Source organism: Jaculus jaculus, chromosome 10 (genome assembly GCF_020740685.1).
Source record: "Jaculus jaculus isolate mJacJac1 chromosome 10, mJacJac1.mat.Y.cur, whole genome shotgun sequence".
Taxonomy (NCBI): Eukaryota; Metazoa; Chordata; class Mammalia; order Rodentia; family Dipodidae; genus Jaculus; species Jaculus jaculus.
The window spans coordinates 12,552,113-12,769,348 of record NC_059111.1 but is presented as its reverse complement, the minus strand read 5'-3'; the positions used below and the strand labels follow the sequence as shown (position 1 = coordinate 12,769,348).

The 217,236-nt window shown below is 44.4% G+C and overlaps 4 protein-coding genes and 1 non-coding gene across 10 annotated transcripts; 2 read left to right on the top strand and 3 right to left on the bottom strand.

The window, feature by feature from the left end:
- Window positions 1-1,052: 1,052 nt before the first annotated feature.
- On the bottom strand, window positions 1,053-34,087 carry Slc24a1 (solute carrier family 24 member 1). 4 transcript variants are annotated; one of them, XM_045160875.1, is made up of 10 exons: window positions 32,222-34,087; window positions 16,137-16,190; window positions 14,315-14,423; window positions 10,639-10,722; window positions 9,635-9,726; window positions 5,885-6,413; window positions 5,493-5,761; window positions 4,506-4,595; window positions 3,086-3,252; window positions 1,053-1,302 (listed from the first exon to the last, which is right to left on the bottom strand). In XM_045160875.1, exons 1-10 carry the CDS (start codon window positions 34,085-34,087, stop codon window positions 1,053-1,055), a joined length of 3,510 nt encoding a protein of 1,169 aa, XP_045016810.1. The 4 variants fall into 4 exon arrangements, with proteins under 4 accessions (XP_045016810.1, XP_004662609.1, XP_012805126.1 ...); XM_004662552.2 differs by having other exon boundaries at window positions 5,493-5,797; window positions 6,212-6,413; XM_012949672.2 differs by lacking the exon at window positions 4,506-4,595 and having other exon boundaries at window positions 5,493-5,797; window positions 6,212-6,413.
- Window positions 20,755-20,860, bottom strand: LOC123464311. Its single transcript, XR_006639537.1, has one exon. It is a non-coding gene; the product is annotated as a small nucleolar RNA U13 (small nucleolar RNA).
- A 19,312-nt stretch (window positions 34,088-53,399) lies between the features above and the next one.
- Window positions 53,400-80,156, top strand: Ints14 (integrator complex subunit 14). Of its 2 annotated transcripts, XM_045160233.1 has the most exons (13): window positions 53,400-53,526; window positions 54,208-54,490; window positions 56,370-56,639; window positions 58,555-58,662; window positions 60,013-60,168; window positions 60,860-60,978; window positions 61,854-61,996; window positions 62,837-62,929; window positions 67,079-67,223; window positions 69,623-69,756; window positions 75,049-75,167; window positions 76,839-76,904; window positions 78,883-80,156. In XM_045160233.1, the coding sequence occupies exons 3-13, from the start codon at window positions 56,418-56,420 to the stop codon at window positions 79,132-79,134; spliced, it is 1,557 nt and encodes a 518-aa protein (XP_045016168.1). In that variant the 5' UTR covers window positions 53,400-53,526; window positions 54,208-54,490; window positions 56,370-56,417; the 3' UTR covers window positions 79,135-80,156. The 2 variants fall into 2 exon arrangements, with proteins under 2 accessions (XP_045016168.1, XP_045016169.1); XM_045160234.1 differs by lacking the exon at window positions 60,013-60,168.
- Window positions 80,157-122,875, bottom strand: Hacd3 (3-hydroxyacyl-CoA dehydratase 3). The gene is made up of 11 exons (XM_004662551.2): window positions 122,679-122,875; window positions 97,319-97,361; window positions 95,048-95,121; window positions 94,086-94,250; window positions 93,628-93,679; window positions 91,555-91,665; window positions 90,615-90,742; window positions 87,358-87,470; window positions 85,562-85,668; window positions 84,904-85,035; window positions 80,157-81,751 (listed from the first exon to the last, which is right to left on the bottom strand). Exons 1-11 carry the CDS (start codon window positions 122,763-122,765, stop codon window positions 81,675-81,677), a joined length of 1,089 nt encoding a protein of 362 aa, XP_004662608.1. The 5' UTR covers window positions 122,766-122,875; the 3' UTR covers window positions 80,157-81,674.
- Window positions 122,876-140,837: 17,962 nt separating this feature from the next.
- On the top strand, window positions 140,838-216,020 carry Dpp8 (dipeptidyl peptidase 8). 2 transcript variants are annotated; one of them, XM_045160213.1, is made up of 21 exons: window positions 140,839-141,033; window positions 144,704-144,840; window positions 152,071-152,340; window positions 159,719-159,831; window positions 166,998-167,171; window positions 169,991-170,159; window positions 175,826-175,936; window positions 178,444-178,572; window positions 179,250-179,311; window positions 181,248-181,348; window positions 185,974-186,151; window positions 186,950-187,109; window positions 191,392-191,471; window positions 194,541-194,693; window positions 195,164-195,299; window positions 196,448-196,593; window positions 203,858-204,004; window positions 205,385-205,537; window positions 207,890-208,032; window positions 209,283-209,394; window positions 211,926-216,020. In XM_045160213.1, the coding sequence occupies exons 2-21, from the start codon at window positions 144,825-144,827 to the stop codon at window positions 212,046-212,048; spliced, it is 2,676 nt and encodes an 891-aa protein (XP_045016148.1). In that variant the 5' UTR covers window positions 140,839-141,033; window positions 144,704-144,824; the 3' UTR covers window positions 212,049-216,020. The 2 variants fall into 2 exon arrangements, 1 of the variants encoding a protein (XP_045016148.1); XR_006639302.1 differs by lacking the exons at window positions 207,890-208,032; window positions 209,283-209,394; window positions 211,926-216,020 and adding an exon at window positions 204,369-204,497 and having other exon boundaries at window positions 140,838-141,033; window positions 205,385-205,495.
- Window positions 216,021-217,236: the final 1,216 nt, after the last annotated feature.

Below are 217,236 nucleotides of genomic sequence, written 5' to 3'. Positions count from 1 at the left end.
GTCCCCTGAACCCACCTCCTGAGCACTGGGATTGGAAATGGTCTGCCACACCCAGACCTGAAGTCCAGGCCTCACACTTGCATGGCAAACACTTGATCCAGTCAGCCTGCCCATGATACCATACACAGAACCAGCCTCCTACCTTCAGAACCCTGTCTAGGCTGGCGTCCAAATCAGCACTGAGCCCTGGATCTCGTACTTCCTAAGACAGCTCTGGCTCTTCACGTCCCTTCCGGTCCTTAGTGTTGTCGCTGTGGAACCTCAGCAGGGCAGAGCCAGGCAGCGCTGTCCAAAGGTGGCCAGCGACAGAGACAGCACAGACTTGGACTTTCCAGCCGCGTGTCTTTTTAAACAGCTCCAAGAGAAGTTTTCTTTCTCTGACCTCCACAGCTCCAACTCCAGGCAAATTATACTTTTCCTGTCTCGGTCTTGCTTCCTGCTCAAATTTTCACTTTTCAGAAACGCAAGAATGAAAGCGAATGTTTTCCTTTTAGCCTAGGAAACATTGGCATACATTTTACTGGACTATGGCGTAGAGTGCTCGTTGATTCCTGTCTCTTTAGCTCCTTAAACTGAAAATTGAAGTTCAGTGGCTGCAGATCCGCTGGGAGTTGCGTTTGTAGAGGAGTGGCATTCTGCGGTGTCCTGGGGGCGGGGACCAAGAGGGTGAGTCGTGTTCCCCCCCCCCCCCCCCCGGGCCTGCTGTGCCTCTGGTCCAGGGCCTCTTCAGGAACGAGCAGGGAACTGTGAGCAAGAGAGTGTATCTTACTTCTGCTACTTCGTCCGCTCCCCTCTGGTGCAGGCTCTTTCTGGTGCCTGCCTGTGAGCTGCCTCCTGAGGCGGGGCAGGAGTTTCCCTGTCCAAGGAGAGGAGAGGTTCTTCGTCAGTAACTTCCGCTGTTCCCAAGGATAAGCCTGTCGCAGGCAACAGTCATCGGAGGCTCTGGGATAGTCATGATTCTTTCAAGCATTCTTTCATCCGGGTAACAAGAGGGATAGTAGCTTCTGGCATGGTCATCTGATCTATGTCCATTCTGAGCATCAGTGGCTAAGTCAGACCGACACAGGACATGATATGATTCGATCCTCTAACATCACACTGATTATCAGGAATACAAAGTAGAGAAGGAACATTGTGAAGCCCAGGATCTTGTTCATTCTCCACTTACACGATGCAATGGAAAAGATCACAAACAGGAGCATGAGGAAGAGCAGTACAATCGCACAGAACAAGCCATTGCTGCTGACGGGGACGGGCTGCAAGGTGTTGAAGAGAGAGAAAAGCAACCAGGGGACGGGCAGGCTGCAAGATCAGAGAGAACATGAATAGCACCAAGTTGGCCATGACTCCCCGGGCACCTACATGCTCATTTCACACACACACACACACACACACAAAACAGAGCTGAAATTGTCAGCCCCAGTTCACAGTTGAGGAAATAAATAGAGAAACAAACTGATCTGCCTAAGGACTCACAGCTAATCATAGGGGGAGCCTACATGAAACAAATGCTCTAGGGCTGGAAAAATGGCTCAGCAGTTAAAGTGCTCACCTGCAAAGCCTAACAACCTGGGTTTGATTTCCCCAGTACCTACATAAAGCCATATGCACAAAGTGGCACATGCATCTGTAGTTTGTTTGCAGCAACTGAAGACCGTGGTGTACCAATTCTCTCTGTCTCTCTTGTATCCCTCTCTGTTTGCAAATAAATTAAAAATTTTTCAAAGTGTGAACTGGAGAGGTGGCTTAGCAGTTAAAGTGCTTGCCTGTGAAGCCTAAGGACCCATGTTCTATTCTCCAGATCCCATGTAAGCCATACACACATGCCCACTAGGTGGTGCAAGTGTCTGGAGTTCGATTGCAATGGCTGAGGCTGTGGAGTACCAATTCTCTTGCTCATTCAATCTCTCTCTTTAAAATAAAATAAAAATAAGAAATTCTCTGGCTGGGTGTGTTGACACATACTTGAGAGGCTGAGGCAGGAGGGTCCTGGGTTCATGCCAGCCAGAGCTACATAGTGAGTTAGGCCAGCCTGCACTAGTAAGAGTATCTCAAAAAAAAAATAATAATAATAAAGAAAGAAAGAAAAAGTAAAGAGCCTGGCGTCATGGCACACACAGAGGTAGGAGGATCACCGGGAGTTGGAGGCCACCCTGAGACTACATAGTGAATTCCAGGTCAGCCTGGGTTAGAGTGAGACCCTACCTTGAAAAAAAAAAACAAAGAAAAGAAAAAGAAAAAGGAAGACAAAAAGAAAAGGAAAAGAAAAATGCTCTGGGTCTGAACTTTTTTTAAACCCAGCCCATGTATGACTAACATTTCAATTTTTATCACTACCTCAAGATAAATGTTCTTTCTAAAAATTTTTTATTTGCTAGCAGAGAAAGAGTATATGCACACCAGAGCCTCTTGCCACTGTAAACAAACTCCAGATGTATGTGCCACTTTGTACATCTGGTTTTACATGGGTACTGAGGAATTGAAACTGGGCCAGCAGGTTTTGCAAGCAAGTGCCTTTATCTGCTAAGCTGTCTTTCAGCTCAGAATAAATGTCCTTTAAATTCTTTATTGATCAGAGCTCCCCATGCAGATACTACCTACTGCCCCTCCCCAAGAAGGCACATAGGAAAATCCAAGGCAAAAGATCCCAATCTAGGGCTTGATTGTAGAGATGGGAATGGCCTAGGTGCTCTGCCCTGACAATGTTGAGAGGACAGGGAGGAGGTGGGTGCAGGAGACAGTGGTCCATATTTACACACACCGTGAGCTTGCGGGAGCCCACGTGGAGGGGGGCAGGGGTATCTAGAAGTGGAATGGCTCCTTCGGCCCTGCTCCCACCACCTTGAAGGTCAGTGTTTATACTGGATGGAATGGGATGGACTTCACTTCTCTGTTCATCTGTAAGTTCAAGTCTGTTACATTTCAGTTTTGTTATCCCACTTGGCTGTGACCAGGGGAAGATACTTTGTCACCTCGTAGAAATGAACAGTGTAAAACTCCCTTCTCTTACATGTGTAGTAAGTGAGGAGATAACCAGCCAACAGAGCCAGTGCAGTGTTTTCCTTGGAAATTGACTGCCACTCACCCCACGGTGATATCGAATATGTTACTGCCCACCGAGCTTGACACAGCCATGTCTCCCAGGCCTTTCCGAGCGACGATCACACTGGTGATGAGGTCAGGAATTGATGTGCCTGCTGCCAAGATTGTCAAACCCATAATCTCTTCAGAAATCCCTATGGTCTCACCAACCTAGTGAACAGCAACAGTGATGAGAAATCATGACACCAGCAGGTAGAAAAAAACCCGAGATCTGTCCGGGCATGGTGGCACATGCCTTTAATCCCAGCACTCGGGAAGCAGAGGTGGGAGGATTGCTGTGAGTTCGAGGCCACCCTGAGACTACAGAGTGAATTCCAGGTTAGCCTGAGCTAGAGTGAGACCCTACCTCAAAGAAGGAAAAAAAGAAAAGCCAAAACTTCGTAGGACCAGCGTCACACTGCTCTGCAAACACCATCTGCTAAGGCCCTTTGCCCGTGAGAGCTAGGGATTGGCCCTGGGAGCATCCAGGATGTGCAGAACCACACCGCCCTTCTCTTAAGTCTTGATACCTGATACTGATCTGCTCCTCGCTGTTGATCCAATTACAGTACCCCTGCTTTCCCCCAAAGAACTGGCCTGCCAACCAAAGATCCCTCAACATTTCCCTTTCTGGAAACATGGCCCCTGCCCTATGCCAGGAGCCAAGCCAGACTGAAGACTGCCCTGAGGGAGAGAAGCCTGCAGCCACAGGTTTGTGCCAAGTATGATTCCAGACAGGAGAGAAAAAGACTTGGGCACTCATTCAGGCAAAGACTGACATAGGCCAAGGTGCAGGCAAGACTGAGCCAGCTTGGTGGGGGGGGGGGGCGGATTTCACCAGGTTGGGGTGACGGAAAGCAGGGAATGTGGTCAGTAAGGCCTAGTAAGGTGAGTTGGCTTCAGGACGAGAGGGTTCTTCGGTGTCATGCTGGAGTGTGACCACCTTTTAAGACAGGAGCCATGTTCAGAAAGCATTATACTCCATGGAACGAGAGTTTACTTTCGGGGTCTGAAGTGGTTAAGGCATTTGCATGCAAAGCCTGACAATCTGGATGCATCTGGAGTTCATTTGCATTGATTAGAGGCCCTAGTGCGCACCTCTCTCTCTCCCCCCCCCTTTCAAATAAATAAAATATTTTTAAAAGTAAAAAGCCGGGCATGGCGGTGCACACCTTTAGTCCCAGCACTCAGGAGGCAGAGGTAGGAGGATTGCCATGAGTTTGAGGCCACCCTGAGACTACATAGTGAATTCCAGGTCAGCCTGGGCTAGAGTGGGACCCTACCTCGAAAAAAAAAAAAGTAAAAATAAAGTCTAAACTTCTACAAATAGAGGAATCACAAATTCACTGGATCCCCCTCTTACACGGAGGCTGGGAGCTCATCTGGAATGGCGGACAAAGCCTAAGCCGCAGCTGCGTACTCACCTGGTGAGCCCACCACACCATGAGGTACGAGAACATGGCTATCCAGATGATGGACCCCAGGAAGGTGACCACAAAGAACTTCCTGGACTCCTGTGGGAAAGCCGGAAGAGAAGTAAGCTGGTGGCAGAGTGACCAGCAGGGTTGGGAGGTGGGTGGGTGGATCTGAGGTGCTCTCCCCAGGGAGCTCCAGGAGCCAGTGAGCGAGGGAGACACGAGGGACTGCAGCCTGCAGGCCTCCAGCAGTGCTCGCCCAAGAGCCAGCCCCAGCTGGGACAGGGTTTGGATTTTGCACCCCTTCCCCACCCCGTTCTCTGGACCCAGAGTCACAGCATAGCCTCCCCATGGGTGGGTGGAGTGTGTTGGCCCTCTCCCTGCATGGTGGACTGTTAAGGAGCAGCCACCACTATGGGTTTTCAAAATATCCCCATGCTCGGGCTGGAGAGATGGCTTAGCGGTTAAGCGCTTGCCTATGAAGCCTAAGGACTCTGGTTCAAAGCTCGGTTCCCCAGGACCCATGTTAGCCAGATGCATGATGCACAAGGAGGCAAACACGTCTAGTGTTAATTTGCAGTGGCTGAAGGCCCTGGCGTGCCCATTCCCTCCCTCCCTCCCTCCCTCCCTTCCTCTCTCTCTCTCTCTCTCTCCCTCTCCCTCTCCCTCTCTCTGCCTCCTCCTCTCTTTGTCACTTTCAAATAAATAAATAAATAATCCCCATGCTCTTTGAATGAGGCGGCACAGGGACATTGTTCCTAAACAGACCAAGAAACCCAGATGAGAATCAAGAAGGGACGGATTCATATTGTTTACAGTGGGGGACACAAGGCTTCTGACCCTAGGGGTCTGTCCCCTCTGCACAAGATCCCCGCTAGAGCTGCAGTGCCACTTCACACCCCCACAAAGGCAGCGCCTGCTTAGGGGAGTTTACCTGCCCCGCCGTGGTACCGGGCAGCCCTATGGTCTCCCTGAGAGGCGGCGTGCCACACTCACCTGCCTCCGGACGTCAGGTACTGTCAGCCACAGTGGAAACACAATGGGCAGGAGGAAGAGGTAGATGGCCTGCTTCTGCCTGCTCTCAGGCCACTCCAGGGACAGAGGCTCCTCGCGCTCCTCGTCCTCATCCTCATCGTCGTCGTCCTCCTCATCATCATCATCATCCTCCTCCTCCTCCTCTTCACTGTCTCCTCCGTCACTTCCCTCTTCTCCATCACCACCCTTCTCGTCTTTGGCCTCACCTTCGTTCTTGGCATCGACTTCCGCTTCCCCGCCTCTCACCTCACCATCTTCGGCGGGTTCTTCGTGCTCACCTTCAACCTGGGCTTCATCTTCGTGTCCTTCTGCCTCAGTTTCCCTTTCGTGTTCATCTTTGCCACCTGCTTCACTTCCCCCTTCTTTCTCTTCTGCCTCGGTTTCCCCTTCACGTTCATCTCCTCTGCCTTCGGCCTCAGTTTCCCCTTCACACTCGTCTCCTTTGCCTTCTGCCTCGGTTTCCCCTTCATGTTCGTCTCCCTTGCCTTCAGCCTCGGTTTCCCCTTCACGTTCGTCTCCCTTGCCTTCGGCCTCGGTTTCCCCTTCACGTTCATCTCCCTTGCCTTCTGCCTCGGTTTCCCCTTCACGTTCATCTCCTCTGCCTTCGGCCTCAGTTTCCCCTTCACACTCGTCTCCCTTGCCTTCAGCCTCGGTTTCCCCTTCACGTTCGTCTCCCTTGCCTTCAGCCTCGGTTTCCCCTTCACGTTCATCTCCTTTGCCTTCTGCCTCGGTTTCCCCTTCACATTCGTCTCCTTTGCCTTCAGCCTCGGTTTCCCCTTCATGTTCCTCTCCTTTGCCTTCAGCCTCGGTTTCCCCTTCACGTTGAGTTTCACCATCTTCACCTGTCATTTCTTCTGTGCCCTCAGCTCCATCCACACCTTCCTGCAATCCAAACGCAACAGCAGATTAATGTGTGATGACACCTCTTCCTGGTTTTTCTCCCGTTTTTCCCTATTTTTGTTTTACCATGGTCTGTCTCAGAATGTGAACCCTTAAGAGTTAGAGGAAATCCGTAGTGCGCACTGTCCATCACAGCATTCCTACCCAGGGGCTGTCCCGCTTATATTTGGCCATTTGCAAGGGCAGAGAGAAGCTTCTGCCATCTTTGACAGCACTCACTGGCTGAAAGTCCACATTTACATCCAAGACCCACCCCTCATACGGGTTTGCCCTTGGGAGCCACACAGAACAGGCCTAATTACTCTTCATGGGACAGTTCTCCTGTGGGTTAGGTCCTCGGGTCCTTTAGCATCCTGCAAGCTATGGCCTAGAGACTGCCACGGCTAGATGAATCCGTCCTGGTAAGCCATGTCTCATGAGAGAGCATCCGAAACTGAACACAACCTGCATGGATGGGGACAAAACTGTCCCCTCCCCTGTCTCGGGTCCTAGGCTTCCTTCCATATGGCATATACTCTTTGATGGTCGCCACACCTAGCTAAGTCAGCTGAAACTCCTAAATTGTGACATTACATCATATGCACAAAAATGATGATTCTTACTGCTTGTACAGTTTTATATGCCAGGGACCATAGTAAGTGGCTTAATAATAATAGCTAGCATTTGGGCTGGAGAGATGGCTTAGCGGTTAAGCGCTTGCCTGTGAAGCCTAAGGACCCTGGTTCGAGGCTCGGTTCCCCAGGTCCCACGTTAGCCAGATGCACAAGGGGGCGCACGCGTCTGGAGTTCGTTTGCAGAGGCTGGAAGCCCTGGCGCGCCCATTCTCTCTCTCCCCCTCTCTCTGTCTTTCTCTCTGTGTCTGTGGCTCTCAAATAAATAAATAAATAATTAAAAAAAAAATAATAGCATTTGCTGTGTTTCATATCTCCATTAATTCATGATATAGATGAAATAGTACCCATATTACAGGTGGAGAAACTGGGTTAAAGAGACATTAAATAACTGGCCTATATTATGGTTTGTAAGTGGTGACATTGAGATTTGAACATATGTAGTCCAATTCTTGACTCTTCTACCCTGATTGACATGTGAAGAACCATTGGCTCTCAAAATGGTTAGCATGATGATCTTATTTCCTTTGGGTGTTGTGTATGTGGTGTGGTATGTGGTTTATGCACGTGTGTGCACCCCATGCACACGTGCAGAGGTCAAAAGAGAACATTCCTCCGTTTCATTCTTCTGCATTTTTTCCTCGTGACAGTCTCTCACAGAGCTGCCCTAGCAAGCCCCACACCCTCTGGTGTTCACTCTGCAGGACTGGGGCTCCAGGTGTGAGTGGCCAGACTCAGCTTGTGACTTGGGTGCTGGGGCTACAACTCAGGCCATCTCAGGCCCTCATGCTTGTGTGGCGAGCGTTCTGACCCCGGAAATACAATCTCATAACCATACACATACCACTGACTTAGAGTCTCTGGGATTAGAAAAGTCAGTAATCTGTAGGTCACATGCTCACAATTGCTTCTAGTATGTTCATCTTCAGAACTAACCATGAACTGTCTGCACACTAAAATCCACTGATTCTAACAGCCCCCGGATTAGATCTGCAACTAGCCTGTAGTGAGGGCCTGTGTGAGTAAATGTATTATCTGTAGCAAATGTTATGATACTGGCAACACCACAAGATGTTCAGTGATTCTTAAGTCTGCTCATACAAAAATCGCCTAGAAGCTTTTAAAGCCGGGGATGGACCTAAGGGGCATTTTTTAAGCCTCCCCATATTATCCTCATCCACAATGGGAGTTGAGAATCTGATGGAGAAACCAGGTATTACTACCTGGGCTCCGAGTACGGAATACAAGGTGACAGGATTTATCTAAAGCACTTCCTGCTCCCTACTCAACCCCATCTCGGGAGCAGGCTCGCAGAGATGGCGAGTCACCAAGATCATGAGGCCTGGAACTGCCTCGCTGGGCTCCCTTCCCTGACAACTGCCATGTCCCCCAGCTAAACAAGCGGCTCGCTTCCTTCTGTGTTGCAGTCAAGGCACCCCATCTTTCCTAGGGCCACATGTTGGATCCCTGAGCCATAACTTGGAATGAATGGATTCTCTTTTTAAGACCAGGGATCAGTCACTGGTTGATCCCTGGGACTGGAAGCACCCAGCTGATAGTTCAAGGCTAAGAAGGTAAACAAATGAAGGCGGTCATAGAGCTGGCACACACAGATGGCACGAGAAAGACGGCAGCACTGAGGTCATGGGTGCCTTCTTGGGTCTAGAGCAGCTCCTTGTGAGGTTTGGCTGCACTTCCTGCCCTGAGGTTCCAGAAGTTTCTGTGTCCTCTCGCTCCTTTTTACATGAGCCTACTCAGCACCCAGATACCGGGAAGCTGTCTTAGAGTCTGGACTTTACACCTCTGAGCTACGGATGCTGAATAGAAAAACAAGAGGGCTGGGACGTGCAAACTGGACACTTGTTCACAGTCAGTCATTCAACCTGCTTGAGCGGTCCAGGCACCTGTTTCCCTCCCAGATGGAGGCTGAGCTGTCTCAGACTTGGGTCCTACCTTCAGGGATGTCACCGCCTGGTGGGGGAACTGAGGAAGGCAGTGATGAGCCCTGAGATGTGTGCAAAGCATCTTGGGTGCTCAGATGTGGGATGCATCAGGGAAGCTTCCTGGCAGGCTAGACAAGGCTTTGTGGAAATGAGAGGAGAGGCATTGTAGAGAGGGGAAGCCATATGAGCCAGACCCCTTGGGCCAGAGTGTGGTGGAAGAGGCTCTAAAGGGGGAGCAGAGGCCGGCACAGGAGGCAGGGGTGTCTAGCCAGGTAGAACAGCAATGAGGAGCCTCAGAAGGCCCCCAGGCTTTTCTACTCTCCCACCACTCGTGAGGCTGCCTGGTCCCCTGTCCTCTAGCTGCTCGGCTGACACTCGAAGCATACTTCATGTGCTTATGGCATGGGGCAATTCACAACATCTTCTAACACATGCTGCTGGCTCACCCACACTGAGATCTCACTGTGTGTGAACTCACTGACCCTGGAAAGTGTGTGCGGGGTTTTTTTTTTCTTTTTTCAAATGCTTTTAGAGATGGGGGAGTGAAACTAAACAGGATTTCAGGCCTTTGGGGAGGATGTATTTTGACTAGAAAGTCCTTCCCCAGGCCTCTGAAATCCCTCCAGCTGTGCAGAAGCTGGACGCCTACCTGGCCGCTGGGATCTTCCTCCTGATCTCCCTTGACGTCTGCAGCAGGGGCTGGAGTGACCGTGACCGCAGGGAGCTCCGCCGGCTCCTCCTCTTTAAAGGACAAACACGGTTAGCTAAGAGAGTGGAGCGGGCCTGAGGGGGCTACAGAGAGGTGGGGCGGCCACTGCAGGGCATCTGGACTTCAGGGTCTTGGAAGGTTTGGTTGAGAAACTTCTCCCCGATAGAAATAGCTCCCGCCAGGCCAGGCGTGGTGGCGCACGCCTTTAATCCCAGTACTCGGGAGGCAGAGGGAAGATGATCGCCTTGAGTTCGTGACCACCCTGAGACTCCATAGTGAATTCCAAGTCAGCCTGGGCTAAAGTGAGACCCTACCTCAAAAAAAAAAGGAAAGAAAAAAAGAAAAGAAATAGTGCTTGCCTTGTCCTCAGCAATACTTTATAGATGGAGGACATCTTGGAAGTGTCCCCTGTATTCACAGACATATCATGGCCAAGGATCCCGGCACCACTGGGAAAATGGAGCAAAAAGAGGGCAAAGCTCCCAGTACTCAGGGCCCACGGATCCTTTGGATCCTGCCGATTCCAGAGGCAGCTGCTATAAATAAGCCATGGATCTGAACAGAAGGGAAAGTCTGAAGAGATACGTTTAGGTTCAGCCCACCTCCCCCGCCTTCATAGCTGTGTGGCTTTGAGTAATCACGTCACCTCTCTGAGCCTTGGTTTTCTTGGCTGTGAAATAAAAGGAATGGCTGCTGCCCTCTGCCTCCCTCTCTGGGAACTGCTGGGTAGGCCAGGCAGGCAAGTTATGGGAAAGCATGAGATTTAGCCAAAGTGCGTCTCTGACGTAAACAGGTCAGAAAGAACACACGGGAAAGAGGCCTGTATGAACCCCAAGTGGAGCTCTACTCGACAGACATGGGCCTCAGCGCCTGGCCTGCACTTGGCTGCAACAGGAGTCAGGCAGAGGCAAGGAGAAAACTGGTCAGTCTGGCCATCCTCTCACCATCTGGGCTGCTTTCTGCTTTGGCCTGGGGTTGGGCTCTGGCCTCCTGAGTCAAGCTGTCCTGCTTGTCCTTGGAGGGGCGGGCTGCGAAGGAGAAAGGAAACACATCTTATCTGGGACCACAGGGTCTGCCTGCCATGCCCTGCGGTTGAGGACCCTAGCACGCCGAGCTGCCTGAGCGGTGGAGGGGTGGGGAATGCCAGCTTGGGGCTTAGGATGTCTGCAGATAGCCTGTCCCTTCACCATCACTAACTGGCTGTTACCTTAGGCAGGTCTCTTCCCCTGTTCTCACTCTGGTAGAAAGACATGACCGGACTCGGGACCACAGCATATGGGACCTCATCAAATGATGGCTGCCCGAGCGCTGGGCTGAGGAGTCACAGAAATTTGAAGCGGCAGCCCGGCCCGGCATGACAAGGCGCTGCATCTGGAGGGCAGGGAATGAGAAACAATGGCAACGAGGTAGACCGCTGCCACCCTAGGACAAAGTGACCTGTAGGGTCCCTTGCAGTTTACTTTCTACAAACCTACTAGAACGTTCTGTGCAGAGTGCTGTAGGACCCTACTGTGGGCACACTTGTGAGCCTTTCCTCTCTTTGACCTCCGGAGTCCAGATCCCAGTAAGGACCTCCTCCCAAGTCCTTGTGCACACTTTCTGGGAAGCCCATAGACTGGCAGCACAGAATGCCTGCCTCGATTTCCAGACAGGGAAACGAGGAGGGCACCTCTCTTCTGAAGAGACTTGTGCCAGGCAACGTGCAAAGGACTTCACAGGGGTGACTTCGAGGTGGAGACGCAGGAGGGTGACCTGAGAAAGATGCAAGAGCTTCACCAGGACCTCTTGCCCACTGTGTGGCTGGGGGAGGGGCAGAGATGCCAGGGTACAATGGAAGAGCCAAGCGGTGTACAGCACTTCAGCACCCTGCCCGTAGGACCGGTTACTTGGGAAGCCTTTGTGCCCTCTAAAAAAGGCCACGCCATGACACACCCAGAGCACTGACGTGATGTTCAGGGAGTTAAAAGCGCTCTATCCATCCATCCATCCCACTCTGGAGTCTGAAGACCTGGGTGCAAATCCTAGATTGGCCACTTGCAGTCAACGTGTGACCCCCCCCCCCAAGTGGCCAATTCCCCAGCCGCTCCTCTCCACACACACACACCCTCCCCCGCACACTCTTCATTCCTAAGGTCTTCCAGGGCTGTAAGCAGTCATTAACTTACACATGACTGTTAAAACAGTGCCTGGCCCCTAGAAATCACTACAAAAGGCTGCGTGTGGTGGCACACACCTTTAATCCCAGCACTCTTGGGAGGCAGATAGGAGGATCGCCATGAGCTCTAGGCCACCCTGAGAATACAGAGTGAATTCAAGGTCAGCCTGGGCTAGAGTGAGACCCTACCTCGAAAAACTAAAAAGGAAAAAAGAAATCATTATGAAAGGTTTTGGCTGTGGTGACCATGGTGAACTGACATCAGAGCAGCCATCCGCCCAGGAAACAGCATCCCCGAGAACTGAGTCAGAAAACCTCTGTCACCGACTCAGAATGCAGGCAGGCTGTGAAGACACTAAGGACATGCAGTCCGGGAAGCACAGAAGCCTCTGCCAGGGTCCCGGATGGACAGGAAATAGATAAGCAGGCCTGGAATTTCCTCCTGGCTACCTCTCAGGTCGGTTCCAACTGCCACAGGAGGTAAATTTCCTTGGCAGGACCACTGCTGTGTTCTCCATGGTCCCTTGAGTTAGCTTGTCGACCATCTGGTCTTCCTGAGTGCAAGATGTCAGGAGACCAGCATACCACCTCCTCCTTGGTCCAGACCCCACCCGGTGCCCAGGTGGCATTAATCAGCCCATGGCCTCCGGCTGAGCAGTGGGGCTGTCATCAAAGGCTTGCTCCCTGGGCTCAGGGTCCTCCTGACTCTGACACCTCTGTAACTGCTAGAGAAACTGGGGAGAAAAGCCATATTTCCCCCTTGCCCGACCCCCGCTGCTGCTCCCCCACACACATCCTGAGTGAGAGTGCAAGAGAGGCCCAGGCCCCACGGGGAGGGGAGAGTGCCGAGCTCAGGAAATGCTTCTTGGACTGATCAACTCTGTGGAGGGAGAGAGTATGAACACCTGGCAAGGGTGGAAACATCTGGATGGCCATCAGGAAGCAGTCTGTGGAAACAAACAGGCATCCGGAGAGTTTGGGGAACAAAGGCCTGTGAGGTCCCAGCCCCTCCTGGACAGAGTCCAGCGTGGAATCCAGCTCCTGTTCCGAAAAGGACTGCGTTCCAGGGCATCGCTGCAGACCTCAAGGGCGAGGCTCAGCCCACCGTACCCATAGACAACGTGTCTGGTCTTGCCACCGTGGCTGGCTCCCCAGCACCTGTTCCCTCACATGCCCTCTCCCCTCCCCCCACAGCCCCAACGCAGCCGATCATCTTCTTAGCACCAATCTCCTCTGACCTCGGCCTGGCCTGAACGGCACATAATCCTGTTAGGACAAGGAGGCCAGCTGGCGACTGTTGGTCATAGAGATGGCCGGTCAGAGAGCCTCAGACAGTCTCATTCACGAGAAGTTTCTCTTCAGAACCTGGCTAAACTCAGTGGCTCTGGGAATGGACAGGCACGACTTGGAGACACAGCCTTCTTCCCTGGGACAGGCCAGGTCCACGCCAGCCCCCATCACCAAGGCTGCCTAGGGCTGCAGACTTCCGTTTAGAACCCCAGAGGTACTGTTCTTCGGAGCCAACTCTGGAGTAGCCTTTCATCATGTAGCCAAGGCTCATCTTGAAGAATTTCTAAGGAAGGTCTCATCTTGACTTTGACACTGCTTACACAGTTGTTTTAAGCACCTCATACCTAATACTGTGTCTGAAGAGGGCATTCAGGATCTGGTGACATTTCGAGCTTTTAGGGTGTCCCTGAGCCATAAAGTTCAGTGAGGGGTCTCCCTGGGGCTCAGGCAGGCATTCTTTTGTGTAATGTGCGATCATATGCAGAATTTCCCTGGTGGGCTTCCAGCTTGGGCTCAGTTCTGCACCAGAGCCCTAGAGAAAAGGGGGCTCAAGGCAGGCGGGAGAGTTTCTGATAGAGGCACTGGGGGGGGGGTGGAATAGGTCTCTGGGGAAAGCAATGGGGATGGCAAGACTTGGTAAAGTGAACGATGACACTCCAAGCTATTGCCAGCAGTTGTAAAGTTCAACATCCGCCCCGCTGCCCCTGCCCACCCTCACCTTCCCCAAGGGGTCTTTGCCGCCTCCCAGGTGTGCCTTCGGTTCCGGCCTGGGAGGTGGGTGGCCAGCTTCCTAGGACTCCAGAGCCACACGCACAGTGGGAAGTGCCATACAGCTTCTGGGCTGTGGGGCCCCAGAGGGGGTGACCTCAGAAGCAACCCCTGAGGGACTCTCTGTGGAACACCGGTCCTGTTCTAACCCAGACCCAAGCAGAGCATATGGGCTCAGTACAGATGAAGGCCTTCACTTTGCAGGGAAATGGTGGGGTGTGGGTACTTAGGGAACCCAGCTCCATGCTCCACGCGGCACTCTCCTGGCTCAAACCGTCCCGCTTTTCTCTGCTAACTCCTCCCACCCCAGCCCAGGGCCTCTCCGGTTTCCAGGGCCCAGCTCCTCTCCAGCTGCAGGAGGGGCGAGTGGACAGGGCAGACCAGCAGGTCCCGGACACCTTGCTTACCTTCCCCCAGGGGGTCCAGGCTGTGGAGCATGAGGTGGTAGATGGTGCTGCGGATGATGCTGTTGTGCAGAGAGGCCGAGCTGCTCCCTCGGGTCAGCACAGACGGGAGCTGAGCAAGGGGAGAGCCGCACAGGCCTCAGTGGGAACCTGCCCGAGCACCTCACCCACCTGCCTCCTTCCCAGTGTCTGGCCCGGGGCCTTCTGCTTCCTTCACCTCCAGCCAGGACAGTCACCCTGCCCTCTCTTTCTCACAGGTGCCCCTCAGCTCTCCTAAGACTGGCTGCATCCTGCATGGCTCCCAAGCTCTCCACAGACTTCCCTCCAAGTGCATCTTTCTAGAATCGCACTCTCATGCACACGCCACGCAGGCAGACAGCTGCGCTGGGCACAGCCCTTTACCATTTTTGCAGTGAATGTGACTGTGTCCCTTCATTGCTCCATGCCCAGAGAGAAGCCAGGTTAGGAGCCTCATCTTCAGAAAAGAAAGGAACCGCAGACATAGCTCACTCAGTAAAGTGCTTGCCTTGCAAATAAGAGGACCTGAGTTCTAACCCCACAACTCACTTTAAAAATAATAATTTTTTTAAAGCCAGGGCTGAAGAGGTTGCTCAGAAGTTGAGATACTTGCCTCCAAATCATAATGACCCAGGTTCAGTTCCCCAGTACCCACATAAAGCTAGATGCACAAAGTGATGCACCTGGAGCTCATTTGCAATGGCTGGAGGCCTTGGTACACCCGCTCTCATCCTCTCTCTCTCTCTTTTTCTCTATTCTCTCTCCCTACTTTCAAATAAATAAATAAATAACGTCTATTTTTTAAATCGGGTGTGGTGGCACCCATCTGTAGTTCCAGTGCTGGGGAAGCAGAGACAGGAAGATCCCTGGAGCTCTCTTAACCAGCAAGTATCTGACTTGCCAAGTTCAAAGCCAATGAGAGACCCTGCCTAAAAAGAAATAAAAAGTGGGCGGTGTCTGCAAGAATGGCACATGAAGTCACTCAGTGACTTCCACACACACGCGCGTACGCACACGTGCCCATGCATACGCATGTACATGCGCACACAAAGATAAACTCAAAGAAGGGAGGTGGTGTGCCCGAGGCCAAGCAGAGAGTGAATCACACTGGCACCCAAGTCTACTGATTTCTGGCCCACCGTCATGTTCAGAGACCTTCATAGACACCCCCCCAACACACACGTCAGTCCCTTCCACAGGTGTGACATTAACTTATTCACAGTGACACTAATATCTGATTACAACAGAGGATGGGAACACTTGCTTGGCTCTTCCTCCCACCCACCCCATCCCTTTCCATCTGAACTTTTCTGCCACCTAGTGGCTGTGGTAACACAGTACTTCACGGCCACTCCTTTCAAAGTTCCCGGTAGTTCCAACACATACACCATGGCCAGACTTTCAGAAAATTAGCCTTCTTCAGGGATCCTTTCTGAGTTTTCCAAAGCCACCAGTAACTGGATTTTTACATCAATCAAATAACCTTGGGACTGGAAGCTAGGACTTGAGTTTATCTAGTCTGAAAGTATTTTACAGATGTGGAACCTAAGGTCACACGGGAGGCCAGTGGCAGGGAGAGCTGTGACATCCAAGATTCAGCTCCTAAGGAAGCATCTCCCAGAAGTCCATGTGGGGCTAAGAGACAATGCGGTCTTCTCTTTCCTGGATCACCCTGGTGGCTCTCAGGAGTCACCCTGACTCTGTGGGTTTGGGGGGTATGTGTGCTGACACCCTACAATAGCCCCACTCGTGGATACCCTTCCATGTTTCAGTGTTCCCACTGGGCAGACCCCATGACATCACCCACCTTGAGCTTCTTGTTATCCTCTTGCTCGTTCTCCGTGGTGGCCCCATTGCCAGGCTGCAAACAGGGACAGGAATCATGAGAAGATGAATCAGGAGATGCCAAGAGGAGGCCTTGACTCTTCCTTCTTACCTCCCCCCCTCTCCAGGGAAGCTTCGGGTGCAACAGAGAAACACCCCCCAGAACTAACTGGCTTCTTAAAATGTTTGAGGCAGAGGTAGGAGAGTTCGAGGCCACCCTCAGACTACATAGTGAATTCCGGGTCAGCCTGGGCTAGAGTGAGACCCTACCTTGAAAAAACCAACAAAATCAAAAAGTCCTCGGCTGCCCCTCTCTCTCTACCCAGCTGGAAAGCCCAGCTCGTGTTTGCTGTGCTTCTTCCCTTCACTCTCGTGTTCCAGGCTCCACGTACGTGTCCTCTTCCTTGGGAAAGGTAAGTATGCTTCCTTCTTGACGATGCCAGCTCTTTTCCTTCATAGCCCTTTCCCCAGTGTCGTGGTAACAAACACAGCAAAGATTCAACAAACATCAATGAATGAAGAAGCACACTTAATCTATTCCAGCTCCATTTCCCTTTCCCTTTTCCTCTGTCGGGGATGCATTCACCATGCTTCTTGACTTACCCAAGTGCTACTCATTTTTTCAGAAAATTTGGGGTAAAGTCTTGTACAAAGCTTTCACCTTCACCCCATGCTCATAGTCAGCACATTCTGTGATACTAAGATCTGGCAGTGTAATCAGACAACTGTCATGTCTTCTTGAGGAAGCTATGGGATAGCCTGCTGGGAAGGGAGTCAGCCCTACACAATCCACTATGAAGAAATATTAAGTCTATAATATTAGGTTTGTTGTTGTTGTTTTTGTGGGGGTTTTTTATGTTTTTGTTTGTTTGGTTGGTTGGTTGGTTTTTCCAGGCAGGGTCTCACTCTAGCCCAGGCTGACCTGGAATTCACTATGTAGTCTTGGAGTATCCTCAAACTGACAGCAATCCTCCTACCTCTGCCTCCTGAGTGCTGGGATTAAAGGCGTGCTATAATATTATTTTTGAGACAGGGTCTCCTGTGACCCACGCTTGCCTCAGATTCCCTATTTAGGCTTGGGGAGATGATTCAGTGGTGACAACTGCTCGCTGCACAAACATGACGACCAGAGCTCGGACCCCAGAGTCCACAGAAGAGTGGAGCCAAGTGGCACGCCCATGTGATACGTCCTGCAGCGGTGGGGACACACACAGGAGAATCCTAAGGCTCACAGGCCAGTTAATCTGGCGGCAAACAAGAGACTGTCTCAAATAAGGTAGAAGGTGAGAACTGACACCCCAAGGTGGTCTTCTTACACACACACACTCCTCCCTATGTAGCTGAGGATGACCTTGAACTCTTTATCCTCTTGTTGCCATCATGCCTTGTTATGCAGTGCTATGGGTTCAGGGGGTGGGGGCATCGAACCCAGGCTTTGTGCCTGCTAGACAAGCACTCTACCAACTGAGCTACGATCCAAGTCCCCGTAGTGTTTCCTTTGTGACCACTTTGCATTCACAGCCTCGTCACACCCCTTGAGCAATGCTTGAATTATTTACTCATTTGACCATCTTTCTTGTGCTTGTTTCTGTGTTGTTGAGACACAGTCCAGGCTGGCCTTCAACATGAAGCAATACTCTTACCTCAGCCTCTTAAGTACTGGGATTTCAGGCATGAACCACCATGCTCTGGCTTCCTTTTTTGTTTGTTTGTTTTGTTTTAATATTGATTTATTTATTTGCAAGCAGAAAAGGGGATAAAGAAAAGAGAGAGAGGGCTGGAGAGATGGCTTAGCAGTTAAGGCGTTTGCCTGTGAAGCCCAAGGACCCTGTTCGATCCCCGAGGACCCATGTAAGCCAGATGCACAACTGGCGTATGCATCTGGAGTTCATTTGCAGTGGCTTGAGGCCCTGGCGCGCGCGCGCTCTCTCTCTCTCTCTCTCTCTCTCTCTCTCTCTCTGTTTCTCTCACTCTCTACCTTTTTCTCAAATAAATAAAATATATTTAAAAAAGAAAAGAGACAGAGAGAATGGGGGCGGGACGCCAAGGCCCCCAACTGCTGCAAAAGGACTCCAGATGCATGTGCCACTTTGTGCATCTGGCTTTTTTGTGGGTACTAGGTTGAACCCGGGCTTTGTAGGCAAGCACCTGAACCACTGAGCCATCTCTTCAGTCCTTGTTTTGTTTTTTGCTGTGCGGTGAACTTATGGTCTAGTCATCTGTGTCCCCCAGCCTGTGGGACAGTGTCTTTTACACAGTAGGAGTAAAGGTGAGGAGCATGAGTAGATACTCCCAAGGGGGCCTCTAGCTCTATCTTTAGGCAACAGGGTCCTCAACAGTTGCTCCAATCATTGTCTTTATGCCGTTACTGCCTCCCCCACTCCACTGGCTGCCATCGCCCAACCAGAGGTAGACCTGTGGCCTCTCTGCTCATCTAAGAGGTGTAAAAGGGACTAGAGAGATGGCTCAGCAGTTAAGGAACTTTCCTGCAAAGCCAAGGGACCCAAGTTCGATTCCCCAGTAGCCATGTAAAGCTAGCCAGGTACACACACCTGGGGTTTACTTGCAGTGGCTAGAGGCCCTGATGTGCCCATTCTCTCTCTCTCTCTCTCTCTCAAATAAATAAAATTTTTAAAAACGGCTTAGAAAATACTGCCTGATCCTGGATCTCCATCCATGTGATTCATTCATTCTGTTCTCATTTTCTGAGTGCCTACTATTTATAACATGTTGTGCTGTGGCTCTAGGGATAAAATGGCTTAGTGGTTAAGGCACTTGCCTGCAAAGCCAAAGGACCTAGATTCAATTCCCCAGGACCCACGTTAGCCAGATGCACAAGGTAGCACCTGTGTCTGGAGTTCTTTTGCAGTGGCAGAAGGCCCTGGTGTGCCCATTCTTTTTCTTTTTTTTTTTTTAATTTTTTTTTTTGTTTATTTTATTTATTTGAGAGTGACAGAGAGAGGAAGAGGCAGGTAGAGAGAGAGAGACAGAGAGAGAGAAAGAGAGAGAGAATGGGCATGCCAGGCCCTCCAGCCACTGCAAATGAACTCTAGATGTGTGCGCCTCCTTGTGCATCTGGCTAACGTGGGTCCTGGGGACTTGAGCCTTGAACCGGGGTCCTTAGGCTTCACAGGCAAGCGCTTAACCACTAAGCCATCTCTCCAGCCCTGCCTGTTCTTTTTCTTTCTTTCTTTCTTTCTCTCTCTCTCTCTCTGTTTCTCCCCCCCCCCACACCTTTCTTATAAATACATGATAATTTTAAAATATTTTTAATCTTTTTTACAAAAGACATTTGGGGGGACTGCAGAGATTGCTCAGTGGTTAAGGCACTTGCCTGCAAAGCCAAAGAACCAGGTTCAATTCCCCAGTACCCATGTAAGCCAGGTGCACAAGGTGATGCATGCATCTGGAGTTCATCTGCAGTGGCACAACCATTCTCTCTATCTGCCCCTTTCTCCCTCTCTCTCTAACAAATAAATAAATAAAAATACATTTTTAGGAAAAAAGATGTTTAGGACACAGATTCTGTATCCAGAAATGAACTGAGAACATGTCACACAGACAAAAGAGAAAGTGATATGGCTCACAACATGAGGCATAAACAGAGGTGCTGTGCTGAGATGGGCTAGGAAGGCACCCCACAGTGGGCAGACTTCGGGGATGTTTTGAAGAACGGGAGGCTCAAATGCTTGAATACACACTGTGGAATGAATGAATGGGTATGCCAGCAAATGAAAGAACAGAAATAGCTGACCTGAATATGAAGGGGGCACTGTGAATTTTAACAAATTCCCTTAACTCTTTCATGACACACCTGTAAGTCTATTGACACATTGGATACTACATGCAACAGTAACATATTGTCCCAGGCTCTTCCCTGGTTTTCATGCCCAACCCTCACCCGCTGTGTTCTTTAGAGGCAAAGAAATGTGAGGGGCAGGTCACCCTGTGGGGTAGTCAGCTCTGTCACAGAGGGTAAGAGACATCCTTCTGTGGTTGTTTTAGAGTGGGAAGCATTTTATTTTATTATTTTATTTTATTTTATTTTATTTTATTTTATTTTATTTTATTTTATTTTATTTTATTTTATTTTATTTTATTTTATGAGAGTGAGAGAGAATGGGCATACCAGGGCCTCCAGCCACTGCAAATGAACTCCAGACGCATGTGCTACCTTGTGCATCTGATTTACGTGGGTCCTGGGGAATCAAACCTGGGTCCTTTGACTTTGCAGGCAAATGCCTTAACTGTTAAGCCATCTCTCCAGGCCTGTTGTTGTTTTGAGGGGGGGGGTCTCATTCTGGCCCAGGCTGACCTGGAATTCACTATGTAGTCTCAGGCTGGCCTCGAGTTCACAGTGATCCTCCTGCCTCTGCCTCCCGAGTGCTGGGATTAAAGGCGTGTGCCATCACTCCCAGAAAGTCTCACCTTTTTTGTCTGTTGGACACTGGACCTTGCTGTGGTCTAAGCTAGCCTACACGCTGAGGTTACAGACATGCACCTCTAGGCACAGCTTATCTCCATTTTCTTCAGTACTAATTCTGTGACAGCGCTAAAACTAGATAGTGCTAAAACTAGAATTATTCAGCTATGTTTTTTCACATCAGACAAGTAATATGCCAATGTCATAACAAGGTTTATGGAAGGCACGTGTCATGCCAATGCATAGACACCCAGTCATCAACACTAATGAACCAACAAAAGGATCAACAGGTGTGCAAGTATCTCTATAGTAGCCTGGAGGGTTGTTTTGTTTGTTTGTTTTTCAAGGTAGGGTTTCACTCTAGTTCAGGTTGACCTGGAATTCACTATGTAGTCTCAGGTTGGCTTCAAACTCATGGCGATCCTCCTACCTCTGCCTCCCGAGTGCTGGGAATAAAGGCATGTGCTGCCATGCCTGGCTATTCTGCTATTCTGATAGATGAAAAAAGACTGAGATGAGATTCAGATATTACAAAGACAAAACTCTCCTGATCTTCTAGCCTCCATTTGTAGGGTTTTTTTTAATATATATTTTATTTATTTATTTGAGAGAGGAAAACAGGGAGGGCAGGAAGAGAATGGGCACTAGGGCCTCCAGCCACTGCAAATGAACTCCAGATGCATGTGCCCCCCTTTGCATCTGGCTTACGTGGGTCCTGGGGAATCGAACCAGGGTCCTTTGGCTTTGCAGGCAAATGCTTTAACTGTTAAGCCATCTTTCCAGCCTTGTTTCCGTTAGAGGGGATTTTGGGGGAATTCTTTGCTTTGGGAGTTTTTAATGGTTCCTATTTGTTTTCTTAAGTATAATTAAGGAAATTGGCCAAAACTTCTAGTGACCCTGCTTCAAATGACTGACATTTCAGGTAAATGGATGTGAGTGTTTGCCTACATGTGGGTGAGGCAGAGGGACCCATTTATCAGTTGTGGTAAGCAGGTGCCTTCTCAATGTGACCTGGTCCCGAACACCACATTCCCCCATTCACCTCTCACATCCTCTGTGCCCCCCCCACCTTCCTCTTTCTGTAGCCCCCTCACCTCCACCGTCTCCTCACAAAAACCAGAAAAAGGGATGAGAAAACTGTCTGTAGCAGCAACCCCCTCACACCTGTGACTCCGCCCACTGAAGGTCAGCATGGGAACCGCAGGTGGCACACCAGCGTCCCTCCTGAGATTGTCTTCCTCCAGTCACTATTTCCCACTGCTGTAGCACTTCCTGTTCTGGACCATCCATGACACACTTTTCGTTTGTTTGTTTGTTTGCTTTTTCATTTTTTGAGGTAGGGTCTGTCTGTAGCCCAGGCTGACCTGGAACTCACTACGAAGTCTCAGGGTGGCCTCAAACACATGGCGATCATCCTATCTCAGCTTGTGCTGGGATTAAAGTCATGCGCCACCATGCCTGGCCAATTGAGCTTAAAAAAAAAAGGTTTCATTATTTATTTATTTATTTATTTGAGAGTGACAGAGAGAGAAAGAGGCAGATGGATAGATAGAGAATGGGCACGCCAGGGCCTCTAGCCACTGCAAAGGAACTCCAGATGCGTGCGCCCCTTTGTGCATCTGGCTAACGTGGGTCCTAGGGAATTGAGCCTTGAGCCGGGGTCCTTAGGCTTCACAGGCAAACACTTAACCGCTAAGCCATCTCCCCAAGCCCCAACTGCTTTTAAAAAAATTCTATGTGCGTCTATATATGTATGTATATGGGGGGGTACATGTGTGCCACAGCACGCATGTTAAGGTCAGAGGACAACCTTCCACTTTGTTTGAGACAGAGTCTGTCTTGTTGGTTGCCACTGAGAAGGCCAGACTAGCTGGCCTGTGAACTTCAAGCTTCTCCTGACTCCAGTTGCCATTGCTGTAGTCACGTCCAGATCACAGAGATGCGAGCCCCCTGTGTGTCGGCTTTAGGTGGGCTCTGGGGATCCGGCCTCAGGTGGTCAGGCTTGCACACCAAGCTTTTTTTTGTTTTGTTTTGGTTTTCCAAGGTAGGGTTTCACTCTAGTTCAGGCTGACCTGGAATTTACTGTGTAGTCTCAGGGTGGCCTCGAACTCACGGTGATCCTCCTCCAAGTGCTGGGATTAAAGGTGTGCACTACCACACCCAGCTTAAGCAAACACTTTTAACCAATGAACCATCTCCCCAGCCCAATTTCCCCTAAACATTTATTCAACAAATATTGACCGACTCCTCGGTCTGAGGCCTGATTCACACGGACCATCCTCAGAAAGCACGCTCTCCAGCATGGCCCGTCACTCATTCGGTCTTGCCCTGTGGCCCACTCCTTCGTCTAGGCAGGAAACCCAGAAGCACCTCCAAATTCTGCCCAGCCCTTCACAGCTCACCCCAGCACACCAACTTTCTGGCAGTTTTCCAATTTGGCTTTGAGTCTCTACTTTCCTGCTTACAGACTGCTTACAAAGCCTCCGGACCGCAGGCCTGCTCCTCTCCTGGTTTACTCCCCACCCTCAGCCACAGTGAGTTTCCAAGTACAGCACGCCAGGTCCTTCCCCCACATTCTGACAGCACCCTATCCTCAGGAGGGAATCCAGACTCCTGAGCCTTCCCCACACCAGCCTCCTGCATACCTACAGTCCAGCATTGTGCAACGCACGAGTCATTTTAATAATTTAGTAATATGGTGTGGTGGTGCATGCCTTTAATCCCAGTGCTTGGGAAGCAGAGGTAGGAGGATCACTATGAGTTCAAGGCCAACCTGAGACTACATAGTGAATTCCAGGTCAGCCTGGGCTAGAGACCCTCCCTTGGAAAACCAAAAATAAATAAATAAACAGATGATAATGTACTTTAATCCAGTGCTTCTCCGACCTGATTTTATTGTTGCTGTGCTAGGGATGGAATTCATGGCCTTGCATATCCCAGACAAGCACCCTACCACAGAGCTATATTCCCAGTCCCCCAAAACACAAGTTCAAAATTAGAGGTATATGTTTGTGTGTGTGTGTGTGTGTGTGTGTGTGTGTGTGTGTGTGTGTGTCCCCTCACTTCCTCTCACTCTTGGACACCTACAAGTTATTCTTTACCCAGCAGTTGGGGAATGGCCTTTGAACTAGCGCTCTAATTGTGTTATCCCTCTGCTGAGCTTCCAATGAAATCCACTCTGTATCCAATCCCAGGCTCCTATTCTTCCTTTACCACCCACCCCTTACCCGCTGACTGCACCAGCCTCCGCTCTTTGCTCTGATACGTCAGGGGTGAGCTTCCTTCCAGCTCTGAGGTTCGCAAGCATCCCATCTCTCCCAGGAGCTCCTGCCCGGTTCTCTCTCTCTCTCTGCAGATCTCTGGGTAGACTTCTCCCCCGAGAAGCCTCCGCTGCCCCCTCGGCAAAGGAGGCCCACGGCAGACTAATCACCCATCGCGTGTCTGTTCATTTCCCTCCCAGCATCAGTCACACTCTAAAACTAGCTTCTTCATTTATTTTGCTTCCTTGTTACCCACCTGCCCACTCTCCCACACTAAAAGTAGCTTTTTCCTTATATATTTCCAGCTAAGTCAGGTGGCAGAACCTCCAGAGCTCATGCTGCTCTTTACAGAACACCACAAAGGCCTGTTTTGGTATTTAACCCCGTTATATGCAGAAGAGAAAACATTATCACGTCGTATGGATGCCTGTAAAATGTCAACTGTGAGCACACACATGTCCGTGAAAATAATAAGCTGTTGGACTAAGCTGGAGACAATTTTTGGGGTGTGCTGTCAATATTTGTTTGTTGTGTGTTCCTGTTGTGGTCTGCTGGCATCACCAGCTGGTGGACACTGTAAGCTTCCGCATGTTGTAGGAGGAAAAGATTCTTGGACTTGCACGTGATGGGCAAGCACTGACCACTGAACTACAGCCCCAGGCTTAAGGGAAAAAAATTATGTTAAAGACTGAGAGATCTGCTGGGCATGGTGATGCCTAAGCTACTCAGGAGGCTGAGGGGTCCTGCTGAAGGAATGTGTGTGTGTGTGTAGGAGAGAGAGGGCAGACAGACACAGAGATTATTCTATCTTTACCACCTCTTTCTGACAGTAAAAAAAAAAAAAAAAAAAAAAAAACAGTGACACTGGTGTTGCACACCTTTAATTCCAGCACTTGAGAGGCTGAGGCAGGAGGATCACCGTGAGCTCCAGGCCAGCCTGAAACTACATAGTGAATTCTAGGTCAGCCTGGGCTAGAATGAGACCCTAATTTTTAAAAAAAAAAAAAAAAAAAAACAAAAAAAAAAACCCTGCCATGCAAAAAGAAACAACAGAAAAGCAGGTCGTGGTGGCACATGCTTTAATCCCAGTTCTCAGGAGACAGAGGTAGGACGTCTCTGTGAATCTGAGGCCAGCCTGACTACACAGTGAACTCAGCATGGGCTAGAGACCCTACCTCGGAAAAAAACAACAAAACAATCCTGCCATGAAGAAAACATCTCCCAGTATGTTCAGGACAGAGTAGCATGTTTTCTCCAAGAGTTTCACATTCTGGGGTATTCTTAGGAGCAGGACATGGATATGGGGTGCCAAAAGGGCTCAGATAGCCTTGTGCCTCATTTGGCCATTGGTTCTCCACAGGACTGCTGCTCATTCGATCAACGGCTAGTCCTTCCTGCTTCCACATACCAATGAGGTTTCTCTGCTGTCTGTTGGCTTTCTCTGACTATACATGACCAAAACAGTTCAGAGATTTGCCATTTTGGGCCAGAACAAATACATCAAGAGCTTCGACACTCAGTATAGAGTTTCAAAGAGAGCTGTGTTGAGATCTGTACAAATAACAGGTATCACTTATATGTCAACTTGACAAGGTTATCTTAGAATTTTTTCAAACTTTTATTCATCTATTTGTGTTGGGGGAGGGGGAGACTTTCGCCACTGCAAATGCCCATCCAGCTTTATGTGGAAAGCTGGGGAATCAAACCAGTACTGGAAGGCTTTGCAAGCAAGAGCCTTTAATTGAGGAATCTCCATAGCTCCTGTCTTAAATATTTTAGCTTGCTGGGCATGGTGGCGCATGCCTTTAATCCCAGCACTCGGGAGGCAGAGGTAGGGGGATCACTGTGAGTTCGAGGCTACCCTGAGACTACATAGAGCATTCCAGGTCAGCCTGAGCTAAAGTGAGACCCTAGCTCGAAAAACAAATATATATATATATATGTGTGTGTGTGTGTGTGTGTGTGTGTGTGTGTGTGTGTGTGTGTAGAGAGAGAGAGAGAGATACATACATACATACATATATACATACATACATATATACATACATACATATATACATACATAGGCTTTGAACTTCTTTCAGTCAGGGTCAAAAAATTCACTCTAGGGCTGGAGAGATGGCTTATCAGTTAAGGCACTTGCCTGCAAAGCCTAAGGACCCAGATTTGAGTCCCCAGTATCCATATAAGTCAGACGCACAAGGTGGCACAGGCATCTGGAGTTTGTTTACAGTGTCTGGAGACCCTGACATACCCATTCTCTCTATATCTGCCTCTCTGTCTCTCTCTCTCAAAAAACTGAATAAAATATTTCTAAAAAAGATTCACTCTAAAATGTTATATAAAACATTTTATATGACATAAATATATAACATATATAAAATATAATATTATTAATGCTAAATCATTTATTCTGGGAATATTTTTAAGTGCTTTCTGATTAGAATCATCCCTAACCACCTCCTTCTCCAAAAAATACCTCTATTTATTCTGATTCTAGATCAGGACAGAATGAAAAGGAAAATGGAAAGTCTTCTGAAGATTCTTCAAATGTTTAGTGAGAAAATTAATTGCTCTCTGCCACGTGGGAGAATGAGTGAATGAATATCTTCAAGCCAGGTGTGGCGGCGCACATCTTTAATCCCAGAACTCCGGGAGGCAGAGGTAGGAAGATCACCATAGGCTGAAGGCCAGCCTGAGACTACATAGTGAATTCTAAGTCAGCCTGGGCTACAACGAGACCCTACCTCAAAGAACCAAAATAATAATAAATAAGTAAATAATAAAAGAAGGAGAAGAAAAATGAATGCCTGCAAGTATGCTGCTCGTGGTAAATGTCATGAGACCCATGCCATCTGGGCACTGCGTGCCGCTGCTTGTACAGTACAGAGACGGAGTCGAGTAGCCATGAAGGCAAAGCATAAAATACTGCCTGGCCCTTTACAGAAAAGGTTTGCGAACCCCTGCACTACTTCATCCACTCCACAGATGAGCAAAGCTAAGGCCTGTGTCAAGAGCACAGTCATTTGTAGCCCTGCTTCTTGCTTTGGTATGACTAAGGGTTTGTTGAGTTGCCTTGACTTGCCTAGGGGGATCAGTAAACAGTGGTACATGATCAACCTATCTGTGTAATGTTCGCTCTGAGCCCTAGCTTCTCATATATAAACTAGGGATAGGGCTGGAGAGATGGCTTAGTGGTTAAGGCACTTGCCTACAAAGCCTAAAGGACCCATGTTCTATTCTCCAGGTCCCACATAAGCCAGATGCACAACATGACACAAGCTTACAAGATCGCACACGCGCACAAGGTGGCACACGTGTCTGGAGTTCAATTTTCAGTGGCTGGAGGTCCTGGGTGCCAATATTCTCTCTCTCATTAAAAAAAAAAAAAATTGGGGGCTGGAGAGATGGCTTAGCAGTTAAGCACTTGCCTGTGAAGCCTAAGGACCCCGGTTCAAGGCTCGATTCCCCAGGACCCATGTTAGCCAGATGCACAAGGGGGCGCACGCATCTAGAGTTCATTTGTAGTGGCTGGAAGCCCTGGCGCGCCCATTCTCTCTCTCTCTCTCACTCTTTCTCTCTCTGTCGCTCTCAAATAAATTTAAAAAAAATTTTTTTAAAGCCGGGCGCGGTGGTGCATGCTTTTAGTCCCAGCACTCAGAAGGCAGAGGTAAGAGGATCGTGGCCCGTGAGTCGGAGGCCACCCTGAGACTACATAGTGAATTCCAGGTCAGCCTGAGCTAGAGTGAGACCCTACCTCAAAAACCCAAAAATAATAATACATCAAATTTCAAAAAATAAAATAGTGATAATAACCTAGTCTTGAAGAGCTTCATGGGAAACACAGAGACACTCAGCATGAAGAATAGGGCCCTTTAGTAAGTTGAAAAGGAGACATAAAGGGTGGAGAAAGGAAGGGAGGAGGATACTTAATAGGTTGATATTGTATATATGTAATTACAATGATTGTAATGGGGAGGTAATATGATGGAGAATGGAATTTCAAATGGGAAAGTGTGGGGGTGGGGAGGGAGGGAATTACCATGGGATATATTTTATAATCATGGAAAATGTTAATAAAAATTAAAAAAAAAAAAAAAAGAATAGGGCCCTCATAAGTGGGGTTCCCTTCCTGACTTCTCTCCTTAAACTGAAGTCCTCTGATCTGTTTGGAGTTCCTGACGAAACTGAGCCAAATGCTCACGAAACTTCTACTAGGAATAAGCTGTCAGACTCAGCCCTTCAGGAGGTACAAAGACTGCTTCCCCATTTAGTGGGATGATGAACTTGGCACTGTGGTCCTGCCCTGTATACTTGACCCCAGGCTGGAAGCAGAGAAAGGAGGAGGCCCAGGTTGGTTGCTTTGTTGTGTGTATGCATGGGCATGCGCTCCACGGCATTGCTTAACGGTCTGACGACAACTTCCAGGCTGGTCCTCGCCTTCCGCCTCACTTGTGGCTGGGCCCCACCCTTGTTGCTCACTGCTGCCGAGGCCAGCTCCCGGGAAACTCTCCTGTCTCCCTCTCCCACCTTGCCACAGGGATTATAAAAACCCCGCACAGCACACCAAAGCATCTGATGCAGGCTCGAGGACCTGGGGACAATCCCAACATTCATGTAAAAAGCAGGGGGTAGCTATGCATGCCTGCAAACCCAGCACTGAGAGAGGAGACAGGGGGATCTCTGGGGCTCACGGCTCAGCCAGTCTAACCAAAAAAAAAAAAAAAAAAGGTAAACTTCAGGTTTATCGAGAGATTCTATCTCAGGGAAATAGGTGAAAGAGTAACATGGGCGGCGCCTGACACTGTCCTTTGGCCTGTGCATTTATACACACACACACGCATGCGTCACACATACACCAAACATTTTTAAATTGCTATAGTTCTTGAATTATTTTTGTAAATTTTCAGATAATGAGTATTAGTCCTGACGATAAGTTTCTAATTTTAAATACTGCTGGGTATACTTTCCAGTACAGCTAGTAGTACAACTTGGTTTTTTAAAATAGTACTGTCAATTAAAAAAAAGCATACCAAGCTGAGCGTGGTGGCGCACGCCTTTAATCCCAGTACTCACACTCAGGAGGCAGAGTTAGGAGGATCGCTGTGATTTCAAGGCCACCCTGAGACTACATAGTGAATTCCAGGTCAGCCCGGGCTAGAGCAAAACCCTACCTTGAAAAACCAAAAAAAAAAAAAAAAAAAAAAAAATAATACCATAGGAGCTAGAGAGATGGCTTGATGGTTAAGGCACTTGCTTGCAAAGCCTGACTGACTAAACTCAATCCCTTGGTACCCATGTAAAGCCAGATGCACAAAATGGCAGATGAATCCAGAGTACATGTGCAATGGTTAGAGGCCCTGGTGTGCCCATACTCTCTCTCTTCCTACTTACAAATAAATAAATATAAAAATTAAAAACAAATCATACCAGTTGGGTGTTGGTTGTGGTGGTTCACACATTTAATCCCAGCACTTAGGAAGCTGAAGTAGGATTGCTGTGAGTTTGCTTCCAGCCTGAGACTACATAGTGAATTCCAGGTCAGCCTGAACTAGAGAGAGACCCTACCTCAAAAAAAAAAAAAAAAATCATACCATCTCCATTTCAACACACAAATAAGAACAGAGTTGTCATCAGCAGCCAGCTTGCTGGCTGGCAGAGAGCTGCTGCCCAAGCCTGTGAAGAAAAGAGGGGTTTTGGGTTTTTGTTGTTGCTGTTGTTTTGCTTTGCTTCTGGTTGTTGTTGTTGTTGTTTTGTTTTTTTTTTTTATCAAGGTAGGGTCTCGCTCTAGCCCAGAGCTGACCTAGAATTCACTATGTAGTCTCAGGGTGGCCTTGAACTCACAGCGATCCTCCTACCTCTGCCTCCTGCGTGCTGGGATTAAAGGTGTACACCATCACACCTGGCTTAAGAAAAGAGTTTTTTAAGGAGGTTATAAGTTCTACTTTGAAACAGTTTTGCTTTATTTGCTTGCTGAGCTTTGCTTTAATGGTCTAACTCTCATGCAGTGGAAAACTCAGTATGTGCCGAGTTTAAATAAAAGCAGAATTATTACAAAGAAATAAGTCAGAGATATTTTGAACACTGCCAGCCTTCGACACACCCAAGAATTTCTCAGAAAAGATGCCAGGGCTTTGTGACCACCCTCAGCCAGGCCTGTCCTGAGAAATTCATCAGGAGGGAGGCTCCTGTTTCCTCAGCTCGAATGATGCTACATGGAGCTGTCCTTTCTTCCCTGAACCTGGGGCTCCCTAGAGCAATTACCCCATGGGAAATAGTGCTGCATCCAGTACAGTTCTGATCCTGGCTGGCTGTATGACTCTGGGCAGGACTTTTCTCCCCTCCCAGCCATCTGCAAATGAGGCGAAAGGAATTCGGTTGATCAGAGCAGACAGATGGCCACTGTCCTAGGTCTTGTCTGAGCTAAACTCACTTGGACCTGGGAGGTTATCATAGAAAGTTAGAGTTAGATGGGATCGTTAGGTGATGAGTTGGACTCTGTCATTTTCCCTAGAGAGGGAGGAGGGAAGGGATGGGAAGAGACTTGTTCAGGGTCACACCGTTAATTCAAGGTAGGATCAGAGCACATCCCAGAGGCTCTGGCCCTTGGTTCTGTGCTCTGACCAGAACACCGTGTTATTTCAAAAACTCTAGAGGGAGTGCATTCAATTTAATCTCCCTTGCCTCTCATTGCTGAGTTTGGTCTCCATCCTGCCCACTCATCAAAGCTGCTCTGGATTAAGTGGCTAAGTCCCTGAACTCCTTGCACGCAAAACTCTGCTCCCGCCAGCGCCTGAGACAGGCGGGCTTGTGACTCATTCTTTACCCAGACTCGCCCTTCAGGAGCAAGAGAAATGGGATCTCTGTTCTCTAAGGTACTCTACCTTACTTTAGAATACAGAAGAAACAAAAACCTTGGTGTAAATTTTCAGAGGTCACTTCCAGATCATGGAATCACCCAGTGAATTTAGCAGGAAAGCCTCTGAAGAGGGCAGAGAAGTTCCTGGAAAGGGACCGCTGGACCAGGAAGCCCAGTGATGGGCATCGGCATCTCTGGTGTCAGGACTTCTTCAGTGACACAGAGAGAGCTCTCCCCCAGGGCTAGCTTCTAAGTGGATGAGTAGAGTTCCCATCTCCTCCAATATTTTTTAATATTTTATATTTATTTATTTTATTTGACAGAGAGAGAGAGAATGGGTGCACCAGGGCCTCCAGCCACTGCAAACAAACTCCAGATGCATGAGCCCCCTTGTGCATCTGGCTAACATGGGTCCTGGAGAAGCAAACCTGGGTCCTTTGGCTTTGCAGACAAACGCCTCAACTGCTAAGCCACCCCTCCAGCCCCATCGTCTCCAATATTAACAAAAACAACACACATACACACACACACACTCACCCCCTCTCACACTTCCTAGGGTCCATCCAAGCCACACCTCCAAGTCTGGAATGCAAACAGAATTAGTGAAAGTGAGGCGATACCCAAACTCAGAACCCTATGCGCAAGGATGAGATTATCATTTCCCCTGCCTGGTGTCTCTCATGACCTCCAAAGTCAGCTCAAATGTCATTTTCAAATTTAATTAGATTGAGCTGGGTTCCAACCCTGACTCCATTGCCTGCTTGCTGTGTGACCTGAGACAAATGTTTTATTGTCTCTTTTGGCCTCGATTTCCTCTCCTGCAAATAATCATAACCAATTTGTAGGGAGACCATGGGTTGGAACCACCACCATGCTTGCAAACTCGCCAGCATTGTGCCTGACAGAACATGGGCACTTGTAGATGTTGAATAAACCACAAGGGAACCAGAGAACACATCTCTTGAAGCCTGACCCAGTTCTTTCTACTCTTGAGACCTTTTCTCCCCCCCACCGCACACCGCACACCACACCACACACACATATCTTTAACTCCAAAGAGGTCTTTTTAATAAAAAGCCTGAACTGAGCTGGAGAGATGGCTTAGCCTAAGGATCCAGGTTCAACTCCCCAGTACCCACATAAGCCAGATGTACATGGTGATGCGTGCATCTGGAGTTCATTTGCAGTGGCTGGAATCTCTGGTGCACCCATTCTCTCTCTAACTGACCTCCCCACCCCGTGTCAAATAAATAGGTAAAACTAAAAGTATTTTGGTCTGAAGAGATGGTTTAGCAGTTAAGGCACTTGCCTGAGAAGCCTAAGGACCCAGGTTCGATTCCTCAGTACCCACGTAAAGCCAGATGCACAAGGTGGCACTTGTGTCTGGAGTTCATTTGCAGCGGCTAGAGGCCCTGGTGCGCACCCATTCTCTCTGTCTCTCTCTATCATCTCTCTTCAACAAATAAATATATATTTTTTTTAAAAAGTAAAATATCTTTTAAAATGCCTGAACCAGCTCGCCTTACCTTGTTGAGGTCCCCCAGAGCCATGACCTTAGCCATTGGCCTCTTGCTGAGCTGCTCCTTCACCCACAGCTCAATTTGCTTGTTCCATTTCATGGCGAAGACGTAGAGCGCATAGGCCAGCAGCAGCAGCAGGCTCTCCCACCAGGCGATGAGGCTGTCCAAGAAGAAGAGGATGAGCATGGACAGGTCAAGGATGTAGAAGGAGACGTCGCGGAACAAGGGCCACCAGGTGAGGTTGAGGATCTCCCGAGAGAAGAGGGCACAGGTGCCGATGACGAAGAGGATGTTGAACACGGCCGAGCCCACGATGGTACCGATGCCCACGTTGCTGTGGGATATGAAGACGCCGATGAGCGAGGTGAAGAGCTCAGGGGCCGAGCCACCAGCAGCCATGAAGGTGGCCCCGGCCACATCCTCAGAGATCTGCAGCTTGTCTGTGATGACCCCTAGCGCTGGGACAAAGTACTCATCACACACGATGGCCAGGGCCACAAACACGTACATCATGCCGAAGACGTGCAGGGCCACCCAGCCCTGCCTCCGCTCCTCCACACTGAACAGGTCCGGAGGGTACTCTGCTTGGGGGTGGAGGCTTGCCCAGTCGGGTGGCAGTGGTGAGGAAGTGGAACCGAGCATGTCTGGGAGCAGGCTCGAGGATGGGGTGGCGGGCATGGCTGGAGCTGGCTCCACAAACACACAGTGGTGGACCTGGGTGGCTGGGATTGTCCTGACTTTGGGGGTGATGGAAGTGCCGGGTGCTGTGGAAGGGATCCTTGCCATCTCCAAGTCGGAGGTCGTTCTAGTGGTTGGTGCACTGATTCCGGCTGAGGGATTCCTAACACTCCAGGCAGTAGCAGAGACTCTGGTTCTGGCTGGGCTGCTGCCCGCCATGTTGCTTATGGTCACTTGTCCCTGCGAGGTGGCCGAGGGGTGCTCTGGGACTGCTCCCTGGGGAGTTGTCAGCTTGTGGGTCCCCGTGGGCCTCCAAGGAGGACTCGCTGAGCCCTCACCTTCCCCTCTCCTGGCACTGCCCACGCCAGTCTTTTCCACTGTCCCCGGAGAAGTCAAGAGGTTGGTTTCTACCTCGTGTGACAGCCAAGTTGGGGTGTTCCTAACTAATCTCTTGAGAGTAGCTGGGGCGGTTCCTCCCACCATTCTCCTGGGAGGGCTGGTCTCCCACACCCTGTAGGTCACCAGAGTGTCGCTGTCTTTCGAGGCTGTTGTGGGGCTGAGTGAGTGACCCGTCTCCCTGCTCAGGGATGTGGGTGGTACCTGAACTCCTGCCCTTCCACCTGCTGGGGGTGAGGTATGCCCCCTTCCCTTTGCCCTGGGGAGATGAGTTGGGCTGGAGCTCTGCCTTTCACCCCTGGGCGAGGGTGGATAGCTTCTTACTGTTTGGGGAAAGAAGTAACCCAGTATGCTGCCAGGTGTGGTGGCAGCGTTTCCTCTCGCTCTCCCTGTACCTGCTGCTGTTGGACTGTCTTTATTCTCTGGTGCTGTCCGGGAAGCCTTGGTTGTTCTGGGTGGAGTTGGGGTGTCCTCCATTGTCAGGCTAGGTGTTGCTTCATCCACGTCCACCACGCCTTGGGGTGCTGGCACATCGCTCTCCATCTCAGAGCTGGCTTCTGCAGGCTCGCTGCTCACCACCCTCAGATCATCGCTGAGGAGGTCCCGGCTGGCCAGTCTGAGAGGCTGTTGGGAAGAGACCTCTGCCCACGGTGAAAGCAGGTTCCGGGGCCTCCTCAGGTGCTGATAGGTGGAGCCGATGATCAGCATTCCCAACAGAAAGAGGAGGCGACTCCAGTGAAGCCGCTTTGGCCTGCGTAATCGCCTCTCCTGAACTCCCATCCTGATCAGTTTCCCCATGATGACCAGTTACGCCTGGTCACTGACGGCCTGGCATTCTGTCTGGGGAAAGACAGGCTGCTCTGGGATTCAGGTTGATGATTAGGGAAGATTTCTCCATGAAGCCCACCCGGGGGGTATCCACAAACCTAGGCAGAGCAGAAGTGACTTTTAATAAGAGAAGATCTGGGATCCAGAACGCTCTCATCTGGAAAAGTGTTCAATGGAAGTCACACACACACACACACACACACACACACGTGTCAGACAGAGGGCTGTGTGGTGGGAGCCGTTTTTTCTATAGCAGCAGACCACCCCTTCTGCCCCGCCCCAGGATGCAATGCCTGTTCTCAGCAGAGGAAGAGCGCCCCAAGGTCCACGTGCTGGATAGGAATGCCAGCAGCCCAGGTTCCTGAGTGAGTCCTGGGTGCTCTGTGGATTCTCCCCAGTCCTCCCGGGGCTCCCACAGAGGGTCTGCTAGAACGTCTCAGGTCCAAGCCTAAATTGCTGGGAACTCAGTCATCCACAGATATCAGCTTGTCAAAGGCAAGAAAGGAGAGGGGTGATGATTTTAAAAAAGAGACAAACAGGAAACAATGAACAGTATTGCCAGGGATAGTAAGGCTCAGTGTATGTGAATGTGTGTGTTTTAGGTTTTTTGTTTTTGATCCCATTGTATCATCTAGAGAGGGCAATGCTTAAAAGTTAGTGTCACTTACAATGTGCTCTTCCAGTCACAAAATGGCCTGGATGTCCATGACCTCACAGAGCCTGGCACTACCTACACAGGACCCTCATAACAGAAGGAAAAGATGCTGACATCAAAATAGAAGAGAGACTAATTGAGAGGGGGAGGGGATATGATGGAGGGTGGATTTGTGAGGGGGAACGTTGGGGTGGGGAGGGAATTATCATGGTTTATTGTTTGTAATCATGGAAGTTGTCAATAAAAACAAAAGTTAGTGTCATGAAGTTTCCCAGGCAGAATGGTGTGGTGTAGTGAGAGGAAGAGGATAGACACAGCCAAGGGCCTGGGTTCCCAGCTCTGCTGCCTACCTGAGCAGGCCAGCCTTAGTGCCACGTCTGAGACGTGGATATAATCACCAATGTGTTGAGTGTGGCCATGGTGAGATCTCTGCAAAGGTATCTGGGGAAGGGACCCTGAAGACCAGAAGTCAGACAAATTTACTTTTCACTGTATACCCTCTTGGTTTGACCTTGCTATCATGTACATGGTGCAACAGTTTAAATTTAACTTGATTATGATAATATGGCCCATGTGAATAGTAACGAGGCTTAGGCTACAGGAATTCTGGGAGAAAAGCACCGGGCAGAATAAAGAGCTCATGGGGTTGATTTTATGCAAGGATGCAGGAGGGAAGACCGCGAAAGACTCTCATTTTATAAAGGGCAGTAAGCCCCACCCAAGCAAACATGTAGTAAATATCTAATCAATGTCCACCGAAATTATAAAACAATAAATAGAAATGGTTGTTTCTGCCTAGGGCAGTAGTAGATCAGAAGTAGCAGCCGAATAAATCTTAGGATCTGTCTGGCACAACTCCCTATGCGAGCCACAGATATACTGAGGCCCAGAGAGGGACAGTGACTTGCTTAACACCACACAGCCAAAAGGCACCCGTGCAAATGAGTACATTAAGTCCGCAATGTTGTTAGTGTACCACACTGTTAAGAAATGCAAATGTAGGGTGTTTTATTTATAAAAGTAAAAGAGAGCTGGGTGTGATGGCACACGTCTTTAATCCCAGCACTTGGGAGGCCAAGGTAGGAAGATCATTGTGAGTTCAAGGCTAGCCTGAGACTACATAGTGAAGTCCAGGTCAGCTTGGGCTAGAGTGAGACCCTGCCTCGGAAAACCAAAAAGAAAGAAAAAAGAGTAACAAACGGAAGGATAGGAATGAATGAACTTCCTTCTTAGTCCTTGATTGCTCTATTTTTTTTTCCCCTAGCTCACCCCCCATCCCTGACCAGGCACATGTCCTTTGCCTTGAACTCAGGACTTTAGAGGGGGCCCACCAGCACGTCCTATAGAATCCGGAGGATCTCTCTCCTTTCCCTGCACCCGCACAACGGAGCTGGCACCCTGGCCAAACCCTGCTACACAAACACGTCATTTACCTTCAGACCTTGACATCTGTATCTTCACAGTGGAAACTTGTCAGGATCCAGGGTCTCAGAGAGTAGTGGGTCTGAAGCTGGACGAGAAGGAACACCCCATTTTTCCTGCCCCCCGCTCCCCTGGGAATCCTAATTCGAAAGAAGGATCGAGTATGAAGGGCATGTCAGGGGGAGAATATCCAATCCTGCCTAATGCCAGCCTCTCTAAGAAGCTTACGGGGCATTGTGCAAGTTCTGGGTCCCAGTGCCTCAGACCAAGCCTGAGCAGGTAGATCTGCCTCTACCAGGGACTCAGTTGGGTTCTCCATGTGCCCCCACAGTCAGTGGGGGAGAATCTCTCAAACTTGTATTTCAGCTAGGAAGATGAAAGGCCCTCCAGGGCTTCCATTCATAGACAGAGGCAAGACTTGGAAGGAGTCACAAGGGGCTCTGAGGAAGCCAAGAGAAAGTGCGCAAGGCTTAAGAGATCAGTGACCTGTTGGCAGTGGTCTCCACTTGCTACTGTGTGATTCTGAATGTCACTGTGGGAATGACAGTACCTTCCTACGTATATGTAGGGTGGATATGATAGTCAAATCAGAAGATTAGGAGGGAAAAACAAAAAAACCCTTGAAGACTTTAAAGCATTTCATACATGAAACCTATTTCTTAAATATTTTATTTTATTTATTTATGTGAGAGAGAGAGAGGAAGAGAAAAAGTGGGCACACCAGGGCTTCCAGCCACTGCAAACGAACTCCAGATGCAGGCGCACCACCTTGTGCATCTGGCTTACGTGGGTCCTGGGGATTTGAACCGAGGTCCTTTGGTTTTTGCAGGCAAGCGCCTTAACTGCTAAGCTATCTCTCCAGCCCCATAAAACCTATTTTATTAGGCCAAAAGAAAATTCTTACAGCAGGCTGGGGCATCCAAGACACCCAAGAAACTGGTTCTCTGAGCCTCTTGCACCTTTACCCATGACTTAGAGCTGATCACAGTGGGAGTGTGCTAAGGCAGTGAGAGTCTCACGACCTGACAGCCATTTCAATCATTCCACTAACTGCCTGATGTCTACAGACCACCTGCTCCGCCCCTCCCCTGCTTCCTTCATTTACACAGGTGGCTTCTGCTGTGGGCAATCCCTTCCAGCCTCACCTGTATCCTACAGCAGCCCTAATAGCCTGCCTTCTTCGCAAAGCCCACAGAGAATGGTATCACACACAGCTGGTGGAGGAGACAGCCGGGTGTCCGTGTCCTGAGACCACTCTGGGTGCTGAAGCCAGGTGACAGGGTTGAGCTCTGACAGTCATTCAGCATTGGCTGCGTGCAGCCAGTGACAGAATAGAATCATTCCTTCTTCTCATGTCAACTGTCTACCATTCTCCATCTGGCCCACAGAGATGGTGATTATTTTTTGTTTGTTTGTTTTATTTTTCAAGGTAGGGTCTCACTCTAGCTCAGGCTGACCTGGAATTTACTATGTAGTCTCAGGGTGGCCTCGAACTCACGGAGATCCTCCTACCTCTGCCTCCCAAGTGTGAGTGCTGGGATTAAAGGCGTGCACCACCACGCCCGGCTAAGTGATTGCTATTTCAGAGAGAGAAAGAGGGAACAAGAGAGACAGAATGGGCACAGCAGGGCCTCTAGCCACTGCAAACGAACCTTATACGCATGTGCTGCCTTGTACATCTGGTTGGTGCTGGTACTGGTACTGGGAAATCGAACCTGGGTCCTTTGGCTTCACAGGCAAGCACCTTAACCGCTAAGCTATCCAGCCTAAGCACTTGCTTTTGCCTGAAAGAAGTCTATTTGTGTGAGCATATGTACAGACTCATGTGCATGCTCAAGCATGGGTAGAGGGCAGAGGAGAACTTTCAGGTCCATCCTCACTCTTTCACCTCAGTTTGAAACTGGGATTCTCAGACTGGCTTCTCCTGCTGTTTTCTTTGCTGAGCTTCCAGGAAAATCCGTCTCCACCTCCTGTATTACACCAGCATTCTGAGATGAAAGGAGCGTGCCAAGGCTTCCAGCATTTTGGATGGGGTCTAGGGAACTGAACTTGGGTATTCCATCTTGAGGGAAGAGCATTTCATCCACTGAGCCATCCCCAGCACTTTTTTTTTTTTTTTTTTTTTTTGGCAGGGCCGGGGCAGGGTCTCACTCTAGCCCAGGATGACCTGGAACCCACCCCGTAGTTCAAACTGGCCTTGAACTCACAGAAATCCCCCTACCTAAGTCTCTTGTGTGCCAGGATTAAGGGCAGGAGTCACCACCACACCCGGCAAGAAGGTCTCTGTTTTGTTTTTTGTTTTTTTTTTTGAAGGTCTCTGTTTTTAAGTTGTTATTTATACACTATAGAAAATTCAAGGGAGAAACAAATTCCTATAAAGAAATTCCTTTCTCTTACATGCTCATAATTGTTGCCAACAAGTTCTTCCTAGTGTCTAACATACAACTTGCTGGGTAGAGATGAATCCAGCCCCTTAGCCTTCCTCTTGTGGGGCTGTAGAACGTGTTATAATGCCATAGTCTGTGCAGGAGTTTGCTGGTCAGCCAAGAATAGAGCTGTCAGGTACACCAGCCCTGAGAGTTTGAACTAACGTATCAGGGCAAGGCGATAAGCAGACCTCTCATCCTGTAGAGTGAGGATGATAATGACATTACCTGCTCCACAGGGTTGTGGCAAGGATTAAGCACGTTGCATTGTAAAGCACATTAGCAGTGCCTAGTTACTGCTGTCCTTATTATTGTTTTTAAAATATTTAAGTTATTTGAGAGAGAAAGAGGCAGTGAGAGAATAGGCACACCAGGGTCATCATCCACTATAAACGAACTCCAGACACATGCACCACCTTGTGCATCCGGCCCACGTAGGTCCTGGAGAATGGAACCTGGATCCTTTGGATTTGCAGGCAAGTGCCTTAACCACGAAGCCATCTCTCCAGCCTTCTTCTTCTTCTCCTCCTCCTCCTTCTCATTATTATTATTATTATTATTCTGCCTTTGGAGACCACAGGCTCAATCTGCTGCTAGGGATTGTAGATGATGTCTGAGGGAACTGCAGGTTCCCACACCCCACTGTTGCACCTCCAGTGTATCTACTAGAGCAATCTAGTAAACAATTATTAGTACGTCTGATGCTAGATCTGATGGATATCTGTATCTCTTACTAGCAGGTAAGCTCCAAGAGGACAGGGCCTTGCCTGTCTTACTGCTGAACCACCAGAGGTTAGAACAATGTCTGTCAGTAAATAACACATTTATTGATTTATTGCTAGATTGAAAATGTAATATCAGGGCTTGAGAGATGACTTAGTGGTTAAGATGCTTGCCTGTGAAGCCTAAGGACTAGGTTTACTTCCCCAGAACCCATGTAAGCCAGATGCACAAGGTGGCACATGCGTCTGGAATTCACTGCAGTGGCTAGAAGCCCTGGCATGCCCACTCTTGCTCACTCTCTCTAATAAATAAATGAAAAAAATATTTTCTTAAAAAAGAAAATGTAGGGGCTGGAGGGATGGCTTAGCGGTTAAGGCGTTTGTCTGCAAAGCCAAAGGACCCAGGTTCGATTCCCCAGGACTCACTTTAGCAAGATGCACAAGGGAGCACATGTGTCTGGAGTTCATTTGTAGTGGCTGGAGGCCCTGGCACGCCCATTCTCTCTCTCTGTCTCTATCTCTCTCCCTCTCCCTCCCTCTTTCTCTGTCAAATAAATAAATAATAATTTTTTTTTTTAAAGAAAGAAAATGTAGGGCTGGAGGGATGGCTTAGTGGTTAAGGAGTTTGCCTGCAAAGCCAAAGAACCCAGGTTTGATTCTTCGGGACCCACGATAGCCAAATGCACAAAGGGTCGCATGCATCTGGAGTTCTTCTGCAGTGGCTGGAGGCCCTGGCAAGCCCATCCCCCCTCCCTCTTTCTTTGTCACATAAATAAATATTTAAAAAAGAAAATGTAGGGCTAGAGAGATGGCTTAGCAGTTAAGGTGACAGGAGTGTTCAGCACTGCAATATCTTTATCACACCTTCCAAAGCTTAGGATCCATTGAAGAAGAGATGGCGGAAAGAATGTAAGAGCCAAAGGAAGGGTAGGACTCCTTACAATGTGCTCCTCCTGACACAAAATGGCCTGGATATCCATGACCTCACAGTGCCTGACACTACCTACACCAGACCATCATAACAGGAGGAAAAGATCATGACATCAAAATAAGAGAGACTGATTAAGAGGAGGAGGGGATACGATGGAGAATGGAGTTTCAAAGGGGAAAGTGGTGGTGGGGGGAGGGCATTACCATGGAATATTGTTTATAATCATGTATGTTTTTAATAAAAGCAATAAATAAATACTTTTAAATAATAAATAAATAAAGGGCGGCTGGAGATATGGCTTAGTGATTAAGATGCTTGCCTGTGAAGCCTAAGGACCCAGGTTTGATTCTATAGTTCCCATGTAAGCCACTTTGTGCATCTGGCCCATGTGGGTCCTGGAGAATGGAACCTGGATCCTTTGGCGCATGATGGTGCATGCGTCTGGAATTTGTTTGCAATGGCTATAGGCCCTGTTGTGCCCATTCTCACACACACACTCTCTCTCTTCCTCTCTGTCTCAAATACATAAATAAATAAATAAATAAATAAATAAATAAATAAATAAACAAACAAACAAACAAACAAACAAACAAACAAACATCTTTTTAAAAAAAGAAAAGAAAATGTAGCCAGTTGCGGTGGTGCATACCTTTAATCCTAGCACTTCGGAGGTAGTGGTAGGAGTTCGCCGTGAGTTCAAGGCCACTCTGAGACTACATAGTGAATTCCAGATCAGACTGGGCTAGAGTGTGATCCTACGTTGAAACCCTCCATCAAAAAACTGTATTACCACAGCCAGGTGCATGCCTGTCTGTCATCCCTTCACTTGAGAGATGTAGGCAAGGAGGTCACATAATGGGTTGCTTTGTGAGTTGGAAGCCAGCCTGTGTTACATAATAAAATCCTGTCTCAAAACAAAACAAAAAAAAACAACTGGGCTGGAGAGATTTTGTAGCAGTTAAGGTGCTTGCCTGTGCAGCCTACAGACCCATGTTTGACTCCCCAGATCCCACATAAGCCAGATGCACAAGGTGATGCATGCTCAAGGTCACACATGCTCACAAGGTGGCACATACACCCGGAGTTCAATTGCAGTGGCTGGAGGCCCTGATGTGCCAATTCTCTCTCTCCCATTTAAAAAAATAAATAAATAAATTGGGCTGGAGAGATGGCTTAGCAGTTAAGGCACTTGCCTGTGAAGCCTAAGGACCCAGGTTCAATTCCCCAGGTCCCACATTAGCCAGATGCATATTGTGGCACATGCATCCGGAGTTTGTTTGCAGTGGCTAGAGGTCCCGGCATGCCCATTCTCTCTGTCTCTCTCTCTCTCCCTTTGTCCCTCTGTATCTAATAAATAAATAAATAAAATGATAAAAAAAATTTAAATAAATAAAACACAGGACTGATTTCCATAGTGCTGAGAAGTGACAATGAAGTGTTCAGCACTAAGTGAGACATCTCTATCATACCCTCCAAGGCTCAGGAACCACTGCAGAAGAGATGATAGAAAAAAATAAAAGAGCCAAAGGAGGGCTAGAAAGGTGGCTTAGTGGTTAAGGCATTTGCCTGTAAAGCCAAAGGATCCCAGTTCTATGCTCCAAGACCCATGTAAACCAGACACACAAGGGGGCACATGCACCGGGAGTTCATTTGCAGTGGTTGGAGGCCCCGGCACGCCCATTCTCTCTCTCTCTCTTGCTCTCTCTCTCTCTCACTCTCTACCCCTTTCTCTCTCAAATAAGTAAATAAAATATATTTTAAAAAGAGCCAAAGGAGAAGGAGGCGTGCCAACGATACTGTCTTCCAGATACAAAGCGGTTTTGACATTCATGACCTTGCAGCGGCTGACACTATCTACAGAAGACCTGCATGATCAGAGGGAACAATGATGGCATCAAAACAAAACAGAGGTTAAGGTGTTTGCCTGCAAAGCCTAACAACCTGGGTTCAATTCCCCAACACCTATGTAAAGCCAGATGCACAAAGTGGTGCAGGCATCTAGAGTTATTTGCAATAACTGGAGGCCCTGGCATGACCATTCTCTCTGTCTGTCTCTCTCCTCTCTATCTCTCTCTGCTTGCAAATGAATAAATTAATTAATTAAAAAAAAAAAACAACCAGAGGTTAGTTGGAAGGAAGAAGGGATTCAGTAGAGGAGGGATTTTGGAAGGAAAAGGAAGGTAGTGGGAGGGAACTATGATCATGGTATATTGTCTGTATTTATGGAAGTTGTCAATGAAAGTTAAAAAAAAAAAAACCAAGCCAGGCGTGGTGGCGCACACCTTTAATCCCAGCACTTGGGAGGCAGAGGTAGGAGGATTGCTGTGAGTTCGAGGCCACCCTGAGACTACAGAGTGAATTCCAGGTCAGCCTGGGCTAGAGTGAGACCCTACCTCAAAAAAACAAACAAACAAAAAAACAAACAAAAAAACAAACAGAGGGCTGGGTTGGTAAAGTGCTAGCGTGCTTGAAGCTCATACTCAACCCCTAGCGCCACGTAAACTGGTTGTGGTGGAGCGTGTCTGTAATCCCAGCACTCAGGAGGTAGAAGCAGGAGGATCAGAAGCTCACGGTCAGGGCCTGGGGAGACAGCTCAGTGGATAAGCACCCTTACCACACAAGCATGAGGGCCTGAGAGGACCTGGGATCACTTGAGTCCCATTCCTCAGCACCCATGTACAGCTGGGCAGGGCTGGAGGGATGACTTTGTGGTTAAGGCACTTGCCTACAAAGCCTAGGGACCCACATTCACCTCTCTAGATCCCACATAAGCCAGTTGCATAACAGTGAGGCAAGTGCAAGATCACACATGCCCACTAGGTGGTGCAAACATCAGGAGTTTGATGGCCCTGGCTTTCCAATTCTCTCTCTCTTCCTTTGTCTCTCTCTCTCCATCTCTCTCTCTCTCAAAATAAATAAATAAATAAATAAAAAGATCTTTAAAAAAGCTGGGCATATCAGGGTCTAATGCGGAAGAGATGGTGGAAAGAATGTAAGAGCCTGGATATCCATGGCCTCACAGTGCCTGACACTACCTACACAAGACCATCATAAGAGGAGGAAAAGATCATGACATCAAAATAAAAGAGAGACTGACTGAGATGGGGAGGGGATATGATGGAGAATTGAATTTCAAAGGGGAAAGTGGCGGGGGAGGGTATTGCCATGGGACATTGTTTATAATCATGGCAGATGTTAATAAAAAAAAGCTGGGCATACACCATACCACACATGCTACATGCACACACACATACACACACAGTTCAAGGTCATTCTTGGCTACACTGCCACACCAAAAAAAAATGAAAAGTATAACCTAGGAAGAGAGGAAGGGAAATATTGACATGGGGTTTGTGGGCTCTGCCTAGGTAGGGCAGGGAATGCTTACTCAAAGGGCTCATGGACTTCCAGAAAACAAAATAATAGAGAAAGGCCAGGCCCTCTGAAGAGGGGAGGAGAGGGGAGGTCATCTCCCTTGTCCCACCATGTTGCCGCATTGTTACTCCTCCTCTGGGACACGGTGTCAGGACCCTCGCAGTGACATCACGGGCTGAGGGAGGGCAGGGCTTAGAGGCTTGGCAGGCTAGCAAGGAGATTTTTCCTTGCCCTTCAAAAGCTCAAGGCCTTTTCTACCTTGTTAGAACAGAGGAGGAAATCTCGTGTGGAGGGTTTGTTGCCAAGGATCATTTATTTCTGGGCCTCTGTCTGTCAGGAATTGACACACCCCGTGTACAACTGCAGAGTGGAAAGCGGGCAAGTTCATCAGAGGTTGCAATTTCAAATGCCTTTAGGGCCCATGCAAATAAAAACAAGTCACTGCGGCTCTAGGAAGCATTGGTGGAGATTGCTGAGCACCGTGGCTAGACAGAGAATGAATGACCCACCAGCAGACATCCCAGTGTCAAACCACTTCAAGAATATTAAGAGGCAGAATTGAATTTAAGCAACCGCTAATAAAGTAAGTACCAAGTCTGACCAGGAGCAAGTCTCCTGAGGTCTCTCATCCTCAGATTCCTCACTTCCAAAACCAGGAAGGAGGGTATGATGGCGCACACCTTTAATCCCAGCACTCTGGAGGCAGACGTAGGAGGATCACCATGAGCTCAAGGCCACCCTGAGACTGCAAAGTGAATGCCAGGTCAGCTTGGGCTAGAGTGAGACCCTACCTCGAAAAACAAAAAAAGAAAAGAAAAGCACTTTCATCAAACACTGTATAGTGTCATGGCCTGAGGCCTTTTTAAAATATGGTTTGTAGGATGAAAAATGGCTGTCACTGGTAGAAATGAACAAAATGAAACGCGTGCACGCGCGCGCGCACACACACACACACACACACAGTACACAATGCATCATCTCTCCAAGGTAGTGCAGAGACCATACCTGTGGCCGGAGATGTAGGTGGTGGCCCTGAGGGTTGAGGGCAGCTCAGAAGCAAGGTTTTGTCCTCAAGGTCAGGTGCCCATCCCAGTGACCTGGAGGAAAAGTCATACAGATGAGATGACTGATTTCCAACAGTCAGTTGTATAGTGCAGTTAAAAGGGACAAAGCAGGGCAGTAGAGATGGCTTAGTAGTTAAGGCATTTGCCTATGAAGCCAAAGAACCCAGGTTCGATTCCCAGGGCCCCATGTAAACCAGATGCACAAGGTGGTGAATGCATCCGGAGTTCATTTACAGCAACTGAAAGCTGTGGTGCACCCATTCTCTCTCTCTCTCTTTCATAAATAAAATAAAAAAAATTTTAAAAAGGGAAGAAGCAGAGCTGGAAAAATGGCTTAGTGGTTAAGGTGCTTGCCTTCAAAGCCAAAGGACCCAGGTTTGATTCTCCAGGACCCACATAAGTCAGATGCACAAGGTGGCACACGCACCTGGTGTGCCCATTCTCTCTCTTCCTCCCTCCCTTTTTCTCTCTCTCTCTTTCAAATAAATAAAAAAAAAATTTTTTTTCTAAAAAGGGGATGAAGCAAACCAGGCGTGGTAGCACACGCCTTTAGTCCCAGCACTCAGGAGGAGGAGGTAGGAGGATTTCTGTGAGTTCAAAGCCAGTCTGGGACTATAGAGTTAGTTCTAGGTCAGCCTGGGCTAGAGTGAAGCCCTACCTTGGGGGAAAAAAAAGGAACGAAGCCAGTGTTCAATATATTAATTAATCAATAATAATAAAAGCAAAGTGAGGGCTGGAGAGATGGCTCAGCAGCTAAGGTGCTAGCTTGCCAAGCTTAACGACCCAGGTTTGATTCCCCAGAACCTGCATAAAGCAAGATGCACAAAATGGTGCATGCATCTGGAGTTCATATGCAGCCCTTAGGGACCCTGATGTGCCACTTCTCTCTCTATGTCTGTCTCTCTCTCTTTTGCAAATAAATACATAAAATATTTTTTAAAAGCAAAGAGCAGGATATACACTACTATTGCATGTACTTAAAAGACATTATTTATATTATTCATATTACATAGCCATGTACAAACAAATATAAACATGCACATGTAGAGACAATGTTAAAAAGATTACATAAAAATTCTGTCATTGGGCTGTAGAGATGACTTAGAGGTTAAGGTGTTTGCCTGCAAAGCCAAAGGACCTCCGTTTGATTCCCCAGGACCCATGTAAGCCAGATGCACAAAGTGGTGCGTGTGTCTGGAGTTCATTTGCAGTGGCTGGAGGCCCTGGTGTGCCCATTCTCTCTCTCTCTGTCTCGTTCACTCGCTCTCTCAAATAAATAAATACAATATTTAAAAAATTTTGTCAATAGGTGTAAAGTGAACAAAAACAAACAAACAATTCTATGATACTTCACCTCTCCATACCAGCTGCTGGAAGCACATTTGAGGCAGGAAGACACATATAGTTACTTCTAGGAAAGGAAATGTTTACCTTTCACTTCACCTATTTTGAAACTTTGATGTTTTTTCCCCCCATAGACACAAATTAATTTAAGGATAGGTGCCCCACATGGTGGCTACCATTTGTAATGTCAGCACTCAAGAGGCTGCAGCAAGAGGATGGCTTCAAGTTTTAGGCCAGCCTTGTCTATGTAGTGACTTTCTGGCCAGCCAGAGACAGATAGCTAGACTCTGTCTCAAACAGCAACAAAGAATAATAACAATAGTTTCATTTTGCCTTATCTGCTTTCTCCTTAAAACATGCTACCAAGGTTTTAAGAGGGTGAGTGATATGACTGGCAAGGCGGGTAAGAAGCTTGTCCTGGGTCTGAGGTGGTAAGAGTGGCTAAGTGGATAAGAATGTTTGCTGCGCAGGCCTGAGGATCTCAGTGTGGTCCCCAGCACCCACCTAAAAAGCCAGGACTGGCCATGAATTCCTGCAGACCCAGCCCTGAGGGAGGTGACTGGAAAACAGGGAGCTTTTAAGTTCAGTGAGAGACTGTTTCAGGGAAAAATAAACAGAAGAGCGATTGAAGAAGACACTGGATGTCATCCTCTGGCCTCTGCACCCATGCACAGGAAGTGAGGACATCTGTGCCTATACTACACATGCACAGATCTCTCTCACACACACTGCATACTACATCCCCCCACAAAAAAGTTTAGACTTTCTACTTTACAAAGAAGAGGGAGTCCTGAAGAAAGATGTTCAGGTATTTTTGTTTTATTTTATTTTTATTTTTCCATATCTCTGCTGTACCCTCTGATTCCCCCACCCCCAGTCGCCTCTCTTCCTTCCTGCCTTCTTTAAATATTCAGCATCACATGCTAGGCCCCAGGAACCCAGTGGTGGATAAGGCAAGCTCCTGTTTGCAGAGCGGAGAAGTTAATTGGACATGTGTAAAAGCTTTTCTTTGTTTAGTAAATCTTTCTGTTATTTTCGAATACAGAGAAACTTTGTCAGTTTTTTTTTTTTTCAAATTCTCTAAAAACATTGAAAGAGGATTGAGAACAATTAAAAGAAAGGGACCACAGTTTCTCCATCAGCCACCTTGCAAGGGAAAAAGAAATACGAAGAAAGAAACCTATAGTTTGAATCTTCAGAGGCATATCCACAGAGTTCAGTGTCTGAACACTACTTGGATCATGACTAAAAGTGAAATTCCTCAGACAAGTGGGTTTTTGAAAGTGGACTTGATATTAGAGATTCATTGTTCACTACTTTAAATTCAACTGTGGTATAGAATCATGCTCTTTTCTTTAAAGTTCTTCTCAGAGATACATACCTCTGTGGCCACAGTTCACGGTTTCAAGACAGGAAAATATATATATAAAGGGGTGGCTGGAGAGGTGGCTTAGCGGTTAAGGCATTTGCCTGTGAAGCCTAAGGACTCAAGTTCGATTCCCCAGTATCTACGTAAGCCAGGTGCACCATGTGGTGCATGCATGTAGAGTTCATTTGCAGTAGCTGGAAGCCCAGGTGCACCCATTCTCTCCCTCTCTCTCTACTTCTTTCTTTCTCTCTTTCTGTTCAATAAATAAATAAATAAATAAATAAGGGGGATGTGAGATTACATAGAGGAAGCTGCCCATTGATTTCCTTTAATGTGTCTGTGGAAACATGAAAGGGCTAAGGAAAAAGAAATTCACCGGCCAGCTATGGCCTGATGGGCATCTCCTTTAAGACACTAATCCTCTGTGCTAATGTTCTCTGATTCAGTATTCACTGAACAACCTGGTTTCTCATGGGGCTGTACTGAAGGAAGCTATATCAAAGCATTTATTGGTTAGTTACACAGTCTCCTCTTGATAGTTCTTTTATCATCAATTTTAATACATCGATCTTTTGCTGTCCAATTCTCTGGAGAGCTGGTTATTCAGAAGATCTAGGCCAACCAATCTGATCACTCAGCAGATCATTAGTAATGAACAAACTGATAAAATTAAGCTTTAAAAGCTGAAGGCAATGAATCACACCATTTATCTGAGCCGCAACAACCAAAACAGTAGCCCCGTGGTTGAGCCATTCCCCACATCGGGAGTAACTAAGAAAACTCTTGCCTATATGTTCTTGGCCAGATCCCTCCCAATACGGGAACATTAGAAATTATGACTAAGGGCTGGAGACATGGCTTAGCGGTTAAGCACTTGCCTGTGAAGCCTAAGGACCCTCGTTCGAGGCTCGGTTGCCCAGTACCCACATAAGCCAGATGCACAAGTTGGAGCATATGCATCTGTAGTTCATTTGTAGTGGCTGGAGGCCCTGGTGCGCCCATTTTCTTTCTGTATCTGCCTCCTCTCTCTCTCTCATAAATAAATAAATAGAAAGAAATTATGACTAAGTACTCAGGCTATAGCTTTACTTACCTAGATCCCAGTGCCTGCTTGATCATAACAAGGTCTTTGAGAGGGTGAGACCAGCCAGGTTGAGGAAAGAAGTTTTGAAGCAAATAAGGGCCTTGTTGCTGGTGAAGATATTCCTAGAGCCTAATGTATTTTTTTAAATGTTTTAATTTATTTACTTGCAAGCAGAGAGCCCGACAGACACAAAGAGAATGGACCTATCAGTGCCTCTAGAAACTGCAAACAAATTTCAGATGCATGTGCCACCTTGTGCATCTGGCTTATGTGGATACTGGGGAATCGAACCAGAGTCTTTAGGCTTTGTAGGCAAGAGCCTTAAACACTGAGCCATCTCTCCAGCCCTATGTCTGTCTTTTATTTATTTTTTGAGGTAAGCCCAACAGAGTGGCCTTCTTTTTTATGTGTGTGAGAGAAAGAGAGAGAAAGAGAGAGGGAGAGAGAGAATTGTCATGCCAGGCCTCCAGCCACTGCAATCTAACTCCAGATACATGTGCCCCCTTATGCATAAGTGAGAGCTCTGTGCTTGCATCACTTTGTGTGTCTGGCTTACATGGGACCTGAAGAGTTGAACATGAGCCCGTAGGCTTCACAAGCAAGCACTTTAACCACCAAGCCATCACTCCAGCCCCCATGCCCGTCTTTCTTTACCGCCTGTGATATCAAGAGGAGATAGGAGGGCTGGAGAGATGACTCAGCCATTAAGACATTTGTCCCCAAAGCCAGAGAGTCCCCGTTAGATTCCCCAGGACCCATGTAAGCCAGATGCACAAGGGGACACATGTGTCTGGAGTTCGTTTGCAGTGGCTGGAGGCCCTGCTGCGCCCATTCTCTCTCTCTCTCTTTCAAATAAATAAAATAAATACACTAAAACAAAAATTTTCTTTTTTTAAAAGAGGAGACAGGAAAGAACTACCAGCAACTGGACCCACTCTCTCTCTCACAGAACAAGTTGTGATAAGTCATTTCCAGGCATTTTCCTTCCTTGTCCCACTTACAACTCACCTGCTAAAAGAAAGAGACAAATGCCTCCCAAGGAACTTTCTGTTCCCAGTTGCAGCCTATGTGGTACAACATTGCTCGTGGAACCATAACTACCCAGGGGCCTGCTGTCATTCGTTCAGTCAGCATTCCCTCCCTGCCTTCCTATGTGATCAGCTTTTGAATCTTCCGCTGCCAAGACCTCACATAGGCGTATGCTACAGTGGGGTCAACCAAGCGACCAGAGTGGCAAGTGGGGCCCAAGTACCAGCACACAGTGGCTGGGGAACCGTGCCTCTGTTTCTCTCAATGACGGGCGAGGAAGACGATGTGACCATTTGATCTGAGGAGACCAAGACATCTTGATGGAAATTGGGTTCAGGTCAGCTAAAGTGATGATAATAGCAGCACTCCTCAGCCAGAAAATATAGTTTTAAAAAAAGAGTGGATGAGCTGGGCAAGGTGGTGCATGCCTTTAATTCCAGCACTTAGGAGGCAGAGATAGAAGGATTGCCATGAGATTAAGGCCACCCTGAGACTACCAAGTGAATTCCAGGTCAGCCTGGGCTAGATCGAGACCCTACCTTGAAAAAAAAAAAAAAAGAGTAGATAGCTTAGAGGTTAATGCCCTTGCCTGTGAAGTCTAAGTACCCAGGTTTAACTCTCCAGGTCCCACATAAGCCAGGTGACACAAGCTCACAAGGTCACACATGTGCACTAGGTGGCACACGTGTCTGGAGTTCTATTCCAGTGGCTGTAGGCCATGGTGCCAATTCTCTCTCTCCCTTGCTCTCGCTCTCACTCTTGCTCCCTTACATTGAAAAAAATAAAAAAGGCCAGTCTGTTGGTCTTCCCTCAAAAAACAAAAGTACAGTATGGCTGGAAAGATTGCTTAGCAGTTAAGGCATTTGCCTATGAAGGCTAAAAACCCAGGTTCAATCCCAGCACTTGGGAAGAAGAGGCAGAAGGATCACTGTGAGTAGAAGGCCACCCTGAGACTCTGTAGTGAATTCCAGGTCAGACTAAGCTAAAGTGAGGCCCTACCCCCCCCCAAAAAAAAAGAAAAGGAAAAAAAAAAAAACGGGTTCAGTTCCACAATACCCATGTAAAGCCAGATGCACAAAGAGGCACATACATCTCTAGTCCGTTTGAAGCATCTGGAGTCCATTTGCAGTGGCTGTAAGTCCTGAGCATCCATTCATTCTCTATCTGCCTCCCACTAATAAATGACTGAATGAATGAATGAATAAATAAATGAATATATATATATATATATAATACTTACCCTTCTGCTCCTTCATTCCACATACTTCCATTATCAGTTCAGGATGGTCCCCCAAGAGCCTGCAAGTGGGCAACAAAACCTTGGGAATACACGTTGGGACCCCGACACACCTCATTCTTTCTGGAAAGGGTTCAGCAATTTTGCCCTGGGGCTCAAAGGCATAAAGAATGTCCATACCTGCCTATGGCTTTGATGTCAGTCCTATTTTTGAGAGACTCCTGTGTGTCTACTGCCTCAAAAAGACGTCGGTCCTCCTGCTAGAAAGGGGCACAAGACTCCCTGGTAGCTTCTCACTTCACCTGGAAGCTCTGCATGTCCCATGCGGATGTGACCATTTGAGTCACATGTCTGTCAGGGGCCTGCTTTCCCTAGCACACGGAGATCTCCTGCCTCTTCGTGGCCTTCTCTCTGGCCAAAAAGCTCCCGATTCTCTAACCTAGGCTGAGAGCGAACGCTATCACCCTAGGTTAGAGAATCGGCTCTCTTCAGAAAAAGGGTCGGATTTATAGAATTCACAAAGATGGCCGACGCACGGCCAGGGGCCATCCCGAGGCCTTCTTGTGGAAAGGGAGCAATTTCTGCAGGTTCACCCCCTCACTTACGACCGGGGAGCCTAGTGGAACGGGACTGTGTGAAATGTGAGGGAGCAGGGCGCGGAGGGTGAGTTTCTCTGGGAAAGAGACAGCTCCGCAAAGTGTCCTTTAATTGGCGGCAGGAGGAGCGCCTCCATGAGCGCCAGGCCGGCTGCTAGAGCAGGAGAGCCCGCCTCACATATCCACCGTTCAGAGATTCCAAAATCGTCGAGAACGTCTGAGTCCACCTTCGTGGACTGCTCACTTACCCTTGTCACTGGTGATGATTAGGCGCCACCTCTTCTGAAACAAGCGGGGAAGCTGGTCGGGGTGTCTTGAGAGAGAGCCTGACAACTCCAGGACTTCAAAGGAGCGGCGTTTTCTTCCCCCCAATGACAGAGGCGCACGCGAGGACTGTTGCTTGTGCCTTGAACGCCACTCCCACAGGCTCCGCAATTCCTTCTTGACCTGTCTTGAATAGGAATCGATTTGCTTACCTTGTATCAGAATAAAACTGTGAAGTACACATGACAGCTGCCGGCCAAGGAGGCCCTCTCTCTTCACAAACCTGTGTTGAGCACGTTTCCATCGCGCCCCCCTCCCACCCCCCACGCAAGGGGGAAAAATAGTATTTGACTTGTTTAACTATGAGAGAGAAAGTGAGAGATTGACAAGAGAAAAGGACCCCTTCAGGAAAGGGGCCCATTAGGTGACTTAGAACACACGAGCGCCCCCTTGTGTCTCGGGCTTGCCTGTGTCCCGGAGGTTCGAACCGGGGTCCTTCAACTTCAGAGTCAAAATCTCTAATCTCTAATCCGTTTTTCCACTTCTCCCCAGTCATGTGGCCGGTTACCTTTGTTCTTGCTTTCTCCAGAGAGGGTTGAATTCTACTACCGGGTGAGCTGGGATTCAGGATGGAGCCACAGGGTGGCTGCCTTGTCACCTTCATCCTCTCATCTCTGCTGGCAGTAAAGGTGCCTGTCCTGACTTCAAGCTCCCCATGTTGATGATACTCAACTGCTCTGATCATTGAAAATCGGATGTTCAATAAAAACTATGCAAGATGGGTCAAAGGTTACAAACCAGACTAAATGTTTGTCCTTCAACATGGATATCCTAGAGTGAAATATGTACGTGACCTCCATTTGACCCAAGGACATTGCTATCATCTTCGGTCAAGTAAAGATATCATTCCAGTGCCAAAGACAGGAGCCTGTTTGGAAAACTGGAGACGCTGGTGTGCAGTGTCCTCTGCAATGTCACCACCAAGCATAGTCATGTCTGCTCTTTTTCTTCCACGTCACATGGGAACTTCTCATGATTGTGAGGAGCATGGACGGCCTCCGCTGATTCTAACTGTGTTCACACTGGTCCGTGAGTTAAGTACTTACCGTCTTACCCTTGATATCTGTGAACGTGACTCAATGAACGAGGGATATATATATATGCATACATATATATACATATATGGATTTGGGTGTATTTATGTATGTATGTATGATATATATATGCATACATATATATACATATATGGATTTGTGTGTGTGTATTTATGTATGTATGTATGATATATATAAAAATTTTTTTTTTTTAAGCGTAGGCTGGGCCTGGTGGTTGACTCCCTTAATCCCAGCACTTGGGAGGCAGAGGTACCAGGACCGCCGCGAGTTCGAGGCCACCCTGCCACTCATAGTGAATTCCAGGTCAGCCTGAACTAGATTGAGACTGTTCTTCAGAAAACCAAAAAAAAAAAAATAAATGAAATAATGAATCCTTAAAACAGTTGTAGACAGAAGTTCCTATCTACTACTGGTTCAGAGGACATGAGTGAGAACATCAGAGGAGACAAACAGCAGAAGTGAGGAGGAATCACAGAGTCAGCAGGCTCCAAGTGCAGTCGGGGAGCTCAGGGCTGAGGGAGGGGTCGGGGAGGGCCGTGGTCGGGAGAGCCAAGTCCCCGAGCGCCCCGCAGCCACGGCCGCGTGCGCAGCCCTCCCGAAGCCCCGCCCACAGCCCTCCCGAAGCCCCGCCCACAGCCCTCCCGAAGCCCCGCCCACAGCCCTGCGCTGCGAAGGCGCCGGTTCCCTTTGCTCTGGCGGCCCTTTTGGTTCCGGCTGCGGCTCCCGGGCGGAACGTTTAAGCAGACGGACTCGGGGGGTTCGGCGATGGGCTCCGGGTGAGTAGGGGAAGCTGCGGGGCTCGGGGGTCGCCTTCGCTTTCACGCTGGGGCCTTCGGGAGAAGGGGTTAGGTGTGAAGAAACAACACCGGGCCTGTACCCGGCTTTCGTTGGCGCCTCCTCGGGACGGCCATCTCTGAGACGCTAGTTCCGGCGCCCTGCTGGTGGCCCTCGCTGGCTGTGTGCTCCGTGGTCGCCAGCTCGGCTTCAGGAGGCAGCTGCAGGCGTTACCCCCCTCCTCCAGTCCCCAATTCGATGTCTTTTAAGTCATTTCATTTTGATTCGTTAACATTCCCCCAGCCCCTAGTCTGTTTCCAGAGGAGATTGGAGCACGCGGAGCAAGTTAGACAGGCAGGAAAGCCGACGAGGACGTGTGGATTTAAAAATGCAACTGGTGCACGCCTTAAGGGGGGGGGGAGTTCTGAAAATCAAAATTTTATGAAAGAGCTAAGTGTCATCTTAGGGAAGAAATATAAATGTACGTGATGACTTGGTTTTTAAAGCAGTCACGTGGCTAAGATGCGTTCCCTGGTGTAGATGAAGTAAGAAAGACCCCATACTTATCCGAAACTGCATATACACGGTACAGGTGGGGATCAAGCCAAACCTAGAATAAGTCGTATTGTGTCGAAATTGCCAGCTGGTGGGCTGGGATTTTGATTTGTCTTATTTTTAATTAGTCCTAGGTTGCTTCAGTGAGTCATCTTTTAGGCACATTCAGTTCTCTTCCCCGATTGCTGACAACGTGTGCGCTAAATTGCTTTTACACTACCACGGTTAAGGAAGTATATTTGGGAGTGGACACAAATGCCTTGGTCAGGAGAAAGAGCCATCTTCGGAGGTATCTTCAGAGAAGGCAAGGCTGACAGTTGTGGTCACCCATTTCACTGTTAATAGCAGATTTCATGGACTGGGAAGTGTTTGTTCATACCTGACCTAAGTCAACTTTCTGCTTCTCGTAAGGTGAGGACCTACTTACTCCCCGTGATCTCCAACTTTGTTTTTTTTTTTTTTTCAATATAAAATAGTTATTTGCAAGGAAAGAGAGAAAATGGGTGAGCCAGGGCCTCCAGCTGCTGCAAATGAACTCCTGATGTATGTGCCACTTTGTGCATCTGCCTTTATGTGGGTACTGGAGAATCAAACCGGGTTATTAGGCTTTGTAGGCAAGTGCCTTAACAGCTGAACCATCTCTCCAGCCCCAACTTTTTGTTTGTTTGTTTTTCAAGGTAGGGTCTCTGGAATTCACTATGTAGTTTCAGAGTGGCCTTGAACTCATGGTGATCCTCCTACTACTTCTCTACCTCTCTGTGTCTCTGTGTTTCTCTCTTTCAAATAAATTAAAATATTTTTTTAAAAAGGAAACCACTCTGCCAGGTATTAAGTGTTTTGAAGTGAGCTTCAAGTTAGTAAACAACTTTAAACTGTTTATTATCACCTAGAGTCTTTATCTTTTATCTTTTTGTTTTCTCAAGGTAGGGTCTCCTTATAGTCCAGGCTGACCTGTAATTCACTAGGTAGTCTCAGGATGGCCTTGAGCTCACAGCAATCCTCCTCCCTCTGCCTCCTTAGTGCTGGGATTAAAGGCATGCACCACCACGCCCAGCTAGAGTCTCCTCTAATGGTATACAGTATATGCAATGTGATTTTTGCTTTATTTTTTATATTTTATTTATTTATTTGAGAGAGAGAAGTAGAGAGAGAGAGAGAGAATGGCCATACCAGACCCTCCAGCCACTGCTAACAAACTCCAGGTGCCTGTGCCTCCTTGTGCATCTGGCTTACGTGGGTCCTGGAGAATCGAAATCAGAGTTCTTTGGCTTTGCAGGCATGTGCCTTAACCACTAAACCATCTTCTCCAGCCCTTTAAATTTATTTTTTTTTAATATTTTGAAATCTTTTGAAACAGTATCTCTTATAGTATAGGCTGTCCTTGAACTCCTTAAGTATCTATCTAAGGATGAACTTGAATTCCTGACCTCCTATCTCTACCCCTAAATCACAAAGTAATTAAACACCTTACACTAATATTGCTGTTTTGATTAGGATACAAATGGTTGCAAAATAAAAGTAAAAAAATAGTCGATTGTCAAATACTACCATCATATGGCAACTAGAAGTGTCCTTTAGTAATGTAAGTGGTGGAAAAGTGATGTAGAAATTTTATATCAAGTTGTGTACAAACGGGAAGTACAGAGCTGGAGAGATGGCTTAGTGTTTAAGGTGCTTGCCTACAAAGCCAAAGGACCCAGGTTTGATTCTCCAGTACACATCTAAGCCTGATGCACAAGGTGATGTATGCGTCTAGAATTTGTTTGGAGTGGCTGGATACTCTGGCATGCCCATCCTCCCCTCCCCACTCCCCACCTCTTTCCCTCTTTCCCTGTCTCTCTCTTAAATAAATAAAGTATTTTTAAAAACTGAGAAGTGCCAGGCGTTGTGGTGCATGTCTTTAATCTCAGGAGGCAAAGGTAGGAGGATTGCCATGAGTTCAAGGCCACCCTGAGACTACATAGTTAATTCCAGGTCAGCTTGGACTACAGCGAGACCCTGCCTCAAAAAAAAAAAAAAAAAAAACCAAACCTGAGAAGTATGAAAGTCAAGGGCTACCTGATTTTAATGCATGTTTTTCTGGTTGAAAGTATTTGAGGTGGCCTTTGAGCTAGGGCCATTTAGTGAGTGCTTCTAGGAGGGGAACACACATTGAATGAGGCTTGTTTCCCTTCTCACTTAATTCTCTGAGCTCACTTTCACGTAAATCATGGAACTTGGTTAAAATTATGGTGAAAAATATATTTTTCCTACCCATGACATAACATAAGACCTTATTCGTTTTCCACAGCATTTGCATGTTTGCCCTCTGACTGGGAGCACTGGGATCATTTCCACCATGCCGACAGTGGTGGTGGTGGACGTGTCCCTCTCCATGACACGGCCTGTGTTGGCGGAGGGCTCGGAGGAGTACCAGCGTAAGCACCTAGCAGCCCATGGACTGACGATGCTGTTTGAGCACATGGCCACGAACTACAAGCTTGAGTTCACAGCACTTGTGGTTTTTTCATCACTCTGGGAGTTGATGGTCCCCTTCACAAGAGACTATAACACCCTACAGGTACAAAAAGCAATAAATAATTCTGTGTACATTTTGACAGGGCCCAAATTTATCTGGAGGAAAACAGTATTATAATAATTGTACCGGTTTTAGAATTTGGTATGTGATATGTGTAACTATAACAAGATTCACAACTAGAGCGGTAGCTCAGTTGGTAGAATGCCTGCCTAATATACACAAGATCCTGAGTTTGATCCCCAGCACCATCAAACCAGGCACAGTGATGCATTACTGTAACCTTAGCACTTGGGAAGTAGAAACAAGAGGATCAGAAGTTTAAAGGTCATCCTCTACTACATAGCGAGTTTGAGGTTAGAAGGCTAGCCTGGGCTATGTGAGATTTTTGTCTTAAAAAGAAAAAAATTCCTTGGTCATACCACTGAACATAACAGAAGCTAAGTTAGCAGGCCAGGCCTGGTTAGTACTTGGATGGGAGACTGCTAGAGAATAACTGGTACTACTGCCTTAAAAAAAATAAAGGGCTTAGCTGGACATGGTGACATGCCTTTAATCCCAGCCCTTGGGAGGCAGAGGTAGGGGGATCACAGTGAGTTCAAGGTCACCCTGAGACTACATAGTCAATTCCAGGTCAGCCTGGGCTAAAGTAAAACCCTACCTTGAAAAACCAAAAAAATGGGGGGTGGGCTGGAGAGATGGCTTAGCAGTTAAAGCGCTTGCCTATGAAGCCTAAGGACCCAGGTTTGATTCTTTTGATTCTCCAGGTTCCACGTTAGCCAGATGCACATTGTAGTATACATGCATCTGGAGTTCATTTGCAGTGACTAGAGGCCGTGGTGTGCTCATTCTCTCTCTCTCTCTCCCTCTGTATCTAATAAATAAATAAATAAATTTTAAAAATAAGAAAAAGGGGGGATTGAAGAGATGGCTTAGTAGTTAAGGCACTTGTCTGTGAAGCCTAAGGACCTAGGTTTGATCCCCAGTACCCACATAAGCCAGATGCACAAGGTGGTGCATGAGCCCAGAGTTTGTTTGCAGTGGCTAGAGGCCCTGGAACACCCATTCTCTCTCTCATAAATAAATTAAATTAAATTAAATTAAATTTTAAAAAGACTAGGCATAATGGCACATGCCTTTAATTCCAGCACTTGGGAGGCAGAGGTAGGAGGATCGCCATGATATTGAGGCCACCCTGAGACTACGTAGTTAACTGTAGGTCAGCCTGGGTCAGAGTGAGACCCTACGGGGGCTGGGGGAGGGGTGTTGCAAAACAAAAACAACAACAAAAAAAAAAAAAAAAAAAGAAAAAGAATTAGAAAAGATTCACAAGAAAATGAGGAATAGCCCTAGTGCTGGAGAGATAGTTAAGCAGTTAAGGCGCTTGCCTGTGACACCTAAGGACCCAGGTTCAGTTCCCTGGTATCTATGTGAACCAGATGCACAAGGTGGTGCATGCGTCAGGAGTATGCAGTGACTAGAGGCCCTGTGCCCATTCTTCTCTTCCTATCTGCCTGTTTTTCTCTCTCTTGCTCAAGTAAATAGATAAAATATTTCTTTTTAAATTCTAAAATAGTTCAGGGCTGGAGAGATGGCTTAGCAGTAAAGCACTTGCCTGTGAAGTCTAAGGACCCCAGTTCCAGGCTCAATTCCCCAGGACCCAGGTTAACCAGATGCACAAGGGGGCGCATGCGTCTGAAGTTTGCAGTGGCTGGTGGCCCTGGTGCGCCATTCTCTCTCTCTCTCTTCCCCCTCTTTCTCCGTCTGTCTGTCACTCTCAAATAAATAAATAAAAATAAACAAAATTTAAAATAGTTCAAATTTCTATTTACTGTCCAACAGTTAGGGCTTTTAGAAGCTTAATGTTCCCTGTGTAACATTTATGTTTTGAATAGTTTATATCATCTTCTAATAACAAAACTGCAAATCTAATGAGCAGCTGTATTTCTTGTTCACTCAGGAAGCTCTGAGTAATATGGACGATTATGACAAGACCTGCTTGGAGTCTGCACTTGTTGGTGTTTGCAATATTGTTCAGCAGGAATGGGGTGGTGCAATTCCTTGTCAGGTAATTACTAGGTTTTTTTCATTACCTTAAGTTAAAAAGTGTTAACCCACTATGGTGCTTTGGTTTTCTTCAGCTTTGACATGATATGCATTATCATGTCTACAAACTACATTTTGCACTCTTGGTATCTTTTGAATAAGGCACTGAATCATTGTAATTATATCACATTAATCTAAATCACACCAATATGATAAAACTGGAAACATCAGTACAGTATAGTCTTTCTTCATTACCTCAGTGTAGCATTTATTCAGCAAACATCTAACCATCTCAATTCTGAATTATCTTAAAAGGAGTATGAATGCCATAAAATCTCTTGGTTACTATGTGGAATCCACAGTGGTTCCACATTGGTGTCAAAATCAGAGCAGTAGGGTGTGGTGGCGCACACCTTTGATTCTAGCACTTGGGAGGTAGGAGGATGGCTGTGACTTCAAGACCACCCTGGGACTACAGAGTAAATTCCAGGTCAGCCTGGGCTATAGCGCGACCCTACCTCAAAAAAACAAACTAATAAATAAAGTGGCAAAGTTCAGACCTTTTTTTTGTTTGTTTGTTTTTCTAGGTAAGGTCTCGCTCTAGCCCAGGCTGACCTGGAATTCACTCTGCAGTCTCAGAGTGACCTTGAACTCACAGTGATCCTCTTACCTCTGCCTCCTGAGTGCTGGGATTAAAAGCATGTGCCACCATGCCTGGCTTCAAAGTTCAGACTTTTTTGTCCTGATACTTTCTGTTGACACATAAAATGTATGGAGCCATTAATTATATCAGCGCTTTAAGTTACCAACTCCTTACTAAGAGATGAGGGTTTAGGTTTTAGTACAATTAAGTAAAAATTGAGTGGTTATGTTCCTTTTTTAAGTATCTAAAGGCAAGTTTAAAAATTTTACACGAAAAAGAATAAAGTACATACATTTTAAATGTAGTTCACTGATTTTTTTAAAGTATTTATTATTATTTATTCATTTGAGAGAGAGAGAGAGATAGCTACAGAAATAGGCAGGTAGAAAGAGAGAGAGAATGGGCACGCCAGGGCCTCCAGCCCTGTAAACAAACTCCAGTTGTGTGCGCCCCCTTGGGAATCTGGCTTACATGGGTTCTGGGGAATTAAAACTGAGGTCCTTTGGCTTTGCAGGCAAGAGCCTTAACCACTAAGCCATCTCTCCAGCCCCAAATTCACTGATTTTTCATAAATGCATACACCTATGTAACCATGACCACTACTTCAGTTTAGACGTGGAATTTCCATCACCCTACAAAGCATCCTCATGCTCCTGTGTAGCAGGGAAAACATTGCTGGATGAGACTTCAGTGTGCTCATTTAACATACAAACCTCTCTTTGCAAACAGGTTGTTCTAGTGACTGATGGCTGTCTTGGCATTGGTAGAGGGTCACTGAGACATTCCCTAGCTACTCACAATCAAAGAAGTGAGAGCAACAGGTTTCCACTTCCTTTTCCTTTCCCATCCAAGCTATACATCATGTGCATGGCAAACTTGGAAGAGGTAATACTTTTTACTGAGTTCTTGTTAAAACTTTAGGGCTGTTTCTTTTTTAGTATATTCAGTTAGTTCTTTACTATGTATGCTGTAACATGGTCACAGTTTGAAAAGACTGAGTCTCAAATGCTTTTTGACATTTCATTGTGTTAACCAACTTGGGAACATAGCTAGAACTGTCGTCCATCCTGCTGATGGGTCGTGAAGGGCAGGGATGTTCTTTTTGTTTTAGCTGTTTCCCCTATTCCTTCTACAGAAATGTTCATAGCGGTATAGTTTGATTATTATTTTGTAAAGTAACCTTACACTGATATGATTTTATGCTTCCTTGATTTCCCATTTATTTGGTAAATTATTTAACTTCTCCACTCCATTTTATTCCTCAATGAAATATACATGATGGTTCCTGACAAACAATATTAAAAACACCTTGGAGGAAACACACTGTGTAAATAGTGACTGGTCTCCTCTGAGAACATGCATGAAAGTAATTCTGTATGAAATGGCTCTACTGATGTCATTTTTTCATAACTTTACTCTTTGGTAGTCTTGAGTTAACTTGTTATAATTATTCCCTTGCACTGCCTGATAGAAAACCATCTCATTTATTGCCTGTGATCTGATGGCTGTGACCTTGTGTGCTGATAGTCACCTGGTAATTTGTGCCGCTTAACAGAGTCTTCTTTTTCTGTTGTAGCTTCAGAGCACCGATTCCTTAGAATGCCTGGAACGACTCATAGACTTAAATAATGGGGAAGGGCAAATTTTCACTATTGATGGCCCCCTGTGCTTAAAAAACGTGCAGTCTATGTTTGGGTAAGTGTACATGAAACCCTTTCTGCCTTCTTTATAATCCAGTATTAGAACTTGACCTCCAGGAAGAACATCTAGTTTCCTATTTCTAATTGTGTCATTTAATTTTTCCCAAGTTGCCCATTTCTCAGATAAGATGATTGATAGTAGTAGTTTTGAAAGTTTATTCCTTTTTATTTTTTAATTTTATTTTTCTTTTTTGAGGCAAGCCCAACAGACTGCCTTTTTTTTTTTTTTTTTTTTATGTGAGAGTGAGAGAAACTCCTGGTGTGCCAGGGCCTCCAGATGCTTCCCCCCAGCCCTTGTGCACATGCACGACCTTGTGTGCCTATGTCACTGTGTGTCTGGCTTATATGGGACCTGGAGAGTCGAGCATGAGCCCTTAGGCTTTGCAGGAAAGTGCCTTAACTGCTAAGCCATCCTTCCGGCCCATATTATTATTAGTATTAGTATTAGTATTAGTATTAGTATTGTTATTCTTTGGTTTTCCGAGGTAGGGTTTCACTTTAGCCCAAGCTGACCTATGTAGTCTTAGGGTGTCCTTAAACTTAGGATGATCCTTATACCTCTGCTTCCCAAGTGCTGGGATTAAAGGCATATGCCACTACACCCAGCAGTTAACTCCTTTTAAAATTAAGCATGACTAAATCTCTAATGTCTGTAAATACAAGTTTTCCCTATAGTGATTCAGCAGTTTCAATGATTAACTTGTTTTTTGGCTTCTCTGAATTAAAATCTCACTAAAAATGTTAGCTTGTGCTCTGTTTCACAAATGATCAGATTTGATTTGGGAGACAATGAAAATCAAACTTCAAATCTTCAAAAGCCACTTCTGTATCATGTTACTGTTCCTGTAACAATGAACCATCTTGTTCTAGAAAGCTGATAGATCTGGCATATACACCGTTCCATGCTGTTCTCAAGTGTGGCCACCTAACTGCGGATGTACAAGTCTTCCCTAGGCCAGAACCTTTTGTTATTGATGAAGAAATTGATCCTATCCCTAAAGTCATTAACACAGGTAACCTTTTAAAAACTTCTTCTTAATTTTCCTGACTTTCTTCTCCGCTAGGAAGGTTGAAAGGAATTGTATGTTCTAACGCTAATGTGCTGGTGTCATGAGCACTTTAGGTTGTAGATTATTGGTCCTTAAAACTTTATTTATTTGGGCTGGAGGGGTGGCTTAGCAGTTAAGGCATTTGCCTGCAAAGCTGAAGGACCCAGGTTTGATTCCCCAGGACCCATGTTAGCCAGATACACAAGTGGGCACATGCATCTGGAGTTCATTTGCAGTGGCTGGAGGCCCTGGTGCACCCATTCTCTCTCTCTCTCTCCTTCCCTCCCTCCCTCCTTCTCTGTAAATAAATAAAACTGAAAAAAGTTTAATTTTTTAATTTATTTATTTAAGAGAGTGAGAGAGCAAGACAGGCAGGTAGAAAAAGAATGGGCATGCCAGGGCCTCCAGCTACTACAACCTCCAGACATGTGCGCCCTCTTGTGCATCTGGCTTACATGGGTCCTAGGGCATTGAACCCAAGTCCTTTGATTTTGCAGGCAAGCACCTTAACCACTAAGCCATCTCTCCAGCCCCAGATTATTGGTCTTTTATGGGAAGTCCTGAGTTAATCTCCGTCCCTTGATCATTATAACCACAAGTCACTAGAGTTGGGAGCATGGCCGGACTGACTAGGGCAAAGCTGGAGGCGATTCTTTAGTGTTTTGCCAACCTAGCTGTTTGGTCTGCCCAGTGTGATTCTGAACAGATACCAAGACTACTTAGCGTCATACTGAGGTGTGTGCAAGGCTGTCTTCCGTACTTTCCCTAATAGCAATAACTTCTCTGTTGATTCCTTCCTTACAGATTTGGAAATAGTGGGGTTTATTGATATAGCTGATATCTCAAGCCCCCCAGTTTTGTCCAGGCATTTGGTCTTACCTATTGCACTTAACAAAGGTGAGTCCTCTTCTTACACCAGTGGTATATATGAAGCATTGTATTATCTAAAGTTATTCTTGAATGTTAAACAACAGGGTAACCCATTTTATAGATTCTAAAAGAAAGGAAGTTACTCAACTGGAGTTTAGAAAAGGGAATGTTGCCTCATGTACCAAAAAAGAAAATCCCCTGCTTTACACTGTGAAAACCTTTTTTTATTTAAATATTTTATTTACTTATTTATTTCCAAGGGGAAAGAGAGAATAAATGAATATGGGTGCACTAGGGCCCGTATTCACTGCACACAAATGCCACCATGTGCATCTGGCTTATATGGGTACTGAGGTATCGAACCTGGGTCCTTAGGCTCTGCAGGCAAGTGCCTTACCACTAAGCCATTTCTCTAGCCCATGGAAAACTTTTTGATACATATTTACTATGATTAGTTCATAGATTCACAGCAAAAGCTCTCTGTGGAGCTGACAGTTAGTAGTTCCTCATCCAGAACTCTACATTTGCTAATAGGAACATACTGAGAAAGCCAAAGTAGTTATCAGAAGGCTGCTTGATAAATGTGGAAGTCAGATACATAAACACATCTTCAAGGAGGGAGAAGAACATGTCTGTCCTTGTTCTGCTAGTGCCAAGCACCTAGTGTATGCCCACTAAATAGTACTGAATGAATGGGTGGCTCTGGCCTCTTGTGAGACCATGTCACTGCAGAATGCACCTCTCTGGGAACCATAAAGTTAGGTCCTCAAATTCCACATCTCTCAGGAGTATGCTAACCTCACGCTCACTAATTTTCTCTAAGTTGACCACACACCCTACACTTACCAGCTCTCTCTAAGAATCTTATGTAGTCAGACTTTCAGCTTTTGAGTAATACATTCTATTAATACCCTACTATCTCAGTTGGATATCCTATAACCACTCAGTTATACACCACAGGCAGAATCTTTTAGGTCTTACTCTGTAGCACAGGCTGGCCTAAAGCTCTTATGTAGGGCAGGCTGGCTTCAAACTCACAGCAGTCTGCCTGCCTCAGCCTCCCAAGTGCTAAGGAACTAGGTTTGATTACCCAGTACCCACGTAAAGCCAGGTATACAAAGTGGCTTATACATCTTGAGTTTGTTTGCAGTGGCTAGAGGCCCTGGTGTACCCATTCTCTCTCTCTATCTCTCTCTATCTCTCTCTCTCTCTCTTTCTCTCTGCTTGCAAATAAATACATTTTTTAAATGAGAAAAATAGGGCTGGAGAGATGGCTTAGCGGTTAAGACACTTGCCTATGAAGCCTAAGGATCCACGTTCAATTCTCCATGTCACACGTAAGCCAGATGCACAAGGTAGTGCATGCATCTGGAGTTCAATTACAGTGGCTAGAGGCTCTGGTGCACCCATTCTAAGTAAAATGAGAAAAACAAAGTTTCTGTAGGTGAACAGTAGAAAGAAAAATAAGAAAAAACATAATTAGGGCCATATTGTAACCACTGTTGAATGCCAGGCTAAACTGGGACATTCTTCCTGTTGAAGTAGGAAGTCTGTTTTGTTTTTGTTTTTGTTTTTTTTGAGGTAGGGTCTCACTCTAGCTCAGGCTGACCTGGAATGGAATTACTCTGTAGTCTCCTGGTGACCTTGAATTCATGGCGATCCTCCTACTTCTGCCTCCTGAGTGCTAGGATTAAAGGCATGTGCCACCACACCTGGCTGGAAGTCTTTGAATACAATTGAGTGGATGGGTGTTCTTGGAGAGAAGTTAATTTTAAGAAGATTCACCTGTCATCAAAATGTGAGAGAACCCAGAGTCAGGGAGTCAGTCGTGGAGCCTGTCGTACAATCATTGTGTACTTTGGGCTGCATCCATCTGAGCACTCAGAACACACCTGACATTTCTGTCTGATTTTGCTTTGATGGGTGCCTCAAGCTTCCAGGTGGCCTGTAACCAAACTTCCTTCAAGAACTGTACAAAACAATGTATTTTCAAGTAGAGAATGAATGGGTATGCCAGGGCCTCTTGGTACTGCAGAATTCAGCAAGCTCTACTTTGTGCATCTGGTTGTACGTGGGTACTGGGGAATTGAACCCAGGCTGTCACACTTAGCAAGCAAGTGCCTTTAACCAATAAGCCATCTCTCTCTAGTCCCATGTTTTGTTTTATTTTTTAATATTTTATTTATTTATTTAATTGGAAAGGGGAGGAAGAGAGAAAGAGAATGGGCATGCTAGCTAGGGCCTCTTGCCAGTACATGCGAATTCCAGATGCGTGTTCCATTTTGTGCATCTGACTTGATGAAGATTCTTGGGAATAAAACCCAGGCTGTGAAGCTGCGCAGACAAGTGTCTTTAACCATTGAAGCATCTCTCTATTCCCTAAATATTTGAGAAAGAGGTGTAGAGAGAGCATTATGGTCATACCAGGGCCTTTCAAACTAGTTCCAGATGCATGCACTACTTTGTGTTTCTGACTTTACATGGGTGCTAGGGAATCAAACCCATGCCACGGCCTTTACATGAAAGTGCCATTAACCACTGAGCTATCTCCCAAGCCCCAAACTTTTTTTTTTTTAAGGTAGGATCTCACTCTAGCCCATTATGTAGTCTTAGGCTAGGCATGAGCTCATAGTGAAGGAAAAAACCCCAGCAGGGGGTCCCCCATGCTCTGCCCAGATATGACGACACCCCAAATCACTCACGAGAAGCAGTCTTGATGCAAACTGCAAGAGGATTTTATTCCAAGTGCGCTGGGGCCCACAGTCGTACACCTCACAGGGGTAGAGGACTGCAGAGCCCCGAATGCAGGAACAGGACAGTTTTTATAGGGTTTCTAACAAAGCCTGTGCATTAGACCAATCATTTTTTAATATCAGGAGCCCGCAGGGTGTTAGCCAGTCAGTTTGTGCCACCCCATAATTTCTAAGCCAATTAGTTTAATTTGTTCAAGCCCCTCATGGACCAATCATTCTCTTATGACCTTGGTGGTCAGCATTTGCGCAGGTCCTTGGGTGGGAGTAGCAGAGTGTGGTACCAGTCTCCTATGACCTTGGAGGTCAGCCTTTGTGCAATTCCTTAGGTGGGGGTAGCAGAGTATGGTATCAGCCTCCTATGACCTTGGTGGTCTGAGGCAGGCTGCTACAGCTTATGGTGCGAGCTACTAAGGCTTACAGTGTGGGCTATTAAGGCTTATAGTGTAAGGCTTATAGTGCAGGCTATTTACAGAAACCAAATAAGTGGTTCACTTCATTACTCATTTCCCATCCTTGAGGGCTATCTCATGCCCTTTTACCTAGTTTTATATTAGGAGCGGGCTCTGTTATAATGAGAAGAGGGATTCTTCACTTGCTTCCAACAGAAAGTAAAGCCTGGAGTTTGAGGTATGCAGGGAGCCCGCTTAAGCTCCCCTTGGAGCGTGATAGTATTTCTGAGCTTCTGAATTCTTGGGCCTTTCAATAGCAACCCTACCTCTGCCTCCCAAGTGCTGGAATTAATGGTGAGCACCACCACACCTGGCCAAGCATTTTTTCTTTTTCTTTCTTGTTTTTTTTTCAAGGTAGGGTCTCACTCTAGTTCAGGCTGACCTAGAATCCACTATGTAGTCTCAGGATGTCCTTGAACTCATAGTGACCCTCCTACTTCTGCCTCCCGAGTGCTGGGATTAAAGGCGTGAAGGCGTGTACCACCATGCCTAGCCTAAGCATTTTTTTTAACGTAGTACCTTAACTGAGATGCAGTTCATAAAACATACTTCTCCATTTAACGTGTATAATTGGGGCTTTCTGTTTAGCTCATTGGTAGAGCATTTGCTTGTCAAGCCCAAGGCCATGGGTTTGATCCTCAACACCAAAAAAAGAAAAAGTATATAGCATAATTACATGATTTTAAAAATTAGACTTACAAAGTTAGCTGTGTAGTCATTGTCACCATTTTAGAGCTTTCTTGCTGCCTTCCACCCCCATAGACTTGCTATTCTGGATGTTTCATGTTAATGGAATTCACATATCTGAAAAGTGATCTTTGTATGGACATTGGAAAACTGGGATGAGTTTTTCCAACATGTTGTAATACTCCTTTAAAGCTCCACATACTCTCCCTTCAAAGCAAGAAGCAGCTGAGCGTGTGATTGAGGTTTGGGGTTCTTGTAGCTAACCCTACTCTTAACCTGTTTTACAGAGGGTGATGAGGTGGGTACTGGCATCACCGATGACAATGAAGATGAAAACTCAGCCAATCAGATTGCAGGCAAAATACCCAACTTTTGTGTCCTGCTCCATGGCAGCCTGAAAGTAGAAGGAATGGTGGCGATTGTTCAATTAGGGTAGGAAAATGTGTGTGTACATTTGGTTGAATCAAAGGTAAACTTGGTTTTCTAGGCAAAGTATTTCACAGACTTTTCTGAAAGAAATAGAAAGATTTCCCGCTGTCTTTTCCTTTCCCTCCCACACCCTTCCATTGCTATTGCCTTCCAGACTGTTCTTTAAATCACCCCCTAGAATAAGTAACTGAACTGATTTATATCACATGCTTTTTCTGTATTCTTTCTTTCTTTGTATTTTTAAATTTTTATTTATTTGCAAGCAGAGAGAGATAAAAGAGACAGACAGAGAATGGGGGTTCCAGGGCCTCCAGCTGCATGCACCACTTTGTGCATCTTGCTCTACATGGGCACTGGGGAATCAGACCAGGGTCATTAGGCTTTGCAAGCAACCACCCTAACCTCTGAGCCATCTCTCCAGCCCTCCTTTTTTATTTTATTTATTTTTTTAATATTTTATCTTTATTCGAGGGAGAGGGAAGGAGGCAGAGAAAGAGAAAATGGGCATATCATGGCTTCCAGATGCTGCAAATGAACTCCAGATGCATGGGCCACTTTGTGCATCTGGTTTACATGGGTCCTGGGGAATCAAACCTGGGTCCTATGGGATTGCACATAAGTGCCTTAACCACTAAGCCATCTCTCCAGCCCATCTTCCTTTTTTTTTTTTAAACTTATATATTTACTTTGATTTTGTTTTGTTTTTCAAGGTAGGTTCTCACTCTAGCTCAGGCTGACCTGGGATTCACTATGTAGTCTCAGAGTGGCCTTGAACTCATGGCAATCCTCCTACCTCTGCCTCCTGAGGTCTGGGATTAAAGGCGTGTGCCACCAAGCCTGGCCCTTTTACTTTGATTGTTGAGATAGCATTTTGCTATGTAGCCTAGGCTGGCATCAAACTCATAATCCTCCTGCTGCCTCAGCCTCCAGAGTGCTGAGATTACAGGAATACGCTGTCATGCCTTCCCCCCCCCATTTAAAAAAAAAATTTATTTGAGAGAGAGTGTGTGAGAGAGAGAGAATGGGCACACCAGGGTCTCTTGCCACTGCAGACAAACTCCAGATGCATGTGCCACTCTGCACACCTGTCTTTATGTGGGTACTGGGCACTTGAACCCAGGTCAGGTCATCAGGCTTTTACAGCTTTGACTGCTGAACCATCTGTCTAGCCCTGGTGTGCCCATGCTTTCTTTCCCCCACCCCCGCTTCTCTGTATGTCTCTTTCTGTCCAAATAAATAATTTCTTTTAAAATGCTACTTCCGCTACTCCCCTCTCTGTGCCATAAAATAAAATAAAAATAAAACGCTACTACTGTGAACATTTTTCCATGTTCCAGACATTTCTTTAGGCATGTTATATATGTTAACTCATTCAGTTCCCCACAGTGGTGCTCTTAGGCCAAAGAACTTGCCTAAGGTCACATAGCCAACAAATGAAAGAGCCAAAATGCTTGCCTGTGTGTTCTTATTCCAGAGGCCCCTATACACAACAACTCTGTTGTATTTCTCCCCTATAAGGAAAGACCTAGCTTTTACTTTCTCTGCCATCATGAAATCCACAAAACTGTCTACTTCCCTTCCTGTAATGCTGATTGTTGGAAAAGAGCAGGTGACCAGTCTCCTTCTGGCTATCACCTGGTGTTGACAAGAATAGAAGATAAAGAGGTTAAGATTAATCATAGAAAGCATGACTCCATCTGTACTTGAGTGAAATGAACTGGACCAACAAGAAATAGAATTCTTAAATCTGTATCTGCTCTCTTTCTTGGTACCTACACTACCCTCCTGGCTCTGAATACGATAATCACCTTCTCCTTCCAGAAGCTGGAACAGAGTATTTCTTAGGCAGCCCAGTGTTAGAAAGGTTTCCCGCTGGTAATGATGCTGTCACTCCAGGAGGCTTACGAAGAGCGGCCTGTAGGCTACAGCTTTTACTCATTTATCTCCCCACAGCTTCTTGCCGCCTTTCATGGTTTGTCTCTTTCTCTTTTAAACTCCTTTTGATTTTTTAAATTTTATTTATTTATTTATTTTTGGTTTTTCTAGGTAGGGTCTCACTCTAGCCCAGGCTGACCTGGAATTCACTATGTAGTCTCAGGGTGGCTGTGAACTCATGGTGATCCTCCTACCTCTGCCTCCCAAGTGCTGGGATTAAAGGCGTGCACCACCACGCCTGGCCCTCTTTTGATTTTTTTCTTAGCAATCAGAAGTACCCCGGAAGAATAGAAAAATTAGAGGACAGCTGTATGCATTTTCAGGTTTAAGATTTGGCTGTGGCAAGACTAATGTGTCTGATTTCAAAGCTAAAGCTTGTGTCTTGATAAAAACCAAAGTATGGATTTATTCAACTTGACAGCTCTAGGCTTAATGCTCTTCTGATCTTCTGTCTTCTCTCCATCCAGTCCAGAATGGCATGGAATGCTCTACTCTCAAGCTGACAGCAAGAAGAAATCAAACCTCATGATGTCTCTCTTTGAGCCTGGCCCAGAACCTCTCCCATGGCTTGGGAAAATGGCACAGTTGGGTCCCATTTCAGGTATAGCTCAGATTAGTATTTTTAAAAGTGTGTGTGTGCGTGTGTGCGTGTGCGTGTGTGTGTGTGTGTGTGTGTGTGTGTTTCAAGGTAGGGTCTCACTTTTGCCGAGGCTGACCTGGAATTCAGTATGTAGTCTCAGGCTGGTCTCGAACTCATGGCAATCCTCCTACCTGTGCCTCCCAAGTGCTGGGACTAAAGGTGTGTACCAGTACACCTGGCTGTTTCTTTATTTTGAGAGAAAGAAAGAGGCAGGTAGAGAGAGAACATGTGCACCAGGGCCTCTAGCCACTGTACAAACTCCAAATGCATGTGCCACCTGTGCATCTGGCTTACATGGGTACTGGGGAATTGAACCTGGGTTCTTTGGCTTTGCAGGCAAGCACCTTAACACTAAGTCATCTCTCCAGCCCTTATCTCTCCCCCCCCCCAATATTTTATTTATTTATTTGCACAGAGAAAGAGAAAGAATGGGTGTATCAGGGTCTCTAGCCATTGCAAACAAACTCCAGATGTTGCATGTACCACTTTGTGCATCCAGCTCTACATGAGTACTAGGGAATTGAAATCTGGTTGTGAGACTTTGTAGGGCAAGTCCCTTGATCATTGAGCAACCTTCCAGCTTGACTTTACCCCCCCCCCCCACACACCCCAGGTAGAGTCTCACTCTAGCCCAGGCTGACCTGGAATTCACTATGTAGTCTCAGGTTGGCCTCAAACTCATGGCAATCCTCCTGCCTCTGCCTCCCAAGTGCTGGGATTAAAGGCGTGCACCACCATGCCCAGCCGAATTTATTTATCTTTACTTTGTGTTTGCTCTGCTGTTCTGAGGGTCACCAAGTGTTTCTGAGCTCCCTTATTGGTGCACTTGTTCTCTGATGTGTGCAAGGATGGCCTCCAAACGGGGCCGGGAAGATGGCTTAGTGGTTAAAGGAGTGCCTCAAATGGTTTGAAGCTTGAACTCACCTTCCATAGCTCAGGCAAGACCAACACTTAGGTTGATTAAAGTAAACATAAGCTCTTTAACTACTTGGGGTAAATGCTACTCTGCATTTCATTCCGTGGCGGACTGTTTTCAGCCCAGGTAGCCTCCCTCGTTTACTTTTCCTTCCTTGAATCTTTGCCCGCAGCTTTCGTGGCATTGCTCCTGGTGCCCATCTTTTTCTCTGACAGCTTTTCTGTTTCATGCCACTGTTTCTGCCCATCCTCCCCCCTATTCTGGTTCTCATCTTCACATCTATAGGACTATAATTTTTTTTCTGGTTTTTTTTTTTGGAGACATGATCTCACTCTAGTCCAGGCTGACCTGGAACTCTCTCTGTTGGCCCAGGCCACCACGCCCCTCTATGTAACAATTTTAATCTGTCATTTGAAATCTACATTCCACAGTGGAATGTAAATTTCTTATCTCTCACCTGGATGAAGGCCATATTGCACAGCTCTAGGGACACCAGCATCTGAACACAGTCTCCCAGCTGCTGTCCTTGCTGTTCTCACAGTCAGAAGGTTTTGACCACATCATTGCTCAAGAAGAGCTCCCCCGTGTCTGCAGAGTGATCAGGCCTTCACATCTTAGAAGGGGCCTGCTCACTCAGATTTTTAAAAAATTTTTATTTGTTTATTTGCAAGCAGAGAGAGAGAGAGTCAGACAGAGAGAACGAGTATGCCAGGGCCTCTAGCCACTGCAAATGAACTCTAGATGCATGTGTCCCTTGTGTGTCTGGCTTACATAGGTCCTGGGGAATTGAACCTGAGTCCTTTGGCTTCACAGGCAAACCATCGCCTTAACTGTTAAGGATTTCTCTAGCCCCCCACTCAGATTTCTAATCTACCAGCTGTTCCTCTCCTCCACCATGCTCATATTGTGTGCATCCACTCCTTCCCAGCCAAAGTGTCCTGTTTGCTCTGGAAGCCCTATCTTCTTTCATCAGTTTGGTAAGTTCATAGCAGCTGTGGTTTCCTGTATAAGACTGAGCCTATCAGTGTTTCACCATCAATGGGGCAAGGGTTCATGAGACCCACACTTCCCAGTGTAGCTAATGGCTGCTGGGAGGTAGGGAGCCAGGCCTGTCAGTGGTGTGGCCGCTGTAATTTTCCAATTTCACAGTAAAAAAAAAACTTCTACCCATGAGCATGCAAGCAACCCTAATCTAACTCAGTGAATTAAAAAAAGAAAGAAAAGAAAAAAGCATGAATGTAAAATAGGGATTAATAAAGGAAGAGGGTGAAGGGTGTTAATGGGAGGGGGATAACAGAGAGTACTTAGGGAGAATAAATTCAAAATACTATTTCATGCCAGGCATGGTGGCACATGCCTTTAATCAATAATCCCAGCACTCACAAGGCAGAGGCAGGAGGATGGCTGTGAGTTCAAGGCTACCCTGAGACTACATAGTGAAATCCAGGTCAGCCTGGACTAGAGTGAAACCCTACCTCGAAGAAAAAAATTTTTTCTTCATTCAGTTTTTTTGTTTGTTTGTTTTTGTTTTTTTCACTCTGGCCCAGGCTGACCTGGAATTCACTATGTAGTAGTGGGATGGCCTTGAACTCACAACAGTCCCCCTACCTCTGCCTCCCCAGTGCTGCTCATTTAATTGTTACTAGCAGTCATGAGTTCAGGATTGGCACATGACAATAATTGAGAAAACCTGCCTTGAGTGCTGTTGAGCAAATTGGTTGATGGTGTTACTTTTCACACCACTGTGCCAGCACCCATGACAGAAGCATCTAGAGGGCAGAGAGGGTTATTTCAGCACACAGTTGCAGGGCATGCATTCCATCACTATGGGGAAGGCATGGCCGCTGGAGTTCAGTCCATCTGTGGTGGTGGGCACTGAACACTGAAGGCATGCCTTGCTACATCCCCGTGGATCGGGAAGTAGAGTTCAGGCTGCTGGAGCCAGCTTGTAACCTGCAAGCCTCACCCCTACAGAGTCCTACCTTGTCAGCCAGGTGCCTTGTCCACAGAGATCTACAGCCTTCTAGAACAGCTCCTCAACTGGAGACCAAGAGTTCAGACATGAGCTGGAGTACAAATTTTGCGTTCACACTGTAACAAAGCGTATGTAGCACGTGATACACTTCATGGTAAAGGGTGGTGTCTTACTGTTTTTCAAGGCAGAGCCTTCCAATTCTGTTGTAACAGTCCCTTAACACTGTTTATTCTGGTGTTTGCCTACATGCTGAAAAAATACAAGTGTATAGCTAACTCTTGAATTTTTCCCCCACTTTAGGTGTGGTGTGTTTGTGTATGTATATTGGCCAAGAGCATCTTCTGACTGTTTAGCTCTCTCACGTTCTCTAGGTCTGCCCACATGTCACCCTGCGTCATCCCTTCACATTTATCTGACAGATCTTGTGTTTCATGACTCTTACTGAGAAGTAAACATTTTAAAATGTTGCTTATTTGGCAATGTCTTATTTCATCTGAACTTTACATTTGATTGTCAGTTTGGTCTGATAAGTTCTAGATTGGAAATCATTGTCCATTAACTTTGAAGCATTCTTCTGTTGCTTCTTCAGGCTTTGGTGTTGCTGCAGAGAGCCTGGTGCCACACTGACCTCCAGGCCTTTGACCTTGAACTGTATTTTCTCTGTGATCCCGAGGGTCGTCTTTGTATATCTGGTGTTGGGAGTTTTCAGAATAAGATTTGTTAGCATTCATTTTGCTGAATGTATTTTTCCCTCTTCACCTGGCAGTTCGCATTCAGTACTGGGCACACGAGAGCTTTGATTTCCTCCCTCTAGTCCATCCCTTTCAAAGCATTTATTAGTGATGTATATGTGTAATTTTCTCCTTTCCACTTCCCATTTTTCCTTTTTATTGTCTTCTGTAAAATGTCTTCTACTCTACCATGTAGCTGCTTTGGATTTCTACTCTATTTGTTTTTGTAAGATTTTCTTGTTCTTTTTTCAAAGATATAATTTCCTGTCTACTAATACATCTGTAGAGGCTATGATCAGATGTGAGAATGTCTGAGTGATTCTGAGTGCTGACAACATCCAAAGAAATTACTGCCAGAAAGATTTAGGACAGTGTTTAGGGTAGACTAGGGTCTGGACCTGGAGTACAAATGGATAAGGTAGGTAAGAACAGCACTGTTGAATGATGGGAAAGTGTTGTTTTTACTGTAAGAGCTACTGAGTCAGCCAGGCACACACCTTTAATCCTGGGCAGAGATAGGAGGATCTGTTCAAGGCCACCCTGAGACTACATAGTGAATTCCAGCTCAGTCTGGATTATAAAAACTGCTGCTGAGTCACTATGAAACTTAATGTAACTCCAACCTCTCTGAGTCTCAACTTTCCTCACCTTGAATAGGACTAATAATGTTAACTTTCTAGTGTTGCCAATGGAGAGAAGTTGTATATGTAAACTGGCACATACTTGGAATTTAGTAAATACTCTTTATTTTGTAGGTTCCTTAAGGCCAGAAAAATGTCTTGTGTAGGCACAGTTCCTAGCTGATACATACTGGGGCCTTACTATTGGCAATAATAAGTGGATTAGTGAGCGACTGATTGGGGACAGCAGAGTATTCCATGGGGGGGAGGGGAGTAATGGAAATAAGGACAGGGAAGTTAGAAATGAGCCTTTGTAGCCGGGCGTGGTGGCGCACGTCTTTAATCCCAGTACTCGGGAGGCAGAGGTAGGAGGATCGCATGAGTTTGAGGCCACCCTGAGACTACATAGTGAATTCCAGGTTAGCCTGGGCCAGAGTGAGACCCTACCTCGAAAAACCAAAAAAAAAAAAAAGAAATGAGCCTTTGTATGGAACAAGACTACTGGGTTATCAGCCTGACTAAAAGGTTTGCATATTGATAAATATTATGAAAGTAGGTCTGGGAAACTGGAGCATTATTTTTTGGAGTTGGGAAGGGTTGATGGAGGTACTTTGGTCCAGTAGCTACTAACCTCATCAGGCTATTTAAATTTAACATTAAATAAAGTTTAAATTAATGAAATTTACAGGAAGTCTGCAGAGTTGTGGGCTAGAAAATACATGGTTGTATGTGTGTGTATATTTAACATGTGTTTGAACAGTGCATATATTTTACTTTCTCTGGCCTTAACTTATAAAGCATATATGTGCAGCTTATTTCTTTGAGGACATAAGCAGTTTTTCACTTTCGTGGGCTTCCACTGATTGTGAACAGATTCTCCAGCCTGACTGAAGTTAATGTACTGCCTTTGTTAATGAAATACTAAGAGAGAGACTAGTGATTCGGAGCTGCCAGCCTAACTGGAGATGTGCTTTCCCAGATGGCCTTTTCAGGAATGTCCTTTTCTTTAAGATGCTAAAGAAAACCCGTATGGTGAGGACGACAATAAGAGCCCGTTCCCCCTGCAGCCCAAAAACAAACGCAGCTATGCCCAGAATGTGACTGTCTGGATCAAACCCAGTGGACTGCAGGTAATAACACTAGGTACATTACTTCCACTGGGGACAGGAGGAGGCCTCGGGGTGGGCAGTCAGACATTTGATTTGATTCTCTTTCCTTTGTTACCTTGTAATTCATTTACTTCTAATGTTTGTCATTATTTCCCAAAAAGATTTGAGTTGAGATAGCCTAGAGTAAGGCATATATATATAACAAAATGATTTTTTATGAAATTTGGAGCAATAAGAAACCTAGAGAAAGAATGGATACAATTGTGCCTAGAACCTGAGGCAACGTGGTAGTTGTATTTGAGTAGTTTGGTTCTGAACCTCCTGCTACCAAGGTCAAAAAGAAGCAAATGGGGTATATAGTTTCTTTGTCTGATGAAACTAAACATGTCAGTGCTTCTAAAGGCATTATTTCCCCAGCACTGGATTTTATTTTTAATTTTTATCTTTATGAGGTTTGTTTGGTTTTATGCACACGTGTGGTTGGATACAATGGTGTTCCTCGAAAATACACTGTAGTCCAGGCTGACCAGGATTCACTATGTTTTCTCAGGGTGGCCTTGAACTCACAGTGATCCTCCTATGTCTGCCTCCCAAGGGATTAAAGGCGTGTACCACCACAGCCAGTTTGTTCATCATTTTGAGACAGAATTTCTCAGTGGCTTGGAGCTCACCATGGGTCCTCTTTTCTCCACCTTCCCAGAACTGGGATTACAGATGTGTGACACGACCCCCAGTAGTTTTTATGTGGGTTCTGGGGATTGAAGTCAGGTCTTCATGCTTGCAAGCAAGCATTTCACTGACTGAGCTATATCCCCAACTCCCCATTTTTTAGTTCTGATGAAGTCAGATTTTAGGTAATTTTTGTTACTGTTTGGTATAGTAACTCAGATCATTACCAAATCCAGTGTTATAAATATTTGCTATTTTCCTTCTAAGAGTTCATAGTTTTTGCTTATATATTTAGATTTCTGGTCCATTTTGAGTTAATTTTTTATATATGTTTTAAGTTAAGGGTCCAACTTCATTCTTTTGTATTCATTCAGTATCCAAGCACCAGTTATTAAAGAGATCATTCTTGAGCTAGAGAGATGGCTTAGCAGTTAAGGTGCTTATCTGTGAAGCTTAAGCATCCATGTTTGACTCCCAAGAACCCATGTAAGTGCCATGCATAAGGTGGCACGTGTCTGGAGTTCATAGTGGCTAGAGGTCTTGGCACGCCAATTCTCTCTCTCTCTCTCTCTGCCTCACACACATATATAAAATTTTTAAAAAATAGATTATTCTCGCCAGGCGTGGTGGCGCACACCTTTAATCCCAGTACTCGGGAGGCAGAGGTAGGAGAATCACCATGAGTTCTAGACCACCCTGAGACTACATAGTGAATTCCAGGTCAGCCTGGGCTAGAATGAGACCCTTCCTGGGGGGGCGGGGGAGGTTAAGCTAGCCATAGATGTGTGTTCACTAAGTTTATAGGTCTATTTTTACAAGACAAGCTGATTCAATACCATCAAGCCTTCTAAAGGAGAAAGGTGGTTTACGAGTGTTGAACAGAAAACCAACGTTAGATAGAACCTTCCTCTTGACACTAGGTCTCTTCTCATTTTCATTTCATTAAACACTAAAAGCCACCGTTTTGGTTTTTTCCCCTTGTGTTCCAGAATTCTAATGTTAAGTTCTTTTTACTCTTAATAGACAGATGTACAGAAAATTTTAAGAAATGCCAGGAAACTCCCCGAAAAAACACAGACATTTTACAAGGTGAGACTCATCATTACAGCAGAAGAGGGTGTGTCTAGGGGATGTGTCATAAATGGTCCAGGTAGTAAAAGTATGGAGTGACAGTACAAATATGTGCCAGACTTCTATCACTTGTGGGGCTGGAGAGATGGTTTAGCAGTTATGGTGCTTCCTGCGATGCCTTAAGGACCCAGGTTTGATTCCCCAGTACCCACATAAGCCCAGTTTCACAAGATGCCACATGTATCTGGAGTTTGTTTGCAATGGCTGAGGCCCTCATGCATGCCCACTCTCTCTCCCCCTCCCTCTTTCTCTGTCAAATAAATAACAAAAATATTTTAAAAAGAAAAAAAAGCCAGGTATGGTGGTTCATGCCTTTAATCCCAGCACTTGGGAGGCAGAGGTAGGAGGATCACTGTGAGTTGGAGGCCACCCTGAGGCTACAAAGTACAGGTTAGCCTGGACCAGAGTGAAATCCTACCTTGAAAAACTTAGAAAGAGATCACTTGTGCCTCAGTTTTAGAAGTAATAGGGCTAAGCTGGGCATGGTAGTGCACGCCTTTAATCCCAGCACCTGAGAGGCAGAGGTAGGAGGATCACCATGAGTTTGAGGCCACCCTGAAACTACATAGTGAATTCCAGGTCAGCCTGGGCTAGAGTGAGACCCTACCTCGAAAAACCAAAAAAAAAAAAAAAAAGTAGTAGTAGTAATAGGTCTGCTCCTGCCTTACAGTCTGATACGAATTAAATTGACCAGGTCTATGCAATGAGAGGGCTTCTGTGTTGGGGCTGTTGGAGATAGCTGAAGCAAGCAACTGAAGGGAACTGTGGGACCGAGTTCTAACCCTCCTCACCATTCCTATGTGGCTATCAAAGCCAACCCAGACAAGCATTGTATGAAACTCGTGGGATAGGGAGTTGTCTAGAACATTCTTACTGCATCAGAGAAGCTGCTTCCAGGATTGAGTTTTAAAGTTACTTTTAAAGTTACATTTGTGAGTTAGGAAGTGCACGGCCCTCTGTAATCATACCTGGGTAATCCAGAACCCCTTTATTTCTCCCGTCCTTGGGGGTTTAGCTGAAATCAGGTTTAGTGTGAGGTTGTGTCCTACCTAACCTGCTAATTTGAACATATGGCACATAGGCAGCCTCAGGCTAGCATCTTTTCAGAACATACACATGGTTTTCATTGCTGTCACATTACCTTTATCACTGGTGTCTTCTAACCTAATTACTAGCAGGCTGATGAAATGAGAAATAAACAGCTTGAATCAGAGTTCAACCAGAGCTTCTCAGCCAGCCAGCCCTCCCCAGACTCCAAGTCCATAATCCTCACAGGCCTCACAGCTTCTTCTCGGCCACAGGTTTTGCCAACTGTTTAGTTGAAATGTGTGCTTGTTCGGTGGTCTTCTGAACTTTCTACTTTTGACAGATAGTGGTCAGTGAGCCTGTTTATCCTTTCTGGCTTTGTATAACCAGCACTATAGGAGAGCTATCAAGAGCCACTAGCATCTCGCTGCTTCAGGCCCAGAGTGGACAGAGCGTCTGAGAGCAAAGCGGCTACCCAGCGTGCCCAGACACACTACTAAGCGGTTGATAGGGCACGTCCTGTTCTTCTAGTTTGCCTCCTTTAAACATGTTTGCTGTCATTGACTCCAGTCCCACATAAGAAAGGCACCAGAGGACTGAGCAAGCCCTTCCCATGCAGGAAAGCCAGCCCTCCTTACAGTTAGGAGTAATGTGTACAAAAGGCTTTCTACCATGTTCGGCGTAACTGCACACTGACTATCATCAGTCAGCTCACCATCTAGCTTCTCCTGCTGCTAGTTGCTACTGTAGAGGAACCACTCCCTAGTTACATGTGTTGATGGCTTCTGAATGTAAAGATCTTTTTCTTGTGTAAGAATGCTTCATAAAAGTTGAGAGTCAGAGAATTTATTATAAGCTAAGCACTCAGTCTGTGATGCAAACACATTTCAGGAACGTTGGTCTGTTTCAGGAGCTGAACCGTTTACGAAAGGCTGCTCTGGCCTTTGGTTTCCTGGACCTGCTCAAAGGGGTAGCTGACATGCTGGAGAGGGAATGCACCCTGCTGCCCGACACAGCCCATCCGGATGCCGCATTCCAGCTAACCCATGCTGCCCAGCAGCTGAAACTGGCCAGTACTGGCACCTCTGAGTACGCCGCTTATGACCACAACATCACACCCTTGCATACTGACTTCTCTGGGAGCAGCGCTGAACGAATGTAAAGCTGACTTTTGGAGCCTTTTTTCATCTCATCCAAAAATGATTCATAGCAAACACTTTTTGTGTTCTCACCTGCAACAGCCCCCCCCCCCCAAGGCCTTCCTGAGGCTGCCACAGAAAAATGCGCACCATTGTCAGTTTGAGGGCTGCTTCCACGCTGAGGAAGGGCTATGGTTGGCTGGTTGAGCTTCATCATTGGCTGCATAGGGAACAACCTAATACCACTGAGTTTCAGAACCTGGCAAATGTAGTGCTAACCCCTAGGTGCCTTCCCTAGATCTTGGGATGCGAACTTTTAAACAGGCAACCCCATATGTTTAAAATTATTCCTGTTTCATGGGGTTTTTTAAATTTCTTTATTATTTTTTTGTTTCATGTTTTTTAATGAAAGTATTTGATTTTTCTATAAAATGATTTCACTTATAAACAAATGGTGTTTTGGTCTGTCCTATCACTAGATTGTATCTCAGCTTCCTGTGTGCCAGATTCAAAATCCTGGGTTCCATACTGACTTGCTGGTCTCCAATACTGATCAAACTTTATTGCCTAAACCAGGTTCTGTCTGGCAAGTAGGTTCTGGCTACATCACTGACTTCAGAGTCAAGGTTCAAACATCAGCTAAAAGAAAGTCATCTGCTAGTTTCATGGCTGGGGAAGTAAGAAACTTCTGGAAGCTTTACTTGTATCAGCAGTGTTCTCCTAGCTCCTCTGTAAGTGGCTTCAGAACTCCCTCAGTCTTCAACCAGAACCGCTTTTAGCATAGCGTACCAAACTACTACTGCTACCCCTCCCCATATATGTGTTTTTGTTGTTTTTCAAAGTAGGGTTTCACTCTAGCCCAGGCTGACCTGGAATTCACTAGTAGTCTCAGGGTGGCCTCGCACTCATGGCCATCCTTGTACCCATGCCCCCAAGTACTGGGATTAAAGGCATGCATCACCACGCCTGGCTCTACTCAATATTTTGCCTGAACAAAGGACTTTCTACATTTGAAAACCATTAAATAACATTTAAGCAAAAGTTATTAGGATTTTGATTTTAAATGTTTTAATAGAAATACACAATCTTTCACGTTCTCAGACAGCAGTGACAGGGATCCAAACAACCACTAAGGACATGGTTTCACCACAAGACTGCAGCGCATTCTGCTGCGAAGCTCAGCCACCCAGTTCCCGTGTGTTGACGACACACAGAAGTCAATGCAAACAAGCTTTGAGACCTGGAAGCCCTCAGGGCAGTGAAGCCTTCACAGCCAGCCAGCTTGTGCAGACAGATGCCAAGGTCACACCCAGCGAGCATCCATCTGTGCCCAGTGAAGCAGTGCCCACTCGTTTCTCTTCGAGGATGGTGGCAACAGCAGAGCAGAATCCACTACCAGGCCTTCTGTGTCCACGTGTTACTTCTAACACTTATCTTACTGGGTTTTCATGAAATGTGTAGAGGAAACTGGTTTTACAATGGCAGCCATAATGTCTAGATTTTGTTTAGTTCCCTTTCAGTGAGTTTCCTCCAGAAATCCTTGTGAATGGTTCTGCTGGGCATTCCCCAAACAAAATTCCCTGTTTTCAGTGTCCTACTGCAGACAGGTCAAAAAATATATATATTTCTGAAGTTCAAAGTAGTTATTGACTCCGAGAACACAAATAAATGGACAGACAGTGAAGAAGGCCAAGCCTCTCTTCATGCTTGGGCACAGCGAGGACAGCTCACAGGTGTGTCTGGCCTACATTAATGCTTCACATTAGTCTGCAACAGTCTATACGGCCAGCAAATGTTGGCTGCCAGTTTGGTCCATGTGTTTGTGTACCCCCTTCTGACCCCTGAAGCCATTTACATTTGGAAGTCATAACCTCAGTAGTTTCCAAGTCATGTTCCCGCTTTCTCCAGTGTCGAAAACAGTTCTTTTAGGTAGGAATGAAGGGGTCATGGTGTTCCAAGGCTCTGATTGGTTGCTTTCAAATCACTCTGCCTCTTACTGCCTATGCCAGTAAGTGCTGTAATAATGGGTGCTTTTAGCCCAAAAGATGTCAGAAATATGTTCTCCAGCCCACTCTGACTCAGCAATGTTCTAATCTACTTGATTTTCAAAAGGTCCATGCTATCTCACTGCCCAAGTAACCCCTTGAATACAGAAATGTTCCTTTAACAGCCTTCTGCAGAGTGACAGATCTTGGGGTGTTTTTCTCTAGTAGTAACTGCTAAGTAGAACAACCCACTACAAGAAAGGCAAGACCTTGCGGAGCCAACCCCAAGACAGGGCCTCTGGCATGGGAAGACAAGACCAGACAGGAGGGTGGGGCTGGGTCTGTGCTGTCCTAGCTGAGTGCACAAGAATGAGCCACAGAAAGGTATCAGGTATTGGAATCCACGTCATGCAGGCACTACACTAAGATAATAAAAGGAAATTCAGGAATGTTACTGGGGAAAAGAAGATAGCGTCACTTAAAAACAAAGCAAAAACCCTTTTCCATCAATACAAGAAGATAAAATGGTAAGAATATAGATTAGGTTCAAACTGACAAGAAACTAGCTACATATCTCTTCAGTGCATCTTTTTCTTTTTTTGTCCATAGCGCCGCCTGCGCTGCTTATAAAGGTGGCGGAAATTTATATATAACCCTGAAAAAGAAAAAAAGAAAGCTGATTATAAATCTAACTAGAAACTTCTGAAGTCGTAATAGCTCTGTCAGGTTTGTTTTCCATGTCCCAAGGCACCAAGTTCACCAGCTGCTCGGGAAATGCAACAGAGCAGCTACCAGCAAGCAGTGCTATGCTGCACTGGAGACAACCGCACTTTTACCATGGTGCACAGCTTCGTTTTTCCCACGTTTCGTTTGAAATTTTCAGACAAGGATAAAATATTTGTAGGGTGAACACCACCTGAATTTAAATGCATTTCTTGGGGGGTGTGGAGGAGGTTTCGAGGTGGGGTCTCACTCTAACCAAGCTGACCCAGAACTCATATGTAGTCTCAAGGTGGCCTCAAACTCATGGCAATCCTCCTACCTCTGCCTCCTGAATGCTGGGATTAAGGCATGTGTCACCACGCCCAGCATAAATGAACTTTAAAAAATTTACTTATTTGCAGAGAGAAGAGAGACAGAGAATGGACACACCAGGACCTCCAGCCAGTGCAAATGAATTCTAGATACATGTACCACTTTGTGCATCTGGCTGTATGTGGGCACTGGGAGACTGAACCCAAGTCATAAGGCTTTGCAGGCAAGCTTCTTAACTACGAATTCATCTCTCCAGCCCCTATTTATTTATTTATTTTGAAGAAGGGTCTCACTGTAGCTCAGACTGACCTGGAACTCACTGCAAGCTTGGGTCCCTCTAACTTTTTCAGTAAAATGTTGTGTTGGGTGTGGTGGCACAGGCCTTTAATCCCAGCACTCGGGAGGCAGAGGTAGGAGGATTACCATGAGTTTGAGGCCACCCTGAGACTACAGAGTGAATTCCAGGTTTACCTGGGCTAGAGTGAGACCCTACCTTGAAAAACCAAAAATAAAATACAATAAAAATCTTTCTGCTGTTCGAGGTAGGGTCTTATACGGTAGTAAGGGTAATGTACATTTTATAAATCAAGACTTACTGTCTGCAAGATCCAAAATAGAAATCAAACCTCGTGCAGATGGCTTAGACCTACAATGTCTTACCTAACAACAATTGCCATGTGACAGCCTGAGGAAGCCTAAGGGTAGAGGTCTCTCTCCTCCATACTACATGACCAAGGCCACTAGGGTTTCTGGCTTCTCAGGCTATTTATTTTTAAAAATTTTATTTACTTATTTGAGAGAGAGGGGAAGAGGCAGAGAGAAAGAGAGAATGGGCACGCTAAGGCTTCCAGCCACTGCAGATGAACTCCAGACGAATGTGCAACCTTGTGCATCTGGCTTATGTGGGTACTAGAGAATCGAACCGGGGTCCTTTGGCTTTGGAGCCAAGTGCCTTAACCGCTAAGCCATCTCTCCATCCATTCTCAGGCTATTTATTGGTGGTCTTCCTCTCAATGTCTGAGGCAGCCAGACTTAAGATGGCTCTGATGATCCCTGCCCTCCAGGGCATAAGCCAGGCAGCCCTCTCCTGCTGAACAGAGCTGCTCTGGGTAATACCATGCCAGTTCAGCTATTAGGTTGTAAAAGCACTGTGGCTTATGATTCTGTCATCACTTATCTAGGCAACACCATTTCAGGAGCCACCACAGGAGGAGGTACTGGGGCAAGAAACAAGTAGCCTGCCAACAGCCACAGGAGAGCTCAGAAGGAATCCTGCCAGCCCTGCCCAGTCTACAGAAGCTACCGCCCCTGTAGACTGCTGACCGAAGCCTCATGACACACAGAGCCTGAATCACCTGCACCTAGGCCACTTCCGGGCCTTCAGAAACCAAGTTGAAACAAGGTTGGTGGTCTTCAGCTGCTGAACCATGACAATCTGTTGCCCACTGAGAGTTAATATCCTGAGTGCGGCAGCCCGCTACTGTGGCCCAGACAACTGTGCTTACTTAGGATCACCTCAAGTCCTTTGTCAAATAAAGCAGACAGACAGACACTAGAACTTTAGCTAAGAGTCGTAGGAAGGCTTTCACATAATTCACAGTTGTTTCTTCCCCTTAGGTCTTAGTTTTTATGAATGAAGGTATAATTTATAAGTTTGTACAGGCTGCACATGAGCCCTTCCCAACAGCCCTCATCTGCTCAGAAGCAGTTACTGCCTTCTTCCTTCCTTGCTGCCAGCTGTCCCCCCCACCCCGCCCCCCACGTGCTCTGTGCACCGAATAAGGAATGAATGTGCTACTGAAGTGACATAAAGTAATTTCTATGTATTTTCAGACACTGTGTTGCTCAAGCTGGCCGCAAATGCCTGTGCTCAAGCCACCTTCCTGCCTCAGCCTCCTTAGGCTGGGTTTGCATGTGTGTCTACTGTGCCCATCTTCTGTGTTTTTTTTTTTAATTTTTTAAAAAGTTTTATTTATAGCTGGGTGTGGTAGCACACACCATTAATTCCAGTACTCAGGAGGTAGAGGTAGGAGGATCACCATGAGTTTGAGGCCACCCTGAGACTACACATTGAATTCCTGGTCAGCCTGAGCTAGAGTGTAGCTCTACCTCAACAATAAAATTATTATTTGAGAGGAAGAGGAGGGGCAGGAAGAAAATGGGTGCACCAGGACCTCCAGCCACTGCAAATGAACTCTAGACACATGCACTACATTATGCATCTGGCTTTATGTAGGTTTTTGGAAATCAAACTTGGGTCCTTAGGCTTTTCAGGCAAGTGCCTTAACCACTAAGCCATCTCTCCAGCCCATTTTTTAAAACTTTATTTATTTATTTAGCAAGCAAAGAGAGACAGAGAATAGGTGTACCAGGGCCTCTAGCCACTGGAACCAAACCCCAGGTGCATGTGCCACTTTGTGCATCTGGCTTTACTTGGGTACTGGGGAATTAAACCTGGGTCCTTAGGCTTCACAGGCAAACTGCCTTACTACTGAGGCATCTCTCCAGCCCCCACCCCATCTCCTGTTTTAAAGAGTCTTTTCATTGTTTTCAGCCAAAATACCTTATACCATCTTCCCAGTAACTGAAAGTCCTTCAATAACAAAAATTACGCACTGAAGTGTTGGGATGGTCTATTTCCATACCATGGCGTATTGTCCCAGTAGATCTATTTTTAGCAGAGAAAGTGTCTAACTGTATGCTTCTCTTTCATTCAACTCTGACCCTCTAAGAAGTGACAAGACGCCATCTGATTATTGAGCCAATACTTACCTAGAAATAACATTATAAGATAAATCTGAAGGAAAAAGGAAAATCTAACTTTCATTTTCACTGGGTATGGCAATGTAAAACTGAATCTTCCTGTCTCGTTGTATATTGGAATGGACTGGATCACTGACACAGCTGAAAACAGAAAGAATTTGTTAGACACAAAGGAAACCAATATACAGAGCAACAGGCCCCGCGGGAGAGGGGCCATGCTTTCCCCTGCCCTTCCGCGAAGGCTCCTGGCCCCTCTTTTCTCCTCGAGTCTGCCTAAGCAAGGCCTCTCGCCGTCAGCAGCAGCATTAACATGGACAGTCACAGTCAAAGCTGACTTTCTTTCCTCACCTGTAAAGTGGGGAAAATCTCTGACTCATTCACTAGGTGTCTGTCAGAATTAAAATGAGGTATTAGCAAGAACCTGTCTTGGAAAATTCAAAATATGATGTAACAGAAAGCATGCAGTACATGACTTGTCCAGCTTCCCAACCTCACAAAATGGACTTCATGGGCCTGAAACGGTCTGGGAGGGAGAAGTATTATGGACACAAATCATGAGAAAGAAAGAAAACCCTAAAAAGTCCTACACCCCTTTTAATTAGACTAAGACTAGCAAAGGCCTTTTTACCCCTTAGGCTATGCTGTGAGATCTAGCTTCTGAAAATACCTTCTGCCAAACATCCCAGAGGGTATAAAGGAATCCACACAGTGTACCGAAGCCACGTGAGCACCTTCCAGTCCATGTCAATGCAGGAGAGCATGTAGAACGGGTACCTGCAGCAGTAAGGGATGGCGGTGTTAGTGACCCTGGGGCACCGCTGAGGAGCGAACACAAGCAGCGTCCTCACGGGCTGCCTGCCTACAACCTCCCGTCAGGCCACCTAGCCCTTCAGAGGATGGCAACTCTTCTAAAATCTTAGTGGGAACTTTAGTAGATGAACATACTCTAATTTGGTCATGTTCCCATCACACCCTCTCGTCCCCTCCTCCCCACCCCCATTCCACTGAGGACCCTCCCCTTTCAAGGTAGTCCTTCCTGTTTCGTGGTCTCATCCCTTTCGCCCTCCCTCATGGGCTCAGAACAGTGGAACTCCAGCCTAGAATCGGACACACTCTTTTTTTTTCTTTTTTTCTGTTTTCCGAGATAGGGTCTCGCTCTAGCCCATGCTGACCTGGAATTCACTCTGTAGTCTCAGGGTGGCCTCAACCTCATCCTCCCACCTTTACCTCCCGAGTGCAGGGATTAAAGGCGTGCATCACCACACATGGCTCTGACACACTCTTTTAAAAGAGACATCATGCCGGGCGTGGTGGCGCACGCCTTTAATCCCAGCACTCGGGAGGCAGAGATAGGAGGATCGCCGAGAGTTCGAGGCCACCCTGAGACTACATAGTGAATTCCAGGTCAGCCTGAGCCAGAGTGAGACCCTAACTCGAAAAACCAAAAAAAAAAAAAAAAAAAAAAAAGAGACATCACAAGGAATTTGTTTCTTCCTAAACGGTACAAGTTAACAAGACCAGTCATCACCTTTGCACATCATAGGGTCCAGTGAGAGCCACAGGACACAGACCCAGGCTCTGGCAAGACAAGCTTAAGACCTGTTCTTTGAAAAAAATGTCACACCTAGAGCCAAGAAGTCAATGCACAGCCCTTGCTCCCTTTGACTCAACAGGGAAAACAGAATGTGTGTGGTGTGGTAAAAAAGAATTCTAGGGCTGGAGCGATGACTTAGCAGTTAAGCTCTTGCCTGTGAAGCCTAAGGACCCCGGTTCAAGGCTTGATTCCCCAGGACCCACGTAAGCCAGATGCACAAGGGGCGCATACATCTAGAGTTCATTTGCAGTGGCTGGAGGCCCTGGCATGCCCATTCTCTATATGTCTGTCACTCTCAAATAAATTAAAAATAAACAACAACAAAAAGAATTCTACTTAAATTGGATGGATTTTGTTTTGAGCCTCAAGTATGTAGCTCAGGGAGTTCTCAATCTTCCTGCCTCGGCCTTCCAAATGCTGGGATTATAGCTGTAAGCCACTGTGCCCCAGGCACTGGATCAGTTCTTCAGAAATACTTCAAAATTTAAGTAATCTTGTAAAAGATTCTTATCTGTTATCTTGCCTAGGAGGCTGTCATAACTAATGCCAACTGGCTTCAACTCTGTCCCTCCCACAATTTCCAGTATTTCACTCCTGGATATATTGGGTCTTTTCACTGTAACAGCAAGATCCTGGAGTTACTCTAGCAGGATGGGCCTTTCATCTGTCTGCCTCTTTCCTTCTCCATAAAGCCCAGGCTGCTATGATGCTCCAAACCCTGCTTTAAAATACTCTGCCTCAATGAGATACAGCTAGAATTCACTGCAAGTATGATCTTAGTGTCAAACCCAATGAGACTGTGGCTAAGACAGCAAGCTCTCTTCAAGAAGAGAGCTGCTCCTGAGAGGGAGACACGTTTCTCTACCCACCTGAAAATTTCAATTAGGCTCCATATATAAAACACAAAGAAAACCACAGCTTTGGTCTGCATTTCTTCCATGGTGCCAAAGATTATAAACAAGATAAAATTTCTTCCAAGAAGCTATTAAAAAGACCCAGGAGAGAGGAAAAAAATTAAAACATGTGTGTGACATATACATGCACATTTATCTAACCCCACTAAATCTGAGGTAAATGGAAAAGATTGACAGCTGGGGAGATAACTTGGCAGTTAAAGGTACCTGCCTGAAAAGACTGACAGAAGCAGGAGGATTGCCTGGAGTTCAAGGCCAGCCTGAGACTCCATACTGAATTCTAGGTCAACCTGGGCTAGAGCAAGACCCTACTTCCAAAAAAAAAAAAAGAGAAAGCAAGACAGAGAGAGATTGAGCTCAATTAGCTCCATCTTGTTCCAGTTGTAGATTTTTTTTTTTTTTCCTTTAGTTTCTTCAAGGTAGGGTCTCACTCTAGACCAGGCTGACCTGGATTTCACTCTGTATTCTCAGGCTGACTGAATCACAGTAATCCTCTGTTTCCTGAGTGCTGGGTTTAAAGGCATGCTCCACCATGCCTAGCTCCATCTAAACCACTTTTAAGTGTTCAATTCAATGGTATCAAATACATTCATAATGCTGTACAACCATTACCATAATCTAATCCCAAAGCTTTCTGAATTTTTTAAAAATTTTATTTATTTATTTGCAAGCAGAGAGAGATAGAAGACAGAGAGAAAGAATGGGCGTGCCAGGGCCAGTAGCCACTGCAACCTTGTGCATCCAGCTTATGTGGGTGGGGAATCAAATCAGGGTCCCTTGGCTTTACAAACGCCTTAACTGCTAAGCCATCTCTCCAGCCCACTTTCTGTATCTTGCAGAACTGAAACTATGACTCATTAAACAGTAACTGTCTATTCCCCTAGCCTTGACAAGCACCGTTCCCCTTTCTGTCTCCATGATGTTGACTACACTGAATACCTCATCTAAGCACGGTTTTACAATAGTTGTCTTTCTGTGACTAACTTCTTTCACTTAGTGTACCATCCACCGCATCCATTCATGTTGGAGAATGTATCAGAATTTCCTTTCATTTAAAAAAAAATTATGACAGCGAGAGAGAATTGGCGTGCCTGGGACTCTAGCCACTGCAATCAAACTCCAGACACATGCATCACCTTGTACATCTGACTTATGTGGATTCTGGGAAGTTGAACCTGGGTCCTTATGCTTTGCAGGTAAGCCATCTCTCCACCCCTTCTTTCATTTTTAAGACTGCAGACTGTAACATATTCTTATATATTCACCCACTAACAGGTATATTTGAGTTGCCTACACTTTCAGCTATTGTGACTAGTGCTATGATCCTGATCTTTTGCTATTTCATAAAACTGTAGAATTTCCTTAACATACTTCAAAGGTACTTATATTGTGATTGAAATTTTATTTAATCTATAGGTAAATATAAGATTAATTAAAATACTGGGTTGTCGGGCTGGAGAGATGGCTTAGCGGTTAAGCGCTTGCCTGTGAAGTCTAAGGATCCCGGTTCGAGGCTCGGTTCCCCAGGTCCCACGTTAGCCAGATGCACAAGGGGGCGCACGCGTCTGGAGTTCGTTTGCAGAGGCTGGAAGCCCTGGCGCGCCCATTCTCTCTCTCTCCCTCTATCTGTCTTTCTCTCTGTGACTGTCGCTCTCAAATAAATAAATAAATAAAGAGAAAAGAAAAAAAAACTAAAAAAAAAATAAAATACTGGGTTGTGCAATTCAAGAAAATGGTATCTGTATACTTTCTATGCTCTCTACTCCTTCCTGCATTTCACACAGTTCACTAATTTCTTCAGCAGTGTTTAATAAACGATCTATTGAATCTTAAAAGTCAGGGCTGGGGAACTGGCTCAGCTGCTTAGAGGCATAGCCTGCATAGTATGCAAAGCCTGACCACCTGCATTTGATTCCCCAGCACCTACAGAAAGCCAGATGCATAAAGTGATACATGTGTGTAGAGTTCATTTACACTAGCAAGAGACCCTGCCATGCCTATCTTCTCTTTCCCTCTTGCTCTCAAATAAATTAAAATTAAAATAAATTATTAAATGGCAGTTACACTATGTAGCCTCAGGCTGACCTCGAACTCACACAATTCTCCCATCTCTACTGGGTTAAGGGCATGTGGCCCGTGCCTAGCTATATGCAACTCTTTGGGGGCTGCTTTATTAGGAAGACTCTCTAGCTGACCTCCACCCAGAATCTGAATTTTCACATTTCCTACACCTGTCCACATCTGTAGCAGTATACAACAGAAGGTACAGTCACTTCGTTTTGCAAATCTCAAAGCCAATGTTCAGTGTTCCGTTTATGTGTTTGGCCTGCCCATCAGTGACCGCTATCTAGCAATATTGACATGAACTTTCATTAGGCCCCTGATCAGCCAGACCTTCTGAAACAGAATCCTCTATAGTGTTTTCAAAAGCAAAGTCAACATATTTTATTTTATTCATTCATGATTTTTCGAGGTACGGTCTCTATAGCCCAGACTGACCTGGAATTCACTATATGTAGTCTCAGGGTGGCCTTGAGCTCACAATGACTCTCCTCCCTCTGTTTCCTGGGTGCTTGGATTAAAGGCATGTGCCACCATTCCCGGCTCATGATTATTTTATAATGGAAAATGTTTTTCATCAAACCACTTTGGCTAGATACTGGGCCTCTAATTCTTTGATTTACAATCAGAGAGAGATGCAGAAAATAGAGGCAGAGAGAATGGGTACACCAGGACCTCCAGCCGCTACAAACTCCAAATGTGGCCGGATGTGGTGGCACATGCGTTTAATCCCAGCACCTGGGAGGCAGAGGTAGGAGGACTGCCCCAAGTTCAAGACTACCCTGAGACTACATAGTGAATTCCAGGTCAGCCTGGCCTGGTGTAAGACCCCCACCTCAAATAATAATAATAATAAGAAGAAGAAGAAGAAAAAGAAGAAGAAGAAGAAGAAGAAGCAGCAGCAGCAGCAGCAGCAGCAGCAGCAGCAGCCAGACGTAGTGGTATGTACCCTTTAATTCCAGCACTTAGGAGGCAGAGCTAGGAGGATGTCCATGTGTTCAAGGCTACACAGTGAATTCCAGGTCAGCCTGGGCAAGAATGAGACCCTACCTTAAAAAAACCAAAAAATAAAAATAAAATAAAATAATAATGATAATAGAGTCTTCAAATAATGGCATACCCACTGAATAAGCAGTAAAACCACTCAATACCTGGAGGAGAGAAGGCACCACTGGTGAGCTAATGACTCCAATTGCCGCATTGATGGTTTCCACAACTGCCAGCATCTGGCAGAAATACATCATGTCAGCCACGGTGTGGAACGTGTCATGAAAGGACTCTAGGCACAAGCACACATTAAGGGTCAATCTACTGGCCAATTTCCAGAGAATCATTTTTCAGACTAGACAACAACTTACATGAGAAAGAACCTTGGAAAAGATCCACATCAAGTGAGATTCACACTTCTAACCTAAGCTGGAAGGGAATGGGCCTATGGGGGCCCCAGAAGAGTAAACTCTCTTATCTCTAGAATAGAGGCATGACCACTATCCTTTTCTCATGCTGAGAAGACAAGGGAGAAGGCACAGCTAGATTTCATTTAATTACTATATGCTGAGAAATCTATGGACTAGGCAGAAATACTAAAAAAAAAAAAAAAAAAATTAGCCTCAGCTAGTGAGACCCTACCTTGAAAAGCCAAAAACAAAACAAAACAACAACAACAACAAAATTAAGCCAGGTGTGGTGGCACACACTTTTAATCCTAGCACTTGGGAAACAGAGATAGGAGGATTGCCGTTAGGTTTGAGGCCAGCCTGAGAATACATAGTGAATTCCAGGTCAGCCTGGGCTAGAATGAAACCCTACCTCAAAAACCAAAAAATTATTCTGGGTTAATATTCCATTTGGTGTCTGACAAAGCTTTTCCCCTAGTTCTTACTTCCTTGGAACCCTTCACCCCTGCAGCCTTACTTATCACGTGGAAGACTAGCCAGTCAGCCTGCTTCACGAGGAAACGGGAGGGGAGAGCAGGGAAAGTGCAATGAAAGGCAGGAAGTGCCATCCCAGCGGGCTGCGGGGACAGTGGTACCTTCGTCAGTGGGCCAAACTACAGAGAAGGGAAAACTGGCCCTGAGATCTCATACTTGCCTTTCCCCAAGATAAGGAAGCGCACCGTCAGGTTCACAAAGATCCAGGAGAAGCCCAGAAACTGCACAAGGTTGTACATGAACAGGTATCCTTTCTTCAGGCTGGTGAGAGCTGAAAGCAAAGCCAGGCACTGAGCTGCTGCTCATAGCCTCACAGGAGCTGCGTAGGCACAGTGGACAGCTTCACCCCAGTTTCTTACCTGGGTGGCCCTAAGCTCCCACATAAATATGGGATCCCTGTCTTCCCAGCCTGGTCTCCCCTCCCGTAAAGAAAACGTGAGGAACCCTGAACTCCATAGGTGCTGTCAGCAGTCTCTGGTCAGCCTTCAGGGGTCAGAACAGAACTCCACACTCAGGGGAAAACTGTCACCCCTGGCAAGGCATAACTGACCTCTTAGGTGACATTTCAGAAGGAAATAAAAGTTCTCCTCAGCTCACACTCTACATACTATAATCTACAGTTTCTTCTTTTCTAGAATTTTAAGGTCATGCAGTTGGTCAAACTAGTAGAAAGGGTAAGGGAAAACAATTCTGACATGTGGTTATATATTCATTTGACCAGTGCTAACGGAATAAGGACTGGGCCAGGCAATGTGAGAAGCAGTAGTGTGACACAAAGATAGTGAAACATGATGCCACGCTCCAAGCACATGTGGCCAAAAAGACCACAGTGCAAGTCCCTTCTAAAGGGCCAAAAAGTCAGACTCGAACACTTACTGAAACAACTTTTCAAGGTGCACACCTTTAATCTCAGCATTGGGAAGGCAGAGGTAGGAGAAACACCATGAGTTCGAGGCCACCCTGAGATTACATAGTGAATTCCAGGTCAGCCTGGACTAGAGGGAGACCCTACTTCGAAGAACAAAACAGAACAAAACAGAACAAAACAAAAACTTCTTTTTAAGCCAGGCGTGGTGGCGCTCACCTTTAGCCCTGGTACTCTGGGAAGCAGAGATAGAAGGATTACTGTGAGTTCAAAGCCAGCCTAAGGATACAGAGTGAATTCCAGGTCAGCCTAGGCTAGAGGGAGACCCTATCTTAGACAAAAAAAAAAAAAAAAAAAATTTACTTTTCCTCATGACTACAAAAAAATGTATCATGATGAACCCCTTTCATCAGGAAACTACATATTTAGATAAAATAGTTAAAGCCTTGTCTAACACCCTAAACTCCAGATATATTAAGAACTGTTGGTGCTAGAGAGATGGCTTAGCCAGATGCACAAAGTGGCCCATGCTTTCGTAGTTGGTTTGCAGCGGCTGGAAACCCCGGCATGCCCATTCTCTCTGTCTGTCTCTCTTCTCTCTCTCTCTGTCTGCTTGTAAATAAATAAATAAAAAAGAACCATTATGTATTTCTGAAGCTTGAAACACCAAAACTTAAATTTCAAGGTGGCCTTTTTAAATTGTTGTTACAGGGTTAGAGAGATGGTTTGGTGTTTAAGGTGCTTGCCTACCAAGCCAAAGGACCCAGGTTCAATTCCCCACTACCCATGTAAAGCCAGATGCACAAAGTAGCACATGCATCTGGAGTTCATTTGCAGCAGTTGGAGGCCCTGGTGTACGTATTCTCTCTTGGTCTGTCTCTCTTCTATCTCTATGTCTACTTATAAATAAATAAAACCGTTGCCAGGCATGGTGGCGTATGTCTTCAATCTCAGTATCTGGAAGGCAGAGGCAGAAGGATCACTGTGAGTTCAAGGCCACTCTGAGACTACATAGTGAATTTCATGTCAGCCTGGGCTAGAGCAAGACCTTACCTCAAAAAAAAAAAAAAATTTGTTGTTATGACTTCCCTCCACAAATCCTTCTACTTTCCTAGACTCTAAATTAGTGGCTGCTCAAATCTTTTGGTGGAGAGGGATGGCGCAGAAGCTGGGGAGATGGCTCAGTTGGTAAAGTGCTTGCCACACAAGCAGGCCCTATGTACTAAACAGAAAGGCTTTCTCATAAAGTCATTCAGACATTCACAAAGGTGAAATCACGTACTCTCCTCCTGCCCCATCACAGCCACTCATTCCCCACCTCCACCACAAGGAAGCTCATAACTACCTCTACCAGCAGAGGCCACTTACTTTCAGGGGAGCCTTCGCTTTCTAGACAGAGTTTATTGAGACGTTCTTCCTCCTAGAATTTAAGCAGAAAATTTCCAAGAACACAAGTTAGAATTCCAGACGCTTGCTGCGGTGGTTTGACTGTAACAAAATGCCCTACTCTGAAAGTGCGGCCTAGGCAGAGTGACTTCCTTCCAAAGGGTACAGTGCGAAAGCGGGAAGAGCAACCTGACAAGCACCACCTCAGCCCAGCCGATCTAAGACTAGTGTCAACACTGCTGTTTGACTGCATGCACCCCTGAGAAGACATCAATTCCAAGTGCAGCAGCATTACATGAGCACTTCTCCAAAGTCATGTTGCCAGGCCTTCAATAAATGTGTGCCCCCATTCTCTGAGACCCCCATAGGAATCTGAACGGCCCAAGTAACTTGAGCCCTCATGACTTCCATCTTCAATGGTTAAGCTCCACAGTCCTCACCTTGGCTCTAAGCTCCATTTCTGCATCAGATTCATCCAGCCAGCGATCGAAGTCAGGAGCCAGAAACAGTGGACGCTTCTCCTGCTTGGTGAGCCTCTCCCACCACTGACTCACCTTCTTCTGTACCGTGATGTTCACCTGCCTCTGGGTCAGTCTATAAACCGGCTAGGAGAGACAGCGAGAGGGTGAGGGAGAACGCCTCCCGCACACCGAGCCAGCGCCGAGCGCTTTCCTGCGTTCTCCTCTGCTCCTGCAAGGCCCTAGTGCGCCAAGTCGAACAGCTACGATGCTAGGCCACGGGCTGGTGCACAGATTCTGCCTGAGCTTCCCCCTCTGTCTTCAAGGTAAGCCTAGCAACAGGCTCTCTGCCCCTATGCCAGGACTACTGATATCTCAAAACAATGAGTCCCTGCGCAGGGGGACGGGTGAGCTCAAGCCCTGAGCGAGGGGTGCAAATGCAGGCTCAGAGCTGCGTCCCCTGTGCAGCCTCTCCCTCGTGTCCAAGAAGCTTCATAAGCCTGCGAGGAGGGCAGTTCCCAGAACACTCCCAGGGTTTTTCCTCAAGACCAGCTAGCTACCTTTGCATGGAGTGGTTCTCTACCTCAGTGGATACCATCCCTACAGCTGGAAACTACCAGAGCTGGAAGGGACCTAGAGAGCTCTTCGTCCGGCCCTGCATTAACATACCAGGAAAATATGGGACTCAGTCAGGAGAAGAGGCCTGCTGGGGTTCAATGTGCTCATGAGTGACAAAGCCAGCTGCAGGTCCCACCCAGGGGCCCCAATGTGCCCAGTCCTCTGCAGCCACACCCGGGGCTCTGTTCTGAAAACAAGACCAGTATCTCTACTCTCTGGTTTTCTTCTCTTACAACGCCTGCCCCTTATTTCACTAACCCCCCCTCCTACCTCCGCCATATCCATTTCCTCAAACGGAAGGGGAAGTGAGGAAGGAATGAACATACCTCTGGCTTCACAAGGTCTAAGAACTCCAGGTGAAATTCATAGACGTTGTCCCCTTTGGCGCCATGTCCCTGAGCTAGAAAGGGACAAACGTACATTGCCGTGAACTTGAGAACAACAAGAACAACCAGAACTCAGTTTGCGACAGAGCTCTGGGAAGTTAACATTAATTAATGTTAATTAATTAATTAATGTTAATGGCGCCTGTCCAACTGCACGGGTGCAGGGCACCGTAACAACTGGATGAAGGTGGGTCCTGGGCCGCGCTTGAATTCCAAATGTTCTCGGCTGGTCTGGTTTCACTGTCAGCTCAATGTCTCAGCACAGCCCAGTCAACACCGGGACAAAGACGACAACAGGAAGGAGAGCCAAAGGTGGCAGGCACATCAGTATAAAATTAACTCTCACATTTATTCTGGTTCTAAATCGTGAGCAGAGAAAACCACCAGATGTGTGTACAATCTTGACCATGCTTAAGGAATGTTCCTGGGCTGGCATACTGGTAAGTGGTAGAGCATTTGCATCAAAAAAAAAAAGGGAGGGGCTGGAGAGATGGCTTAGCAGTTAAGGCATTTGCCTGCAAAGCCAAAGGACCCACATAAGCCAGACGCACAAGGGGGCACATGCATCTGGAGTTTGTTTGCAATGGCTGGAGCCTTGGCATGTCCATTTTCTCTCTCTCTTCCTCCTTTTCTCCCTCTTTCTCTCTGTCAAGTAAATAAGTAAAAATAAAAATATTTTTAAAAATCCAGACATGGTGGCACACACTTTAATCCCAGCACTCGGGAGGCAGAGGTAGGATTGCCACAAATTCAAGGCTAGCCTGAGGCTACATAGTGAGTTCCAAGTCAGCCTGGACCAAAAATTAAAAAATTAAACAAAAAAATAAAAAAAATAAAAAGGAAAAGAAAAGCACTGGACTATCTAAAAAAAACCTTCCACCCATTCACAGTGAGTGAAGCCCAGCCGACTTCTGTAATACATCTCAAGTGGAACAAGGATGGAAGGCAGGCAAAGCTGAGAGGAGGAGAATCCCTGGGTTAGTCATCCCCCTTCTTGTGCCCTGACGTGCTCCTTTCCCAAGTCAAGCAGGCACTCTGGGCCACATTTGACCTTGTCTTTTAAAAAAATATACAAAACAAAACAAGGGCTGGAGAGATGGCTTATCGGTTAAGGCACTTCCCTGCAAAGCCAAAGGACCCAGGTTCAACTCCCCAGGACCCACATAAGCCAAATGCACAAGGAAGGCCCTAGTGCACCTATTCTCTTTCTTTCATTCTCTCTAAAAGAATAATAAAAACAGACAAACAATAACCCCAGTAAACTGGAGTGGAAAGAGAGTGAGAACCCAGCTACTAGGTGCGGAAACTGAAGACCCACCCCCTTACGCAGAGCAGCAAACCTGCTCATGAGTTGCAGAGAACTTTCACAACCACAGACCAACAGGAAGGAGAGCCAAAGTCTAGCAAGAGAACTTCAGCTAGGTGAGGTGGTATAGTAGTAACCAGTGCTCAGGAAAGAGGCTGAAGCAGGAAGATCCCAAGTTTAAAGCTATCCTGGCCTAAACAGAGACCCTGTCTCACAACACTAAAACAAACAACAAAAAAAAATCCAACTAGCTCAGTGATAGAATACTTGCCTAGAGAAAGGGAAGGATGAAGGGAGGGAGAAGGACTTGTGGGGTTAAAAAAAAATCAGGGTATTTGATCCATTCAAATTATAATCAAGTGCTGTGACACAAGTTCAGTGGCTGTGTTTATACCTGTGATCACAGCTACAGGGGAGCCAGATATCACTCAAAGTCACCAGGTGTCATATGTTTCTGTGTCTGGGTCGTGAACCCTCGGGGAGCATATAAACCTCAGGTGCCCATGGGTTACAGAAAGGCAGATTATAACCCAGCACCTTTGTTTTACAGGTCCAAAGAAGTCAGTAATTTGTCTAGGGCAGTGGGAGTATTAAGACAGATCTCCTGAGCCCAGGAGGACCCCGGTACACATTCACACATTCATTCTCCTTCCCTCCCTCCCTCCCTCCCTCCCTCTCTCTCTCTATCTCTCTCTTTCTCTCTACTGTGCCCAGGATAATCTCCAAGGGGGATTCTTGGGCTTTTCTAATTATATAATTCAAAAACAATCTAGTTCATTCCAAGAGTATCCAAGGGATAAATATCAATCAAAAGTGAATAGAACAAAGGTAAGATCAGAGGGAAACCACCAGTGCCCACTGAGCGGGGCAGAGGCTGGGCTGTGAGCACTTGGCCGGACACTGACCTTTGAAATGCAGCACGTTTTCAGTGATGCTGATGGCTGGATTCTGTGGAGAGACCAAGAACACAGGAGACATTAGTAATGGGAAAAAATGATAGCACCTGGGAGGCCGACATAGGAGGCCACCCTGAGACTACATAGTGACTTCCAGGTCAGCCTGGGCTAGAGTGAAACCCTACCTGGAAAAACCAAATCAAAACAAACAACAATAAAGAAAGCAGGAGATTCTTCCCCTCCCCTGTCTTCCTCCTGGAGCCCTGACCTTCTACCCTGTGCCTTCCCCAGAGAGTAAGTCAGTAGTGGCTTATGCACATCTCTGTGGAAGGCATCTGCATCTAACCAGCTGTCTGAGATGCAGCTCCTCCAAGCTCTGCCACCTTTGCAGAATGATCAGGGTCTGAAACGGCCCATTCTGATGATGACAGGTCCTGCCAGGAGCTGGGTGCAGTGTGTGTGGGAACAGGCAGATCTCTACCTCTCAATCCCTGAGGTGAAACAGGGCACCAAGTGGGATATTATGTATGAGTCATTTCCTGGGAGAAGATAGCAAGGAATAAGAGCCTGGGAGCACTGATGTACAATTCAGTGCTAATGGAGTTAAGAGGGGAACAAACATCACAGTCGCAGAATGGACAGGAACGCTCTCACAAAGGTGACACACTTGTACCCAGCACAATGCTAATTCCAACAGAGGAAGGCTGGGGTGGCAAGAGGCTCAACGGAAATGAGTCAAACTATGCCTGTGGATCTTCTAACAGCCTCAAGGTCCAGACTCCATCAAGCCCCGTGGTGGTTTGAATCAGAGGTCCCCCAAAAATGCAAGTGTTCTGCTTTAGTCCCAGCACTGGGGAGGCAGAGATAGAAGAACTGTCATGAGTTCAAGGCCACCCTGAGACTACAAAGTGAATTCTAGGTCAGCCTGGGCTAGAGTGAGACCCTACCCCACAAAGCAAAACACACACACATACATACATACATACATACATACATACATACATACATACATACATAATTTAAGAGAGAGAGAGAATGGGCATGCCAGGGCCTCCAGACACTCCAAACAAACCCCAAACACATGCGCCACCTTGTGTATCTGGCTCATGTGGGTCCTGGAGAAACTAATCAGGATCCTTTGGCTTTGCAGGCAAACACTTTAACCACTAAGCCAGCTCTCCAGCCCACCTTACTTTCTGTAAGGGTCTCTCACTGAACCCAGATCTTGCTGATTCAGCTAGACTAAAGAGCCAGCAAGCCCCAGGGATCCTCTTGTCTCTGCCTAGCACCGGGATTACAGGCATGTACCACTGCACTCAGCTATTTCTTTACTGTTGTTTTGTCCTTTTCAAAGTAGGGCCTCACTATAGCCCAGGCTGACCTGGATCTCACTCCGTAGGCTCAGGCTGGCCTCAAACTCACAGTGATTTTCATGTGCCACTACACCCGACCTAGGTATTTTTAAAAATATCTTATTTATTTATTTATTTGAGTCTGAGAGAGGGGGGAGGGCAAGCAGATAAAAAGAACGGGTGCACCAGTGCCTCTAGCCACTGCAAAACTCTAGATGCATGTATTACCTTGTGCACCTGGTTTTACGTAAGTACTGGGGAAATCAAACCGCGATTATTTGGCTTTGCAGCCAAACACCTTACCTGCTAAGCCACCTCTTCAACCCCCCTAGCTATTTTTAATTTTTTTTTTATCAGAGAGAGAATTGGCGTGCCAGGGCCTCCAGCCACCGAAATCAGACTCTAGATGTGTATGCTGTCTTGTGCGCATGTGCAACCTTGCATGCTTGTGTCACATTGTGCATCTGGCTTACATGGGAACTGGAGAGTCGAACATGAGTCCTTGGGCTTCACTGGCAAGTGCCTTCATGGTGAAAGCTCTCTCTCCAGCACCCCCCTCCCAGCTATTTTGTTTGGTTGGTTTGGTTTTTTCGAGGTAGGGTCTCACTCTAGCTCAGGCTGACCTGGAATTCACTATGTAGCCTCAGGGTGATCCTCCTACCTGTGCCTCCCGAGTGCTGGGATTAAAGGCGTGCGCTACACGCCTTTAACATAAAAATAACGCCCGCTTATTTTTTAGCATGAGTGCTAGTGATCCAAACTCACTCTTCATGTTGGTGTGACAAGCACTTTACTGACTGAGCTATCTCCCTACCCTTCCTAATCTTTTAAGTCATTTTTTAGACTTCTCAAGGATTTTTTCTTCTACTTTTCTCAGTCCTAAAGCAACTGGGAATAGAAAGATAAGAGTGGGGGCTGGAAAGATGGCTCAGGGGTTAAAGTACTTTCAAGCCCAAATATGATCCCCCAAAAGCCAGATACACAACGTGGCACATGCATGTGGAGTCCACTTGCAGCAGCTGGAGGCCCTGGAGCACCCGTCTGTGTCGCCCCCCCCCCCCAGCCTCCTGGGTGCAGTATGCTAAGGTAGGAGGACTGTCAATTCAGAGCCAGCCTGGGACACAGAGCAAGCCTCAGCCTCACAGTGAAACTGTGTCTCCAAAACCCAAACAAAACCAGGTGTGGCAGCGCATGTCTTTTAATCTCAGCAGAGTTAGGAGGATCACTGTGAGTTCAAGGCCCTCCTGAGACTGACTACACAGCAAATTTCAGGTCAGCCTGGGCTAGGGTGGAAAAAAGAAAGATATATAATGAACTTACTCTAGTTAGCCCTCGCTGTAAGTGCGCAGTTACCTGAAGCACAGTTTTTAGGGGAAAAGGATTACCTATTACATACCACAGCTTGGGTAGGGTTTGAGCTTTGATCTCAATTTCTAACCCTCTGCACCTTGCTGGGCTGCCAAAACCAAGGTTCAAGTTCACTTAGTTGCGCAAATGTTCTCAAGGCAAAAGGAGTTTCAGTGTTTAGTTTGTCCAAGTGCCCACTTTCACTCCTACCTTGTTGCCCTTGTGATGTTTCTACTCAAACTTCTATCTTTAGCAGAAGCTCTGCCTGTACAACAGAGCCTGTCTTTTATGAGGAAAGAAGGCTTTGCTTATGAAAGAGAGCTGGTAGAGAAGAGAGTAAAAGGTGGCTTTGCTCAGCTACATCTGTTACTGTGCTAGTCACAGCATTTTGATTTACTTCTGTCACAGACTTTCAAAACCACTACCAAGGTCATTTTTAAAGTAACAAAACCAGCTGGACATGGTGACACACGCCTTTAATCCCAGCTCTTGGGAGGCAGAGGTAGGAGACAGCCATAAGATGGAGGCCACCCTGAGACTCCATAGTGAGTTCCAGGTCAGCCTGGACTTGAGCAAGACACTACCTTGAAAATTAAAAAAAGAAAAAAGAAACAAAAAATAAAATCCCTTACTTTCCAACACTGTTCTGGGAATTACTGATAACACACAGAGTGTAGAAAACCCTTGTAATCCTGTTGCTTCTCTTCCTCTCACTGGAGCATCTCTTCTAAGCACCCATGCCTGGTGGGCATCATCTTTCCAAGTCTAGGGCAAATGTGAATTCCTTTCTTGCCTCCACCAGCTACACCAATACCAGCTTTACCACTCTGCAGTCACCGTTCTTATGGCACTTCAAGTTCCACTGATCTAGAGTTTGCTGCTCTATCTGCTCCTCTGGCCTAGGGTTTCTTGAAGCAGGGACTACGTCTTACTCATCTTGACAGCCTAGTCTCTCATAATTGCTCAGGAAACTAAACTCAATCAACACACCCAACTTTCATCATCTCTGACCTCTGAATCTTCTGCTACACAGGGTTTCCTTTCTCATTCCAGTCATTAGAATTTCTCTCTGCCCCAGTGGGATTAGTACTATGCATAAGCCACAGACTTAAAGGGCTGGCTGCAATATTAGCCTTTGGCTGTCACCTAGAAACCTCACTTGCCTCCTAACCTGTTCCTACTGACAACGTAACTGATGGTGAATATTATCTTTCCTTGAGGGGGAGTTGGAATTTTGGTGCATGCTAGGCAGAGGTTTCAGTGCCCAGCCCTCTAATACCATGGCTACTGAAATTCCTATGGGCTTCCTTGGGCAGAAGCATTATATATGTTTTTGTTGTTGTTGTTGTTGTTGGAGAGAGAGGCATAGATTTTCTTTTTTAATCCACTCTGCCAAAATCCAGTACCATTCTTATTCTTTTCAATATTTAAACAGTCATAAACTTGGCCACTGGAAATCCCTTCACACCAGCTCCTGGGTTACTCGCTACAAACAAACTCAAGAGGTATGTGCCACTGTGCATCTGATTGTACATGGGTACTGGGGAATCAAACCCGCATCACTAGGCTTTAAAAGCAAGTGCCTTAACTGCTAAGCCATCTCTCCAGGCCCGTTTTTAAGACATTTTAAGGGCTGGAATGATAGTGTAGCAGTCAAGGTATTTACCTGCAAAGCCGAAGACCTTGGTTCAATTCCCCAGAACCCACATAAGCCAGGTGCACAGGTGGCACATGCGTCTGGAGTTCGTTTGCAGTGGCTGGTGCCATGGTGCGCCATTCTCTCTCCCTCAAATAAATAAACAAAATTTAAAAACCTTTAAAAAAATACTCAGCTGGGCATGGTGGCACATGCCTTTCATCCCAGCACTAGGTAGGCAGAGGTAGGAGGATTGCCATTAGTTCGAGGCCACCCTGAGACTACATAGTGAATTCCAGGTCAGCCTGAGCTAGAGTGAGACACTACCTCGAAAAAAAGAAAAAAGAAAAAAATACACACACACACACACGTTTTTAAATTGGGCTGGAGAGATATCTGAGTGGTTAAGATGCTTGCCTGCAAAGCTCAAGGACCCATGTTTAACTCTCCAGATCACACCTAAGCCACACACATAAATGTGAGGCAAACACAAGTTTGCACATGCCCATCAGACAGCACAGGAGCCTGGAGTTCCTTAGCAATGGCTGAGGCCCTGGTGCTCCAATTCTCTCTCCCCCCTCACTCCCTCTCTAAAATAATATTTAAAACAATGAAAACTTTAAAAATACTTTATTTATTTATTTGAGAGATTGCAAAGAGAGAAAGAGGAGGACACTGGTAGGGTAAGTATAGGCATCCCAACCCTAGCCAGGAATTTATTTTTTATTAATCGTATTTATTTGCCAGCAGAGAGAGAGAGACGAGAGACAAGACAGGGAGAGAATGGGCACAGCAGAGCCTCCAGCCACTGCAAACGAACCCCAGATGCATGTGTCCCTTGTGCATCTGGCTTACATGGGTCCTGGAGAATCAAACCTAGGTCCTTTGGCTTCACAGGCAAACACCTTAACTGCTAAGCCATTTCTCCAGCCCCCAGCCAGGAATTTTTAAACTTATGTCACAGAGAAAGTTCAAATTCAAGTTTACTACTAGAGAATCACTCTCATTTAATGCTTGCATCTTACAATAAAATCCTTGGTTCCTCATGTTAACACTAACTTGTTTCATACTAAAGTTTTAGAATTGACAGTACCAATATTTTTACTGACAGAAAATCTTACTAATGGGCTGGAGAGATGGCGTAGCGGTTAAGCGCTTGCCTGTGAAGCCTAAGGACCCCGGTTCGAGGCTCGGTTCCCCAGGTCCCACGTTAGCCAGATGCACAAGGGGGCGCACGCATCTGGAGTTCGTTTGCAGAGGCTGGAAGCCCTGGAGCGCCCATTCTCTCTCTCCCCCTCTACCTGTCTTTCTCTCTGTGTCTGTCGCTCTCAAATAAATAAATAAAATTTAAAAAAAAAAAAAGAAAAGCTTACTAATTAATAACACTTGCAGCTTTATGCCCTTAAGAGTATATTCTACCACAGAAGCAGAGTATCCAAGCATGTGTTCACATGTTATTTATGTTACTTTATTTGCAAAATTCTGATCAGATATAGTAAACTTCTCTTGATTCTGTTTAAGTTCAAGGATAACTTTTTAAGGCATTTTTTTTTGGGGGGGGAGGATTCTGAGGTAGTGTCATTGTAACCCAGGCTGACCTGGAATTCACTGTTTTCTCAGGGTGGCCTTGAACTTACATGATCCTACTTCTACTTCCCCAGTGCTGGGATGAAAGACATGCACCACTACGGCCAGCTCTTAAGGCTTTTTTAATTGAACTTTATCTCTGAATACAATACTCAAATTTCTCAAAAGTCAAACTATAGCTAGGCATGGTGGTACATGCCTTTCATCCCAACACTCAGGAGGCAGAGGTAGAATTGCCATGAGTTTGAGGCCACCCTGAGACTACATAGTGAATTACAGGTCAACCTGGACTAGAGCAAGACCCTACCTTAAAAAAAAAAGGCTGGAAAGATGGCTTAAGGTGCTTGCCTGCAAAGCCAAAGGACCCAGGTTTGATTCCCCAGGACCCATGTAAGCCAGATGCACAAGGTGGTGCACGCATCTGGAGTTTGATTGCAGTAGCTGGAGGTCCTCATGCAGCCATTCTCTCTCTCTTTCTGCCTCCTTCTCTCTGTGTTGCTCTCAAATAAATAAATATAAACAAATGAATCCAAGGCTGGTGAGATGGCTTAGTGGTTAAAGCAATGCATGTGAAACCTAAGGAGCCAGGTTCAATTCCCCAGAACCCACGTAAGCCAGACACACAAGGTGGCACATGCATCTGGAGTTCTTTGCAGTGGCTGGAGGCTCTGGCATACCCATTTCCTCCCTCCCTCTCTCCCTCTCTCCCTCTCTCTCTCAAAAAAAAAAAAAAATCAGAGCTGGGTATGGTGGCACATGCTTTTATTTGTTTTATTTTTATTATTTTTATTTTTATTTATTTGAGAGCAACAGACAGAGATAGAAAGAAGCAGATAGACAGCAGGAGAGAGAATGGGCACGCCAGGGCCTCCAGCCACTGCAAACGAATTCCAGACATGTGCGCCCCCTGGTGCATCTGGCTAATGTGGTCCTGGGGAGTCAGGCCTCGAACAGGTCCGTAGGCTTCACAAGCAAGCTCTTAACCACTAAGCCATCTCTTCAACCTGGCACATGCTTTTAATTCTAGCACTTGGAAGGCAGAGGTAGGAGGATAGTGAGACCTACCTCGAAAAAAAAAATTTTTTTTAAATAAACTGGGCATGGTGGCGCATGCCTTTAATCCCATCACTAGGAGGCAGAGGTAGGAGGATCACCATGAGTTTGAGGCCACCCTGAGACTACATAATGAATTACAGGTCAGCATGGGCTAGAGTGAGACCCTACTCAAAAATAAATAAATAAATAAGTTTTTAAAAAAAGAAAATAAAAAACAAGAATCCTCACTTCTGATTAAGATGGCAGTGTAGGTCAGCATGGGCTAGAGTGAGACCCTACCTCAAAAATAAATAAGTTTTTAAAAGAAGAAAATTAAAAAAAAAAAAAGAATCCTCACTTTCAATTAAGATGGCAGTGTAGGTACCATGCCAAAGCAGTCTAGGGGGGAAAGCCAAAAAAAAAAAAAAAAAAAAAAACCAACAAAATACACACTTTTACTAAACAGTGAGGTCTATAGGAAATTGAATCAGCAGTGGAGAAGGAGGAGAGATCCAAAGCATCCAGAGCCCACACAGGCCGGCAGAAGTGGCTCCAGCAGGTCCACGGACCGCGGTGGCTCGGCTTGAGCCGTGGGACAAGCCAGGTGAGGGGAGTTTCCACTCACTCCGGAGCTCTCTGCAAACTCAAGAAACATGAAGGGAGAGCGGCAGTGAACGGTGGAGGAGCTCAATCACAAGGTAGAAGAACACGTGGAACAGCAGGCAAACTAAAGCAGCATCAGCAGCCTCCCCCCACCACCACCAGTGCCCAGCTCCAGAGAGCAGAGCAGCGGTCCAGGGACCTGGCCACGCCAACTTGAACCCACAGCAGGACCAAAGCAGGAGCAGCGGTAACTGGGATTACACCAAGGAAGGGTCTCACCTGATCACAAACTGGCTTAGAACCCTCAACAGATCATAAATCTTAACCTCCTTGTTATCAGGATTAAGGGAGTGGGTGAGGCATCATACAGCCTAAGGGACAGATAGAGGATCTGGTTGTCATAATACCTACTCTTGGATAAATACTCTGTGCTGTTTTTCATTGAAAGTGTACATTGTTTAGTTAAATTTTAGAAACTATCTGTATTTGGTTATACTCAGCCTACTTGAAGACTCTCATAGCAGGCAAACCCAACACCTAGGGTCACTTTTGTAGATACTCTGAGTCTTGAGAGCCACACCTAGCACCTTAAGCTCCTACCCTGAAGTTATATAACATCAGATTGATTGATACATCTAATAATACCCAGCTAACTAGAAAATCCAATCATTAAATAATCCAGGGTGCAAAAATATATACATTATAACACAACAAACACCAAAAATCAAGACAATATAAATCCACCAAAAAGTATTAGTGCATCAGAAATGACCTCCAGTGAGAACAAGTTAGAGGAAATGCCTGAAAAAGATTTCAAAAAAATGATTATAAATATGTTCAAAGAAGTCAAAGAAGAAATCAAAGGAATGAATGAGGAAATCAAAGGAATCAAAGAAAACAAAGGACACCAATAAAGAGGTCGATACTAGACATAAATAAGGACACAGAAATAATAAAGAAAAATCAGCCAGAATTACTAGCAACGAAGAACAGAGTTAATGAAATAAAAAACTCTGTAGAAAATCTCACCAGTAGAATGGATGAAGGGGAGGACAGAATATCTAAGCTAGAAGACCAAGTGGCAGATCTAATACAGTCCAAACTATTAGTATGAAAATCTGAAAGAAATGGATGATTTCCTTGATTTATATGTCCTACCTAAATTAAATCAAGATGAGATTAATAAATTAAATAGACCTATAACAAGCATGGAAATCCAAGCAGTTATCAAAAATCTCCCAACTAAAAAAAGTCCAGGCCCAAATGGATCTCCTGCTGAATTTTACCAGACCTTCAGGGAAGAACTAACACCATTGCTTCTTAAGCTTGTCCATAAAATAGAAAAAGGAGGAATTCTATCAAACTCCTTCTATGAAGCCAGCATCACCCTGATGCCCAAACCAGGCAAAAATAGAACAAAAAAAGAAAATTAGGGAAGAGAAAGGAAGGGAGGAGGGCACTTAATAGATTGATATTGTATATATGTAAGTACAATGATTGTTATGGGGAGGTAATATGATGGAGAATGGAATTTCAAAGGAGAAAGTGTGGGGGGGAGGGAGGGAATTAACATGGGATTTTTTTTATAATCATGGAAAATGCTAATAAAAATTTAAAAAAAGAAAGAAAATTACAGACCAATCTCCCTCATGAATATAGATGCAAAAATTCTCAATGAAATATTGGCAAACAGAATACAAGAATATATCAAAAGATCCAGCCCCACTGCACCTTAAAGTATACATGTCACCTTCAAGGTTTTATAATTGCACTGTTTGTTTTATGTATGTGCAGATTAAAATTATTGCTACATTTGAAGAAAATAAAATTGCTTGCTTCTATGTAATTCCTGTCATTCCAGGAAATTGACTTTTCCAGCTACTGAATAGAATTTGTTTTAACAACCTCAAAAAAAAAAAAAAAAAAAAAAGAATATATCAAAAGATCATTCACCCTGACCAAGCAGGCTTTATCCCAGAGATGCAGGGATGGTTCAACATACACAAATTGGTAAGTGTAATACATTATATAAATGGACTGAAGGACAAAAATCACATGATCATCTCATTAGCCGCAGAGAAAGCGTTTTGACAAAATCCAACATCTCTTCATGATAAAAGTCCTACAGAGACTGGGAATAGAAGGAACATATCTCAATATAATAAAGGCTATTTATGACAAGCCTACAGCCAACATATTACTAAATGGGGAAAAACTGGAAGCTTTTCCACTAAAATCAGGAACAAGCCAAGGGTGTCCACTGTCCCCACTTTTATTTAATACAGTACTGGAAGTCTTAGCCGTAGCAATAAGGCAAGAGATGCACATAAAAGGGATACAAATTAGAAAGGAAGAGATCAAGTTATCATTATTTGTAGGTGACATGATTCTATATATAAAGGACCTAAAGACTCTACCAGCAAACTATTAGAGCTGATAAACACCTACAACCATGCAGCAGGATACAAGATAAATACACAGAAATCAGTAGCATTCCTATATACTAGCGACAAACACACAGAGAATGAAATCAGAGAATCACTCCCATTCACAATTGCATCAAAGCAAATAAAGTATCATAGAATAAACCTAACCAAAGACGTAAAGGATCCCTACAATGAAAACTATAAAACACTCAAGTGAGAAATTGCAGAAGACACTAGGAAATGGAAAAACATCCCTTGTTCCTGGATTGGAATAATCAATATTATGAAAATGGCAATCTTACCAAAAGCAATCTATACATTTAATGCAATACCCATCAAAATTCCAAAGGCATTCTTCACGGAAATAGAAAAAACAAAATTCATTTGGAATCACAAAAAAACCTCGACTATCTAAAATAATACTGAGCAACAAAGATAAGTCAGGAGGTATCACCATACCTGATTTGAACCTATACTACAGAGCCATAGTAACAAAAACAGCGTGGTACTGGCACAAAAGCAGATATGTAGATCAATGGAACAGAACAGAGGACCCAGATGTAAGTCCAGGTAACTATAGCCAAAAATACTCATTGGAGAAAAGACAGCCTCTTCAGCAAATGGTGCTAGGAAAACTGGGTATGTATCTGCAGAAAGATGAAAATAGATTCTTCTCTCTCTCCATGCACAAGAATTAAGTCCAAATGGATTAAAGACCTTAACATCAGACCTGAAACTCTGAAACTGCTAGAGGAAAAAGTAGGGGAAACCCTTCAACATATTGGTCTTGGCAAAGACTTCCTGAATATAACCCCAATTGCTCAGGCAATAAAACCACAGATTAACCACTGGAACCTCATGACATTACAAAGATTTTGCACTGCAAAGGACACTGTGAATAAAGCAAAGAGGCAACTTACAGAATGGGAAAAAATCATTGCCAGCTATATATCTGATAGAGGATTAATACCTAGGATATACAAAGAACTCAAAAAGTTAAATAATAAGTCAAACAAGCCAATTAAAAATGGGCTATGGAGCTAAATAGAGAGTTCTCAAAGGAAGAAATACGGATGGCATATAAGCATCTAAAAAAATGTGCTACATCCCTAGTCATCAGGGAAATGCAGATGAAAACTACATTGAGATTCCATCTCACTCCTGTCAGATTGGCTACCATCATGAAAACAAATGATCATAAATGCTGGTGGGGATGTGGCAAAAGAGGAACCATTCTACACTGCTGGTGGGAATGCAATCTGGTCCAGCCATTGTGGAAATCAGTGGGGAGGTTCCTAAAACAAGTAAAAATTGATCTACCATACAACCCAGCTATACCACTCCTAGGCATATATCCTAAGGACTCATCCATTTCCTTAGAAGTACATGCTCAACCACATTTATTGCCATTCAATTCATAACAGCTGGGAAATGGAACCAGCCTTGATGTCCCTCAACTGATGAGTGGATAATGAAGATGTACCACATTTATACAATGGAGTTCTACTCATCGGTAAAGAAAAATGAAGTTATGAAATTTGCAGAAAAATGGATGGACCTGGAAAGGATTATACTAAGTGAGGTAACCCAGACCCAGAAAGCCAAGTGCCACATGTTCTCTCTCATATGTGGATACTAGCTACAGATGATTGGGCTTCGGCAGGAGAAGGAAAATACTTGATAGCAGAGGCCAGTAAGTTAAAAAAGAGATATAAAGGGAAGAGAAAGGAAGGGAGAAGTGTAATTAATAGGATGGTATTGTATATATGTAAGTACAAGAATAGATTAACGGGGGTGAAAAGGCCCAAAGTGAGGTCAGGGGAAGAGATTGAGTAAAGGAAAGGCGGAGGGAGGGCTAATCAAAATCTAAGAGGATGCAAATAAATCATATGGAATCCTCCGGTTTTGGACAATGGAACACTCAGGAGCCATAGATCATTGTTAGAAAATTTTCAGTGCCAGGGATGGGATGCCTTCCAGTGAGTTGTTGGCCAGGGAGGTGCCTAATGCCCCCAAAACATTATAGGCCATTGCCGAGGCCCTTGGTTTCCCACCAGGAGTAGATGATAAAACCCTATTGCTGAAGACTCCACATACTTGGGCTGCAAGGCCACTGAGAAATCCTGCTGGAACTGAGCTGATAACCTCCTCCATGTAGACCAGCTGACAGAAAGCTGGAAGAAGCCATTCTACATGCAGTTCAATGGGAGAAAGAGATGCCACCAGTGAGGATACTCAACAGTGGACACTGCAAGCCTTTTAATTGGCCAACCAGGCCAAATGAGCCAATGGTGCAATAGTGGCACATCTATCATGGTAGAAACCAACTGCCCTCCAATTGGACTGGAGGCCTGCTCCATGGGAGGGAAAACATCCCTGATATTGAAAACTTAAAACAGGGTAGTCATGAGCCCTAGGTGTGTAACATCTGCTGATGTCTGGATAAATGTATATAGTATGCTTATCAAACTGCCCAGTAAGCACTTCTCTTAATATTTATACCCTTATATTAATGCTACTCTTACTTTGGGTAGAGAATCTTCTCTTTTCAGTTGGCAGTGACCTTGGGATGACTCAGAAGGTATCATAGTGCTGGAAAGAAGTGACTGGAGTACTGAGTAACATCTCGATCAAACCTTCGAAGGCTCGGGGTCTAATGTGGAAGAGGTGGCACAAAGTATGTAAGAGCCAAAGGAAGGGTAGGACTCCTTACAACGTGCTCCCTCCAGACATAAAATGGCCTGGATATCCATGACCTCACAGTGCCTGACACTACCTACACAAGACCATCATAAGAGGAGGAAAAGATCATGACATCAAAATAAAAGAGAGACTGATTGAGAGGGGGAGGGGATATGATGGAGAATGGAAATTTAAGGGGAAAGTGGGGGGGGTATTACCATGGGATATTTTTTATAATCATGGAATATGTTAATAATAATTGAGAGAAAAAAAAATCCTCAGGAGCCAGGCATGGTGTCACATGCCTTTAATCCCAGCACTCGAGAGGCAGAGGTAGGAGGATGGCCATGAGTTTGAGGCCACCTTGAGACTACAAAGTGAATTCCAGATAAGCATGGGCTAGAGTGAGGCCCTACCTAGAAAAACCAAAAAAAGTCCTACTCCCAAACCTCCTTCACCACATTCCAGCATCCCACTGATCCCATCCATAGATGACTCCACTGGTCTGTAATTTATCCTTTCTTATCTCCTCTGAGTGACTGTGTTACAAAGAGAAGCAAAATACACTTAGATATCTTATATATTCTTTTAAAAATTATTTATTTATGAAGGGTGGGCCAAGGCCTCTTGCTGCAACAAACCCCAGATACGTGCATCACTTTATGTATCTGCCTGTACACAAGTACTGGGGAATCAAAACGGGGCCAGCAGGCACTGCAAGCAGGTGCCTTGAGGAGCAGAGCCCAATTTAGATTCTCTTCTATGCCTTTCTTCTACACAGAAGTTAACATACACTTTACATCCTTCTGCACTTTGCTCTCTACCTGAATGCCTCCCCGTCAACTCACACAGCTCTTTCTCACTTTTAGACGCTGTTGTTAGCATTTGAATGTGTGCACTAGCAGTGTGTCTCCTCTTCTGCGTTCCCTGTGATTCAGTCAACTCACTCTCAAACCACAGCCCCATATCCTTTAAAAGAATGGCCTCCTTGGTCACAGTGGTCTCTGAAGTACAGGACACCGTCTACACCACAGATTTCTTTGTTCTCTCCTGCCCACCACAAGGAAGAAAAAAAAAAAAGTCTTTAAAAGCATTATCTACATCATCTTTCCTTCTCTGTCATAAATTCATTTATTTTGCTGTGCTGGATACTGAATCCAGGATCTCACTCATGCTAGGCACTGAGCTCTATCCATAGCCCATACGTTTATTTTATATTGTTTTATTTTGCTTTTTCCAGGTAGGGTCTCATTGTAGCCCAGGCTAACCTAGAACTCACTCTATAGTTCCAAGCTGGCCTCAAATTCACAGAGATCCTCCTACCTCTGCCTCCCAGGTGCTGGGATGAAAGGTGTGCGTCACCATGCCCGGCTAAGGTTACTTTTTTTTTTTCTTTTTAATTTTTATTTATTTGTTTGAGAGCGACAGACACAGAGAGAAAGGCAGATAGAGGGAGAGAGAGAGAATGAGCACGCCAGGGCTTCCAGCCTCTGCAAACGAACTCCAGACACGTGCGCCCCCTTGTGCATCTGGCTAAGGTGGGACTTGGGAACCGAGCCTCAAACCGGGGTCCTTAGGCTTCACAGGCAAGCGCTTAACCGCTAAGCCATCTCTCCAGCCCCTAAGTTTACTTTTTTAACAACTTTTATTTAATTTTTTTTTATTTTTAATTTTTAAATTTTTATTAACATTTTCCATGATTATTAAAAAAGTCCCATGGTAATTCCCTCCCTCCCCACCCCCACACTTTCCCCTTTGAAATTACATTCTCCATCATATTACCTCCCCATTACAATCATTGTACTTACATATATACAATATCAACCTATTAAGTATCCTCCTCCCTTCCTTTCTCTTCCCTTTATGTCTCTTTTTTAACTTACTGGCCTCTGCTATCAAGTATTTTCCTTCTCCCGCAGAAGCCCAATCATCTGTAGCTAGTATCCACATATGAGACAGAACATGTGGCGCTTGGCTTTCTGGGCCTGGGTTACCTCACTTAGTATAATCCTTTCCAGGTCCATCCATTTTTCTGCAAATTTCATAACTTCATTTTTCTTTACCGGTGAGTAAAACTCCATTGTATAAATGTGGTACATCTTCATTATCCACTCATCAGTAGAGGGACATCTAGGCTGGTTCCATTTCCCAGCTATTATAAATTGAGCAGCAATAAACATGGTAGAGCACGTACTTCTAAGGAAATGAAACGAGTCCTTTGGATATATGCCTAGGAGTGCTATAGCTGGGTCATATGGTAGATCAATCTTTAGCTGTTTTAGGAACCTCCACACTGTTTTCCACAATGGCTGGACCAGATTGCATTCCCACCAGCAGTGTAGAAGGGTTCCTCTTTTTCCACATCCCCGCCAACATTTATGATCATTTGTTTTCATGATGGTGGCCAATCTGACAGGAGTGAGATGGAATCTCAATGTAGTTTTAATCTGCATTTCCCTGATGACTAGTGACGTAGAACACTTTTTTAGATGCTTATATGCCATTCGTATTTCTTCCTTTGAGAACTCTCTATTTAGCTCCATAGCCCATTTTTTGATTGGCTTGTTTGATTCCTTATTATTTAACTTTTTGAGTTCTTTGTATATCCTAGATATTAATCCTCTATCAGATATATAGCTGGCGAAGATTTTTTTCCCATTCTGTAGGTTGCCTCTTTGCTTTTTTCATTGTGTCCTTTGCAGTGTAAAATCTTTGTAATTTCATGAGGTCCCAGTGATTAATCCGTGGTTTTATTGCCTGAGCAATTGGGGTTGTCTTCAGAAAGTCTTTGCAAGACCAATATGTTGAAGGGTTTCCCCTACTTTTTCCTCTAGCAGTTTCAGAGTTTCAGGTCTGATGTTAAGGTCTTTAATCCATTTGGACTTAATTCTTGTGCATGGCGAGAGAGAAGAATCTATTTTCATCCTTCTGCAGATATATATCCAGTTTTCAAAACACCATTTGCTGAAGAGGCTGTCTCTTCTCCAATGAGTATTTTTGACATTTTTATCGAATATCAGGTGGCTATAGCTACTTGGGCTTACATCTGGGTCCTCTATTCTGTTCCACTGATCTACATGTCTGTTTTTGTGCCAGTACCATGCTGTTTTTGTTACTATGGCTCTGTAGTATAGGTTAAAATCAGGTATGGTGATACCACCAGCCTTATTTTTGTTGCTCAGTATTTATATTGATTTTTATATATAAATAAATTTATATATATATGTTATATATATTATGTTTTTATATATTTATATTATATTATATAGATATTATATATACTTATATATATTATATATTTATATTTATTTATGAATTTATTTTCAAGCAGAGAGAGAGGAGAGAGACAGAGTGAATGGGCATACCAGAGCCAACAGCCACTACAAACAAACTTCAGATGCATGTACCCCTTGTGCATCTGGCTTGTGTGGGTCCTAAGGAATCAAACCTGGGTCCTTTGGCTTCACAGGCAAACACCTTAACTGCTAAGCCATCTCTCCAACGCTATTTACTTTTTTTATGTTTGTTTTTATTATTACAAGTGTGTGTGTGCAAGGTTTCTCACCATTGCAAGTGAAATGTCAGAAACATGCACCAGACCCATGTACCCATTATGTGCCCAATTATGTGGGTGCTGGGGATCAAACCCAGGCCATCAAGCTTTACAAGTGCCTTTAACCAATGCACCATTTCTCTAGCCCTTACATGTACTTTTTTTTCTAAAATATTTTATTTGTTTGAGAGAGAGAGAGACAGAAGAAGAAGAAGAGAGAATGGGTGCACCAGGACCTCCAGCTACTGCAAACAAACTCCAGACACATGTGCCCCTTTGTGCATCTGGCTATGTGGGTCCTGGGGAATCGAACTGGGGTCCTTAGGCTTCACAGGCAAACGCCTTAATGGCTAAGCCATTTCCCCAGCCCCTTACGTGTACTTTTAAATCCACTTTGATCTAGCCTTCCTGTCCACCATCCCCAGAAAGTGTTCTTACCAAGTCCATCAATAATCAGCACGTTGCTAAACACACATCTCAACTCAGATGACTCAACTGGCCAAAGCACTGGCCACAGCTGACCACGTCCCATGGAAATGCTTTCTGCAGTGCACCACAGGGCACCGTCTAGATTTTATGCCTCATAGGTAGCTACTCCTACCTCCTCTGCTCACCTTCTAGATTGGCTAATGCCTCAGCACTCTGTCCTGTGCTACTTTTCTCAGCTTTTAAGATCTTTCTGTCTTCTATCATAATTGACATATTAAATGTTTGAAGTGTTAAAAGACTCAGAGTTTGGGACCCATATACCCTGGCCCTTGCCACCCCCAAAACTCAACAGATGTAGCCTACTGGGCTCTTTCCTGAGCAAGTCCCACCCCTTCTCAGGCCAATAATAAGCCAGGGCAGCATTTTCACACTCATTCTTCTCTCACTTACCTACCTTTTGGGTTTTGTTTTGTTTCTTGAGGTAGGGTTTCACTGTAGCTCCAGGCTGACCTTGATCTCACTATGTAGTTGAAGGCCAGCCTCAGACTACATGGTGAATTCCAGGTCAGCCTGGGCTAGAGTGAGACTGTACCGCAAAAAAGAGAAGAAAAAAAAAAGTCAGGCATGGTGGTGCACACCTTCAATCACAGCACTCAGGAGGCAAAGGTAAGAAGATTGAAATGAGTTCAAAGCCAGCCTAGGACTGCAGAGTGAATTCTAGGTCAACCTGGGCTAGAGCAAGACCCTACCTTGAAAATTCAAAAATAAATATAATAATAATTAAATATTTTAAAATTTAAAGAAAAGCTTTCAAATAATAATTTAAAAAGTAGGTATTACTGCTTAAACAGTAGTACTTCTCCTTCACCGTGTATAAAATAATGGTGCATTTTGTAATCATATCACAAAAATTCTATTTTTCACCTCAAAATACTGCCCTAGACACTGTGGTTATATAGCTACCTGACTAGTTCATATTTTTATTGTATCAGTTATTGAATACAAGAGTCTCAAACTATGATGTTCAAAAGGGGGACTCAGTCCTGGCCATTAAGCCTACTCTCTAGGCTTAACGATTTTTGCGAAGTCCAATCATCTGCTGTTGCTGACTCCTGAACTAAATGCTAACAGCTGGCTCTCCTTTCCTTCCCCTACATGAAATCCTGAATAGCAGTCTTGTTGCTGGGACAAGACACCAGGCCAGCGGCAGTGTGTGGAAGGAAAGGGGATCTTCTAGTTAAGTACTACATCAGCAGAGGGAAAATGGAACGAGGTCAGTGCTGCAAGCGGGGCTGGGCTATGACACCCCAAGGTTTCCCCCCAGCAGTACACCTTCTTCAGCAAGGCTCTACTCCCAAAGGCTCCACCAGCTGTGGATTGAGCATGAGGCTTAACCACAGACAGATGAAGCTATGGGGGATAGCTTACACTCAAACTACCACGTCCTGACCAAAGCTTTATGGATAACATGTTTCTCTCCAAATGTACCTTGACTCTCCCTTTCCACTGTCATCTCTAGATTGAGCCACCTAATCATTCACACATTATTTTAACAAACTCCTTAAAAATGCAAGCCAGGCATGGTGGCACACGCCTTTAATCCCAGCACTTGGGAGGCAGAAGTAGGAGGATCACTGAGAGTTCGAGACCACCCTGAGACTACATAGTGAATTCTAGGTCAGTCTGGACTAGAATGAGACCCTACCTCAAACAAACAAAAAAAGCTCCAAATTTCCATTCAACTTCTTTTTTTATTATTCATTTGAGTGTGACAGCTAACGAACTCCAGATGCATGCGCCCCCTTGTGCATCTGGCTAATGCGGGTCCTGGGGAATCAAGCCTCGAACCGGAGTCCTTAGGCTTCACAGGCAAGTGCTTAACTGCTAAGCCATCTCTCCAGCCCCCATTCAACTCCTTTATGACCCACAGAGCAGCCAGAATCCGGCCCCCCCCCCCCAGCTTTTTTTTCCCTAGGCTAACACTCTGCTCCTGAGCTACATCTGCAAGCACCAGAATAATGTTGCTTTCATTTTTAATACAAATCTTAAGACGTAACTCTTTGGCTTAAAGCTCTTCAATACTTAGTTTCCCATTGTTGTTCCAATGAAATCCGAGCTCCTTACCATGGCAACGCAATTCTACATGACCTACATCTTGCCAACCTGCAACCTCTGCTCTAACTGACTTCTCACTTAGTACACTTCAAACATACTAATGTCCTCTCTGCTCTCGGAACCCACCAGGCCCCAGCCCATCCTTCAGTGGGTGCACTTGTCACATTACCCAACCTCCAGCTTTCTTTCTTTGTGATGCAAGGGACTGAACTCGGAGCCTCTCATGCATGCTAAGAACACAGTCTTCCATGAGCTGCTTGGCCAGTCCTATCCCCAGCCTCCTGCCTAACTCATTTGATACTCTGGATTTCACCTAACTCAAACATTACCTTCTTGATGACGCTGTTCTGACCACTTGATTTAAAACCGTCTCTACCAACTACTTTTCATTTCAACACTCTCATTTCCCTCCTAACATTTATGTAGGTGCCTGTTTTATTCATTAACTTACCTCATCTGTCTCCCTCAAACTGAAGGCAGCGGCTTTATGTTGTACTCTACAAAGGATCTCGTACTTGGTTCTGGGCCGGAACCATTACAAGTGTTTAACAGTTACCAAATTACTTAATTTTCTGCTTTAAGTGTTTTTGTGTTGTGGTTATAAATAATTTCGACTTACTGAATTCTTATTATGAAATAATTTCAAACAATTAGTCACTGAAAAACAAAGCAAACCACACACCTATTACTTGTTAGCATCTTGTTTTATTTGCATATATATATATATATATATATATATATATATATATATATATATTCTTTTGTAAAAGTAATGGTTCAATGACTATAAGCAAGATAAAGCAATAGAATTGTGCTTTTTTATGTTCCTGAAAACTGGGACAGTATTTAGCTACAAGTTCCTGCCCATGTTTACAAAAGAATAAATAAAATAAATAAAGAAATAAAGCAGACTTGGGTGGGGTACACTCAATCCTACTGCCCTTTCCCCCTCTAACATATCCCATCCACACAGCACACTATTATTCTAGAACCGGAGTATGTCACTCTACTTACCACTTACACCATGTGGACTATTCATAACCCCACTTTATGTGTTGCACAAAACTTCATTCTTCAACTTTCTTTTTCTTTTTTTTTTTTTTTTGGTTTTTTGAGGTAGGGTCTCACTCTAGCTCAGGCTGACCTGGAATTCACTATGGAGTCTCAGGGTGGCCCTGAACTCACGGTGATCCTCCTACCTCTGCCTCCCGAGTGCTGGGATTAAAGGCATGTGCCACCAGGCCCGGCTCTTTTTCTTTTTAAAAAATATTTTTTAAGAATTTTATTTATGGGGCTGGAGAGATGGCTTAGCGGTTAAGCACTTGCCTGTGAAGCCTAAGGACCCCGGTTCGAGGCTCGGTTCCCCAGGTCCCACGTTAGCCAGATGCACAAGGGGGCGCACGCGTCTGGAGTTCGTTTGCAGAGGCTGGAAGCCCTGGTGCGCCCATTCTCTCTCCCTCTATCTGTCTTTCTCTCTGTGTCTGTCGCTCTCAAATAAATAAATAAATAAATAAAGGTGTGTGCCATCACACTGGGCCTTGTTTAAAAAAAAAAAAAGGAAAGGGAAAAAAATGACAACAAAAAAAAATTTATTTATGTATTTGCGACAGAGAGAGAGATAGAGAAATACGCAGGTAGAGAGAGAATGGGCGCACCAGGACCTCCAGCCAATGCAAGCAAACTCCAAATGCGTGCGCCCCCTTGTGCATCTGGCTTACGTAGGTCCTGGGGAATCGAACCTGGGTCCTTTGGCTTTGCAGGCAAGTGTCTTAACCACTAAGCCATCTCTCCAACCCTCAACTTGCTTTTTCTAATGAGACTGTTCTAAGCTTTAACTCTACTGAAGAGGTGATTCGGCTCCATTCATTTTAGCTACTGTATGATGTGCCATTGTACTATCGTACCGGTTTGTCCATTCTGGTCATAAACACTGAGGCTCTTTCCAAGTTTTTGTTGCGATGAGCAGTCTATCTCTTTGTGCTTAACTATGAGCGCCCCAACTCTACTGACACAGGTGATTCTGCTGTTCTCCAAATCAGCTCTTACAATTACTGATGACAAATGTATTAAAAATGTCTCACAGCCAAACATCTGCACCACCAACTGGTACTATCAAACACCTTTTCACTCTGCCCAAATCTTGTGTGAGAAGTACCCTATCGTTTACAAGTCCCTCATTAAAACCAAGGGTTAGCACCATCTCAGGGGATTGGTCATTCTTTGACCTGCTTATGTCATCTGCTCTTTTTCCTACTGGGTAACTCAATCATTTTTTTATTCATCTGTAGATGCTCCTTGAGTGGTCCTGATGCCAGGCAACTGTCAATGACACCTGCCGAAAACACTGCAAGTTTGTACTGCTTGCTGTTTGTCTTTAGGGTTTGTGTCTTTTTAATTTCTTTAAATTTTATTTATTTGAGAGAGAGAGAAAGAAAGAGGCAGAGAGAGAGAGAGAATGTGAGTAGATGCACCAGGGCCTCCAGCCACTGCAAACTCAAGACACATGTGCCACCATGTGTATCTTGCTTATGTGGGTACTGGGGAATAGAACCTGGGTCCTTGGCCTTAGCAGGCAATCACCTGCTAAGCCATCTCTCCAGCCCCAGGTATGTGTCTTGTTTCTTATGACATTCTTCCCTGTCCTGGGATCAGAGTCTTCAACACGTTCTTCCAGCAACTTTACTCCACATGTTCAGTCACTGACCCACCCCACATTGATGCTTGTGAATGTTGGAAGCAGTGTATTTATTATTTTGCCTTTTCCTATCTGGACTAACTACTGTCCTAATCCAATTCCCTGAGTGGTTGACCCTTTCTCCATTAGTGTGTAAAACCATCTTTATCATATGATATGTTTTCCTATGCAGACAGGTCTGTTAACAGACTCCACTCTGTGTCACTGCCCTTCCCATCTAACCCTCTCATGCAAGGTTTAGTATTAGTACCATGGCATAATAGTCACAGGCTTCAACATGTACAAACACTCTTAAATCCATTACCCAATTTAAACATCAAATGGCCCTGTAAGAATCAGATGTTACTAGTCACGTTTACTGAATGAAGAGACTGAGAATTATAAAGCTTAATCGAGTTACTTGTAATCACCAGATTGCAAATGGACCAACAAGGACACAACCTCATACCTTCAGTGACTACTCTCCATTATTCTCTGGTAGGTAAGGACAAAAATGGTTTCTTTAAGCTGGGTGTGGTGATGCATGCCTTTAATCCCAGCACTCGGGAGGTGGAGGTAGGACAATCACTGATTGGCTGTGAGTTCAAGGCCAGCCTGAGACTACACAGTGAGACCCTACCCTGGGAAAAAAAAAAAAAAAGGTTTCTTTAAAACAGCTGTGCACTCTGTATACATGCAACAGACACAAACAGAAACCATGGTGAAGAAACGCTTTATTTAGCAGCTACGGGCACTGGGACGAACCAGTCCATCACGCTCTCTCACGCACACAGCTCTGGTCAGAAGTCACCCTGGCCCTGCTGCCTCTGCGCGGTTACTCACCACTACTGAAGTTGGTATGGCCACAACTCCCTTGCACTGTATCAGTAGTTTCTTATCTGTCACTAGCCCTGCAGCTCCAAGGACAGAGAGAGAAGTGGCAACCAGGCCCTGGTGTGGGCCAGGCTAGAAGAAGCAAGGGGGGGTGTTGGAGAGCTGGCCAAGAACCTAGTTCCTAAAGGCACAAAACACTAGGTGTTCCTTAGGGGTGGCTTGTATTAAACAATAGAAGAATTGTTTCATCCCAAGCCAAAAGCACTCATTTCAACAGAAACTTCATTGACAATTGATAAAGAAACAAAAAAGGCAGCTCTTGGCATTCAGAAGTACACCTGGTATGCACAGCTAGAACATGGTAATCTCGCATCAGGAGTAGCTACCTCACAGAATAACCGTAGGAATGATTATGCAAGCAAGTCTTTTTAAATATTTTTTTTTATTTGCAAGCAGCAGTCTGTGAGAGACAGAGAGAATGGGCGCACCAGGGCCTCCAGCCGCTGCAAATGAACTCTGGCTGCCTGTGCCGCTTTGTGCAGCCAGTTCTGTGTGGGTACTGGGGAATTGAACCCAGGCAGTTAGGCTTTGCAAACAAGCCCCCTAACCGTTAAGCCATCTCTCTAGCTCGATTATGCTGTTTTGTTTATTTTTATTTATCTACTTGAGAGCGACAGACAGAGAAAGAGGCAGAAAGAGAGAGAGAGAAAATGGGTGCACCAGGGCCTCCAGCCACTGCAAACGAACTCCAGATGCACGCACCCCCTCGTGCATCTGGCTAACATGGGTCCTGGGGAATCAAACCTGGGTCCTTTTGGGTTTTGCAGGCAAATGCCTTAACCGTTAAGCCATCCCTCCACCCAAAAACTTTTAAAATATTTATTCATTCACTTATTTCAGGGAAGCTGATAAAGACAGAAAATGACTATGGGAGCCGGGCGTGGTGACACACGCCTTTAATCCCAGCACTCACACTGGGAAGGCAAAGATAGGAGGATTGCTGAGAGTTCGAGGTCAATCTGAGACTACATAGTGACTTCCAGGTTAGCCTGGGCTAGAGTAAAACCTTACTTCGAAAAACCAAAGAAATAAAGTGACTATGGGCACACTAGGGTCCTGCAAATGTACTCCAGACACATGTGCCATTTGGTGTATCTTTGCAAGTGTCTTTAACAAGTTCTCCAGCATACCCACCCCACACACACAGACATTGTTTAATTCTTCCTCTGAAAGAAAATTTCACCTGTTTCTTCACCTTCACATTTTTTTCACTAACATTTCAAACATACATCTCCATTTTCTAAATATGCCAAATGTGCCAGGCATGGTGGTGCATGCCTTTAATCCCAGCACTCAGGAAGCAGAGGTAGGAGGATCGCCAAGAGTTTGAGGCCACCCTAAGACTACATAGTAAATTCCAGGTCAGCCTGAGCTAGAGTGAGACCCTATCTCGAAAAACCAAACCCCCCCCAAAAAAAACTCTTAAAATAAAAAAAAAAATGCCAAATATGATTAACACATGTATTGATTTTTGTTAACTAAGAGGTTTAGATCTTTCAAGAAAAATAATTAAGTGCATTTTTTCATTTATCCAACCAATTTGCACTTCTTTTTATCATTACCCATCCCTCCCTTAAAAACCATATTTTCTGCTTGTGGCTCCAAAAATATGCCAAAAGACTATCTTTATCACATGGTACACACTGAGACAGGACGAGCCTGAGCTTATTGAATCTGGTCTGCCATTTGCTCTACTTACCTAAACACTTAGGGGGCCTGTCGGAAAACACTTTCTGTACTTTCTTATTGACTGTTGGAAGAACTCTTACTAGATAGGGGCTTCGATCCTTGTCAACAAAAGACTGTTGGTTTGGTTTGGTTTGGTGTTTTTCTTTCGAGGTAGGGTCTCACTGTATCACAGGCTGATTTGGAATAGTCCCAGGATGGCCTCAAACTCACGCGATCCTCCTACCTCTACCTCCAAGTGCTGGGATTAAAGACATGCACCACCACACCGGGCCCAAACGCCTTTAATCCAAGCACTTGGGAGGCAAAGGTAGGAGGATCGCCGTGAGTTCGAGGCCACCCTGCTACTACATAGTGAATTCCAGGTCAGCCTGGGCTAGAGGGAGACCCTACCTCGAAAAAACAAAAACTATAATAAATAAAATCCAACCTCATACTCAGTACCTACACTTTGCAAGATAATATGCCAGATGAGCCGATGGGCCAAACAAATGTCTGATTCAGAGGGAGAGAGAGCGTTCAATGTAGTGAATTGCAGATGAGGACCATAGACGTCAAGGAGATGCGTGAAGAAAGAACATTCCAGACCAAAACCAAAACAACGGAAGGTAGAGAGTTCCGTTTCTTGCCTTCTCAGGGGGTTTGGTTTGCTCACACTGAGGGGCAAATGGGATGCGGCAAAATGCTTAATAGAACTTAATTTTTTTTAAGGCACCTGAGCTCCCAGCCTTCAAATGAGGGTGGACATCATTTCCTTGGGATCCTAAGGATTTTTCAACTAAAAGTAGAATGATCTTCATCACTAAACGGTTGGGAGGACCCCCGCCCCCTCCGCAACACACGCACACACTCAAGGCAGCAACGAGCCTGGAGAACGTCCGGGAGGAGGAGGAGGAGGAAGGCGAGTCTGTCTGGACCTCTCGCCGCCCAGCAGGCCACTGTCACGCCGCACATCAGCCCAAGAGCCCATCCCACGTCCCTACGGGGCTTCAGCCAAGCCGAAGGCCGATCGCCAGGCCTCCGGGACCGGCCTAGGGCTCCAGCAGGCCTCTCTGGCTGTGAACAAAGAGGCGGCCTGGGAGGAGGGCAGCCCTCGCGGAGCCCGCGAAGGCACCTGCAGCCCTGGGAGGCGGGAGGTGGGTGGAGTCGTGGGGTGCGGGGGGCCGGGGTCTGTGGGGAGGAGCGGGACCAGGGAGGGCCCAGGCACCGAGCGCGCCCACCGCCGGCCCCGCTGGCGCACTGCGGGCTCCCCGGCACGCACCCGCACCCGGGAGTGCGGGGCAGCCGCGGCGGCGAACCCGCGAGCCCGGCGCCCCCTCCTTTTTTTTTTTTTTTTTCTTAATTTTTTACCTGCACGTCACTCAGCTCCACGCGCAGATACAGCTCGCGGTGTCGCTGAGCCCAGTAGACGTGCGGGGTCAGCACCTGATTCTCCATGGCCGGGAAGCCCGGGGAGCCTCGCCTGTCCCCTCCCGACGCAGGCCGCAAACACGCCCACCCCCCGGACAGCGGCGCTCGGGAGCACGCAGCCCCGCAGCCTGCACTAGCCCCAAACTCGCCGCCCGCGCCTGCGCAGTGAGGGGCCGAGGGGCGGGCGGGGCGGGGCTTCGGCGGCTGGGGGCGGGGCGTGGGTCACGTGACTGCGCCGCTTGTCCTGCGGCTTCGGGATCTGAGCCTGCGGGGGCCAGGTGCTTCCCGCGCCTCAGTAAGAAGGCTCCTGGAAAGAAGGGGTTTTTGTTGTTGTTGTTGTTGTTGTTGTTTTTCTGTTTTGGTTGGTTGTTCTGTATTTTGGATCTTTTTCTTTTTTTTTTTTTCCGAAGTAGGGTCTCACTCCAACTAAGGCTGACCGGGAATTCGCTATGGAGTCTCAGGGTGGCCTCGAACTCACGGCGATCGTCCTACCTCTGCCTCCCTAGTGCTGGGATTAAGGGCATGCGCCACCTCGCCCGGCTTCCGGCTGTTTTTTGAGTGTTTTTTTAAATAATAAATTATTTATTTGAAAGAGATTGAGAGAGAGAGAGTGGGCACTCCAGGACCTCCAGCCACTGCAAGCAAAGTCCAGACGCATGTGTCACTTTATGCATCCTGCTTACAGGGGTCCTGAGGAATCAAATCTAGATCTTTAGGGTTGGCAGGCAAGTGCCTTAACTGCTAAGCCATCACTCCAGCCCTGTTTTTGTTTTTGTTTTGGGTTTTTTTTTTTGGCTTTTTTTTTTTGGCTTTTCGAGGTAGGGTCTCACTCTGGCTCAGACTGACCTGGAATTCACTATGTAGTCTCAGGGTGGCCTCGAACTCTCGGAGATCCTCCTACCACTGCCTCCCGAGTGCTGGGATTAAAGGCGTGCGCCACCACGCCCGGCCCTGTTTTTGTTTTTTGAGGGAGGGTCTTGATCTAGCCTAGGCTGACCTGGAATTCACTAGATAGTCTCAGGATGGCCATGAATTCACTGCGATCCTCCTACCTCTGTCTCCTGAGTGCTGAGATTACAGGTGTGCACCATCACGCCTAGCCTGGAAAGGAGTTTAAAAGCAAAAACAAGTTATTAGGTTCAGAGAAGGCCCACCAGCATGGGAAGAGAGCTTGGACTTGTGTTTTTGCAAAGGTGTGTCCCATTCTATCATGGGTTAAAAAAATATTTACTTGGTGCCTAACATGAGCCTGAACCTAAAGACCACTTTGTCACTCTGTGAGCCTGGCTTTATGCGGGTACTGGGGAATCAACCCTAGCTAGCAGGCTTTGCAAGCAAGGCCTATAACCCCTGAGCCATCTTCCCAGCCCCTGACCTTCAACACTGGAACAAGAGCAAACATATATTAAAAAGAGACTCGGAGCCGGGCGTGGTGGCGCATGCCTTTAATCCCAGCACTCGGGAGGCAGAGGTAGGAGGATTGCCATGAGTTCGAGGCCACCCTGAGATGACAGAGTTAATTCTAGGTCAGCTTGGACCAGAGGGAGACCCTACCTTGAAAAAAAAAAAAAAAAGACTCGGGCTGGAGAGATGGCTTAGCGGTTAAGCGCTTGCCTGTGAAGCCGAAGGACTCTGGTTCGAGGCTCAATTCCCCAGGACCCACGTTAGCCAGATGCACAAGGGGGCGCACGCCTCTGGAGTTCGTTTGCAGTGGCTGGAAGCCCTGGCGTGCCCATTCTCTCTCTCTCTGCCTCTTTCTCTCTCTGTGTCATTCTCAAATAAATAAATTAAAATGAACAAAAAAAAAGAGAGAGAGAGAGAGAGACTTGACTGGGGCTGGAGAGATGGCTTAGCGGTTAAGCGCTTACCTGTGAAGCCTAAGGACCCTGGTTCAAGGCTCGGTTCCCCAGGTCCCACGTTAGCCAGATGCACAAGGGGGCGCATGCGTCTGGAGTTCTTTTTCAGAGGCTGGAAGCCCTGGCGCGCCCTCTCTCTCCCTCTATCTGTCTTTCTCTCTGTGTCTGTCGCTCTCAAATAAATAAATAAATAATTTTTAAAATTTTTTAAAAAAAGAGAGACTTGATTGATCCAGTGAAGAAAAAAAAAAGCACCTCAAAATTAAAAAAAAAGGAAATCCCAAATTAAAAAAAAAAAAAGAAAGAAAGAAACTTGAGCTGGGCATAATGATACACACCTTTAATCCCAGTAGAGGTAGGAGGATCACTTTAAGTTCCATTTCAGCTTGGGCTACAATAAGATCTTAACTCAAAAAATAAAAATAAAAAAGAGTTTGGGCAGAGTATCCTGTGGATATGAATAAAAGAAAGAAGAAAGAAAGAAAGACCCGTGTGAAAACGATGGGGACTTCCAGGTAAGATGGCAGCATAGGAGCCACTCCAAACCAGCCTAGGGAGGGAAACTAAGCAGAAAAATAACAAAACACACTCTTCTACCAAAAAGTGAAGGTGTATAAGTTATTAGCAACCATAGCAGAGAAGCAAAAGAGATGGAGATCTTCCAGAAAAAAGGAAACTGGCCCAAATTCTGCTGAGGGACCAGCAGCCCTCATCCTCACACCTGCCTGCCGGGCCTGTGCAGAGCTGCAGGAACAGAAACCTGGTGGAGGGATTTCCCACTCCAGTTAGCCTCCTGGCAAAGTCGAGAGACCTGAGGAAGGCAGCAGGGACCAGCTGAGCAGCTAAGGGGCAACTCCAGGCATCCTGTACTGTCTTCCATCCTTCAAATGTCAGCGTCACAGCGAACCACCAGAGAACTTAATAAACCCCCAGCCACAGGCCATCCAGCACAGCCGATCAGAACACCAGATCCACAGTGCAACACCAAGGGGTCGAGGTGGGCACTCAGCGTTGGTGAAAATAGAAGCCATCCCAAAAGCTAACAGGGCCTACTGACACAAAAGCAGGTTCATAGGCCTGCACTGGAAGTGCCGATCTCTCTTTCCATGACAGAGCAGGTTGTGGTTTACATATTCTTGGTCAGCTTTACCAATCTCAAATAAGCTGTATTTGAGGGTTTACTACTATTGCCTTTGACATTTCCTGATTCATAGGGCCTTTGTCTTTTTCTTCTGTCATTATTGGGGGCAGCATATGACTCCGCCCCAGGGTGACCTGGAAGCCCTTTCAGATCAAAAATCTCAGCCTCCCAATTTACAGGATTAAGGGTGTGGGGCAATACACACCCCTAGATTTGGCTTTATTAGATTATCTGTTTGCTCAGTTGAATTTTAGAATTTGCCAGTAAATTGCTCCACCCAGTCTACTAGAATACTTGAATAATAGGCATACTCAACACCTAGGGTCACACCTGCTGTTTCCTTGGAGTATAAGAACTATACTTGGCACCTTAAACTCCTATGCTGAAGGTATATAAAGTTGGATTTACACAGCTAAGAACACTGCAGATAATTAGAAAACTCAAGCATCAAATTAACTGAAGATACAAAAATCTCTATAATATAAAAAACACAATAATCAAGACAATATAATCCCATCAAAAACTATAAAATCTGGGCTGGGGAAATGGCTTAGCAGTTAAGGCATTTGTCTGTGAAGCCTAAGGACCACAGTTCGTTTCCCCAGGACCCACATAAGCCAGATGCACAAGGGGATGCATTCATCTGGAGTTTATTTGCAGTGGCTAGAGGCCCTGGCATGCCCATTCTCTCTTTCTATCTGGCTGTTTTTCTCTCCCTCTCAAATAAGTAAATAAAAATACCTTTTGGGGCTGGAGAGATGGCCTAGTGGTTAAGCGCTTGCCTGTGAAGCCTAAGGATGCCGGTTCGAGGCTCGATTCCCCAGGACCCATGTTAGCCAGATGCACAAGGGGGCACACGCATCTGGAATTCGTCTGCAGTGGCTGGAAGCCCTGGCGCGCCCATTCTCTCTCTCTCTCTCTCTCTGCCTCTTTCTCTGTCTGTCGCTCTCAAATAAATAAATAAAAATAAACCAAAAAAAATTTAAAAATACTTTTTTTAGGGGGAGTTTCTAAGGTTGGGTCTCACTCTAGCTCAGGCTGACCTGGAATTCATTATGTAGTCTGCGGCTGGCCTCAAACTCACAGCAATCCTCCTACCTCTACCTCCCAAGTGCTGGGATGGGTTAAAGGTGTGCACCACCATGCCTGGCTAAGAATACATTTTTAAAAATTATTTTAGGGCTGGAGAGATGGCTTAGCAGTTTAAGGCGTATGCCTGGGAAGCCTAAGGACCCAGGTTCAATTCTCCAGGTCCCATGTAAGCACATGTTGGCACATGCGTCTGAAGTTCATTTGCAGTGGCTGAAGCTCCTGGCGTGCCCATTCTCACTCTCTCTGTCTCAAATAAATAAGTTAAATAGATAAATAAAATGTTCAAAAAATATATTTAAAAAATGTATAAATCCAGGCTGGAGAGATGGCTTAGTGGTTAAGGCACTTGTCTGCAAAGCCAAAGGACCTCGGTTCAATTCCCCAGAACCCATGTAAGCCAGATGCACAAGGTAGTGCATGCGTCTGGAGTTCATTTGCAGTGGCTAGAGGCGCTGGTGCACCTATTCTCTCTCTCCCCCGCCTTAATAAATTTATTTTAAATTTTAAAATAAAAGTATAAATCTGTCAGAAATGACCTCCATTGAGATTGTTTTAGATGAAATACCTGACAAAGATTTTAAAAACTCAAAGAAGAAAACAAATTCCTAAAGGAGAAGACAGGAAACCAACTTAATTAAATAATGAGGTCAATAAGGAAACAGAAATAATGGGGAAAATACCATTCAGAAATATTAAAAATGAAAAACAGAGTAAATCAAATAGAAAACTCTGTAGAAAGTCTCACCAGTAGAATAGATCAAGAAGACAGAATATCTAAACTAGAAGACCAGGTGGCAGATCTGATACAGACCAACAAAGAGAAAGACAAACTAATAGGAAAGTATAAATGGGAATTTCAAGGCATTCAGGACACTATAAAGAGATCAAACATTCAGGTCATAGTAGAAGGAGAATTTCACTCCAAAGGCATAGCAGGTATTTTCAACAAAATCATAGAAGAAAACTTCCCCCAAATAGGGAAAATGATGCCAGTGCAGATACAGGAAGCCTTTAGAACGGTTAACAGACAAAATCAGGAAAGAACCTCTGTCACATTATAATTAAACTACCAAAGAAAATATATTGAAGTTCATTAAAAAAATCAAGTCACATACAGAGCTGGGCATAGTGGCACACACCTTTAATCCAGCACTTGGGAGGCAGAGGTGGGAGGATTGCTATGAGCTCAAGGCCACCCTGAGACTACATAGTGAATTCCAGGTCAGCCTGGGCTAAGGTAGAGTGAACCCCTACCTTGAAAAACAAAACAAACAAAACAAACAAAAATCAAGTCACATACAAAGGCAAGCCCATCAGGATAACAGCAGATTACTCAACACAAACTAAAAGTCAGAAGTGCTTTGAATGATGCATACTTAGTTCTGAAAGATAACACCGTCAACAAAGATTACTTTATCCTGCAAAGCTATCCATCCAAACAGATGGTGAAATAAGGACATTCTATACCAAAAACAGGCTAAAGGAATATATGAACACTAAACCAGATTGACAGAAAATACTTGAAAGGATCCTCCATGCAGAAGAGAAAGAAAAGCACACACATAAGGAACCAGGAAAAAATAAACCATACTCAAATAATTGTTGATACAAGAGAGTAAAGGAAAAACTGAAAGAACTACAAAACAAGAAGAATGGCAAGAATAAATATACACCTTTCAATAATAACTCTTAATACAAGCAGCCTCAATGCCCCAACCAAAAGATACAGGTTTGCAGACTGGGTTAAAAAGCAGAATCCTTCATGACATCAAAATTAAAAGAGACTTTGGCTGGAGAGATGGCTTAGCGGTTAAGCGCTTGCCTGTGAAGCCTAAGGACCCCGGTTCGAGGCTCGGTTCCCCAGGTCCCACGTTAGCCAGATGCACAAGGGGGTGCACGTGTCTGGAGTTCATTTGCAGAGGCTGGAAGCCCTGGCGCGCCCATTCTCTCTCTCTCCCTCTATCTGTCTTTCTCTCTGTGTCTGTCGCTCTCAAATAAATAAATAAATAAATTAAAAGAGACTGATTGAGATGGGGAGGGTGTATAATGGAGAATGGAGTTTCAAAGGGGAAAGTGGGGAGGGAGAGGGTATTGCCATGAGGTATTTTTTATAATCATGGAAGTTGTTAATGAAAAATTGGAAGAAAAAAAAAAGGATCCTTCTATTTGTTGCCTCCAAGAAACTACCTTTCCATAAAAGATGGACACTAGGGCTGGAGGTATGGGTTAGCAGTTAAGCTATTTGGCTGCAAAGCCAAAGGACCCATATTAGCCAGATGCACAAGGGGTGCAAGTGTCTGGCGTTCATTTGCAGTGGCTGGAAGCTCTGGCACGCCCATTCTCTCTCTCTCCCCCCACCCTTTCCCTGTCAAATAAATAAATAAACAAAAATAAAATATTTTTTAAAAGATGGACACTATCTTAGGGTAAAAGGTTGGAAAATGGTATTCCAAATTATTTATGAGCTGGGCATGGTGGCACACACCTTTAATCCCAGCACTTAGGAGGCAGAGGTAGGAGAACAACTGTGAGTTTGAGGCCACCCTGAGACTCCATAGTGAATTCTAGGTCAGCCTGGGCTAGAGTTGAGACCGTACCTCGAAAAACCAAAAAAAAAAAAAAAAAAAAAAGACCCATACCTACATACATACATACATACATACATACACATATATATACACATAAATACATGGGTCATATATATACATATATGTATACATATCATATATATATATATATCAACCAATGGCTGTTCTGTTGTTGGACAGTATAGGGGTTTTTTTGAGCCATGTTATTATTTTTTTTGATGCATTCAATGAGATTTTTATTTCAATTATCCACAAAACAATATTACAACATTTTATAAAAATATTAAGTTTTAGGCTACCATTATTCATTTTAAAAAGTGTTTGTGGGGCTGGAGAGATGGCTTAGCGGTTAAGCGCTTGCCTGTGAAGCCTAAGGACCCTGGTTCGAGGCTCGGTTCCCCAGGTCCCACGTTAGCCAGATGCACAAGGGGGTGCACGTGTCTGGAGTTCATTTGCAGAGGCTGGAAGCCCTGGCGCGCCCATTCTCTCTCCCTCTATCTGTCTTTCTCTCTGTCTCTCTCGCTCTCAAATAAATAAATGAAAAAATAAATAAATAAATAAATAAATAAATAAATAAAAAGTGTTTGTGCTGAAGGCTGCTTTTGCCAACATTCTTTTTGGTACAGGAAAGCTCCATAGTAAAACAATAAAGATGGAGGCTGCTGGGGAAAAAAAACCTCAAATGTACAAAAACTGTTTATTTTCTTGGCAATTAAAAATACGTAACAATTTAAATTGAATACACATCAAGTTAGTGTTTTATCCTTACTATACAATGGTTAAAAGGAACTGATCCATTTCATCAAAACCTAATGAATATCATCAACTTTTCCTGGCTTTTGTGATCACAATTAGTACATAAACATAACTTTGTTACCTTTTAAAAAATACTTGGAAAAACAATACAATATAGTTCATATGAAGCCCTTTAAAAAACTCCTATCACAGTTTGTAGACATTGGGACAAATAATGACATCACTCACCTTAGGAAGCCTCTCTTGGTAGAGGATTCAATACTAAACACGTTATGTAAAAAGAAGAAACAAGTATAATCTTTAGTACACGTGTTATTATTATTTTAAGGTAAGGTCTCACTCTAGCCCAGGCTGACCTGGAATTCACTATGTAGTCTCAGATTGGCCTACAACTCACAGCAATCCGACCTCTGCCTCCTGAGTGCTGGGATTAAAGGTGTGCGCCACCACGCCTGGCTGTGTTTTCCACCTTCTACAGTAAAGGCTTTTACTGTATCACTAACATCACCATCATTAATAAATAAGACTAATAAATGGAATGCCTATTGTGCACAAGGCATTTCTAATCACTTCAAATGCACCACTGCACTGGGCAGTGTTCATCTGAGCGCTGTTGCTGTTCTCATGTGACAGCCAAGGGAGATAAACTGAGACGGGCCTGCTATCACTCCTAGTAAGGACAGGAGCCAGGATGTGAATGCAGGACCTTACTGCAGGAGTCCCCCCCACCACCTCCCCCCCACCACACACACACACACACACACACACACACACACACACACACAATACTTCCTCTTTCTAAATAGGGTCTCTAGCCCAGACTGGCCTCAAACTCACAATGTAGCCAAGGGTGACCTTGGAACTTTTGATCCCTCTGCATCCACCTCCCAAGTACTGGGATTATAGATGTGTGCTATTTTATCTAGTTTATGGGGTTCAAGCCCAGAGCCTGTGCATGCTAGGCCAGCATTCTACCAACTAAGTTATATCCCCAGCTCTAAGAGTCCAGTCTATGAATCTTGATTGCTGATAGAGGCCCAAAGTGACAGGTTTTCAGGGTGTCTGAAGGGCTCTATGATAGATAACCAGTTTACCTCAAACATACTCTGGCTTCAGGGTACAGCCCAGGTTCTCCCAGGAAGGGCTCTCTGGTTGTTTTTTTTTTTTTTTTGGGGGGGGGGTTTCCCAAGGTATGGTTTTGCTCTAGACCAGCACAAGCTGACCTGGAATAATTCACTATGTAGTCCCAGGCTGGCCTCCAGTTTACAGCAATCCTTCTACCTTTGCTTCTTCCCAACTTCTGGAATTAAAGGCATGCACCACCACCCAAGCTTCAATTCTTATTCTTTTTTTTTTTATTATTTCATTATTATTATTAGTTTTTACAAGGTGGGATCTTACTGTATCAAATTCACAACAATCCTCCCTACCTCTTCCTCCAGCTACTGGGATTAAAGGCGTGCGCCACTATGCTGGCTTATTTTTTGTTTCTTTTAAAAATGTTTATTTTTTTTAGCCGGGCGTGGTGGCACACACCTTTAATCCCAGCACTCGGGAGGCAGAGGTAGGAGGATCGCCATGAGTTCGAGGCCACCCTGAGACTACATAGTGAATTCCAGGTCAGCCTGAGCCAGAGTGAGACCCTACCTCGAAAAACCAAAAAAATAAAATAAAAAATAAAAATGTTTATTTTTTTAAAATTTATTTATTTGAGTGAGAGAGGGAGAGAAAGAGAAAGAAGTAAATAGAGAATGGGCCTGCCAGGGCCTCTAGCCACTGCAAGCGAATTCCAGATGCATGTGGCACCATGTGCATCTGGTTTATGTGGGTTCTGGGGAATTGAACCTGGGTCCTTAGGCTTTTCAGGCAAGTGCATTAACTGCTAAGCCATCTCTCTAGCTCCCGTTTGTTTCTTTTTTTTTTTAGTTTTTAAATATGTTTTTTGTTTATTCTTATTTATTTGAGAGTGACAGAGAAAGAGGCAGTTAGAGAGAGAGAATGGGCACACCAAGGTATCCAGCCACTGCAAACGAACTCCAGACGCACGTGTCCCCTTGTGCATATGGCTAATGTGGGACCTGGGGAATCGAGCCTCAAACCAGGGTCCTTAGGCTTCACAGGCAAGCGTTTAACCGCTAAGCCATCTCTCCAGCCCCCGTTTGTTTCTTTTGAGGCAGGGCCTCATTCTAGTTCAGGCTGACTTGGTACTGTAGCCAAGGCTGGCTTCAAACATGTGAACAAATGTGCATGCAAACACATACACAGTGATCCTCCTTCCTCAGGCTCCCAACTGCTGGGATTAAAGGCAAGAATCAATACACTCAGCTTTGTTTGATTTTATATATATATATATATATATATATATATATATATATATATATATATATATATTTATTTATTTATTTTTTGGATTTTCAAGGTAGGGCCTCACTCTAGCTCAGGCTGACCTGGAATTCACTATGGAGTCTCAGGGTGGCCTCAAACTCATGGCAATCCTCCTACCTCTGCCTCCCGAGGGCTGGGATTAAAGGTGTGTGCCACCATGCCCGGCTTATTTATCTATTTGAAAGAGAGAGCGAGAAAGAGACTGAGAGAAAGAGAGAGAATGGGAGATCCAGGGCCTCCAGCCACTGCAAACGAACTCCAGACACATGCACCACCTTGTGCAGCTGGCTTACGTGGGTCCTGGGGAATCAAACCAGGGTCCTTTGCCTTTTCAGGCAAACTCCTTAGCCATTAAACCATCTCTCCAGCCCTTGATTATTCTAATATTTTCATTCATCTATTTGATGAGAGAGTGAGTGTGTGTACATGGGAGTGCCAGGGCTTTTTTCCTCTGCAAATGAACTCTAGACACATGTGCCACCTTGTGCATCTGGCTTTATATGTGTACTGGGGAATCGAACCCAGGCCAGCAGGCCTTGCATACAAATGCCCCCAGTCATTGAGACATCTTCCCAGCCCTTGTCTATTTTTTTTTATTACAATATTTTATGGGACTGGAAAGATGGCTTAGTGGTTAAGGTGCTTGTCTGTGAAGCCTAAGGATGCATGATCAATTCCCCAGAACCCACATAAGCTAGATGCACATGCATCTGGAGTTCCTTTGCACTGGCCAGAGACCCTGGTGCATGCATTCTGTTTATCAAATAAATAAAACTAAAATACAAAATTGTTTGTTTTATCTTGAGGACTGGGCCCAGAGCCTCATGCATGCTAAGCACTGTAAGTTTGTTGAGATAGAGGCTTGCTGTATTGCCTTGGCTGGCCTGGAATTCCTTGTTCTATAGACAAGCCTGCCCTCAAACTTGCTGTGATCCTCTTGCATCTGCCTTCTTTCAAGTGCTAGGATTACACGCCTAACCACCAACCTCTACTTTTATTTATGTGTTGGTTGGTCTTTTTAAAAAATATAGGGCTGGAGAGATGGCTTAGCGGTTAGACGCTTGCCTATGAAGCCTAAGGACCCTGGTTTGAGGCTCGGTTCCCCAGGTCCCACGTTAGCCAGATGCACAAGGGGGCGCACGCATCTGGAGTTCATTTGCAGAGGCTGGAAGCCCTGGCGCGCCCATTCTCTCTCTCTCCCTCTATCTGTCTTTCTCTCTGTGTCTGTCGCTCTCAAATAAATAAATAAAAAATTTAAAAAAGTGTTTAAAAAATATATATTTTATTTCTATTTATTTGAGAGAGAGAGAGAGAGAATGTGCGCCAGGACTTCCAGCCACTGCAAACAAACTCCAGATGCATGCGCCATCTTGTGCATTTGGCTTACATGGGTCCTGGGGAATCGAACTGAGGTCCTTTGGCACCTTAACCACTATGCCATTTCTCCAGCCCTTTTTTGTTTGTTTTTTCAAGGTAGGGTCTTGCTCTAGCCCAGGCTGACCTGGAATTCTTCAAAGTCATGGCAATCCTTGTACCTCTGCCACCTGAGTGCTGGGAGTAAGGAAGGACCTAACCACCATGTTCAACTTTCTTTGGCCTTTTGGAGACAGGATCTCACTGTAACCCAGGCTGACCTGGAACTCACTGTGTTGTCCCAGGCTGGTCTCAAACAGCAATCCTACCTCTGCTTCCAGCGTGCTGGATCAAAGGTATGGGCCACCACTGGGGTTTTTGTTTGTTTGTTTGTTTGTTTTGGTTTTTCAAGGTAGGGTCTTACTCGGGCTCAGGCTGACCTGGATTTCACTAGGAAATTTCAGGGTGGCCTTGAACTCATGATGATCCTCCTACCTCTGCCTCCCAAATGCTGGGATTAGAGGCATGTGCCACCATGCTGGGCTTTTTTTTTTTTTTTTTGAGACAGGGACTCACTCTGTAGACTAAGCTAGTCTAGAACTCACAACATAGCCACGTTGGCTTCAAACTTGTGGCAATTCTCCTGCTTTGTCAACCAAGTGCTGGGCTTATGAGACTCAGCTGCGATGCCAAGCTGCAAAATCTACTTTCTACCAGCGAGCTACATACTCAGCCTGGTGAGGGATTTTCCAGCCTGCCACAGAGGGAGAAAATGACTGACAACTAAGGAACCTGAATTCAAACCCATGCCACACAACAATCAGCCACTTGATGTGAGCAAATCTTTCACTTCTCTAGAACTGTTTTCTTTCTTTCTTTTTTTTTTTAATCCATGGAATTGCCAAGCATGGTGGGACACACCTTTAGTCCCAGCCTGGGTTACTATGACACACTCCTTAAAAATAAAAGTCAGGGCTCGAGAGATGGTTCAGTGGTTAAAGGCACCTATTTTTGTTTACTTTTCCCTTGAATTGTAGGACCTCAAACATGCTAGGCAAGCACTCTAGTACTGAGTGACACCATCAGACCTCTTACTTTTTTTTGTTTTTTGAGGTAGGGTCTCAGTCTAGTCCAACCTGACCTGGAATTCACTATGCAGTCTCAGGGTGCCCTTGAACTCACAGTGATCCTCATACCTTTGCCTCCCGAGTGCTTGGACTAAACGTATGCACCATCAGGCCCAACTCTTCTTTTTAAATTTTATTTATTTATTTGACAGAGAGAAAGGCAAAGAGGAGAGAGAGACAGAATGGGCATACTAGGGCCTCCAGCCACGGCAAGCGAACTCCAGATGCATGTGCCACCTGTGCATCTGGCTTACGTGGGTCCTGGTAAATTAAACTGAGGTCTTTTGTCTTTGCAGGCAAAAGCCTTAATCACTAAGCCATCTTTCCAGCCCTCTTCTTACTTTTTGAGACATGGTCTCTCCAATTTGTCCAGGCTTGATTTGAATTTACTCTGAAGCCCAGACAAGCCTTGAACTTTCAAGCCTCCTGTTTCAGCCTCCCAAACAGCTGGGATTACAAAACTGCACCACCAGACCTAGCTGCTAGCTCTTTCTTGGGATGCAAACTGCAAAAAAGGGAGGATTTTGTCCTTTATACTCACTGTAGCCTTAGGGCATGTAATGGGGAGACTGGGGTTCTGGGGTGCATCCTAGAACCCCAAGCCCTGAGTTCATATCTACAGACCAAAGAATTAGCAATTTCAGATTCAAGAGAATGATTTTTAAAATCTCACATTTTAGCCGGGCGTGGTGGCACAGGCCTTTAATCCCAGCACTTGGGAGGCAGAGGTAGGAGGATCACAGTGAGTTCGAGACCCTAAGACTACATAGTCAATTCCAGGTCAGTTTGGGTAGAGCAAAACCCTACCTTGAAAAAAACAAACAAACAAAAAAAACCCATTTTATTCGGATTTTACGAAGGAGTGCAGAAAGGGGAAGGCTGAGAGGGAAGGGGAAACAAAATGGGGAGAAGTGTCCCATGTAGAGCCCCAAAACCCAGGGGGCCATGTGTAGTTCAGGAGTCCTTGTGACCAGATAGGGATCTGGGGAAAAGAGCATGGACAGAAAAGAGAAAGTTCAAGGAGTTCTTGCCACGTGGGGAGTTGGAGGAGGTAAAGAACCCATGCAGAGAGTAAGGGCTGGGGGCCCCTCCCTGCTGGGCCTGGATGGAGCCAGCCCAGGCCCAGCTGAGGGAAAAACTCACCCACATCTAGAAGTTCCCAAGTGATCAGAGAGCCTGTCCTCCCCTTGCAAAGGAATTTATAACCTTAGTGTGGTGGGCTGTCTGTAGGCCCAGGTAAACCAGAGGGCCAGCTGATTGTCAGGACTAGGGACTGTCTCTGGAAGAGATTAGCTTAATTTGACCAACCACAATGTTTAAATCCTATGAAAGACCTTCCTCCCAGGAGGGGTCTTGACTGTGAAAAAACAATTCTTTGGAACTAGGCAAGAGATAAGAAAAACTGTCCTGCCCTTTTTACCTTCAGGGGCCCAGTCACCCTAACTCAACCCCCTTCAGACAGTGTCAGCATATGGGAGAGCATCAATGACCACTTGTTGTATGAATGAAAGGGAGATATGTATGGTATTTTGTTAGTATGTGGTGTAAGCCTGAAGTCCTAAATCCTGGGCAGCGGAGATGGCTCAGTGGATAGGTGACTTGCCACAGAGGGCCAATTTGGGAGCAGAGTTCAAGAATCACTAGGGCTCTGCAATCTGGTGGAGAACGGCAGCTCCAAGTTCAATGAGACTCTGTCTCAGATAAAAGCAAAAGAGTGTCAGGAGGACACCCAATGCTCGCCTCTGACCATCCTGTGCACACATGGGAGCATGCTTATCTGCACATACATGTGCAGATCACACACACACACACAAGTAGCTATAACCTGCTCTCAGTTCATTTACAAAATTCATAGAGGAGACCCAGAGAAATAACCATCTTTTCCTTTAGAAAGCCCAACTTCAAAATTGTAATGGAGAGTCATTTAGCCTCAGAGTGAATCAGTGCACACTACACAGGGTATCATTAGGATTTATTGTAATGACACTAATAAAGCTCCACAGGCTACCATGTATTAATGTCATTACAATAAATCCTAATGCCACACATGGACACACAGTTGTTTGCAATGACAGAAAATAGGCGAGGCCCAGCTGCTTTGTTTTATGCCTACTGCTTTCCCAGCTGCCCTCCTTATTCCTTTCTCTTAGCCAATGGATAGTGTAGTTAGGAAAGAAATCATGAGTCTGGGGAGCTACCCAGGGCCTTGTAATTAATTTGTATTTTTCTTATTTTATTTTAAAGAGAGAGACAGAGGGAGAGGGAGAGAGAGAACTGGCACACCAGGGCCTCAGTTGCTGCAATCAAACTCCAGATGCTTGCTCCACTTAGTGGGCATGTGCCCTGGTGCTTGCCTTACCTTTGTGTGTCTGGCTTACATGGGATCTGGAGAGTTGAATATGGGTCCTTAGGATTCGCAGGCAGGCGCCTTAACCTCTAAGTCATCTCTCCAGCCCCACTGTTAATACTTTTTTTTTTTTGCTTTTTTTAAATTTTTTTAAAATTTTTATTAACATTTTCCATGATTATAAAATATATCCCATGGTAATTCCCTCCCTCCCCATCCCCACACTTTCCCATTTGAAATTCCATTCTCCATATTACCTCCCCATTACAATCATTGTAATTACATATATACAATATCAACTATTAAGTATCCTCCTCCCTTCCTTTCTCCACCCTTTATGTCTCCTTTTTACCTTACTGGCCTCTGCTACTAAGTATTTTCATTCTCACGCAGAAGCCCAATCATCTCTAGCTAGGATCCACATATGAGAGAGAACATGTGGCGCTTGGCTTTCTAGGCCTGGGTTACCTCACTTAGCATAATACTTTCCAGGTCCATCCATTTTTCTTTACCGCTGAGCAGAACTCCATTGTATAAATGTGCCACATCTTCATTATCCACTCATCTGTTGAGGGACATCTAGGCTGGTTCCATTTCCCAGCTATTATAAATTGAGCAGCAATAAACATGGTTGAGCATGTACTTCTAAGGAAATGAGATGAGTCCTTTGGATATATGCCTAGGAGTGCTATAGCTGGGTCATATGGTAGATCAATCTTTAGCTGTTTTAGGAACCTCCACACTGTTTTCCACAATGGCTGGACCAGATTGCATTCCCACCAGCAGTGTAGAAGGATTCCTTTTTTTCCACATCCCTGCCAACATTTATGATCATTTGTTTTCATGATGGTGGCCAATCTGACAGGAGTGAGATGGAATCTCAATGTAGTTTTAATCTGCATTTCCCTGATGACTAGTGACGTAGAACATTTTTTTAGATGCTTATATGCCATTTGTATTTCTTCCTTTGAGAACTCTCTATTTAGCTCCATAGCCCATTTTTTGATTGGCTTGATTCCTTATTATTTAACTTTTTGAGTTCTTTGTATATCCTAGATATTAATCCTCTATCAGATATATAGCTGGCAAAGACTTTTTCCCATTCTGTAGGTTGCCTCTTTGCTTTTTTCACTGTGTCCTTCGCAGTGCAAAATCTTTGTAATTTCATGAGGTCCCAGTGATTAATCTGTGGTTTTATTGCCTGAGCAATTGGGGTTATATTCAGAAAGTCTTTGCCAAGACCAGTATGTTGAAGGGTTTCCCCTACTTTTTCCTCTAGCAGTTTCAGAGTTTCAGGTCAGATGTTAAGGTCTTTAATCCATTTGGACTTAATTCTTGTGCATGGCGAGAGAGAAGAATCTATTTTCATCTTTCTGCAGATACATATCCAGTTTTCCCAGCACCATTTGCTGAAGAGGCTTTTTCAAAAGTTTTTTTTTTGGGTTTTTCAAGGTAGGGTCTCACTCTCGCCCAGGCTGACCTGGAATTCACTATGGAGTCTCAGGGTGGCCTCGTCAAAAGTATTTATTTTTGTGTGTGAGAGTGCAGGCACATACAAACCACTGCATGCTTGTGCTCAGCAGACAAGTTTTGGATCAACCCTCACCTACATCATTTGAGGCAAGGTTTCTACCTATGGATTCTCCTGTCTGCTATTATTTGCTGTGCTTGCCAGAAATGCCTCTTTCCATCTCCCTGGCAGCACCAGCTTTCTGGGATTACTCTAAGACCCCCAAAACGAGGACCCCACGCTCTGCCCGGATATGGCGACACCCCAAATCACTCACGAGAAGCGGTCTTGATGCAAACTGCAAGAGGATTTTATTCCAAGCGCGCTGGGGCCCACAGTCGTACACCGCACAGGGGTAGAGGACTGCAGAGCCCCGAATGCAGGAACGGGACAGTTTTTATAGGGTTTTTAACAAAGCCTGTGCATTAAATCAATCATTTTTTTAACATCAGGAGCCTGCAGGGTGCAAGCCAGTCAGTTTGTGCCACTCCACAGTTTCTAAGCCAATTAGTTTAATTTGTTCAAGCCCCTCGTGGACCAATCATTCTCTTATGACCTTGGTGGTCAGCATTTGCGCAGGTCCTTGAGTGGGGGTAGCAGAGTGTGGTATCAGTTTCCTATGACCTTGGTGGTCTGAGGCAGGCTGCTACAGCTTATGGTGCGGGCTACTAAGGCTTATGGTGTACGGTATTTACAGAAACCAAATAAGTGGTTCACTTTATTACTCATTTCCCATCCTTGAGGGCTATCTCATGCCCTTTTTACCTAGTTTTATATTAGGAGCAGGCTCTGATATAATGAGAAGAGGGATTCTTTACTTGCTTCCAACAGAGAGTAAAGCCTGGAGTTTTAGGTATGCAGGGGCCCGCTTAAGCTCCCTTTGGAGCGTGATAGTATTTCTGGGCTTCTGAATTCTTGGGCCTTTCATTACAAAAGCCCACCACAGTTTCTGACTCTAGTCCAGGCTGATCTGGAATTCACTCTGTAGTCTCAGGGTGGCCTCGAACTCAGGGTGATCCCCTTACCTCTGCCTCCCCAGTGCTGGGGACTAAAGACGTGCACCACGATGGCCAGCTTCCAGTCCTCTTTTCTGTTTTGACATTGTTTTAACTGCTACTAAGTAACACGTTATAACTCCCTTACAGATAAAAGAATCATGGCCTGAAAAGATTAGAGACGTACATAGATCACTAGTATTAGAGGCAAATTTCTGAGGCCACTAAAGGTATTCAAGACCCTAGGTAATTCTACCATGAAAAAAATAGGGATTTTTTTTTTTTTTTTTTTTGCCCTGTTTGCTTCCTGCTCTACTAGTGTCTCCTAGTCAACTTGGAACATAAACAAGGATTTTACCTATTTTTAGTAGATTCTCAATATAGATATGTTGAATAAAAATAAATAAATATAAAAGGCAAGCATGGTAGTGCCAGAGTTAGAGAAAGATCTAAACTTGAAAAACAAAACAAAAACTAAAAATTAAAAAGTTAAAATAAATAAATAAAAGAGGGCGCTGGCTCAGTGGTTAAAGGAGCTTGCTTGCAAACCCCAACGACCCAGATTCACTTCCCCAGAATCCACGCATAAAGCCAAATGCAGAAAGAGGATCATACATCTGAAATTCATTTGTAGTGGCTGGAGGCCCAGGCTGGCGGGTCGATTCTCTCTGTCTGTCTCTGTCTCTCTCTCTCTCTGTCTCTCTCTCTCTCTCTTTCTCCTGTTTCTTGAAAGTAAAGCTTGTAAGTAACTTGAAGCCAGTTGCCCGCCCTGCCCCTTTCTAGATTTTTATTTCCATCGCCTCTTCCTCCCCGCGTCCTTCGCTCCTCCAGCCGCCAGGGGACAGTGTGGCGCAAAGGGACGTCACGTAGCAGCGAGTACGGTGTCCTTCTTGGTCCAGTTGCGCCTTCGCTTTCCCCCTCCCCCCCCCTCATCGGAAGGTGAGTCGCGAGGAACCGGAAGTGCCGAAGCCGCCGCTACCGCCGCCGCCTTCAAGTACCTTGTTGGCTGTCTGCGTTTGGCCAAGTGCGCCGCCGCCGCCTAGGAAGCTGCAGGGACCCGGACGGGAGCGGAGGCGGCGCGGCATGAAGCGGCGCAGACCTGCTCCGTAGCGCATCGGGACGGTCCGGGAGGGCCGGGGGGGAAGGTGCAGTATCCGCCCGCTCTTTCTCGTTCTCTGTCTCCCCGCGAGGCCTGGGGCGCAGCCCACCCGGCCCCCGGCTGCTCCCCTCGCGGGTGGGATCGGAGGAGGCTGCCCGCCCGCTCGCTCGCTGCTCCGCGGCGTGGCGCCCGCGCGGGGCCGGACCCCTCCGGCCGGAAGAGGAAGCGGACACTCGGCATTCCGAGTCGGCCAACGTCCGCCGGGCGCCTCCGCGGCGCTGGGCGGCTGCCGTTATCTCGATGGAGCCTCGGCCGGGCTTGCTTGGCCTGCGGGCTACCGGCTGGGCTCACGGAGACGGAAGGCTGCAGTGACTGCCTGAGGTCCGACAGTGGCAACGTGGCATTCGGACTCAGATTTTGTGTTCTTGTTTTTTGATTTTTTTTTTTTCTTCTGGCTTCCCCAAGCTGCTGTTCCTACCCTCCGGGCACTCTGTCCCTGTCCCCTGACCACTTCCTCCCCCAGCAGGATACTTCACTTTTTAAGAAAAAAATATTTATATGGGGGGGAGAGAGAATGGATGTGCCAGGGCATCCAGCCACTGGAAACGAACTCCAGACATATGCATCACCTTATGCATCTGGCTTTCTATGGTTCCTGAGGAATTGAACCTGGGTCCTTCGGCTTTTCTGGCAAGGGCCTTAACCGCTAAGCCACCTCTCCAGCCCCATACTTTTCTGTCTGGCCTTCCTCATCTACTCCCCTCCACCCCACCCCTCCACATCCCTCAAGCCTTTTTAGCCCATCCCTCCAATGTTGCACCTGTCACCATTCTTTACCGCATCTTCTTCAAGCATACATAGTTTTAGATCTTGGCCGGTCTTTGACAACTTTGTAAGTGTGGACTCTGAAAGAGTGGAATGTGCTACGTTTCAGTTGAGGCGTGTATGTGTGTGTGTGAGTGTGCGTGCGTGCGCGCGGGGGGGGGGGAGGGTTGGTGTTGGATAACTGGTCCTTAAAAGTTATCTGGGCTTGGAAAATGGCTTTGTGTTAAGGCTTTTGCCTGCAAAGTCAAAGGACCCCGGTTCGATTCCCCAGGACCCATGTAAGCCAGATGCACAAGGGGACACATGTGTCTGGAATTCGTTTGCAGTGGCTGGAGGCCCTAGCACACCCATTCTTTCTTTCTATCTGTCTCTTTCTCTCTCAAATAATGAATAAATAAATAAAATACTTTTAAAAAGTTAAAACTTAAGGAATGCCTCTTAGGTAGCTCCACACTAAACAGTCCTCGGGCTATTTTCTAACTTAAAATGCATTTCTCCTAGTGAGGGGCACAGCTATGGGAAAGTGTCTTACAACTTATTCTGCTGCTGTGTTAACATTACCTCACTGGCTCTCCTTACCACATAGCCTTTGTCACCACCTCTCCGTCACCTTCTTGGGCTGGGAAATTCAGAACCTAAACTGACAGCAAAACAAATGTAACCACTGAGCTTGCCTGCTCCCGTTCTTTTTTTGAAAACTAGAAATTTCAACCAGTTTATTTTATTTATTTTATTTTCCCAGAAACGTTACCTTTTTTTTTAAATTATTTATTTATTTATTTGAGAGCGACAGACACAGAGAGAAAGACAGATAGAGGGAGAGAGAGAATGGGCGCGCCAGGGCTTCCAGCCTCTGCAAACGAACTCCAGACGCGTGCGCCCCCTTGTGCATCTGGCTAACGTGGGACCTGGGGAACTGAGCCTCAAACCGGGGTCCTTAGGCTTCACAGGCAAGCACTTAACTGCTAAGCCATCTCTCCAGCCCCGTACCTTTTTTTTTTAAAAAAAATTTCTCAGTATTTGGCAAGAAAAAAGCAAAATGGAATACACTTAAAATGAACACAACATTCATTATCTTGTGGGGGAAAAAAATCCTTGCTGGGTATGGTGGTGAAAACCTGTAATTTCAGCATTTCAGAGGCTGAGGCAGTAGGATCTGGAGTTCAGAGCCAGCCTGGGCTATAGAGTGAGACCTTGCCTTAAAAGACACAAATTGTTAAATCCAAGCTGAGTTGTGGTGGTTTACACCTTGAATCCCAGCACCTGGGAGACTGAAGTGGGAGGATCGCTGAGCTCAAGCTCAGTATGGGCTACAGTGAGACCATTGTGTGCCATTTTTCTTTCTTTCTTTTTTAATATTTTATTTGACAGGACAGGGACAGAAAAAGAGAGTGGGCACGTTAGGGCCTTTAGCCACTGCAAAAGAACTCCAGACTCATGCACCACTTTGTCCATCTGGCTTTAAATGGGCCCTGGGGAATTGAACCCTGGTCCTTCGGCTTTGTAGGCAAGCCCCTTAACAGCTGAGACATCTCTCCAGCCCAATATCTGCCAATATTGAAGCTATACAATAAACAGTGTATCTGTTTTCATTATGTAATTTTTTTGGGGGGGGGGTGTTTAAAGTAAGGTCTTGCTCTAGTACAGGCTGACATGGAATTCACTATGTAGTCTCAGGGTGACCTGGAACTCGGAGATCCTCCTACCTCTGCCTCACACTATGCCCTGCCGAAATTTTTCTCAAGTATAAGTATTTGAGAGAGGGTGGGTGCACCAAGGCCTACAGATGCATACACTACTTTGTATATCTGGTTTTTACATGGGTCCTGGGGATTTGAAGGCCAGCAAATGCTTGTAACTGTTGAACCATCTTTCCATCCTCCCTTTGGTAATTCTTTCAAGTTCATGATTTTCTTTCTCTTTTAAAAAATATTTTTTTAAATTTTTATTTATTTATTTGAGAGCGACAGACACAGAGAGAAAGACAGATAGGGGGAGAGCGAGAGAATGGGCGCGCCAGGGCTTCCAGCCTCTACAAACGAACTCCAGACGAGTGCGCCCCCTTGTGCATCTGGCTAACGTGGGACCTGGGGAACCAAGCCTCGAACCGCGGTCCTTACCGCGGTCCTTAGGCTTCACAGGCAAGCGCTTAACCGCTAAGCCATCTCTCCAGCCCTTAAAAAATATTTTTTATTTCAGACAGAGAGAGAGAATGGGTGTGCCAGGGCCTTCAGCCACTGCAAATGAACTCCAGATTTGTGCACCACCACCTTGTGTTTTCATTATGTAATCTGGCTTACATGGGTCCTGGGGAATCAAACCTGGGTTCTTTGGCATAACAAGCAAGCGCCTTAATGGCTAAGGCATCCCTCTAACCCATGATATTCCTTTACAGTATCTAGGTATCAAAATTTACAGTATCAGGTCTGGTGGCACTCGGAAGGCAGAGGTAGGAGGACCATTATCAGTTTGAGGCCACCCTGAGACTACATAGTGAATTCCAGGCTAGTCTGGGCTAGAGTGAGATGTTACCCTGAAATAACAACAAAAAATTACAGTATTCATGGAAAATGCTAATAAAAATTTTAAGAAATAAAATAAAATAAATTACAGTATTGCTAGGATGTTCCTTTGAATAAATTGAGCTATACATTTTTGGGAGGGGAAAAGTAATTACAGGTAGGACAAGGCTGGGAGACACAGACCCTATCAAAATTAAGTGAGGATTTTGATAATTAAATTGATAAAATAGTTTAAGCACTACATGTTGCACGAAAAAAGAATTACAAGTTTTAAGTATTGTTTTGGGACTTTTTATGGGGTTTTTTTTTTTTTGGCCACGTAAGATTCACTTTAATGATCATTATTCTCATATTTTGTCTGGTGAGCAGGATCGGATGGTGAGAAAAGGAAAGGTTCCTGTGAGAAGAGAACAGGATGAGCGGAGAGATCCATGCTTAAAATTGGATCAGTTGAAAATGATCTCTTTGAAAGTGGAAGAGATCTGAGCTGATGAAAATACAATCAGGTAGGCACCAGGGAGGGGCCCTAAGTGAAGAGGTTGGTGGACTAGTGAGTCGATGCACTGTGATGAGAATGTATGTATGTGACCCTGCTTTAGAAAGTCTAGGCCATATTTGTTGAGAACATAGTTGTGTATGAAGTGTTAGGGAATTGTGGAATTTAGTTACACAGTTTGCTTAAATTGTACACTAACAGGTTTACCCTAGAAAAGCAGAATAAACATCTGCTGTGAATACAGAGTGGCAGAATGACATTTGAACTCTGCAGTGTGTGTGTATCAGGCTTGTATGTATACGGAGAAAGAAAAATAGTGTGGGGTCCTAGCACAGTTTAGAAACACTGATCATTTTATTTAAATAAAAGATAATGCAAGTTTTACACAGAAGAAATGTATGTAATGACTCAAGCTGGGCAGGAAGGCTTGGGAAGTTTTTCTATTAAGCTACTCTGTTCTGTCCTTAACCTTATACTCGTAAGCAGTGGTTTGGAGATGAGATTTTAAATTTTGTTTATTTACTTTTTTGATGTAGGGTCTCGCTGTAGCCCAGGCTGATGTGGAATTCACCAGTGTAGTCTCAGGGTGGCCTCGAACTCACAGCAATCCTCCTACCTCTGACTCCCAAGTGCTGGGATTAAAGGTGTGCGCCATCATGCCCAGCTTTTTTGAATTTTAAATCTTATATGAGAAATGAAATAATGCAGATTATTCTTTCACTTATCCCTCACTCGATTATATATAAGTCTAGGTCTGTCTGTATACTTGGTAGAAAGCAGGCCTCCATTGGCTTTTTAATATTTGTTTATTTACTTAGAGAATGGGCACACTAGGGCCTCCAGCCACTGCAAACAAACTCCAGACGCATGCGTCACTTGTACATCTGGTTTATGTGGGTACTGGGGATTTGAACCTGGATCCTTAGGCCAGTGCTTTAACCACTAAGCCATTTCTCCAGCCCCTCCACTAGCTTTTGGATGAGCAAATAAAGCCCACTGTCATGCTATCACTTTAGTAATGTTCTGCATCCCAGTTGTGCTTAACAACTTCAGTTCTTTCTGCGCTACTTTGGATTTTAATCATTGGGAGCCACTATCCAGTGGTAAAAGTGTTACAAGTGTACCTCATGTAACAGTTTTCTACTTTTGCTATTGCTACATTAAAAGTGATAGTAATAGTAATAGTCAGGCATGGTGGCACACACCTTTAATCCCAGCACTTGGGAGTCAGAGGTAGGAGGATTGCTGTGAGTTCGAGGCCACCCTGAGAGTCAGCCTGGACTAGAGCAAGACCCTGCCTTGAAGAAAAAAAAAAAAGATAGTAGCATGAATTATAGCAAGAAAAATTATACAGTGTCCAGAACATAGAGCTCATTTCATTTGCATGCCAGTAACACATCCTGATGACTAATTCACAGCCCACACCTCCAGTTACTTCTTAGCATGAATTCCTGTTAGCCTGCAAAGCTGAACTTTCAAAAACGACATCTTCAATACCTAGCCATGGTTGCTATAGAAATAGTTAATATGTGAAATGTGGTTACCTACATGTACTTTAGTTATTTTTGTTATTTTATGCAAAGTAGTGGTTATGATATTTTCATACATACATGTTTTCTTTATTTTAATTTAATTTTATTATTTTGTTTATTATTTACTTATTTTGGTTTTTTTGAAGTAGGGTCTCATTCTAGCCCAGGCTGACCTGGAATGCACTATGTAGTCTCAGGGTGGCCTCGAACTCATGGCAATCCTCCTACCTCTGCCTCCTGAGTGCTTGGATTAAATGTCACCATACCTGGCTTGCTTTGCTTCTTGTTTTCAAAGGACCGTTTCATTATAGCCCAGGTTTACCTGGAATTCACTGTATAGTTTCAGGCCACAGTACCTCTGCCTCCTGAGTGCTGGGATTAAAGGCATGTGCCACCATACTCATCCCTCCTCCATTTATTTGTGTGTGTGTGTGTGTGTGTGTGTGTGTGTGTGTGTGTGTGTATTTATTTGACAGAGAAAGACATAAAATATGAATGGGCATGCCAGGGCCTCTAGCCACCAAAAGGAACTTCAGATGCGTGCGCCCCCTTGTGCATCTGGCTAACGTGGGTACTGGGGAATTGAACCTGGGTCCTTCTGCTTTGCAGGCAAATGCTTAAACGATTAAGCCATCCTTCTAGCCCTACTTTTTTTTTCTTTTTTTAAAGAATTTCAAACACATGCGCTACCTTGTGCATCTGGCTTACATGGGTACTAGGAATTGAACCTGGGTCCTTTGGCTTTTTAGGCAAGTGCTTAACTGTTAAGCCATCTTTTACTTTAGTATTATTATTATTATTTTTTTTTTTTGGTTTTTCAAGATAGGGTCTAACTCTGGCTCAGGCTGACTTGGAATTCACTATGTAGTCTCAGGGCGGCCTCAAACTCACAGTGATCATATCTCTGCCAGGATTAAAGGCTTGTGCCATCACGCCTGGCTCTTTATTTTTTTATTCTATATCCCAATGAGTTTAATTAGGGCTACATACAGGAACATAAACAATTTACCACTGACAAAAATGTTCCCCAGCAACTTTTAACATCCTGTAGATCCTGACAGAGAGGCTTCATGAGCCCCTCCTCCAATTTGGTTTATCTCTCAAGTCCTCTTGTTGCTTCTTTTTGGTAAGGAATCTCAGAATATCTCCCCCATCCCTTTTTTTGTGGTGCTCTGGATTGAATCTAGGACCTTTCACATACTAGGCAAGTGTTCTCTTATCACTGAGCCTCATGCTTGTATTATTTTATAATAGTCCCTTGTATTATTTTCTCTGATACTCTACTGCTACATTTAAAGATCAGAGGAAAAATTCATCTTCTGGATTTATAAAATAAGCATTATCACTTCACAAAATATTGTTGAATTGGTTTCAAACTTACAAAATGGTATTGATATAAACATTTTATTTTTCCCCTTTATTGAGAACCACCATACATATATACTATGTACCCTAATTATAATCCCTTCCCACCAGCCTCCTTTGTCCCTATCTCATATTCCACTTCCATTCTACTCTGTACTTCTTTCCAACTAGTCTTTTTTTTTTTTTTTTTTCTTTCCGATTTTTGGAGGTAGGGTCTTGCTCTAGCTTAGGCTGACCTGGATGGAATTCAGTATGTACTGTCAGGGTGACCTCGAACTCAGGATCCTCCAAGTGCTGGGGTTAAAGGTGTACGTCACCATGCCTGGCTCCAACCTCTATTTTTAATGTCATTGTTTTTTATGTTTTTTGCTTTCATATTACACAGGTCTTATGTAGGTAGTAACAGCCACTGCAAGGTTGTGAATGCAACAACAACTTTGTATCTGGAATATAGCAGTCCAAAGCAGTTTTCCCCATTCTTTGGATCTTACATTCTTTAGTTTTTTTTTATTTTTATTTTTTATTTTTAATGTGTGTGTGTGTGTGTATTTTTTTACTAACAACTTCCATGATTATAAACAATATCCCATGATAATGCCTTCCCTCCCCCCAACTTTCCCCTTTGAAACTCCATTCTCCATCATATCCCCTCTCCCTCTCAATCAGTCTCTCTTTTATTTTGATGTCATCATCTTTTCCTCCTATTATGGTCTTGTGTAGGTAGTGTCAGACATTGTGAGGTCATGGATATCCAGGCCATTTTGTGTCTGGAGGAGCACGTTGTAAGGAGTCCTACCCTTCCTTTGGCTCTTACATTCTTTCTGCCACCTCTTTCCCAATGGACCCTGTGCCTTGGAAGGTGTGATAGAGATGTTTCAGTGCTTGGCACTCCTCTGTCATGTCTTCCCAGCACTGTGATGCCTTCTGAGTCATCCCAAGGTCACTGCCATCTGAAAAGAAAAGGTTCTCTACCAAAAGTGAGAGTAGCATTAATACATGGGTATGAACATTAAGAGAAGTGCTTAGTGGGCAGTTTGATGAGCCTAGTATATGCATTTAGCCAGACAGCAGCAGACGTCACACCCCTAGGGCTCATCACTACCCCTGCCTCTTAACATTCTTTCTGCCATCTCTCTGCATTAGATCCTAACCCTTGGGCAATGTGATAGTGATGTCTCAGTGCTGAACACTGTCACTTCTGAGCACTTTGATGATTTTGAATTTTTCCAGTAGTCACTGCCATTAAGAAAGAGAAGCTTCTCCAACTCAAAATGAGAAGGACTAATATATGAGCATAAATATTTAGAGGACAATTTGATGGGCATAATTATCCATTTAACCAATCAGTAGTAAGTTTCTCCTTAGGGCTTTTGACCTCCTCCCCATGTACTTCTTTTAAGGTTTTTGGCTTTTTTTTTTTTTTTTTTTTTTTTTGAGGTAGGGTCTCACTGTAGTTCAGGCTGACCTGGAATTCACTATGTAGTCTTAGGGTGGCCTTGAACTCATAGTGATCTTCCTACCTCTGCCTTCTGAGTGCTGGGATTAAAGGCATGTGCTACCATGTACTTGTTTGTTTGTTTGTTTGTTTTTCGAGATAGGGTCTCTCTAGCTCAGGCTGACCTGGAATTCTGTGGAGTCTCAGGGTGGCCTCGAACTCATGGGAATCCTCCTTCCTCTGCCTCCTGAGTGCTGGGATTAAAGGCGTGTGCCACCACGCCTGGCTCCACCATGTAATTTTGAGTATGTTTTCTTCACCATTCCTGAGTTCACACCCATGGGACAGGTCTCAGAAATGATTAGCAGTTGGTTTCCTCTATATCAAATATGCCACCATTGCACTAGTGGATACATCTTGCCTGCCTCACCAGCCGTGTAGCTTGCAGAGTCCATTGCTGGTCAAGACCATTGACGACTTTCTTCCCCAGCAGGCTGCATAGTACTTTCTAGCACCATGACAGCTAGTCAACAGGGAGGAAGCTTCCAGCTAAGCTCAGCTTGATTCCTTAGTGACCTGCACCCAGAGCATGTGGTATCTTCAGCCACAGGGTCTTATCGTTTATTTCGGGTGGGCAGCCAAGAGCCTTTATAATAAGAGTGTAATGTTTGGGGAGCACCAGGAACCTCCCTGATCAACAACTCACTGGGAGGTATTCCACCCTTGGCACTGGGACTTTAACAACCTCTGGCATCTTGGCACAGCATTACCTCCTTCTAGAGGGTATTTCAGACCAAACTTGTTTGTTTGTTTTTGAGGTAGGGCCTCACTCTAGCTCAGGCTGACCTGGAATTCACTAGGTAATCTCAGAGTGGTCATGAATTCACAACGATCCTCCTACCTCTACCTTCCAAGTGCTGGGAGTAATGGTATGTGCCACCACACCCAGCCAAACTTTTTTTTTTTTTTTTTGGCTCTTTCAGTTTATTGCATGAAGTTACACTAGTCCAAGTTAAAAGTGGACACCAAATGGTTACATTATACAAGCTGCGAGGTTTTTTGTTTTGTTTTGTTTTGGTTTTTGGTTTTTCAAGGTAGGGTCTTATTGTAGCCCAAGTGCCATCTCTCCATCCCCAGACTGACCTGAAATTCACCATGTAGTCTCAAGGTGGCCTTGAACTCACTGCATTCTTCCTACCTCTGCCTGCCAAGTGCTGGGATTAAAGGCGTGCACCACTATACCTGGCTTAGGCCTCTCTTGGTTTTGTTTGTTTGTTTTTCAAAATATTCTGTTTATTCATTTATTTGAGACAGAGAGAGAGAAAATGGGCACCCTGGGGTCTCTAGCCATTTCAAATGAATTCCTGATGCATGTGCCACATCTTGCTTTACATGGGTACTGGGGAACCCAACCTGCATCCTATGGCTTTGCAGACAAGTGCCTTAACTGCTAAGCCATCTCTCCAGCCCTTGTTTGTTTGTTCATTTATTTATTATTTATTTATTTATTTATTTTTGAGGTAGAGTCTCACTCTAGTACAGTCTGACCTGGAATTCACTATGTAGTCTGAGTGGCCTGGAACTCAGCATTCCTCCTACCTTTACCTCCTGAGTGCTGGGATTAAAGGTGTGCATCACCACTCTCAGCTCTTATTTTGGATTTTTGAGGTAGGCCCTCACTCTAGTCCAGGATGACCTGGAATTCACTATGTAGTTTCAGGGTGGCCTGGAACTCATGGTGATCCTCCTGCCTCTGCCTTCTGAGTGCTGGGATTAAAGGTGTGTGTCACTATGCCAGGTCCCCTCTCTTAAAAAAAAAAACAAAAACATTTTAGTTAGTGAAGAAGTAGATTTCCATATGGCTAATTCAAAAACATCTTTAGGGCTGGAGAGATGGCTTAGCGGTTAAGCACTTGCCTGTGAAGCCTAAGGACCCCGGTTCGAGGCTCGGTTCCCCAGGTCCCACGTTAGCCAGATGCACAAGGGGGCGCACGCGTCTGGAGTTCATTTGCAGAGGCTGGAAGCCCTGGCGCGCCCATTCTCTCTCTCTCCCTCTATCTGTCTTTCTCTCTGTGTCTGTCACTCTCAAATAAATAAATAAAAAATTTAAAAAAAAATCTTTATAATTTTGAGGAGGGCTAATTTTGATTAGCTTTCTTCCTGCCTCCTGTGCTCCCCCCTCCCCTGACTAAATGCTTTCTTCATTAGTATTTCAATGAATTAAAGTCACTTAAAGTTAGTGTCTTTTTCCTCAAACAATGTACAAATTAGACAGCCTGCAATAATAGTCATGTTAGTTTCCATAAAATTCTGAAATACCTCACGTGTATGATTGGGATATCTAGACAGGTTCAGAAGAGTCAAAGAAGTGTCAGCCAGTTAAGTAAGTGCTCGGTGGTTTGGAGCGCTGAAAGAAGGCAATGTGTTTTCTTGGGTCGCTGTCCTCCTAGGCTATTACAAGGACACCGTGCCGGCATCAATACTGTTCTGCTCTGCTGTGATTTCTGTTAGGAGAAATCCGTATTTGTCAAATGTGTTACTTTTTAAATTGCAGAAACTCTTGGCACATTTAGCCTCATTATTGATATGCTCTTGCCTGGGGTAGAGCAGCCAGCTGGCATCTGTTTCCTTCCAGTGTGGGAAAGAGAAAGGAATTTTGGCAGGAGATATCTAAGGAGAGCCTTTTATAAAAATTCCCAGAGGGATTTATAGTCACTGTAAAATTGACATGACCTCAATTAAAAAAAATCTCGTTTTTCAGCTGAACACAGAGGAGGGGGAGCTATTCCTTCTCTTACTAGGTTTCATTGCAGCTGTGCGAAGAAGCTCTTGGCCCTATCAGTCTGTCATCCTATAATATATTAGAGAAGACAGCCCCGGAACAGAATCTTGTGCCTTGTTTTTCTAGGAAAATGCACCATGGCAGCAGCAATGGAAACGGAACAGCTGGGCGTTGAGATATTTGAGACTGCAGAGTGTGAGGACACCATTGAGTCACAGGATCGGCCCAAATTGGAGCCGTTTTATGTTGAGCGATATTCTTGGAGTCAGCTTAAAAAGCTGCTTGCTGATACCAGGAAATACCATGGCTACATGATGGCCAAGGCACCGCATGATTTCATGTTTGTGAAGAGGAGTGACCCAGATGGGCCTCATTCTGACAGGATCTATTACCTTGGTGAGTATGAAGTTAATGGTTCCAACAGGAAGCATTTTCTGAGTCACACTTAAAGGCTAGCTATGATTTGTACTCAAATTTAATAACAGGTAAATCAATAACTTGGTGCCATTAAAGGAAATCAGAAAGATTCTGATGTGAAGAACTTGTGTTTAGAGGCTGTTTAGATTTTGGCTTGTCTGATAAAACTAATTTTACTTGCAGGTAGCAAATCATATATTGATTTTGATCTTTGTGTTGTGATATATTTGGTATATGCACATATATATCCAGATGTGTGTACACTTTGTGTGCACATGTGTGAAGACCAGGGAACTTCTGGTGTCCTCGTTGGTCACTCATCTGCACATTTCCTTGAGACTATCTCTCCCTCAGCCAGAGCCCCAGTGATTTCTGTGCCCCACAGACTGAGGTTACACCCACCTTTTAGTCACACTCATCAAGTGGTCTCAGGCCCTCCCAGGTCCTCATGTTTAAGTGGTAAGTGGTCTTAACAACTGAGCCATCTCCCCAGCCAAATGATGATCCTTTTTTTTTTTTTTTTCAAACTAAAAGGCCCAAAATGGGTTCTTCTTAGTAGTTTGACATGTCCTTCCTTGAGAATGGTCAGATTCAGATTGGGAGAACCAACAGTAAACCATTAGCATGCCGCATTCTCAGTGCTGCTGCTGTCACTGTTTTAAAAAAAGTTTTAGTCTCTCCTTCCTGAGGCCTTTTACTCTGCATTTAAGGTCTGCCTAGCTGGGTATGGTGGTACACACCTTTACTCCCAGCACTGACTAGGCAGAGGTAGGAGAATCACTGTGAGTTCAAGGCCACCCTGAGACTACATAGTGAATTCCAGGTCAGCCTGACCTAGAGTAAGACTCTACCTCAAAAAAACAAAAAACAAAACAAAATACAGTCTGGGCTGGCTCAGTGGGCAAAGTGCTATGCTTGCTATGCAAACATGAAGGGCCTGACTTCACACCCCCAGCACCCACATAAAAGCTGCACATGGATCTCACTGCTGGAGCTAGTCTAACTAGCCAACTGACTCTTGGGGTCCTATCTTAACCTCTGTAGCACTGGGATTACAGGTAGGTTGCTATGCCCACCCAGCATTTACAGGGGTGTGGGGGGTCCAACTCAAATCCTCGTGTTTACATGGCAGTAGTTTTATTGACTGAGGTGTAGGGTTTAGTGATTGAGGTAGGGTCTCACTCTAGCCCAGTCTGACCTGGAATTCACTATGTAGTCTCAGGGTGGCCTCGAACTCTCGGAGATCCTCCTACCTCTGCCTCCCAAGTGCTGGGATTAAAGGCGTGCGCCACCACGCCCGGCGATTTTTTTTTTTTTTTTATTGACAACTTTCATGATTGTAAACAATATCCCATGGTAATTCCCTCCCTCCTCACACTTCCCCCTTTGAAACCTCATTCTCCATCATATCCCATCCCCCTCTCAATCAGTCTCTTTTATTTTGATGTCATGATCTTTTCCTCCTATTATGAGGGTCTTGTGTAGGTAGTGTCAGGCACTGTGAAGTCATGGTTATCCAGGCCATTTTGTGTCTGGAGGAGCACATTGTAAGGAGTCCTACTCTTCCTTTGGCTCTTACATTCTTTCTGCCACCTCTTCCCCAATGGACCCTGAGCCTTGGAAGGTGTGATAAAGATATTGCAGTGCTGAACACTCCTCTGTCACTTCTTCCTAGCACCATGATGCCTTCTGAGTCATCCCAAGATCACTGCCATCTGAGAAGAGAAGGTTCTGTACCAAAAGTGAGAGTAGCATTAATATATGGGTATGAACATTAAGAGAAGTGCTTACTGGGCAGTTTGGTGAGCATAGTATATACATTTAGCCAGACAGCAGCAGATGTTACGCACTTAGGGCTCATGACTACCCCTGTTTTAAGTTTTCAGTATCAGGGATGTATTCCCCTCCCATGGCGCAGGCCTCTAGTCAAATTAGAGGGCAGTTGGTTTCCCCCATAACAGACATGTCACTGTTGCATCAGTTGGCTCATTTGGCCTAGCTGGCCAAATATAAGGCTTGCAGTGTCCACTGTTGAATATCTTCACTGGTGATTTCTCTCTCTCCCATTGAGCTACATGCAGCATGGCTTTTTCCAGCTTTCTGTCAGCTGTTCTACATGGAGGAGGTTTTCAGCTCAGTTCCAGGAGGACTTCTCAGTGGCCTTGATGCCCAAATATGTGGAGTCTTCAGCAATAGTGTCTTACCATCTCTTTCTGTTGGGAAGCCAAGGGCCTCGGCAATAGCCTGTAATGTTTTGGGGGCATCAGGGACCTCCCTGGCCAACAAGTCACTGGAGGTATCCCATTCCTGGCACTGAAAATTTTCTAGTAACAATCTATGGCTCCTGTGTGTTCCATTGTCCCAAAAAGTAGATTTCCATATGACTTATTTATATCCTCTTAGATTTTGATTAGCCCTCCCTTTACCTTTCCTTTACTCAATATCTTCCCCTGACCTCAGTTAGGCCTTTTCACCACCCCTATTTTGTTTGAGGTAGGGTTTCATTGCAGCTCAGGCTGACCTGGAATTAAACTGTGTAGTCTCAGGGTGTCCTTGAGCTCATGGCGATTCTCTTACCGCTGCCTCCCAACCTTTTTAACCTTTTTAAAGGTTATTTATGGGCTGGAGAGATGGCTTTAAGCGGTTAAAGCATTTGCCTGCAAAACAAAGGATCCAGATTCGATTCTCCAGTACCACATAAGCCAGATGCACAAGGGGCACATAGTCTGGAGTTTGTTTGCAGTGGCTGGAGGCCCTGACGAACCCATTCATTCTCATTCTTCCTCTCTCTCTATCTCTCTGCCTCTTTCTGGAAAATAATATTTTTTTAAAAGGTTATTTATTTATTTGAGAGAGAGAGAGAGAGAGAGAGAGAGCGCACACGCGAGCGAGCAGGGAGCGCATAGAGAGGAGGGAGGGATAGAGAGAATGGGCATGCCAGGGCATCCAGCCACTGCAAGCAAACTCCAGATGCATGCACCACCTTGTGCATCTGGCTTATGTGGGTCCTAGGGAATCAAACCTGGGTCTTTTGGCTTTGCAGGCAAATACCTTAACTACTAAGCCATCTCTCCAGTCCTTTAAAGATTTGTTTTTTAATTTTTATTATTTTTATTTATTTGAGAGAGAGAGAGAGAGAGAGAATAAGCACGCCAGGGCTTCCACCCGCTGCAAACGAACTCCAGACGCATTCTCCCCCTTGTGCATCTGGCTAACATGGGTCCTGGGGAATCAAGCTTTGAACCGGGATCCTCAGGCTTCACAGGCAAGCGCTTAACCGCTAAGCCATCTCTCCAGCCCCTTTAAAGGTTTTTTTTGAGGCAAGGTTTCACTCTAGCCCAGGCTGACCTAGAACTCACAGTGATCTTTTACCTCTTCCTCCTGAGTCGTAGGATTAAAAGTGTGCACCACCATACCCCACTAAGGGAATTTTCTTTCAAAGCCTGCCAGCCTGGGTTCAGTTACCCAGTACCCACATAAAGTCAGATGCACATAATGGTAAATGTGTCTAGAGTTCAGTTGCAGCAAAAAGAGGCCCTGGCATGCCCATTCTTTCTTTACTTCTTTCTCTCATATAAGTTAAGTAAATAAAGTTTTTTGGTTTTTTGTTTGTTTGTTTGTTTGTTTGTTTTTCTAGGTAGAGTCTCACTCTGGCCCAGGCTGACCTAGAATTCACTATGGAGTCTCAGGGTGGCCTCAAACTCATGGCAATCCTTCTACCTCTGCCTCCCGAGTGCTAGGATTAAAGGCATGCACCACCACGCCCAGCCATAAAGTTTTAAAAAGATAGGAAGTAGAGCCAGGCTTGGTGGTGTACGCCTTTAATCCTAGCACTTGGGAGGCAGAGGTAGAAGGATTGCCATGAGTTTGAGACTACATAGTTATAATTCCAGGTCAGCCTGGACCAGAATGAGACCCTACCTTGAAAAACCAAAAAAAGAAAAAGTAGAGAAACTACTTGATCTCCTTAGGTGAATGGTGAATGTGCACTCATTTTAGGATAGGTGAGAACTAGTTTTAAATGGTTTGGGGTTTTTTTAGCTTAAATATTTGAGGATTAAATACTCTTAGAAAGCTAAGAAAAAATGTCATCACTATTTGTAGGTTAGTTGGGGGTTTTGTTTTGCTTTATTTTGAGGCAGAGTCACACTCTAACCCAGGCTGATCTGGAGCTCACAGCAGTCCTCCTGCCTCAGCCTCTCCCCAGTGGTACAATTTTTTTTTAATATTTTTATTTATTTATTTGAGAGAGGGAAAGAGATGGAGAGAGAGAGAATAGGCACACCAGGGTTTCCAGCCACTGCAAAGGAACTCCAGATGCATGTGCCACCCTGTGCATCTGGCTTGCGTGGGTCCTGGGGAATCAAACCAAGGTCCTTTGGCTTTGCAGGCAAGCTTCTTAACCGCTAAGCCACTCCTCCAGCCCCTCAGTGGTACAATTAAAGATGTGCACCACTACACATGGCTGTTTGTTTTTGAGACCAAGTCTGGTGCTGTGTCCCTAGCTAACCTAAAACGTCCTGTGTTATCCCTACTGGCCTCAAACTTGTGGTGGTCCTCCTGTCTCAACCTTGAAGTTCTGATAATATATGAATTGTATAGATAGGTGAACACAATCTTACTTCTGTAAATAACCCTGGAGAACACAAAACAGATTTGACCAAATCAAATACTGAAGTAAATGCCAGGTGATGTCTTGCCTTTTACTTCAGTAGAAAGCACAAACTAAAAGATTTGAACAAACAGGTGCAGGGGGATAAAGGAAAATGTAAATACATACTTAAAAAATATTTTTATTTTGATTTTTTTTAAGACAGGGAGAGGTAGAGAGAGAAAGAATATCTTTTATTTTTTTTAAATATATTTATTTATTTGAGCGAGAAAGGCAGGGGGAGAGAATGGGCACGCCAGGGCCTCCAGCCACTGCAAACAAACTCTAGACACATGTGCCACTTTGTGCATCTGGCTTACATGGGTCCTGAGGAATCTAACCATGGTCCTTTGGCTTTGTAAGCAAGCATCTTAACAAGCCATCTCTCCAGCCCCAAATTATTTTATTTGCAGGGAGAGGGGAGAGGAGAGAAAATAAGAATACACATGCACCAGGGCCTCCAGCCATTGCAAATGAACTCCAAATGTATCACCACTGTGCATCTGGCTTTACCTGGCACAGGGGAATCAAACCTGGGCCCTTAGACTTTGTAGGCAAGCTCCTTAACCATTAAACCGTCTCTCCTGCTCATGATGCAAATATTTGAGAGCTCATCCCCAGCCTTTGCAGGGCTGCCTGCCAAGCCTGCCCTGCTGCTGCCACCTCATCAGAAATGGCCTGGGGACCTGCTCCACCTGAAAGAGAACTTCTTGTGTGTAGTTATTCCTCCTCCTTCCCTTAGCCCTTCAGAAGTGGCCTGTGGTAGGAGGCTTGGTTTTGTTGTGTGCAGGTTTTCTTTGTTTCCCATTCTCAAAGCCAGTGTTCTTCTGTTGTGTTCATAGCTCAGTCTGCATACTGCTGTGACCCTCTTTTGCATTATTGCCTCATTTCACAAAACAGACTCAGCAAGCCTTTTTTTTTGGACAGTTTTTGTTTACTTATTTATTTGCAAGAAAGGGAGAGAAAAAGAGGCCGATATATAGAGAGAATGGGTGTGCCAGGGCCTCTATCCACTGCAGATGAACGATGGATGCAAGCACTACCTTGTGCATCTGGCTTACATGGATCTTGGGGAGGTGATCCTGGGTCTTTGGGCTTTGCAGGCAAGCACCTTAACCACTAACCCATCTCTCTACCCCACTGGAAAATTTTAATGAAGACTTGTTTTTGTCCAACAAAAATACAAAGATTTTCACCAAATCCTACAATGTTTTAACCTCAATGACTTCTATTATTTTTATTTTTTATTTTTATTTAAGAGAGAGGCCAGAGCCGGGCGTGGTGGCGCACGCCTTTAATCCCAGCACTCGGGAGGCAGAGGTAGGAGAATCGCCGTGAGTTCGAGGCCATCCTGAGACTCCATAGTGAATTCCAGGTCAGCCTGGGCTACAGTGAGACCCTACCTCAGAAAACCAAAAACAAAAAAAAAGAGAGAGAGGCCGGGCTGAAGGGATGGCTTAGCGGTTAAGGTACTTGCCTGCAAAGCCAAAGGACCCAGGTTCAATTTCCCAGGACCCATGTAAGCCAGACGCACAAGAGGGTGCATGCATCCGGAGTTTGTTTGCAGTAGCTGTAGGCCCATGATCACCCATTCTCTCTCTCTCTGCCTATTTATCTCCCCCCTCTGTCTCAAATTAATTAATTAATTAAATTAAAAAAAAAAGAGAGAGGGGCTGGTTGTGGTTGCGCATGTTTTTAATCCCAGTGCTTGGGAGGCAGAGGTAGGAGGATCACCATGAGTATGAGGTCAGCCTGAGAATACGTAGTGAATTCCAGGTCTGCCTGGACTACAGCAAGGCCCCTACTTTGAAAACCAAAAAAAGAAAAGAGAGAGAGAGAGAGAATGGGCATGCCAGGGCATCCACCCATTGCACATGAACTCCAGACACATGCACCACCTTGTGCATCTATCTGGCTTATGTGGGTCTTGGAGAACTGAACCTCGGTCCTGTGGCTTTGCAGGCAATCACCTTAACTGCTAAGCCATCTCTCTAGCCCCTCAGTGTTCTTTTTTTTTAATCAAATATTCTTTAATTTCACAGACGACAATATGAAACAAACACAACGGTTTTGCAGTACAGTGTTTGTTTTTCGAGGTAGGGTCTCACTCTGTAGCCCAGGCTGACCTGGAATTCACTATGTAGTCTCAGGGTGGCCTCGAACTCACGATGATCCTCCTACCTCTACCTCCCAAGTGATGGGATTAATGGCGTGCGCCACCATGCCCGGCTTCCTCAGTGTACTTAATTGAGACTACAAAGGCCTTATTAGTCATGGAACTGTTGGTTAAACTTGTTTCTAAATAATTAGCTTAAGAAATTGAGAAAAGGAAATAGTTTATTAATCTTAAGTCAGACTGAAAAGGGAAATCTGAACCTCCTTCTGTGAAGCTTTGATACTTTGTAGTTATTGTTTTTCCTTAGGCTTTCTTGAGACAGGGTTTCATTTAGCCCAAGATGGTCTCAAGCTCCTGATGGCCTCCACCTCCCAAGCCCTAGCATTACAGGTATGCATGTGTCACTATTCCTGATTGACATCATGTTTTTGTCCAGGACAAGGTCCATGGCATGAGGCATGTGCATATCCTGTTTATTCACCTCATTATAGGTCCTGGGAAATACTACATGATGTGGAAGACATTATATCTTTTCTTTTGTGCTTGTAATAACACTGAAAAAAATAACAAACCTTTGTTGTTTCTCTTAGCCATGTCTGGTGAGAACAGAGAAAATACACTATTTTATTCTGAAATCCCAAAAACCATCAACAGAGGAGCAGTCTTAATGCTCTCTTGGAAGCCTCTTTTGGATCTTTTTCAGGTAGGTAATATTGTTATTTCTGTGATTTTTTTTTTTTTTTTGAGTATATTTTCAGATACATTTATATCCAAACAGGCATTCAACTGGAAGCCTTGCATGGTGACGCACGCCTTTAATCCCATCACTTGGGAGGTAGAGGTAGGAGGATCATCGTGAGTTCGAGGCCACCCTGAGACTACATAGTAAATTCCAGGTCAGCCTGGGCTACAGAGTGAGACCCTACCTCGAAAAACAAAAAAGCAACTGGAGCTTTATATTTGAAGTAGAGATGAACTTCAAAGGACACATATAAACCTTGTTTCCTAATGATGTTAGCATTCTCTGATCATTGTATAGATCTATTAATTTACTAGGAATTAAAAAAAATATTTTATGTGAGAGAAAGAGAATGAACATGCAAGGACTTCCTGCCTGTGCAAATGAACTCCAGACACATGCACTACTTTGTGCATCTGTCTTTACATAGGCACTGGGGAATTGAATTGAGCCTGCATGCTTTGCAAGTAAATGCCTTTGATTACTAAGCCATCTCTCCAGCCCCCTACTAGGGATACTATGGATTTTAATTTAATTTAATTTATTTATTTTTTCAAGATAGGGTCTCACTCTAGCCCAGGCTGACCTGGAATTCACTTTGTAGTCTCAGGGTGGCCTTGTACTCATGGTGATGCTCCTACCTCTGCCTCCCGAGTGCTGGGATTAAAGGCATGTGGCACCATGCCTGGCCCTACTAGGGATCTTAAATTGGAGATTGTATTAGTTCCTTCTCTTGTTGCTGTGTAAAATACCTGACAAAAGGAAGGAACAAGTTTTTTGGCTCACAGATTGATAGTACATCCCATTGGGGCAGGCATGACAGCAGGAGCATGATGGCTAGTCACACTGCGTCTCCCATCAGGAAGCAGAGAGGGAGGAGGCTGGTACTGAGCTCACTTTGGCATTTTCTTTCAGCCTGGAATCTCTGCCCATGGGAAGGTGCTGCCACTTTCAGGTTGGGTCTTCTCTCTTCAGTTTAACATTTCTGGAAACACCCTCATAGACAACATCCAGAGGTGTGTTTCCGTGACAGTTTTAAATCAAGGCAAAATGATAATTAGTATTAACCATCAGACATATTTTATTTTGGTTTATTTTGGTTTATTTTTTATTTATTTATTTGAAAGTGACAGAGAGAGAGAGAGAGAGAATGGGCGAGCCAGGGCCTCCAGCCACTGCCAACGAACTCCAGACGCGTGCACCCCCTTGTGCATCTGGCTAACGTGGGTCCTGGGGAATCAAGCCCCGAACCGGGATCCTTAGGCTTCACAGGCAAGCGCTTCACCGCTAGGCCATCTCTCCAGCCCTATTTTATTATTTATTACCTGAACTACTTCTATAAACAGAAATTTGTATTTATTTACTTATTTAAGAAAGAGAGAATGGGTGCATCAAGGGCCTCCTGCCTCTGCAGATGGACTCCAGATATATGTGCTACTTTGTGTATCTGCCTTTACATGAGTCCTGGGGAATTAAACCCAGGCCAGCAGGCTGTACAAACAAGAGTCTTTAACCACTGAGCCATCTCTCCAGCCCTGATTAGTAGTTTATATATTTGCAAGTAGGAAGAGACAGACAGAAAGAAAGAATGAGCACACCAGGGTGTCTTTCGACTGCAGATGAACTCCAAATTCATGTGCTAATGTGTTTATCTGGCTTATGTAGGTACTAGGGAATCAAACCTGGCTCATCAGGCTGTGCAAACAAGCATCTTTAACTGCTGAGCCATTTCTCCAGCCCCAGAAATCTTTTTCTTTTTCTTTTTTTTTTTTTTTTTTTTGTAGCTTCGTGAGCTTACAGATTTAAATTTGTTTAATATCTTTTGGCCCACTGGCATTATATGTGCAGGTACATGTATGTGCATGTATATGGAGGTCAGAAGTCAATGCCAGGAATTTTCCCCAATCATTCTTCATCTTTATTTTCTTTTGTTTCTTTATTTTATTGTTTATTTTTATTTATTTATTTATTTGAGAGTGACAGACAGAGAAAGAGGTGCAGAGAGAGAAGGCATACCAGGGTCTCCAGCCACTGCAAAGGAACTTCAGATGCATGCGCCCCTTTGTTCATCTGGCTAACGTGGGTCCTGGCAAGCCCATCCTCGAACTGGGGTCCTTAGGCTTTACAGGCAAGTGCTTAACTGCTAAGCCATCTCTCCAGCACCTTTTTTTGGTCTTTAGAGGTAGAGTCTCACTTTAGCCCAGGCTGACCTGGAATTCACTATCTATTCTCGGGATGGCCTCAAACTCACAACGATCCTCCTACCTCTGCCTCCCAAGTGCTGGAGTTAAAGGCGTGTGCCACCACGCCCGACTGTTTTTTTTTGTTGTTGTTGTTTTGTTTTTGAGTAGGGTCTCACTCTGGTCCAGGCTGACCTGGAATTAACTCTGTAGTCTCAGGGTGGCCTTGAACTCATGGCGATCCTCCTACCTCTGCCGCCCAAGTGCTGGGATTAAAGGCGTGCGCCACCACGCCCGACTGTTTTTTTGTTTTGTTTTTTTTTTGATGTGTGCATATATATGTCTTTATGTATGTATAAGTGATGTTATGCATGTTCCACGGCTTGCATGTGACAGTCAGAGGACAAGTTTTGGGTGCTGGTCTTTGCTTTGTGCTTTGTTTGAAGCTGGATCTCTTATTCTCATTGTTATTTACCTCATGTTCTCCAGGCTAGCTGGTCCATGAGCTTTTGGGAAATTCTCCTGCCTCCACCTCCCATCTCAGCCACAGAGGCCCAATGTAACTTCCAACTTTTTTTGTTTGTTTGTTTTGTTTTGTTTGAGAGAGAGAGAGAGAGAATGGGCATGCCAGGGCCTCTAGCCACTGCAAGTGAACTCCAGATGCTTGCACCACCTTGTGCATCATGCTTACATGGGTCCTGGGGAGTCGAACCTGGGTCCTTTGGCTTTGAAGGCAAGCGCCTTAACCACTAAGCCATCTCTCCAGCCCATCTTCTAATTTTTATGTGTGGCCTGAGGGTCTGAACTCATGTACTCAGGTTTGAGTGGCAAACACTTTATCCACTGAGCCATTTCCCCAACTTGTCTCTTACTATTTTATTTTTTTAATTAATTAATTTATTTATTTGTGAGAGAGAGGGAGAGAGAGAATGAATGATAATGGGCACTTCAGGGTCTCCAGCCACTGCCAACAAACTCCAGATGCATCTGGCCTACGTGGGTACTGTGGAATGGAACCTAGCTAGGTCCTTTGGCTTTGTAGGCAAGCGCCTTAACTGTTAAGCCATCTCTTCAGCTCTCTCTCTTGCTATTTTATTTTATTTTTTAATTTACTTTTTTATTGACAACTTCCATAATTATAGATAATACCCCATGGTAATTCCTTCCCTCCCCCCCCACTTTCCCCTTTGAAACTCCATCATATCCCCTCCCCCTCTCAGTCAGTCTCTCTTTTATTTTGATGTCATCATCTTTTCCTCCTATTACGATGGTCTTGTGCAGGTAGTGTCAGGCACTGTGAGGTCATGGATATCCAGGCCCTTTTGTGTCTGGAGGAGCATGTTGTAAGGAGTCCTACCCTTCCTATGGCTCTTAAATTCTTCCCACCTCCTCTTCTGCAATGGACCCTGAGCCTTGGAAGGTGTGATAGAGATATTGCAGTACTGAGCACTCCTGTCACTTCTTTCCAGCACCATGATGCCTTTTGAGTCATCCCAAGGTCACTGCCATCTGAAAAGAGAAGGTTCTCTACCAAAAGTGAGAGTAGCATTAATATATGGGTATGAACATTAAGAGAAGTGCTTACTGGGCAGTTTGGTGAGCATAGTAAACACATTGAGCCAGATAGCAGTAGATGTTATACCCTTAGGGCTCATGACTACCCCCTCTCTTAGTATTTTATAGGAATGTTATGTAAATGAATTTTTCCATGTTTGGAAAAAAGAGGCCCTTCAACTTTTTTTTGGCCTTAGGACTTAATGATGTTCTCACACAAGGTAGAAGAGATTTACCATTGTTCCCAGTGTAAGGAAGTCTTCTAAATTGACTCTTGGTCAGAGTCATCCATACATATTTTACATTTGAAAATTTTGACATCTATAATTGTTTTTCCTTATAGAATTATAACTATTAGAGATGGAGACAACATGTCTTAAAACCTTGTTTGTTTCCCCTCTTGGAAAGCTCTTGTGTAACTTATAATATATTGGCCATTCATGTAATTGAGGTATCCCTTTATCTTTGGTTATACATTTGACTCTGAGTGTTTTAAGACCAAGCACATAGCCAATTTTTTGTTTGTTTCATTTTGTTTTTGCCTTTTGAGGTAGGATGTCACTCTAGCCCAGGCTGACCTGGAATTCACTATGTAGTGTGTATGACCTTGATCTCATGGCAATCCCTCCTACCTCTGCCTCCCAAGTGCTGGGATTAAAGGCAGGCACTACCATGCCCAGCTTGGTAGCCAAAATTTAATCAAGGATTAATGTTGGAGGTCACTTAATGGCTCTCTAAAGGACCTAGGAGCACCTCTATAGCTTCTCCAATACTGGTGTTGTCTGTTAGGATGAGTCAGGGCTGTGCTGGCCAAGTAGTTTTCCCTTCTTTGGGAAGCCAGGAGGACTGATTTTTTTCCTCAGTTGTGACTCTCCTGTTTGAGACTGTACACTAATTTTTGTTGTTGTTGTCTGGGTCTCTGTATCTTCCCTGATCAGGAAGACAGGTAACTTAACCAGGGAGCCAGTGTAGAAGTGTCCCTTCACCTCCTGGACTTTCGATAGGCATTCTGTTGACTCTTCTGATCCTTACACATAAAATACCTTTCCATTTAATTAGATCTTCTTTACTCTTTTTTAATAATAGCTTTCTGTATGTAAGTCTTACATTTCATTAAATTTATTCCTAAGTATTTCTTGTCATGTTTAATTTTTTCAGTGCTTGTGATGAAACCCAGGGTCTTATGTACACTTGGCAGATTCTCTACAATTGAGATTCAGCCCTAGCCCTTGACAACAATTTATTTCATTTCATTTATTTATTTACTTACTCACCACGCCCGGCTCATTTTATTTATTTTTGTGGCTTTTCTAGGTAGGGGCTCTATCACTCTAGCTCAGGCTGACCTGGAATTCACTATGGAGTCTCAAGGTAGCCTTGAGCTCACAATGATCCTCCCACCTCTGCCCCCTGAGTACAGGGATTAAAGGCATGCACCACCATGCCTAGCTTTTTTTGTTTTTTTGGTTTATCCTATGCTTTTTTTGTTTGTTTGGTTGGCTTTTTAAAATATATTTTATTTATTTGAGAGAGAAAGAAAGAATGGGTGTGTCAGGGCCTCCAGCTACTGCAAATGAACTCCAGACACATGCACCCCCTTGTGCATCTGGCTAACTTGGGTCCTGGGGAATCGAACTGGGATCCTTTGGCTTTGTAGGCAAACACCTTAATGGCTAAGCCATTTCTCCAGCCCCTATCCTATTCTTTAATTTAAAGTAGACACAAATTTGGGTTTGGGGTTTGCATTTGAACCACCATAAAAATAAAAATTAAAAAATATTTCAATGAGGCACTGCAAATATCTAAGTTGCTTATATTTCTTTGGAAATGAAACTAACCATGCTATTGGCCCAAGAGTAGAATTTTCGGACAATACAGAGAACACAGGCCAGAAACACACACTATATGAATGAACCCTTTACATGCCAGTGTTGGACCTGGAAAGCAAGGCAGAAGAATCATGAGAAGGAAGGCAACCCTGGTCACATAGAGAGGTAAAAATCCAGGCCTAGTGTAGCACTTGGGAGTTATAGACTGGAGGATCCCCCTTCACAATTTAAATGAAGGGTTTTTTTTGTTTTGTTTTATTTTGTTTTGGTGGTGGTTCTTTTTTTTTTAATTTATTTACTTACTTATTTTGCAGGGGTGGGGGTGGAGAAGAATAGAAAGAGTGGACCCACCAGAGCTTCTACCCACTGCAAACAAACTCTAGATGGAGCATGTGCCACATTGTGCATCTGGCTTCATGTGGGTAGTCAGGGAACTGAACCCAGGTGGTTAGGCTTTATAGGAAGTGCCTTAACCATTGAGCCATCTCCTCAGCCTTTTTTAATATACAGATATATTTTATATATCTTTTTTTTTTTTCCCCCTGATGTAGGGTCTCACTCTAGTCCAGGCTGACCTGGAACTCCTTCTGAAGTCACAGGCTGGCCTTGAACTCACAGCAGTCCTCTTACCTCTGACTCCCAGGAGCTGGAATTAAAGGCATGTGCTATCATGCCTAACTTTCTTTCTTTTCCCCCTCTCCCTACTTCTTACCCCTCCCCCCCAACTTAAGGTTTCATTCTAGCCCAGGCTGACCTAGAATTCACTGTGGAGTTCTCACTGTGATCCTCCTACCCCAGCCTCTGGAGTGCTGGGATTAAAGGCGTGTGTAGCCACACCCAGCTTTTTTGTTTTGAGAGAGAGAGAGAGAGAGAGAGAATCAGAAAGATAATATGGATGTACTAGGGCCTCTTGCCACTGCAAACAAACTTCACTTTGTGTATCTGGCTTTACATAGGTATTGGGAGCCGGGCGTGGTGTCGCACACCTTTAATCCCAGCACTCGGGAGGCAGAGGTAGGAGGATCGCTGTGAGTTCAAGGCCACCCTGAGACTACAGAGTTAATTCCAGGTCAGCCTGGACCAGAGTGAGACCCTACCTCAAAAAAAAAAAAAAAAAAAGGTATTGGGAAATCATACCAGGGTCATCAGGTTTTTCAGTCAAGTGACTAAGTGCTAAGCTACCTCCCCAGTCCCTGGAGTTATCTTAATTTCATTGTTAAATTGCTCATTGTTAGGATAGTGACATGCAAATGATTTCTTATATATTGGTCTTGAATCCTGAAACTTCTGCACTCACTAGTTGTAAGAACATTTTGTAGAATTACAGTTAGGTTGCCGATAGCCCTGACTGCTAGGATGATGAGCCCTTTTCCTTGACGGCTAATGTTTGCAGTGACCATTTCAGTGACTCAGGAGACTTTCTGAAGTTCATCTGCTAAATCTTAAATCTGGCACATTTTTGAGTATTAACTGTAGATTTCCTGATATTAGAAATGTTGGGGTTTCAGTGCGAGGAGTACAGGCTTATTTTCAGAAGACTGAGTAGGTAACTTTCCTTTTGTCTTAGGCAACCCTGGACTATGGCATGTATTCTCGGGAAGAAGAGCTTTTAAGAGAAAGAAAACGCATTGGAACAGTTGGAATTGCTTCTTATGACTACCACCAAGGCAGTGGGACATTTCTGTTTCAAGCTGGTAGTGGAATTTACCATGTAAAAGATGGAGGGCCACATGGATTTACTGTAAGTTTAAGTTACTGCTTATTAAGTCTGCTTAGGACTTAAAGCTTATTTGTGCCCAATTCAGAAAAATGATTAATAAATAAAAGAAAAACTTGAGTATGGTTGTAATGAAAGTAAGAAAGTAGGGGCTGGAAAGATGGCTTAGCAGCTAAGGTGCTTGCCTGCAAAGACTGGTGACCCAGTTTGAACCGTAGCACCAACATGAGCCAGCTGCGCAAGGTGGCACATGCATCTGGAATTTGTTATTGGAGGCCCTGGTGAGCCCATTCTTTCTCTATCTGCCTCTCCCAAATAAATAAACAAACAAATGAAATATTAAAAATAACAAAGTAGGGATGAAGAGAAGGCTTAGCTGTTAAGGTGCTTGTCTGTGAAGCCTAGCAACCCATGTTCAACTCTCCAGACCCCACGTAAGCCACACAAGGTGACACAAGCATGTAAGGTCGCACATGTGCACAAAGTGGCTCACCTGTCTGGAGTCTGATTGTGTGGCAGGAGGCCCTGGCTCGCTCATTCACTCTCATAAAAAAAGTACTATTACAGACTAATAAAGTAATACCAGTTTTCAGTTTCAACATTTTAACAGCTTTTCTGGTAACTATATTATATATTGGTTTTATTTATTTATTTTTGAGAGTGAAAGAATGAGAATGGGTGCTCCAGGGCCTCTAGTCATTGCAAACAAACTCTAGACACATGTGCCACCTTGAGCATCTGGCTTACGTAGGTCCTGGGGAATCAAATTGAGGTCCTTTGGCTTTGCAGGCAAGCACCTTAACCACTAAGCCATCTCTCCAGCCCTCTGGTGACTTTAAAAGATAATTTTTAGGTCTGAGGTGATAGCTCAGTCAGTATAACTCTTGCATTGCAAACACCAGAACCTGAGTTATGTCAACAATACCCACACTAATGCTGGCTGTGGTGGCGTGCCCCTGTAATCTCAGTGCTGATATGCAGAAACGAGACAGGTGGATCCCCAGAGCTCACTGGCTAGCCAGTTGTATTAGTGACTTTACATGCTGCTGTGACCGAATATCTGACAAGGAGCAGCTTAGAGAAAGAGGGATTTCTTGCAGTTTACAATACTAGGGGAGACCTTCCATTATAATGGGGAAGACATGGCAGTCGGAACCGAAGCCAGCTGTCTGGAAACTGGAAGTGGGGCCAGGCTATAAAACTTCGGTGGATCCACTTCCTCCAGCAAGGCTCCATCTCCTAAAGGTTCTACGGTCTTCCCAAACAGCTGGAGACCAAGTGCTAAAACACCTGAGCCTGTGGGGAAAATTTCATATTCAAACCAGACCACCAGTCTGTTCTAATTGTTGAGCTCAAGCTCATGAGGGACTGTGGTAGACATCCTCAGACTCACTGAGATGAACTTCCAAACCAATCACAGTTATGAAGGAAGTGATACTTATTGAAGCTTTAGATCCAGGGGAAGTTCCATAATGGTAGAAGAAATTGGCCCCCTCTTTTTTTTTTTTTTAAATATTTTTTGTTCATTTTTTATTTATTTATTTGAGAGTGACAGACAGAGAAAGACAGATAGAGGGAGAGAGAGAGAATGGGCGAGCCAGGGCTTCCAGCCACTGCAGACGAACTCCAGATGTGCGCTCCCCCTTGTGCATCTGGCTAACGTGGGTCCTGGGGAACCGGGCCTCGAACCGGGGTCCTTAGGCTTCACAGGCAAGCGCTTAACCGCTAAGCCATCTCTCCAGCCCTTTTTTTTTTTTTTTTTTTAATATTTTTTGAGTTGCCCCCCTCTTAAAGGACCAGGCAGAGAGAGAAGCCAGTCGGGAATGGTGGCACATGCCTTTCATTCCAGCACTATCCCAGCACAGAGGTAGGAGGATCACCATGAGTTCAAGGCCACCCTGAGACTACATAGTGAATTCCAAATTAGCCTAAGCTAAAGCGAGACCCTGCCTCGAAAAACAACCCTGGCTGCTTCATATGCCTGCCCCATGCCTTTCCAGCCCAAGTTGACCTGGAATAATTCACCATATAGTCTTAGGGTGGCCTCAAACTCATGGCAATCCTCCTACCTCTGCCTCCCAAGTGCTGGAATTAAAGGCATGCACCACCACTCCCATCTACTAACCAATTCTTTTTTGTTCGTTTGTTTGTTTGTTTTTCAATGTAAGGTTCACACAGGCAAACCTAGAATTTACTGTAGAGTCTCAGGGTGGCCTCAAACTCACAGTGATCCTCCTACCTCTGCTGGGGTAGTGCTGGGATTAAAGGCATGTGCTACTACACCTGACTCCCCCCCCCCCTTTTTGGTTGTTATTATTCTTTGAGAAATAGAGAGAGAATGGGCACCCCAGGGCCGTCAGCCAATGCAAATGGCAACAAACTCCTGATGCTTGGACCACCTTGTGCATCTGGCTTACATGGTACCTGGAGGATCAAACCTGAGTTCTTTGGGTTTGCAGGCAAGCCTTAACTGCTGAACCATCTCTCCAGCCCCTAACCAATTTTTTTTTTTCTGTTTCTTCATTTTGAGTGTTTTATTTTTATTTATTTATTTGATAGAGAACGAGAGAGGGAGGGAGGAAAAGAATGAGTGTGACAGTGCCTCTAGCCACTGCAAATGTAATACATTATCTGTTACCTTTAGCTTTTTGTATCCATTGCTGAAAAAAAATGGGTCACTTATAAGTTAATGCTTAGCAGCACAAGTATATTTTTTCTGGGAAGTAATTGTTATATTTAACATTTCACCTAGAAATATCATTTATGTTGTAGGAAGAATGCTAGCGAACAGATGGGTATATGTCAGCCTGGTAGCTATCATGAAATCTGGTCTACTTTTCTAGCAACAACCTTTACGGCCCAATTTAGTGGAAACTAGTTGTCCAAACATACGGATGGACCCAAAATTATGCCCTGCTGATCCAGACTGGATTGCTTTTATACATAGCAGTGATATCTGGATATCCAACATCGTAACTAGAGAAGAAAGGAGGCTCACCTATGTACACAATGGTAAGGCATAGTTCTTCAGACTGACTTTCCTGAATTCTTTTCTTTTTGTTTTCTCAAGGTAGGGTCTCACTGTAGTCAGGCTGACCTGCAACTCACTCTGTCATCCCAGAGATTCTGCCCAGCCTTTGGTGGTGGATGTTGAACTCACTGAAAGATGAGTTATTTTATTTTGCAATGATATATTAACAACACAACTTTTATTATGAGGATCATAATTTCTAAGCCTATATCTGTACAATTAGCATTAATAGCACCCTGAGCAGGAATCGAGAACTTTCTCCAAATTATTCACTTAATCAATAAAATCAATAAAATGCATTAACTTCTTTATGGCTAGCAATGTAATATGAACAGTTGGCTCCTTATATCTAGTAGTTAATCCAAAAATTCCACCTATTGCATCTCAAAGATACATGAAAAGTATTTCCCAAATTGGCCTACAACGGTGATATATGTTGTTTATAATCCCAGCACTAAGGAGGTTGAGGCATGAGGAACATAAGTTCTAGGACAGTGTGGGCTGTATCAGAAGACCCTGTAAGGGCTGGAGGAATGGCTTAGCTGTTAAGGCATTTGCCTGCAAAGCCAAATGACCCAGGTTCAATTCTCCAGGACCCATGTTAGCCAGATGCACAAGGTGGTGCACACATCTGGAGTTTGGATTGCCTGGAGGCCCTGACACATCCATTCTCTCCCCCCTTCTCTTTTCCTCCCCCCTCCCCTTTTCTCTGTCAAATAAATGAATGAATAAATATTTAAAAAATAAAGTAAGGCTGGGCTTGGTGGCACATGCCTTTAACACCAGCACTTGGGAGGCAGAGGTAGGAGGACCACTGTGAGTTTGAGGCCACCCTGAAACTACATAGCGAATTCCAGGTCAGCCTGAGCTAGAGTGAGACCCTACCTCAAAAAACAAAAACAAGGGCTGGAGAGATGGCTTAGTGGTTAAGTGCTTGCCTGTGAAGCCTAGGGACCCCGGTTCGAGGCTCAGTTCCCCAGGACCCACATTAGCCAGATGCACAAGGGGGCGCACGCATCTGGAGTTCGTTTGCAGTGGCTGGAAGCACTGGCGTGCCCATTCTCTCCCTGTCTCTCTCTCTCTCTCTCTTCTCCTCCTCCTCCTCTCTGTCTGTCACTCTCAAATAAGTAAATAAAAAAATTAAAAAAAAAAAAAAAACAAACAACCAAAAAAATTTTTTTATTGACTTATTTTGCAAGAAGAAAGAGAATGAGAATGGGTGTACCAGGTCCTCTTCAAACAAACTCCAGGTGCATGTACCACTTTGTGCATCTGGCTTTATGGGGAAACCAAGCCAGGATGTTAGGCTTTGTAGTCAAGTGCCTTAAGGGCTGAGCCATCTCTCCAGCCCAAAAAGCCCTCTTTTTTTTGGTGGGGGGGAGGGTTTCAAGGTAGGGTCTCACTGTAGCCCAGGCTGACCTGGAATTCACTATGTAGTCTCAGGCTGGCCTTGAACTCTTGGTGATCCTCCTACCTCTGCTGGGAGTTCTGGGATTAAAGGTGTGTACCACAGCTCCCAGCAAAGTACATTTTTCTAAAGCTGGGTATAATGGTACGTGCTATCATGAGGGAGACTGTGGTAGGATAGCTTGTTCTTGAGTGAGACCTTGCTTCAAAAAGTGTACACCTTTTGGTGTTGAACAGGTCTTTTAACAGCAGAAAATCAGAACAGCTAACCAATTGCAGCAGAAATGTTAGATTGAATAGTTAATAAATCTGTGTTGAAAATTCTACCATTTTTTTCATGCTTTCAATAGCATTGCACATTGTATGCCAGTTATATCTAAGGCCGGGACTTACAGAGCTCTGACATACTAGTCAGAAAGGTGGCACTTTATTTTATTTTATTTTATTTTTTGGTTTTTCAAGGTAGGGTCTCACTCTAGCCCAAGCTGACCTGGAATTCCCTCTATATTCTCAGGGTGGCCTCAAACTCACGGCAATTCTCCTACCTCTGCCTCCCGAGCACTGGGATTAAAGGCGTGCGCCACCACGCCTGGCGAAAGGAGGCATTTTTAAATCTTTTTTTTTTTTTTTCTTTTGTGAAATTGTTTTCCATAGAGAATTTATGAAGACTGGCAAAAACAATTTTTTTTGCTTTTTGTGAATTTTATATATTTTTTTTTAGATTTAAAAATATCGAATTGTGTGTGTGTGTGTGTGTATGTTCTTTTTAATTAATGACTTCCATGATTGTAAACAATATCCCATGGTAATGCCCACCCTTCCTCCCCCGACTTTCCCCTTTGAAACTCCATTCTCCATCATATCCCTTCCCACTCTCAATCAGTTTCTCTTTTATTTAGATGTCATGATCTTTTCCTCCTATTATGGTCATCTTGTGTAGGTAGTGTCAGACACTGTGAGGTCATTGATATTCAGGCCATTTTGTGTCTGGTGAAGCACGTTCTTAGGAGCCCTACCCTTCCTTTGGCTCATATTCTTTCCGCCACCTCTTCTGCAATGGACCCTGAGCCTTGGAAAGTGTGATAGAGATATTATAGTGCTGAGCAGTCCTCTGTCACTTCTTCCCAGCACCATGATGAAGATTGGAAGAACTTAAAGTAGCGAACACTGGATTCCTGGAGGATGTTTTTTTAAAGTTAATGTTTTTATTTATTTTTGTTTATTATTTGAGATTGACAGAAGGAGAAAGAGGTAGAGAGAGAGAGAGAGAGAGAGAGAGAGAGAGAGAGAGAGAGAGAATGGGCACTCCATGGCCTCCAGCTGCTGCAAATGAACTCCAGATGTGTGTGCCCCCTTATGCATCTGGCTAACGTGGGTCCTAGGGAATCAAGCCTGGAACTAGGGTCCTTAGGCTTCATGGGCAAGCGCATAACTGCTAAGCCATCTCTCCAGCCCCGGATGTTGTATTTTTTTATTCTTTTAACTTATCTCTTGACTTCCACAGCTGTAACAAAAATGAATTAATTGCATGTCAGTACAGGATTGTCGGGAGAGTTCAGTGAGTTAATGTTTGTAAATGTTTAAAACAGTGCCTGAAGCAGAGAAAGTGCTATGGGAATATTTGTTTAGATAGGGAAGGAAGGAGAAGTATTGTCAGCCCAGAGATTTATCCTCTGTGTATTTCAAGTGAAAGTCTGCTGTAGAAAGTAGATTTAGTCAGCATGTCTTCTTCTTAGCCTAGTAGGATAGAGGAATTAAAAATATAAAATGATAACTTCTGCTCTCAAATAATTTCCCTTGTTAGGAAGATAAGGTGATATCATCAATTTAGTTAATAAGTAACTCTTAATAATTGAGGTCTGTAATAAATGGTAGGAAAATAGAAATGAGTGGTACCTATCTTCATATCTAAAGAGGAATAAAATATAAAAGGTATAGTAGTTGAAAGATACAAGAAAACTGATCCTGGCTCTGTTATTAATTCCAGATTTCAAAGAGCCCAGAGAACTGAACCTTAGTTTTCATTAGCTTTGGGCTTAAACTCATTTGGTAGCAAAACCTGACCTGAACTGGCCCGAGGATATTTATAATCTTAATCCTGCTTAGAGTGTCCTCTCCTAAGTTTGCTGCAGGAATGTTAGGCATTAGATTACAGTTCATCTTGTTGCTCTGCTGGAGATACTACATAATACATGGTTTATTGTAAATCTCCAAAATTTTGAATTCCAAGTAGACTTTGATTCAGATTTTTGGGTAAGGGAGTATTGGTTCATTCTGCATATTCATTACACAGAATATAGAAAATACAGATGTGGGGCTAGGGAAATGGCTGAACAGTTAAAGGTGCTTGCTTGCAAGCCTGCATGCCCAGCTTCATTTTTGTAGCATCCACATGAAGCTGGACACCAAAAATGGCATATGTGTCTGGTATTTATTTGCAGTGGCGAGAAACCCTAGCATGTTCCCACATATACATGCACACAAATAAAATAAATAAACGCTTCCTTTTATTTATTTATTTTTAAATATTTTGTTATTTTTATTTATTTTAGAGAGATATACAGAAATATGCAGAGAGAGGGAAAGGGAGGGAGAGAATGGGCATGCCAGGGCCTCCAGCCATTGCAAACAAACTCTAGATGTGTGTACCCCCTTGTGCATCTGGCTTACGTGGGCCCTAGGAAGTCAAACCTGGATTTGTAGGCAAATGCCTTAACCGCTAAGCCATCTCTTCAGCCCATAAAAGCTTTGTTTTAAAAAAGAAAATAAAGACCAGCAAAAATCCTAAGTTGAAACTTGCCAGTGTGGCAACAATGACATAGGCCTGTATCCTGAACACTCATGAGGCCAAAAGCAGGGTGATCACTTGAGTCCAGGAGTTCAAGACCAGCCTGGGCAACATAGCAAAACCCTGTCTCAAAACAAAAACAATTAAAAATCATAATATATCACCACATATCTCTTACCCTAGAAGTGGAAAGATTGAGAACCCCACATGTTGTAACCTTCACACATTACTAGTAAAATAAAAAGCTGGCCATGGTGATGCATGCCATTAACCCCAGAACTTGGTGGGCAGAGGTCAGAGGATTGCCAGAAGTTTAAGGCTCCCCTGAGACTACATAGTGAATCCAGGTCAGTCTGGGCTAGAGTGAGACTCCACCTCAAGAAAAAGTGTAAAATAATGCAAATACCTCTTACAGTTAAACATACATTTACCCCAGTAATTAGCCATTCTGTTCCTAGGTATGTACCCAGAAGAAAATGAAACACAGGTCTACAAAAAACTGTTATGCAAGAATGTTCATATCTTATTTAGTCATAATAGCTAAAAACTAGAAGCAACCCAAATGTCCACTAACAGATGAATGGATTAAGATCAATGACAGAGTATTAGTTGACAAACAGGAATGAGCTACTGACATATCATAGCATTGATGAATTTCAAAAAGCCACATACAAAGAAAATATTATAAATGTTTTGCTATGATACAAAGGCTTCTGTAATTGTGACCTGTTTATTTTGATGTTGGGATTAAACCTAGGGCTTTGCACGTGCTAAACTTTGCACTGATCTATACAGTCTCTATGTGACTTTTTTTGTTGTTGTTGTTTTGTTTTTCAAGTTAGGGTCTTGCTCTAGGTCAGGCTGACCTGTATTTCACTATGTAATTACAGGGTGGCCTTGATCTTTTGCCTCCTGAGTGCTGGGATTAAAGGCATATGTCACCTCGAGCAGTGTGATTTTTAAAAAATTCTTTTAGTAAGATTTTTTCCAAAGTATTTGCCAAAAATATAAGAGTAACAGATAAAAATTGGTCTGCTCTTGGTTTAGTGGAAGGTGGAATAGTTGGATCATATGATCGGTAACTCCTATTCTAGATCTAATACCATACTTCTTTCTAGCTGAGTAGAAAGATAATTAATATTGCTTCCTTAGTGCAGACTGTGGCTCAAACTTTTTTTCTAAGGGCTTGGTGTGAATGAACAAATCTTTGCACAAACCTTCCAAGGTCAGCTTTTAGTCTCATTTATAAATGGGACACTCCAGTGGAGTGAGATTAATTTGCCTAAGGTCATATGATAAGTAAATAATGGAGCCCAGGTTTGAACTCATTCTGTTTGACTCCAGAATTCACCACTACACTCACCTACCTTTCAAAAGAAACTGAATCACTTTACTTTTTAATCTATGGAAAAATGGAGTATCTTGGGACAGTTTTGCCTTTTCTGTTTGCAGAGCTAGCCAACATGGAAGAGGATCCCAGATCAGCTGGAGTGGCTACCTTTGTTCTTCAAGAAGAATTTGATAGATATTCTGGCTATTGGTGGTGTCCAGAAGCTGAAATAAGTAAGGAATTTCAAAGTTTATATTACGGATCAATTAAAATTTTAAGATTCAGTTGTGGGCTGGAGAGATGGCTTAGCATTTAAGGCACTTGCTTGTGAAGCCTAAGGACCCAGGTTCAATTTCCCAGTACTTAAGTAAAGCTAGATGCACGAAGTGGCACATGCTTGTGGAGTTTATTTGAAGTAGCTAAAGGCCCTGGCATGCCCATTCTTGTGCTCGTGCACTCTCTCTCTCCCTCCCCCCCCCCCCCCCCGCCAAATAAATAAAGTTGGGCCTGGTGGTGCACTCCTTTTATCCCAGCACTTGGGAGGTAGAGGTAGGAGGATTGCTGTGAGTTCGAGGCTACCCTGAGATACATAGTGAATTGCCGGTCAGCCTGGGCTAGAGCAAGACCCTACCTGGAAAAATAAAAATGAAAACAAAATAAATTAATTAAGCCAGGCGTGGTGGTGTACGCCTTTAATCCCAGCACTCAGGAGGCAGAGGTAGTAGGATCACTGTGAGTTCAAGGCCACCCTGAGACTCCATAGTGAATTCCATGTCAGCCACGGCTAGAGTGAGACCCTACCTCGAAAAAACAAAAAAAATTAAAATAAAAATAAATAAATAATTAAATAACAATTTTCTTCAACAAAGGATTCAGTTGTAAATTGGTTAAAGGCAGAGTTAAAACCAGGATAGTAGATTATAAAGTGATGAAGATTAGATCCTACTAGTAGTTACTTAGAATATTTAGATACTTTTTTACTATAATGAATTCTAGGAAGAGTAATTACAGGGTACTCAGATTCTCTGTACTCCTTGCCAGTTTTTCAGTAAGAAAGCTGGTCATGATAATTTTTACATCATGGCAAAATCCAAACCTTAGTGATTTGCTATCAGAAACGTATGACTTCTAGGCATTCACTCAGCACTGAGGAGGCAGATGTAGGAGGATTGCTGTGAATTCAGGGCCATCCTGAGACTACATAGTGAATTCCAGGTCAGTCTGGGCTAGGGCAAGACCCTACCTCAAAAAGAGAACAATAACAGTGGTTTGCAAACTCTGTGATCCAGGTAGAATTTGCTTATAATCTTGGCTAATACATACACTGTGTACACAGGAACAGATGTCATGAAGCAGTGTTTATTTCTGTGTATTATATTCTCTAATATTGTTAGTCTTCTCTGTTGTGCGTGTGGTTTTTTTTTTTCTTAATATTTATTTATTTTAGAGAGCGGGAAAGAAAGAGGCAGATAGAAAAAGAGACAATGGACATTCCAGGGCCTCTAACCACTGCAAACGAATACAAGATGCATGTGCCACCTTGTACATCTGGCATTATATGGATACTGGAGAATTGAATTCAGGTCCTTTGCAGGCTAGCACCTTAACCACTGACCAATGTCTCCAGCCTTGTGTTGTTTTAAAACACTGGTTATATCCCACTAATAGATCTGAAGACCACACTGTTAGTTTATAGCTAGCAGTCTAATATGAACACTTTTCTATGAAAAATATTTATTTTTATGCCATGTTTTAGATTTAGACATTTTATTTTAAATGTAAAATTTCGCTATAACCATATAGAATAAAATTTTGACATAAACTATTTGCTAGACATATTTAATTAAATCCTTTGTTCAACAAATAATGCATTTTGAGGTTTGCAAGGACAAAGTACTTTAAAATGTTTTCATTCCCCCCCCCTTTTTATTTTTATTTTCCTTTGGTTTTGGTTTTGGTTTTTTAAGGTAAGGTTTCTAGCCCAGACTGACCTGGAACTCACAGTGATCCTCCTACCTCAGCTTCCTGAGTGATGGGTTTAAAGGTAAGTGCTGGGATTAAAGGTGTGTACCATCAAGTCCTCAAAAAAAAAACTTTTTGGGGGGCTAGAGAGAGATGGCTTAGCAGTTAAGGTGTTTGCCTATAAAGCCAAAAGACCCAGGTTCAATTCCCCAGGACCCACATAAGCCTCTGGAGTTCATTTGCAGTGGCTAGAGGCCATTTTCTCTCTGTCTGTCTGTCTGTCTTCTCTCTCTCTCTCTGCTTGCAAATAAATAAATAAAATTTTTTAAAGAATATTTTTTGGGCTGGGTGTGGTAGAACACACCTTTACTGCCAGCCCTTGGGAGACAGAGGTAGGGGGATTGCTGTGGGTTCAAGGCCAACCTGAGACTACATAGTGAATTCCAGGTCACACTGGGCTAGAGTGAAACCCTACCATAAAAAATAAAAAAATTTTTCTTTTCCAGTCCCCGCCCCCCAAAAGGGGTGCAACTTTAATCAATCAACCTGCTACTACAAAGACGGGTGGTTGTTTTCATACATTCAAAGCAGCTCAATCTGGGAGTACAGGCTAGTGGGAGAGCCTTGCATGTGTGAGGACCCAAGTTCCATCCCTAGTCCCACTAATTAAATAAATGGTAGCATGCTTTATACATAAATTATTTTTTACTATGAGAAATGTAATATTAGAGGGAATGGTCAGTCACCCTAAACTTTCTGTGTCTAAATTCTTTTGAAGCTCCTAGTGGTGGTAAAATTCTTAGAATTCTCTATGAAGAAAACGATGAATCTGAGGTAGAAATTATTCACGTTACATCCCCAATGCTGGAAACAAGGAGGGCAGATTCATTTCGTTACCCTAAAACAGGTACTGTACTCCACTGCATTTATTCTCATTCATTCAGAGCTATTATCAATACCAATAGATTTTGAAACTGCTTACAATGCACTCTTCCAGACACAAAATGGCCTGGATATCCATGACCTCGCACTGCCTGACATTACCTACACAAGATGCACATCATAATAGGAAAAGATGATAACATTAAAATGAAAGACTGATTGAGAGGGGGAGGGGATATGATGGAGAATGGAATTGCAGAGGGAAAGTGGTTGGGGAGGGAAATAGCATGGTGTTGATAATTATGGAAGCTTTTTTTTTTTTTTTTTTTTTTTTGGTTTTTCAAGGTAGGGTCTCACTCTAGCCCAGGCTGACCTGGAATTCAATATGGAGTCTCAGGGTGGCCTCAAACTCATGGCAATCCTACTACCTCTGCCTCCTGAGTGTTGGGATTAAAGGCGTGCACCACCACACCCAGCCTTTAAATAGATTTTGAAGTAAGGATTTTTACATTGATTCTTAAAATTTTTGAACCTCTTTTTGTGTTTTTGAATTACCATATTAAAATTTGTGAATTTGAGATTTTTGTGCATAAAGTCCTAATTCTCTATAGTGTTCATGACTTAACTAAAGTTGAAGGAGATTGAGCTGGCAAAATTAGTTTTAAATAATTTTGACATTATTATTTATGTTTCTTTCCAAAGGCACAGCAAATCCAAAAGTGACTTTTAAGCTGTCAGAAATTGTGATTGATGCTGAAGGAAGGGTGAGTATAAAGCATGGGCTGGACTCTGTCCTCTGTCTAATCAGTTTAGGAGGGCCTTTCAAATGCTGTTTGCTTTCTGGACTTGTTGAATTTGATGGACTATCTTTGGAGCATGATTTTCAGGCTCACCTGGTCTTTGCTTTCAGAACTCCTGTCTGGCTCCTCAGGTAGTAACATAGGGATATACATCCTAAGCCTTCCTAGTAGTCTTTCCTTCTTCAGTTTTATTGATTCTTCCATTCTTGGTTGGTGATTTACCTTCTGTGCTGGGAACACATCTGAGGTGCATTAAATATCCCACATTTCTCTTGTACTGTTGCTTTCTGACCACACATGCTTACAAAGTGCAGACTTTTGTTCTAGACTCTTTTCATATAGCTTTGCTGAGATAGAATTTGCATACAAGGTTAGAATTCTGTTTGCAAGGCATGAAAAAAATGAGGAAGTTGGACAGCCAGAGTCAAGTTGAGAACAGTGTCATCACGTCAGAAAGAAATAACACACACCTTAGCCATCAGCCCTGCTGCAAGCTAACCACTACGGCTTTTCCTGTTCTGGGCATTTTTTCTACATGAGTCACACACCTGTGTGGTCTAGCTTCAGCCACTGTATGTTTTCAGGGTCCATTCATTGTGCCATGTGTGGGGACATTAGTACCTCATTGCTTTTTTTGTGTGTTCTTCATATGTGTGTACAGACAGTAAGCCCAAGGCCTTGCTCATGCTACTGTTCTACCACTGAGCCCAAGCACTTCATTTATTTATTTATTTTGAGTTTTTTGAGGTAGAGTCTTGCTACAGCCCAAGCTGACCTGGACTTCACTCTGTAGGCTCAGGGTGGCCTCGAACTCAGGCAATCCTCCTACCTCTCTGCCTCTTGTATGCTGGGATTAAAGGCGTGCACCACCATGCCCAGCCTACTTCATTTATTTTTATTGCTGAATAATATTTCACTGTGTGGAACACCACATTTTTCAAATCTGTTCTTCAATAAATGGGTACTTTGGGTATTTTCACATGAGACTAGAAGTAGTAGCACATTCCTGTTTTCCTAGCGATCCCAAAGGGTGACAAGTTCAAGGCCAGCCCTGGTGTTGATAGCAAGACCGTGTCTCAAAAAAAAACACCGCCAAAAACTCCAGCCAGACATGGTGGCACACTCGAGAGGCAGAGGTTGGAGGATCAGTGTGAGTTTGAAGTCAGTCTGGGCTGCCACAGACAGGTATATAGACACTTGTATGGAATAGACACCTAGGAGAGTTGTTGGCTTGGATGACAACTCTGTTTAATCTTTTATGGAACTGCCACTGTTTTGTAAAGTACCTGTGTTATTTCATGTTCCTCCCAGCTTTGCATGTGGTCTCCATATCCTCAGTGTCACTCATACTTATTAACTGCCATGTTATTCTGTTACAGCCATCTTGGTGGTTCCAGTGCTTTGATTCACTTTTCCCTGCTGCCTAGTGCTGCTGAGCTTTGTTTCCTGGCTTTCGGACTCTTAGATGTCCCAACCCTTGGACCATGTCTTAATTTTGTTTTTTAAAGTTAGTTGAGTTTGTTAGATCTTTAAAGTAAAAAGAGTTTACTTACCCAGGTATATTTCATTCCTAGATCAAATAAATATAGTTTAGGATAAGATACAGTCACCTAGGGTCAATTACTTTTCTTAGATACTAGATCTAAACTGACTAAAAATTGATCATATAATTTGCTATGAAGGGCTCTACTAGGATAAACTCCAAGGAAGACTGTGAGAGTGTGCTGATTGCCTTGGCTAGAACCTTCTTCGGTGTAAACAGCACAGGCATAGGAAACCCACAGCTGAGGGCTGGTTCCACCGTGCACACGTGTCTGAAAAAGTATTCTGATGATGACGGGAGCAGACTGCTTTGCTAATTATTTCTTCTATAACAAAATTCCTTTTTCTTTTTTACTAGATTATTGATGTCATAGATAAAGAGCTAATTCAGCCTTTTGAGATTCTGTTTGAAGGTGTTGAATACATTGCCAGAGCCGGATGGACTCCAGAGGGAAAATAGTGCGTATGTTACATAGTCACTTCTTGACAACTAATTTAGGATCCAGAGCTTTAGAATGCCTGTATTATTGGGTTTGCCTTGCAATGGGAGCTGCCTTCACATGTGAATTTCTACTAAATTATTTTTGCACATGGACTTTTCCTGAACCAAGTGCACATGTACACTTGCAAACCTATAGGCATGAATATACTGTCTCAATAACCAGTTGTAGTCCACTGTTGTTATTTGCAGTTAAATTGTATGACTTAAAGGCTCATACAGAAATGTGAGTTTTCTTGCATGCACATGTATATTTATGGTGGCCAAAGACTACCTCAGGTGTTGTTCCTCAAGAATGTCCTTCTGCCTTTTTTTTTTTTCCTTTGGTTTTTCAAGGTGGGTCTAGTGCTGACCTAGGCTGACCTGGAATTAGCGATGTAGTCTCAGGTGATACTCCTACCTCTGCCCCCAAGTGCTGGGGCTAAAGGCGTGAACCACCACACCTGTCCTCTACCTTATTTTTTGTGGCATTGTCTCACTGAACCTGGAGCTCACCAGTTTGGCTGTACTAACAAGCCAGCAAGCCCCAGGGATCTTTCTGTCTCCACATCCCTACTGCTGGGGTGACAGGCATATGGATTTTTACATGGGTACTGGAGATCTGAACTCAAGTCTTTATATTTGCATAGCAGGCACTTTACCAACTAGACTGTCTCCCTGCCCCCCCCCTTTTTTGAGACAGGGTCTCTTATTGGCCTGGAGCTTTCTGAATGCTAAAGTGACTGGCTAGGGGCTGGGGAAATGGCTTAGTGGTTAAGGCGTTGGCCTGTGAAGTCTAAGGACCACAGTTCAATTCCCCAGGACTCACGTAAGCCAGATGCACAAGGGGGCACATGTGTTTGGAGTCCATTTACAGTGGCTAGAGGCCCTGGCATGGCCCTTCTCTCTTTCTGTCTTTCTGCCTTTTTATCTCTCTCTCTCTCTCTCAAATAAGTAAATAAATATACATTTTAAAATGTCTGGCTAGCAAGCCCCAGAAATCCTCTCATTATAGGCACATGCTACCATGCCCAGCATTTTTATGTGGGTACTAGGGATTTAACTCAAGTCCTTATGCTTACAGGGTAAGCACTTTGCCAACTGAGCTATCCCCTTAGCTCTAGGCAGAAACTCACAGGATAATTACATATACTGCGTCTAAAGAGACAACTGGAGTATTATGAGATTGACATTTGTACACACTAAATATACAAAACAGGGTTTTTTTGTTGTTTGTTTTTTTGTTTGATTGGTTTTTCAAGGTAGGGTCTCACTCTAGCCAGGCTAACCTGGAATTCACTCTGTAGTTCCAGGCTGCCCTTGAACTCACAGCAGTCTTCCTACCTCTGCTTCTGAATGGCTGGGATTAAAGGTGTACTCCACCATTCCCAGCTAGAGAAAACAGTTTTGTTTTTTCTTTTTTTAAAAATTTTTATTAGCATTTTCTATGATTATAAAAAAATATCCCATAGTAATTCCCTCCCTCCCCCCCAAACTTTCCCCTTTGAAATTCCATTCTCCATCATATTACCTCCCCATCACAATCATTGTACTTACATATATACAATATATGTAATATATTACATATTACATATATTACAATATATACAATATTAAGTACCCTCCTCCCTTCCTTTCTCTTCCCTTTATGTCTCCTTTTTAACTTACTGGCCTCTGCTACTAAGTATTTTCATTCTCACGCAGAAGCCCAATCATCTGTAGCTAGATCCACATATGAGAGAGAACATGTGGCGCTTGGCTTTCTGGGCCTGGGTTACCTCACTTAGTATAATCCTTTCTAGGTCCATCCATTTTTCTGCAAATTTCATAACTTCATTTTTCTTTACCGCTGAGTAGAACTCCATTGTATAAATGAGCCACATCTTCATTATCCACTCATCAGTTGAGGGACACCTAGGCTGGTTCCATTTCCCAGCTATTCTAAATTGAGCAGCAATAAACATGGTTGAGCACGTACTTCTAAGGAAATGAGATGATTCCTTCGGATATATGCCTAGGAGTGCTATAGCTGGGTCATATGGTAGATCAATCTCTAGCCGTTTTAGGCACCTCCACATTGATTTCCACAATGGCTGGACCAGATTGTATTCCCACCAGCAGTGTAGAAGGGTTCCTCTTTTTCCACATCCCCACCAACATTTATGATCATTTGTTTTCATGATGGTGGCCAATCTAACAGGAGTGAGATGGAATCTCAATGTAGTTTTAATCTGAATTTCCCTGATGGCTAGTGACGTAGAACTTTTTTAGATGCTTATATGCTTATATGCCATGCGTATTTCTTCCTTTGAGAACTCTCTATTTAGCTCCATAGCCCATTTTTTGATTGGCTTGTTTGATTCCTGAGAAAACAGTTTTAAAGACCCATTCTGACTTTGGAGTACAGGTGCTACCAAGCCTGCCCAGCATTTATGTAAGGGCCAGAGATCTGAATTCAGGTCCTCATGCTCACACAGCAAACACATAAACTGCCATCTTCTCAGTCCACACTTAACTTTTTTTTTTTTTTTTTTGCTTTTCATGGTAGAGTTTTGCTCTAGCTTAGGCTGACCTGGAATTCACTGTGTAATCTCAGGCTGGCCTCGAACTCATGGTGATCCTTCTACCTCTGCCTCCCAAATGCTGGAATTAAAGGTGTGCATCACCACACCCGGAAACACACTTAACTTTTTTTAACTATTGCATGTGTATACGTGAATGTGGGTGTGCCATGAGGGCCATAGCACACATGTGGAGGTCAGAGGACAACCTCAGGTGCTAGACCTTGTCTTTCTCACCTTCCACCTTGTTTGAAGCAAATTCTCTTGTTCTAGTCCTACTTATGCTAGGTGACAAGCTTCCAGGCATTCTTGTTTCTGCCTCTCACTTTGCCATAGGCACACTGGGATTTTAGATGCACTACTGTTTTTGGCTTTATGTGGGTTCTGGGTTTCCAAACTTCGGTGACTTCATGCTACTGAGCCATCTTATGCCCACTAACTTGTTTTTTAAAGGCGGGGGCGCTGCTGGAGAGATGGCTTAGTGGTTAAGACACTTGCTTGTGAAGCTTACAGACCCATGTTCAACTCTCCAGGTCCCATGTAAGGCAGACACACAAGGTGACACAAGCACGCAAGGATGCCTTGGTACACCAATTCTCTCTTTCTCCCTCTCATAAAAAATTATATATATAATTTATTTATTTGAGAGACAATGAGTGTTCCAGGGCATGTAGCCACTGCAAATGAACTCCAGACACATGTACCACTTTGAGTATCTGGCTTTATGTGGGTACTGGGGAATTAAACCTGGATTGTTAAGCTTTGCAGGCAAATGCCTTAACTGCTGAGCCATCTCTTCAGCCCCTCCATTAAATTATTATTTTTTGCAAGGAAGGGTCTCAACTCTCTTTTTTTTATTTAAAAAAAAAACATTTAATTTATTTACTTGAGAAAGAGAGAATGGGCACACCAGGGCCTCTAGCCATGCAGACAAACTCCAGATGCATGTGCCACCTAGTGCATCTGGCTTGCGTGGGTCCTGGGGAATCAAACCTGGGTCCTTTGGCTTCACAGGGAAGCACTTTAACTGCTAAGCCATCTCTCCAGTCCCCCCTTTTTTTTTTTAAATGAGAGGGAATTGGTGCATCAATGTCTCCAGCCAATGCAATCAAACTCCAGGTGTGTGCACCACCTTGTGCACATGTAGGACCTTGCGTGCTTGCATCACTTTGTGTGTCTGGCTTATGTGGTTCCTGGAGAGTCAAACATGAGTTCCTAGGCTTCTAGCACCTCAAAAATGTTGAAGCAGGACAATCACTGCAGACTGGAAGCCAGTCTGGCTACATAGTTCTAGGACTGCCCAGACTACATAGTGAGACCCTGTCTCAAAAAAAAAAAAAAGAGAAGTGAGGCAAGGGAGGGATAAAAAAGAGAAAGAAGTGGCTAGAAAGATGGCTTAGCGGTTAAGGCGTTTGCCTGCAAAGCCAAAGAATCCCTGTTTGACTCTCTAGTACCAACATAAGCCTGATGTACACGGTGACACATGCATCTGGAGTTCGTTTGCAGTGGCTGGAGGCCCTGGCATGTCCATTCTCTCTCTCTCTGTAAATAAATAAATAAATAAAATATATTTTAAAAAACGAAAGAAAGCCAGGCATGGCAGTGCACGCCTTTAATCCCAGCACTCAGGAGGCAGAGGTAGGAGGATCGCTGTGAGTTCAAGGCCACCCTGAAACTATATGGTGAATTACAGGTCAGCCTGGGCCAGAGTGAGACCCTACCCTGAGAACCCCCCCAAAAAGAGAGAATATTGTAGAATAGAGCTGGGCTTTGTGGCATATGCCTTTAATCCCAGCACTTGGGAGGTAGAGGCAGGAAGATTAGGGTTTCAAGGCCAGTCTCAGGTACTTAATGAGTTTGAGGTCAACTTGTGCTACATCAGACCTTGCCTCATAAGGGTATTTTTAATAAGGAATTAGCATATGCTACAGCTTCTCTTTCATTGTAATTATAGAAATTGATAGGTGCCAAAGGAAAGAATAGAGGATTGTTGAATTTCTGAGAGCTTTCTTGATTCTGCTTTTTCTCCTTATTTGTTTAAATAGTGCCTGGTCCATCCTCCTAGATCGTTCCCAAACTCACCTACAGATAGTGTTGATTTCCCCTGAATTATTTATCCCAGTGGAAGATGATGCTATGGAGAGACAGAGACTCATCGAGTCTGTGCCTGACTCTGTGACACCACTGATTATCTACGAAGAAACCACAGACATCTGGATAAATGTATGCACTTTTCATCTCCTGACCTTGGCTTTGATGTTCTCAGGAAGTTAAGGAAAATGAAGTTTGTAGCAAGCTATAAAAACGCATTTTTCATAAATTCAAAGAACTGTGAATGTTGGTCCCTGCATTTGCTGGGTATCAGTAGACAGTCTCATCTCCAGCCTCTTCTTGCTTCTGAGAGGACCTTCAAGAGTTGTGTCTAGAAAGAACTCTCTTAAGTTGGCAAGCTATATCAAAATATACTTACTTATAATTGCATTTTGAATTTTCCATTTTAACATAAAAACTAAACTAGATGTAAAATAAAGCCAGCTCTCTCCCTAGCTGAGTATAAGCTTCCTGTGATTCACCTAAAACAGATGAACATCTGTTTTCCTTCTCCTGCTAGAATATTTCTCTCTGGCAAACAAAAGTAAAAAAATGTTGTTCTTTATTGTTTCTGTAATAAGATTTATGTCATTAAATAAACCTTGTGCCATGTTTCAAAGATTACAGAGATGGCAAGAAAAAGCTTTGGGCCATATTGTTCTCTCTCTCTCTCTCTCTCTCTCTCTCTCTCTCTCTCTTTTTTTTCCATTTGCAAACATTTCTTAGTGAATAAAGTCTTTGACTAAAGTTAAATAAATCTGAAAGGCACAGGCAAAACTTATTATTGTAAATCTACCATATCCTAGCAATTCCTGTTACTTGCATTTCAGAGAATGCTTACCAAGTGATCCTTCTTCTCTAGCTTAATTGAATTGATTATATAATGTTTTCATTAACATATATAGTAAATTAAGCTGTTCGTTTTTACAGATTCACGACATCTTTCATGTCTTTCCTCAAACTCATGAAGATGAAATTGAGTTTATTTTTGCCTCTGAATGCAAAACAGGTTTCCGTCATTTGTATAAGATCACAACCATTTTGAAGGAGAGCAAATACAAGAGATCCAGTGGTGGGCTGCCAGCCCCAAGTAAGAATCCTTTTTATTGTTACTGTGTGATGGATGCTAAGGACAGAAGGCTGTGATGACCTGCACGTATTCTTTGTCAGCTTGTTTCACTGAACTTAGTACAGATGTTAAACCAGAGTACAAATATGCATTGCAAAATGAAACAACTCTTTATTGTCAGAGATGACTAATACTGAATAATAATCTCTCTCCAGGTCGTAACCAAGCCAAACCCTGCTTAGCTTCTGAGATTAGACGAGATCTGGCCCATTTAGGGTAGTATAGCCATAGATAATAGTATAATCTCTAGTGGGAGTTTTTCTTAAACTTTTGTCCTGTTTTTAGTTTGTTTAAAATAAGCCCATTTTACTTTTGTACTTTTAAAAGCTATTTTGAAATGTTTTATATGGCTGGGGATTTGGCTCAATGGTAGAAACTTAGCAAACATAAGGCCCTGTACTGCAAAAAGATATGGTGGCACATGCCTGTAATCACAGCACTCGGGTGGCACAGGTAGAAGAATCACTGTGGAGTTCAAGGCCACCTGAGACTACAGAGTGAATTCCAGGTCAGCCTGGGCTAGATCAAGACCCTACCTCAAAATAACAAAAGAACGAAAAGAAAAGAAAGAAAGATCCAAAAATAGAAACATATAAATGGTGTGTGTGTGTGCATGCCATGGACACGTGGAGATCAGAGGAGGTCTGTGCTCCACCTCTTTGAGCGGTCTCTTGCCACTACAAACAACCTTTCAGACACAAACGTCAGACTAGCTGGCCCTCAAGTTTAAATTCTCTTGGGTCCACTTCCCATTACCAGAGTGGCATTGGGATCACAGATGCATGTACTACTTTACATCGAGCTTTATGTGGGTGCTAGGCAGGCTTTGTAAGTATCTTTAACAGCTGAGCCATCTCCCCAGCCCCTAAATAATTTTTTTAAATATTGTATTTATTTATTTGAGAGAGAGAGAGAGAATGGGTACTGCAGGGCCTCTAACTATTGCAAACAAACTCCAGATGCATGAGCCAACTTGTGCATCTGGCTTTATGTGCGTACTGGGGAATCAAGCCTGGGTCCTTTGGCTTTGCTGGTAAGTGCTTTCTTTCTAACCCATGTCTCCCATCCCCTAAGTTAATTTTCAATTTATTTATTTATTTGTTCATTTTTCCAAGTGGAGAGAGACAGAAAGAGCCCTCCAGGGCCTCTAGAGGCCACAAACGGGCTCCAGATATATGTGCCACTTTGTGTTTCTGGCTTTACATGACTACTGGGGAATTGAACTTGGGTCATTAGGCTTTGCAGGAAAGCAACTTAATCACTAAGCTGTCTCTCTAGCCTTCATTAGCTTTTTTTTAATTGATAGTTTACATAATTATAGATAGTAAACCATGATAATTCCCCCCTTTCTTTCCCCTTTACAACTCTACTCCATATTATCCCCTCCCCCTTTCAATGTCTCTTTTTATTTTGATGTCATCATTTTTTTCTTCCTGTTATGAGGGTCTTGTATAGGTAGTGCCAGACATTGTGAGGTCATAGATATCCAGGCCATTTTGTGGCTGGAAGAGTGCATTATAAGAAGTTCTACCCTATTTTGGCTCTTACATTCTTTCCTCCACCTCTTCTGCAATGGACTCTGAGCCTTGAAGATGTGCTAGAGATGTTTCAGTGCTGACCCCACCTCTGTCACTTCTCAGCACTATGGTGCCTTTTGAGTCATCCCAGAGGTCACCGCCACCTGAAAAGAGAAGCTTCTCTAACAAAAAGTGAGAGTAGCCAGGTGTGGTGGCACACGCCTTTAATCCTACCACTCGGGAGGCAGAGGTAGGAGGATTGCTGTGAGTTTGAGGCCACCCTGAGACTACATAGTGAAGTCCAGGTCAGCTTGGGCTAGAGCGAGACCCTACCTCAAAAAAAAAGAAGAAGAAGAAGAAGAAAAAAGGTGGTGAGAGTAGCATTAATATATGGGTATGAACATTAAGAGAAGTGCTTTCCAGGTAGTTTGGTGAGCATAATATGTACATTTAGCCAGACACTAGCTCTCATTACACCCCTAAGGCTCATGGCCTCCCCATCATAGGTTTTCACTACCAGGCATGTAATCCCTGCTGTGGAGCAGGCCTACAGTCCAATTAGAGAGCGATTGGTTTCCCCCATAACAGACATGCCACTCTTGTACCCACTGGCACATTTGGCCTGGCTGGCCAAACATAAGGCTTGCAGTGTCCACTGTTGTTTATCTCCACTGATGACTTCTCTCTGTCTCATAGAGGTGCATGCAGCATAGTTTTTTTCCAGCTTTCTGTCAGCTGGTCTACAGGGAGGAGGTTGTCAGCTCAGCTCCAGCAAGATTTCTCAGTGGCCTTGTAGCCCAAGCATGTGGAGTCTTCAGCAATAGGGTCTTATGGTCTATTCCTGGTGGGAAACCAAGAGCCTTGGCAATGGCCTGTAATGTCTTGGGTGCATCAGGGACCTCCCTGGCCAACAACTCACTGGAAGGTATCCTGTCACTGGCACTGAAATTTTTCTAGTAACCTAGTAATTTTTCTAGAAACCTACAGCTTCTGGGTTCACCGTTGTACAAAAAAATTACTTTTCCATAGGACTTATTCATACTCTCTTCAATTTTTATTATCCTTCCCCCAGCCTTCTTTTGCTCACTCTTCCCCTGACCTCACTTAGGTCTTTTCACCCCCAGTAATCTGTTCTTCTACTTACATGTATCCAATACCATCCCATTAAGTCTTTTCCTCCCTTCCTTATTGCCCTTTTCTAGCTTACTGACCTCTGCTACCAAGTTTTATTCCAACTCACATACAAGTGCAAACATTTGTAGGTAGGATCCACATGTGAGAGAGAACATGTGATGCTTGGCTTTCTGGGCCTGGGTTACCTCACTAAGTATAATCCTTTCCAGGTCCATCCATTTCCCTGCAAGTTTCATAATTTCACTTTACCACTAAATAGAACTCATGTACCACATCTTCATTATCCGCTCATCAGTTGAGGGATGTCTAGGCTGGTTCCATTTCTTAGCTATTGTGAATAGAGCAGCAGTAAGCATGGATGTGCAGATATCTCTAAGGTAGTGAGACGAGTCCTTAGGATATATGCCCAAAAGTAGTGTAGCTGGGTCATGTGGTAGATGTATTTTTAGCTGTATCAGGAACCTCTGCACTGATTTCTGCAGTGGCTGTGCCAGACCGCATTCCCACCACAGTGTCGAAGCTCTGGGCTGGCCAGGCAGGCAGGCGTGTAGATTGGGGCTTTCAGTGCCTCAGCGGGATTCTGGCCAGTTCCCTGTTTGCTAGATCTGAGTCTCACCTGCTGTGGTTGTGGTTGATAATTCCTTATACACCTTCACTTTTTGGTAGAAAAGTGTTTTTTTGCTGTTTTTCTTTTCTTTCTTTTTTTTGTTTTTGTTTTTGTTTTTTAAAGTAGGGTCTCACTCTAGCCCAGGCTGACCTGGAATTCACCATGGAGTCTCAGGGTGGCCTTGAACTTGCAGCAGTCCTTCTATCTCTGCCTCCCAAGTGCTGGGACTAAAGGTGTGCGCCACAATGTCTGGCTATTTTTCTTCTTATCCCCCCCCCCCCCAAGCTGCTTTGGTGCAGCTATTATGCCACCATCTTACCTGGAAGCCTTATTAGTTTTTATTCACAAGACATTTCTTGCATTTTTTATATTACTTACTTACTTTCTTTCTTTCTTTCTTTCTTTCTTTCTTTCTTTCTTTCTTTCTTTCTTTCTTTCTTTCTTTCAACAAAGAGAGGGAATGGGTGCATGACCTCCTACCACTGCAAACAAACTCCAGGTGCATGCACTGTGTTGTACCTCTGGCTTTATGTGCATTCTGGGGAATTGTACCAGGACCACCAGACTTTGCAAGACAGTGCCTTTAACTACTAAGCCATCTCTCTCTTGATTCAGTGTCCAGAAATGCAGGTGCCTTTGAGTTATTTTCCAGCTTTGCCATAAGAACGCATTTTGCTGTTATTATGTAATCTGCATGGGTTATTATATCCATAGTATTGTGAAAACTCATAATTTGGATTTTTTTCAACTGTAGTTTCTGGTGAAGTGAACTTACATTTTAGAATACACAACTCAGCTGATTCAGTACTTCACGTTATACAACTGCCTCCTGTCTTACTCAAAGACTTTCATCAACCCATACCTAACTTTGATTTTTTTTTTTTAATTACAGCTTTTAGCAAAGACAGTGTAGAAAACTATTCTGCACTATTTCATCTGCTCTTAGTTTGGTATAAAGTACTAAATTACCGTTCTCTATCTTTAGGTGATTTCATGTGTCCTGTCAAAGAGGAGATAGCACTTACCAGTGGTGAATGGGAAGTTCTTGGCCGTCATGGATCCAATGTATGTCATTTTATTCTCTGATTTCTTTGAACAGCCCTGTGCATATGCAGTATAAAAACCAGGATTGCCACTTCACATGATCCCAGCATTTTGAATAAGGAACTTGTATTTTTGTTTTTTCTTTCTTTCTTTTTTGACGTAGAGTCTCACTCTAGCTCAGGCTGACCTGGAATTCACTCTGTAGTCTCAGGGTGGCCTTGAACTCATGGCGATCCTCCTACCTCTGCCTCCCAAGTGATGGGATTAAAAGCGTGCGCTACCATACCCGGTTTGGAACTTGTATTTTTAAGGGCTAGCAAAAGTTGTCAGAATGTAGCTTGAAGATCATTTTAAAGTCTACTGTACACTACTGTTGTTCTTACATCAGAAATCATACTCTTCTTGAGTAGTGTTATCTCATAATTCTAAGCCTACAGAGAGGGATCGACATTTATAATGAACTTCATTTGCTAGGGAACAGGAAGGAAGTCTATTCCAGTTCTCAGCTTGTGCCTTTCTACAAGTCAGAGATGTTTGTTTGTTGGCTTGCTTGTTTTGTTTTTTGGTCAGTACTGGGGATTGAACCTAGGGCCTTGAAACACTGTGTAAGTGCTCTACCAGTGAACTTTTTTGTATGTCCCCAACCTTGTTTTGTAGTTTCATATTGGAATAGTCTTTTTTGCCAAGTTGTCCAGAGTATCCTTGAACTTGCCTTGTGTCATAAGCTGGCCTGGAATTTCCATTCCTTCTGCCTCAGGCTCCCAAGATAATTTTTTTTTTCTTTTGCTTCATTAGTGCCTTCCATTTGTCCCAACTTCCATTTAATTTCATCAGCTCTGTCCATACTACATTCTGTCTGTGCATGGCTCTTAACAGTTGATGAGCACATGCTGCCAGGATTTAGTGATAGTCCACATGTGATTCCTTATGATACATGGCTGGAAGGATTACATGTACTAGCTACCGTAGAGCTCGCTCTTGTTTTTTATTTAAAAGCTAGAATATTATATGTAATCTTTAATTCTAGGAACCTCACTTTGCCTTCTGGTTATCCAAATATATTAACATAACACCCCAAATTGTATGTGAGCAGACAAAACCTTGTTTGGGCAACCTAAATGAACTAAATGACCCCATTGTTTGCCTCTGTGAGTGTCATCTCCTCATAGGCACCTACAACTGGTACATGCTTATTCTTATAATGTGTTTGTTTTTTGCGTTCATTCTTCCTCTCCTATTTTCCCTCTATCTTTGCTTTGTTTAATTTATGCTTTCTCTTCCTCTGCTTTTACCAGTCACCTTGTTCCATTCAAAGATTTCTAATGGCAATGGTAGGTAGAGCTTTGAGGATTAGCTCCCATGCCATGGACAGCTGACGGCAATGTTCAACACGTGGTTCTGGACCACGTACAGCACCACCACCTTGGAACTTGTCCAGATGCAGATTTAGGCCCATTCCAAGCCCCTGAATTAGGGTGGGGCCTGTTAGTCACCAGTTCCTCTAGAACTGTCATCCTGGTGAACACAGGAGCTGTATGAAACAAAGAAAAGAACTCATATAAATGGGGCTGAGGAAACAGTTTTGAAAGGCCTGACTCCCAGCTGCTGTGGGAGCAGAACTAGTCCTAACATTTGGAGCGATTAACCCCCCTATATGTGGTCATTATTGAATATTTGTTTCCTGTAGCAACTATGTTAATTTAGGTATTTATGCATTTTAAAAAGATTATCTTAGTGGGGCGTGGTGGCACACGCCTTTAATCCCAGCACTCGGGAGGCAGAGGTAGGAGGATTGCCATGAGTCCAAGGCCACCCTGAGACTAGAGTGAATTTCAGGTCAGCCTGGGCCAGAGTGAGAACCTACCTTGAAAAACTAAAAAAAAAAAAAAAAAAAAAAAATTTAAGGTTATCTTTTATCTTCAGTATATAAAAAATTGTGAATTTTGCTTTCTCAAGTTTAGCTAAAAGATCTAAGAAAGTACTGTCTATATGGACTGAGTAATGTATACAATATTAAAATCAATCTTAAGTATGCATGGATAATTGAACTAAGCTGTTGTGAATAGCTGTTATATTGGGGCTGGGGAGATGTCTCAGTGTATAAAGCACTTGCCATGTATGTGAGAGGACCAGAATTTGGACCCCCAGGCGTGACATAAATGCTCGGTGGGTGTGGGTGTGGGTATGGATGTGGTAGCCTGCCTGTAATCCCAGTGCATGAGAGGTGTTAATTCAGGTAGAGATTCTGCCTGGTAAGTAAAGTGGAGAGCACCTGACATCAGCTTCGCTTCCACATGTATACCCCATACACGTATGACAAAACAGTTATTTTAAGGAAGTGATTTTTTTGTTTTGTTGGGGTTTTTTTTGTTTTGTTGTTTTTTTTTTTTGTTTTTTCAAGGTAGGGTCTCACTCTAGTCCAGGCTGACCTGGAACTTACTATGTGGTCTCAGGGTGGCCTTGAACTCACGGCGATCACCTACCTCTGCCTCCCTAGTGCTGGGATTAAAGGTGTGTGCCAGCACACCGGCTTTTGTTTTGTTTTTTGAGGTAGGGTATCTCTCTAGCTCAGGCTGACCTGGAATTCACTATGTAGTCTCAGGGTGGCCTTGAACTCATAGCAATCCTCCTACCTCATCCTCCCAAGTGCTGGGTTTAAAAGCATGTGCCTTCATGCCTGGTTTTGTATTTTGAGTAAAATACATATTCTGACCAGTTAACAATAGTATATAAGTCAGGATATCTTCTTTTTTTTTAAATTATTTATTTATTTATTTGAGAGCGACAGACACAGAAAGAAAGACAGATAGAGGGAGAGAGAGAGAATGGGCGCGCCAGGGCTTCCAGCCTCTGCAGACGAACTCCAATGCTAAGCCATCTCTCCAGCCCCAGGATATCTTCTTGCTTCAGGACATGTTCTGTTTTTAGCCACAAGCAAAACCATCTCAAAGTGATTAGCTTTGGTAGCAAAATGAAAACAAAAGAAACCCAAGTCAAACGACTCAGATGACGCTGAACAAGCAGGGGGTTGGTTGCCGATCATTGGCCTTGTGGGTCATGCTAGGTCTGATTTTGTTGTTATTTTGGCAGATCCAGGTTGATGAAGTTAGAAAGCTGGTATATTTTGAAGGCACCAAAGACTCCCCTTTAGAGCATCACCTGTATGTGGTCAGTTACACAAGTCCTGGAGAGGTGACAAGGCTGACTGACCGTGGCTACTCCCACTCTTGCTGCATCAGCAGGGTATGGTCTCTGTTTGTAATGGGTTTCCTATCATGGCTTTTGTTTTTTTCAAGCAGAAGAGAAACAGAAAGTGTGGGTGTGCCAGGGCCTCCAGTCACTATAAACTTTAGATGCATATGCCACTTTGTCCATCTGGCTTTACGTAGGTACTGGGGAATCTAACCCATGTCATTAGACTTTGGCAACAAATAAATGCCTTAACTGCTAAGCCGTATCTCCTGCCCTTTCCTGTTATTTAAAAGCCCTCTGTTCCTCTAATACTCATTTTGAACGATGTGAGAATTGGTGAGATTGGGTTGGAGAAGCCTCATTCTCTCAGAAGAGTTTAAAATGCTTAGCCCAACTTCAGTGTTGTGTATTTACGTGAGTCTGACTCTTATACTCTTGCCACAGCATTAGTGCAGGTGGAACAGTAGATAACCTTTTTATTTCACTCTGTGGAAAAGCATAACTGTTTCCTTTTTCTGTAGCATTGTGACTTCTTTATAAGTAAGTATAGTAACCAGAAGAATCCACATTGTGTGTCCCTTTTCAAACTGTCAAGTCCTGAAGATGACTCAGCCTGCAAAACAAAGGAATTTTGGGCTACTATTTTGGATTCAGCAGGTAATCCTTTTCTCTGGACATCACCTTGACTAGGATTAGTATTTCAGCACACGGCACCCATGTGCTATGTCCTGTCTCCTTGACAGTTTTCCTATTTCTCAACCTGTTTGTTCCTGAGCCGCTGAGCTTCTGGTTGAATCATTCCTGGTCTGTCAGCTACTAAATAAAATAAGTTACCTCTCATCCAGGTGGGAGCAGGGCTGTGGAAGGCTTGTTGAAAGAAGATGAAATAGTGTATTCTGAACTACAGCTCTAGGGAATAACCAACTTCCTGAAAGTTTTTGAAGTACTTGAAGCAACTATCTTCTTTTAACAAAACAGCATGCGTGCTCTGTATGGAAGTGAGTGGCAGAATGGCATTACAGAGTCTCTCTCCCAACCCCTCTCCTCTTTTCTCTCTCTCCCTCTCTTTCATTGTTTTAAAATATTTATTTATTTTTCTGGACATGGTGGCTCACGCCTTTAATCCCAGCACTTGGGAGGCTGAGTTAGAAGGATAGCTTGAGTTCCAGGTCAGCCTGTGCTAGAGTGAGAACCTATCTTGAAAAAAACAAAACAAAACAAAAAATGTTTATTTGCATGCAAAGTGGATGGGTGCACTTTGTGTATCTGGCTTTGCAGGCAAGTGCTTTAACCACTGAGCAATTTCTCCAGCTTTTTTTTTTTTTTTTTTTTTTTTTAACCCAAAGTAGAGTCTCAGTCTAGTTAAGGCTGACTTGGAACTCACTCTGAAGTCCCAGACTGGCCTCCAACTCACAGTAATCCTTCTATCTCAGTCTCCTGAGTGCAGGGATTTTAAAGGTGTGTACAAACAAGCCCAGCTTCTCTCATTTTTATTGGTATGTTTTGGTTTTCCTTTTTTAAGGCAGGGTCTAACTCTAGCCCAGGCTGACCTGGAATTCAGTATGTAGTCCCAATTTGGCCTTGAACTCATGAAGATCCTCCTCACTCTGTAATTAAAGGTGTGCACCACTACACCCATTAGATTTTCAAAGATCAAATTCCTGCTTAATTTACTGCTTACCTCACCTGATAGAGGGATTTTAGTTACTTGTGGAGGTGGAGTCTTCACGGATATTTTGTTGCTTGCTTTCAGGCTGGATGGCCCCCTAAGAGCTTTTTATATAGCCTCTGTTACTTCTTCACAGGTCCTCTTCCGGACTACACCCCTCCAGAAATATTCTCCTTTGAAAGTACTACTGGATTTACATTGTATGGAATGCTCTACAAGCCTCATGATCTGCAGCCTGGAAAGAAATACCCCACTGTGCTGTTCATATATGGTGGTCCTCAGGTGAGTATATAAACTCAGGCAAACATGCATACAAATATTTTAGGTGGGTTTTGTTAATGTTTAGTCGTTTGTTTAAGATAAAAATTTGAAACCTTGGGCTGGAGAGATGGCTTAGCGGTTAAGCCCTTGCCTGTGAAGCCTAAGGACCCCGGTTCGAGGCTCGGTTCCCCAGGTTCCACGTTAGCCAGATGCACAAGGGGGTGCACGCATCTGGAGTTGGTTTGCAGAGGCTGGAAGCCCTGGCGCGCCCATTCTCTCTCTCTCCCTCTATCTGTCTTTCTCTCTGTGTCTGTCGCTCTCAAATAAATAAATAAATAAATAAAAATTTGAAACCTGGGCACAATTGTACACATCTGTAATCCCAACACTTAGGAGGCAGAATGATCACTGCAAGGTCAAGACCATCCAGGTTAGGTAGTGATGCCCTGACTCAAAAACAAGAGAACTTCCACAGTGTTAAGCTTATAGTATTGCCTATTCCAGGCTTTAGTTCCAGTTATCTAGTTTAGGAATTCAGAAGCTAAGTTTATATGGCTTATCTTACCTAAATCAGTGTCCTTTTCTTACTGTCCAGTGAGGGCTATAGATGTTGGCGGGAGTGGACTATGCATATCACAGAGAGCAACTTGTTGGGAAATTAGATGATGACATTTTTTTGGCAAATACAAAGAATCTTGTATTTTCAGAAAGCCTTGGTAGCCTAATGAATTGCCACCCCTTCATTGCATGGCTATATTTTTCAAGCACAATAGAATACTTTTATAGCTGATAAAGGAAACTACTGTGCTACTCCTTAAAACTGTAAAACCTTATTCTTTTTCTGGATTAAATATTAGCATTTGAATGTTAAATAAATGCTATTGACTAATAAAGTATTTTGGACAGGTAACTTGATTGTTAATCTTTTTTTATTTTGAGGTAGAGTCTCACTCTAGTACAGGCTGAATTCACTGTGTAGTCTCAGGGTGGCCTCGAACTCTTGACAGTCCTCCTACCTCTACCTCCCGAGTGCTGGGATTAACGACTGGCCTATTAATCTTTTTAAATGTTTACTCTTAACCTTGAAGTTTGATCCCCAGCTCCACAAAAATAAATGAAATTTACCAAATAGACCAGGCATGATGGGTCATGCCTTTAATCCCAATACTTGACAGGCTAAGGTAGGAGGATCATTTGAGTTTGAGGCTAGCTACAGAGTGAATGAATAAATAAATATATACATATACACACATAAATAAAAATAATTCACTTTTGATTATATATTTTACATTAAAGTCTCAATGTTTTTTAACATACCCTGTTATTTGCTATCTGGGAAAGTGTCTATAAATACCAAATTGTACAACAAAAAGTAAACCTAAAATAACTATAACACAGGGTTAGCACTCAGTGCATGAGGGGAAGTGATATAATTTAAACTTGTTTTTTGTTGTTAACTTTTCCTTATTTTAAAATATTTTTATGTATAAGAAAAAGCTGATTGGCATACCAGGGCTCTTGCCACTGCAAACAAACTCCAGAGCATGTGTCATTTTGTGCATCTGACATACACCTGTGAAACTCAGAGTACAGCTTTGAGATCTCTGTGCTTCCCCTACTTGTCACTGCAATGAATTGCTAAATTGCAAAGGAAGGTCAGTGTAGCTGGTCCAAGAGATTTAGATTCTCCTGGCTCTGTCTCCTGTTGTCCTAGGTATAATGAGATTACAAGTGAATGCAACACTTTGCATCCCACTTCATGTAGGTGCTGAGGAATTGAACCCCAGGCTGGCAGACTTTGCGAAGAAGTGCCTTTAACCACTGAGCCACTCTCAAGGCAAATGCCTTAAATGCTAAGCCATCCCTCCAGCCCAAACTTTTTTTTTTAATATTTTATTTTTATTTATTTATTTGACAGAGAGAAAAAGAGAGAGAATGTGTGTGCCAGGGCTTCCAGTCACTGCAAATGAACTCCAGACACATGCGCCACCTTGTGCAGCTGGCTTACATGTGTCCTGGGGAATCAAACCTGGGTCCTCTGGCTTTGCAGACAAACGTCTTAACCGCTCAGCCATCCCTCCAGCCCCCCAAACTTTTTTTTAAAAGAGGGCCCCAGGCCAGGCCTTAAGCACCCTAGTTTGTTTTTGTTGTTGTTGTTTGTTTTTGTTTATTTATTTGAGAATGAAAGACAGAGAAAGAGGCAGAGAGAGAGAGAGGGAATGGGTGGCACCAGGGCCTCCAGCCACTGCAAACAAACTCCAGACTCATGTGCCACTTTGTGCGTCTAGCTTTATCTGGGTACTAGGGAATCGAACCCAGATTGTCAGGCTTTGCAGGCAATCATTGAGCTATCTCTCTAGTCTTTTTGGTTTTCCGAGATAGGATCTTGCTCTAGCCCAGACTGACCTGGAATTCACTATGGCGTCTCAGGGTGGCCTCGAACTCATGGCAATCCTCCTGCCTGTGCCTCCCAACTGCTTCTGGCAGGCTGTAGCCAAATTTTTATTTTTAATTTTGAGAGGTCTTACTGTCACCCAGTTTGGCCACTTAGTCCTCTGCTACAGCCTTTTCTATATCTGAGACTAAAGGCATGTGTATCTGGCCTTTTCCTCGTTTTTTTAAATATTTATTTTTATTTATTTATTAGAAACACAGAGGGAGAGAAAGACAATGGGTACACCAGGCCCTCTAGCCATTGCAAACGAAGTCCCGATGCATGCACCTCCATGTGCGTCTGGCTTACATGGGTACTGGGGAATCAAACCTGGATCCTTAGGCTTTGCAGGCAAGTGCCTTAACCATTAAGCCATCTCTTCAGCCCCTTTTCCTCATTTTTATCAGAACCTTTTTAAAATTTTATATCTAACCTATTGTCCATTACTGCTAACTATAGTTATGAGTTGCTTTACAACCAAACTTGTGAGAAATGTCATTAAGGTGTTTCATGCTATGTAAGCATCCTGGAATGTGCATACATAGGCCTAGCTGGCAGAAGTCCGTCTCTCAGTGTGACTGTTGCATGCACTCATGACCCACAGCACACATGGGCACATGTGAGGCTGCTGCCAGCTGAACAGCATGTTGCTTCATAAGGGAGCTTTTATAAAAAACATTTTATTTATCTATTTATTTACCTATTTATTTGAGAGAGAGAGAGAGAAAATGGACACACCTGGGCCTCCAGCCACTGCTAATGAACTACAGATACATGTGCCACCATGTGCATCTGGCTTAACGTGGGACCTGGAGAATCGAACTTGGGTCCTTAAGCTTCACAGGCATACACCTTAACTTCTAAGCCATCTCTCCAGCCCAAAATGAACTCCCAATTCTTTTTTTTTTTTTTTTCTTCGAAATAGGGTCTCACTCTAGTCCAGGCTGACCTGGAATTCACTATGTAGTCTCAGGGTGGCCTCGAACTCACAGTGATTCTCCTACCTCTGCCCCTGCCCCTGCCCCTGCCCCTGCCCCTGCCCCTGCCCCTGCCCCTGCCCCTGCCCCTGCCCCTGCCCCTGCCCCTCTAGTGCTAAGATTAGAGGTGTGCACCACCACTCCTAGCTTCCTTTCTCCTTTCTAACTAGTCTCTTCTATTTGATGTCTTTGTTGTTGTTGTTGTTGTTGTTGTTGTTGTTCTTTTGGGGGGGTGAGGGGGACTATCGAGGTAGGGTCTCACTCTAGCCCAGGCTAACCTAGAATTCACTCTGTAGTCTCAGGGTGGCCTCGAACTCATGGCAATCCTCCTACCTCTGCCTCCTGAGTGCACCCCCACACCCGGCTGATGTCTTTCTCCTCCATCATCCATGACAGAACATTGACAGGCTCACTATTTCGCTAGTCTTGTAGTGGTGAGGACCACCACCATGAGGTCATGAATGCAACTGCCACTTCATATCCAGAAGATGGTGCACTAAGGCATGCCGCCCCATCCTTTAGATTTTATATTCTTTCCTCCACTGCTACAGTGTTCCCTGAGCCTCGTAGTGCCTGTATGATAGAGATGTCTCATTCAGTGTTGAGCATTCAGTTGTCATTTCTCAGATCCTTGACAAATTTTGAGTCTCCCCAATAGTTAGCACCATCTGCAAAAAGAAGCTTCTCTGGGGCTGGTGAGATAATAGCTCAGGTTTTTGCTTGCAAAAGTTGATGGCCCTAGTTTGAGTTCCAAGTGCTCATGTAAAGCCAGATGCACAAAGTGGCACATTTGTCTGGAATTCATTTGCAGTGTCAGGAGGCCAAGGCACACCTACAGTCACTCTTTCTATCTCTGTCTCATTCATAGATAGGTTAAAACAAAAAACAAGCTTCTTTGACCAAAAACGAGAGTAGCACTAATGTATGGGCATACATAAACATAAATATTGAGAGTAACTTGATGCACACAGCCTATCCACTTAGCCAAATGACAGTAGTAGCTTCCCTCTAGGGTGTATGACCTTCCCAGCCACACACTTTGGACTAGTTTTCCAGAATCAGGCATAAATCCCCTTCTGTGGAATGAATCCTGTTTTAATTTTTTTAGTTATTAGAGAGAGGGTTAGGTAGGTAGAGAAGAATGGGTGCACCCAGGACTTTAGCCATTGTAAACAAACTCCAGATGCATGCACCACTTTGTGCATCTGACTTATGTGGGTCCTGGAAGAATCAAACCTGGGTCCTATGGCTTTGCAGGCAAATGCCTAGCTGGTTAGCCATCTCTCCAGCACCCCCCCCCTTAAAAAAAAATTAAAAAACTATGGAACCAGGTCGTCCACATGCTAAGTATTCACTCGAGCTCTGAGCTATACAACTAACCCAAAACTTTTAGTGTTAATTAGGAAGATATTACAAGCTGATAACAAATATAGTATAAGTTGGCCTGGTAGCACACACTGATCACAGCTGTTGGGGAGACAGGCAGGAGGATTACAAACCCAAGGCCTGTCTGAGCTACAGAGTGAGTTCAAGTCCAGCCTGTGTAACTTAATGAGACTCTGTCTCAAAATAAAAAGTAAACCGGATGTGGTGGTACACACCTTTAATCCCAGCATTTAGGAGACAGAGGTAGGAGGATCGCAGTGTGTTCAAGGCTACCCTGAGACCACAGGTCAATCTGGGCTAGAGTGAAACCTTACCTCAAATAAATAAATAAATAAATTTTAAAAGGAGGTTAGGGATATAGTTTGGTAGTAGAATGCTTGTCTGGCATGTGCAAGGTCCTAGATTCAATCACCAGTACTACTCCAGAAAAGTTAATAGAGTGTAACGCAGTGTGGCACATGTGTGAACCAGTACCCTAGTCATTCCTTATCTAAAGTGCATGTTGTTAATGTGCTATGCTGGTATGACATCGGCAGTACAGGTTATTTACACCAGCACCACCACAGACACGTGGGTGTTGCCTTGTGTTCATTGCGGGCTGTGATGATACTGGCTGGTCTGTTACACTGTCATGACACCACCATTGTATGTGCAGCCTTTGGTCAATGAAGCACCATTCTGCTGGACATGACCGACCCTACTGGATCTTCTGTTCTGATGTAAAAAAAAGAAAACCAGATGAAGTTAACTTTGCAATCATTGTAGGAATATAGCCTCTAAGATGATAAAGTGATTTAAAAATTACCGTACTTTTCACACTAGCAGGAATAAAGAAGCCAGATTGGTCACAAAGTTCCATTAAAATGTTGCCTTTTCTCACTCTTGGTCAGAGATGACCCAGGACAAGTAGTCAGGGAAGATAATCTTACTTGTCCTTGTCACTGTTACTTGACTGACATAATTATACTTCAGAGTAGATAGTCTAGCACCTTCTTTTCTTTTCTTTTTGGTTTTTTGAGGTAGGGTCTCACTCTAGCCCAGGCTGACCTAGAATTAACTATGTAGTCTCAGGGTGGCCTTGAACTCATGGCAGTCCACCTACCTCTGCCTCCTGAGTGCTGAGGTTAAAGGCTTGCCCCACCACGCCCGGCTTTAGCACCTTTCTCTATGGGGTAAAATAATTCTTTTATGTAATTTACAGTTTTAAAGTCTGTAACTGTTTGGTAGTTGCCCTGAACATCATTGAGTTTCAAAATAAACAAGATACAGCATAAGGGACTGGAGAGATTGCTCAGTGGTTAAAGGCACTTGCTTACAAAGCCTGATGGTCCAGGCTTGATTCCCTAGTACCCACGTTAGCCAGGTACGCTAGGGTAACCTATGCATCTGGAGTTCATTTGCGGTGGCTAGAGGCCCTGGCACGCCCATTTTTTCTATCTGCTGTTTTTTTCTCTCTCTCTGTCTCAAATAAATTAAATTTTAAAAAGTGGATGGGGACTGGAGAGATGGCTTAGTAATTAAGGCCTGCGAAGCCTAAGGACCCAGGTTCGATTCCCCAGTAACCACATAAGCCAGGTGTACAAGGTGGCACATGCATCTGGAGTTCATTTGCAGTGGACGGGGATCCCTGGCATGATGCCTATGTTCTCTCTCTCTCTCTCTCTCTGCCTCCCTCAAATGAATAAATACATAAAAATAATAAATGAAGTATTAAAAAAAAGCCAGGCATGGTGGTGGCACTCGCCTTTAATCCCAAGGAGGCATATGTAGGAAGATTGAGCTCGAGACCAGTTTGAGACTACATAGTGAATTCCAAGTCAGCCTGGGCTAGAGCGAGATCCTACCTCAAAAAAACAAAAAAGTAAAATATGAAAAGGCTTCAATTAATTTAGAGATAGACCACTTACTGGTTAAATTTCAAAGGTAACATAGGGCTGGAGAGATGGCTTAGTGGTTAAGGCACTTGCCTGCAAAGCCAAAGGACCCCAGTTTGAGTCATCAGGACCCATGTAAGCCAAATGCACAAGATGCCAAACCCATCTGGAGTTTGCAGTGGATGGAGGCCCTGGCATGCCCATTCTCTTCTACCTGCCTCTTTCTGTCTCTCTCATAAATAAATAAATAATGTTTATAGCCTGAGCAAGAGTGAGACCCTACCTTGAAAAGCCAAAAAGGGAAAAAAAAAAATATTTTTAAATTTTTTAAGGTAACATAGTATTTAAAAATTTAAGCTTTCCTTTTTTTTTTTTTTTTTTTTTTTGTTTTCCAATGCAGGGTCTCACTCTAGCCTGGGCTGATCTGAAATTCACTATGTAGTCTCAGAGTGGCTTCAAACTCACAGTGATCCTCCTACCTCTGTCTCCCAAGTGCTAGGATTAAAGGCATGTGCCATCACACCCAACTAGCTTTCCATTTTTTGTGATATCTTTCCAGTCTTGTGGGTTGTGTACTGCCATGTAATTTGATCAGAATTACATTTATTTTTCAGGTGCAGTTGGTGAATAATCGGTTCAAAGGAGTCAAGTATTTCCGCTTAAATACCCTAGCTTCTCTCGGTTATGTTGTTGTGGTTATAGACAACAGGGGATCATGCCATCGAGGACTTAAATTTGAAGGCGCCTTTAAATATAAAATGGTGTGTGAGCATAAAGCAGTTTTTTTTTTTTTTTTTTTAAATAAATTAGAAAGAGTTGAGGAAGGGGCTGAGAATGAGAAAGAATGTGTGTTCAAGTTTGGGGGTGGAAGGGAAGATTTAGCATGAGGCACACTGGACTAGCTCCTATCTACCTGTGTGTAACTGTGAGGAGCTGAGACAGCCACATTGATATAAAGCATCTGTCTAGTTTGTCCACCTACCACAGCCAGAAGGCAGTCAGCCCCCATTAGTTTCCAGCATCCCATACGCTGCTGAGGAGCCATTGAGATTTGTTCTGTCCTCTGTGAAGAGGGAAACCAACTGGTTAGTGCCTTCCTTGTGACAAGCCTCTTTCTCTCTACAGGAAGCTTTAAATGCTACCTTTTAGAGATGCCCCATGGTGTTTCTGCTACTTTGGGAAATGATGACAATCCGATGTTCCTTTTGCACAGTAAGGCAGTTACTGTGGTTGCCAGTGTATTGGACATGCTGAGTAAGACATGGGGATATGCTCCCACAGCCAGTTCTTTGACCTTATGTTGTATTCTCATGTAAGTTTTTTTTTTTATTTTAATTTTTGTTTTTGGCTCAGTGAAATGAGATTGTGTGCACTGGCAGGCCAATTAATCCCTCAGGATGTAATGGTAGGAGTTAAGACTTTAAAGAAATAGTATGTTCAGCTCCTAGCAGTAGTATGATAGGGAAATAGGAAGGTTAAGGCCTCAGAAGTATTCCCTTTCACTGCACTAAGCATTAAAAAGGAGAAATAAAATTAATCAGTTTCTTAAAGGGGCTAAATTTTGAGTATAGGAAGGCTTGTTACAAGGAAGTTGCTGATCTCTTAGCAGACAACAGAACAAATAGAGTGGGAACCATCTGATAGCAAGGGACAGTTTGGCTAGCCGTCGGATAGAACTTTATATGACTAGGTGGTAAATAAACTCTAGGACAGGCTAATGGCAGAAGCTTTAGGCCTTTATAAAATAGAAAATAATATGTCAGGCTGGAGAGATGGCTTAGTGGTTAAGGCACTTGCCTGCGAAGCCTGAGAAGTCGTGTTTGAATCTCCAGGTCCCACATAGCCTTGCGCACCGTGATGCGAGCGCGCAGTGTCACACATGGCACAGGGGGAGCACACGTCTGGAGTTCGTCTGCAGTGGCTAAGGCCCTGCACATGTGCGTGCACTCACTCTCTCTCTCCGTCTCTCTCAAATAGTTAAAAAGATATTTTAAAAAAGAAGAAAATAGAATCTCAATTGTTAATAAATTCTAATCTGAATAAACCCTACAAGTATTTTTAGTAAAGCCATTAGTGTTAAAGGTGCTCTTATGAGACTTCTGTGCATCAGTCAGTGAAATAATTTTCTTTTCTTTTGGCAGGGCCAGATAGAAATTGATGATCAAGTGGAAGGACTGCAGTATCTGGCATCCCAATATGATTTCATTGACTTAGATCGTGTGGGCATCCACGGCTGGTCCTATGGAGGGTACCTCTCCCTGATGGCATTGATGCAGAGGTCAGATATCTTTAGGGTATGTGGCTTTCTTTTGTATTTGTTTTTGGGTACTAAGAGTAGAATTCTCTGTAAATTGAAGATATTCAGTAATCTTCATTTTTCTGAAGGTTCACAGAGTTGCCAATGTCATGAAATTTCAAGGCTTATGCCATGTGAGATAAATATATATATCATGTGTTAGCATAGTTTTTTAAACATTTATCAACTTGACCAGTTTTTGGCTATTTATATATGCCAGTGATTATGATGTTCCTGGTTTGTATATACACACGCACACACTCTCACTCTCTCTCACTGCTCTGAGACACTTTGCCCTGTGCACTGCTGTATCTAGCAGCTGAGCACCAGTGTTGGCAGGCAATTGGTCCTCAATGAATCTGTCCCAATACTAGGGGAAAAATGTCTGTTGAAAGAATTATTGAATTAAAATTTATGTTTATAATTCCATGACCAAACTGTTTAAAAATACACTAAGGAAAACATATTAAGATGATTATTAAGAGTAGTGTCTTTCAGGCTGGCGAGATGGCTTAGCAGTTAAACACTTGCCTGTGAAGCCTAAGTACCCCAGTTCAAGGCTCCGTTCCCCAGGACCCACGTAAACCAGATGCACAAGGTGGCACATGCATCTGGAGTGTTTTTTTGCAGTGGCTAGAGACCCTGGTGCACCCATTCTCTCTATCTGCTTTTTCTGTGTGTCTGACACTCTCAAATAAATAAAAATAATGAGTAGTGTTTTTCTTTTTTCTACTATTTAGACAAAATACTATTTTTTATTTGTTTTGTTTTTTTTTTCAAGGATGATCTCATTCTAGCCCAGGCTGGCCTTGAACTTACAGTAGTCTCCTGTCCTCCTATAAGCTCTGCCTTCCAAGTGTTGGAATTAAAGGCATGTACCACCATACCTGGCAAAAAATATTTTTACTTATTTGAGAGGTAGGATGGGTGCTTCAGGGTCTCTTGCCACTGCAGAAGATCTCAGATGCATAAAGCACTTCGTGCATCTGGCTTTACATGGATATTGAGGAACTGAACCCAGGCCAGGAGGCTTTGAAACTAACATATTTAACTGCTAAGCCATCTCTTCAGCCCTCTTTTTTTAATGAATATTTCAATAGCTGACTTTATTTTCTAATCTGAATCAATTTTTTTAAGAACAAAATGGACCAGGCATTGTGGTTACATACCTGTAATCCCAGGGCTTGGTAAGCAGAGACAGGAGAGTTGCCAGTTTGAGGCTAGCTTGGGCTACATCATAAGATTCTGTCTCAAGAAAACCTACCAAAATAAAAATTAAAATGTAGAAGGTTTGTTTTCTGCATATATCCAGATAATATGTAGAATACTCCAAATAGATTCTGAAAATTATAACTTTCCAAGGCTTGCAGTTGTCAAGAAAGTAGTGAGAATATCTAAATATAAAGCTGTACAATTAACCAGGCGTGGTGACACACACCTTTAATCCCAGCACTCGGGAGGCAGAGGTAGGAGGCTCGCTGTGAGTTTGAGGCCACCCTGAGACTTTATAGTGAATTCCAGGTCAGCCTGGGCTAGAGAGCGAGACCCTACCTCAAAAAAATCAAAAAAAGGGCTGGAGAGATGGCTTAGCGTTTAAGCACTTGCCTGTGAAGCCTAAGGACCCCAGTTCAAGGCTCGATTCCCCAGGACCCACGTGAGCCAGATGCACAAGGGGGCGCACGCGTCTGGAGTTCGTTTGCAGTGGCTGGAAGCCCTGGCGCGCCCATTCCTTCCCCCCCCCCCCCGCCGCCTTTTTCTCTGTCTGTCATTTTCAATTTTCAAATAAACAAATAAAATTGAACAAAAATTTTTTAAAACCAAAAACTAAAAAGAAATATTAGTTTCTCAAAAAAAAAAAAAAACCTGCAGAAGCCTTCAAATGATGCAAGTTTTTAGTACTTAAATATAATAGTCCATTCATTGTTTTAAATTCTGAACCACCAAGAGAAGCTAACAAGAAGAAAAGTAAAAATGTGACTGTCTTTTTTGTATAAAGTTGACAGTTCTTACACGTTCTAACCCTGTGGCGGCAGTGAGTTCACAGTGAGCTTCTCACACACTCTAGTTCAGTCTGTGTTTTGGATAAGGGCTCACTGTGTATTGTCAGCTAGCCCAGGTCAGGGATGTGGTATGAGGCAGGCGGATGGAACTTGAAACTTACTGACTCAGAGTATCAAGTGAGTGACCTTGGCACTCTGCTTCAGCTGGCTGCGTCTTCTGATACCGTGTGCGTCCAGTAGTGGGACTCCAGCCTGAGGATGGTTCCAGCCTGTACATTTGCAGCTGTTAATTCTTTTTGCTAGCCACTTGTTTCTCGAGCACAATTGACTATCCATGCTGTCACATGCAGGTTGCTATTGCTGGGGCCCCAGTTACCCTGTGGATCTTCTATGACACGGGATACACGGAACGTTACATGGGTCACCCTGACCAGAATGAGCAGGGTTATTACTTAGGATCTGTGGCAATGCAAGCAGAAAAGTTCCCCTCTGAGTAAGTGCAAGCTTTAAAATTAAGCTAATAGATTTTAAATTGTGTTTTTAAAACTTGTAATAATAATGAAATATTTAAATACTTTAAAGTTAGACTAACATTTTATTAATATTTTTATAAAATATTAAAATGTGCCAGGTATGGTGGCACACACCTTTAATCCTAGCGCTTGGGCTGGAGAGATGGTTTAGTGGTTAAGATTCATGACTGCAAAGCCTAAGGACCCACGTTCAATTCTCCAGGTCCCATGTAAGCCAGATGCACATGGTGGCACCTGCATCTGGAGTTCATTTGCAGTCACTAGAGGACCTGGCACGCCCATTCTCACTTTCTCTTTCTCTTCCCCATCCCCTCTGTCTCTAATAAATCTTAGAAAACAGGCTGGAGGGATGGCTTAGCAGTTAAGGCATTTGCCTACAAAGCAAAGGACTCAGTTTTGATTCCCCAGGACCCACGTTAGCCTGATGCACAAGTGGGCTCACACGTCTAGAGTTCATTTTGTAGTGACTGAAGGCTCTGGTACGCCCATTCATTCTCTCTCCCTTCCTTTCTCCCTCTTTCTCTGTGAAATGAAGAAATAAATAAATAAACAAACAAATAATCCTAGCACTTGGGAGGCAAAGGTAGGAGGATTGCTATGAGCTCAAGGCCACCCTGAGACTACATAGTGAATTCCAGGTCAGCCTGGGCAAGAGCAAGACCCTACCTCAGAAAAAAAGAGAAAGGGGAGAAAGGGAGGGAGGGAGAGAAATCCTAAAATGTGACTTTTCTTATAATGGGGATTGAACCCAGGGAGGGCATCACACAGAAGGCAAGCACCTGAACACTGAGCTACATCCCCAGCTCTAAAACACTGGACTGGCGTGACCATTACTGAGAGCCAAACTAAAAGGCTGGTTTAAATAGTAAAGTTTGGGGTTTTCTTTTTTACAAGTTACATTTGAAGCAGTTGCTTATACTAAGAAATTAGCTACACAACTGTTTCAAAATAGAAAGTAATTCTTTGTCTACTTTGCAAATAGTTTTTCTTGCTAAAATTACTGTGTTGTAATATTTTAATAAGAAATTGAATGTATGATCTTTGAAAATTTTTATTTCATATGATGTCTAATAGTATATTACAGATTTAGTATTGAAAATATCTTAACAATACAGTATAAAGAAGTGTGATTAGTTTAAAGGAGTAAGTTGGTTTCCCTTTATATTCTTGTACTGTTTTGCCTAATCTTCTAATGTTTTTATTTTTGCAGACCAAATCGCTTACTGCTCTTACATGGATTCTTAGATGAGAATGTTCATTTCGCACATACCAGTATATTGCTGAGTTTTTTAGTGAGGGCTGGAAAGCCTTATGATCTACAGGTGGGTTGTTCTGAGTTGTTGGGTTTTTTGTTGTTGTTGTTGTTTTTGAGATGGGGTCTTGCTCTAACCCAGGCTGACCTGGAGTCTTGAACTCACAGCAGTCCTCCTGCCTCTACTTCCGGAGTGCTGGGATTAAAGGCATGTGCCACCATGCCTGGCTTTATTTTTTTATTTTATTTTATTATTATTATTACTTTTTTTTTTTTTTTTTTTTTTTTTTTTTTTTTTTTTTGCTTTTCAAGGTAGGGTCTCACTGTAGTTCAGGCTGACCTGGAATTTACTATGTATTCTCAGGGTGGCCTCAAACTTACAGTGATCCACCTACCTCTGCACCAACACACTCAGCTTGTTCTGTGTTTGTAAATTAAATGTGGTAGTACAAAGCAGCTAATCACTTTGGAATCTAATAAGATACGGAGTAAGGCTGAGTAGTTTTCAGCTGTCGTTACCCTCTACTGTTGCCTTTAGTTGGTACAAAATTAAGTTCTATTGAAATTTGAAATCGGGCCGAAAGTCTGGCCTGAAATATTACATGTCTGTGCTATGCCTGCTTTCAGTCTGTGGGCAAGGGAATGATGCAGCCCACTCACTGTTGTCTTTTGCTCGGCTTTTTCCCATTGATGAATGAGCCAATGTTACTTGATTTCATTGTTGTAAGAGTTTTTAAGACTTTTTCATTTTCCGAGGTAGGGTCTCGCTCTATCCTAGGCTGACCTGGAATTCACTGTGTAGTCTCAGGGTGGCCTCGAACTCACAGCGATCCTCCTACCTCTGCCTCCTGAGTGCTGGGATTAAAGGCGTGTGCCATCACACAAAGCCCAAGGGTTTTTTTTTTTGTTTTTTTGTGTTTTTTTTTTACAGTTTTTTAGTCACTGGAGTCAAGATCAATAAGTTACCCTCCTCTTCTGTTCCTTACTCTAAAACAGTTTGACAAAAACTGCTCTTAGCTAGGCTAACCTGATGGCACGTGCCTATAGACCCAGCACTTTGGGAAGTAGAGACAGAAGATTAAGGTCAGCCTTGGCTATACAGCCAGATGGAGGGCTACCTGAGCTAGAAACTGTCTCAAAAAAAAAAAAAAAAAAAAGGCAAAAAGTAGGTAGGAAAATGAGAGAAGCTACTCTTCTATTACTTTTTTTTCTCAATTTTATTAACATGTTTTATGATTATAAAAAGTATCCCATGGTAATACCCTCCCCCCAACTCTTCTATTTCTTAAGAGGATTATGTGTTTTATTCTTCTATTTTTCAGCTGATGTTCTGTCAGTTAAACTATGAGGTGTTAGTGTAGTGGTAGTTTTCAAGCTTTCTGGTCTTAAAACCCTTCACACACCAAAAGGCTTTGTCCGCATGGGTTGTATCTGTATTTCTTCCTGAACATGGTGGCACACAGTGTCCTTCCAGCACTCGAGACTGAGGCAGAACCATCAGAAATTTGAGGCCAGCCCAGACTACACAGTGAGACTGACTCAGAAAGAAAGAAAGAAGGAAGGAAGGAAGGAAGGAAGGAAGGAAGGAAGGAAGGAAGGAAGGAAGGAAGGAACTAAGGAAGGAAGGAAGGAAGGAAGGAGGGAGGGAAGGAAGGAAGGCAGATTTGATATATGGTATTAATGCAGAAAAAATTCCAATACTTACTGTTTTAAGGTAATAATTGTCAAATGTTACCCCACAATGCAAGACTTATATACCTCAACAAGGAGGGGCCAATGGGGAGGGGCTAGGTCATGGATGAACCTAATAATGGTGCCAAACTGCATGTACTTGCATAATAGAAAACTAATAAAAAAAAATATGAAAACAGAAAATAAATAAATAAAATTTTTAAAAGCTGGATGAGATTGGAAAAAAATAATTATCAAATGTTCATACAAATCACACATGGGAAAAACTGTATTTCCAAGATGGTATTAAGAAAAATATTTTATTTTGCAAAAGGGAATTATATCTGTCTTGAAGAAGACACTAAATTGATTTGTTTATATATTTTTATTTACTTATTTGATAGAGAAAGATGCAGATAGAAAGAATGGGTGCGCCAGGGCCTCCATCTGTTGCAAATGACCTCCAGATGCATGCATCACCCTGTGCATCTGGCTTACATGGTATGGTGGTTTGATTCAGGTGTCCCCCATAAACTTAGGTGTTCTGAATGCTAGGTTCCCAGCTGATGGAGATTTGAGAATGAATGCCTTCTGGAGGCAATGTATTGTTGGGAGTGGGCTTTATTTTATTTTTATTTAAAAAATATTATTTTTGGCTTTTTGAGGTAGAGTTTCACTCCAGCCCAGGCTGACCTGTGGTTCTCTATGTACTCTCAGGGTGGCCTTGAACTCACAGTATCCTCCTACCTCAGCCTCCCTAGTGTTGGGATTAAAGGTGTGCACCACCACACACCCAGCTAATACTCACTTTTGAGACAATGTTTCTGAATAATCACAGTTGTCATTTTGTGTGTGTGTGTTGTGTGTTCCAGAAAGTTTTGGAAGGAGGGTGTGATTTAATTTTTCTTTCTGTGTCTTTGTGTTGTTAAGATCTATCCTCAGGAGAGGCACAGCATACGAGTTCCTGAATCCGGAGAACATTATGAACTGCATCTTTTGCACTACCTTCAAGAAAATCTTGGATCACGTATTGCTGCTCTGAAAGTGATATAGTTTTCACTTGTATAGGACTCTGGTGTACACTGGCTATTTAACCAAATGAAGAGGTTTAGTCAATAGAGAACACAGAATTGATTGTCACCTCTTGGTACCTGCCACATAACATGTACTTCTGAAAGTAAATGTGGTGCCATGCAGGAATCTACAGCTTGTGGACAGTAATCTAATACCTAACCACACACGCGCGTGCACATACACACACACACACACACACACACACACACACACACACAACTGAATGACATATGATTCTGACAGATCCAGCAGTACCACGAGAATTACTGAAAAAATAACACATTAGCTCCACATATTCATAGTCCCCTATTTTCACTTTTAATAGGATTATAAGACTTATGGACTTAATTAGTGGGTTTTTACAGTATACTCCTGAATTTGTTAAAATATATTAGTAATTGGTTTGGTTCAATCTGGAATCTCTGACTAGTTACAGATTTGATAGCAGTTAAATGTAATTGAATAGCCTATGCTTTCTTTCTTGGGGTATATCCAGCATGTTATAAATTAATCACTATTAAACCTATGACTTAACCAGTCACTCACGATTTTTTAAGGATAACTTAGTCCTCCCAAAGGTTCTGATTTGGGATTTGACCAGTTTTGGGCCAATTTAAACAGTATCTAGTATCAGTAATTCTTTTTTTTTTTAAGATATGACAGTGGATCACATACAGGCAAGTAACCATATATGTAGCATGGATTTAATTATAGGTCTTATGATGTTGATAACTACAGGCAGAAAAATTTTAATCAAATAATTAGTTAAAAAATTTGCAGGCAAGTCTCTTTTTTTCTCATTTAGGAAAAGAAAAAATATATACATTCATTTGTATTTGAAAATTTGGTGGTGCCAGTTTTCATTTGGTATTTTCTTATTAAAATGCTCCAGAGTTTTCAGGAGGTGGAGGGATTATAGTGGGATGGGGAGAACAGGGTGTGAAGTGGCAGAGAGTAGAGATGACAAGGGTCTGCTTAAGAGCTAAACTGGAGACAGGCATGATGGTGCACACCATCCCAGCACTCGGGAGGCAGAAGTAGGAGGATCACCATGAATCTGAGGCCAGCCTGAGACTACATGGTGAATTCCAGGTCAGCCTGGGCTAGAGTGAGACCCTACCTCAAAACCAAAAACAGAAGACATGAAATGTAACCTCCTGTAAGGCTTAGGAAATGAGAATTAAGAAATTGGGCTCTTGCCAACATGGCCCCAGGCTAACATTCAGAGCAGGGAAAGTTCCTTAGAGAACTTTCATAGTCCCAGTTTTTTGTTATTTTTGTCATAATTTTAGAAACCTAAAATTTAAACTTTAACCTACTTAAGTTATTAGAGCATAATTTAGATAGTGTTAGCTTAAAATAAAAAGGTTTCCAATGACCTTACCGTAAGCTAGTCCCTGGCAAATTATGACTCTCTGTCTGTCCATGTTGAAAGCCTGTAAACTGTCCTGTTGACCGGCCATGATGTTTACCTGCTTTTGTGCTGCATTTGACTGTGAAGGCAGCGCATAAGCTTTGCAGTGCCCTTCACACCTGCCCTGTCGGGTCTTCAGGTATTAGATGTGTCACGTTGGAGCCAGTGACAGGGAAGGCATCTGTGAGTTTGACTCTAGTTATTACTTCAGTGTTACCCATAATTTATAATCGCACTCCAAGAAAGCTTGCTTGGTTTCTTTTTTCCCACTAAAGAATAAATTCCTTCCAGAGAGAGCAGTCTGCATTAGTGAGGATGATGACCGTGTGTCAGAGGTGGGCAGTGGGTTCAAGAGGCTCAGAAATAGCAGGTGACCTGGTGGTTCTGTCCTTGGGAAGCGGTCGGCAAGGCGGGGATTAAGTTTTGCTCATTGTATATTTATACTGTATAATTCCACACTTTCCTGCCTGACTGTATATTGATGACTTTCATGTTTATGACATTTTCTCCTGCCAAGATTTGTTTATATTATTTCAAAGTTAAATTAAATTGATTTGGGTAACTTTTCTTCCCTAAGGAAGTATATTCCCTCATGACTTAAGTATATGTCTGACTGTTGAGAGTGCACTAGTTGGCCCCAAGGGATCCAGCCTTACCTGCCAAGTTTAAATGGCATGAAGTAGCTTTTAGACAGCCATTTGTTTCTTATAAGACATTTCTTGTTTTACACTAAAGACCTCGTGTAAATTCTTAAAATTCAGCTTGCCTTCTTTCTTCCTGTCGTAAGGAATGCTTTTATAACTCCCAGTCATATATATGCCGTTCTGCTTCTCTAAAGGGGGGAAATACCTGGCTGAATTCACTTGCAAAGAGATGGCCTGGTTGCATTTGCTTTTTACTCCAGGTATTTGATACAACCAGCAGAAACCACGCTGAAATTATTTGTCCCTTCACTGTGGGTGCACACAAGTGGAGGTGTTAGTGTGCGCCAGACAGCAGCAGGTCAGGTGTATCGCAACACTAGGTTTTTATAGGTTGGGTAAGCAAGTGCCCTTGAGCAAGCATCTTCAGGCGGTAACTGAGCTTTCTGAGCCAGGATAGCTAAGTTTCATCCAGGATGCTTAGTGGAAGAAATGAAATCTTGACCCTGGCTTGTGGAAATTGGAGTTCCATTGATTTAGGTGGAAACCAAGAATGTTCATTTCTAACAAGCTTTCTGGATGTTTCTAATCAAGTCCCCATGTGGACTGTTTTAAGAAACTTCTGTTGTTGAGAGTGAAATTAGAGTAAGAAAATGACAGGTGATGTTTACACTGAACTGATTATTAACCCAAAACAGTTGTCCAAGAAAGTTGCTCATCTGGGATAATAACTCTTGGCCCCTCTTGGGAAGGCCACAGGTGGTAGTGACTTTAGTAGGCCTTTGGTCTGGCATATCATTTCAGAATGAAGGTTTCTCCCTGTCCCATTCCTGGCTCTTTCCCAATGCCTCACACCAGAGCATACAGTGTGATTGCCTTTTATACAGTGGAAACTAGATATGATGCTGGCTGTCTTTCCCTGCTTGCATTCCTTGCAGAAGGTGTTTCCGGCCTTCTTACAGCAGTGTGATTCCTGTAAGCCCTCCTTGCTACAGAATCATGAGCTTTCCAGCTGGAGTACATCTTTGATATACCCTAGTGCTCTTTTGTTAGAGCAAAAACCTACATACTAGAGAGAGGAAGAAATGTGCCAGTGATCACACAGCCAGTTAGCTTTGGGTGGGTACTAGGCCCAGATGGCCTGCCTTGGGGTAATTGAATGAGTAGGAAGGGCAGATTTTTTAAAAAAGTATTTATTAATATATTCCTATGAAGCATTTTAAAGGTAACCACATGAAAATGGTTAGTTTTTCTATTCTAAAGTAAATGCTAAGCATGCTTATCACTGAACCAGTACTTCTGATTTGTATATGACACTCTAACATTAATTAAACTCTTTACACTAAATGTGTCTTCCCTGGTGTTACGGGAGAGTGGGACAGAGTGGGTGCTTAAGCCCAGGAGCCCATCTTAAAGCTGTTTGACTTAAGACACATGGCATTATATTAACCGAGATAGATATGTACTATGAGTGTGCTTTCCCAGTGGACAGAAAGGAATAGGAAACATCACTGACTCCCACCTTCCCAGCCCCACCCCGTCTCACCTGTCCTTCAGCCCAGAATATAGAGATGCATTAGTACGAGGTGCTGGGCTTTAGGTAAATGAACTGTCCTTCACAGAGACAGAAAAACTGTATGTTTGTTTTCAAGTAACCCAAGTACAAGTTTATATTGTTTTCAGCAAAATTGGAATTCAGGTCTTTGATTTTTGAGCAAAAAGTGCCTGCTGTTTTAAGCACTGACTTGTATAAACAGTTTGCATGTCACTCCATCCAGTGCACTTAGGGCTTCCTCATTTCCAGCTACATGGCTTTTAATCATGTAAAGTGAAACATTCATTCTGTTGCATTTTACTACAGGTTCATGGTTGCAATAAAGATGCTGCTGAAATTGATTGAAATGTTCCTCTTTCCCATTCCCCGTATTTACAGCCTTGCCTGGATGAGTCACAGCTGTGACCAGTGCACATGAACAAGGTCATGTCTTGTGGGGCAAGGGGGTGCTAAGGGAAGCATTCCTGGGGGAGTAGAACACTATCAGTAATGCATCCATGTCCAGTGTACCAGGCTGTGGTTCCATGCAGCCAGCAGCTGATCTTCCAGGGTAGAGAGTGCTTGGAGCCACGTACCAGCAGATTACTGTAAACAGCTAGGAGAGTCCTAGACATGCCACTGGACATGGACAGGGGTTTCTGCAGGCTCTTGGAGAGGTTTTGGGGTTTACTATAATACTTTTCCAGAGCTTTCTCTGACAGTTCTAGATATTTTTCACCATCTTTTGTCTCCCAGCATGAGTCAAAGCCAGGGCTTCAGGAAAGGGCTCTTCCTACTGATTCTGATTTTTCATTTTTTTAAATATTTATTTATTTGAGATAGAAAATGGGCACACCAGGGCCTCCAGCCACTGCAAATGAGCTCCAGATGTGTGCGCCCCCTTGTGCATCTAGCTTACATGGGTCCTGGAGAATCAAATCGGATCCTTTGGATTTGCAGGCAAACACCTTCGCTAAGCCATCTCTCCAGCCCCCTGATTTTTCATTTTGAGAGAGAGAAAAATACAGGTAGAATGAGCATGTCAGGGCCTCCAGCCACTGCAAATGAGCTCCATACATGCACTGTCTTGTGCATCCGGCTTATGTGGGTACTGGGTAATCAAAGCTGGCTCCTTAGGCTTCGTAGGTAAGTGCCTTAACCACTAAGTCATCTCTCCAGCCTTTTTGTGGGGAGGGGAGGGCGCAGGAGGGCTTTCAAGGTAGGGTCTCCCTCTAGCTCAGGCCAACCTGGAATTTACTATGGAGTCTCAGGGTGGCCTTGAACTCACAGCAATCCTTCTGCTTCTGCCTCCTGTGTGCTAGGATTAAAGGTGTACACCACCACACCTGGCTCTTGGTTCTTATTTTTGAAGGCATATGGGAAAAGGGGGAACAGATGGACCCCTCTAAAAGAAGTAAATTTGGATTTGATGTTCCAGAATGTAGACTCCATCTGATTCTCTTTTCTCTGAAGTGGTGTGCAGCTGCCACATTAACAGCAGTAGTGCATTGTTCTGGAGGTCAGCTTTACATGGGAAGAGGATCCAGCTATGACTGTATTTGTCTTCCAGTTTGTATG

Excerpts from the sequence above, each read along its gene's own strand:
- Slc24a1 (XM_045160875.1), bottom strand. The coding sequence starts at position 34,087 with ATGGGGAAACTGATCAGGATGGGAGTTCAGGAGAGGCGATTACGCAGG. Across the intron at positions 16,191-32,221 it reads CTCTGGGGGACCTCAACAAG|CCTGGCAATGGGGCCACCAC; the intron begins GTAAGGCGAGCT and ends CCCTGTTTGCAG. Across the intron at positions 4,596-5,492 it reads TACCTGACGTCCGGAGGCAG|GAGTCCAGGAAGTTCTTTGT; the intron begins GTGAGTGTGGCA and ends GCTTTCCCACAG.
- Ints14 (XM_045160233.1), top strand. The coding sequence starts at position 56,418 with ATGCCGACAGTGGTGGTGGTGGACGTGTCCCTCTCCATGACACGGCCT. Across the intron at positions 62,930-67,078 it reads ACCTATTGCACTTAACAAAG|AGGGTGATGAGGTGGGTACT; the intron begins GTGAGTCCTCTT and ends CCTGTTTTACAG. Across the intron at positions 76,905-78,882 it reads AAACACAGACATTTTACAAG|GAGCTGAACCGTTTACGAAA; the intron begins GTGAGACTCATC and ends GGTCTGTTTCAG.
- Hacd3 (XM_004662551.2), bottom strand. The coding sequence starts at position 122,765 with ATGGAGAATCAGGTGCTGACCCCGCACGTCTACTGGGCTCAGCGACAC. Across the intron at positions 85,036-85,561 it reads TCTGGGATGTTTGGCAGAAG|CTGTGTCAGTGATCCAGTCC; the intron begins GTATTTTCAGAA and ends TTCTGTTTTCAG. Across the intron at positions 81,752-84,903 it reads TCTTATAATGTTATTTCTAG|GGTTATATATAAATTTCCGC; the intron begins GTAAGTATTGGC and ends TTTCTTTTTCAG.
- Dpp8 (XM_045160213.1), top strand. Across the intron at positions 170,160-175,825 it reads GCTCACCTATGTACACAATG|AGCTAGCCAACATGGAAGAG; the intron begins GTAAGGCATAGT and ends TTCTGTTTGCAG. Across the intron at positions 204,005-205,384 it reads GCGCCTTTAAATATAAAATG|GGCCAGATAGAAATTGATGA; the intron begins GTGTGTGAGCAT and ends TTCTTTTGGCAG.